Source organism: Staurois parvus, unplaced genomic scaffold (assembly GCF_062004578.1).
Source record: "Staurois parvus isolate SC_StPar_1 unplaced genomic scaffold, SC_StPar_1.0 ptg000251l, whole genome shotgun sequence".
In the NCBI taxonomy this organism is placed as follows: Eukaryota; Metazoa; Chordata; class Amphibia; order Anura; family Ranidae; genus Staurois; species Staurois parvus.
Genome location: NW_028318047.1, coordinates 4,355,751 through 4,569,901, shown reverse-complemented (window position 1 = coordinate 4,569,901; position 214,151 = coordinate 4,355,751). Strand labels below are relative to the sequence as shown.

The window sequence follows — 214,151 nt, the reverse complement described above, 5'->3', positions numbered from 1 at the left end:
GGCCTGGGCAGGAATGGGGTATAAGTGCCCTGTAGGCTAGCGGTTAAAGTATAACTAAAGGCAAAACTTTTTTTTAATTTTGGTGGAGAGGGATTAGAACACCTGTCTGTTTTTATTGCTGTCTGTGTCCCTTTTAGGTAGATTCACCCTCTCTATTTGTCCTGCTTACCATTATCATCAAAAGTGAAAAGAAAATCCCAAATTTTGGCCTGTCCCCAGAAAGTAAGAGGGGAAATCTTCCAATGGGGACACTAGTTCTGGAGATAAGGGGGTCCCCAAGGAATCCCCTTAATTTTGCAGGGATTTCACAGGAATTGAAGGTAAATCTCCCCAATGGGACACAGATGGTGAAAAATAATCTGACAGGAGTTATAACCCTCCCTTTACTCTATCAAAAAAAAAAATATATTACCTTCAGTTCAACTTTCATTGCCTCCAATTTCATTACCTATGAACTGGAAGTAATTTTTTATTAATCTGATGCAGTTTTTATAAAGTGACACTATGAAGAACTTTCTGAATACATTTCTGTAAAGCTACCAAAACGGGTGGCAGGGATTTTTAATCTGGATGTGTTTTGAAAACTTGCATTGCATGTCTTTGAGCTAGCCAATCAAGCAAATAAAAGTCTTTATTTCTCTGCAAGAAGAGCCACTGAGCACTCACAGGAAGCATCTGCAGCATTCCAGCATCCTATGGTGAGGCCCCATGATGTCCAGTCCAGTGATGGGCCAGCTTTAGGTCAATGGCATATTTATGATGTTGGCATTATTTGGCAACAACAAAATCACCGGAATGCGGAAGAACACTTAGTGCTTTGCATGTGTTGCTCCCTTACTGAAGAAAATGGTGTGGCAAGAGAGTGCATTACGGTCCCTTGTAATTATTCTGGGTTTGTTCACATCATGGTATTAAGGAAACGTGATGCATGCATGATTTTTTGGTAAGGAAACTAAAGTTATTGCACTGCCACACAAAGCATGTCCATTGCATGTTTGATTCTCAATTGCACTCCCACACATTGGCAAATAACGCACACCAAAATACATAGTGCCGCAGCATCATGTGGCTAGGTACCATGCAATTTGAAAAAAAAAATGGTTAGGGACTTTTTTCCTACATTTCTGTGGATATGGCAGCTCTTTGAAATGAATGGACAGCCTACATGCAAAAAGCAGGTCGCAACAATGTGAACCTAGCTTCAGATCCTTCACATCACAATCCCGTTCTTACATCAGTGTCCTTAGTCCCCTCATCACAACCCCCCTTCACAAAACAGCCCCATTTCACATCAAGATCCCCCTTTACATCACAGTACCCCACTTCATATCACAGTCCCCCCTTCACAGTAGTGTCCTCAGCACCACTCCACATCACCCCCCTCCCCACATTATTGTCCTCAGCACCCCTTCACCACCCCCACATTACTGTCCTCAGACCCCCTTCACATCAGCCCCCTCCCCATATTACTGTCCTCAGACCCAGTGGTGTATTTAGGTTCTGTGCTGCCCTAGGCAACACAAAAATCATCTGCCCTCACGGACACCAACCAACACCCCCCCCCCTTCCCTCTCCCACGGAGAGAGCCTGACATCATTGACCAACAACACCCCTGCCCCCCACTCGGAAGAGCCTTCCACTACTCCCCCCCCCCCCGGCGAAAGAGAGAATGACAATCATCTTCAATGCTCCAGACATCCCTGGGAAGGAGAGTTAAGCTTTACATACACCATAAAGCAGCCCACAGCCTCTTTTGGATCCCACCTGGTTCCCATGGCGTGCGTGTCCCTTCTTTCATCCCTTCTTCTGAGGTGAGGTGCTGCCCCCCTGAAAAAATGCCACCCTAGGCAAGTGCCTTGTTTGCCTTGTGGTAAATACGCCCCTGCTCAGACCCCTTCACATCAGCCCTCTCCCCACATTACTTTCCTCTGCCCCCTTCACATCGCCCCTCTCACAGTACTGTTCTCTTCCCCCCTTATATCACCCTCCTGCATTACTGTCCTTGGCCCCCATTCACATCACCCCCTCACATTACTGTCATCTGCCGTACTTCACATCCCCCCACATAACTGTCCTCTTCCCCTTCACATAACCCCCCCACATTACTGTCCTCTTCCCTCCTTCACATCACCCCTCCCCCACATAACTGTCCTCTGCCCTGCTTCACATCACCCCCCCATATTACCGTCCTTAGCCCCCCTTGTCCTCTGCCTCCCTTCACATCACCCCCCCCCCATATTACTGTCCTCAGCCCCCCTAGTCCTCTGCCTCCCTTCACATCACCCCCCTTTACATTACTGTCCTCTTCCCTCCTTCACATCACCCATCCCCTCACTTTACTGTCCTCTGCCCCCCTTCACATCACCCCTCTCCCACATTACTGTCCTCTACCCCCCTTCACATCACCCCTCTCCCACATTACTGTCCTCTACCCCCCTTCACATCACCCCTTCCCCACATTACTGTCCTCAGCCCCCCTTCACATCACCCCCCCCCCCCCCACCCACACACATTACTGTCCTTAGCCCTCTTTCACAACCCCCAAACATTATTGTCCTCTTCATATCACCCCCCATTACCGTGTAAGCAGGTACTTCCAAGAGGGTTCTAAAGTGTTAAAGGTTTTTCTTCTGCTGTGTTCTGCTCTGGTGTTTATGTGTTCACACCAAATGTTACAATGTAACGGATTGTAGCATCTATCCTTGGCTGACCTGCTAGGCTGGTGGATCAGAGGAGGAAGGGTAATGCTGCTGGCCAGGGTTTCCTGCTCTTTTTCAGAAGGTTGCTACCCCCTGCAGGTCCTACCATATAAATAGATGCTCATCTCAAAACATTATGGTTCGCAGAAAATGATTTTCCGTGTTAAGGTGACACTAAACAATGTATTCTCCAGAAATAATGCACAAGCAATGATTAAAGTGCCTAGAATGCATGGAAGTAAAAAACCTTCTATGTGCAGCTCCCCCCTTATACTTACCTGAGCCCCCTCTAGATCCAGCAATGTGCTCTCTCCTCATTGGTTCACACAGCAATGGGAGCCATTGGCTCCTGCTGCTGTCAATCAAGCCAGTGAGCCAATAAGGAGACAGCGCGACAGAGCCGAGTCATGGTCTGCGAATGGACAATGTAATTCACATACACATTAACATGTGTGCGGCTCGGGAGCAAGCCTGCTAGAGTGCCCCCATAGCAAGAAGCTTGCTATTGGGGGCACTTGGTAGAGGGAGGAACCAGGATCGCCGACAGGGGAGCCAAAAAGAAGAGGATTCTTACCCTGATGTATTCTATGCATGCAGGTAAAAAACCTTCAATGTGCACTCCCTCCTCTGCCCCCCTTATTACTTACCTGAGCCTTATCTTGTCTCTCCCTCCTCATTGGCTGAGACACAACAAAGGGAACCATTGGCAATCACAGCCAGTGTGAAGGCCGAGCCTTGCTCTGTGAGTCTTATAGGTGGCTCAAGAGCAAACACACACAGGGGCCCCCAGAGCAAGCAGCTTGCTCTGGGGGCACTCTGCAGAGGGGAAGAGCCAAGAGCGCTGGCAGGGGACCCGAAAACAGGAGGAACAGGGCTGCTCTGTGCAAAACCACTGCACACAGCAGGTACATATACCATGTTAAAAAAAAAAAATCCAAACTTTTAGTATCACTTTAAATCTAGGTTCACATATGTGTGGGCAGGAGTGCAAGCATAATATTAATGTGTACAAATCGAAATTTGGATGAAATTTTCATGATTGGGAGATTCAGATGTATCTGAATTTCTGAATCACAATAGTAATGAAATTTTAACTAATCCAAAATAAATTATAAAGAAACAAATTCGGATTTGAAAATGAACTTAAATTTGAAATGGCAACATATTGCAGTAAAAACAGTAAGATATAAAAGTGATATAAGATACCGATTCCTACCTCCTAGATTGTAAGCTCGAAAGAGCAGGGCCCTCAATCCCCTCATGTTTTGCATTGTATTGGTATTGTTCTGTCACATGTTCTGTCTCCCTTTGTAATGTTCAGCGCTGAGCGAACTATTGGCGCTTTATAAATACTGTATAATAATAATAATACTTAGACTGCCGAATAGAATAGAATATAAAGAATAGAACAGCACAGCATAGAATGGAATAGAATATAAAGGAATAAAATAGAATGCAAAAGAATAGAATAGGGCAGAAGTCTGAATTAACCAAAATCACCTTCAGGAGAGGAGTGTTTGGGCAGAAAAAACGCATGAAGCACCTAAACATTGAAACATGCTTAAATGCTAAGCGTGTGCAGCGCTACCGTCATGAGGGCCGCTGTGTAATGGGTATCCCTAAGCCTCTCTCCGCACAGCCAGGCAACAAGTATTTTTCACACAGACTTACATCCAGAGATAATGACCAGTCCATAGGCTTGGTTTTGTTGCTTTATTAAGGGAAATCAACTTGGATAGAGAAATAGGGATTATGAGATGGCCCAGTTTGGCTTTAATCATTGGAAGGGGGACAACTTCCTTCCTATGTACAAAGGCAGATCCTGGACTGTTCTTTTCCTGAAAGCCATCAGTCGTTGGGGACCAGTAGCAGCCAGGGGCAGACTGACCATTTGGAAACTCGGGCACTGCCCGAGGGTGTGGGGTCAGTAGGGGGCCCCATGAGATGCCCCTGGTACCTTTTTCATAGGCTTTTTTGAGTTTGGGCAAGGATACAGGGGCCCCATGATCCCCTATTGCCCGGGGGCCCCATGAGTTGTCAGTCCGCCCCTGGTAGCAGCTGCCCTCAAAAATCACTTTACTTCTTGTAGCTACATGCAAAAATGTCTTCTCTCCCCCAGTAGAGCTGCTCCCAGCTCCACAGTCAGCAGACACTACCAGCCCTCCTGGCTTCTTAGAAGATCTCCCGGTACAAAGATTAAGGACTGAGCCCAGCACTGTCCTTAGAAAGCTTGCTACATATGGCAGTCTTTCCTCTTGTAGATCCCACAGGTGCTGCTGTACTCACTCTGTCCTCTTTGGTCTCTCTACTCCAGGTCTCGATCCCATTCACGTCTCACTGCTACTGTATCCTTCTGAGCCAGCCTGAGTCCAGCCCCCCTAGACCTAGGGGACCCCTTCTAGGCACTGAAGTCTCCCCAGCACTCCATCTCCTACCTGACTCCACTACCAGCCTGACTCCCATATTTAGGAGCCAGTCCACCACTCTACCAGGGCCTCCAAACCTTGGATTGGCCGGATCCCCCATGAACATGCAAATCAGGTCTTCACCCCTTCCTGCTGACTTCTGAAAGGTTCTATGGTCCTCCAGAGTCAGGAGGAGGCGATAGAGCCACAACCTGTTCAGTCATTCAGCTGACTTGCAATAACCCGACCTCAATCACAGACCCACACAGTTCCCATGAGTCTCACAATATGATTTTACCTTCCACACAGCACACTAGTCTAGTAGCACATCAGAGGATGCGACGTGTTTATTGAAATGGCCAGAATAAATGACTATTGAATGAACACCTAAACACTTGATGCGCTTAAGGCCTCTGTCACACAGACACCCATGTATGTGTTTTTCATCTGTCCATTTACAGATGAAAAATGGACACCCCATGTATTTCATTGGATGATCATCTGTTTACATCCATTAACATCCATTTTTTGAATGGAAGAAAACCCTATTTTTCTCCGTTAAAAAAAAAAACGGAATGGATGGAGAACGGATATAAATGGACAAAAACAGATGTAAACAAATAAAAACCAAATGTAAACTGATGAAAACGGGATGTAAACTGATGTGAACTGATCCATTATTACAGAAAAAACGTGACTGAACTGATGAAGAACACGGAACGCCCGTGTGAATGGGGCCCAAATGTGTTTGGAAAATGTGCCTTTAATAGATTTTTAATGCTGTTTTTCCCAGTCATGGGACAGGTGTTCATTATAGCCTGCTGTGTAGAAGGCCTCAGTCCCCGGAGAAGACACACTGCTCCTAGGCAGCCCCGTGTGCTGGGGCCTAACAAGGTGTACTGACTTCTTCCACAGACTATCCCTTGAAGACTCGGACTATGATCCTGGAGCCGTGGCCGGAGCGGGGGCACTGTATACAAAGTTCCGCCCACACCTGTCCTGACTCCACCTAGCTCTTCCCGCAGCTTCCATACAGCCAATCAGAACGCCGCAGCGAAACGGTGATGTCACCACGGCATTCCGCGTTCACGACTCCGAGCATTGCCGGGGACGCGCATCTCCCGGATCCCTCGGGAAAGGGAGAGGGGCGGTGCCGGCGGTGGACGATCCCACATCTCGGCAGGAAGGGAGGGGCCGTCGGCGGTGCTAGGCAGGCGTGTCATCGCGTTAAACTGCGGAGCATGGGAGCTGTATGAGCGGTCCCCCCCCCTTCCCTACAATAACAAACCCCCCCTCCCTCCTCCTCCCGGGATCTCCGCCGTGTCTCCTCAGTGCCGTTCTCCTCCCGGTGAGGCCGCCGCCGGCTCCTGTAGCGGAGGACGTGCAGCATGTCGCGCTCCGTGCTGCAGCCCAGTCAGCAGAAGCTGGCCGAGAAACTCACCATCCTCAATGACCGGGGGGTCGGCATGCTCACCCGACTCTACAACATCAAGAAGGTAAACCGGGGGAGGCCGGGGGGTGTGCGGGGCCTGAGCCGGGAGCCATGACACCGGGGGCGGTCGGGGCTCTGCACACACCGGGGAGGGGGGCTGACAGAGGGGACACCCGCAGAGGGGAGAGGAGCCCGGGCAGGCCGGGGTGATGGAGGGGACACACAGGGCGGTGCAGGATGAGGAGACCAGCTGCAGGGAGGAGGAGGAGAGGGGGAGGAGGAGGAAATCCTCCATCATTCTACAAATCACTGCACACCGATCCTGGATCCCCGATCTCTGCTCTCCCATCCCCGGATCCCCGATCTCTGCTCTCCCATCACCGATCAGACATGGAGTAGAGGGAGATGAGGGTTCCGGGGATGAATCCCTCCCCCGCCCGGTGATTGCTGGCATACCTGGCCCACCACCAAGTGTCCCTGTCACCCCCGGCTCTCCTATAGAAGAGGGTGCAGGAAGGATGACAGGGGAGTGCAGGAGGATGACAGGGGAGTGCAGGAGGATGACAGGGGAGTGCAGGAGGATGACAAGGGAGTGCAGGGAGGAGGAAACTGAAGTTTATCAAACCAGGAAGACTGGCCATCCACCATGTGATTTTCTGTTCTTCAACCATGGGTTGCAGGAAAGAAAGTCGATGAATTTTCCCACTCAGTGTTGGTGGGGGAATCCCTCCCGAGTGCGAGAGCGATCATCAGAACACAATGATTACTGCCAGCTATAGCTGACAGGCTGGTTGTACTGAAATCAATTGGCAGATCGACTTCTGTACAATCAGCTTGCCCATAGATGGAACAAAATACGGCTGGTTCCCGGTGAACCGGCCAAATTTCAATCCGTCAATGGCTGGCTTAAGGTCCCATTCATGTTAGGCGCACCAGGAATGCGCGTTCCCACCCATATTTTCCCGCGGTGCACATAGGGCAGACCATTAACGTGAATGGACCATCCTTTGGCCAACAAAGCGTCTGCATCTCTTCAGGCGCTGAGCTTTTCATGGTTGTTTTTTAGCTGCACAACAAAATGCATGTCTGCTATCTGCGGTGCCATTAAGAATTAATGGCTTTGCAAGTATGATGAGCATTCTGGGAACGGGCTGGTTAGTGAATGGGCCGATCCCCACACAGAACCATACATTGTAAAAAAATACCCCAAAAACCCCACATACCTGTGCCTGGGAGTGACAGATGTTGGGTACAGCGGCCTGTACAGGTCAATGACAGGATTGTGAGTACACAGATCTGGAGGTATACATGTGTCCAGCTATGGATGTATGCAGTCTGTGTCCGGGGTGTACATCCATCCCTGTCCGCATGCAGCGCATGTACATCACACACACAGTCTAAGGCTAGGTTCACATGTGCGGGTGATGCCGCTGCAGATCCGAACAAAAATCTGTGCAGCCGCACCACCCACACAGAGGAATGTGGACCCGCGGGTTGGTGCCATTCTAGGGGCACGTCTCCCGCACTGGAAATCGCAACCTTACTGGGAACCGAGGATCCTGTGCGGGCAGCATTTTCCAAAGAAGTGCATGGACTTCTTCCCTGCGTGTCCCGGGGCACGGGAGTCCATTCAAATGAATGCTCTTGTGCCCGCGCAGAACACGGATATGTGAACCAGGGGTAAGGGCTCATTAATACATAGGCACAGTGAGAAGTACAATGTAACAAAAACACAAATCTACAGCTGTTTTCTCACTGATGTTTTTCCTGCGTTTTTGCATTGGAGCAGTGTGAAAGCATCCTACTTCTGTGCCCAGGAGTGAGGGGTGTTGGGTGCCGCGGCCTCTACAAATCCATGACAGGCTGTGTGTGTACACTGGTAAACACAGATCTTATGTACACCCCTGGATGTAGAGGGTCTGTCCCTATGCACATGTATACACTCAGATCTGTGTTTATCAGTGTACAGGAACTGCCTGTCATTGATTTGTAGAGGCCGCTGTACCCAAAACCTGTCACTCCTGGACACATGTATAAATTAAAAAAAAACAAAACCAATGTACTTCCCACTGTGCCTGTGTATTAATGAGTCCTTAGGCTGTGTGCCTGACAACATTCCGCTTAAGATCTGGTTCACACTGATGTGGTGCTGGAAACACTGAGAATCCTGTGCGTTTCCCACGCCGTATTGCAGTCACATGGTGTTCATGCGATCTGGTGCCAATGTTCAATAAATGATACCCCAAAACAGATCGCAAAACGCAGTGCAGAAATCAAATGGGTGAGAACACCCATACAATGCTATTCAGGTGCGGGTAAAAAAAGGGCCCTGCACCGTTTGGTGTGGCTAGGATTTGTGTGAACCCACCATCATCCACTGCACTGGATGCAGACTGTCTGCATTTACCAGCTTCCAGTCACAGCCTGTCTTTGATTCGTGCAGGTGACCGTACTGAACACTTGTGACCCCTAGATGAACAAGTATGTATGTTATTTAGGATGGATTCACACAGGTGATAAGGGCACCCAGCAGATTTCTGTTACAAGAATCAGATTTTTGAAGCTGGAATTACTGATTTATTACAGGTATTTAAATAGTGCTGGCAATTTATACAGAGCTTTACACACTGTACATTTACATCAGTCCCTGCCCTCAAGGAGCTTACAATCCAAGGTCGCAAAGTCGCATCTATACACATACTCAGGCCAGTTCTAGACAGGAGCCAATCAACCTACCAGTATGTTTTGGAATGTAGGAGGAAACCTGCACAAGCAGAACATGCAAACTCCATACAAATAATGACCTGGAATGTTGTTTATGTGAACAGTTGTGGCCAGGAAGTTTGTACAAAGCATTGACAGGCTGACAGCGACTGTAATGACACATGGGGCCATCAGCTGCAGGTAGGGACTGATGATACAAAGAAAGTTTACATCCAGGGCAGATCATATGTCCCTCACTTTCTGCTGATCACCCCTGTGACAACAAACTCATTGTGTACAGCCCTTTGATTGAGCCCTAAGACCATTCACATGTTATCATCCGGCAGCATCACCCGACACTTACATAGTCATTTCCCTTCTGCCCTATTGTTTTAGTTCACACCAGTGTGCTGTGTTGATGTGTACTAATAGCAAAACAGGTTGTATATTTACCCCACATGTCTGATGCACCACATCACAATACATTGCACTGCATAAACATGAATTAAATCTCAATTTCCGAAGCTTTAAAAAAAGTAAATGGTGCAATGTGTTGTAATAATATCATACTATCCCTTTACAGGGCAGAATACACACCCACTGCTGTTGCTGGGCCCTTATACACACACAAAATACATACATCAGAAATGATTTTGTATTTCTGTCCATCCAGTCCTGAGATTGTCACTGCTCTGTGTGTTGTTCTCAGGCTTGCTGCAGTCTGGTATATATTGTGCTTTCGTTCTGTGGTTCATGTTGTGTTAAGATGTCATTGTAGTTGGCACCTCTCTGGCTACATTTATTCTCATGACTGGTGATGATCCTTTCGTTCTGGTAACCCATAATACTGCTAATCTCCTAGTTGTACCCAATCTTTACATTGTGATTTGCTGTTTATTTGGGCATTTTGAGGTCTCTGATATGACTAACTACACTAAACTATTTCTTTGCCTTTTATGTGAAGAAAATGATAGCTATTACCTGGTAATCCTCTGAACCTCCCACACTTAATGGTAGGAAACGACTTATTAACCAAAAAACCTCCACTTTATAAAGTCACACATGAGACATGTGGTTACTGGACAGGTTGGAGAAGGTTGGACACCCCTGGCTGGGTACACACAATGGTCCCTATAGTGTGAGAGTCTATATGTAGTCATCTATAGAAATCCAACAGGACCCAGTATAAGGGTTCATATCTCAAATATGTCCATGTGGATTATATATCTTTCATCAATTTATAGAGTACTTTGTTATTCTATGTTTAACCTCCCTGGCGGTATTCCCGAGTGTAGCTCGGGGTAAAATTTCAGTACCAAAAGCGGTAACCCCGAGATACACTCAGGCTTACCATGCGGCGTTGCTCAGGGATTCCCTGCAGCACTTACCTTGTCCTTCGCTCCCGCTATGTGTCCCCTGCAGCGTCCCCGGCCATCTCCTCTGGCCGATGCCGGCTTCCGTGTTCCTGTCCCTGTGATGTTGGGACGTACGGGTGTCGGAACTGGGGGAAAATTTGAAAGTTTAAAAAAAAAAAAAAGTCTTTTTTTTTAAAAACAATTATTACATAGCAAAACATTACTGTATCAAACCATTTCACATACATTTTGTCCCTACTGCTTTGTTCTGTGTCCTGCCTGCATTTTGACTGTTCTTTCTGCTTGGAAACTGGAAAAGTCCATGGCGTCCAAAAAGCGTCCCTTTAGGTTAAAAGCGGTTTTAGACCAGCTAGAGAACAGTGATAGTAAATCAGAACCACTTGCAGAATTGAGTGATAATGATTTGTGGGGAAATTCGTCATCAGACACTGAAAACGATTTTGCAACTTTGCTCAGTGATGTGCGAATTTGGCACTATATTTCAAATTTCAGTGTTTTTGGTTTGATTATAATATTGAATTAAATGTATTATATTTTATTTATTAAATTATAATTTATGATTTCGTGTTTCAAGTTTTATCATACCTGGGATGTTTACTAGACTCTTGTTCGGACAGATATCAATGAGATATTCCTAAAAATGACAGGCCTACAATAAAAAAACTACATATTTCCAAGCAAAATAATGGTACCGCTTTCAGCACCAAAAATCTGAAATAATCATTCCGCCAGGGAGGTTAAAGTGCATTCACATAGACGACCATACACCAAGATTTTTTTATTTGCTTATTTTTCAACAATAAGATAAAGAAAAAAGACATTAAAGCAAGACATCAACCAAAATTGGATGTTCAGCTTTAAGGACTTCTCCCCCACTCCTGTTAATGAATTGGCACTTTTGGGGAAGGAGCGGGTACCTGATTTTGACAGGTGCCCTCTTCCGCTTCCACTGCGAAATAGGCCATTGCTTGGTTGTTGCGCTGAGCCTGTGGCTTCAGTGTTTCCTCAGTCATTGAATAGAAGTATGCAGATTTGTCTTGTCTTCCCTGGCTGCATGCTTGTTTCAAGCCAGGGACTGGATGAAAGCATTGTAGTTATGTGAATTGGTTGGTAGACAACTAGCATTTTTTTGCAACAGGTCTGCCATGACAGATCTTTTATTTTACACATCATCAGATGCTGTAGACCATTTCCTGCTCGATCAGATGAAGGAACATTTTATTTATTTATTAATTTTTTTAATCTGCCTGATTGTTGCAACGCTTACTAATCTGTAATAACTGGAGTGAGGCATCAAAGATGGCAATATAACATCAGTATCTCCTTGATGAGTACAGATATTTTACTTAGACATGGAAACTGTGGGGTTAAAGTACCCGTAGAGACAACTGTTCTCTTTGGCAGCCAATTAGCTTCTTCCTTTTATCATCCTGAATTGTATTACAGATATTACCAAAAGCTATTAGAAGTATTGGGAGTATTAGGTGTTTTTACGGAGTAGAACGATTTTAAAACCGGAAATAGTCACATGAATCGAATTATTCTTTATTTCCAGACTGTGGGTGGAACCTTTAAGATCATGTCTTTATGTTCCAATCACCCAAATGCACATCTAGGATCGCTGGTGTATAGTGCATATATATTCCATTATAGAGTCATTTGTTTCAGGCTTTTTTTTTCCCCAGGCCCCACTCCATAGAAGCCATGGTTTCCATACACTGCATTGACGAAGGCTAAAAGGCTTGAAACAGCAGTTTGAAATAAATGGTTATACTATCATACAGAGTTGTAAAAATGCTTATATAGGAACTTCACCCGTTCTCCCTTCATATCATGTATTGTGGATACTGGACAGAATGCCCATAAGGAGCTGGGTCTACCTGGCCCCTGTCAGGAATCTTGCCCCCCAGGGGTTCAGAGATTGGTTCTGGTCCCAAGAGATTCCCTTAATTTTGCAGTGATTTCCTCTCACCTATGTTGGTGTTTGGACAGGAAGTGAAGGGAAATCTCCCCAATAGGACACAGATGACAAATTAAAAAAAAAAAAAATTGACAGTTAACCTTCCCGTTCTCTAAAAAAAAAAAATGTTAGTATAAAGAGAGAGGAGGTCTTTGACCAGTAATTTCCATGAACTCCCATCAATTCAAATTTTTTTTTTTTTTTTTTTTTTTTTTTACTAGGGTTGCACCGATACCAAGCATGTGCATGAGTATTGGTTCTCGTGCAAATGCACAGCTACTAAAATCCAATACCTTCAGGCTCAATTCTTTCTGATAGCTGAAATGTAAACAAGAATATCGGCAATTATTGGTGTGTTGTTTTGTGTGTAGTGTTTTACTAGAGGATGTACTGGTTTTTATCTCCCTGCTTTGTACATCCCAACTGACAGGCAAGAGATCTGCGTTGTTTACATTCAGAGACCTCTCTTCTCTCAGTTGCTCCACTCTGAATGCACATTTGCCTAGGAACATAAGGGAAAGATTTGCATGGCTCCATTCACCTTCTGCTTTTTTGGCAGAAGAGATTTTGCGTGCTCTTTTCTCTGGCAGCCTTACTTTTTTTTAGGTTTCATTCCCCTTTTAAGAAGGTTCTGCTGTGCATTACACTGGTAATATGGAGGACTTCTTGGTTTCTGTAAGCTGACCTTAACCTGCTTGGTTATGCTTTCTGATTCAAGGTGTTTATTAAAGCAGTTCTTCACCCTGTAAACAAAGACTTAAAAGTCAGCCGCTACAAATACTGTAGCTGCTGACATTTAAAAAACACACACTTACCTGTCCAGGAATCCAGCGCTGTCCTCACCCAATCTGGCTCTTCGCCATTCTTTGAGGTGTCAGCATCTTAACTGTGGGCAGCTGGCAGTGGATCTTTACAGCCAGCTGACCACTGCGTATGTGTGAGCGGCGCCGCACATTGTGAAAGGACCCGCAGTCTCCTGGGACCTGTGATGTGTCCCAATAGGCTGTTGGGAGAGGACGAAGTGGCAAACTCCCGCTCCAATTGCCTAGACGGTCAGAGTGGGTACCTGTCAAAATTGGCTACAAAAAGGAAGAAAAGAATAGCTCCCCCTTTTATAGGTGAAGATCTGCTTTAAGTTTGCAAGAAAATACAATTGTTGCTGTGACAGTTCAATGTGCACAATAGTTAAATTGCATCTATGTTTTCCAGTAAAACTACTAGAAGGTCTACTGTATGGTCAGGGAAAATGAGGAACCAAAAGAGATAACAGGAGGGAAGAGAACAAAAAAGATTTGGTGGGGGTAAAGGAGGACGATGGGTCTGTTCTATTTAAACTGAATAGGTAAGACAGGTCTGAATGTAACTGTACTGAAGGTGGTTTGGAGGGTAGACTACAAGCTGGGCTCCAAGATATTGGGCAGATTTACAGGTTGCCATGTCCTGTCCTGGCATTGGATTAAATAGGAAGTTGTTAGGATGACATCCACAAAGTAGATTGACATTTAGCTCCTGCCAGCTCAACTCCATGTATCTTTGGGTTATTGTGCATTCAAGTGGAACTGTTCTTGCCTTCTCCTCAGCACTGCAGTGTTTCAGAGCTCCCTACTGGCCACTGATATCTTTGGCAGGTCAGCTTCCGAGAATTGATTTTCGACTACTTTCATTGGTCTTCCTGGAAGTCACCTGGGCTTAGATGTCACTCCTGTGCATGTTCAGAAGTTCCTTCATCTTGGCATTGCCGGAAGTGTACACTGAGCTGCGTGTGCGCATTTCCGTGTTCAGGCAGGTAAGGAACTTTAATGCAAAAGAGAGGTAGTGGGGTTGATTTACTAAAACCTGGAGAGTGCAAAATCTGGTGCAGCTGTACATGTAATTAATCAGCTTCTAACTTCAACTTGGTGAGTTACCCCTGGTTCACATATATGTGGCCGTGGGGGCCGCATTTTGTGCAGGCATGAGAGCCCATTCATTTGAATGGACTCCCTTGCCCCATGACACTCAGGGAAGAAGTTCCTGGGCTTCTTCTGAAAACGCTGCCCGCACAGGAACCTCTGATCCCAGTACAGTTGCATTTTCCAGTGCGGGTGGCGTGCCATTAGAACTAATGGTACCCTCCCACAGGTCCACATTCCTCTGTGTGGGTGGTGCAGCTGCATGGATTTTTGCGCGGATCCACAGCGGCACCACCCGCACATATGTGAACCTAGCCTTAAGCTTTGACAAAACTGGAAGCTGATTGGCTACCATGCACAGCTGTGCCAAATTTTGCACTCTCAAGTGTTAATAAATCAACCCCAGTATGTCTCTTCTGCATTAGAAATCTTTCCTGTTTGAGATATGGAGATAGATATGTGTTTTGGTTTGTCTTCTAAGGTATTGAATACCTGGGTGAGGTGGGTACATATTATGGTACTCTGGAGTCCAGCTTTAACTTTTTATGCGGGGTTCTGATTAATGTGCACATAGACAGTTAAGCACATTTTGAAAACCTATGTAAGCTGAATATGGACATTTTTGTGCATTTTATATTTTGTTTTTGCTTTTATTTATTATTTACACTCTAAAATGAATTTTCTTTTGCCATATTGCAAGGAATAAGGGCAAAGCACAGAATTGCTCAGCTTTTATGCAGGCTTTATACATTTTGTAACTAAAGTAAAAAGATCAACAAGCAATAATTTGTGACCGCCATATCCATGTTGGCCTGTGATTTCCAATGCTATGTCTCAGACGGCTAGCTATACCTCTGTAGCATACTGTGATTATATTTCTGTCAAGTGTACAGTGTCTTGGTACGTGATCTGTGTGTCTTCTGGGCCAATTCCCTCAATAGCACATTGTGAACAAAGAGGAAGTTAGCCTAGGAATGACAAGTGGCCTATGTGAAGTGACTGGTGTTCAGACAGTGTATAGTCATTCACAGGCTCACTTCCTTCTTGGCTGTACAGGTGGGCCCTGCGACAGCATTGACTATGCCGCTGTTCTATGTTCAGGTTTCCTGTACATTGACCTTCCTGGGTTGTAGAAAAGGCAGTTATATATTTACTACTGTTTGAAAGAATGTAGATTTAAGAAAAATAATACTAGAGACTAATTTGTATTTCTGAGGGCCGTGTTATTCTAGCGACTATGCCAGTGCAAATGGCCAGCCACAGGTTGACTAAAGGGATAGCTAACCTGACATGTCCTTAGCTGTACATGGTATGCTTTAGTCAGAATGGAAGGAAATGTATAGTTGTATAGTGGTTGTGTACACAATTTGACAGGTCACTTCTCTAGCCCTACTGGGTGTGCTCTCCTCCAATGATCAGACTTGTGCTGACATCCCCCCCCCCTTTCCAGCCATTCACTGGGAAGTACAGTGTACTGCTGTTTCTCCAGCTCCCTCCTTTTTTGCAGCACAGATGAGAACAGATGGTACGTGATCACTTTATGACCTGGAATAAGCATGCAGAAGGAATGGCACAGTTTTTTTGGACCTTACTGGCTACATGTTTGCCCAGGTCCATGAATCACAGGTGAGCCCGAAGTCTGCACCTGTGAAAGGCAAGACAGCAATGGATGATATTGTGCCAATAGAATCCCCAAGAAGGATATGAATTCTGTATTTTTCAATTAGCCAGCAGCTACACATGCCTGAAATTGGTTTTAGTGCTAGTAAACATTTATCAAGTACACCTTTCATGAAGAAATATTTAGGTTGCCATTGCTGACTTCTGAAAACTCTAGTTGCTTGGATGTATCTGGCTTCTGTACTTTTCAGTCACTGGCCACCAACAAATGAAAGGGTCTCTTCCATCCAAAAGCACATCATTAAAGGAAGAATAAATATACTTACCTTTTTGGCGGCCTCTGTGTTGAAATGCCACTGTGCTTTTCCCCATCTGTTGCAGGTATTCAACACTTGTGTGTTGGAAAATCTTACCCCCTGCTGCATAAAATGGTTTCTCCCGCCAACTTGTGTGTTACTACACGATGCACAAGTCACTGGGGAAGTACCACACTGTGCTGTTGGGGAAATGGGTATTCAAATACTTGCAGCAGCAAGATTTCAATACACAGGACTTTGGAAAGGTAATTATATTTACAATCTTGTATGCTTTTGGATGCAAGTGATTCTGTGATAACCGGGTAATTTTTAACTTGTTCTATTATACCGAATTTCAAACACACTTTTTTTAAATCCAGCAACAAATACAAATACTGTAGCTGCCGAAGTATAAAAATAAGGTACTTGCGAGTATCTGGGGCCTAGCTTTTGTGTTCTGTAGCTTGTTCTTCTTATTGCTGGGGGTCCCTAGCACCACCATTTTGGATATGGGAGCAGACTGTGACTTTCTTAGGAATCACACCTGCCCCCCCCCCCCCCCCCCCATTGCAAGGGTAAATGTTGTTTTTTTTGTTTTTTGCCTAGGGTGCCATTAAATATCACTTCTACCTATTTTGTCCCACCCTTCCCTGGGACCTGACACTTTCCTCTTCCCTCTGATGCTCCAGGTTGTGAGCCGGTCCTCGGTGTCCTCACTCACAATGCAGAACTGATGATCCTGCATTGTACATAATGATGTTTGAGTGCAATGACAAACTATTAATACATTGAGTTTTTAAAATGTATAGCAGTATCCCCCCCCCCCCCCTCCCTAAGACCTTTTGTATGCAAATCTGTTTATGCTGCTGACATATTGGTCATAACTGAAGTACATCTGGTGGTCAGAAGGCAGGAGACTTGTGACTGTTCTATTATTCTGCGTATTTCAATGTGTGATGATTAGTCATCACATAGTGCTGGGCTTATCAGATGACCGTTTTCTGCTATTATGTGAATAATGATTAGACCCGGGGGATGTACACAGGGCACCACAGAAGCCACAATCAAAGCTTTTGAGGGATTGAGGTCTGAAGCCGTGCTGTCGTCGTGGTTAAGTATATAGGGAGTGAAAGGGAAGTGCAACTGCTTTACAAAGTTCCAGTTGCAAAACCGAATACTACCTGTAAAGGCCCATGTCATATTAAAGAGACCCTGTCACCTTGCTCATTCTTTTTCAAAGGGACCCCTCAATCCACTGACTTTTCACCTTGCCAGTGCTTTCCTGCTGCCCCTTTTCTCCATGTCAGCCAGCACTAAAATCCCTAGTCGGAGTGGTGCCTCTGTCACATGTCACTACTTGGGCTTAGTGATTGGCTGCTAAACCTGCGCATTGGGGTCAGTTCACCAAAAAAGTAAATACTGCATGAATGTTTGAATTAAAAGAACTCATGCAGTATTTATTTAAAAGTAGTCAATTCACTTAAGAAACATGCGTTATTTATCGAAAGCGTTAAATAGTTATGTTTTGCGATATTAGCACTTTAATTTTGCTTTTCGTTTTGGTGAGGTTTTTTTGCACAATTTTTTTTTTCTATTTGCAGGCTATCACTGCACTAGAACTCGCAGCAATTGTGTGAAACTGTGAAATATTTCTAGTGTGCTTTCATTCACAAAATGATCTCCCTCTGATGAAATGTTACTATTGTATTTTCAGACCTGAGCTCAGAGAAGAACATTTTCACTTTGATACATTGTATACTTTTCACTTTCTAGCCAGTGCAGAGTTCCTCTAATTGTTATTTTATACATTTCTAAAATACTGCAAGCAAACACCAGGTGATAAATAACAAATGTGTTTTTTTTTCTTTTTTTTTTAACCACTTGCCCTCCTGAGGATTTAACCCCCCCCCCCCGACCTTTTTGTGTTACGGCGCTGCTTTACTTTAACTGACAATTGTGCGGTCATGCAACGCTGCACCCAAATTAAATTTGTCCTTTTTTTTTTTTTTTTTTTCCCCACAAATTGAGCTTTCTTTTGGTGGTATTTGATCGCCTGTGCGGTTTTTTTATTTTTTGCACTATACAAGAAAAAAAGACTGACAATTTTGAGAAAAAAACAATCATTTTGACTTTTTGCTATTAAACATGTTCAGTAAAAAAAATTAAAAAAGTCAAATTTCGTCATAAATTTAGGCCGAAATGTATTCTGCTACACGTCTTTGCTAAAAAAAAAAAAAAAATCTCAATACGTGTTAATTAATTTACAATATGTGTAAATTAATTGGTTTATGTGAATGTTTTTAGCTTTTACAAATGGCGGTATAGATGCTGTTTTTTTTTTTTTTTTTATTTTTTCTAGTAATGGTGGTGATCAGCGACTTATTGCGGGACTGTGGCAGGCATTCTGACACTGTGGGAAATGGAAAAAAAACCAAAAAAAAAAACACTGATACTGTACTAAGGGCATTGGGCAGGAAGAGGGTAACATGAGGGGTGATCAAAGGATTAACTGTGTGCTGTTTCACTGTAAGCCTGTAAGCTATGTCCGTGTGCTTCACTGTAATCCACTGCTTTGGATGGCTGTGCTATGCACAGCCATCCAAAGCAGTGTGCACGAGCTAACGGGGAGGAGAACTGTATTGTTTACAGACAGTTCTCCTCCCTGTCGGAGATACTCGACAATCACTGGGTGCCGGCGAGTAATCACCGGCCGGGACCTGGTGATTGACGGCCGCGAATGGCGGCACGGGTTGGACACACGCATGCCTTGTGTATATACGTGATTTTGCTCACCAGTGCCACCCTGTAGCGTATATCTGCTATAGGGTGGTCGGGAAGCGGTTAATGATTTTACTTTTTAATGATTTTTCGTGTTTTTTTTTTTGTGGTATTTATTTCACTATTTTAACAAATGTGCGGTATTTACCTCACATTCGATATTTCACTTTGATGAATTGACTCTTATATTATCTCATGCAATTTTTCTGAAAAATGAGTCGCGTGACCTTCATATTGCATGTGGTAACCTTTAGTGAATTGACCCCATTGTCGCATGCGAGGAGGTAACATTCCCCATACCTGGATGCACTTAGTATTGTCACCTGGTGTGTTCTGGGAGGCAGTGGTGGTCTTTGCAAAGACTAAGGCTAAATGTCACTTAGTTCTCAATGGGCAAGGTAATGGTGTCTATCAATTCTGTCAGTGGCAGAAATTCGCTAGTGACAGAATTGTTTAAGCAGCCTATAGATTATGCTGTTTTTCATGCCTCGATTCCCTCATCAACCCAGTAGTGATGGGGGAATTCCTCCTGAAGTGCTGCTACTGTGTTCTGCCGGTGGGGAGCACAGGGTGCCTTCCCCACTGGCAGAACAAAATGATCACTGCTGGTTACTATAATAACTGGCATTGATCAAGTGAAAAAATTCCAGCAGGTTGGTTCTGCTGAAGTTGACCAGCTTGCCCATAGATGGATCGAATCTTGCCTGGCTCAGCAGGGACCATCCAAGATTTGATCCATCTATGGCCGGCTGTAGGCTGCATTCACACTTGAGCAATTGTAGCTTGGAGCTTGAAGCTCCAAAAAAACCCCAAAAAGTTAAAATCACATGTTCTCTATGGTGCCTGTTTGCGTGATTAGTTGTGAACGGGCACCATAGCGAATAATGGACTTTAAGATTGAGCGTTTTTGGAGCTTCAAGCTACAAATCGCTCAAGGAGTGCATGCAGCCTACCTGTCACGGACAGGTACATGAATCTGTCTGCACTGGACATGCCTTCCTTGGTGCACTCTCACTTAGCTGTCCCTTCCTGGCCACGGCGCCCATCCTATGGACAGATGCATGGCTGAGGACATTTGTATTCAGGGTGAACGGAGCCTGATGAGGAACTAAAAGATTAGATTCCCATCAGGCTGCTTTATCTTTGACAGCAAATGGCAGTGAGTGGATTAATTTCAACTCCACCCTCTGCCATTCACTGTCAATCCAATGTAAATACGTTATGCAGTAAAAGAGCTAGCCCATTCCTGCCTGCCTCAATTGGAGAGGGGTTGTCAGGATTGCAACATTTTATAAATGAGCATAATATGGGTTTCCACTGATTTTTAAGAAGCAGAACTTTAAAAGAGCAGTTTTTCATTCCCCCCCAAATTATACTTACCTAGGTGGATGCAGCATTGGTCCCCGCCTGCTCTAAGGGTGAGAACTCGGCGCTGAGTTCTCATCACCGCTGTGAGCAGAGAGCGGAGACTCGCCACTGTCTGCTCTTCCAAACCCCCCCCCCCCCCCCCCACTCGCTGGAGTTCTGGGCTGTGGAGGGGGAGACAGAGGCTGGAGTAGATCTTTCCCTAGCCTAGACCGGCTGAGTGATGTCAGTGAGTTGTGTGTTTTTTTTTTTTCCCATTTTAGCTCAAAAAGTTCTAGAAAAAAAAACTGGATGAAAAACGCTGATAATAGCATTTTTTTTTTACCAGCTTGTGGTAGCGTTTAGGAGCGTTAGCGTTTTATTAGTGTTTTTACAGTACGTATAGGGGGAAAAAAAGGTAGAAAAAAATCTGTCCAGAGAATTTTCGTAACTTTTAGGGCTTGTTCACACTTGGCTGTTTTACCAACCCTTGCCAAACGCCCCTATAGCGTTTGGCAAGCGTTGGTCCAGCGTTTGCGGAGCGTTTTTTAACGCTCTGCAAATGCTGCATGCGCGGTTTAGCGGCGGTTGCTAGGCGTTTGCCGAGCGTTAAAAACGCCCCACAAATGCCTATAATGCAGTTTGAATGGTGTTACCGCTCCGCAAACCGCACCGCAAACGCCAGCCGGACGTTTACGGAGCGGCACCATAGACTAGAATAGGAGGCTTCAACGCCTCCTGACTCGACCAGAGGCGTTCGTTTTGATGCGACGCAAACGCTCCCGTTAGAATAGCACCATGTGCTGTAATGTGCAGAATTGGCAGAGGCATTTGGGAAGTGGTAAAAACGCTTCCCAAACGCCTGTCTGCCGCCTGCACACAACGCTAGTGTGAATGTAGCCTTAGGTGCATTCAGCGTTTTTTTTTTTTTTTTTTTTTTTCCTGCTGGAACTATGCTCCCAAAAACTCTACAATTTTTTTTTTCTGCTCCTAAACGCTGAAGCTTGAAAACGCTACTAGCCTGAAGTCGTGTGCATGGACATATAGGATAACACTATTTCGCTTCTAGGAGCTGAAACAAAAATACTGATAACCGCTTCTAGGAGCTTAAGAAAATGCTTGTGTGCATGGAGCCTAAAGAAGCACACATGCTCTATGTTGAAGTGGGAATTTTGGCAACTGATGTAAGTTTTTAGATGGATAGATATCTATTTTTTTTTTTAATACACCTGTAATGTCGGCATTAAACTAATATGCTTGAATGACATAAACACATGGCCTTTATATTTGTCCTCCCTGTTATTTTTCTCATAAGTTGCTCAAGCTGTATGCTGCTCCTATTCTTTCTATATCAATTAAAAATGTGCTGTGAACCCTGTGAGTAATCCTCTGCTGTGTGTAGGTGGGAAGCACAGCCAGGCTGACGTCTATCAAGGCTAGTTCTTAGTATTGCATAGATGCTGGCAAGTTGACTGCATATTCCTGCTTGTTATACCAAATCATTTTCCAATTTTCAGTGGATGAACTACCTGTAAAATGTAATCTTAGTCTTTTTAAAAGTTTATTTTTATGTGAATAGGATCAGCTCAGTGTGTGTGTATATATTTTATATAGCACCATCAATTTACGCAGCACTTTACATATATATTGTACATTCACATCAGTCCCTAACCCTCAAGGGATGCACAATTTAAGGTCCCTAACTTACATTCATACATACACATATTAGGGCCAATTTAGACAGGAGCTAATTAACCTACCAGCATGTCTTTGGAGTGTGGGAGGAAACTGGAGTACCCAGAGGAAACCCACGCAGGCACAGGGAGAACATGCAAACTCCAGGCAGGTGGTGCCTTGACTGGGATTCGAACCAACGACCCTAGTACTGCCAGGCGGAAGTGCTAACCATTTAGCCACTGTGCTGCCCCATGTGATGTCTGTCTATTCTATCATGGAGTGCATTCCCTTCACTTTTTTTAAATTCTGTTGTGTTGCAGCCTGATATTACGGTTGTTTTTTCTCATTAATCTACAGTAGTTTTAGAAATGTCTGTGAATTTATTAAGAATACAAAACTGAAATATCACATATGCATAAGTATTCAGACCCTTTGCAACAACACTTGAAATGTAGCTCAGGTGCCTCCCATTTCTCTTGATCCTTGCTGAGATGTTTCTACACCTTGATTAAAGTCCATTAAATGTATTTGACATGATTTGGAAAGGCACACACCTCTATAAAAGGCCTCACCGCTAACAATGCATACTGTATCAGAGCAAAAGCCATGAGGCCAAAGACACTGCGTGCAGAGCTCACAGACAGGATTATTGCAAGGCACAGATCTGGGGAAAGATACAAAAACGTTTCTGCTGCCCTGAAGGTTCCCAAGAGCACAGTGGCCTCCAACATTCTCAAATGGAAGAAGTTTGGAACAACCAGTACTCTTCCAAGAGCTGGTCGCCCAGCCACACTGAGCAATCAGGGGAGAAGGGCCTTAGTAAGAGAAGTGAACAAGAACTCGATGGTCACTGAGCTCCAGAGATCCTCTGTGGAGATGAGGCAAATTTCCCAAAACATCAATGCAGCCCTCCACCATTCTGGGCTTTATGGCAGAGCGGCTAGACTGAAGCATCTCGTTAGTGCAAAACACATGAAAGCCCGTTTGGAGTTTGCAAAAGAGTACCTGAAGTGTTCTGACTGTGAGGAACAAGATTCTCTGTTCTGATGAAACCTAAATTGCACTGTTTGGCCTCAATTCTAAACATTGTCTGGAGGAAACCAGGTATCGCTGATCACCTGCCCAATACCATCCCAACAGTGAAGCATGGTGGTGGCAGCATCATGCTATGGGGGTGATTTTCAGTAGCAGGGACTGGGAAACTGGTCAGGGTTGAAGGAAAGTTGAATGGAGCAAAGTACAGAGATATCCTCCGTTAAAACCCTTTCCACAGCACTCAGGACTTTTGACTGGGACGAATGCTCACCTTACAACATGACAACGATCCTAAGCACACAGCCAAGACAACACAGGAGTGGCTTAGGGACAACTGTGTGAATGTCCTGGAGTGGCCCAGCCAGAGCCTTGACTTGAACCCTATCAAACATCTCTAGAGAGACCTGAAAATGGCTGTCCACCGATGGTCCCCATCCAACCTTACTGAACTTAAGCTGAAAGAAATTCTGTTTCACTTTGTTCTTTTAAGGGTACTGAGTGTAGATTATTGAGGACAAATGAATTTAAACAACTGTAGTATCAGGCTGCAACATAACAAAAAAAATTAAAGTGAAGGGGGTCCTGAATACTTTAGGATTGCACGATGTGTGTGTGTATAGTGTATAGATACATGATTTTTTTTTCCTCCGTTTTGTTACATAAAAAATGTATTACTTTTTCATGATCACTTTCACATTTACTGGCTGTTAGTGCATTTAGTAAAACTCTTTAATTTCATTCAGCCCCAGACACCATTGTAATCCTTGAACTTCTGCAGAATCTTGCAGTCCTGGCTCTACTACACATAGTGGTTCATAAGGTAGATTGTAGACGTTCCTCTACACCACCTGCCTTCAACGCCTATTGAAGGAAAGCAAGATCGTGGTGCACCGAAATGAAAATTCTGGGGCCGAAAACGAAATCCAAAATGCACTTGGCCGAAAACCGAAATGCGCAGTTTTTAAAAATGAATATATATTTTTGGAAAAAAATACACTTTGATTTAAAAAAAAAAAAAAAAAAAAAACCCAAAACTTAAATTTTTTTTGAATTTATTGAATTTTTTTTTTTTGCACTGTCCCTTTTTTAAAACAAATTTTATCACTTTTATTCTTATCACAAGAAATGCACGCATCCCTTGTGATAGAAATAATTAGTGACAGGTCCTCTTTATGGAGAGATATGGGGTCAATAAGACCCCACATCTCTCCTCTGCAATATAAAGCATTGGATCAAAAAAAAGCATTGATCTAGTGCTTAAAAGAAAACAAAAAAGGCTGGAATGGGAATTGACATCGCTCTGGTCCTCCAAGGGCAGAGAGGTGATTGGCAGCCATCTTTCCTTTACTCATCTCTATGCCCAGCGCCGGGATCGACAGTTTCTCAGGTAAGGCTGAGAATTACCGAGCAGCTGCGGACGGCGGCAAGGGGCAGGGTTTTTCGACACCTGTATTGGTGCTTTTTTTTTTCATTTCGGCCAACGGCCGAAAGGGGTGTTTTCGGCCATCGAAATTTTGGTGCATCCCTACTTATTGTGAATGGAAGAGGCGTACAAAGAGTGAACACCTCTATTCCATGTAGTGGAGATGGGACTGTAAGATTCTATGTGGGATGTTTGGCAGTGACAGTGGTGTTGAGGCTGAATGAAAGCAAGAGTTGTACTAAAAACAGCATCCAGTAATAGAAAACACAACAGTACATGTAGTTTTATTTTTATATGGGAAGCCTTGCTAGCTTTGGGTAGCACAGTGGCAAAATGGTTAGCACTTCCGCCTGGCAGTACTAGGGTCGTTGGTTTGAATCCCAGCCATGGTACCACCTGCCTGGAGTTTGCATGTTCTCCCTGTGCCTGCGTGGGTTTCCTCTGGGTACTCCGGTTTCCTCCCACACTCCAAAGACATGCTGGTAGGTTAATTGGCTCCTGTCTAAATTGGCCCTAATATGTGTATGTATGAATGTGAGTTAGGGACCTTAGATTGTACACCCCTTGAGGGTTAGGGACTGATGTGAATGTATAATATATATGTAAAGTGCTGCGTAAATTGATGGCGCTATATAAGTACCTGAAAGAAATAAATAGCTTTGCTAGCCCACTAAGAAGGTATCAATTGTGCTTGCTCCCCTCTCTCATGTCAGCCTGTTCACTCTTTAAGAAAAAGAGAGCATGAGGGCTTGTTCACACTTGACTGTTTTACCAACTCTTGCCAAACTCCCCTATAGTGTTTGGCAAGCATTGGTCAGGTGTTTGCTGAGCGTTTTTAACGATCCGCAAACACCGCATGCGCGGTTCAGCGGCGGTTGCTAGGCGTTTGCCGAGCGTTAAAAATGCCCTACAAACGCTTATAATGAAGTTTGGATGGTGTTACCGCCCCGCAGCCGCACCGCAAACACCGGGCGTTTACGGAGCGGCACCATAGACTAGAATAGGAGGCTTCAACGCCTTCTGACTCGACCAGAGGTGTCCGTTTTGTTGCGACGCTAACGCTCCTGTTAGAACAGCACCATGTGTTACAATGTGAGGAGTTGTCCGAGGCGTTTGGGAAGCGGTAAAAACGCTTCCCAAACACCTTTTTTGCCGCCTGCACACAACGCTAGTGGAGGTAGCCCAGTGATGTGTGTGATTATACATTTAGGATAATTTAATACTATTTTTAAAATACTTGAACACCAAACTGTAAAACCTATTGCTTGCAAGACACAAGATGAGAAAAGAAATAGAAAATCTTTCAAGATGAGGTAGCGTTGTCATTTCCATACACATGGTTATTCCGGACATATATATAAAATTAGAGGGGTACAGATCCACTGTGTGCTGTGGTTCCTTACCCTCTATGCCCCTGCCTGCCTTCTTTCCAGTGATCTATTTTTAGCGATTTGTGATTCTTGGAACACTGGAATATTTCTATGTATTTGCAGAAAGAATAGGGCATATGTCTGCCAGTGTATTGTCTAGTATAGAAACTACCGTGATTAAGGTAGAAGCAGGAATCTGTGAAACACGGTGAGCCAAATACCTAATTTGCAAATGCAGTATGGTCATTTTACGTAAAATGTTTGACTAAAGCGAGGCATACATGGATTGTAATTTGTCTGGTTCAGCAGAGACAGGCCAAGTTTAGATCCATGCATGGGCTAGCTCTCAGGGCTTGACAAATTAGCTTTGAATATGAGCCAGCTAAACAAAAGTTAGAAGCCTTTTTTTTTTTTTTTTTTTTTAGCGTGGATGGTCAGCGTCTGGGGCTAGGCAACTCAACTTTTGGGCGACAAGCTTCATGGGATGCGGTTTGTCACATGATAATCACCAAACACCATGTTTTAAAACCTGCGTTTTGTGATCACGGTAGTTCTGCCGCGATCCCAAAACGCCCAGGTGTGAATGGAGGCGCCCTGGTTCACACGTGACTCTGGATGCATTTTCAAACACACAGATTTGGATGACAGGCTAGATATTATGTGTCCCTATTGAGGTGGTTCACATAGATGCGATCCTCACACATTGTGTTTTGTGCGATATTACGAAAGTGGTCCTGAGCGAATTTGTAGCTGTGCGTTCCAGACTCTCAAGTGACAGAGTAGAATGGCAAGCGGAGATAAGAGTTCACATAGGATTGCTATTGATAGGCGTTTTTGCATTGAAGTTGATGGGAGGCAGCTTGTGAACATAGGTGCCAGGATGCAATTTTTTTGTCACTATGGCGACCAGGCACCTGGGTTTTGTCGAGCTTTGGGCTAGCTGGTTGTATATAAGTAGATTGATTTATGTACAACCAGTCTGTTTGGGTTTTTCGCAAGGAAGGCTCCCCGCCGGCAGAACACAATAGCGCTGTGGGAAGGATTCCCCAATCAGCACCGAGGCGTGTACATTTTTTTTTTTTTTCTTCAACCCGCTGGTTGAACAAAAAAAAAAGGAAACAATATGGCCTGCCATAGGCCACAGGTGTGCCTACCTGGATTAAAATTCATCCGGTCCCTGCTGAACTTGACAAATTTCAATCCATGTGTAGCCAGCTTCGGGATCTAATGCAATGCAAAGATATATATTTTACTAGTTGGTGCAATAAGGAGGGCAAATTTTGTAAATAAGATGGTTACATTGGTGTTCATGTATTTTAAATGGTATTAAGATAAAAAAAATTCAGATGTATCTTTACGGTACCCCAAAAGTTTGTTTTTTATACTTTTTTTTTTTTTTTTTTGTTCTGTAACTATTTTGGACACAGTACCCTTCTACAGTAGCCCACATCCTTTTATTCTTGACCTGTTTACTGATTGTGGCATAGTTATGTCTCTCCTGCTTACAACGATTAGCTTTTATTCATATATGAAAAACCTTTATCCCAAAAGGGAAAAACACTGTTTTCTGTAACTGCTTGTAAATTATTAGCTGGAGTTTAGCTTCAATTTGTTAGTGTATCTAAATTTGCTAGTACATCTAACAGTACCCCCAAACCCCCCCCCGACTAACAATGCAGCTTGTCAAATGTGCCCCCTGTGCTCCTTCATCCAGAGTGTAGGCACCCTAATACAGGAGTTGTGTTACTGGCCTGATCACTGGGTGAAGACCGAGGGGAATGCATTAAAGTAAAAAATCTTCGGCCTTCAGAATCACTTTAATGCATTACCCTCCCTAAACACTTGACTCCTCCACTGATCCGGCACTGTCTGCAGTACCACTCTCCCCTTTTCCTTGTTTCACAGGAGCCGCTGAAACCAGTGGGAGCCACAGGCTCCTGTTGCTGTTATTTGAATCCTGTGAGGAGGGAGCCGGAGATGTGGCTAAGACAAGCTGTGTGTCTATGGACACACACTCTGGCTCGGGAGCGTCCCCAGGCAGGTGCCTCCTCAGCACAAAGCTTGCTGAGGTGGCAGTTGTAGGAAGAAGGAATGGAGAATGCCAGGGGGCGCAGAATCCAGAAGAGAAGGTAAGGGTCTGTTCTCTGCAATACTTTTTGCACCGAGCAGATAAATGTCACTTACCTTAAATGGAGTTGATGATAAGGCTTCCCTTGCGGCTCTGGTCCAATCACCCCTGAATGTGGTGACAGAGGTACAAGACTCAAAGAAGCACAACTGCCGGTAGCTTGATAGGTGACTGCCACAGTCAGGGATATAGTCAAGGTGAGCAGGGCCATACAGGGTGAGACAGCAGCATGGTCTGGAAGCAGGCTGAGGTCGGTACCAGGGAAGCAGGCAGAACAAGGTTCAGTAGCAAGCCAAGGTCAGTACCAGGAAATCAGGCAGAGCAAGGTCCAGAAGAAGCCTGAGGTCAGCACTAAGGAAGCAGGCAGAGCATAGTCAGAGGCAAGCTGAGGTCAGGACCAGGAGATCAGGCAGAGCAAGGTCCAGAAGAAGGCTGAGGTCAGCACCAGGGAAGCAGGCAGAGCATAGTCAGAGGCAAGCTGAGGTCAGAATCCTGAATCCACATAGCATGGTTAGGAACAAGCTGGGTCAGTCCGCAAAAGCAGTAGCATGGATCACAGGGAGCTGAAGAACATCCAGCAATTCGCCCACAGCCCTACTTTTAAATAGGCATCTTGGCGCTGAGGCAGGACAACGTGAGAGCCAATGCGTGCTGGAGCACACAAATGCGCCTACAACTCAGTGCACGCTGGTTATTAGCCCAAGCTCGTTTGTGTGCTGGTACTTGTGCGAGAGCGTTAGCTGCACGAGAATGAGCATATTATTTATTTTTTATATATATAGTTTAATGGTAAAAAAAAATAACCTTTACAGTCACTTTAAGTCTTCCAGTTGGCCTACTATGTCATGGTCAGTCATGTTATGAAAGTTGTGTAGTGCTGGTTCTTGGGAGATTTGTTCGGGCCTGGGTTAGAAAACCTTGTCGGATAGCTATTGTTGCCCACCTGCCTAAAGTTTTTTTTTTTTTTTTTTTTTTTTTTTTTTTTTGTGGGCAGTTCAACCACTTGATAACCGTGCTATAGCCGAATGATGGATACGGCGTGGTTACCCAGTTATGGGAGGGTTTCTAGAGGAGTTATTTAGCTGTAAAAATGTTGTAACGCAGCAAACTAGTGTTTTGTACTTTTTTTTTGTAAATAAAAAAACCGAAAACGCGGCTAAGCGCTAATGCAAAAAGCTCTACAAAATGCTGAAAAACTCAAGTTTTTAATGTGACTTTACACAGCTAACGTTACCAGTGTTATTAATATATAAAGAGGTAGTGCAGCGCTACACGAATGACATATAGTACAATATACAAACTGGAATAACCACCCAGAGATAAATAACAGTGACTATAAGAGGTACTGGTAACAATAAACGTGCCCCCCTCACTCCTACTCTATATAATAATATGTGAGGTGGGTAAATAAGTCAAATGTGAATACAGTTCACAAACAGCAAGTGGTGATGCCTGCAACGCAGTAAAACTTCATGCAAGGTGCATGAATCAAACTCTGGTGATGGTGAGTGTCAATCCTCCTCTGGCTGAATTGCCCCCTCACCTTAATACAGCGACCTAAAGGGCCTTTGTGCCTGCAAGATCACAAGTGGGATCTTAACCACACATGCTGGCAGACAAGCTCCTCCAAGACTTGCATCAGATGGGAATAATACACTGGGTGCCTTGCTTCCTGACCACCACTGGATACGCCACTCGTCAGGATCATAAGGAATATAGAAAATTCTGAGCCTGATCTCAATCTAGTGATGTGCGTTGCAGGCATCACCACTTGCTGTTTGTGAACTGTATTCACATTTGACTTATTTACCCACCTTACATACTATTATATAGAGTGGGAGTGAGGGGGGCACGTTTGTTACCAGTGCCTCTTATAGTCACTGTTATTTATCTCTGGGTGATTATTCAAGTGTGTATATTGTACTATGTCATTCGTGTAGCGCTGCACTACCTCTTTATATATTGTATTATCCAACTGGCGGTATCAGTTTAAGTGTTGGCTGCTCATTACGAGATTTTGTAGTTATACCATTAAGCGCAGGAGGATTTGACATATTTTACCAGTGTTATTAAACCGCTCCGTGTGCATGGAGCCTAATATGTAGTTTTGGTTGATTGTAGCCATATTAGTGCACTTGTGACAGAAATAATTGAGTACTGTCAGTGGTACTTTTTTTTTTTTTTTTTTTTTCTTATTTGTATCGGCATACAATTTTTCAGGACAAGCTTTCCGGGTGTACCCCCCTTCTTCAAGATCCGAGCAGTATGTGCAGTGAAAGAAAATGTTTGCTCTGCCTAACCTCCTTTTTTCTTTTTCCTATTCCCTACTTAGGGCCGGTTCACACCATAGAAACGCAGTCCGGATGCATTTATGCTCATTTTTTTACGCATTCCGGTGCGTTTTTTGCTTTTTTTTATTTTATTTTTATGCCTACCGGTTCATTTTTTTCCCCACTCTTTTTCTTCAACTTACATAAAGACATGTACATTCTGGATCGTTTTTAAGCAAATTTTTTTAAGTATTTTACTGCTTCTGGCAGGAAATCTTTTAGCCTCATAGATTTTATTAGTGGTCTGAACTTGATTTCATTGATTTGACATGCCATGTTTGTTGTTTTAGCTGCTCTTCAGTGTTGGTAGATGGATAACTCAGGCGAAGGGAGTGTCTATATTTATGTGGGAGAAGTTGCTCTACTACATTGACGGGTGTATCATGAAACCTCATGATATACAGACTGAGAAATAAAATGCAGTGCAGGAAATGTTGTCATCTGTACAGCTGCATGTCATTTTGCCAGTGATTTATAATTATCACTTCAGTTTACCAGTCAGGAAAAGGCCATTTTCCATTTCACTTAGTAAACCAGTATTTACATAATTCTGAAAGTTTTTACTGTGTTTGGTAAACTTGTCCTTCCTTTGTAAATGCATCACAAGTGTTGATGCCTAATAGATTTATTATGCAGTGGTAACAGTGACATTTTGTTTCTGTAGTTTTGCTAAAACAATGGTGAGTGGCAAATCTAAAGCCTTATACACACGGGCAGATTATTGGCTGGTTCAGCAGAAACCAGCCAACGTTTATCCAATGTGTACACCAGCCTGTCTAAAAGAAGCCGGCTGTTGGGGCATACTGGAAAACCAGCATCTGATCAGTGCTGTCAGCCAATGGCTGCAAGCGCTGACCAGTGTGTTCTGGTGGGGGTGGGGGGTGGAGGCGCAATTCCCCTGTCAAAAAAGTAGCTCAATGGGTAGATCGCTGTACTAACATCTGATAGTACAGCACTCTCCTCCCAAGCTTTTAGTTCTTTGGGTTTTTTTTTTTTGTTTCTTCGTTCAGCTCACTGGCTTGAACGAAAGAAAAACTGATAGTGTGTACCAGGCATAATGTTAGCTTTCTACACTGGAAGTTGTGAATGACTATGGGTGTGTATTATGCAAAAACCTTTCATTTTTCTTTTCCTATACCCCATTTAATCTCTGGTTACGTCAATGACAGACCCGCCATCTCACATTTTGCTAACTGTTCTGCGGCTGTTTTCAGCAGGCCTACTGATGATGACAACATTTGTAACCTGGAATCATGTTATTTGCTTTTAATCTTTTATGTCCCCAAAGTCCTCTTTGGCTTCATTTGGGTGTGCTGTACCCTCTACCTTCTCAGGCTGAGGTTTTTACCATGGTCCTGCTTGATTTTATGACCACAGAGGCAATGAGCGTGCCCTTGTGTCCTCTCCTGTAGATTGGATATCTGATTTGCCTGTGGTTTCAATGGTTTCCAACTTCCAAGCCATCAGTCGCAGAGACGAGACGATCCAGTAGTTGACTGATTAGCTTACCCCTGAAGAGTCAGTCTATTGCTATTACTCCCAATTTAGAGTGGTTGTGAACCTCAGATGTGAAATATGAACAAAAGAATATTCCTCTATAGCAGTGTTTCTCAACCTTTTTCCAGTCAGGGCACCCTTGAAAAGTATTTTCGGTCTCAAGGCGCACTAGTCTAAGGCTTGGTTCACATTACTGCGTCTCAGGGAACGTGTGCAAAATCACTTGTGTTGCCGACACACAGATAAACATGCCGCTCTTTAGCAGATGCGCAGGGGTGCCATTGATTCATATTGGCACCCCCATGCACTGGCAAACCTGGTGGCATATTTTATTTTTTTTTTATTTGTGGTGCAGTGTGATATATATAAAGTGTTGGTGACTTCTTCCACTGTGTTTTTTTGGGTAGGGCAGCCCATTGAAATTATTAGGCTGCACAATATGCTGGTTGCACCGATACATGATGTGGCAGCGGCAAGAAGTATACCCCAAGGGGAAGAGGACAACACTGCATCTTCCCTGCAGCCATATGCACTGCACATGGTTGTGGCACGGTGATTTTGCATTTAAGGGGTTACAACAGGAAGTGAGGAGGCACCGGCTGTCAGATTCCTCTTAACAGTGGTCCATCAAGGATCGCTTTTCAGAGAAGTGGTAGTCCTTGCTGCCATTTTGAATGAGCCCTAAAAAAAAAACAATTCTGATTGTACAGGATTAGGGGTCAAAATTAAAAGTAATGTACATACATGCATATAGACATACTGTACACTCACATAAATATATACTGTATACTGCTAAGCAGAGAAATAGAAGAGTGACACTAGACAATTGTCTTAGGAAGAGGGGCAAAAGTATAAATCTGTCCCTGTCGGTAAGCAAATACACGGCTTCTCTGCAACTTCCACCATTGCCATGCAAGCCTTGGCACCGCCATGCTACCAGGAACACCTGGACACCAGTGCCTCACCTGTCAGACCTGGAGACACCTATACTTCATTATCACAGAAATGGCAACCTCCATGTAACCGAGCACAGAGCTGGCTGTCTTGGGCACTGTCCTTGCCTGTCACCTCTGGGTCGTGCAGTCTTGTCAGCCTCACCTGGTGCAGACCACTGATGCCATCTGTGTTGGTACTGGTGCTGTCATTGATCGCCTTTCCGACTTTGCTCTCTACATACCCCTGCCTCCAGCAGATCTCCTCCTCCAGCACAAACCACCAACTCTGCCTCCCCACTTAAATTGTACCACATATGCCTAGACTTCCCAATGCCTGATGCCTCCTCTGCTGCCGCCAGAGGGGTTCAGTCTCTTCCTGGTTGGTGCAGGACCCTTCCCACTGGTGGAGCTGCCCCTTCTGCCTGCTCTGATCTAGCGCTCGTTATGCCAATCTACACTTTGGCAGAGCAGTGGGAGCTCAGTCGAGTCTGAATTCCATTTTCAAGCAGGATGCCACGTAACCCCTGACAACCTAAGACTGCACCCCAGGGTGCCGTGGCACCCCGGTTGAGAGAGGCTGTTCTATAGTGTGTACTTGTCTCAATTAAATTGGTACTAAAGGCTCACGTTTTTTTTTTTTTTACCTTGATGCAATCATGAGCAGCTGGTACCCTCATAGTAAGCTGCTTGCTGTGGGGGCACCCGACAGCAGGGAGGGGCCAGGAGTGCCAGTTGGGGACCAGAGAAAAGGAGGATCCGGGCTGCTCTGTGCAAAACCACTGCACACATCAGGTAAGTATAGACATGTTTAAAAAAAAAAAAAAAAAGTTATCGTTTAGAATCACTTTAACCACTTGCCCTCTTCAGGATTTACCCCCCCCCCCCTTCCTGACCAGGCCATTTTTTGGCAGTACGGCGCTGCATTACTTTAACTGACAATTGCGTGGTCATGCAATGCTGCACCGAAATGAAATTTATGTCCCTTTTTTTTTTCCCACAAATTGAACTTTCTTTCAGTGGTATTTGATCACCTGTGCATTTTTAATTTTTTGCACTATAACAAAAAATTTTAAAAAAAACGATATTTTTGAGAAAAAAAACAATATTTTTGACTTTTTGCTATTAAACATGTCCAGTAAAAAAATTTAAAAAACCACATTTTGTCATAAATTTAGGCCAAAATGTATTCTGCTACATGTCTTTGCTAAAAAAATAAAATCCCAATACATGTAAATTAATTGGTTTACATGAAAGTTTTAGCGTTTACAAATGGTGGTATAGATACTGGATTTTTTTTTTTTTTAACTAGTAATTGCAGCAATCAGCGACTTATTGAGGGACTGTGGCGGGCATTCTGACACTGGGGGGAACTGACTTTGTGTCACTGACATCCCCAGTGACACCAATACAGTGATCAGTGCTAAAAAAAAAAAAAAAAAAAGCACTGACACTGTACTAATGGCACTAGGCATTAGTGGCACTAGGAAGTGGCACTAGGAAGGGGTTTAACGTGAGGGGCGATCAAGGGGGTAATTGTGTGCTGGGAGTGTTTTTATTTTGCGCACCAATGCTGCCCTGTAGCAGTATTTCTGCTATAGGGTGGACGGCAAGCAGTTAAGAGCACAAAGTGTTATTTCTCTCTGCTGCCGCATTCCTCTGCTATCAGCATGAATCACTTCTGATAAACTTTCCAGACACCAAGAGAATAATGGTGACAGTTGAAGGACCTCAAGCAAATTGACAGCCTCAGCTCTGTTCCTGTGAGCTGTGTGTATGTGTGGAGGAGGGTCTCTTCACTCCAATCAGCTCTCAGAGCTCTCCTCACTGAGCTCTGTAGTGTGTAATTTCCGCTCTCTGCCCCCTTTTTTCTGAACTCTTAATACAAGCTATAAATCTTCAGCACTTTGGATATAGAGAAGAGAGGACTACAGACAGGTAAAACTTATGCTGGAGCATTTGTGTCATCTCTTTGTAACACCTGAGGGCAGTCAATTCATTGGGTATATGTATGTGTTTGCAACCATTTTAAAGAAGGCTGTGTTGGCTCTTATTGATGCAGTGCACACCATTCTGAATCTAGACGATCAGCCTGTTGCTTGTGCCAGTGCTGTTCCCTGCCTTGGGTCATCTAGAACAGCCTTTTTCAACCAGGGTGCCTTCGCAAAATGCCAAAATTTTGCCCACATATGTTATACAAGCCAGCAGGTGGATCAAGCTTGCCTTTTAGCTTCACAAAACCAAAGGCTTTCATTGTTCACCATTAAAACTGTCTAGCTGCCAGCATCCTAGCAACTGACAATGTCAACAGCGGATAAGGAGGACATCTGGTTCCTGCACAGCATCCTGGTTTTCCCCTCTCTGTCCACACTGGGGTCACCATTAGCTGAGTGAGGGAGAGAAACTGAGGGAGAAGAGAAACATTAGAATAATAGTCAGTACCAGTGGGCAAAGATGTATTTTACTTTAGAAGACTAAATAACCTCTAATATTGGGCGTCTTGCGTGTGTGGATGTTGCTGCCTTATGAAAAAATTTTATTTTAGTTTTCTTACATTTAAGAATGGGGTGCCTCAAAATTGTGCAGAATTTTAAAGAGGTTGTAGAGGCTCAAGGATTAATGCATGAAGGTAATAAAACCTTCTGTGTGCAGCAGTGCCCCCAGCCCCCTCATTACTTACCTGAGCCCCATCATGAACCATTGATGTGCACAACAGCCTCGGCTGTCCCGGGTCTCTGCCTCTTCATTGGCTGAGACAGCAAGCGGGGCCATTGGCTCCTTCTGCTGTCAATCATAGCCAGTGAGCCAATTAGGGGAGAGGGGTGCTTGCTATAAGTGTACCCGGCAGGAGCTCTGGCAGGGGACCCAAGAAGAGCAGCAGGTAAGTATAACATATTTGTTATTTTACTGAAACCCCCCCAATGTTTCGGTATCGCTTTAAAGGGTGCCTTGACTGAAAAAAGGGTTGAGAAACACTGATCTAGAACTCTTAATGTTGCAAAGGCTTTCCTTTTGCACCTACTTTTCCAATTGTTTCTCGGAGGAGATCAAAAATGTCCTGACAGACTTTTTCCCTCTAAACACTTATTAGCCTAGTTTGTTTTTGTAGATTTTATGTAGGTGTGGTCTATTCCCACTGTGTATTCAATAGTGTCCTGCATTAAAGCAGTATTGAACCCCAAAGCAAACCGTTATATTGCAGCTTATGATTTCTTAGATGTGGTGGCTACATTTGTTTTCTTTTTTAGGCTTGCTTTCTTCTATTTTCATCTGGTGATCCAGCCAATAAGTCTGTTCTTTTTCAGAAGAATAAGCTCTGCTGCAGATGTATCGGTTTACAGGAATAAGACAAACCATTTAACACTGGCAGGGGTGGTTAGAATAATCCACTTTTATTCAAGTAAAACCATTATCCCAAAGTGAAAAAAAAAAACTGTAACTGACCAAACGTCCTGCATGCTTTCAGAAAATGCACCTAAACCGTCCAATGTAATAGAAGTCCAAGCTCTGGTGACATACATCAATTATCGGGCAGGAACTAGAAATCTCACCATAGCAGAAGTGGGGGATCAGATCGTGTCCTGGGCAGAACTTTGTTTCAGCCTTGTCGAAATTATACATTCCAGGTACAGATAATTGGCTGGCAGACTTGCCTTAGCCAGCAGGACCTTGGCTCTGGGAAGTGGTCCTTTTACCCAGAGATGTTCCAGGAACTTTCACAGTTGGGGGTGCCAGTTTTAGACCTCATGGCTTGTAGGTTTAAGAACACACTGGACAGGCTTGTCTTTAAATACAAAAGCCTTCTAGTTCAAGCAATGGATGCTCTGGTAGCTCTGTGAGATCATTACGCCATGAATGATGCCTTTCCTCCCCTGAAACTTTTTCCTGATGTCTTTCGCAGGCTCGAGGTGGAAAGCATTCCATCTGCCATTTCTGTTCTGTTTCTGAGACCACTGACCTCTTACTCCATTACCCTCTGAATGCACTTAATCTGAATCTAGTTCTTTGTGCTTCAGAGGACACAGTTTTAACTCATTGGGAACATTCCTCCCTGTGATCTCAACAGATGATGTTTATTGTAGCCACCACCTGGGCGAGGTGAGTGTCTAAGCTGGGTAGCCTCATCTTGCAAGGAACCCTTTTAGTTTTGCATAGGGACAAGATGGTGTTGAGTCCAAGGACTTCTTGCATAAGAATTTCTATCTTGCTCAATTAGGACATTATTTCACCATCCCTCTATACAGCTCCAGTTTACCAAATGGAAATTTTTCTCCATTTTCTGGATGTCGTTTGGACTGAGTTTCTCACAGCCACTGCGTCTTTCACAAAAGCTGATCTCCCTTTTTGCACCCCCGGATGGTGGATCAGACGGACCATTCTAGCTTATGGTCTCAAGGATTGGGTTCCATACTTTCCTTTCAGAGTGCACTAAATATGTGAGTGCTTTTTGAGCTTTTCTGACTTGAGCATTGGTTTCCCAGATTTACAAGGCTGCTATTGGTCTTCTGTTCACTTATTGTCTAAGTTCTACCAGGTGGATGTTGTCTCATCTAATGCCAGCTTTGGGAGTAAGGTCCTTTTTAGGTGACTCTTTGGGCTGCAGGTAGCATCCAGTTTTCGATGGAGCGGCTGCTCAGTTAGTAATATGCTACATGTTAGACCATAAATATGGGTTTAAAATGTTACTAAAGGTAAACTTTTCCTTTTTAATAGCTCCTGCTGCTGTCAATCAGGGAGGTAGGGCCGGGCCACAGTGTGTCAGTAAATGCACACAGCCTCCAAACGAATAGAACCCCAACTAAAACATCCATGTATTCTAGCCTCCCTACAAGCTTGTCAAGACCTCCTATCCACTAAATTCAAAGATGTTAAACATTTGTATTATAAAAACTGTATAATAATAATAATATACCTACCCCAACCAATATACTACACCTGCTCATTCCCTTATCAGACCTATCCCAATGGACTAAACAAGGAATAACCAACTTAACTGACTTCTATACCAATCAATCTTTATGCCCCTTCCAAACTCTCCAATCCAAATACAATATGCCTACTACTGAAAATTTCACATACCTAAGAATCGCTCATTGTCTACAAACAACTAGCCTACCCCACAATACTATACCAGTTATAGCCTACCTCTTCTTCACCAAACCTCAATACGCAGGTAAGGGTATATCCACCTTCTATACATGCCTCATAAACTTACAATTCACTCTACAAACAACCAATTGGGAAAAAATCCTATCAGACCAAATAACTTTAAAATGTTGGGAAAATACCTTCAACATCACCTATAAAGCTACCCGATGTAGCTCCCACTGGGAGTCCTATCTAAAAATACTCCACCAATGGTACCTGACCCCGGTCAAACTCTCCATCTACTACCCGAAACTATCTCCTACTTGCTGGAGACAATGTGGTGAGCCAGGCTCATCACTACATATTCTGTGGTCATGCAAGTCACTTCGATCCTTTTGGAATACTACTTTTCAATTAATATCCGAAATAAAATTTTCAATAGCCCCGAACCCCTTATTAGCACTCCTACACATCGAAATCGAGAAACTCCCTCCCCACTCCCGAACAATTATCACCCACATACTCTTTGCCGCCAAAATTAATATCACTAGATTATGGAACACAAACAATACCCCCTCAATCACTTCACTAATTACAGACCTTAACACCCAATGTCAAATTGCAAAAAATATCTGCAATTAATACTTCTTCCTATCACAAATTCAATATCCAATGGACCCGATGGCTAAATCACCCAAAATGCTCAGTACAACCCTCATGACTTTTCATGAAATCACACCCCATACCAAGACTGGTATCTCCTCAAATACCCAGTTACATCCCTCCTCCCTTCAATCCTATCCTCCCCTACCTCTCCACCAAAAACCCCTTAACACCCCAAACGCATCACCAAGGTTCATCAATTGCACACGAATACCTCTGATGATATTGCTAAACAAGACCAACACCTCATCCGTCCAACGGGCAGAACTACAACAAAAATAATCAACTATCATTTGTCTATTGTAATATTGTATGCACGATGAACCATATCTCTTGTCCCTGTTTCCTTTTTTGTCCTGTTTATCTCTGAAAAACTTAATAAAAATATTGAAACATAAATGCACACAACCTGGCTTGAGATCGAGCCCGCATGTCTGCCCCCATAGTAAGCATTTTGCTATGGGGGCAGAAACAGAGGAGAAGTCAAGAGCGCCAGTGGGGAACTGAAGAGGAGGTTTGAGGCTGCTCTATGCGAAACCACTGCACACAGCAGGTAAGTATAACATGTTTAATATTTAAAAGAAAAAAAAAAAAGAAAAGCTGAGCTTTTAGAAAACTCTTTAATAGAAATGTGCATTGAGCAGCAGTATGGTTTGTGTAATAAGGTTTGACTCGAATGGTTGCAGTAATGTTCATGACAAAGAGCTGATCATGGTAAACTGTGAAATCTCTAAATTATAAATTTACTGTGTAACGACCTAACCAGTGAAAACTGATGCTTTTATGAACCCTTTTTTTTTTTTAATTTTTCTTTTTAAATTGTACTACATATTACGCTTTAACTTTTTTTTTTATTTTTATTTTTTTATTATATAGCACACAAGTAACTGAATATTGAGCTGACATTATGTCTATACCTTGATATGACCCCATTTAAAAAAAATTAAATAAAAAAAAACGCCTTAAAGCGGAGCTCCACCAAAAAAGGGAAGTTCCGCTTTAAGGCTTTGTCCCCCACTCCCCGTTAAGGTTTGTCACCTTTGGGGAGTGAGGTGGGAGCGGGTACCCGAATTTGACAGGTACCTGCTCCCATTTCTGGTGTGATCACCTAAGGTGATCAGAAGCGGAAGTTGTCCTACACCCTCCCTCCCCATAGTCTTCTGGGACATGTGACAGGTTCTAAAAGACTACGGGACCATTCACAAAGCACAGTTCTACTCACGCATGCGCAGTGGGCACCCGGCTGTGAAGCCGTAAGCTGTCACAGCTGGGTGCCCACACTGAAGATGCTGGGGAGAGAAGGTGGCCAGTGAAACCAGCCGTGGTGAGGACACCGCTGGACCGAGGGACAGTTAAGTGTCTATTTTAAAAGTCAGCAGCTACAGTTTTTGTTTTTATTTCAACTGGAGCTCTGCTTTAACCACTTTCTGTCTGCTCTATAGCCAATGTACTGCTACAGGACAGAGGTTCTGTGCAAAATCGTGCATATAAATGTGATTTTACATTACTGCCACTGGGGGGTGTGCGCCTGCAGCCAGAGCGCTGCTTCTGCTGTGATTGGACACAGCAGAAGCCGATCAACAGGTGCTGGCCAATGGATGAGTGCCAGCACCTGTTGATCGCCAAAGAGACTGACCGAGCACAGCTCTGCCTATGTAAACAATTCAGGGAATTAAATCTAGAAGATTACCTAGTAAAAACAGCACACTGTACTCGCAAAAACACTGGCTAGGCACACAATTAACCCTTTGATCACCCCAGATGTTTGTGTATATTGTTAGCACTGATCACTGTATGAGTATCGCTGGTTCCCATAAAGTGTCAGACTGTCCGTCGCAACATCACAGTTCCGCTATAAGTCGCTGATTGCCGCCATTTCTAGTATTAAAAAAACGAAACATTCCAGTATACATACCGCCATTTGTAGATGCAACAACTGTTACGAAAACCAATCAATAAGCAAACGCTTATTGGGATTTTTTTTACCAAAAATATATAGCAGAATACATTTTGGCCTAAATTTATGCAGAAATTTGATTTTCTTTTTTTTAAATTTCATTTATTGGATATTGAATGTTTTATAGTAGAAAGTAATTTTTTTTTTTTTGTTTTTTTTAAATGTCATTTTTTTTTTATAGTGCAAAAATAAAAAAAAACTGAGAGGTGATCAAATACCACTAAATTAGATCTCTATTTGTGGGGAAAAAATTACACATTTCATTTATGTACAGCGTTACATGACCACGCAATTATCAGTTTAAGTAACGCACCGTATCGCAAAAAAATGGCCTGGTCATCCAGGGGGAATCTTCCGGAGCTCAAGTGGTTAAGCAATATGAAATTTAAGCTATGCAAAAACATAAACTGTTCTGCTGCAGTTTTTGGTCCTGGTAGGAACAATTTGTCATCTATTTGGCTGCAGACTGAGTTTCCTTTTCCTCCTAAATTCCTATGAAGAATCTACTAATGGAGACAGTCTGAAGAACAAGACACTAAAAAGTTTCCACTCTAAATAAACCTTTTTTTAATTTTTTTTTTTTTTTTTTTTTTTTTTTATTTGACTGAAATGGGATGAGGCATTACTTGTTTAATCCCCACCCCCATTATTACTCTCCAGTTTGTGATACTAGCCTGTTCTTAGGCTCCATGCACACTTGCTTAAAAAAGCTCTGCTCCTAGAGAGGTTTAGCGTTTTGGCTGTAGAAGCAACTAATGTTATCCTATGTATCCATTCACAGTAGGTGGTCTACAGGCAGAAAAATGCTCAAAATTAGCATGTTTTTGTTTTGTTTTTTCTGCCAAGAGCACTGTTATTTTTTTAAGCCAGTGCGCATGGAGCCTCAGAACGGGCTGATGCAGATTGTGATTAGATCCATTTCAGACATAACATGTTTTGGGGAAAATCAGTCTTTTGCTTAAAAAAAAATGCACTGTATTTTGTATATCTATTATTTTGTCAAGTAGCAGATTTTCACATTCAAACTTAAAATATGGTTTGTGAAACATTGCACCCCAGTATTCTCTGGTCATTCATATACAAGGCTCTGGAGCAAAGCTGGGGACAGCCATGTTCTGGGTGTCATAAAGGTCGGTACAAGGGAGGATAGTTCAGGGTCCATGGATCTCACCTCTGGATTGGCAGATTACCGTTGAGTACTTTTTATCCTACCCACAATAAGGGCTCATGTACACTGCAGCTGATAAACTCACGTTTTTTTTCAACATCCCCTGAACTAACCCTAATGTTTTCTTATGTGTCCATGTACACATCTTCGTTTACAGGCATTTGAGTTTACAGTAATTTTTTTAAACGCAGAAAACTTGCGTTCAGCAGTCAATTTTATTAGCGTTTTAGCGGTAAATCGCGTTTGAAAAATCTTTTAACTCTTCCAGTTCCCAATACTGTCCAGAGCCTTTTTTCATCATGAAAAATGCATGCAAAGCGTTTTCAAGGTACTCAGATGGACAAAACACTGAACACAGGATGTTGCTACCAAGTTTGTCACACATCATAATGACCAATTCACACCTCAGACCTCTCCCACCCTTGGAAACAAAAATGTTAATGACCATTCACACCTCAAATTCCTCACGAAAACCCCCTGCCAGGTGGCCTTAATGACTCACTCCACTAGACACCTTTCCCACCCTTGGAAACAAAAGAAATGTTAATGAGCAACTCGCACCTAAGCTAATCTCAACACATACTGCTGTCTCTGCTTCTACTCTCTGTATTTCTCTAAAACAGTCTGAAATAGTTAATCATTTACCACTTTTCAGTGCTTTCTAGGCACTTGGGAGGTTCTCCTGTGCGCATCTTTAAAAAAATGCTTATAAATGCGGTGTGCAAATGCGGCTAAACAAACCTTTTTTAACCTACGTTTTCCAGCAGTCAGTTTCCATCGTTCAGAAGTGTCCCATGTACATGGGGCCTTAATGTGTCACTGGAATTGTTCTTTACGTTTATTGGTTTGTCTCTCTGTGCTGTCACTGAATATATTTTGGTAGAACATTATATTAGAGCTCTGTTATGTTGTGGGTGGAAGGGTTTTTGGAAAATGTATAAGTGAACATCCCCTTTAAGTCTATGGTTTCATAACTTATTTACTTTTAAGGGTGCTTGCTGACATCTAAAGTTATTTGAAAACGTTAATTTTTTAAATCTAATTTTCTTCACATAAAAATGTTGTATCAGTGCTAATGTATATGTACCAGGATGTACTGTTAATGCATGTATATGTTAAAGGCTGAAGTTAATGTATTGCTTGTTTTTGATTATGGAAACATATGTGCCAGAAGGTTGTTCTGTTAATATTGATGTATTGAGCATACCGATCTTAATGGCACTCTAATGAAATGTCTTCCCCTTTGGAAAAGTAGTTCAAATACCTAGGGCCTCGGAATCTTTGAAATGGAGCCATTAAAATTCACACTTCATATTAACCAGACAGGCATAAGTTGGTACTACCATATCATATTTTATTTTTTTTTTTTTAGTTTGGTTAAACATAACTTTTTTGCCATGTTTTTAAAACTAAGAACTGCTGCTTCATGTAATCTAAACCCTAGACCAGGGGCGGGGCACTGCCCGAGGGCCCGGGGTCGGTAGGGGGCCCCATGAAATGCCCCTGGTACCTTCTTCTTTTTTTTTTTTTTTTTTTTTTTTATAGCCTTTTTTGAGTGTGGGCAAGGACACAGAGGCCCCATGATCCCCTATTGCCTGGGGGCCCCGTGAGTTGTCAGTCCGCCCCTGCCCTAGACAGTCTAGATTGTGTAATCCACCAGGAGCTTGTAGTTTCATATGATTTTAAAATAATAGGCTGTTTCCATTCAGGTAAACCTTATGTGGTCTCTCTGGTAGGCTTGCGGTGAGATCAGCATGGTTCAACTAGTAACAAGAACCTGCTGTTGTGTTGAAACAAATATGGCTGCTCGCATGTTGTTTTTTATATATACAGACTATAAAGTATAAAAGAAATTATAAAAACTATAGTTTCCTCTGCACGCATGTTAACGAGTTAAGATTGCACCCTTGTAGTGATGCTCAGATATATTGGCTGCCAAAAATTATCAGCCGTAAATAGGGTTATCAGTGTTTTGCCAATAGAAAATAAAAAGGTGCCGTTTTAATAGCCATGTGTTTGTTTTTTTTTGTTTTTTTTTTCTTGTTTTTATTTATTGTGCAGCATATTTTGTTTATATATACCATATTTGCCGGCGTATAAGACGACTGGGCGTATAAGACGATCCCCTACTTTTCCTGCTAAAATGTAGTGTTTAAGCTATACACGCCGTATAAGACTACCCCTCTTCCAATGCACACCAGTGGGAGGAATAGTGTCCCATCATTGGTATCAGTGGGAGGAATAGTGTCCCATCATTGGTATCAGTGGGAGGAATAGTGCCCCATCATTAGTATCAGTGGGGGGAATAGTGCCCCATCATTGGTATCAGTGGCAGGAATAGTGCCCCATCATTGGTATCAGTGGCGGGAATAGTGCCCCATCATTGGTATCAGTGGCAGGAATAGTGCCCCATCATTGGTATCAGTGGCGGGAATAGTGCCCCATCATTGGTATCAGTGGCGGGAATAGTGCCCCATCATTGGTATCAGTGGCGGGAATAGTGCCCCATCATTGGTATCAGTGGCGGGAATAGTGCCCCATCATTGGTATCAGTGGCGGGAATAGTGCCCCATCATTGGTATCAGTGGCGGGAATAGTGCCCCATCATTGGTATCAGTGGCGGGAATAGTGCCCCATCATTGGTATCAGTGGCGGGAATAGTGCCCCATCATTGGTATCAGTGGCGGGAATAGTGCCCCATCATTGGTATCAGTGGCGGGAATAGTGCCCCATCATTGGTATCAGTGGCGGGAATAGTGCCCCATCATTGGTATCAGTGGCGGGAATAGTGCCCCATCATTGGTATCAGTGGCGGGAATAGTGCCCCATCATTGGTATCAGTGGCGGGAATAGTGCCCCATCATTGGTATCAGTGGCGGGAATAGTGCCCCATCATTGGTATCAGTGGCGGGAATAGTGCCCCATCATTGGTATCAGTGGCGGGAATAGTGCCCCATCATTGGTATCAGTGGCGGGAATAGTGCCCCATCATTGGTATCAGTGGCGGGAATAGTGCCCCATCATTGGTATCAGTGGCGGGAATAGTGCCCCATCATTGGTATCAGTGGCGGGAATAGTGCCCCATCATTGGTATCAGTGGCGGGAATAGTGCCCCATCATTGGTATCAGTGGCGGGAATAGTGCCCCATCATTGGTATCAGTGGCGGGAATAGTGCCCCATCATTGGTATCAGTGGCGGGAATAGTGCCCCATCATTGGTATCAGTGGCGGGAATAGTGCCCCATCATTGGTATCATTGGCGGGAATAGTGCCCCATCATTGGTATCAGTGGGAGGAGTAGTGCCTCATCATTGGCATTAGTGGCAGGAATAGTGCCCCATCATTGGTGTCAGTGGGAGGAATAGTGCCCCATCATTGGTGTCAGTGGGGGGTGGAATAGTGCCCCATCATTGGTGTCAGTGGGGGGTGGAATAGTGCCCCATCATTGGTGTCAGTGGGGGTGGAATAGTGCCCCATCATTGGTGTCAGTGGGGGGGGGGGGATAGTGCCCCATCGTTGGTGTCAGTGGGGGGGAGGATAGTGCCCCATCGTTGGTGTCAGTGGGAGGAATAGTGCCCCATCATTGGTGTCAGTGGGAGGAATAGTGCTCCATCATTGGTATCAGTGACACCAATGATGGGGCACTATTCCTCCCACTGACACTTGCTGACCCTGTTCTAGTATGGTGCTGCTGCAGCCAGCATATGTGGTTGCAGCAGCACCTCTACACTGAACACTTACCTGCTGGTCCTGCACTCGATTTTCGCGGGGCCGCTCGGCTCCACCCCCTCGCCGGTGATTGGCCGCCTGTGTGCCTTTCCTGAGCTACAGTTCTGGCGGCCAATCACCGGTGAGGAGGCGGAGCTGAGCAGCCGCGCGAACATCCAATGGCCGAACTGAAGGAGCAGCCGCGCCTCCTGGACTGGATCGTCGTGGGACTGGAGCCAGGTAAGAAACAGCCCCTGCCCACCCCTCTTAGTGTCCCTTCCGTTGGGGGGGGGGGGGCGGCGGTGGCGGCCGCCCCCCTAAAAAGTGTCAGTATGCCGTATACCGGCGTATAAGACGACCCCCGACTTTTGAGAAGATTTTCAAGGGGTAAAAAGTCGTCTTATACGCCGGCAAATACAGTGTGTGTGTATGTATGTGTGTGTGTGTGTGTGTATGTATATATATGTATGTGTATATATATATATGTATATATATATATATATATATATATATATATATATATATATATATAATTTATTTTCAGTCCAATTTCATATAAAAATATATATATAAAAATAAATTCGGTTTTCGGCCAAATGCATCCTGAATTTACAGTACAGAATTTTCATTTCAGTGCACCACTAAAATCCAGTAATATTCTGTCTCACCCCACTCTATATGTGGTCACGTGCTCTCTATATTTTAGCACTGTGCAGAAATTGTAGAGGCTGATCTGCTAACAGCCTAAAGATTTAATCCTGCTCGGGGTACTGGGCTTCTGGAAAATAGCAGCCTCCAGCAAAAAGAAACCGGAACAATGCTGGAGGCAATTTACAACACACACTTCTATTCCACAGTAATAACCTATGCAACCAAAATATGTTTCTTGCTAGAGAACATTATTTTTTATCAAGTTATGGGTAGAGTTCCACTTTTAAAACGTATGGCCAGACCTTTTTTTTTTTTTTTTTTTCTATAGCCATACTTCTCTTCTGGGTCTAAAAGCTGCTATTGGCTGACATCACAGGCTGACTGCAGGCTCTGGAAGGATTCCTATCATTTTGTCGGGATCCACCCAGCTGCCTGATTGGCAGCTGGCTGTGGCTCTCAGCCCTTGGCTGAAAGCTTAAAGCCAGGTGCGCTGGCTTCCTCACCAGCACAGCGTTCCAGTAAGCGCTGGAGGGACAGAGCAGAGAGCAGTGCTGTCACATCTTCGGTCAGCTCTCAAACTTAGACCCTGCAGAGTACAGCTGCTGCATAGAGGGGAGTATGAATGTTTGTTTTTTGTTTTTTTAAACCTCAAACTTTTTTAACCACTTGCCCTTCAGATGATTTACCCCCCCCCCCCCCTTCCTGACCAGGCCATTTTTTGCGTTCTGGCTCTGCATTACTTTAACTGACAAATGTGCGGTCATGCAATGCTGAACCAAAATGAAATTTGTCCTTTTTATCCCCATAAATAAAGCTTTCTTTCAGTGGTATTTTGTTCGCCTGTGCATTTTTAAACTTTTTTGCGCTTTAAAAAAAAACCCAACAATTTTGAGAAAAAAGACAATATTTTTTACTTTTTGTTATAAAACGTATCCAGTAAAAACATTGAAAAAATTATATTTCGACATAAATTTAGGCCAAAATGTATTTTGCTACATGTCTTTGCTAAAAACAATCCCAATACATGTAAATTAATTGGTTTACGTGAAAGTTATAGAGTTTACAATTGGCAGTGTAGATACTGGAATTTTTTTTTTTATTTTTACTAGTAATGGCAGAGATCAGCGACTTATTGCGGGACTGCGGCGGGCATTCTGGCATGGGGGGAACTGACTTGGTGTCACATCCCCAGTGACACCAATACAGTGATCTGTGTTAATAAAAAGCACTTACACTGTACTATTGGCACTGGGCAGGAAGGGATTAACATGAGGCAATCAAATGGTTAACTGTGTGCTGTATTACAGTGTGCTGGGTGTATTCCTCACTTTAAGTACACTGCTTAAGTGCATGCATGGCTCTGCTATGCAGTGTGTTGGAGCTGACAGGGGAGAGGTCTGTATTGTTTACTTACAGATAATGCTTCTCGATTACCGGAGAGTAATAACCGTCCAGGACCCAGTGATTGACAGCCGAGGCCGCGAATAGCAGCGTGGGTAGGCCGCATGCGCTGTTCGTGTGTGCCCCCTACCCGGACATGCAAAATCACGTGTTTATAGAAGTCATTTTGCACACTCGTGCCGCCCTGTAGCAGTATTCTTGCTATAGGGCGGACAGGAAGTGGTTAAAGTATATGTATCACCAAACTCTTAGTTTTGGAGAGTGTAGAAAAAAGTTAGAACTCAAGTTTTTTATCGCTGTTGCAGCAGAAAACACAGGAAACAAATGATCCAAGAGTTGAAAAATTATTAGTTTAGAAAGTGGCCAAGGAAAGAACAAATCAACACATTTATAGAGCCCAAGCATAATTAATTGAATAAAGGGCTCAAAATTTTTAACTGTTTTACTGTACGAAAAGTCTGATATTACCCAAGTAAACTTTTTCTATTTTCTCAACATTCAGTAAGTGCTTTAGCCACCTTGCACAAGGGGGTATCTAGCTGCTGTGTGTCCCTCCCACCGTTTTTAGTGTGTCCCTCTCTCTTTAGGGCCCGGTGCATTTTGGGATGAATGGCCGGAACACAAAAGATGTGTGTTCTGGGTCTTTGTCCATGAATACCTAGATCCCTAATACAATAGGGGTTTGTTTTGATGAACAAATTCAGTGTTCTTTCATCTACATTCCACCTGCATTTTAAATTGGTTTTAAAGCATAACTTAAAGTGAATTACTGCTGATTCTGTCCCCTTAGCCTGCAACTGAGTTGCAGTTTTTTTGGGGAAGGGGAGGAGTGAGTACCCCGGTTTTTTTTTTTTTTTTGCATACCTGCTCCCACTTCCAAAGTCCTTGTTTTTGTGGCGTTAACTGTCTGCCACCTCCTGGAATGTATCACACTTCCCAGTAGGTTGTAGCAGTGGTGTTCCTGTGCCACACGATCATGTGCATGTGTAGTGGGGAGCATGTTGTGATTCATCAGGAAGTCATAGCCATCTCCCAAATCCAGGATGGTGGTGCAGGGGCCCACAGCAGTGAAAAGCATCGGCTGTGAGAAAATAGCGCTGGAATCTATGCCCAACCTGGAATTCATGTGGAAACAGCAAATTGAACTCCTCCCCTTGATTTTTTGGAGCTGTTTTTCACGGAAGATCTGTATGCATTGATTGTGGATCAAAGCAATTTATATGCACAACAGTTTATCGCCCCCGACCCAAATTCGAACCTTGCCAGACCATTCGCATGGAAACCCATTATGGTTTCCAAATTTTAATTTTTTTCGCCCTCAACATGGGCATTACTAATTTAAAAAAAATGAATTGCGGCTGTATTAGTCTACAGACACGGTTCATCATATGCCCATGTTCTCTGCCAGGCATAGATATGAGTGTATGTGTTTTATGCATCATTTCAATGATAACACATTGTCGTCCTCGGGGTGACCCTAAATTTTACTGGCTCCACATAATTCCACCCCTCATAAATCACCTTAACCAAAATGTTGCAGGTGTCTATACTCCCCAGCAGAACATCTGCGCTGATGAGTCCTCATTAATTTTTCTGGCCGCCTTCCATTCAAACAATTTATCCCCAGCAAGCGTGCCAGATATGGGGTCAAGATGTATAAGACCTGTGAGAGGGAAACAGCCTATACTTCTAAGATTCTGACTTATGAGGGAAAAGATAGTCACGTGGAGCCCCCCGGATCCCCAGACTACATGGGGAGCAGTGGCAAGATAGTTTGGGACTTGGTGTCATTCTTTTTCCATATGGGGTACCACTTATACATGGACAATTTTTATTCAAGCGTGCCACTATTTAAACATTTGCACAATCTTGGAATTGGCACATGTGACACAGTGCGAACTAATCGCTGGGGCTTCCCCCAACGGCTTGTAAATACCCATCATGGAAAGGGGGGAAAAACCTGCTGGAGAAATGAGGAGGTCATTCAGCTGGAGCACCGACTTGTTTATTCTGAAATTGGGAAAGCATCTGTTCACACTGATCTTGGTGAGATTAGGTAATATAAGGGCAGAGGAGATATCTAGAGTCTGATGGACCCCAGATTTCTCAAAGAATATTTGACAATGCCCAATGACAGTGTAAAAAGGAAAGGGACAGTGTAAAAATAATTAAAGAGAAAAAAAAGCACCCTCACCCCACGGTGCACGCCTGCACCTGTGTGCACGAGCGTTGACCCTGTGCCAGTATGTAAACAAGCGGTTGCACCATGCATGTGAGGTATCGCCACGATCAACAGATAAAGGGCAGCAAGTCTAGCACTAGACCTCCTCTGTAAATCTAAAATGGTAGCTTGTAAAGGATTTTAAAGCGTTTCCTGTGGATATTAAAAATGTATGTAGTTTGTTGCCATTGCACGGGGCATGCACAGTTTTAAAGCATGTCATGTTTGCTATCTATTTACTCGGCATACCATCATCTTTTATATAATATCAAATAATTGGCCAATATATTGTGTTTTTGTGCACTAAAAGTAAAAAAAGTGTATTTTAAAAAAAAACAAAATTGTGTTTGAAAAATCGCTGCGTGAGTACTATCTGACATAAAAAATTGCAACACCCACCATTTTATTCACTAGGGTGTCTGCTTTAAAAAAATGTATATATAATGTTTGGGGGTTCAAAGTAATTTCCTAGCAAAAAATACTGATTATTTTTTTTTTTTCATGTGAACAAAAAGTGTCAAAAAAGGCTTGGTCTTCAGGTGGTTAGAAGAGTGAGTGATGTGTGGCATAAACTTCTAATGCTGGGCATAAAACGCCCACACACCCCAAAACGACCCCTTTTTGGAAAGTAGACACCCCAAACTATTTCCTGAGAGGCATGTTGAGTCAATAGATATATATATAAAATTGTCACTTAAATTATTTATTGCTCACACATGCCCTGGGTATGTGTGGGATTACTCCACAAACTACATTCTGCTACTTCTCCCGAGTATGGGGGTACCACATGCGAGAGACTTTTTGGCAGTCTAGCCAAGTACAGGACCCCAAAATCCAATAAGCACCTTCAGGCTTTTAAATGGAATTTGATAAGAAGCACTTTGCATATTTTGCAGATCTCGTTTGTTGCCACACGTTTTTGAAAAATGAAGAAAGAAAAGAAAAAAATGTTTTTATTTCAAAACCTTAAGGAAAAAAATTAGATCTGCAAAATACTCACCATGCCTCTTTTTAAATTCCTTGGGGTGTCTACTTTCCAAAAAGGGTCATTTGGAGGGGTTTGGTGCTATTCCTGGCCTCTGAAACTGTGATAGGTAGTGAGAAAGTTACGTACCTTCAGGCTTTCAAAGTGCTCATTGTATTTCAGGCTCTTGTATGTGGCTAGGCTCCCAAAAAATCTCACACATGTGGTATCCCCATACTCATGTATTTTGTGGTGTAACTCCACATATACCCATGGCTTGTGTGAGAAATATATAATTTAAATGACAACTTTGTATAAACAAAAAAAAAAAAGAAGTTTGTCAATTTCCAAAAACTTGTGGAAAAAAAAAAATCTTCCATGGATGGAATATGCCTCTCATCAAAAAGCTTAGGTGTCTACTTTCTGAAAAGGGGTTATTTGGGGGTGTTTGTACTATCCTGGTATTTTAGCAGCTAAAGAAATGTGATAGGCAGTCAGAAAGTAAAAGCTGTGTAAATTCCATTATCTATACCATAGTTTGTAGATGCTATAACGTTCACACAAAGCAAGCCATATACACTTATTGGGATTTTTTTTTTCATCAGAAAAGTAGCAGAATACATTTTGTCCTAAATTGTTTACGAAATCTGAGGTTTTTTTTGGGGGGATTTTTTTATGACAGAAATTTCGAAATTTTTTTTTTTTTTTTTTTAATTCTCGGTCTTTTTTTGTTTATAGCATAAAAAATAAAAAGCACACAGGTGATTAAATACCACTGAAAGAAAGCTCTATTTCTGTGAACAAAAGGACATAAATTTAGTTTGGGCACAGCATTACATGACCGTGCAATTACCAATTGAAATACTGCAGCGCTGAATAGCAAAAAGAGGCCTGGTCTGGAAGGGGGGTTAATCCTCAGGATGGCAAGTGGTTAAGAATAATAATAATAGAATAAAAAAGAAACGGAACTTGAACTTCCTCTTATTGACATGCATTTCACCATCCTTTTTGGCTTGCTTTTGACCTCCTAAGCTACTTTACATTCCCATGGACTTGTATTGGGAGAGGAGCCTTTCTGAGGTGAACAAAACCCATCAACACAGGTCCTTCAGGGGCAGGAACTACCGATTCAGATTGGTGCAGGCAGGTTTTAGACTCCCTCTTTAAACTATTTGTCTACACCTGCCTCAATAATAATATAGACTGGCCAGGAATACAGCAAGTTTATTGAAACCTCAACTGTAATTTATCAAAATAATTTTTTGTATTGAATAATGTATATTTAGGGTAAATGTGTAGTATTTATGTTTATATTTGTTTATTTTACTATGGCCAGAATGGATATGGAATATTTTGTCCAAAGACAGCTTTGGCAGCCTGTTTACTAAGTTTATAGCTCAAGCTGTAATTTGCACACAGAACTGATCCAATTATGCACTTTTGTTGGATAACCCACAGTAGTCTGGGAATTCTGTCTTTATTTTTTTTTATTTTTTTCTCTTGCGTATAGTAAAAACAAAAGCAAATGAGCAGGAAACCTTTGGTTTCCCTTTCGAAGTGGTTCTAAAGGCTCTAATCTATGCATGAAGGTAAAAAACCTTCTGAGTACAGTAGTTACCCCCCCCCCCCCATCGTTACCGAAGCCCTCTCTAATTCAGCATCATTCTCAACAGCCTCTGCTATCTGGGAACTCATTGGCTGAGAAAGCAGCGACTTCCGCTGCTGTCAATTAGAGCCAGTGAGTCAAATTTGGAGAGAGTAGATGCGGTTCTGTATGTCTTATGGAAGCAGCAGTGCCCCCCAGGGGGAGTGGCTTTCCCTGGGGGCACTGCTTGAGGGGGAGGAGCCAGGAGCTGGAAAGAAGAGCATTGGGGCTGCTCTGTGCAAAACCACTCCATAGAACAAATAATTATGACATGCTTGTTTATTTTTTAACAGAACTTTAGTATCATTTTATGCATTTTGATTAATTGTGGGATGAATGGTCATCATTTCTGATTGCTTTTTGAACATTTGCAGATATCTTTTGGATTGTAACAACATTGTACTGTACCTACAGTGATGTGACTGTTAAGTTTAGAGTCCAATTTCCAAGGCTGCAAATACAGCTGTATTGGCTGACAAGTATCACTTTAAAAGGAATATATTGTGTTTTTTATATTCTAGAAAAAAAAATTGTATATATAAAAATCTCTCACTCAATACCAATGCGTACTTTAAGTATTTGTTTAGCGTGTAATTATATGTGAACATGGAGGCTGCCATATTTGCTCTCGTACTTAGGTTCTGTTTTCTACTGTGCAGTGCAACATAGAATCTTGGCCCTGATGGTTTACTACACAAGTCTGTAAGGCAGCCCATACCTTCAAAATTTTATTTTTTTTTCATTCAACCATTAGGTTGACTAAAAAAAAAATACGATCTCCCCCCATCCATCCATTTGAATTTTCGATTCCTGTATGAACGGCTTGAGTTGACCTACTGAAAATAGTGCACTCCCTATTTAACCAATATCCTTTCTCTTTGTGTACATCTGGGGAAAAAAACCCCAAAACAATATATTGTTTTAATGCATACACACATTCCCTCATGTTTTTATCTCTTTAAAATCACTATAAATACAGTAAAGGAACTAGAAATAAACTTCCTGTTTGAGTTGTCAACATGGTGCCACTTCTGCACTGAAATCACATTTCCATGTCGCTCACTTCCTGTGTTATGCAGATGATGAGGGGAAGGTGTTCTGTAGTTCTGCAAGGGAGGGTTAGGACAGGACAGATAATGCTAACAATTTAATACAAATTTTAAAAAAGAAATGGGAATACACTTGCATTAAAGCTATAGCATGCTAATTTGGAGAAGTGAGGACAGACCTCCTATAACCACGTACTGAGGACATCCCACCTTTTGGACGATACACGTGCAGGAGGGCGGAGCCACGCATGTGATGTCATCCCATGGCCATCTTGCCTTGCTGTCGTAACGCCGATTACTTGGATTGTAATCCCGCACAGTGGAGTGCCTTTTATTGTAAGTGTATTCCAGGGTGGATTTGATTTAAATCAAACTGATTTAAATCACGATTTAAATCACTAGTCAGTAAGGCTTGATTTAAATCCTAGTTTTCTACATAGACTAATTCTTGCTGGTATAAATTTAATATGCAAGTAGATGAAGATTTTTAGAATAACAACTTTTCCTATTAGTTTTTTTATCCCCAGTTTAATAGGTTAATCATTCATATTTGGACAACTTTTCTGTTGTACTTAGGAAGGAGAAAAATAATCATTACCTTAATAATAATTTAAATAGATTTATTCATCTGAAACAATAACATTCCAGCATATGTTATTTGCTGAAACAAACATCCATGTTTAACTAATTTGGCTAAACAAAATATATATATTTTAAGAAACTTAGACTGCCAGCCCCTTCCTCCTCACACTTAGTTTCACTTTCTTCTTGTGCAGATCTATTCCACTCCAAACAATCAGAAAAATATTGTTTCTATTCTATTCACTGAACTTCTTGAAACTTAGCACTGAAGGGGTTGATTCTGTATTCATAGGTTTGTAGAAGTTAGGATTAAGGTCTTTTTCTTAACGCTGTTCATGTTATACCATTTTTGCTGTGAAGAAGAGGCATGTGATCTCCGCTGAGTCAAATTCAGTTTTGAGAACTGCAAACGTAAACCAAGCATCTGTGATAATATCTTGTAGGCAGAGAAACTGCCCAATAATCTTACAAAAACCTCTGGAAGAGCATGACATTGTGAATGGATTCATGGAATTTATTTACCAAAAAAATTAAACATATACAGCCTTATTCTACATAATTAAAAAAACTAATCTTTATTTCATGATGGAATAACCTTTGGATGGTAATATATTTTCCTCAAAGCATTTTATTTAAAAAAAAAAAAAATCCGATTTAAATAAAAAAAATCAGTTTTTTTTTTTTTTTTTGCTATTGTATAATGGATGGATATTATTGGGAGTGTACAGGGATGTTCAAGCTTGGAGATTCCATATGCCCTTAAAGGGAAAGTGCATGTGACTGTTGGCTCAGGGGTCAATCTGTAACGGTGAGCAGCCAATTTTTTTTGTCAAGGTGGTTTGTCACACATCAAGGAATACTAGGATCATACAGAATCACGGAGTTGTGAATGGGAGCAGTTTTTATCACGTGGAGTTGATAAATATTCACTATTTGAACATTGCACATATGTTTATAATATTATTATAGATATTATGTATAGATTAGCACATTAGGTTGCACTTTATTATTTATTTAGATAATACTGTTTGGGAGGGCAACATTGTCAGCCCGCTACATGAGCTCCCTGCATTTCTGGCAGCATTCTTAAAGCGGAGTTCCACTCACCCTTTCAAAAAATAAAAGTCCACATCTACAAAAACTGTAGCTGCTGACTTTTAAAAAAACAGTCACTTACCTGTCCCTCGGTCCCCTGCAGCCCGTTTCACCGGCTGTCCTGTATTCCAGGAGGCCGGTATCTTCAGTGTGGGCACCTGTCTGTGACTGCTTGCGGCTTCACAGCCGGTACCCACTGCGCATGCGCGGGTAGTGCTGCGCTTCCTGAATGGTCCTGTAGTCTTCTGGGACCTGTCACGTGTCCCAGAAGACTACGGGGAGAGAAGGAGGGAGAACACCTTCTGTTTTCGATCGCCTAGACGGTCCGACCGCAATTAGGAGCTGGTACCTGTCAAATTCGGGTACCTGCTCCCCCTCGCCCCCCAAAGGTGCCAATTCTTAATGGGGAGCGGGGGAGCAGTCCTTAGAGCGGAACTTTCCCTTTTGGGTGGAGCTCCGCTTTAAAGCAGAACTGCACTGCATCTGGGCACCACAAACCACTATTTCATTTATTTTTAGTATTTAAAGCAAACTCTCACATCCATGCACTTTATATTGCTGAGAAATCACGTTGAAAAACACCTCCTATAATTTCTGACCGTAGCCATCTTGAGTAAGGGCAGATGATTCATGTAGCATTTACTTCCTGGAATCCATCTGCCCTTAGCTCAGGCATCCAGACAGGAGGGTGTGCTTGGCTGAGTAAACTCTTCTCCTGAAGACTTCTGGGATGTATGACATCATTTGCCTAGACATGGAAAGCAGAATGTAGGAATTTCAGTATTTAAAGATTATGAAACAACAAGGATTAAATGTTAAGTTAAACAGTGCCTCAACAACTGCAGCAAAATGTTTTTTATAAATGTATAAAAAATTAAATTTGGACTGTGTTTAAAAAAAAAAAAATCTTGTTTTATATAGCTTGATATTCATGTACGTGAGGGCAGCTATGTTCTCTGTATATGCAGTCTCTGCTTGTCTCACTGCATATCTCCTGGTCTCAGTTGGTGTGATTGAAAAAGGTGCTAAACAATGCTTCTGGTAGTCAAAGGTTATTGGATTTTTCTAGAAAGGGGTACTCCTTCCCTTTTTTTTTTCCCCTCCCTCATTCACTCAGAATAATGTAATGTATAATGAGAATATGCCCTGTTGATATGAAGTGTGATTTTTTTTTTTTTTTTTTTTAACGACCGCTCCAGTTGAATACATGATTACCTTCTATATGTTTTCTTTCATGCACCGACTTTTTACATACTGAAGATTAGAGTGCCTTTAAGAACATGTCTTGTTGTGCAGAATGTTGTGTTTTTTTTAGTAAGCTGCATAATGTCTCTATGTAATTCTCTTTCTCTCTATTCAAATGCTTTCCCAGCAAGGACAAGTTTGGAAGGTTTGCATTGCTTTTCACCTTCCCTTTGCCCACTTTCAATATGGATTCATAAACCATGACTTCTCTCTGTAATCTACAGCACAACCATAAAATTCACTGATCAGATCTGAATAGCCATAACTGGCCTCCCTAATGACTGTGTATGTGCCCCCCACCCCAAGCATGCAGGCTCCTTTGTGCATGTATGACTGCTTTATTTGTATGTTTTTCTCTTTTGCTTTTTACTTTACAATTTTGTGTTTTTGTTCTTTTTGCTTTTCTAGCCATGTTAAAATTGTTATTAGACTTGTGACATATTGTTTGCAGAGTATGGCACAGGTAAAAGCCATATATGTGGCTTTATTATATACTGTGCTGACAATGCTTAATAATGCAGGCATAGAGAGCTGCTTTAAATGTCTCGCTCCATTGCACGTCCTGTCCACACATTTTATTTTCACTCTCCCCATTTGATAATAAAGTTTAAAGTCTTTCTGCTGCTTATTGGTGTTAAAAATGAGTGCATATGATATGTTTATGTTTTGTGCTTCTTGGTTAGTGGGATATATCAGCTTAGAATTATTAAAGGGGTTGTTCACTTTTTTTTTAATGAACTATTTATTGCTAACTCGACCCCCTCCTTTAGCTAAGCCCTATCCCCACCTTTATTCCCAGGCTTGGGTGTAATCCAGTTTAAGAGAACAGTAGTCACTATTTTATATTCCTTTTGCTCAAGGCTAGCTTGGTTCACTGTTGCATCAATATTGCATCCCCCCTCACTGGCTCAGAGAAAATGATAGATCATTGATGAGGCTTAAGAAAAAAAGATCAGATCTGTCATTTTTGTATTGTAGGGCAATTGCTCAGAACAGATCAGGTTCCTTTTTAGCAGTAAGGCTCTGTTCACACTTGTGCGACTTGTAGTGCGACTTTGGACGATTGAAGTTGCATGACAAGTTGCAGCCCATTGTTTGCACACAAAGTGCATCCAGCCGCAATCATCACAAGAAATAAATGGCTGTGGGAACCGTCACAAGTAGCTGCGGCCACCAACAGCCTTTTATTGCACTATACCGGCTTGTCAGCCGCAGCTGTCCGTGACCAGATGTTAATCTCAGGAGCAGGATATGTTAGATTCTTGCCACTAGGATTCACAGTGTGGCAAAACATCCATGCGATGGAGCATTACCACTCAACATCGGCTAAAATATTGGATACAGCAAGGATGAACTAGAATTTATTTCAGTCTTTCATTGCTGTGTTACCCCACTAGGGAGATTCTCACTTTTTGTGTCAGTGACACAAGAAAATGGAATGGGGAAAAAAAGGTGTCATCAGGACAAGAAGACATGCGGTTAAAAACTTGATAGAAGTTCTAACACTCCTCATTGGAACAATCAATATTTTTCAATTGTATTTTTTCATTATATGAAGGACGACTTATTGATTAGGTGTGATAATGATCAAATGATTGATTTTTTTTTTTTTAAGGCAAAATCAAACACAATATGAAACCTACAAACCCCGAAGTCTTTGTATAGCCACTTTTTTTTTTTTTTTTTTTTTTTTTATGGATGGGGTAGGGAAGAATAACAACCTCTGTTAATTTCTATCTATTTAACCACTTGAAGGTTATTGGATTCTCCCTCTTTCTCCTGTGGACTGTTTTATCCAGGACAGAAACTGATGGTAAACCCAAAATGTTATAGTTGTCTCAGAACAAGAGGTGAGGAACATCTCCCTCAGTGACAACTAAGAAGAGAGTTTCCCTCATTTTGGAGAGATTTCTTATCACTTCCTTTTCTATTCCAAGTATGGAAAAATCCCTAAAACAGGACAGGATACAGACTGTAAATAATAAATTGAGCATCTTGCTCTTTCCAAAAAATGCTTGAAAAACCCCCCCAAAAACTGAAAAACTACATCAAGTAAGCAAATTGTTCCCTCGCATAAAAGAAATGTGCTAGTGAAGAATATTTAAATTATACCATCCTGTCTTCTCTAAAAGGCAGCTCAAAACTGTTTTGTGTGCAACTAGCTTACTTAAAGGAATAGTTCATCTTTTCTGAATAAATGAATTAATGCCATACACCCTTCCCACTCCCCATCAGTTCAGCCGTACTTACTTTCATGGGTAATGAGCTGTCAGTGTCCATGCCGCCAGTGCAATGGACTGGGGATTTGATATCCCTGCTCTTCTCTCTGTAGGGCTTCTGGGATGATCCTCTGTTCTGGCGACGACCAATTAAAAATACTCTGATCCATCCTCGAAGCTCTTAAAAAAAAAAAAAAAAAAAAAAAAAAAAAAAGGGAGAAGAGGGGGCAAATACCCAGACTGCTACAGCGGCTGCATGGCATGGACAGCTCAGCACCAATGGAAATTAATACACCGGGTGTGGGGGTGTACCATGTTTGTTTCACCATTTAATTTTTCCTGAAAAGTTGAACTTTAACAACCCATTAAAACATTTAGGCCCCTTTCAGACTGGGAGTGTCAGTCATTGTGATCCGCCTGCTCAGCAGGGGTTCTCTCCACTGATCCTCACTGAGCAGGCGGATGACAGGTCAGACACTGCCCCATGATTTCAATAGGACGATCGGATGGAAACAGACCACCTGTCCGTTAAAACATGATTTTCATCCAATCTGATTCGCTGGACGGATGGGGAACAAATCCTCATCTGTCTGTTTTTGGCATACAGGATTGGATCGGAAGCTGGCGGGTGTTGGCAGACTATTGTCCACTGACACATGCTGGTCCATAGAGTCCTATGGATGGACCGATCGGGGATGCCTGAAAAATGGACCCATGGACCCCATCGGTCATGTGAAGATTAGATGTGCAGTTGAGGGACAGCAAAAATGCGCAGCGATTCGTTTTTTGCTGCCCACCAACTGCCCAGGCCCCCAACCGCCCCCCCCAATTACCCTTTTTAAGCTTTGTAGGGCAGAAGCAGATGGGGGTGTGCACCTGGAGTTAGGTCTACTGGGCATGTAGCAACATACTCAGGCAAATGGAAGCACCGGAAGCACAATGTGCAATGCACACTGTCGTGGTGTATTTTGCCTGCCAAAATAGAGTTAAAACAGGCGGGAGGAGGTGTCTCATCACTTTCTCTCCACCTGTCAGTAGCCTCTGAAGTGTGAGCTAAACTTAGATCATACTTCAGAGGAAAGGGAGATTTAGACTCAAGCCTAAATCTACCCTTAAAAGCATTTTTCTTTAACTCCTGTCTTGAAAACCTAATCCTTGTCCGTGCATTATGGTCTACTTAACTTTTTTTGCCCTTTTACTTTGTAGTAGACTGGATAGTAAAGAGAGCAGGCAATGCCTGTTTTTATATATTTTTTTTTTCTTTTTTTAGTACACTGTAGTGCAGGTTTGGCCAGTATTAAAATAAACTTAAAATATGAGACTACCATGAGCTTATTGGAGTGTTTTCTACTTTTTCCAACTTCTAAATTATATATAATTGTTGAAGAGCTGAGTATATCTTGCATTGATGGGCTGGTGAGAAGACCAGCAGAATGAAAGCTGGAAGAGGAAACAAAGCTTCATACCAGATGACAAGATGTACTTCATTGTTAGAGCTTCTTCTCTCCCTGCCAGCTATTTAGAACACTGGTTCTAGTCACTTTTTTTACGATTCTACAACCGGCACAAGTGGTTGGTAGAAAATTTGGCTAAAAATATTTAGTATAGTTGTGAGGTTCCCAACATAAGTTTGGTGGGATAAGAGGTGGACAAGAAGCATTTGAAACAGTTTATTATCAACTAGGGAGTTGTCATTATGAAAATGCGTGGACCAAAACTTTTTGTTCTTGTTCTTCTGTTTTTTTTTATGTTAACTGTACATAAAAACGGAGTGTTTTTATTACAGTCCTAAGAACGCATAACTTTTTTTTTTTTCACCAGAGCATCAAAACCAAAGCTAAATATTTTGTTCTTTCTTTCTGAATGCTCATTTTACCATTTTTTTTACTTTTTTGCTGCGGACAGCTCTACTTCAACTTTATGTTGTATAAATATTTTATTTTATTTAGGTTTTACCACAGCACTTTCCACACTGCTTTAAACATCTCCATACTTTTTTTTTATTCTATGTAGGAGAACATCTATCTTCTTTCCGCTCCATTCTTGGTTCCAGCTACGAAAACCCTCACACTGCCTTTTTTTTTTTTTTTTTATTATTTTCTCATTTCACTTTGGAACAACATTCTTTTTCTTTTTCAAAAAATTAAAACTGCAGACTAAACTCACATTTTTCACATTCATTTTTGTTAGGCATGTGGGGACCCTAAAGCCAAGCCTTCTTACCTGATCGATAAAAACTTGGAATCTGCTGTCAAGTTCATTGTCCGGAAATTTCCAGCAGTTGAAACCCGCAATAACAATGTAAGTAAACTTGTATTATTTGGAAGGGAAAGTGAATGCTTATACTATGCATACGGTGAGAGGACCAGACCTATATCAACTGATAATGAAGACTGTAAGACACAACTGACAGTTTCTTTCAGTTTTGAAACTATATGCATTCATAATAGGCTAGTTTACTACGCCCAGCATACACAGGCATATAAAGGTTTTAGCTTTTTGACCCCACTTATTAATGCTTTGGTTCTCCTGGGTTTTAGCAGTAGGCCAGTGGTCCCATAGAATATGCTAGAAGGTGCCACAATATATTCTTCAGTGGAAAAGCTTCAAGCCACACACACAGAGTGCTGTTGGAGCCCTTAGCTTGATTTAATAGATGCTGACAAGTTGGCGTTTGCCTAGACTTAAATCTACATGCCAGTGCTGTGGTGTTGAAATTGATCAGGCATTGACCACCCTGAAGAAGGGATGTGCCCTTTGTTCCCATACTGTGATGTTTGTTTTCAATGTGGTGCTCTGGGAGTAAAGTCTTGCTTTGGCACCCTTTGGTGGCTGCTGTGCAATGCTAGTGTTAGTCTGCATCACCGACTTAGGCATCAGTTTAATCCTTTATAAGTGGGTGCTACAAAAAAATGAGGACATTACTAACTGCAAAACATTTTTTTCTTTCAGGGGCAGCAGGTATGCTAGTTTTAAGATGAATTCAGCAACTCTGTAAAAAGTTCAGGCACACAGTCCCAGTCGCATCCTGACACATGGGTTTATCTCTATTATTTATATTCGGCATGTGTATGGAGAGAGTAGTACAGAAAGCAGCTATGCCTGCCCACTCCCTCTGCTGCCCATTCACAGAAGCCTTTGTATTTGTGAAGGCGTTCACGTATAACAAAGGCTTCTGTTATTAGGCAGGAGGAGACATAGTAGCTGCACACTCTACATTTGAAGGGTCGGAGACAAGCGTTGGATTTTCGGAAGCTATGCTGCTGGAGCACAATGAACAGAAATAAATAATAGAGATAAGCCCAAGAGGTGGCAAGCACCTCGCTAGACTTATCTCATAGAGTGCCTTTATTTACAAAGTTGCTGAAATCCTGGAATTCAGTTATAAGTTCATGCATAAAAGTCTGTCCACCCAAAATTATTTGATTTGCAGGTGGCATCTGGCCTTGCATAGGGATTCCAGTGGGGAGATACTTGTCATTGTTCCTGCCCACAATGAAGTTTTCAATGTTCTGTCCTCATTTGGATTATCTCTGCTTGCTTGTTGCATTCTCCTTTATATAAATAAAATGCCAGTTTTCTTATAACTATAGCAAGTATGTTGCCTTGGGAACTAGAGATCCGGAGTTCTGAATAGTTACCAGACAGTTAAATGTATGAATCTTTCATAGGTAACCCTGCTGAATTACTATAATCTATACTTTGTCTGGAGTTTGTAATTTGTACCCTCTTGTTTTTTTTTGTTTTGTTTTTTTTTTAATTTAAAGCTGAGCTCTGGGAAAACAAAGTTCTCCCTTGCAGTGATGCTGCTCCTGCTCTGCAAGAGTTAACTGCTTGTTTATGTGTATGGGGACTGGGTACAGTGCTTTAATTTACCCATGAATCCACCCCTGAGCTTCCTCTGCACTGTTACTTAGCTCTGCAGCCTCTTCTCCCCTGAACTCTGGTGATCTAAGGCCCTTTGATGTCATCAAGACCAGCGTAGGGTTCATAACCTGCATTGGACATTAGGAAGTTGTGAGACATTCCATTGCCAGAGTGAGTGTAAGGGAAGTGCCATCTGCCTAGAAAGCAGAAGATCAGGTAAAGCCGCTTTTACCATGCCCTAGACAGAAATACGCAGTTAACCCCTGCTGTTTGGACACGGTCCTACTGAAAAGGAGGACCTCTCCGTTTCCTGCAGTTGGGCTTTACAGTAAATCTAAAATAGCACCTAATATATTTTCAGCATTCATATAAAATCTTTTTAACCCCTTCCTGCTGCTGTCTTCCAGCCCTTTAAGAGGATCTAAATAGCGGGAGGTGGAGGCGGGCATTCCGATTATGTACCAGCTGTGACTGGCCGTCACATCGGTCACATGATTGGAAAGCTCTCAGTTATGCATCGGGAGCTTTCCTGTAACCTTTCGTTATTGTGCTGGGAGCACTCCCTCAGCAGAGCAAAGTGTTTACCCATATGGAAGAAAAATATATTTGATATATTGATATATATTTGAAATGCTACAATTTTGGTATAGAATATATATATATATATATATATATATATATATATATATAATCTATATATCATGTTGAAATGCGTTTTGTTTTTACAAAATATATGAAAAATATTTTTTAAAATGCATTTCAAATATACTGTGTATCTTTAAAATTTTTTTATATATACTTTTTTTATATATCATGAGAACTAATATGCCAGTAAACCCCCCACTGTAAGAAAACTCTGAACCTCAATTCCCAAACATGAATACAATACACAATCCATTATTCAAAATAAGATAAATAAATGAAACGTTATCCCCAAATACCGTGTACAATCACTCAAAATTATAAGTCAATTGATAAAGTCACTTCAACAAATCGTGTCCAAAATCCAGCTTGTCACTTTCTTTGGTTCTGAGCCCCTCCACCGGCTCATAAAAGACAGAGAGTACCTCAAAAAAAGAGGAAACACTACATAGTGTATTACCATAAATCACCACGATATATCATAACTTCCACAAAAGTGTGCAAAACTTCAAAAAGTAGTGCCAAAATCGTGAACACTGTGCAAAGTGAAAGTTGGTGCATCACTCTGTGAGTACAACAAAAATAAGTGACCACACAGGTGTAAACTTCTATAGTGGAGAAGCATATATACTCTTACCAGAATATATATAAAGGAAAATGCCTTAAACATATAGTAGGAATCAGCATACATTCACTCCTTTCCTCCACTCCGGAAGCATGCCTCTTAGGATGTCATCCACCATATCCTCCTGATCACTCCCATGGTTTAGACAAACATTCCCAAGCCTCCAGGATACTCATATATTGAATGTATAGATAAATATATATAGTGTAATACCGTTTTGATAATACAATAACTTTATTTGATCTGCTTACGTTAAGATAAGAAATCACTTATTCCCATGCCACAGAACCCTTCTGGGTTGCCGAGCAGCTTTCCAATGCGGTTTTGCCAATACTAAAAATGGCCAACACGCCACTTCCGGTCCCTTTCCTGCATCCAACATCACTTCACTCGACGCGTTTCGTCACATCCGGGACTTAGTCATAAGGGGTGACCCTTAGGATGACATCCTAAGAGGCATGCTTCCGGAGTGGAGGAAAGGAGTGAATGTATGCTGATTCCTACTATATGTTTAAGGCGTTTTCCTTTATATATTCTGGTAAGAGTATATATGCTTCTCCACTATAGAAGTTTACACCTGTGTGGTCACTTATTTTTGTTGTACTCACAGAGCGACGCACCAACATTTCACTTTGCACAGTGTTCATGATTTTGGCACTAATTTTTCAAGTTTTGCACACTTTTGTGGAAGTTATAATATATAGTGGTGATTTATGGTAATACACTATGTATTGTTTCCTCTTTTTTTTGAGGTACTTTCGGTCTTTTTTGAGCCGGTGGAGGGGCTCAGCACCAAAGAAAGTGACAAGCTGGATCTTGGACACTTGATTTGTTGAAGTGATTTTATCAATTGACTTATAATTTTGAGTGATTGTACACGGTATTTGGGGATAACGTTTCATTTATTCATTTATTTTATTTTGAATATTAAATTGTGTATTGTGTTCATTTTTGGGAATTGAGGTTCAGCGTTATGTTACAGTGGGGGGTTTACTGGCATATTAGTTCTCATAACAATTTGCACTATCAAGGGTGAGTGATTTTTCTAGTATGTGAAGGGATATTTTGTAGTGGTAGGTGACGCCGTAATTTTATATATATATATATATATATATATATATATATATATATATATATATATATATATACACTTTTTTATATGTTAAAAATCTGAAGAATATATTTTAAAAATATATATTTTTTTAAATATATTTTTCAGATTTTTTTTTTTAACATATAAAATCATTTTAACATATATTTTTACATATATTTGTAAATGCATTCCAAAAATGTAGATTTGTATTTTAAGACATACAGTATTTTTAAAAATATTTTTCATATAGTTTGAAATAAAAATGCATTTCAACGTGTGTGTGTGTCTTTATTGAAATATATTGAATATGGCCAAAATTGTAGCATTTCAAATATATGTCAATATATTTTGGAAGAATATTTTTAAAATACATTTCAAATATATTTTTCTTCCATGTGGGTACCTAGGGCCACATACTTGCAGCCGCTCAGCATTAAAGCCCACTCATGGAGAGGCCATATAATTGAGCCAGGTCAGTGGGAAGTGATTAAATTGATGGCTGTCATTAAAATAATACCGAGTAATCCTGCCATGAATTTCCTTTTTTAGGCCGGTTCTGTTATGGGTAGACAATGCTCTTTTTATGTGTCTCAATTGCTTTCTTGCATTGTCTCCCTGTCACGTCATCCCAGTGAAGGTTTATAAGTGTACCTGTCTGTGCTCACTGAGCAGGCACGTTCTGCTTTTGTCACCATCAGCCCACCCTGAGCAATGACAAGAAGCTGCTGCTGAAGTTAATGCAGACAGTGCTCGAAAGAGGCTGTCAGAGATCAGCAGTGCTAAGATGCAAAAAATAAAAAGTGAAAACAATTACTAAAGATAACCACGCATGCAAACTTAATGTTCAGTTAGGTTTTTGATTTCCTTTAGTGTACAGAGCCATGCAATATGTTACTTCTTTATAAATAAAGGAGGGCAATACTTTTACGGCTAAATGTTCAGATTCTTTCTTAAGCCCAATTGTGACCCATTTTCCTACGTTTGTCATCTGTGACAAGCATGCGAGGTGAAAGAAAAGGCTGACTGCTGGTTTGAACCATCCAGAGGCAATTGATGCGAAGTACAGTCTTTTGGGAAAATGCCATCAAGTTAAGGAATCATTCCTTAGATAACCTGACATGATCACACAAGCCTTGTGTAGAGGAGGAGGGGTGATAACCAGCAGTGATCAATGTCCTGTTGCATGTTCAGGGAAGTTGACAATGGAAAGAGCACTCAATAAGAGGAATCCTAATGAGGATGTTTTCTCTTCTGAAGGCTGATTTCTCTTTCGCAATGTTTTCTAGAGTTCTATATTGCATGATGGGTAGGCTGCGTAGTGCAGTAGCACTCCTTTATTTCCATCAATACTTAAAAGGTGATTCACTGCCTGGGGATTAAGGGAAGTGAACTCGGCTTGTTTAACGTGTTCGGCTCTACCAGTATGTGTCTGCAGTTCAGTGTGGTGTAAATAAGTGAGCAGCTATTGACATTTATTTCAGTGCTGCAACAGTTTTATGAAACGGCAGTTCACATTATGGAATCAGGCTGGGTGTGTTCTATGAAGTTCAGTCTCCCAGCTGATAAGCTAAGCAAATATTTGGGATTTACGTTGCATATGATTTAACAGGGCCAAGAGCTTTCTTCACTGCATTCCTGCAGATGTGAAGACACTTGCACAGCTGACCTTTGTGTTCTCTTATCAGAGGTAGTTTTAGTGGGTTCTGCATAGTTTGCATCTTTTATTGAACACTGCCAAAACTGTACGCATTCATGAATAGTCATTTTAGGAGTGAGCAGGTGCTGTGAAAAAGTTCCAATTTTATGTTCCATCAGATTTATACATTTCATATGACACTGAAGAACTGCATATATATATCAAAGACCATATGATGCGATACCAGGAAAATCCAATGATCTAAAGAACTGTACTATTGTAGGATAATACGTCTTTGACGCACAAAATCTCTAAAGTGCCCTTGTGCTAGACTAAGTTTAGACTCCCTTTTACAGCTCCTAACAAAGTACATTTATTCACTCTATTGACTGACCACTAGATTATATGCAAGCCAAGTACATGTCTAAGTGGCAGGGGTCTCAGAAGCCATCTGATCCACATCTAGTAAAAATGTGGTCTCAGGTGTTTGTGGAATAAATGGTAAGTCCACTCCATTTCAAAGTGTATGTGTGAGGATAAAATTTGAGAGCCGTTTTGGCCCCTTTCACACGAACGGACCGAACGGGTTCGGCTGTTAGTTTTTAAGGCGGAGCCAATTGGACCCTCCATTCTCCTCTATGCAGCTAAATCTAGCTAGTGGGTGTACACGGACAAAAACAGACAGATAGGGATCTGTTCCCCTTCCATTTAGCGGATCCATTTACTTGTGTTTACATGGACAAGCGCTCTGTTTTTCATTAGACCACCCATAGAGGAAAGCGGGCTGTGTGTCTCCACTCTGCATAAGCGGGCTGTGTCTGTATCTGCTCTTCATAAGAGGACAAGCCATTCGTCTGCTCAGAGTGGATCAGTGGACAGATCCCCCACTAAGCAAGCGGAGTACGCCCTGTGTGGCCTGGCTTGGCCCTAGAGTTTGATGCCATCATCTTGATCCTGGCTTCACCACCTGTTCTGTCACTGACCTGAAACAAGCATGCAGATTTTGACTACAGACTTCACTAGTTGCATGCTTAAGTTATTAATAAAGGTAAAATGTTTTATTAAAATCATGTATACTCCTAGATTGTAAGCTTGAAAGAGCAGGGCCCTCAATCCCCTCATGTTTTGCATTGTATTGGTATTGTTCTGTCACATGTTCTGTCCCCCTTTGTAATGTACAGCGCTGAGCGAACTATTGGCGCAGTAGTTTGGCCCTGAACCTCCTCTTCTTAAATCTCCTGCCAGAAATCTTGGCTCTTCTTCGTGTGCCCCCATAGCAAGTGGTTTGCTGTGGGGGCGCACAGTGCAAGCTGTCATCTGAGCTGTGTGTGTGTGTCTATAGAGCTGCACTCCACAGACATACAGCGGGGCATAGTTAGTCCTGAATGGCACCTGTGATCTGCTGATCATGGGTGCAATGCTTTACAGACTCCAAATATAAAAAAAAATAAATGCATATTTTTTTACCTGCAAAAAGATGTGCATTTATTATTTTTTTAAAAACAGCTCATCTTTTTAAGATGAAACATTTTGGCTTTAGAACCACATTAATCTAGGTCAGTGGATAACTTGAAAATGAAGCAAGCACAGCCTGAATATTTAACAGCCCAGTCAGAAATGACAAATACCAGTCGTCGTCCACCCCCCCCCCGTTCACAATAAAATGACGTATGAGTGTATAGAGCAGCCTTACTTTTCAACACAGATGAGCCCTTGAAATAATTTTCCAGTCCCAGGGAACCCCTGCTAAAAAAAAATACTATATCTAAAACTCATGAAGAAGAATGTCCTTAACACTTGTGGCCATTGGGGAGAATTCTCCCTTTACAGATAGCTAAAAAGACCAATGATGTCCGTGGGAAAGGTGAAATTACTCAAGGAACCCCTAAAAAAACCTGTGGAGGAACCCTAGTTGAAAAACCCTGTTTATAGAGAAAAGCATTGGTTTTGAAGCTTCCCATAGCTACCAATCTGTAATTAACATTCATCTTAGGGGGCAGACTGGTGAATTCTAAAATCTGCATGACTTTTGTTGTTCACCAGTGGTTGTCTTACCCTTCTGATTAAAGCAGTAGTAAACTGCCAAAAATAATTTGCAAAGAAGTCCCCCTGAAAAATAATAGCTTAATGTGCTAGTATGCAATTCATACGAGCACATTATGAAAGACTTGCCTTAGAACAAAGCCTTCCAGTGGCACGCTATCACTGCTGACTGGGCTGCCATGCTCACCCTGTCTTCCTTCTGGGTTCACAGGCTCTGGCAGCTTGATTGGCCGATCCAAACTGATCACATGGTCGCGGCACGGAGCTCTGAAGGATCGGCACGGGCATGCTGTTCTTTCCAGAGCGCATGTGCTTCTGACGTCAGTGACTGCAGGGACACTTAACATCTCCTAAACGGTTCATGTTTAGGAGATATTCCTTGTGCCTACAGGTAAGCTTTATTATCCTCTTATCTGTAGGTACAAGTGTCCAGTGGGAGATTAATCCCACTTTAAGTTTGATGGTGTTTGCTTTTATGGTACCAGAGTAGTCGTTTCTATAAAGATTGTTCAAGACATGAACAAATGGACACCAAGGACATGTGCTGTGTTACATGTGGTTCACCCAACCCAACAGGGGATGTGGAAATGCAATATAGATCAATCGCACAATCTGCCTTCATTGCACTGTGCACCCATCTGTCATGCGTTCCTCTGCAAAGTGCTAATTATAGGAATCTCCATAGAGAGCATGGTGTACATCCTATATGCTTGCTGTTTAAAATTGCTTTGTGGTCTTATTAGTGTTCTTTTATGTGCAATTATTTCATCTGTAGTAAGAAATTGGAAATAGATTTTCATTAAAGTTTTATAAGTTGACTTTCATCGTTATGTTACAAAAAAAAAAAAAATGGTTATGCCCTTTTTCCTTTCTTTTCCTTTCGTAGAAAGTTCCAGGGGAAGAAGAAAGACATGCTTTATATATTTGTAGGTTATTATATATGTGGTTATTTCCCATTTAAACAGATACAAAGCAAAGATGTGAACTTTTCTAGCTCATGAAAGATGTGTCCATACAAAATAGATACAACCCCAATTCCAAAAAAGTTGAGATGCTGTGTAAATGCTGCTTAAAAACAGATTGCAATGATCTACAAATTTCATAAACCCGTGCCTTTATTCAAAATAGAAACATGTCAGATTGTTTAAACCGAAATTTTTGTTGCGATTTAAAAAAATAAATTTATGAACAAAAGAGAAGTCTGATTTTGCCAGTAACTCATCTCGTAAAGTAAGCGGTACTAACCAGAAAGAATTGGAAAAGAACATTCTGCAGCTAATTTAGGTTTATTAATATCAGGTCAGTAATATAATTGAGCACCTTAGAGAGTCTGAGTGTCTCGGAAGTAAAGATGGGCAGAGGTACACCAATCTGTGAAAAGTTGCATTTAAAATTTGTTTGCAATTTAAATTGAGGATTATTATGAAATTGTTAAAGACTTTACAGTATATAATATCAAAAGATTCTGGGAATCTGGAAAATCTTTGTGTGCAAGGGACAAGGCAGAAACACAATATTGGCTGATCTTCAGGCCCTCAGAGGGAACTGCAGGCATGATTCTGTGGTAGACATCACTGCATGGGCTCAGGATTTCTTCTAAAAATCATTATCTGTGAACACTATTTACCGTGCTGTCCAAAAATGCAAAGAAGAAGCCATATCTGAACATGATCCAGACATGCCACCGTTATCTTCTCAGGGGGAAAGCTCATTTTAAAATGATCTGTTGCTAAATGGAAAACTGTTTTGTGGTCAGACGAATCAAAATTTCACATTTTCTGGCAGCCATGGGGGCCACATCCTTCGGACTAAAGAGGAGATGGACCTTCTGACTTATCAGAATGGTATTGGGGTACAATAGTACAAATTGAATGGGCAGCTTGCACATCTGGGAAAAGTACCATCAATGCTGAAAGGTATATCCAGGTTTTAGAGCAGAATATGCTCCCATCCAGATGACGACAGATATCATGGAAGGCCTTGCATATTTCAGCAGGATAATGCTAAACCACATACAGCATCTACGACAACAGCATAGCTTCATCATAGGAGAGTCAGGGTGCTTAACTGGCCTGTCTGCGGTCTAGACCTTTCACCAATTAAAAATATTTGGTGCATCTGGAAACAAAAAAGTAAAACAAAGATGACACAGGACTGTTAAGCAGAATTAGACAACATTTCCCTCCCAAAACTCCAGTAACTGGTCTCCTCAGTTCCCAGATGCATACTAAGTGTTAAAAAGAACTACTACAATGTTTTTGAGGCATGGTGCTGCCATCAATTTAAAAAATATTTAATTTTTTTCCTAAAATGTTGGTGGTTTGTATTGTGCAGGAGCTCTCATGTCCGTCCAAGTTGCTCTAGCTCAGATTTCTCCAGCTAAAGCTGAAAACTGCTGACACTCCCCCCTTTATGGTAAAATGGATTGGGGAGATCTTTACTCTGGACTGGGCTGGGATGATAGGCCAGCAATTGGCCTTTTTCTTGTGCTTACATAGTAGTTTTCGGTAGACATAATAATGGAAATGTGTTTAGTAAAGCATGTTTTGCAGTCTGTATGCTGGGATTTAATCCAATATGATTTTACAGAATCCGTTGCTTCTGATAAAACATTACATAAAATTCCGTTCAGCTTTCATAAAATTATCTCCTTGCTTTGCTTAAGTGTGCATCATTGTGTTCATACTACTCTATGACTATATCTTAACGTTCTAATATCTTTCTAATATCTATCTCTGCCTTGCTCATTACTCTTCTGTGTCTAACAAGTGTTTTTGCTTAATTTTCTTTTTAGTTTTGTTGCCATTTTTTGTATTGTGACTTTATCTAGACCGTTTTTACTGTATATTATGTTATGTATCTACATTTATTTTGCATGCGTGACGTGGCTTTGCCTGGATATTCTGTTTGGTAAGTTCAGAATTTTAAGTGTCCTTTGCTTCTACAACTAAGACTGTTGTCTTGCTTTCTCTCTCTTTTAACATCTACAATGTCCCTTTGTGGACTGCTTTATCTCTCTCATTTTCTGCTTTTAACACATTGCTGTATAGTTTATAAGTGTGGCATATTTATACATTGTTTGCTAGTAGGGAGGTAAGTACACTCATCAAGAGTTCAGGGCATGCGTAAACTTCAGGAAGGCATCAAAATCACTGAGATATCAGGAGTGTTTTTCTTATTTTAGGATGGTTTACAATGTTGAATTGTCTAAGATAGTGTGTCTAAACTCTTCACAGCAACAGCTTGCACAGCTCCAAAAAGAGAAGTCTGAGATCCTGAAAAATTTGGCACTTTACTACTTCACATTTGTGGATGTTATGGAATTTAAGGTGAGCATTCTATTTTTGTTTTTATCTTTCCTGAATTATTGTGATTGTGTCCTAAATTGTCCTTGCACAATGATGTTGTTAATGCTAGGTATACAGTAAAAATACATTTTCTCATCTGTGCGAATGGTGCCACTGCAGGACCCGCACAAATACCTGCAGCTGCACCACCCACACAGGAATGCGGGACCCACAGGCAGGTGCCAATAATTCTAATGGCATGCCGACCGCAGTGGAAAATCACAATCATACTGGGAACCTCGGTTCCCATGAGGGCTGTGACTTCCAAAGTAGTGCAGGGACTTCTTCCCTGCGTGTCCCGGGGCACTGGAGTCCATTCAAATGAATGAGATCTCACGTCCATGCAAGTTGCAGCCCACACAACCCCACAGATTTGAACCAGGGCTTAGACAAATGTCCCCTTACCAACCTTGTAGCATCAGTTTGGACAAGGGCTTTTTTTTTTTGTTCCACTGTGTTCCTGTACAGAAAGCCAGGTAAAGACTTTGATACGTTTGTTGTGGAGGAACTCTAGTTATGTGCACTGATGGCTCAGCCCTTCTTGAACACCTCATAAATGTGTGGAGGGCAGGGGTCCGCAAATCTTTGTCCATATAAGCCTATAACAATGATCATATGGAAGAGCCAAGAAACAAGTGGCATCTACAGTGTGCCTGTCAACAGTAGGCACATAGGAATGCAGAATCAAAGGTTTCCTTCAGCTACAGAGAGGAGTCTGAAATGACGACGTCCCACGGTTTACTGTAGTAAAACCTTCTAAGTACCGCTAATACACCTGTATTTCAAAGTGCAGATGGAGACTATTCTGAAGCTTTTTGCAGCCATAACTCTCCTTGATACCGTGTTTCCCCAAAAATAAGACACTGTCAAAAAAACACGCTAGGTCTTATTTTTTTAAATGTCCAGGTGTGGACAGTGGGTGCAGAGGTGAGCTGCAGGCAGTTGTGGATGAGGGTTACTATGGAGAGGTCCGGTTGATGACAGTTGTGAGCTGCAGTCAGGTGTTGCAGAGGTGACTTGACAGGTGAGTTTCAGACAGGGTGCAGATATGAGCCACAGACGGGTGAAGGAGTGAGTTGCAGACGGGGAATGCAGAGGTGAGCTGTGGCCAGGGGGTGCAGAGCTGAGCTGTGGCTGGGGGGTGCAAAGGTGGGCTGCCTCACAGCCGCAGCTCACCTATGCACCCTGTCTGCAACTCACCTGACTCAATTTACCGCTGCAACACCTGACTGCAGCTCACCTTGGCACATCCCCCTGTCCCCCTCCACTGCCTTCATAAGGTTAGCTAGCTTTGCAAAACACAGCTGTCAGCAGCCGGCCCCTCTCTATAGTAACTCCCGTTTCGGGTCCTATCTTCCCACACAGTGCACCAAGCGCACTTACTCACCGCTCAGCCTCTTCCTCACTGGCCGGTGATCACCCCTGGGGCATCGGCTTCCATGCATTAGGCCCCTAAACCCGCAGATATCTGTTCCTTCCCTGTCCCACAGTGAGTACAGAGGTAGGGAGGTTCTGTGAGAGCGGATGGTGATGTCACTTCAGCCGCACCTCTGTGTTTATAAGAGACAGTAGATATGGGTGTGCGCAGGGCCAGTGCCGGAGGAGGCGGAATGGCGTTCCGCCATGTTCCAGCTGAAAAAGAACCCTAATCACAACTAGGTCTTATTTTCGGGGTAGGTCTTATACTTTAGCAATTCCCAAAAATAACACTAGGTCTTATTTTTGGGGAAACAGGGTAGTTATTTGACCTAAGTTCTGTCCCACTCACTATAATATTGCTAGCTTTGTTTTGTCTTGAAGCCCCTAAAGAGGTGTTTATAGTTTGTCTAAGCTATTGCTAATAAGACACTCCTAAAACTGTCACATAACAAAGATGTCAGGAGTGCGTGGGAAAAAAATTAAGTCATTAACAGGTCTGTGCTCTGAAGATTGTCTGTATGCTTTTTCATTTACTAAATACTTTGATCATAGGTCCTTTTGAATGATTGGTCTGAGCAATATATTAAAGTGGTTTTAAAAGCAAAAGGGTTTTTACCTTAAAGTGATACTAAACACACACTGTTTAATTTACAGTATCCCTTTATATTTGTGTATGTGGTTGATTGCACTGTACTTATTTAATTAAAAAAAAAATAAGTACCTTTTTCCTAATCAGTATACAGCTGTCACATGTCCCAGCTCTTTCCCAGCCTGTCTGTAGGGAAACAAAAGCAGGAGAAGCTTCTAGTCTTCTGCTGCTGGTCACATGTTCAAAATATAAAAAAAAGCCTTTGGTAAAACCAAAGTAAAACTAAATATCAATAAACTGTTTTAAACTGGCATACAAATATATTTGAAATCAAATATGTCACATGCCTCCAACCTGTGTCTTGGAATAAGAGGGAGGTTATTTCTTCATTAATCTACATGTCATATCCCACCCCCATAGTGTTTAGCTGGTTAGTGGGTATGGAGGAGGAAGGAGGGAGTGGACTGTCATTTACTACTGTGTATACTCCTACATGCATGACTATAGGCACATGGACTGCTCAGATGTGATTGGGAGGAAATTCTCAGCATAGAAAGTCACTGAAAACTAAGCATGTGCAGAGTTCTCTACAGCTGCAAAATTACTAGCTGAATTGGACATGAACAGAACGTGGAGATAGAGAACAGCAGGATCAACTAGATTTTTTGCAGAATACAGAAAATAAATGTAATAGTGACTGAGTATGAACAGCATGTAATACAGCATTTATTGATAGATTTGTTTTTTTTGTTGTTTTTTTTGATGTGAGTTTAGTGACACTTAAATGCTCCTAAACCCAGACCCTGCATTCACTATATCTGGTCTCCCATAGTACACAGAACATGGAAATGTAATTATTTTAGTAAATATAAACTGCTAAATACCTTTTATTATCAGAAGTTAGAGCAGCCTTGTGGCTTCTATCAGTGTTCAGCCAAGCACTAGCTAAGGCTTGTAGGAGGAGTTTTCTTTCTACTCTAGGAGGATGTAGAACCCCTGACCTCTGTCTGACCGGTGCTGATTTGCCCTGTGCTGATCACATGCACTCTCCCAAGAAAAAAAAACCTTTAGCAATACACACCAAACTGAACATGTTTAAAATGCCTACGGTTCAGTCTGTGTTATCAGGAGATAAGAGATGGTCGCTTGAACAAGGGGAGGAACAGAGCAATCAGGATCAAACTGCCTTTTTACACAATGCAGATGATTAACCCCTTAGATCCCACAGTAAGTATAACAAGCATGCTTTACTGCATATACAGACTGATTTTACTTTTGTTGTTTTAGTAACACTTGAAATGCGTTCTCTGCAGCTCCTCCCGCAGCTTCTCTTAACCCCTTTGTGACGGTGCCTCCCAGCCCTGATGCTGATGGGGGTTTAGGGTCATGTGACCGCCGTGATTAGCTGTCGCTGCAGTCACATGATTGGAAAGGTTCCGATCGCAAGGAGATATTGGGACCTTTCCGTGAGGACGCATACATGTGCTGGGAGTGCAAATATGCTGCCGCTCAGTGTCGAGGCCCAGCCGCGGAGAGGCTACATATTTGCGTACGCTTGACATGAAGAGGTTAAATACCCACCTAAGCTCGATCTCACTCCAGCACTGTCTGTGTCTGCAACTGCTCCTCTTGGCTTTTACAGGCTTGCCTGAGAGCAGCAGGATCCATTGGCTCCTGCTGCTGTCAGTCAAAATCTGTGAGCAAAGAGTGGGGGGGGCGGGGCTGAGCCAGGCTGTATGTCTCAATAGATGCAAACAGCTCGGCTTGGGATTGAGCCCACGAGTGACTCCCATTAGGAAGCAGCTATCTTTGATGGGCACTCGGTGGTGGGAGGACCCAGGAGCATTGGCAGGGGACCTGAAAAGAGGAGAATCGGGGCTGCTCTGTTTAAAACCATTGCACAGTGCAGGTAAATATGATATGTTTGTTATTTAAAAAAACAAAACCCTGAAGCGTTCATATCACTTTAAATTTGCAGGCATCTGTTGTGGCTGGGTTAAGGAAATTGAATAGACAGAGAAATGTCATAACCCCCTAAAGCCAACCAAAGCCCAGTCCCCAGAGCTAAAGATGTTCAAAGGGTCAGTTCACTTTTACCAAAAACAGCCTATGCAGATAAGGGATGTATGTAGATAAAAACAAGATGTGCAGTTTTAACCAAAGTTGAATAATGCCCTTGCTATAGGGGTAGGCTATGTACCTACCTTCTGAAGCCTGACTGGAAAACTCCTAGAATTCTGCTAAGAGATGCCTAGCTGTTACTGTTCACCTCCTCCTATACAGTGATGTGTTTATATGGGGGGGATCGTGGGATCAGTACCTCCCTGTGCGCATGATATTTTAGTTTTCCTCTGGAAGCCTACACAGAATCCATCATGGTAAAGGGACTCCACATGATTGGTAATAGTTTTTATATAGCTTGTCCAAATCTCTGAAAGGCTTCTATTAATGTGTCAGCACTATTCTGAAACAAAATACCATTTGCCAATCATTCAACTCATGCAATTTGAACATACAGTTCTGCTGAGAAGCTTTTTGTTTGTCTCTGACTGGGAGGCCTTTGTGTTCTGCAGGGTGGCTTTCCATTGTACCACTGAATGGTTTGGATTTCTAGCTATTGATAGATTCTATATATGTGTTCTATTTGCAGGATCATGTATGTGAGCTGCTTAACACTATTGATGTTTGTCAAGTTTTCTTTGATATTGTAAGTATATAAAGCTGAAATGTTTATTTCCTTGTTTTAGAAAAAAATAACTGCTCAGTTTTAGTATATTTTGTCAGTGGAAAAATATCATCAAACTGCATGTTTTCCTTGGTGAGTCCACCATGGTATGTAGCTGTGTAATGATGAAAAATTTTAGCTAGGGAAAATATTAGAGCGACATTGCTCAAGCTGTGAGATTGATCATTAAGGCGGCAGGGCTCCCAGGGTTGTTTAGAATGGAAGCGATCTATAAAACACACAAGCTGCGTGTCATTTTTCACATGCATGTGAGCTTAAGCCTGCATTCAGGCCTGAGCAAGAGCATATTCCTGTGACTTTGAAGCAATTGTTTGGCCATTTTTCAGGTATGTTACACGTGTTTTACAAACTTTTTGTATGTGTGTCCTGCTTCCCGGAGTGTTACCTGGGCAAGGGAAGGATATCAGTTCTTCTTGTGTAAGATGTGCGTGAAAATGTATGTATCACACGTTTATAAACACTCCCATTGAAGTCTATGGGACCAAAAATGCCTGAACATAATCAAATAAAAAAGTTAATGTACTTTTTTGAGCATCTCCGCTTACAAGTGTGAATAGGGACAATTAGAATGGTTTCTGTGTAGTCAGGCATAGGGAAATGAGCAGAATGGGGATTCAGGAAAAATGTTTAGCAAAATCCGCTGTGGGTAGAACAGTTCTATAGTGTGTACCTACCATGCAGCTTTGGAAGATCACTAACTGCAAGTGAAATGCTGTCTGCTTTAAGTGTGAGCTGTCACTTCTCCCTCTTGTGGAAATGACAATTTGTACTTTCCTCACGTTGGTTAAGGGCCAGTTCACGCTGTATGCCATGACATATGGTTTACCATATGGTAAAACGTCTGTCACCGCAGGGACACACCGGAAACAATTGTTTCCTGTGTGTCCCATACACACTGCAATGCAGCCTAGCGACATGCCGCTGTATTTTACACAGCACACTGGTCCGAATCGCACTGTAATGTCAAGCAGTGTAGCGCATCATGCCACCCGACATTGCAGTGAACGAATTGTACCTTTTGTACACTTCAAAAAAAGCAAGTACAAAACAAAAATAAGAGAATGGTGCGGTGCACTGAATCGTGCACAACACTGCCCGCTAGCTAGCCGCCAACCCAGAGTGACCAGAGTGCTGAATTGTTCTGGCTGCTCTGTTATTTCTTGGCTGACAAGTGTGAATGTGCCCTAAAAGAAACTTGGCCTCTAAGAAATGTAGGAGCTCACCATTTAGGAAATGTGATTCATCTCTGGGTTCTATGAACCCATTTGCTGACCTGGAACAAACATGCAGATTGGCAAAGTCAGATCTCCTGTTCTACATACTCCTTTAATGGGTCCGTACTTTAGAGAGTGTTGAATGAAATTGCACAATCCCAATGCACACGTTCATGGCTTTGTGTAAGTGGGTGCTGCAGTGACTATCAGCTGGAACCGAGAAGAATCGGAGGAAAAGAATGTCACCAGCATACTGTGGATCTCCAGTATGTGCCCAAAGCTTTAATAAGCATTCACATAGTTTCAGGGGGTCATGTGATATCCTATGCCTGATGAAGTGTCCTGTGAGACTCCTAAACATTGCTCTTGCTGTAACTCAGTGATTGCTCATTAAAGCTTTGGACCCATACTATAGATCCTTGGTGTGCTGGTGATATTCCTCTCCTCAGAGTGTACTGATTCACTGAAATGGCATGACAACTAGACAACTAGCTCTTTCAGAAGGAGGGGAGCAACAATGGCATGACCTTTCATTTTTGCTGTGTAGAGTCAGCAATGACTGCCATGTAGGGCACTTAATTTCTGTGTCTGGAGCTGGTACAGTGCCATGAAAAAGTATTCATACCTCTTGAAATTTTCCACATTTTGTCATATTACAACCGAAAATGTAAATGTATTTTATGTGATTGACCAACACAATGTGGCGCATAATTGTGAAGTGGAAGGAAAATGATAAATGGTTTTCAAAATGTATTACAAATATCTGAAAAGTGTGGCATGCGTTTGTATTCAGCCCCCTTTACTCTGATACCCCTAACTAAAACCTAGTGGAACCACCTGTGTGTAATTTTAATCTCAGTATAAATACAGCTGTTCTGTGAAGTCCTCAGAGCTTTGTTAGAGAACATTAGTGAACAAACAGCATCACGAAGGCCCATGAGCACACCAGACTGATCAGGGGGAAAGTTGTGGTGAAGTTTAAAGCAGGGTTAGGTTATAAAAAAAAATAAAAATAAAAATTATCGCAAGCATTGAACATCTCACGGAGCACTGTTCAATCCATCATCTGAAAATGGAAAGAGTATGGCACAACTGCAAACCTACCAAGACATGGCAGTCCACCTAAACTGACAGGCTGGGCAAGGTTAGCATTAATCAGAGAAGCAGCCAAGAGGCCCATGGTAACTCTGGAGGAGCTGCAGAAATCCACAGCTCAGGTAGGAGAATCTGTCCACAGGACAACTATAAGTCGTGCACTCCACAGATCTGGCATTTATGGAAGAGTGGCAAGAAGAAAGCCCTTGTGGAAAGAAAGCCTTAAGAAGTCCTGTTTTGCGTGAAGCCATGTTGGGGACACCAAAAACATGTATAAGAAGGTGCTCTGGTCAGATGAGACCAAAATGTAACTTTTTTGCCTAAAAGCAAAATGCAGTGTGGCGGAAAATGAACACTGCACATCACCTTGAACACACCATTCCCCACTGTGAAACGTGGTGGCAACATCATGGTCATAGTTGATGGGAAGATGGATGGAGGGCAATACAGGGCAATCTTAGAAGAAATATGTGTGAGTGTAGCCTGCGCAGAGGACTAATCAATTAGACTGTCTGCTGCTAGCAAAACCACAAATGTGTAATGGTGAACAGATGTGTAAGTACAAACATAAAGAATTACTGCGCTGCCTCTACTGAAAAATAATAAACTCCCTTACTACATATAGGGTGCCCACAAATGTGCACACACTACAATGCCCTATGGGCTGACAATATTATCCCTCCTACCCAGTGACTAAATGGGGAACCAATATTTATACTCCGTGTGCTCAAACACCAATTGTGCTATAAAATGAATATTAACAAATATACAATACCATCAAACCATATGTACAGTGAACTTAAATGCAAAAGACAATAAGTACGTATATTAAAGTCTCAATCAATGTGCAAGCATATAAAAGTTCCAATGTGGAAAAAAATCCCCATCCACATCCAGTGTGAATACTAGGTGATACCATAGTTAATCTTCTTATCCTTCGCAATCCTCTATGTGAAGTGCTCCAATTAGTGACCCCCCTCCAGAGCCCCACTCACGACAAATAATTGACCAACCTGGATGGTAGGTCAGATAGCGCATTGGGTGTTGCAGCACTCTCCTGCAGTAAGTTGGCTGTCTGTGTGATGTTTGTTGTCTTATAAATTACAATATCCCTACAATCTTGATACCTCTTTACGCTGGTAACGGACTCCATATGTGACAACACCTCCAGATCAGTCGCTTGTGAAAAACTCCTCCAGAACATCCACAGTACTCCACCACAGTAAAAACATCAAAGGGGAACTTTCATAGCGTAACACCTTATTTATTAGGTAAAAAAAACCCTTAAAATTGCACTTGCATAAAAAACGTGTATGGCAATTTAAATCCCAGCACAAAGTAATTCCTTCTCAAAAGACAAGTGTAGCGTTATCAGGCCCCGTCATACGCATTTCGTCATACATCATCAGGAGTGTGGCTAGAGCACCCCACTTGATGTCCATATATACCACAAGAAGTCTATGTATGTATAGTTTGATGGTATTGTATATTTGCTAATATTCATTTTATAGCACAATTGGTGTTTGAGCACATCGAGTATAAATATAGGTTCCCTATTTAGTCACTGAGTAGGAGGGATAATATTGTCAGCCCATAGGGCATTGTAGTGTGTGCACATTTGTGGGGACCCTATATGTAGTAGGGGAGTTTATTTATAATTTTTTCAGTAGAGGCAGCTCAGCAATTTTTTATGTTTTTAATCTTAGAAGAAAATCTGTTAGAATCTGCAAAAGACTTGAGACTGGGGCAGAGTTCACCTTCCAGCAGAACAACGACCCTAAAATTATAGCCAGAGCTACAATGGAATGGTTTAGATCAAAGCATGTTCATGTGTTTGGGTCTGGACTTTGACTGGGCCATTCAAATACAATTGAGAATCTGAGGCAAGACTTGACAATTGCTGTTCAGACGCTCTCCATCCAATCTGATAGAGCTTGAGCTATTTTGCAAAGAAGAATGGGCAAAGTGTCACTCTCTAGATGTGAAGAGCTAATAGAGACATCCCCAAAAAAGACTTGCAGCTGTAATTGCAGCGAAAGGTGGTTCTACAAAGTACTGACTCAGGGGGCTGAGTACAAATACATGCCACACTTTTCACATTTATTTGTAAAAAATGTTGAAAACCATTTATCATTTTCCATTCACCTCACAATTGTATGCCACTTTGTGTTGGTCTATCACATAAAATCCCAATAAAATACATTTACATTTTTGGTTGTAATAGGTTAAAATGTGGAAAATTTCAAGAGGTATGAATACTTTTTCAAGGCACTGTAGCTGTATTGAAACCATAAGACTAGACACTTTTTTGTATATGAAGTGAGCGATCCCCTACTTCTTATGTAGAAAGAGAACTGTTAAACTGTACCACCTTCTCCCTTCACTACTTTTCATCATTTCTAATTTTTCAGCATGTAGTATAATCTGTTTTTGTGCTAAAGGTTAAAAATTGTGTTATTTCTGCAGACTGTCAATTTTGATTTAACCAAGAACTACTTAGACCTGATAGTAACCTATACTACACTCATGATCATGCTTTCTCGCATTGAAGAGCGGAAAGCAATTATAGGACTATACAACTACTCTCATGAAATGACTCATGGTGCCAGGTATGTACTTTGTTCAATAAATGTAAAATGTAATTTTGCTTCTGTGAATTCTCAATTTGTTACCTGTAGAAAATGTGATTATTGGGGGGATTGTTACTTTTGGTAACCTATGTTTTTAAAGTCTATCTATAGCCAACATTTTTTTCTTTTTTAAATTTTGAATTGAATTTAGAATAGTTATCTTGCCATGTTTGTCACATTGGCATGATTGTCTGTCACATCGAGTCTTGTAGACACTGTGGGACGTGAGAGTCTCTAAACCATAAGAGAAGTCCTGTTAGACATTCCGGGCGTTGCCATTTGGAGGATTTGCCCTCTATTCTGCTGACAACTCCAATTTTGTATTTCCCATCATATTCAGACTTGGTGACAATGATCACCAGAGCAGATTGGTTGAATCTCTTAAGTAGGGACACAGACCATTAAAAGAAAAGTGTATCTAAAGTTTTCAACCTTAGATACACTTTAAAGGATGAGATCACCTTTCGGAACATGTTAACTGTTCCATGTGCCCCCTGCTGCAGCTCTCCCCCAAACACCCCCTGGGCCTGGGATCTTCTCCCCGCACCTGCTGTCACAATTTGAAAAAAACATGGCTATGTGCGGCTCCTCCCACGTGTCCACGACATTGATTCAGAGTTCATGTGATTGAATGCCTAAAAGTACCATCGGCGTTTAGAATTAATGGATTCCCCCATCCACAGTCAAGGGGCATGGAGGAATCTTCACTATGCTATTCTGACAGCGGCGACTCTTCAACTGTCCGAGTACAGTGTTCAGCGCTGCAGCCGCTGCATATTTTCAAACATTCTCATTCAAAAGAAGTGTGATCATTAGACAGACTTCTCTTAAGCAGAAAAGGCAGTAGATGGATCAAAATGTGGCCAGTTTGACCAGCCCTTCTTCTTTTTTTTTTCTTTCTTCTTTTTAATATATATATATATATATATATATATATATATATATATATATATATATATATATATATATATATATATATATATATATATATATATATATATATATAATCTCTTTTATTAATTTTTTTTTTTTTATTAAATTTCCAATAAAATCATCATTATACCAATACAATTCACATATACACATTTCCACATGAATTAACCTATTCCCTTCCCACCATCCTTCCACCCCCAGTATTCACTTACCCCTATCCATATACCATATTCTTTACTTCTAGTTTCTTCTATATTTTTCTGTCTATATCTATGTCCCTTCTATCATACATCCACTCTCTCTTTCCTTCACTCAACCCCCCACAGCTACTCGATCTTACACTCTCTAAGCTTTTCACCTTTATACTCCTACCACTTCCACATAGCTTTTAGATATTTTAAAGGCAAACCATCTACTCCACGTTTTTTAAAATTTTTCCATTTTATCCTCCTCCATATGGTATTACTCCTCCATCCTGTTTATATATTCAACTCTATTTATCCAATCTTTTATGTTTGGGGCTCTGGGGCTTGCCAGAACTTGGGGATACGACCCTTAGCCGCACTAATTAGATGATATAATACACTATTTTTATATAGTTTCACTGAAATCTCAGAATTATGAAATAAACACACCCACGGGTCCTTCTGTATGGTGATCCCTAGTATCTCCTGAATATATTGGATTATTTTCTGCCAATACTTCTGTATTTTAGGACATTTCTTGTATGTGGCATTGTTTCCTTATTCCCACACCCCCTCCAACATAAAGGTGAGACATCTAATCGTTGTTTATGTGCCACACTTGGTGTAATATACCATCTCGCCAAACATTTATAGTTAATTTCGACTGTGCTCATATTTGACACCATGTGTTAAATTAAATATTTTATTTTTTTGTTGCTCATTCAAATCTGTTCCCAGCTCCTTTTCCCATTTCTCTAAGAACAAAGGAGGATCTGGTCCATCCATATCAATAATGGTCTTATAAATCCTGGAGGTAGCATGTTTTTGAACTATGTTTAAACTTAGCAGTTTTTCAAATGGATACAAATCCTCCAGTGTCCTCAGTGGTTGTAGGAGCGCTACAACAAAATGTCCTAATTGATAATACCGCCACTCCTCTAATGTGAAAAATAAATCTTTTCCTCTTTATATCTTGGAAAGTGTACAATTTCCCCTTATCCACTGTGTCCTTCAAACGTGCATTTCTGTCTTTAATCCATTTCCTGGGAATATTATCCTTCCCTGGAGGGAAATACTCCGATCCCACCAGAGGAATTATTATTGAATTATATTTCCAATTCTTTTGCTTGTGTATTGTATCCCAAACTCTTAAAACTTTCCTTGTCAAAGAACTAGTATTTACATCCTTTATTCGAAAGTTATTTGGTATCCAAATAATCTTTAATTGTGTCTTACTCAAAATCCCTTCCATGTTTACCTTGTGAAATCTATATCTAATCTACAATTTGTGATATCTCCGAAAAATATTTCCTGAGATTATGCAGGTTTAATCCCCCATTCCCTTTATCCCTACACAAAACCTCATATTTAATTCTTTGTTTCTTATTTTGCCCATATAAACCTAAGTATCTTCTTTTTTTTTTTTTTTTTTTTTTTATTATCATCCTGAAGAAAGACCCTGGTATATGTACTGGGAGCATATGAAACTTATACAAGATTTTTGGTACTATCACCATCTTTACCAAGTTTATACCACCTAAGAGGCCCCTCCCTTTTAAATGTCTCCCCAACTCATCTTTTATTTAATTTATTAGTGGGATATACTTTGCCTGTTATAGGCCTTTTATTTAAGGTGTTAACTTTATTCCTAGATAACCTAATTCCCTTTCCCTCCATGTAAATGAAATTTTTTTTTTTGTAGGGTCTGCTTCTCTATTTTTAAGACCTTGATATTCAGTATCGCAGGGCATTTCCTTGGGTGCATTAAATGCCCGGACTTGTAGAGCTTCAGAGAGTACTTTCTGCATACTCATTCTTCTACAGGAGCCTCAATGTTCACTTTAGGACCAGTTCACACCACAGTACTGTGCTTTTTTTCTGCATCAAAAACATATATAAAGTATGTTACATGGGTTTCAATGGTATAGTTCACACCAGTGCAGTCTGTTTCAGTGCATTTCCGTTCCAGAAAAAAAAAGTACAGCATGCTACTTTTTTTTCCTGTACAGAACTTGGCTCCTCCCATGATCCTCTTCTGGTCACATGCACATCTGGGCTAGATGGAGTATAGAAGGCTGTATCTGGACACTGATAGGCTCATATGGATGGTTCAAGATAATCCTTTCAATTGACAACTGACATCCGAATAAAGTTTTAAGAAAAAATTTCCCAGGTGTCAACGAAGGTCTACATAGTGTCCAAAATTGTCCCTTGCTTTCCCGCTCTATCAGCAGTGGATGTACCCAATAACACCTTCTCTTGCAGGCATTCAGTCTCAGTAGTGCAATGGCCATAACCATGAATAAGCTTTGCAGTGCAGACATTTTCTCTACACAGCAGCACACAGCATGCAAAGGACACTTCCTAGAGATAAACAGGAAGTGATGTGACAGGAAAGTGACCCACAAGTATTATCTTGATGGAAATAAAGACTTTGCATTTAAAATGACCCAAAAAAGGAGGAAAAAAAAATCTGAAATGCATTAAAACAAAGCATATGCAGAAATGCATTCAAAACAGATCTGGAGGACGTTTTTGTGGTGTGATCTGGCCCTTAAAGACTTATTCTTTTTGTCCCCTCCATTGACCTAATAAATACCACCTTGCCCTTCTTAGATGTATACGTATTGTGATCTGACGCCCACAGCCTTCTTTGTTGACATCTAGCACTGCAATTCCTGTCTGCTGCCTGTGCAGCATGATTCCTCAAGATGAATAAAGGGGTTGTCTCTCTAGCTGGAAGACTAAGACAAGGCCCTTAAAAGTATATGGCCAGGGGGAGGGGATATATCCTGCTGGATGTTACCAAACATAGGAGGCCATGGTGTTGGATCTCCGCAAGTATCCATCCATGGAGTGAAAGAGTGGGATCTATTAGGTCAGCGTAAAACAGCAAAAATAATAAGCTTACTTTTGTCTTAAAATGCTCTTACCTCTTTATTATGATGTAAGTGGCCACACTGTTGATTGATTTTGGCAAAAGCGCTGGATTAAGCTGGAAATACACATCAAAATTTTGCAGGTTCAGGCGGAACTTGTCAGACTTTTGTATGGGTGTAGCCCTGTCTGTTCAATAGAATCCGGTTGTTAGACCAGCTTCTGTCAAACGGTCCTGCTGGAACACCAGCATTCGGCCAAAAAACTCTGCATGTATACTCTGCTTTAGGCAGACCTAGGCAATATCCTACTTTATGTGAAAAAAGGTGTAGAATTTTTTTGTGATGTTAATAAGCGTGCTGGGCTCTTCACAATATTTTTTAAACAAAGGTGCAGTTGCCCTTTAAGGTTATTTACTACAATAAGCTAAAGGAGGAATTCTGATGCTATTTATTGATGCCCAGAAATCCAGCACCCAGGAGTTCTTTTAAAGGTTTCTCTGTTTTATAAAGACAGTTATGTATGATCCAAAATTGGCCAGCAAATTTGTTGTTTTGTTTAAAGTTGCCCCATCTTGATCTAAGAGTTAGTTAATGATGTTAGGCTGACGTACGCTCAAGTCATAAATTGTGACCATTGGTGCAACTTTCTCATTACCAGTGATCGGGAATATCCTCGGCTTGGACAGATGATTGTAGATTATGAAAATCCTTTAAAAAAGATGATGGAAGAATTTGTACCCCATAGTAAGGTAATGCCACTGCTTTTCTTTAATAACTCGTATATTACTTTCTGTCTATATATGAAAGCAGTAGTAAAACAAAAAAAGATTTTTCCTGCAAGGTAATGTCGTAATGTGCTAGTATGCATTGTGTATTAACACATTATATAAGACTTGCCTAAGAACAAAGCCCTAGCACGGTGCGCTGTCACTGCTGCAGAGGCCTCCATCTTTACCCAATCTTCATTCCAGGTTCCTGAGCTGCGGCTACTTGAATGGCCGAAAGCGCGATGACTTCACTCCCGGGTATGCGTTCCTTCAGAGCGCATTCGCCGATGATGTTGCCGGTTGCCACTCACTAGAATATTTCCTAAATGGTGCACATTTTACCTACAGGTAAACTTTATTATAAGCTTACTTGTAGATAAAAGTATAAAATGAGTTTACTACCACTTGAAGTAGGAATAGATACTGTGCACTTTGTCCAGAAGCCTAAAGCAGGGAGAGAGACACAGTAAAGGGCTTTACAGATGGTGCTTTTTTTTTTTTCTCAAAATTATGGGGCACTGCAATGAAAGCTATAGTAAGCAAACTGCAATTTTGTTTATAGCATTGCTCATTTGTGGAAAGGAGGGTATGCTGCACCTAAATATAGAGTCCGTTCTCCAACTTGCATACATCAGTTTTCAGACTTTCTCTTTTTCAAGTCTTTAAAGCAATGACCTCTTATGATTTAGGGCTGAACAAGAAATTAGCTCTTAAAGGGAAACTATAATGCATTTTGGGTTACTTGTATTTACATTTTATAGGTTTTGATGTTTTTATTAATCTGTTTTTTAATATATTCTATATGCAGTCATTGTTTACAAATAAAACTTTAATAAAGGTTTCCCAGAGCATTATGATTTACCTAAAGCAGCCTTTTTCAACACAAAGGAATGCTTGAAATAACTTTCTGGTCTTGGGGAACCCCGGATAATACTTACATTATCTATAACTCATGAAACATCAGTGTGATGGTCAGTGGGAAGAATGCTCTTTACAGTTGTCATTGAGAAGCATTAGCTCCTTACGGATTGCTATTAAGATCAGTGGTGTCAGTGGCATCTTATCTGAATGGCAGAAATTGCTCAAGGAACCCTGGTTGAGTAACCCTGATCTAAAGAGATAGCACAGCAGTAGTCATCTCCTTTCAAGCAGGTCACCTCTCATTAAGGAGGAAGCCTGTTGATAAAGGATCAGTTACTGCTGGCTTTAAACAAAATATTAAAGGAGATGTGTGGGGTATATATTAGAAAAACAAAAATCATCTCCATGCTGCAGCTGTCCCCTGCCTTAGAACCCAAGATAAACTCTCTTCCCGCTCTCTGCTCTGCCTTTTCTCTCACTGCTCTCTGCTCTGCCCCTCCAGTGCTCACTGGAGCTGGCTTTGGCTCTCAGCCATGTGCTGAGAGCTGGAGCTAGCTGTCAATCAGGAAGCTGGGTGGATCCTGACAATATGGTTGGGATTCTTCCAGAGCCTAGAGCTGCTCTGTGACATCAACAGGCTTTAGCCTGTCAGCAGATTTTCCATCCACGGGAGAGCAGAAGTAGGTGCACTGCTGTAATCCAGAAGAGAAGTATGGTTTAAAAAGCTTTGATCATACTGCTTTTAATTTGCAATGTGTATGCTAAATGAACTAAATTTTTAAATTTTTTTTTTCAGCCATTACCAATAAGGCCCTTTTCACATGGGCGGATCTAATTCAACCCTCCATTGCCCTTTATGTAGCTGCGGATGTAAATGGACATGTGTCAGTTTACACACACCTGCAACCTATCCAATCCTTTCTGCTGATAAAATAGAATGGGGATCCGTTCCCCATCCATCTAGTGCAGGGGTCTCCAAATGTCCTAAGCAAAGGGCCAGTTTGCTTTCCTTTTAGATGTTAGGAGGGTTGGACTGTGACTAGTGGAAGCAGAAAATGCCCTGGCGTTAATAGGCATAAACAATGCCTCATTTGTTTGAATGGAATGAATTCCCATTGTTTGTATCAGTTGGAAGAATTGTGCCCCATCAGTGGTGTCAGTGGGAGAAATGGTACTCCGCCAAAGGCTTCAGTTGGTGGCATAGTGCTCCAAGGGCCAGAAAAAGGCAAGCCAAGGGCCACATTTTGGAGACCACTGGTCTAGCAATCGATTGTAAATGAATGTTTACATCCGACCGCCCAAAAAGGACAGCAGGCTGTGTCCATGTCCACTCTGCATAAGCGGAGCAGACATGGGCCTGTCATCCACCTGCTCAGTGGGGATCAGTGGACAGATTTCCCCTGAGCAGGTGGATCTGCTGGCAGAGTCCGACAATGTTAAAGGAGCCTAAATTTAGAGAACCATATTTCCTTTAAGGTTATAGTAATTCTGCAATAGTATTTCTAAGTTTTTTTTGTTTTTTTGTTTTTTTTGTTTCTTTTTTGAGCTTTTAAAATCTGTTAAGTTGAATTTGTAGTTTAAAAAAAAAAAGGCACTGTGGGCTTTTCTGTGCTCCAGTAACTGCTGAGGAGCTGCAAGCAATTTAGGTCTTGCCAAAGCCAACTATGCCTTGTAGTTCTGTGCCAGCTGCCTGTAAGTTGCCTCAGCCTAGTTTGTTGTGGGAGAAAAGATTCCAATTTTGAGGGTTGTGAGGATTTTCTGTTGTCTATCTTTTGTCAGTGGGAATGTAACCAATTGCTTTCTTCATTCTTTCATTAGATAACTGTTATCCCTATCTCCTCGGATGTGCTTCCTTCTCTTATATGGCCTAAATTGTTGGAGGATATTATTCTGAGCTGTGTTTTGTCATCAGCACTGCAGCTTAGTACATTATTTAACAGCTCTGTAGAGGCTACATCATGTTCTAATTTTATGCCGGACAGTATTTATTTGCTGTACTCTCATTGCTGTATGAATATTTAAGTCTCTTGTTAATATGATTCTGGGATTAATAACTTCAATTTGTTTTACTCCTGTTTTAGTCTTTGTCAGATGCCCTAATTTCACTTCAGATGGTTTATCCTAGAAGAAACCTTTCAGCAGAACAATGGAGGAATGCCCAGCTTCTTAGCCTCATCAGTGCACCGAGTACAATGTTAAACCCTGCTCAGTCAGATACGGTAGGCCTTTTAAGGATATATCTGTTATCCACTGAAATAGCATGTTTCTGTACCTCTGTTTTAGCAGTAGCATGTGAAAATCAATGAAACTATTCCAAAACATAAAGTGTATATAAGGGATAAAGTGACATTGTACAGTACAGAACACAAGCTGGATATTGAGAGACCTTCATGCTACCTTCAGGTGATTGGACATTGGCAAAAACTTTGCTGGGTATGCCCCCCCCCCCCCCTACACGTAAAAAGGTTTTTTAATTCTCCAAGCATCCGTGGTGAGTTATATCTAATGGGGAAAAAAAAATTCTCAAAAAAATTGGGCTGTTCTGATGCAGACCCTGCTGTCTCAATCTTAAATAAACACTTCACCTATATTAGATGTTCTTCATTTAAGGATTCTGCAGACATAAAATTTGAGGCACTCTTTATTCTTGCAGGACCAGCCCCGCAATCTGCTATTGCTGCAATTTCTGTTTGTCCAACTGAAGCTTAATGGACTAGAGAACTGAACATCAACAGGATCCTGTTTTCCAGGATCGAGTTCTGGCGGAACATTCCTTCCACCCGACTGTTCTGTGTTGATGCCCTAGAACATGTCATGGCATAAATCTCCAGAATTGCTCCAATTTCTGTCCATATGTGTAGAATCTTGTGGCAAAAGCCTGGACAGCTGAAGCTGCCTGTAAAAGATGATTCACTTGTAGACCTTTTAAAGGTGACCATCTCTTTAATGATGCACTTGCCAAGTTCATGAACAATGTCCTAGGAGTAAAACTCCTTCTTCCACAATGTAAGCCTCCAAATTACCCCTGTTCAGGGGCTTCTACCTCCCCTAAACAAATAGCCGTATTGCTCTTCATCTTCAATGCCAAAATTCAGCTCATCCATTTGGTGCAAGAACTGAAACACAAAATCCACTATTTACCTCAAAGCTGACTTCACAATGAAGGGGCTCCCTCACTTTAAAAAAATCGGTGGACATCTGCTCCAGTTTGCATTGTTCTGGGTCACAAACTTCACACAAAAGGGTACAACATTTTAAACTATGCCCCCTCAATGCTTTCTTCTCTCAAACCAGCCAAAATCTGCCCAAAGACCATGAAAGTACCAGACCGTCCTGCATCATCTTGTCCCATGAAGTGGTTGATCTAGTCTCACTGAATATGTTTTAGAATCCTTTGAACCTGTCCTTTTCAGGGGTGGACTGACAACTCATTGGGCCCCCGGGCAATAGGGGATCATGGGGCCCCTGTGTCCTATCCCAAACTCAAAAAATCCTATGAAAAAGGTACCAGGGGCATCTCATGGGGCCCCCTAACGACCCTGTGCCCTCGGGCGGTGCCCGAGTTTCCAAATGGTCAGTCCGCCCCTGGTCCTTTCAGAGTACCAAAACGGGGGTTTCATACTATATTGGACTTAAACAAGTACTTTTTGTGTGCCTAAATTTCACATGGAATCCACAAGGTCAATAATTTCCCTTCTGAGAAATAAGAATGTCTGTCTGGCATCAGTAGACATTCCAAGATGCTTACCTACATTTTCCCATTAACTCACCTCATCAGCACTTTTTGCAGTAGGAGACAAACACTTTGTCGCACTGCCAGTCAGCCTTTTTCTTTGCCCCCAGAGCGTTCACAAAGTTGCTTGCACAACTAGTCGCCGTCTTAAAAATTCAGGGCATCTAGGTCACTGGGTACCTAGATGACCACTTTAAGGATACATCTCTCTCAAAAATATCTGAAAACAACTATCCAGATTCTTCAGGCCTTTAGGTGGGTAATCAGCCTGCAAAAATCTTCTCTCCAGCCTTCTCATCCAAACTACTTATGCCTCATTATGGGCATGGCCGAGGAAAAAGTGTTTCTTCTGGCAAACTTTCCTTCCCTAAGATGACATGCTTGGACCTTAAGAAATTCTCCACAAGGGTCCTGTCCTGGGCCTTAGACAGCCTCATTGGATGCTGTTCCTTTCGCTCAGTTTCACTCAAGTCTGCCTCAAAACATTGTTGGCCTGGAACAAGCACATTCCTTTTCTTGATCTTCTCATGTTTCCCCGCAATCAAGCAAAAAACTCCCTAGCTTTGTAGATTTTCAATCCAACCTTTCGAAATGGGAAAGTTGTTTTTTCCACACCCATGGAGACAACAGATGCCAACCTCACAGGCTGGTGAGGAGTGTTCCAGTATCTCATGGTTCAGTGAACTTAGTCCCCAAGGGAATCAGAGGTCCCCATCAACAGGTTGGAGCACAAATCAATAAAATAGCAATAAAATTAAATGGAAAAAATAAATGTTAATTTAAAAAAAAAAAAAATTAATATAAAATGTAGGTCCTGCATGCTTGTGTAAACATCTGTTTTAATCACACATGTGAGCTATCACTGCAAAAGTGAGAGCAGTAAACCTAGGGCCATTGTTCATGATTAATGGTACACTAATAACCAGTAAAGGTTTTTTAGATAAAACATACATAAAACATTTTAGGTATCACAGTTGATCACCATTTTAGAAATGGTAACAAATTGTGTATTGTATTGTATTTGTATGCACTCCATTTCATTTTAGTGAATTTTTTTACTTGAAAATTTCTGCTTGATAAACGACTGCTGAACAATTGTGTGACACGCAAAATTGCAGTAGCCACCATCTTATTCTCCTGGGGTTCTGTATTCTGAAAATATGCAAGTGTATGTCTATCTTTATATGTTAAATCCTATGTGTGTGTGTATATATATTGTCCAAAATGGGTATTTCTGCATGACTGGTAACGCATGTAGGTTAAAAAAAAGTGAGATGTTAAGTGCTTTTAATGGCAAGCAGTATGTGATAAATATTGATTTTATGTTTTTGCAGATGCCATGTGAATACCTTTCACTAGACGCAATGGAAAAATGGATCATTTGTAAGTTTTTTTTTTTTTTTTTTTTTTTTTTTGTAGTAATAGCATGCACTGTGTGTGTTAATTGTTGAGCAGTTTCAAAGTCATTGATGCATACATGTTCTTGACAGGTGATCTATAAAGTATTGTGCTCTGTGTAATAAGTTAACTGGTGAATGCTTGAGCTATAAGACCTAGTAACTGTGTCTATTCAGCGAGCCCTAAATTGGTTATTAAGCTACCATATTAACTAAAAACTGAGTCAAAAACGTGCATGAGGTATTGCCACAGCTTCTCAGAAATGTGTCCTGCCCAAAAGCCCGCTATTTTTTTAATGTTACTGAATGATCAGGCCACTAAGGGTATTCATGGCCTGAAAACACTGTGTTGAGTGAGATTGCTGTCACCTTAGTTCACCATGGCAGGTTGTGCTGGTATTTGTAGGAGAGCATCTGTTCACAGCAAGTTTTTTGACCTCTGACACAATGCATATGCTTAATTGCTGAGGCCTTGTGTATTGCCTTCAACCTATTTTTACCTTACCGACATGAGGTTTCAATATGGCTGATTCTAGTCCGCTGTACTGGGTGACCCCAGCTCATATTCTTTTAATGGCTTCTAGGCAGTTTGCAGCGCACCTACTGACAGTGCCATAGTCTAGATCAACCTTTTTCAACCAGGGTGCCTTCAGGTTTCTTCAGGGGTCTTTAGTTTTATATAAGCCAGAGGGTTGATCAAGCTTGCCTTTTGGTTACACAAACCACAGGTTTTTATTTTGCACCAATACAGCTTTCTAGCTGCCAGCATCCCAAACGACCAATGATGTCATTGGTTGAAAATGACATCTGGCACCTGCACAGCATCCTTTTTTGCGCTTCTCTTTCAGCACTGGGGTCACATTAGCTTAGTGAGGGAGAAAAGAAAAATTGGAATACTAGTTGGTACCAGTGTGCTTTTTAAGAATAAATCGCCACCAATGTTGGGTGTCCTGCATGTGTGGGTGTTGCTGCATTATGTAGAATGCACTTTTAGTTTAGTTTTTTTACATTTTAGAGTGGGGTACCTCAAGATTTTTGCAGAATGTTAAAGGGTGCCGTGACTGAAAATTGGTTGAAAAGAATTGGTCTAGAGTCATGTTGCCCTCTGTTCCTTGAGCCTATTCTATCCTCTTGAGCTTCAGTGGTATAGTTGCAGCCTCTTCCTTTTTCACTGAGGTCTTCACCACAGTCATGCAAGACTTCATGGTCCAAATAACCCAATTATTTGCTGACTGTGATCAGTGGCAAAAATCTTCAGCAGCGTCTATATCTGGATTGCTTGTCTTATCCGCTTCTGAGCCTTCAGCCACAGAAAACTCTGTATGATTCTGTGGTGTCCCAGTCCTTGACCGATGACCTTACTCCTGAGCAGTCTCAATCTACTGCTATGGGTGGGGGGGGACTTAGAAGGCAGGAAGAGCCAAGAGCGCCAATAGGCGACCCTAGAAGCGGATCGGGTCTGCTCTGTCCAAAGTTGTTGCATAGAGCAGCGAAGTATAACATTTTTGTTTGTTAAAAAAAATCCTTTACAGTCACTTGAATAGCCTTGTATATGTTTGATTAGGATTTTGTGCAGAAGTGGTCCAATCCCACATGCATTGCATGTCTATAAAATATATCTAAAGGCAAAACTTTATATTTTTGATTTAGTAGATGAGGGTTAATACCACTTCCTTTTCTTCTTCTTTTTTTTTTTATATATACACATCTCTGTCTTATCTGTCCTTTTAGACTCACAGACTCAACATGAAGTGGATATATTTCTAGTGTGAAGAGTATCCTCTTTTTAGACAGTTGTTAGAAGAAGTGTCCCTAATTTCCCATCTATTCCTGTTCTGGTGTGAACTAAAAATTTTGAATTTGACAAGAAAAACTATTGAAAATTGGTGTGGAGTATAAGGCACTAAACACAAAAAGGACTTTTGATTTAAGTTGGACTTTATTTCATATATCGCTGTTGTATTGTACATAAAAAGTACATTTTAATGTGAACCCCATTGTTGGTGTCAGTGGAAGGAAAAGTGCCCCAATGTTGGTGTCAGTGGCAGGAATAGTCCCTCAAGAGCCAGATAAAGTCAAGCAAAGGGGTGCAGTTTGGAGACCACTGGTATACAGTATACACTGCTATGTAAGATTTTACATACATGATAGTAGGTGTGTGGAGCACGGGATAATATAAGTGGCAGCAGGGATATATATATATATATATATATATATATATATATATATATATATATATATATATTTTATATATATATATTTTATATATATATATATATATATATATATTGCAAGTATATGGTTTAATTTGTTCGAAATGTGTGATTGTTAGAATATTAAAGTAAAACAAAAACCTCATGCACAAACAGGACAGGTTTGTCTTCAGGTACAGTGTTTCTCTAGCAGAAGCAGTGGTTGCTCTGCTGGCTCATTGGGATTAGTACACCCTGATCTATGCGTTTTCTCTCCTGAAACTTTCCTTCTCTGCTCTACAGGAGTGAGGGCAAATTCTGTTGATTCTTATTGCTTTGGATTAGCCCTGGTAAATGTGGTATTGCAACCTGGTAAGGATTGCCTGCGGGCATTGCCAGATCACCAGGATTTTCTGTCCCAAGGACCATATTTACAATCCTGCATCATGCTCCCTGGCTTTAATAGCATTGCCAGAATGCCAGGATCTTCTATTCCAAGGACCAGTTTTTACCATCCTGCTTCATGCTTCCTGACTTTAATACCATTGTTGTTGAAGCCAAGGTTCTGAGGGACAGGGACATCCTTGAGTCATTTTGTGCAAGGTCTGTCATTTGACATTGAAGGCATACTTCACTTGGTGTTAGTCTTGGGGCTTCCAGCCCAGGAGTTTCTAAATGTGATCAATTTCTCCTTGCAACAGGGTCTGGATCAGTGTTTGGTTGTGACTACTATCAAGGGCCAGGTTTCTGCCCTTTTTCTATTCTGCTTCAGATGCCATTGGACTCGCTGCTTGATTACGACATGTGTGCATTTGTTTGCCAGTATCCAATTCTTTTTTTGTTGGCAGTAAAATCCGAAATGTAAAAACGTCTTTTGACCTTCAATGGACTTCAAGAAAAGGATTTATTTTTACATTATTGCTTGTATTCAAACGCTTCATCTGTACTTGGGCACTTGTATGGAAATGCAGGCATCTTTTCTTTCTGTGAGTGTGGCCGCTGTGAAAAACTACAGTTCCCATCATGCTTTGTGAATTTTAGCAACAATAAGCCTAATGAAGGGGATAGTGGGCAGGTTGTAGATCAATCCTTCTGTCTGTCAAATGAGGCCAAGCTACTGGGAAGGTCAGACCAAGAGCTAATGCTGGGCATACAAGGATAGTCCCCCTAATTTTATATACGTGCATACACACAATACATTGGGGTAGCCACCACACTCTGTATGAGGTAAATGTCCAGGTACTCGCCCATAAAGAAATCCAAAAATAGAGGCACACTCAAGTCTTGTGGCGGAGGTACATCAAAACTGCAACGTTTTTATTATCAAAATTTTGATGAAGCTCAGTCCATCTTTCTGAAGAGAAAAAAAGATAGACTGAGAAGGATGAACTGAGCTTCATGGAAACATCGGTAATAAAGACTCTGCTGTTTTATCTCTGCTGCAAAACCTGTGCGTGCCTGTATACCTGTTTTGGAGATATATTACTTACAGTGGATATAAAGTCTATACTCCCCTGTTAAAATGTCAGGCTTCTGTGATGTAAACAAATGAGACAGAGATAAATAATTTCAGAACTTTTTCCACCTTTTAATGTAACCTATAAACTGTACAACTCAGTTGAACAACAAACTTAAGTCTTTTAGGTGGAGGAAAGTATAAATAAAAAAAAAATAAAATATGGTTGCATAAGTGTGCACACCCTTAAACTAATACTTTGTTGAAGCACCTTTTTGATTTAATTATAGCACTCAGTCTTTTTGGGTATGAGTCTATCAGCGTGGCACATCTTGATTGGCAATATTTGCCCACTCTTCCTTGCAAAATCACTCCAAATCTGTAAGATTGTGGGGGCATCTCCTGTGCACAGCCCTCTTCAGATCACCCCACAGATTTTCGTTCGGATTCAGGTCTGAGCTCTGGCTGAACCATTCTGAAACTTTAATCTTCTGGTGAAGCCATTCCTTTGTTGATTTGGATGTATGGTTTGGGTCATTGTTATGCTGAAAAATGAAGTTCCTCTTCATGCTCAGCTTTCTAGCAGAAGCATGAAGGTTTTGTGCCAATATTGACTGGTATTTAGAACTGTTCATAATTCCCTCTACCTTGACTAAGGCCCCAGTTCCAGCTGAAGAAAAACAGCCCCAAAGCATGATGCTGTCACCACCATGCTTCACTGTGGGTATGGTGTTCTTTTGGTGATGTGCAGTGTTGTTTTTGCGCCAAACATATCTTTTGTTATTATGGCCAAAAAATTCAGCCTTGGTTTCATCAGACCATAACACATTTTCTCACATGCTTTTGGGAGACTTCAGATGTGTTTTTGCAAAATTTAGCCGGGCTTGGATGTTTTTCTTCGTAAGAAAAGGCTTCCGTCTTGCTACTCTACCTCATAGCCCAGACACACGAAGAATACGGGAGATTGTTGTCACGTGTACCACACAACCAGTACGTGCCAGATGCCTTTGCAGCTCCTTTAATGTTGCCGTAGGCCTCTTGGCAACCTCCTAGACCAGTTTTTTTTTTCTTGTCTTCCTCAATTTTGGAGGGACGTCCAGTCCTTGGTAATGTTACTGTTGCTCCATATTTTCTCCACTTGATGATGACTATGTTCCATGGTATCTAATGCCTTGGAAATTCTTTTGTACCCTTCTCCTGACTGATACCTTTTAACAGTGAGATCCCTCTGATGCTTTGGAAGCTCTCTGCAGACCATGGCTTTTGCTGTAAGATGCATCTAAGAAAATGTCAGGAAAGACCTACTAGAACAGCTGAACTTTATTTGGGGTCAATCAGAGGCACTTTAAATGATGGCAGGTGTGTACTGACTCCTATTTAACAGAATTTTGAATGTGATTGCCCATTTCTGAGCACAGCTACATCCCCAGGTATAAGAGGGTGTGCACACTTATGCAACTACATTATTTTAGTTTTTTATGTTTACTCTCTCCCCCCCCCCCCCCCCCCCGAAAAATATTTCATTTTTTTTCAACAGAGTTGCATAGTTTATAGGTAACATTTAAAGGTGGAAAAAGTTCTGAAATTATTATTTTTTTTTTTTTACATCACAGAAACCTGACATTTTAATGGGTGTGTAGACTTTTTGTAGCCACTCTACAGACATTTATATATTATGATTAGTATTGGTATTCAAAGTGCTCAACCCTCGTGGCTTTAAAATCTTATATATACTACTCTTCCCTTCTCCCTTTATGAATTTGAAGAGTCAACCTTCAAGGGGTCCTCCTAAATCAGCTAATTGGAATGCAATGTTTCAGAAATACAACTGTGACTGAATAGCAAGACAAATATAAAGGAAACAAATCTGTTAAATCCAGGGATATTTGTTCTATTGAAATAGCCTTTGGTGTTGTCTTATGAGTAGATGCCTGTTAGTACAGTATTCACAGCATGCAGTGGTAAATCCGTGGTGTTGTAGTAACAGGCTGGCCGGTGGTCTCTGTATCTTTATATTTAAATATTTTTTTCACCTCTTTCTAGTTGGGTTTATTCTTTGTCACGGAATACTAAACACAGATGCCACTGCGCTGAATCTTTGGAAACTTGCCCTTCAGAGCAGTTCCTGCCTTTGCCTTTACAGAGATGAAGTTTTCCATATCCACAAGGCAGCAGAAGACCTCTTTGTCAACATCAGAGGGTATGTCACTGACAAAATAGATTTAGTGTTGACTTGATGTTTGAAAATGCAAGCTCTAATGATTTCCTAGCCTATTAATATGCAGAAAAAAATAAACTTTAAACCAATACTTTTCATTTTTCATGCAATCCCTGTAAAAGCCTAGGGAAGTTCATGCAAACTATGTGATTAGCTGTAGCCTAGCCAATCACAGATCACTAGTATTCACAGCTGTCATGAATTTGACCAATTCATGATCTTTGTTGTGCCAGCAAGCAAAGTGTAAAAAAGAAAAAAAAACCCAAACCCTCTTCCTGAGTAGTACAGTTAATACATTGAACTACTCTGACAAAAGTATTAAAAAAAATTGTAAAAAAAATAAATAAATAAAAAATAAACAATATTTAAAATATTGAACAAAAACATTTTTTAATTTTTTCAACATACTGTCACCAGTCTGTCTTTTATCACCGCCACACCAATCATATCATATGATGCTGTACGGTGACTGTAAAATTATTTTTTTTTCCTTTTCCAAACAAGTATGACAAAAAAATGTAAAACTTCAAAAAACTCGCCATGCCTGTTACTAAATGCTGCATACTGTCAGCTTTCCAGAAAAAGGTAATTTTGGCATGTATGTACTGTATTGTTATTTTAAAGGGATAAGGTTTAACAAAGAGCACATAATGAGAAATCAATCAGGATTAATGTATTTTCAATAATCTTGGGGTTCTTGGTAGATTTGTTTCAGATCTGCGCAGTAATCCATCTGTAAACATTTTATTTGCACTAGACTCCCCCCGCGTGTCCCTCTGATTTTCTTCAGGCCTTTACTGAGTGGACCTTCTGGGTTTCTTTCTCAGCTCTATCTGAACAGGTTATGTGCAGAACAGTGATGATGTCGCTGGTACTTTACAAGGAAATGGCTGGGTTTCCAAAGACATTCACACAATGTGGATATATATCCCTTGTGTTTGTTCAGAAATATGTGCAAAAATAGTGTGTGCCTCAAGTTTAGCTTTAGGAGATTTCACACATGTAAAACCTTGTGTTACATTGATTGTGTGCTCATTAAATGGTGCAGCTCCCACATTCCAACCTCTGACAGTTGTGGCTAATCAACACGTGTCGTCGGGCTGGTCCTCCCCACCATCCAGCCAAATATCCAATAGGGGAGAAGCTCTGAGCTCCACACGTAAGACTGGCAACATGTAGGGCACTGAATTGCTGCTCTATTATATATAGCACAATAGAGATGTGAACTTTGCAGATTAAAAAAAATTGCTAGTCATTCTGCTGTGCAAGAGTATATACTTAGTATTCTTTTGCTGTGCCTTCAGTGCATCTTATAGCTCCACTGATATACGTAATATCCGCTATATCCCCCTAATTATTCCTCCATAAATTACACTTTGTGAAGTCACAAAAAACAAGAATACTACATTTTTCAGGGATGTGACTTTATACTTGTAGATCAGACCCTGTGCCTTTTTTACCTGGTTTAAATAAGTGAATAAATTAGCAGCAACCTGATTTGGGTTTGGCAAAGCGTCCATAAAACATTTTTTGTGGCCCTAATTTCACATCGGCTAATATAGTGCAGCTAAGTTTGGGATCCAGTTATTATACAGTAATTATGCATAAAGATGTAATGACGAGAAAGAGGACAGTGATCACCCGTCACTGTGTTGCATTTTACAGTGGTGCCAGTTTGCAGGCTGAGACTCGCTGACATGAGTTTTTGGTGCCATGATGGAATTTGTAGTAAACCAAAAATTTGTTATTTCCGTCAATATACAGTGAATAACTTCTATTTGTGAGTGGTCCATAAAGCTCAGTGCTTGTGTGTAAGACAGGTTTGATTCTCAATGGGCTCCCATGGAACACTATAGTATTTGTTAAAGCAGACAATTTGAGGTTTGTAGGTATACAACCCAGTATATTGCTGACATTTGAGAGTTTGTCGCTTTGTGCTTCTTTGTAGCACATGATTGATTTTGTATTTATTTAACAGTTACAACAAAAGAATAAATGACATCAGAGAGTGCAAAGAGAACGCCATATCACATGCGTAAGTAAATTATGTATATTTTTGTTTTTTTCTTTCGTGTGTCTCTCCTCATGTAATGAGACTAATTTTACAGACAATTATAATCTTATAATGTTAAAGCACATTTTTTTTATATTTTCCATGAGATTAACAGTGATTGTAGTATGTAGGAGATACTGACCTTTTTTTTTTTTTTTTTATTATTATTATTCAAGTGGTGCAACACATAGGGAGAGGCGCAAATTCTTAAGATCTGCCCTAAAGGAACTTGCAACAGTTCTTTCCGATCAGCCTGGTTTGCTCGGGCCCAAGGTATGTAATGTGCAACTGTATAATGTACCGGTGATTGTGCTGAGGTGTTTTATGTGTGTATATATATATATATATATATATATATATGGAAACATTATTTGATTCCCTGCAGATTTTGTATGTTTGCCTACTTACAGAGAAATGCACGGTCTATAATTATATATCATTATATATCATTTAAAATACACCTATGATCTATGATAAAAATTATAATTTTTATCATAGATCTTAGGTGTATTTTAAATGATAGAGACAGCATATCAACCAAAAATCAAGAAATAACACGATACAAATGTTATAAATTAAGTTGTAGTTCAGTGATTAAAATAAGTATTTGATCCCCAAGCAAAACATGACTTAGTACTTGGTGGAGAAACCCTTGTTGGCAAGCACAGACATAAGACCTTTCTTGTAGTTGGTTACCAGGTTTGCACACATCTCAGGAGAGATTTTGGTCCAATCCTCTGTACAGATCTTCTCTAAATCTTTGAGTTGCCAAACGACAGCCAAGAAACCTTAAAGTTTCAGCTCTCTCCATAAATTTTCTATTCGATTAATGTCTGGAGACTGGCTAGGCCACTCCATGACCTTTAATGTGCTTCTTCTTCAGCCACTCCTTTGTTGCCTTGGTGGTATGTTTTGGGTCATTGTCATGTTGGAAGAGCCATCCATGACCCATCTTCAGTGTTCTGGCTGAGGGAAGAAGCTTCTTATCCAAGAAATCACAACACATGGCCCCGTCCATTGGCCCCTCGATGTGGCAAAGTCGGCCTGTTCCTTTAGCAGAGAAACAGCCCCAAAACATAATGTTTCCACCTCCATGCTTGACTGTAGAGATGGTGTTCTTAGGGTCACAGTCAGCATTTTCCTTCGTCGAGGGAAATTGATGGTTATTTTGTATTTCCTCCATTTGCGGATAATCTCTCCAACAGTTGTCTCCTTCTCACCAAGCTTCTTGCTGATGGTCTTGTAGCCCATTCCAGCCTTGTGCAGGTCTACAGTCTTGTCCCTGACGTCCTTTAACAGCTCTTTGGTCTTGCCCATGGTGGTGAGGTTTGAATGGAAGAAAGATTTTGTGGAGAAGTGTCTTTTATACACTTTAGGAGTTGTTGTTAGGAGCACCTTCTTAAATTGACAGGACTAATCTGTGTACCACATGAGCACATAGCCAGTTTGTGAGAGCCAGAATTATTGTTGGTAGGGGATCAAATACTTACTTCACTCACTGAACTGCAACTCAATTTATAGCATCCTAGAAATTATAGACCCTTTCATTTCTTTGTAAGTGGGCAAACTTACAAAATCTGCAGGGGATCATATAATAATTTTTGCCATTCTATATGTTGTGGGTTTAGAAAATAATTTCCCCCCCCCCTCCTTTTACAATCGTATTTTGTTGCTTTGCAGCCTGAAATGAGGACGCACCATTTTTGTTTTATCTAGCTATATTTACTCAGTGCAGCTTATATGAAAGATAGAACACCAAAATGTCAAGGGGAAAAAAAAGGATCACCCCCCTCCTAAAAATGATTTGTAAACTCAATCGGGTATAGCTAATCACCATCTTAATTGCACACAAAGCCATTTGACTTTCAACAGTGATCAGCTGTGGTCATTTTGATTAGCTCAGCATGAAAAGAGCTTTCCTGGAGCATTTCAGTCCCTGATAGTGCAACTGAAGCAAACAATCAACTAGGCAACAAGGCACTGTCAAAAGATCTCCGGGATAAAGTTGTGGACAGGCACAAGTCATGAGATGGATACAAAAAAAGTCAAAGGCTTTGTCAATGCCTAAAAGAACAGTGAAGTCTATTATTATGAAGTGGAAGGTATTTGGTACAACACAGACCCTCCCTGGATCAGGACGTAGCTCCAAACTGGATGCAAAAGCCAGAAGGAAGCTGGTCAGAGGCTACCAAGAGGCCTACAGCAAATCTGAAGCAGTTTCAGGAATGTATGACAAAGCGTGGTCATTGTGTGCATGCGACAATGTCACAAATTCTCCACAAATGTGGCTTGTATGGGAGGATTTCAAGAAAAGAAGCAACACTTCGAAGGCCGTTTGCAGTCACAACTGAACTTTGCCAAAACGAACCTTTACGATTTTGAGGCCACATGGAAAAAGGTGCTCTGGTTCGATGAGACTAAAATTGAATTATCTGGCCTCAACACTAAATGATATACCTGGTGGAAATCCAATACAACTCACCATCCAAATAACACCATTCCTACCGTAAAGCATGGAGGTGGTAATATCTTATTATGGGGGTGTTTTTCTGCAGTAGGGACTGGAGCACTTGTCAGGATAGAGCAGAAAAATGAATGGGGCAAAATACTGTGAAATTCTTGAGATAAATCTGTTGCCCTGTGTCGTAAAGTTGTCAATGGGAAGAAGGTTTATCTTCCAACATGACAATGACCCAAAGCACACAGCAAAAATGACCACACTGTGGTTGAAGGAGAAAAAGGTGAACGTCCTTGCATGGCCTAATCAGAGCCCAGACTTAAACCCCCTTGAAAATCTGTGGAATGACATGAAGACTGCAGTCCACGAACGGTCACCATCAAATTTAACAGAACTTGAGCAGCTCTGAAAAGAAGAGTGGGCAAATATTGCAAAGCCTAGATGTGCAAAGTTAGTAGAGTTTTATCCCAACAGACTAAAGCAAAAGACAAAAGATGGTTCAACAAAATACTAACACAATGGGGTGATCATTTTTCCAACTCCGTGATTCTGTTTTTGATATTTTGTTTAACTTTTTCTTTTCTTTCTTTTTTTTTTTTTTGGAAATACAGGTGGATAAAATAAACTATGATTGTCTTCATTTTCAGACTGCAAAGCAACAACATGTGATTAGTTTAAAGGAGGGTGATTATTTTCTATACCCACTGTATGTATAAAATATACAAATATGTTCAGTGGTTTAGAAACCCAAGTAGACTCCTAGTTTATGATGTCACTAATTCTTGTCAAAAGGAAATGCATTTTAAGATAGTTTATTGGCAAACCGACTATAGTAAATGGTAGTCTAATTGTGGTCCTGTTTAAAATGTAAAATATATTTTGTGGGCCACTTGCATAAAGCACATATTCAGCTGGTGTCAGGAGGGGAGCAGCACAGCCTGCAAAGAATTTGATTTACAATCATGAGGATATTCTCTCCTATATGCAAATCAACCACATGTATCTTTCTTCTAGGCACTTTTTGTATTCATGGCATTGTCATTTGCCCGAGATGAAATTATCTGGTTACTTCGGCATGCGGATAACATTCCAAAGAAGGTTGCAGATGATTTTATGGATAAGTGAGTCACATGCTTTATTTTGCCAAAATTCCTTTATTTCATGTGTATATATGAATAAGTTGTTATTTTTCAAACACGTTTTCTTTCCACATTGAATGAGACTTGTGATGCCACCTTACTAGAACTGGTTCCTAACAACATAAGACTGTAGCTATAGCAAAAGCTGATCATGCAAATGCTGTGGGGCCTGAAAATGCCGGAGTTGTGTTTTAAATACTTTCACAGTAATTTATCAAAGTAACAACAGCTGCACTTGGCAGAAAAATCTGGATAAATTTAAAGTGTTTGCAAAGGTTAAACTTTTTTTCTTTTTTTTTCTTTTGGTATATAGTAGGGAAGATGTTTCCTTCACCCCTATATTCGAACTGATATCTTTTGTCACTGAGAGAGAAATTGAGGGGAAATCCAAAATTTTAGAGTTTCCATCAGAACAAGAGCTAAAGGAAAGACATCTAATGGGGAAACCTGTTTAAGGTGGATGTTACCGTCACTTTGTGGAATTTCCTTTTAACTTTCTATTGTGTCTCTGGGACAGGAAGTGAAGGGAAATTTCCCAATGGTAGATAAACAGCACAAAAATAACCTGGCAGGGGTTTTACCATTCTCTACTGTATACAAAACCTAAAGAGTTTCTTTCACATTTAGGAACGTGGGAATTCAGATAGTGAGGTTTATAGTGCCACCTACAGCTAGAGTGAACACTGGAAGGCAGAAAGTATTGTAAGCTAGCCCCTCCTCTACCCAGCATGCCTCAGTTTTTGCTAGTGTGTTCACAGGGTGTGCACCTATTCAGCTTTGTTGTGAAAAATCTAACCTAATTTACTAGCTATTTCATTTTTCTTTCATTTTTTTTTTTTGTTTTTTTTTGTTTGTTTTTTTTTTCCCCACAGACCGCTTCTTTGCTACTTCATTTCTTGAGCTGGTCTCCACATGGCTACTGTTTAGCTTGGCCTTCCTCAGCTTAGCGTTGGGTTGCAGTTCCAAGACCCCACTGAACTTAGACATGCAGGGCTAGCCTGGAATGTAACCTTCAGCAACTGGGCTCTGTATTTTGGTGCTTACCAGACCTTAGTATGTGGGTAAAAGTTGGCATTGAACACTTCCATTGCACAGCCTCACATGTGACCCTGTCTTTGAAGACTCACCCTATAAGGCTGTTGGGGCTGAAGCACAGGGAGCTATGTCACTATTTGCACCACTTGGCACCTTTGAAATTTCCCACTAATGTAGGGGTGCTCAACCCATAGAGCCTTCTGATGTGGGACTGGACCTCAAACTGAATGCAGGAGTTTTGATGAGCTGTCAGTGCGCCACACTTTCAAGATATAATAGAAATCTATGTCAAAGTGCAGCTAACTCTCAGAAAAGCCACAGGTGTTCTGTGCTGCACCTGCGGTGCAGGTAAATGCAGCGCATTAGTGTGAAAGCGGCCTTCTTTTCCTCTCCCTTCCACCGGCATTCAGTGGCTGCAAGAAGAAAAATCTTGAAATTCTGAACCGTTTCATTGTGGCCCAGGATCTGTTGCCAAATCACTTAAGTGCCCCTCACTCTTCAAAAGGTAGAGCACCCCTGCACTATTTAATGCAGAGGGACTGAGTGCTGATGTTATCAACTGAATGGAATGTCATGCGTCCTTGCACTCTTTCCTGCCATTCGGCATAGAAGAAAAATCCTGCTGCTATTCCTGCTGGAACTATGGTCTCTAGTCTGTTCCCACTGCCCACCTACAGTTACCTGGTCACTTCTGTCCATGCCGATCCTCATCAGCATTTGCTTAGGGGGGCATTTCTGTTGCTTGGGGTGGCCCAGTCCATATTTCTCTAGTGGTCTACTTGGTATCCTCTGAGGCAACTGGTCCCTACTACCTGGAACCTGGTGTCCCTATAGTTATAGGGTCGTATCTTTGCAGTCTTTCTCATTTTCTTTGTGTGAGGCTAAGTCTTCTCCTTTGTTAGAAGGCAGCAGACCCTGGCTTCCTGTTGCAGATGCCTTCTTCTGGGAGTAGTGTATGTTTGGAGAACTTTGTGGGACTATTCTCCTAGGAATGGATCCTCCTTCCTTCGCTGCACCACAGCCTCCTATGGAATGTCCTCCAGATGCCTTCTCTTGCTCTGGCATTAATCTGGCCAATACTGTTAGCAGTTCTGCTAAGATTTCTCTCCCTTGATTTGATGCATTGCTGGAACTGGGGGAATCAGAAGTTTCTCAGATTCTCAGACCCATGGCTGTAGTATGGTGTAGGCAGGCGTTGCAAAGTTTTCAGCAAGGCCCAGCAACACTCCAGGGTGACTAATTTCAGTACTTTATCATAAAGTTAGGCGTATGACTCATTCCATCCAAGGTTCTGCTTATAGCTTGTTTCTATTGGGGATTATTTCCAGTGTTTTTTTGTTGACTACTCCAGGTGATGCATTTCTTCTGTTGTTCCACCTGTTTCAGTGGATTTTCTTGTTGCTTCATTGCTACTGTTGGGGTTCCCTTACATGTAGTTTCTTCTGGTGGAAACCTTCTCTATCCTTGAAACTTCAGGCTGGTTTTCTGAGCTCTCTTTGCCCAGGATGACTGGTTCCCCTGTCTGGCAGGGGTTCCACTTTTTTCAAATCTGGGCATTGGTCCTCCACTTCTGGGCTGTACACAATACCCAGGCTTCCTTGGGAGGCTTTTTCATACTTGTTGCTGTGTTGCCCACCCCTCAGTTAAACTACTTTCGGACATTCTGACTGTATCTGAATTCCTGTGCCCCTTGTTCGTCAAGAAAGGAAATAGGATTATTGCTCTTACCATACAGTCCATACTGGTTCCATTTTTTTTTTTTTTTTAATTTGCATATTTTTTTCCCCACAAAGCTGAGACATGCTGATTAGAGGAGGGGTTGTACTCGGGCTGGCTAATAGTGTTTTTTTTTTTTTTGCCAGTGTCCAATCCTTCTGTAGGCTTCATTATTATGTCTAACTGTGTCTGAATTACTGTGTCCTTCAATAGACTCCAATGAAAAGATTTTAAGGCTGAAGGGGGGGAAAAAAATCTCTATATATACGCTTTAATCTACCTACAGTTAGGTCCATATATATTTGGACACATTTGTATTTACCAAACCATATTCAAGCTATAGTTATATAATGGATTTGGGCTGAAAGTGCACACTCTCAGGTTTAATTTTTAGGGTATGTACATCCAAATTGGAGGAAGGGTTTAGGAATTACAGCTCTTAAGAGTAGCCATGCCCCCTTTTTCAAGTGACCAAAAGTAATTGGACACTTGAATATAATCATAAATAAAATGTTCATTTGTAATATTTTGTTGAGAATCATTAACTGGCAATGACTGCCTGAAGTCTGGAACCCATGCACATTACCAAAGACTGGGTTTCCTCCTTGCTGATGCTTTGCCAGGCTCTAACTGCAGCTGTCTTCATTTGTTTTTTTGTTTGTGGGTCTTTCTGCCTTTAGTTTTGCCTTCAGCAAGTGAAATGCATGCTCAATTGGGTTGAGATCAGGTGATTGACTTGGCCATTGCAGAATATTTTCTTTTTTTCCTTCAAAAGCTCCTGGGTTGCTTTTGCGGTGTGTTTTTGGATCATTCTCCATCTGTACTGTGAAGCGCCGTCCAATCACCTTTGCTGCATTTGGCTGAATCTGGGCTGACAGTATATCTCTAAATACTGCAGAATTCATCTGACTGCTTCTGTCACATTTTCAATAAACACCAATGACTCAGTGCCACTGGAAGCCATGTATGCCCATGCCATCACACTGCCTCCACCATGTTTTACAGATGACATTGTGTGCTTTGGATCATGAGCTGTTCCAAGCCTTCTCCACTTTTTTTTTTTTTTTAAACTTACAAGTCTTGGCCCCTCCTCATCCTTTGACTGGAGAGAGAACAAGAAAGCAGCAAGCAGATGAGATATCACTGTCATTCTGTCAACATGTACCTTGTTTGCACTAAAGCACAAAAAAAAGTTTAAAGATGTATTAATGAATATTTCATTGGTTGAATACCAGATTTGCCTATAAAAATATATTTTTCTTAGTATTACATTTTTCTTCAAAGTGACAAAATGCAGTTTTTAAAAAAATCTTACCTTTTCCTTTAAAGTGACCCCAACGCTGGTCTGAGTCCTAGCAAATTGATGAATCCTACTGTTATGCATGCTTTAAATGTTAGTTTGATGAGGTTGTATGCTAGTTTATCCAAAACATTCATGCAGTTCCCTCAGGTATAATTTTGATGTTTTAATTTTCCCCACAGGCACATTGCTGAACTTATTTTTTACATGGAAGAACTTCGGGCGCATGTCAGGAAATATGGACCTGTGATGCAGAGATACTATGTGCAGTACTTGTCTGGCTTCGATGCTGTGGTTCTTAATGAGTTGGTACAGGTAAGGGCGCTATGGATGTGGGCTACACACAGTATGTTTGCCATTTTTGTTTTGGCATCTTTGATTATGACTTAGTCTGTGTGGTTAATTTTAAAGCAAAAATGCTGAAGGACTAAAGTCATAGGTTTGCTACTTTAAAGTATACATTAATTAAAATGTAAAACTCTGTGGGGGAAAAATTAGAATTGACACTTGAAACTGGTCACATAAATTATTTTCCTACCGTGTGTGCTTTAGAATTGGCAACAACTAGGTAGGGCAGTAGCAATGGCCTACTTGACTAGGTATAAATAATGTACATTTTGGGGGGTAAACTGAATATCTGTTGGAAAAATCTGATTGTAACTGTACAGTCATATTGTGATACTTGCAACAAACTTAATGCTCTAATGTAGCAGTCCATTTTTCACCTTCAGTCACTCCAGGGTGTCCTGGAGCACTACAAAGTGCCTATGTAAGTATCTTCTGTTAGTGGTAGCCTAACCAAGTCCCCTTGCGTGCATCTCACAGAACAGTACTTTAGGCCTGAGCAACCTGTCATCAGGTCTGGGCATTAAAATGTGGAATGCTGGAAGGCAGGCTTATGGTCAAGTTTCATGAAAATCAGGATTTGTGAAGGAACACATTAGGGGTAGGGGTGCACTCTGAAGGGACCGGTTGATGGTAAAGTATAATGTACGGTGGGGAAAATAAATATTTGATCCCGTGCAGATTTTGTACGTTTGCCCTTGTAAAGAAATTAAAGGTCTTTAATTTTTATCAAAGGTGTATTTTAAATGATAGAGAGAGAATATCAACCGAAAATCCAGAAAAACACTTGATACAAATGTTATAAATTGAGGTGCAGTTCAGTGAGTAAAATAAATATTTAATCCCCTACCAACCAACAATAATTCTGGCTGCCACAGACTGCCTATGTGCTCATGTGATACAGAGTTTAGTTCTGTAAATTTTAGGAAGGTGCTCCTAACTACAACTAGTTATATGTATAAAAGACACCTGTCCACAGAATTGTTTTGCCATTCAAACCTCACCAAGAGCAAGACCAAAGAGCTGTCAAAGGATGTTAGGAATAAAACTAGACCTGCACAAGGCTGGATTGGGCTACAAGACCGTCAGCAAGCAGCTTGGTGAGAAGGAGACAACTGTTGGAGCGATTATTCGCAAATGGAAGAAATACAAAATAATTATCAATCACCTTTGGTCTGGAGTTCCATGCAAGATTTCACCTCATGGGGTAAGGGTTATCATGAGAAAAGTGAGGGATCAGCCAAGAACTACACAGGAGGAACTTGTGAATGATCTACCACAGTCACCAAACAATCCATTGGTAACACAATATGCCACTATGGATTGAAATCGCCCACAAGGTTCCCCTCCTCAAGAAGGCACATGTACAGGCCCATCTGAAGTTTGTCAATGAACATCTAAATGATTCATAGAAGGATTGGGAGAAAGTGCTGTGGTCAGATGAGACCAAAATTGAGCTCTTTGGCATTAACTCGACTCGCTGTGTTTGGAGGAAGAAAAATGCTGACTATGACCCCAAGAACACCATCCCTACAGTCGAGCACTGAGGTGGAAACATTATCCTTTGGGGCTGTTTCTCTGCTAAAGGTACAGGCTGACTTTGCTGCATTGAGGGGGCCAATGGACAGAGCTATGGATTGTAAAATCCTGGGTGAGAACCTTCTTCCCTCAGCCAGAACACTGAAGATGGGTCTTCCAGCATGACAATGACCCAAAACATACCACAAAAGGCACCAAAGGAGTGGCTCAAGAAGAAGCATATTAAGGTCATGGAGTGGCCTAGCCAGTATCCAGACCCTAATCTTATGGAAAAATTATAGAGGGAGCTGAAACTTCAAGTTGCCAAGCAACAGCCAAGAAACCTTAAAGATTTAGAGAAGATCTGTAAAGAAGAGTGGACCAAAATCCCTCCTGAGATGTGTGCAAACCTGGTAACCAACTACAATAAATGTCTTACCTCTGTGCTTGCCAACAAGGTTTCTCCACCAAGTATTAAGTTATGTTTTGCTTGGGGATCAAATATTTATTTTACTCACTGAACTGCAATTCAATTTATAACATTTTTATCGTGATTTTTCTGGATTTTTGGTTGACATTCTGGCACTGTCATTTAAAATACACTGCTTTATAAAAATGTATAGACTTATTTATTTGTAAGTGGGCAAACCTACAAAATCTGCAGGGATTCAAATAATTATTTTCCAAATAATTATTTTCCACACTGTATGCCTAGACAGTGCTTTTCTTAGTCATACAGTACAGGACACAGGCTGGATATTCATAGACCCTGGGTTATAGGCTGTTACCTTAAGGTGACTAGACTCTGGCAAAACTTCTTGACTCCTGTTACCCTACCCAAATTTGTTAGACCTCAGTTTTTGTAGTGTCCGGTAGGTGATGGACTTATTCTCCCTAATGGAGAAGTCTCTATGCTTAAAGAGTTCTTATTCACTTGGAAACTTTTCAAACAAATCTTCACGGTCTTATAACACAATAGAAGCAGTGCGTCTGGTTTGGTGCAGCTTCAGTAATACTGTGAGATCTGTCCCCAACCCTACGTTGTTGGGATGGCCTATAATGTTGCTTTGGGATCTTGCTTTGCACTCACTTTGACACAACATGCGTAGATCCTGAAGACCTCCCTGGTGTTATGCCCACTTTGATGGGCAGGGCCTGTACCCATACTAGACCCGGCAATGTGAAAAAAATAAGACTGGTTTGTCCTGTTGTAAGACTGTTTCTGTACCCTTCTATTAAATGAGTCTTCATATCACCACCACTTGCAGTACACTTACTGTATTAATGTCTTCTGAATAGTATTTATTTTTACAATTTAAATGATCAGGAAAGCGAGAATTATGTTTGACTTATTTCAGTGTATTAGGTGTTTTAAACTTTCAAACTTGGCGGTAAAATTTCCAATGGAGAAAACCAGGTGCAAGGGAACTGTAGCAAAAGCTCAGGCAAACATTCGCTTCGCCGTTGAAGTGCAAGGCACTCAAACAACTCTGAGTGATGTTGCGTCCCTTTTTTAACACTGGTCTCAGTGTTCAATTCTAGCTAGTTCTATCTCAGGCGCACAACAATTGGCCTATCTGACCAAGGCATATTTCTCTAAACTCAGAATTTCTCAGATCACTGTCATTCACACCCACAGCAGAAGGATCCATATTTCCTCTCTTCTTGGGTTTCTACTCCATCAAAATGCAGAGCACCACACTGTTTTCTTCAGGCTTCATTTTCAAAGCCAAAATTTGGCTATCGGCACAAGAGTTGGAACACAGAGCCTACAAAGTCTGACTAAAAGGCATCTCCACAACAATGTGGTGCCCTCACTCCTAACATTGTGCATTAATCTGAGTCACAGACCTATGCGTTCTATTGGTGATTTTCCAAGCAGTATAAAATAGTGTCTACTCCCCCCCTCATCTTTTTCATCTCTCAAACCAACCAAAATATGACCAAGAACAGCCAGAGTTACTGACTGCCCGGGAACAATCTGTTGTCACGAGAAGTGATGGTGGATCTGGAGGACAAGTTCAAAGAATTCTATTCAAACCTGTTCATGGCACCAAAAGCTAATGGGGGTGATCGTCCTGTCCTGGACTTAGAATTCCTAAACGTGTACCTTTTACATTCACAAGTTTCACATGGAATCCACAGGGGGGGTTATTGCCCCTCTGAGATGATGGGAATACTCAGCATTAGTAGACATTCAAGATGCCTACCTCCATATTCATACATACCTACCTCCATCTTAGCAGTAGCAGAAAACACACTTTGTATTTGTCTGTTTGCTATTTGGCCTATCTTCTACGCCCAGAGTAATCACAAAGGTACTTCGACCTCCCCCTCTCACTCGCTCTTCTAATCACTCAGGACATCCGAGTTCACAGGGTACCTAGATGGCCTCCTGCTAAAGGATTTATCAGCTTTCCTTCCTTTCCTCTCTTACTTGTGTTCCTAAGCATCACAAGGAAATTGCCCTTCATTGTCTGGACTGTCTGGAGCTGTCAGGGTCTATCTGAGAGCTACAGGCTCCATACAAAAGTTAATTCTTTATCTTGTGAAGAGTCTTGAAAAGGACACCCTACTTACAAGTTGTCGTCCTATCCACCTGGAAATAGTAGACTTGAAAGTGCTTATACTCTGAAGTGCACGATACCTTCAATACCCTGCCGTGCTTACTCTGCTAGATCATTAGTGGTTTCCTAGCATTCTGACATAAGCGTCTGTTGCTTAGCTTTATAGGTTCTACATGGTGGATGGCCAGGCCTTTGCAAATGCAGCTTTCAGCTGCAAGGGTCTTTTGACCTTTTTTGTTTTATTGACCCCATTGACATAGTTCTTTTTGCCTTTCTGTTGCCCACCCTTCTGATTCATTGTTTGAGGACATGGTCTATGAATATCCAGCCTTTGTCCTGTACTGGACAATTAAGATAAAATGGATTCTGACTTGCCTGTAAATTCCTTATCTTTGAGTAAAGGACACGGCCAACCCTTCTGTTCCTGTGTTACTTTGCATTGCTTGCTAAAAACTAAGGAAATAATTCCTGACTTCTATTCACACTTCTGTGTTTGGGTATTGCGCATTTAGGAAATCCTGCTTGCTGCATTTTTGATGTCTACAGCAAATAGGTCATCTATAGCGATGAAAGGGCAACACTCAAAATGTATCTAAACTAAGGTATGAATGTAGTCTTGGAGGCTCTTCATATAATTATTGCATGATGCACACCATGTGTGTTCATTGAGCATCTTGGACCATTCTTTGCACCTTGTTTCTCTATTGATAGTTACTGAATAGGTTTACGCCTTCCTCAGAATCCTTCCCTGTGAGCTGAACTCTGAATCACTGGCTAGGCAAGAGGAAAGCCTCAGCAAAGCCTCTTTTGTGGAAGAAAATATTGATGGGGTATAATATCCTATTGTAATTATAATTTACTGGATAACCATCTTTGATGAAGTTTAAACAAATGAAAGTGGCCAAACAGCGAAATTGTTTCTGAAGACTTTTTTTGCACACTAGATGGCACTGTAGCTTTATGGATTTTTCTCCTCCATTTAAAAGAAAAACAAAAAACACTTTTCGTTCAGGAAAAACATTCAAGAATATTTTTACTACATAGCCTATTGATCTTATATTTGAAGAACACATTGCTTTAATTCTAATTAGAAAGTAAAAATAGCAATTTGTAGCACAACAGTTCCCCAAATATAAGTTTTAGGTAATATTTGCATTATTGAGACGGGTTGGCTAGGTAAATGATTGGACGTATGATTAAGATAATTGGGGATAAATGTCTGAAATTGATCATTTTTTTTTTTTATCTCTTCAGAATCTCTCCGTATGCCCAGAGGATGAATCAATTATCATGTCCTCTTTTGTAAATACAATGACATCTCTGAGCGTAAAACAAGGTAAAATATTAATACATTTCTCTCATACTGTTGCACCTAAGGTATTCCATTTATATATACATTCAACGGCCACTTTATTAGGTACACCTTGCTAATGCCAAGAAAATATCCCCCACACCATTACACCACCACCAGCATTAACCGTTGACACAAGGTAGGATGGATCCATGTTTCATGTTGTTTCTGCCAAATTCTGACCCTACCATCTGAATGTCTCAGCTGAACCAGTCTGCCCATTCTCCTCTGACCTCATAAGGCTTTTTTATCCACACAACTGCTGCTCACTGGGTATTTTCTCTCTTTCGGACCATTCTCTTTAAACCCTAGAGATGGTTGTGCGTGAAAATCCCAGTAGATCAACAGTTTTTGAAAGACCAGGCCTGATACTCGGCTTGAACTTCAGAAAGTCGTCTTCACCACATGTCTAAAAGTCTTGAGTTTCTACATGTGATTGGCTGATTAGCAGTTTGTGTTACCAAGCAATTGAACAGGTGTACCTAATAAAGTGGCCGGTGAGTGTACTTAAACATTGGCTAGAATACAGATTATACTCTTTACCAGTCCCCCATCCTCAGGCTTTGTCATCTCAATGCCCAGATGAGCAGTAGGTATTTGAAAAGACCTCGTACTATTCTCCCACAATGCAGCGTATTCTGTGAATGGAGGAGTAGTAAATGAATGACAGGATCCCCACCTCCCCAGGTTTTAAGAATGCAATTCATTTTAGGAGAATAAAAGTATAGGCCTATGGCAGAGAGGACAAAAGGGGAAGGTGACCAGCACAACTCTTCACACTGGCAGCAGCTGCTTTTAACCCATACAGCACTGGGAGACAGTCAATTCAGGCAACATGCTGCAGATATGAAGGTTTTAAGAAGGGAGCCTGCAGGACATGGGATAAATTCTCATTAGATGTTACTGTGTGTTTGGTACTTTACCCTGTAAAAAAAAAAATAAAACTTCAGCTTTAATGAATATCCAATAAAACTATTAAGTAGTATGTTAAACATTTTGCTTTAAAAATGATGCTGACGTATTTTGTCTTGATTATGGCACCGCTAGATCGTTGACCCACCAATGAGAAGGATTTATTTGAGACACAAAATACTAGATTAGTATTTCCTCATTTATCAGAAACTGCATATATGTCTCCAAATTACCTTTAAATCCAAGTTGCCAGAATGAGCTGTCATCTAGCAGTGTGTAGTATGGTCTTCCTCGGGCTGCCAGCACAAGTCACTATGTCAAAGGGCTTGATATGTGTTAAGGCAGAGCCACTAATTAGCTAGCTAAATGCTGTCCTTTGGCAGAGGGCATGTACTCTGCAGGCACAAATGCTATCAGCCGAGGAGACCCCAAAGCTGCTCCTGGTCAGAATTTAGATTTTTATTTTTGGCAGCTTAACAAAGATGACAGTGGCAGTGTAAAGCAACTTAGCGTTCTAAAAACCTTAGATATACAAGTACTTTAGTCAGAATTGAAAATTAAGCCCTAAAATGCATACAGGATTCATATACTGCACCAGTACTCAACATTTCCTTTTGTTGGTAGCACCTGATTTAGATGCTGTATTTATCCCCTTAACTGCCTAACATATACAGCAAGCGTAAAGCGGAGCTCCAGCCAAATGGGAAATTTCCACTTTAAGGCTTTGGCCCCACTCCCCATTAAGGATTGACACCTTTGGGGAGCAGGGAGGAGCGGGTACCCGAATTTGACAGTTACCCGCTCCCACTTCCTCTGCGATCGCAAGCGGAAGTTGTCCTCCCCCCCCCTCCCTCCCCGTAGTCTTCTGGGACCCCTGACAGGTCCTAGAAGACTATGGGACCATTCACAAAGCGCAGCTCTGCTCACACATACGCAGTGGGCATCCGGCTGTGAAACTGCAAGTTGTCACAGCTGGGTACCCACACTGAAGATGCCGGCGCCGGTGAAACCAGCCGTGGTGAGGACACCGCTGGACCGAGGGACAGGTAAGTGTCTGTATTTTAAAAGTTAGTGGCTACAGTTTTTTTAGCTGCTGACTTTTTTTTTTCTTCCATTCACCTGGAACTCCACTTTAAGGCTACGTTCACACTAGCCTTGTGTGCAGGCGGCAGAGAGGCGTTTGGGAAGCGTTTTTACCGCTTCCCAAACGCCTCTGCCAATTCTGCACATTACAGCACATGATGCTGTTCTAACAGGAGCGTTTGCGTCACGTTGCGTCGCGGCAAAACGGAAGCCTCTGGTCGAGTCAGGAGGCTTTGAAGCCTCCTATTCTCGTCTATGGTGCCGCTCCGCAAACGCCCAGCCGGCGGTTGCGACGCGGTTGCAGGGCGTTTGCGGAGCGGTAACTCCACTCAAACTATATTATAGGCGTTTGTGGGGCGTTATTAACGCTCGGCAAACGCCTAGCAACCGCCACTAAACCGCGCATGCGGCGTTTGCGGAGCGTTAAACGCTCCGCAAACGCCGGACCAACGCTTGCCAAACGCTATAGGGGCATTTGGCAAGCGTTGGTAAAACAGCCAAGTGTGAACAAGCCCTTAATCTTAACTCCTGCAATGTAGCGATTATTTAAAATCTGCTGGCTTACTGTGGGATAAATCTAGTGAGGTGTATGCCATATAGTGCACTTATCTTTTATTTACAATTTACATTGTTAAAAAAAAAAAAAGAGTGGCTCTTCTTTCAAGGCTCTGATGCCGGACCTTCAGGTATTGGCTCCTGCAGCTGCAGAGTTGTGTGCCACTACTCTGCTCTCCTGTCCTCTTGCCCAGTCACAGAGCACTTTGTGTTATGTGAACCCATTTACAAAATACAAAGCCTTCTGTGAATGGACAGTGGAGAGGATGGGTGGGCAGAGTGGCTGCTGTGTGAGAAAGCAGCATTACTCCTGTCAGAGTGCCTGAAGTGTAGTGATAGCTGTGCTCCCAGCACTCAGTAAAACTGTAAATTGTACATGAGAGAAAGATCCGCAAGATGGCATACACCTACATAAGCTATTGTAAGCCAGCCATTTAAAAAGTAGCTAAGTTCTTGGGGTTCAGCTTTAGTTATATTAAAAAAAAAGTACCAAGAAATCTCTTGCATCCACCAATCAGATTCAAGTCTGCTAGGTGGTGGTAGCAATGTTAGTGTTTTACTTGAAAGCATTAGTAGTTCACTATTGCTTTCACTTGTTGACTGGATTTCATTTTAGTAATTTTGTACATCAGTCTTTGTCTGAAACATTGGAACAATGTAAATGAAAGCCCAATTGAAGTTGCAGAATTTTAGCAATTTGGTTAGATCAATATAATCTGAACAAAGTTTAATTTTCTTATTACCTGCACTTTCCTATTAGAACAGTTGTGCAGTGTGACTAAATGTGAATGTGCAGGCGAGTAGGCCCCAGAGACTGCATTGCCTAGTGCATAGCATGCTCTCTTTCTCGGCAGTAAAGTCAGTCTTCAATGTGACACTTTAGATAACAACATTAGCGTGTGAGGGCAAGGAGCACATTTTCAGTACAATAGTCCATATTTTCAAGCATTTCCAAGGAAATTTTGTTAGTTATAATCTATGATGGCACAGGACTCTACATGAAAGGTTTGAACTTCAATTTGAATTAAAAGCCCGTTCACACTACATCCATTTTAGTTGCTTTTTTTCTGCATCCATAACTCACAGAAAGTAGGTTATATGGTTGTCAGTGTCATAGCTCACATCAGTGCTTGCAGTTCCAGTGCATTCCGGTTGCAGAAAAAAAGTAGAACATGCTGCATTTTTTCTGCACAGAACTGTACTGGAACATGGTAAAATGCACCGTAATGTACCAAAAATGCACTGGAGCGCACATATCCCTATTTCAATTGAATAAAAAGGGGAAAAATTAACTGGAATGTATAAAAACACACCGGAACACGTCAAATGCATCCAAAACACGTTTCTATAGCATGAACCGGCCCTAAGCTCCCAGTCACATCGGGTGCAATTTGCATGCCAGGCAACTTGCAAATCGTATGCCAAGTTGCACCCTATTGTTCGCCATTAGAGTGGTCATATCGTTGCGGTTTCAACTTGGTGGGAGCCGCACAGATTTCTTAAGTAGTACATACACTACTTTTGTTGCGATTTGCATAGACGTGTGTCAGATGTCCTGCAAATCACAAGGAAATCGGCAGGTCACCTGATTTTCACTTCACTGTAAGTCAAACGATTTCAAAATCGGCTTTGATGTGACCTGGGTGTTGAGCATTAAAGTACTTGCTGTGAAAGTTTCATGCTACATATAATTTCTGTGTCCACTGTGTAACTGATGACTTACTTAAGCCTCTCGTTTCTTACCTGGGATATGGTGAACAGTTCATTTTGTTGTCAAATTCACAGTTTGCTTGGACTTTTCTCCATCAGGAACAGGGTTGAATAGAGCCTTATATATTACCCATCTAAAATCTATATCTGAATTTGCATTAAGCGCTTTCTGTGTTCTCTTGTTTCTAGTTGAAGACGGGGAAGTTTTTGACTTCAGAGGAATGAGGTTGGATTGGTTCAGACTGCAGGTAATAAGCATTTCTAATTCTTGAGAGATTTCAATACAGTTAGCTAATTCTGTCATAAGTGAAACTAATGAAGGCGAAACTATGAAAGCTTGTTCACAATCCAAATACTACTGCTCTGGCACTCAATTTATATATGCATCCTAATAAATTTGAAGGTCACTTGATATATACTGTATATTCTTGCAGCTTCTCTGCACAAGCAATACCTTTTTTTTAAGCGTCTAAACCTCATTGTACTTTGAGAACAATTTTACTGGGGAGACGCCTTTCAACAATGCATACTGTGTATATACAATTTTCTTAGCATATAATACGCATTTAAAATTACTGACAAAAATGTTCTTTAAGACAGTGTTAGGAGTGAAAACATTGTGAAAGCAAGCAAGTGTTTAATGGTAAATAGTTGAATGTCACAGAAATAAAAAAAAAAAAAAAAACTATTCTAATGCTTAATTGTAAATAGTTTGACAATGCAGAAATTCTCACTGGCAAAGCTACCAAATGCAAACATTGGGTATGCACGTTACATTTTTCATAAACCTTGCTTTTGAACATTTTTAATGGGTGCCTTGTATGGTAGATTTTTGTTGATTATCACCTTACTCACTGACCTGGAACAAGTAATAAACAGAGGCAGTTTTCAATGGCTGCGTCCTTATTTTTGCTCAGTTACTTAAAGTATTGAATCTGGAAGATCAGCACTACAGCCAGGAAGCCAGAATTCTCATTGGTAGGTCAGTAACCATGACGGCTTTCCTTTAGGGGTAAGTGCCCTGCTCAGCAGATTTAGTAATGTACATTCTGTAGATTGAGTAAAACAAAGTTCTCTGACCATCCTGCCTAAGGCCAGCATGTTGTCTGTTGTCCTCCGCTCACAGCATGAATTGAAATCAAGCTTGTGATTCAGGCCTGGATGTAGAATGTGAACATCTTCATTATTAGCTCTATGAATATGTCCTGTGGCCAAGTACATGTACAACGTTTCACAAAATGCTAGAGCTGTTAAAGAAACAAACTATGCTGCTCTTGGGATATTAGAACTTTGCTTACTCAAATGCTTAGTTTAACCATTTGCCAATGGCCGTTTGGCGGCTTCAAATGTGTTGCTGCATTCCGGGTGCACGCCATTTGGCGTGCTCCCACACATGCGCAGTTTGCGCTAATGCAGAGCGGCGCAGCAGCGCAATCTGTCACCGGCCGTGTACCTTGGACATGGCCGATGACAGATCCGAGTACCGGCTCCCGTTGCTGGTACCATGTGACCTGCTGTGACCAATCACAGCAGGTCACATGACAGTTGTATACAATGGATGGCTTCATTCATGCCATCCATTGTATACTAGTGCCTAGCTGTGAATGGTCACAGCTAATCACATGCACATGTCATGTGATTAGCTGTGACCAAATCAAAGCTAGGCACAAAAAAAAAAAAAAAAAGCTGAATGAATCGATTTCATTCAGGTAAATGCTTGCTTATAGCCAAGTAATTCTTTGCTATAAGCAAATTGTATAAAAAAAATAAAAATAAAAAAATAAAAAAAAAATACTGATCACTTCCCCAAAGTAGTACAATGTTGTACTACTTTGGTTATAGTAAAATATGAAAAAAAATCTTAAAAAAAATAAAAAAAGTAATAAAAAATTAAAAATAATTAAAAAAAAAAAAAAAAATTAAAATATATATATATTTTTTTTTCATACTGTCACCAGTCAGTGTCCCTGTTCACCGCCATGCCAGTTATATGATGACTCTGTACTGCACTGGTGACAGTATATAAAAAAAAATAGTGAAAATAATTTTTTTCATTTTTTGCATTTTCCAAAAAATTATGACAAAAAAAATACAGCTTCAAAAAACTCGCCATGCCTCTTATAAAGTACGTCGGACTGTCTACTCTGCAAAAAGGGGTCATTTGGGGATATCTGTACTATTCTGACATTCTTGGACCTCAAGAAATTAGATTGGCCGTCAGTACTTCAGGATTGATCAATATTCAGATCTATACCATAGTTTGTGAACTCTATAACTTTCCTACAAACTAAATAATACATCCTAATTTGGGTTATTTTCACCAAAGACGTGTAGCAGAATACATCTTGGCCTAAATTTATGAAGAACAATTATTTATTTGTAAACTTTTATAAGAGAAACAAAGAAAAATGTGTTTTTTTTTTTCAAAATTTTTGGTCTTTTTTTGTTAATTTAGCAAAAAATAAAAACTCCAGCGGTGATTAAATACCACCAAAAGAAAGCTCTAGTTGTGTGAAGAAAATGATAAAATTTTAGTTTGGGTACAGTGTTGTATGACCGCGCAATTGTCATTCAAAGTGTGAGAGCGCTGAAACCTGAAAAATGGCCTGGGCAGGAAGGTGTAAAATCACACGGTATTGAAATGGTTAAATTCCAACTTAAATAAAAAAAAAAAATAGCCCAGCGGTTTTAAAAAATGAAAATGCAGCTCTCACTGCAATGCTCATGTTGACCTTAGTGCTCTCCCCTACAGAAAACTGGCTGAAGGTTATCTTCCAGGATGAGCAACGCCCTGTGTCTTTAAACCCACTTCTTGTGAGCTCAGGGTGTCATGGACACAATGCCTGGGGGGGGGGGGGTGCTTCACCACCATGACCTGTGCCCACAGGGAAATGCTGCAGAGAATGGAATTTGCACCTTTGCCTGATTATGTTCTCTGCAGCATAGAGGACCACTCACCATCAGAGGTAAAAGAGGATCCATGATGTCACATGAACAGCCATAAAACAGGTCTGTTAAAAGGGAATTTTAAAAAATAGGTGGGAAGAGAGGTTCAAAACCTGGACAAGATCAAGATTCGCTTAATGACTAAGGCTGGTCAGGCTGACGCCCCAGGAGCTACCTCATTGCTGTGTGATGGCGTACATTAAATTTCCTGTCAAGTGTTAAGGCTAAGGGACTCGAGCACTGACCCCATCAGCCAGTGTTGCTTGCATTTTGCATTCCTTCTCTTCCACATAGTAGAAGTCCCAACATCCCACTGTTGCTCCTGCTTGTGAAGCACCGTGTGGATTATCCGGTCACTGGTCTTGTTCCACTGCCCACCTACAGTGATTTGGTGACTTCTACCTACCTGGGAACCACATCAGCTCCATCTGCTTCAGTTTGTGTATAGGTGAGGTCTTGCCTCATATTATGTCTGTGAGGACAACCTTGATCATTGGAGAAAAGATAGCTGATAGAAAACAGACTATGATGTGCTCTCATGTCTAGTGTGGACAGCTTTTAATAGGAAAGCTGAGAACTGGCAGGCATTTCACACAAAGGAAGCAATACAAAAAGAACAGGGTATTTTTTCATACAAGTACAGCAAGCACATATCAGGAATATGAAATGTTTACTTTTTAAGTATTCGTAAATTCCTGTATCCTTCAATGGGCGATTAAGAAAATATTTTTTTTTCCTTACCTTTAAAATCTGTGACTGTAAGTCTTTGGGCACACCGAGATCTTTCAAGATTTGCGATTGCTGCCATTTGGCATTGTCTATGATATCATCTACCCTTTTTAGGCCTCATGCACAGCTCCTCTGAACAACTTTTCTACTGGCAGGAAAAAAACTGCTTAAAAATTGTAATAGCTGCATATTATGTCCACATGTTGTTGCATTCTATTGGCCAGAATATTAATTCATTCTGGCCAATAGATTCCATTAACATACATAAACACACCTTGCGTTTATACGCGTCAAGCATTTTTTTTTTCTGCCAAAAAGCTCTTCTTTTGAACGTGCTAGTGATGTTTTTTGTTTTTTTTTCTCTCTGCCTGTAAGCACTCCTCTTCTGATACGCCTGTAAATGCCTACGTGTGTGGACCCATTGACTGACATTAGTACATTTACAGGCATAAAATCATCAAGCGCCTGTAAAAGTGACATTTTCAAGTTGCTGGCAACTTGCATACTATAGGGCAGAAGAGCAGTACTTTTTAAGTACCGTATTTTCCGGTGTATAAGACGACTTTTTACCCCTTGAAAATCTACTCAAAAGTCGGGGGTCGTCTTATACGCCGGTATACGGCATACTGACACTTTTTAGGGGGGGGGGAGGCGGCGCAGTGCCGCCGCTGCCCACCCCCCCTTCCAATGGAAGGGACACTAAGTACAGGGGTGGGCAGGGGCTGCTGTTTCTTACCTGGCTCCGGTCCCACAACAATCCAGTCCAGGAAGCGCGGCTGCTCCTTCAGTTTGGCCACTGGATGTTCGCGCGGCTGCTCGGCTCCGCCTCCTCACCGGTGATTGGCCGCCTGAACTGTAGCTCAGGAAAGGCACACAGGCGGCCAATCACCAACGAGGGGGTGGAGCCGAGCGGCCCCGCGAAAATCGAGTGAAGAAGCGGCTGGTAAGTGTGCCGTGTAGAGGTGCTGCTGCAACCACATATGCTGGCTGCAGCAGCACCATACTAGAACAGAGGTCAGCAAGTGTAATTGGTGTCAGTGGGAGGAATAGTGCCCCATCATTGGTGTCACAATGATGGGGCACTATTCCTCCCACTGACACCAACGATGGGGCACTATTCCTCCCCCCACTGACACCAATGATGGGGCACTATTCCTCCCACTGACACCAATGTTGGGACACTATTCCTCCCACTGACACCAATGTTGGGACACTATTCCTCCCACTGACACCAATGTTGGGACACTATTCCCCCCACTGACACCAATGATGGGGCACTATTCCTCCCACTGACACCAATGATGGGGCACTATTCCTCCCACTGATACCAATGATGGGGCACTATTCCTCCCACTGATACCAATGATGGGGCACTATTCCTCCCACTGACACCAATGATGGGGCACTATTCCTCCCACTGACACCAATGATGGGGCACTATTCCTCCCACTGACACCAATGATGAGGCACTATTCCTTCCACTAATACCAATGATGAGGCACTATTCCTCCCACTAATACCAATGATGAGGCACTATTCCTCCCACTAATACCAATGATGGGGCACTATTCCTCCCACTGACACCAACGATGGGGCACTATTCCTCCCCCCACTGACACCAATGTTGGGACACTATTCCTCCCACTGACACCAATGTTGGGACACTATTCCTCCCACTGACACCAATGTTGGGACACTATTCCTCCCACTGACACCAATGTTGGGACACTATTCCCCCCACTGACACCAATGATGGGGCACTATTCCTCCACTGACACCAATGATGGGGCACTATTCCTCCCACTGACACCAATGATGGGGCACTATTCCTCCCACTGATACCAATGATGGGGCACTATTCCTCCCACTGATACCAATGATGGGGCACTATTCCTCCCACTGACACCAATGATGGGGCACTATTCCTCCCACTGACACCAATGATGGGGCACTATTCCTCCCACTGACACCAATGATGAGGCACTATTCCTTCCACTAATACCAATGATGAGGCACTATTCCTCCCACTAATACCAATGATGGGGCACTATTCCTCCCACTGACACCAATGATGGGGCAGTATTCCTCCCACTGACACCAATGATGGGACACTATTCCTCCCACTGACACCAATGATGGGACACTATTCCTCCCACTAACACCAATGATGGGCACTATTCCTCCCACTGACACCAATGATGGGCACTATTCCTCCCACTGATACCAATGATGGGGCACTATTCCTCCCACTGATACCAATGATGGGGCACTATTCCTCCCACTAATACCAATGATGGGGCACTATTCCTCCCACTGATACCAATGATGGGGCACTATTCCTCCCACTGACACCAATGATGGGGCACTATTCCTCCCACTGACACCAATGATGGGGCACTATTCCTCCCACTGACACCAATGATGGGGCACTATTCCTCCCACTGATACCAATGATGGGGCACTATTCCTCCCACTAATACCAATGATGAGGCACTATTCCTCCCACTGATACCAATGATGGGGCACTATTCCTTCCACTGACACCAATGATGGGGCACTATTCCTCCCACTGACACCATTGATGGGGCACTATTCCTGCCACTAATACCAATGATGGGGCACTATTCCTCCCACTGGTGTGCATTGAAAGAGGGGTAGTCTTATACGGCGAGTATAGCCCAAACACTACATTTTAACAGGAAAAGTAGGGGATCGTCTTATACGCCAAGTCGTCTTATATGCTGGAAAATATGGTAGTATTTTTTACTTGTTCAAATGATTGCAAATGTTTAATATGTTGATTATGCTAAATGGGAATGTTTTGTTTGCCTCCTTGTCTTCACACTCAACCAAAGATCTTCTTTTTTGCATAATGCTAAGTCAGGGCACACTAAAAGAAATGTATGAAATACCATTTTCAAAATTGGTTATTTTTTTTGTTTTGTCTTGTCAGGAAGGTGGGATTGGCTGTAAAGTTCACAGTCCTATAAAGGGAGAGCATAAGAACTGTGTAGGATTCTTTCGGTTTCATGCAGGTTAACAGACTAGATGAAAAGTTTCTGTGATTTATGTTAGCCATGGGACTGAGCTATATGTTATCAGTAACTATACAGGAGAATACTAAAAGTACTCAGTGGGTTTGGATGTCATCTTTCTGTCAAACCTAGCTGCCAATCATTGTAATGACTTATTTGACTTATTTGGCTCCTGAACAGTAGAATAAATGCTTTTTGGCTCTCCTGCCAAATCCATTCATGAATCTGTCTAGACTACCTGAGCTTCTAGACAAAAGTGTGAGCTGATTCACACAGCTAAAAGAATGTACAGCCTCTGCAAACATTTTAGTTCTAGGTCTAAAAGAATTTAGCTTGAATATCAATGTGCATTAAAGCAGAGTTCCAGTCAAGTTTTGTGTCTTATTAAAAGTCAGCAGCTACAAAAAGTGTAGCTGCTGACTTTTAAAAAACACACACTTACCTGTCCCAGCGTTCAGTGATGTTCTCACCTGTACCGTCCCTTCTCTCCGTCTTCTCTCGGCACCGGCATCACAAATGTGGGCACCAGGCTGTGACAACTTGTGGCTTCACAGCCGGGTGCCCACTGCACATGTGTGAGTCGCGCTGTGCATTCTGATTGGTCCGGCAGTCTTCTGGGATCTGTGAAGGTTCCCAGGAGACTGTGGGGAGGAAGGAGGGGCCAGAACTTCCGGCTCACTTCGCCGCGGTGAACAGAGCCAGAAGTGGTAGCAGGTACCTGTCAAAAACAGTTATTCACTCGCACTGGCAGTGGAGGGGGGGGGAGGAGGCAAACAAGCGGAGCTTTCACTTTTGAGTGGAACTTAATTTTAATATTTTTAAAAACATTTTTACTAGGTTTGTTATACATGTTCATTGTGTGTATGCATGTATACACAGGGACTTCCATTTTGCTTAGTATACATGCAAGCTTTGCTCCCTGCTTGGCTATCCTACACAGTATGTTCTGGTCTTACTCCTTGCAATGCCAATCTGAGAGCCAGCTGGCTCATGTATTCCTTTTTAAAGGATTAGTTCACCAATAAAAAAAAAAAGTACTCTATGCCGTCATTGAACGCTATTCCATAATTTGAAACTAATCCAATTTTTAAAAGTATCCATTAAGCAAATCCCATACTTGTATGCCTTTGTGAACCGCTTAAAGCCTGCCCCAAACATTTCTGATAGTTTTCACAGCTTCATCCTATCCTCTTCTATAGAACCTGCCTTTTGTTAGGCCCCCTATCCGTACAGGAATGAGCGCCATCCTCCTTCTGTGCTCTGTACATGCGTGTTCTGCTCTCCAATGAGCAGATGAGCTCAGTGGCTCTGATGGGAGAGAGTAGCTGCTGAGGTCATCTGCGACAACAAGAGATAGTGCTGTGCATGAGTGGGGCTCAGAACGACCGTACTTGCTTCTGTACCACCAGGGAGCACTTGTACTGGTAGCTGTTCTTTCATAGCAGAGAGGACTGGACAGGGCTGTAAGAAATCGAGCAGTGTTTGTGGTAGGCTTCACTATATTCACAAAAGGCCTGCACATATGTGAGGAGCATAGATTTCCATTTTTAAATTTATGGAATTGTGTTCATGGACTGCATAGAGTATTGTTTTAAATGTGAACTAACCGTTAAAGTAGTTATCTAAAGTTTTTTGTTTGTTTTTTTACCTTTAATGCATACTATGCATTAAGGTAAAGAGACCTTTCAGTAGCCATCCCTCCATTTCCCCTCCCTAAATACTAACATGAGTCCTACATGGATCCTGTGCTGTGTATGCCTGCAGGTCTTCTTTCCTCTCTCACCGGCTTGGCTGAGAGCAGCTGGGGTGGTTGGTTCCCGTTTCTGTCAGTCAAATCCTGTGAGAAGGGAGTGGGGTGCGTGGTCAGGCCTCTGTGTGTCTGAGGATGCTTACAGCCCTGCTCAGTGGTGAGCCTGCATGTGTGCCACCATAGGAAACGAATTTACGGCACACTGATAAAAGGAGTAGCTGAGAATGCTGGCGGGGGACCCCAGAAGAGGTGGTTTGGGGTTGCTCTATGCAATACCCTTGCACAGAGAAGGTAAGTATAACTTAGGAAAATAAATAAAAATTAGACTTTACAACTGCTTGAACATAGGAAAGAATAATACTGCACAGTGTGTAGAAAATAAAAAAGGTTTATTTAATATTTATAAATATAACAAATTAAGATTGTTTGGCTTGTTAGGAGCTTGTACAGCTCTGAATCTGTTCTCTTTAGCCTGAATGCAAAACAATATAATAGTAATGGGGTCTACAACTAAAATGTTGCATTAAAGTGGTATTAAAGGAAATTTTTTTGTGTGTTTTGTTAAATAACATGTTATACAACTGCACCGTGCAGTGGTTTTGCACAGAGCAGCCCTGATCCTCCTCTTCTCCGGTCCCCTGCAGGCGCTCTTGGCCCCTCCCTCCTGCCAAGTGCCTCCCAGAGCAAACAGTTCACAATGGGGACACCAAAGCACACCTGTTCCCAAGCTGCTACTCTGCTGTATATTCACACACACAGAGACATGGACCGATCCCGCCGCCTCTTTCTCCTTATTGGCCAGTGGCTCCCGCTGCTGTCTCAGTCTATTAGGGGGGAGAGTTAGACAGCTAAAAGTGTGTACAGTTCCTAAGAATACATTTCTGTTACGTTGACTTTCTGCCACACCCAACAATCTATTGAACAGACAAAAATGTAGCAGAGCCATCCTTACACAGTTCCTTATTTTAAGTAGTCCTCCCACTTCTTCTCTTGGACTACAGAACAATTACTCAATAAGTTGTGAAGATGAGTAGTGAGGGAGGAATTTGTTTAGCAAAAGATAGCTGGGCAAGGCTGACTCAATTTCTTGCAATTTCAATTGAAAACAGGATGTGGGTTGTCAGCCCACAGCAGGCAATTTAGAGGTGAGTTTATTTCCAACAGGTATTCTTTTCTACTTCCAGGACATTTTAGGATAAAATCTGGGAAAATGTGAATGTCTTCAGAAATGTAGAACACCAATTCCTAAAAAGTTGGGTTGCTGTGTAAAATCTACATAAAAACACACTGCAATGATTTGCAACTATCATAAACACATTTTATTTACATTTTATTTACAGTAGAAAATAGAAAACATATCAAATGTTAAAATTGGTGGCAGCAGTATGTTTAAAAAGAAAACTGGGTCATGTTTACCATGGTGTAGCATCCCCAATTCTTTAAACAACACTCAGTAAGACTAGGTTCACACCTATGCAGGTTGTGTTTGTGCCGTTTCTGCACTGTGTTTTTGATGCATTTATTCTTCCATTTTTATTTTTTTTTTTTAATTTAGCTTGTTACTAGGCAGTCTTAAAATATGACAAAAACACAATACATGCTTTTATGCAGCATTTCCATTGAAGCCTATGAAACCAAAAACTCAACTTTTTGCGTTCAAAAAAGTCCCTGACCCTTTCCAAAAAATGCATCGGGTGAAACCGCAAAGATGTGAACATGTCCCATTGGAATTGGAAAAGGGGTCATTTGGGGGATATCTGTACTGTTCTGACATTTTTGGGCCTCAAAGAAATTAGATTGGCCGTCAGTACTTCAGGATTGATCACTTTTCAGATATATCCCATAGTTTGTGAACGCTCTAACTTTCCTACAGACTAAATAATAAGCACTGATTTGGGTTTTTTTCACCAAAGACATGTAGCAGAATACATTTTGGCCTAAATTTATGAAGAACAATTATTTATTTGCAAACTTTTATAACAGAAACAAACATGTTTTTTTTTTTCTCAAAATGTTCGCTCTTTTTTTGTTAATTTAGCAAAATATAAAAACCCCAGTGGTGATTAAATACCACCAAAAGAAAGCTCTAGTTGTGTGAACAAAATGATAACATTTTTGTTTGGGTACAATGTTGTATGACCGCGCAATTGTCATTCAAAATGTGAGAGCGCTGAAACCTGAAAATTGGCCTGTGCAGGAAGGGAGTAAAAGTGCCCGGTATTGAAGTGGTTAAATGAACTTTGGCCCAGAGAAGATGGCAGTGTTTCTGGATCAAGTTCAGATATGGCTTCTTCTTTTCATATTCGATCTTTAACCTGCATTTTTGAATGCCACGGCAAACTGTGTTCAGTGATTTTTTTGGTAGTATTTCTGACCCAATGCAGTGATGCCTTACCTGTTTTTAATTCAGTGCTGTCTGAGGGCCCAAAGATCATATGTACAATGCTGTGTTTCAGCCTTGTCCCTTGCCCATAGTGATTTTTTCAGATTCTTGGAATCTTTTGATATGTATTGTAGATGATATATTTGAAGTCTTTGCAAATTTACATTGAGGAACATTTATTCTGCAATTGTTTGACAATTTTTAGACGCAACTTTTCACAGATAGGTGAACCTCTGCTCATCTTTACTTCTGTGAGTATAAAAAGGGCTTCTTATAGAGTCAGTTATGTTACTGACCTGTTACCAATTAACTAATTGCAAAATGTTTTTCCGGTTCTTGTAACACTTTTATTGTCCACTTAATTTTGCCCTGTTTCAACTTTTTTTAAAAAAAATGGTGCATTTTTTTTAGTTTAAACATTTTTTATGTCATCGGTTCTTTTATGTGAATAAAATTTGGGTTTATTAAATTTGCAAATCGTATTCTGTTTTTATTTAGGCTTTACACAACGTTCCAACTATTTTGGAATTGTAGTTGTATTGCTTGTGTTTGTTTGGTTTATTTCCCCCATTTATTTTGCCCCTATATACACTTCGAAACTAAACCTAATTGTATCTGAGCACCGCAAACTGAAAATGCTAATTAATTTTTAATTTTCAAAGCAAACTCTCCCATCCATCTATATCTCCATGCTTTATTGTTCTGAGAAGTCACTTTGAAAAACACTCCTAGCATTTCGATGATTCATATAGCATTTGCTTCCTGAAATCCATCTGTCCTCAGCTCAGGCATGCAGGCAGTAAGGTGTGCTTAGCTGAGAAAATCCCTCCTCCCCACCTCGAGATGAAAGAAAAAAACATTTGCACGAAGACTCCTGGAATGTATGACATTTTGACCTAGGCCAGAAACCAGGAAGCAACTGAAGGGGAAAAAAAAAAAGTTTAAAACAAGTAAATATACCTTCCTATATATTTACTAATGCTAGCAGCATAAAAATAGTGAGTTTCGTTCCACTTTGCAATGTTAAATTATCCTGTGGTGTACAGATTACCTTTTACATGCAAGATTGTATTTGGTGGAGTACATCTTGTTTTGGATTTACTTTGAAATAGGTAAAATCTAAAGCAGAACTTCATCCAAAAGGGGATGTTCTGCTTTAAGTTCTCCCCCCTACCATATTTGGCATATATGTGTGTATATGTGTATATGTATATACAGTGGGGATCGAAAGTTTGGGCACCGCAGCTAAAAATATGTATTAATGTGCATAAAGAAGCCAAGGAAAGATGGAAAAAATCTCCAAAAGGCATCAAATTACAGATTAACTTTTGTTGACATATTATAAGAATGTCTAGATTTTATTTCCATCATTTACACTTTCAAAATAACAGAAAACAAAAAAATGGCATCTGCAAAAGTTTGGGCACCCTGCAGAATTTATAGCATGCACTGCACCCTTTGCAAAGCTGAGACCTGCCAGTGTCATGGATTGTTCTCAGTCATCGTCTGGGAAGACCAGGTTATGTCAATCTCAAAGGTTTTAAATGCCCAGACTCATCTGACCTTGCCCCAACAATCAGCACCATGGGTTCTTCTAAGCAGTTGTCTAGAAAACTGAAACTGAAAATAGTTGACGCTCACAAAGCTGGAGAAGGCTAAAAGAAGATAGCAATGCGTTTTCAGATGTCAATATCCTCTGTTCAGAATGTAATTAAGAAATGGCAGTCATCAGGAACAGTGGAAGTTAAAGCAAGATCTGGAAGACCAAGAAAAATATCAGACAGAACAGCTCGCAGGATTGTGAGAAAAACAATTCAAAACCCACGTTTGACTGCACGATCCCTCCAGAAAGATCTGGCAGACACTGGAGTTGTGGTACACTATTCCACTATAAAGAGATACTTGTACAAATATGGTCTTCATGGAAGAGTCATCAGAAGAAAACCTCTTCTACGTCCTCACCACAAAAATCATCGTTTGAACTTTGCAAATGAACATATAGACAAGCCTGGTGCATTTTGGAAACAAGTTCTGTGGACCGATGAGGTTAAAATTGAACTTTTTGGCCGGAATGAGCAAAGGTACGTTTGGAGAAGAAGGGGCACAGAATTTAATGAAAAGAACCTCTGTCCAACTGTTAAGCATGGGTTTGGATCAATCATGCTTTGGGGTTGTGTTGCAGCCAGTGGCACAGGGAACATCTCATGAGTAAAAGGAAAAATGGATTCAATAAAATTTCAGCAAATTTTGGATGGTAACTTGATGCCATCTGTGAAAAAGCTGAAGTTAAAGAGAGGATGGCTTCTACAAAAGTATAATGATCCTATACACGCCTCGAAATCCACGGGGGATTACATCAAGAGGCGTAAACCTGAAGGTTTTGCCATGGCCTTCACAATCTCCTGACCTCAACATAATTGAAAATCTATGGATAGACCTTAAAAGAGCAGTGTGTGACAGACAGCCCAGAAATCTCAAAGAACTGGAAGACTTTTGTAAGGAAGAATGGGCAAAGATACCTCAAACAAGAATTGAAAGACTCTTGGCTGGCTACAAAAAGCGTTTACAAGCTGTGATACTTGCCAAAGGGGGCAGTACAAGATATTAACTCTGCAGGGTGCCCAAACTTTTGCAGACGCCATTTTTTTGTTTTCGGTTATTTTGAAAGTGTAAATGATGGAAATAAAATCTAACTTTTGTTGACATATTATAAGAATGTCTAATCTGTAATTTGATGCCTTTTGGAGATTTTTCCATCTTTCCTTGACTTCTTTATGCACATTAATACAAATTTTTAGCTGGGGTGCCCAAACTTTCGATCCCCACTGTGTGTGTGTGTATGTGTGTGTGTGTGTGTATATGTATATATATATATATATTTGGTTGATTTTTAGCAGGTACCCACTCCCACTTCTGCTTTGATTGTCTATCAACTTCTATTTTGCCCCCACACTCTCCCCTTAGTCTTCTGGGATGACACATACAGTCCCAGAAGACTGTAGGACCATTAACAAATCACAGCGTGGTGGGCAGCCAGCTTTAAAGCTGAAGGCAGCATAGCCAGCTGCCCACAGTTAGGTTGCTGGTGCTGGGAAAGCAAAGACAAGTGAAAAACTAGCCCAGGGTGAAGATCCGCTTTCAATTTTTTGCCTTAATTAAAGCTGTATAAATATTTTATTCTCTAAGTTTTTACATTTCAGCAAGTTAGAAATACTCTTTTGGCTGAGCTGTGTTGACCCCAAAGAGATTTCTAGCAGCATGGAACTTAGTACTCTGCAGATAAAGTCCAGACACTTACAAAGAAAACCTAATTAAACATGAATTTCAAGCTGTGCCATGCTGCACTGCCGAACGGGTGACAATACTATTTCCTATATTAGTTTTGTAGCTTCCTGTGTCAACTGCATGCTCATTGGCTTATAAAAGACCACATTTTTTTTTCTTCTTTTAAATCTCTTTATTGAACTGTTTAACATATTTAGGACATACAACAAACAAAAAACATAAAGGTTTACATGTGTCCTACCCTCGCAGGGGCGGAGAAGATCAATCATACATCCAGAGAAATTAAAATCAAAAGACTGCATCCAAAGATTCTCCGAAACGCTCACATGGATATCCCCACCAACCAAGAAATTAAATGTGTGGATATAAAGTTTTCCATCCTAGTGTACATTATAGCATGTATTATGTCCCCAAGACCAGGAGGAATACAAAAAACATAAATTACAATATTACTCGGGGCATTGTCATGTCAGAGGCAGTGGAGGCTTTGGCCAGCCATTTGGACATACTCTATCATATTTCTATGAAAGACCGCATTTACATGAATTTGTTCTGCAATATGTAGACAGGTGGCACAGAACGGTACAAAGCTACTGTAGGAAATGGTGCTATCACCTGTCTGCCTGTGTTGTGTGGCAGAGGTGATGGTTTAGCAGTACTGTAAATCATTTTGGCCGGTAAACTAGGTATATTTGTTCTAGCTGTGTATTTAGCTGTTTATTTGGCATTCAGTTTTAACAAATTTATATTGCTGAGACTGGCTGAACATTGTGTCTGTCAGGTATAAAGAGCAACATTCTACTTAGGGCTATTTAAATGCCACAACATTTGGATTTATGGTACTTCCCAACCTTTTACTTGTCAACATTTTTCTAACACTAATTGCCGAGCAATAGGCACTCTTCAGAATGGTTTCTGCACAAACGTAATGCTTCCTGCTTCTTGGAAAAGCAGATTTGTTACGATGCCACATAGCCCTGAAAAGAGTCTTTAAGCAGAACCATTTAGTATGTGGAGCAGGTTCAGTTTGACATTGTGGGCAATATTTACTGTCTAATTTCTGGGTAATGTATAAGTCAGATTAATGTTGCACTCAAAAGGGCACTGTTCATTTGTATTCTAAGCCGAACAGCAGGGAACTGTTCTCCATAACCTCCGTCAATTGCCCTTCTCAGCCAGCTCTGAATTATTTGTGGCAGTGCACAGCTCAGAGGAAACCACTTCCCCATAAATCGTTTATAAGGTGCCATCTGAAATTGTACTTTATAGTGTTTTATTTCTCCATTTTTTCCCCCTCAATCTGAGTAGTAAATTAGAATACGAGTGCTACTTTGGAGCTAGAATTGGATGTCAAGATTTAACATTTTCTGAATGCTTTCTGAGACCCTGGCTGTTATCTACCAATCAGTAGGAATTTCCCAATGATAATTGTGTTTCATTTCCCCAGGCTTGGATCACTTTTCAGATGCATTTGATGGTGAAGAGGTGATATGTCACCTCCTCAATGCCTGTGTTAACCCTTTAAATGCAGCATGACAGCTGCGTGCACCATTTACCTGGGGCTATACTTCCTGCTGCGGCCACAGCATGTGTACAGGAACTTGGCTGCTGCCTCTGCAGCTAAAGGGGGAGCAGTTGGGAGTGTTAACGTTTTTCCAACTGTGGTGTTTTACTGTCCTCCAACCACACGTGGGAACGTTCCCTTCGTTCACATCTGTGTGGCTGAATGCTGCATGTAGAGCAGCCCATTCATTTCAGTGAATCCATTTTTTTCAGAATCGGGCCGCACTGAAAGTACACTGTGTTTGCCAATGTATGGGGCTACCATTAATGGTACTCCTGAGTGTCTGCTAACGAGTGTTTGCGTGTCAGAAATGCATGTTATTTTGCATATATTCCCGTCATGCAGTAATGTGAACCAAGCCTTAGACTGGGGTGCCTCAAGACTGAAAGGATAAGTTCACCTTTTTTTTAAAAAAAAAAAAAAAGTGCGTTTACTATTTTCTTACAGGAAGACTTAATGGTACGAGAGTGCTGAACATTCATTGAGAACTACAAGCCGAGAGCTGCAAAGGATGTCGGTACTTGTAGTTTGTTCATTCACAGAACTTTGAATGGCACAGCCATGTGGGTGGAGCCCCAAATGACCACCGTTTTCAAATGATGTGACGGCGGGTACGAGGAGAAAATCCTTTCCTGCGGTCACACAGAGGGCTTGGTTCTGGAGCGGCTGCAGGAGGGAGAACATGTTCCATGTTCCCAAATGTGAACTTACCCTTGATAATCCTTCAAAATATTTCAGTGTGTATGTGTGTTAAATTAGTGCATCAAAACAGAATGTGTTCACTAGCAGCCCCCGCCAACAGTTCCTGATTATTGTGATTACTGTCATTTTATATTTCCATAAAAAATTGTTCATATTTCAGGTCTGAGGTTTACAACCACTTTAAAGAACTAAGCACATCCTTCTATACTGTGTCCCTGGCTCTATCCAAAGTACTGAGTGTGATTTCTCTCTGCTGTCTCATTCCTCTTTTATCTGTACCAGTCACTTCTGACAGCTTTTCCTGACTCCAGCCACTGCTGTGCATGTTCTGTGGACTGTGAGAAGGGGGGGTGTCCTTTCCATCACATTAGGGCTCAGAGCCGTCTTCACTGAGCTCTTCAGTGTGAGATTTCAGATGCATGCCCCCTGCTTTTCAGAGCTAAGAGATGCTGTGGAAAATGTGCGTTACAGAAGGCTATATAGGACTGATTGCTACAGATAAACTGGTACAACTCATGTAGGAGAATTTGTTTCATCTCCATGTCAAGAGCACTCAGGAAAAATAAAGACTAGTGTTATACTGTAACAAAAACAACTCTATTTATAAAACTAGTAGTAGATCGAGTGGTTTTTGTTATGGTATAACACTATTTAGTTTTTTCCTGGGTGCTCTTGACACTTACTTTGGATGGAGGAAAAGTATTCTTGAAAGTGGATCTGATGAGTGAAGGTAGAAGAAATTGTTTTGTTTTTTTTTCTTCCAGAAGGCTCAATGGGGGGTAAGAGTATATACAAGAGTATGTGCAAGTGATATGAGTTAAATGTGAGCACCGTTTATTGGATTTTGAGTAAATTTTTGGGAGTATCTACATACGGCATCATATAGTGTTGTTTTTTTTTTTTTTTTTGAGGGTTACTATCCTGCTGTCTGGAGTCTAAAGAGAGTGGTGGACTTTGTTATTGGAGCGTGTATTGAACTGATTGAGATATACATATATTGGCATCTATTTGTAAATATATTTAAATCTGCTAATACCTCTTACACTACCCTGCCCCTTGATTGATAAGGTTGCTGTCCAAATGTGTACCCTGTGCTCCTTCATCCAGAGTGAGGACACTCTAATCCAGGAGGTGTGTTACTGGCTAGATCACCATAAGAAACCGGAGCGAACAAAGCCTGAAAGAAAATTAATGCAGCTACTGCATCTAATGATTGCTGCAATATATTACATTTTTGGTTTGGGATTTAATACCACGTTAGGTTTACAATTCACTATAGTCCATTTAATTGAGGCATGGTTACACTGTTAAATTTGTGGGCATGTAGAATCCCAAGGTAATGAAGGGGTTATGTAGTTTTTGCTACTGAGGTTAAAGTGACAGTATACAATATCCTTATTCTTAAATAATTCATACACATTCACTACTTAATGGCTCTGTAATCTTTTTCATGTAATGTTACTGTGTTTTACTGTCTCCTTGTAATTATTTCTTAAACCTCTCCTTTTCCCCACTCATGCGGTCATGTGCACTGCTCTATGTGCACTACATATCCCATAGTCCATCTTGACAAAAAGAGAGGTAAGACCATGGAGAACAAATGTAGTTTAACTCTTTAACAAAGTTGGATCACAACAGCAAAAGGTATATGGAGAAGGATGAGGGCAATAGAAGGTACTTTTTTAAGTTAAGAATACTTACTTGAGTAGATTTTTTTAAAAAACAGAATTTAATGTCACTTTAAGCACAAACACTTTTTTTTTTTTTTTTCTCACCTGGACAGATCTTGTACTGAAGGATAAAATCTATTCAGCGGCTAGAACTTATAACTGTTTTTGCACCGATTTATTCTTACTTCGAATTTTTTTTGCTTGTTTTGTGCTTCATTCTTTAGTGAAGGTTATTTTAATAAAGATTTAATCTTCTTTGTTAGATTTGTACTTGACATCTTGGTGGTTCAGGCCTTTCTTTTGTTTCTGGGACATTAGATCAAATTTTGGCTTTTTATTTTTCAGGACTACAATAACTGGTCCCCACCATAGTACCTTTTTCATGTCATGCTCTCCTTATGAGTCATCCAGTTTTATATTGAATATGATATAGAATTTAGATGTGAAAGTGAGGTACATGATATGGCCACAAATATGGGAATACCACTCCAAACTCAGTTCATGTGTACAAAGTCAGGTCCATTAGGAGATGGTTTGACAAACTGGTATGGTGGGACTTGAATGATCTGCTGAGAGAACCCTAACCTCTATTTGAACACCTTTGGGATGATTTAGATCAGGGGTGTCGAACTCCATTTCATTTTGGGGGCTGCATCAGCATTATGGTTGCCCTAAAAGGGCCAGTTGCATCTGTAAGACTGTATAAATGCATATAATTTTTATCATATTAAATAATTGACTCTGCATTGATTATTACTGGTTTTAGTGATAACTTCAGACAGGCAGGTGTAGATCGGCATGGAGCCCACTCGTGCACTTGTAGCTGATAGTGCAAGTCTAAAAAGGAGGGTCGCACACCGCTGATATCATCTACCAGAAACTTGGTTCTGCCATGGTGTTCTGTCTGACCAGTCTCCAATAAAGTTTCTTGTGGATGCAGATCACATAACAATTGTACACAATGGATGGATCCCATTCAGTGCCATTCATTGTGTACTATTGTGTTGCTTGCTGTGATTGGCCACAGTGATTACATGATACAGACAGGGCCAATCACAGCCCATCTGTACCATGTGGTTAACTTTGTATTATTGAGATTAGCTGTGATTGGCCAAACTGAATGAATCAGTTTCATTCAGTAAAAATTGTTTATAACAAAGATATTCACAGTTATAAGCAATCATAATGTGTATAAAAAAAAACCCTGATCGCCTCGCCAGAGTAGTACAGTTTTGCTATAACACTGCATTACTATGGTCACAGTATGTGTGTGAAACCCCAATTTAAAAAAAAAACTTTATTGATTTTCTAAAAAATTGTGACAAAAATGTACAACTTCAAAAAAACTCAACATGCCTCTTACTAAATACCTCGGACTGTCTGCTTTCCAATTTGGGGTAATTTGTGGGGTGTTTGTACGGTCCTGTCATTTTTGGGACTCAAGAAATGAGGCCATTGGTACATCAGGACTGATCAAATATATAAATATATATATATACACACACACATGCCATAGTTTGTGGACTGTAATAACTTTCCTACAGACTGATTAATGTACACTGACTTGGAATATTTTTACCCAGTGTGGTTAAATACCACTGAAAGAAAGCTCTATTTTCTGAACAAAATGATACAAAAATTTCTTTTAGGTACATTGTTGCATGACTGCACAATTGTCTTTCAAAGTGTGACAGCACTGAAAGCTGAATTGTCTTGGGCAGGAAGGGGGTGAATAATGGATCTGATGTGTGGTTGAAACGAAACTTCATATCAAATTCATGTGGAAAATAGTCTGTTTTCAAGAACGCATGTTTCTTATATTCCTGACACCAGGTGGGGAAAGCTACAGCAGGCTAAAGCAATACATAACAAACAAAGCTTATATCAGTGGGGAAATATTCATCTTTTTAAGAGTGATCATGGTTTAATGGGCAATATACAGTATGTACCAATAACTTTGTGGTTTCTGATAAAATTTTATATACTTTCTTTTAACCTCTTGTGTATTGGGTTTTTTTTTATATATTGAAACTGTTATAGTAATGTAGGCAAACTGGATTCCTAACTCCAAGTATCAGCTTTTAGCACGACCTATTCAGGCAAAATACTTCCCTTGCCAAAAATGCACTTGACACATACTAATGTAAGGTTTGATCTTTTTTTTTTTTTTTTCCAACCTGGTGTTCTTGAAAACATTTTTACAGATAATGGAAATGAATTACAGCATTAAATAGTATAATGAGAATTTGGAAAGGAACGCTTTTTTTTTTTCGTCTCCAATGTCGCACATTGTTCTACAACTGAGACATTAAATCACTTGCCAGATTTGGAGGCAGAGATGTGTTGGCTAGGGCCTGGATGTAAGAATTGCACTAACATCTGTGCAACAGTAGCTGAATAGCACTTTGTCTCTTCTGACCTGAGAACGCTTTGATGATTGCAGAATGGCTTCCGCTTGTATTATTTTTGGCTTGGAATCCAGGAGGCTGTGCATCAAAATGCATAATGGTTTCAACAAAAACAAGCTGGCCTTTTCTTGGTCCTCTTTCAAGGAGGGAAAAAATAAACCACTTTAAAGTCAAGCTATCTGGGCGTTTTTGTCTTTGTTTTGAGATAATGGTGAAACCATGCTTCAAAAGATGTGCTGACAAACCTTAACATCCCACTCAGATTGAGTCATGGAAATCCACACAGATCATTTTAACAGATTCATAGCTGCCCAAGATGAAATACAGAGGAACCTAAAGCCGAGGAATTTTCATCAGAAGTGTCTGCCAAACTTCTCTTTAAGCGGCTTTAAAAAAATCTGAGCTTTATCCTTTGAACAATGGCACTTTAATCCCCCAGAATTCAAATCTCAAGGTTTCTTAGTAAGTTTTGTACAGTATGGTCGTGGCTGCTGGAGAGCAGTGGTGTGGAAAAGCATCTGGTAGACAGAATTGATGTATTGGGTGGAAAGATATCTTAGTGCATTCAAAGTGCACTTTTGTTTCTAGATAAACCTCAGTGTAATAACTTGGTGAGCTCTTCACCTCTCTTGTAAACAGCAGGGCCCCTGTACCACATTTTCATGTATTACTTGGTGAACTGGATACACAGTTGTTCCTGTAGGGAGTCCTCATTTTTATATCATAAGTGCTAAAGGATTACCTCTTGATAAGCTGGAGTCGCTGCTCCTGAGGCCTCATGCAAAACTTTAACACAGATAACTTCTGCCAGAACCTGGAAGGTGTCTTAAGAGGGATAATAAGCTATTTACTTCTTCATGTTTAAAACCAAAGTAATTGCTAATGCGATTGAGAGTTTGAGATACCTTAACGGAATACCACATTTTTGCAGATACACTATATTGCAAAAAGTATTGGGGCACCTGGCTTTACACGCACATGAACTTTAATGGCATCCCAGTCTTAGTCTTTAGGGTTCAATATTGAGTTGGCCCACCCTTTGCAGCTGTAAGAGCTTCAACTCTTCTGGGAAGGCTGTTCACAAGGTGTAGGAGTGTGTCTATGGGGAATGTTTGACCATTTCTCCAGAAGTGCATTTGTGAGGTCAGGCACTGATGTTGGACGAGAAGGCCTGGCTCACAGTCTCCGCTCTAATTCATCCCAAAGGTGTTCTATCGGGTTGAGGTCAGGATTCTGTGCAGGCCAGTCAAGTTCCTCCACCCCAAACTCTCTCATCCGTGTCTGTGTGCACCAGTGCACAATGCAAGGTCCATAGTCATGTTGGAACATGAAGGGGCCATCCCCAAACTGTTCCCACAAAGTTAAGAGCATGAAATTGTCCAAAATGTTGTGGTATGCTGATGTCTTAAGAGTTCCCTTCACTGGAACAAAGAGGCCAAACCCAACCCCTAAAAAAACAACTCCACACCATAATCCCCCCCTCCGCCAAACTTTACACTTGGCACAATGCAGTCAGGCAAGTACCGTTCTCATGGCAACTGGCAAACCTGGATATGTTCATCAGATTGCCAGACAGCGAAACCTGATTTGTCACTCCCGAGAACACGTCTCCACTGCTCTAGAGTCCAGTGGCGGCGTGCTTTATACCACTGTATCTGATGCTTTATATTGCACTTGGTGATGTGTGGCTTGGATGCAGCCGCTCGGCCTTGGAAACCCATTCCATGAAGCTCTATATGCACTGTTATTGTGCTAAACTGAAGGCCACATGAAGTTTGGAGATCTTTAGCTATTGACTCTGCAGACAATTGGCGACTTCTGCACACTGTCCACTTCAGCATATGCTGACCTCGCTCTGTCATTTTACATGGCCTACCACTTTGTGGCTGAGTTGCTGTTGTTCCCAGTTGCTTCCACTCTGTTATAATACCACTAACAGTTGACCGTGGAATATTTAGCAGCAAGGAAATTTCACGGATGGACTTATTGCACAGGTGGCACCCTATCGCGGTACCACCCTGGAATACACTGAGCTCCTGAGAGTGACCCATTCTTTCACAAATGTTTGTAGAAGCAGTCTGCATGCCTAGGTGCTTGATTTTTTACATCTATGGCCATGGAGGTGATTGGAACACCTGAATCGAATGATTTGAAGGGGTGTCTCAATACTTTTGGCAATATAACGTATGTGTATTTATAAAGTTGATCTGTTGATCTTTTATGAAGTTGGTCTTTGCCAGCTTTAAACAATTTACTATATTTATGCAATGTCCATTTCATATGTTTTTCAGTTAAGTGCTGTAGTAAAGTCTTTGCAATAAATTAAATAAAATTGGCTCCCCCTGTAGGTTTAGGCCAGGATGTACTGGTATACACTGTATGCTAGTACATTCTGTTAGGCTTACCTACAAATGTAGCCCTCCAGTGATGCAATGTCAAGGCTCTCCCCAGTCCCTGGCGGCTTCCATCTTTGCCTGGTCTTCCTTCCAGGTTTGGTATCTTCAGCTGCTTAAATGGCCAAGCCGAGGTGATGTCACTTTTGTGCATACGCACGGGAGTCACATTGCTGCGTATGTGCGGCTCAGATCCATTTACCTGGTGATAGTGGATTATCTAATTTTTCAGTTTACCACCACTTTCGATTCTTCTATATATTTTAACTTTTGGAGCTTCCAATTGTCCTGTGATTTAGAAAAAAAAAAAAAAAAAAAAAAAGGTATGAAAGTAGGAATGAGATTTTTTTTTTCTTTTTTTTTTTTTTTCTACTTTTTTTTTTTTTTTTTTTTTTTACATGACCTGCTGGGCAGGATTGGCCTGCGAGTTTGACTGGAGGATGAAATTGGAGGATGCCCAAGCTCATCTCTGATTGAGAGTAGCTTGCAATGACTGGTCTCTTGCGCATATATCATTGGTACTGCTACAGTATCTGTTAATATTCATGAAATGTATGGTTTTTTTATACCACAGCATGACTGTGCAATACAGTGAGATCAGTTAATTAGCTTAAAGCTAACTCCATCTTTCTGAGCATGTTTCATCTTACTCCCATATTAAGGGCATAACTTTATCAGTGTGCACAGGCTCCTACCCTCAAATCATCATCACGGTTACTATGCATAGAAACCGTGTTCATGGTAGGAGGGTATAAATGTACATTTTTGTAAATTTGGGTGACTTTTCTTAGCAAGGTTGCCCAGCACTGTCCTATTGGACCTTGTATGAACTGTTTTTCAGCTATGTGTTTGCTTCCAGTCTACTGCTGTTAAATAGCACTTTGATTTTGATTGGTTGTTGTGAGCTGCCTCTTTATTTAGATGTATTATTAAATGGGACCCATGTTTGTCAATACCCCATGTTTACACTAACAAATTTTAAATTTCAATTTATGAAATGTCCATTGTATTTTTAATGAATAACTTTTACTTTCCTAGGCCTACACCAGTGTTTCCAAAGCTTCGTTAAGTCTTGCAGACCACCGAGAACTTGGAAAGATGATGAACACTATAATATTTCACACAAAAATGGTGGATTCCTTAGTGGAAATGTTGGTGGAAACTTCTGATCTGTCTATATTTTGGTAAGATTCTATTGTCAAGTGTTTTTTCTATTTTACTGTTTTTGAGTGGAAACGTTCTAGCATAGGTGTTTTTTATTATTGCAATTATTAATTCTTTTATATTGAAAAGAAATACATTTACTGCTCTGTTGATAAGCACCTTCCTTTGTTGCCTCTGCTTAAAATAAACCATTGGCTGGCTGGTCTTTGGACATTCGTATAAATATATATTCTTAATCTGTAAATGATTGTTAAAAAAAATCACTGACTTCTGTACCTGCAGGCATTGTGGAGCAATTCTTCCTCTTGCTCTAAGCAAAATCAGCTCACACTGCTACCCTGTTCCATCACTGACTCCCCTTCAGCCTTTTAATGTTATCACAGAATAGGTACACTGGTAGGGGGGGCTAAGCTGTCAAGAGATTTACTTGATTTATTTCAGTGCATCTGCTGTGGGCTTTGAGTCAGAATTGCTGGACAGTGTCTGCAGTTAAGGAAGTCAGCGAAAATGTGTTTTAAAGGATAAGCTCACCTTTTTAAAAAAAAAAAATCCCTCAGAGAATACCTCATACAGGCAGGCAGTTACCGGAGACCAAGAAGATCAATGAACTGCGAGAACACTCACTATTGCTCTCGTAGATCATTAAAAACTACAAGTCGTCAGCCACAATGGCAGTCTATCCATTCACAGGAAATATGGGCGTAATCCTGCATGGCAGTGGTGTTGTCAAATAGTGACGGGGGGTGGAGAGAATATCTCCCACCCGCTGTCACAGGAAGGGGGTTTGGTAGGAGAAGCTACATTTGCTGAAGCATGTTACCTGTTCCACTCTAAGAAGGATGGAACATGTAACATGTTCCAAAGGTGACAAAAGCTTATTTACAGGTTGTTAGGATTATGTACATACAGGTATGTGAAATGGCCACAGTTGCACTAAAATAAATTCTTAATTCAGAACAAGTAAAAAGCCATTCATGGTGTAGTCAGGACACCTAATCTGTATTAGGTCAGCGACTCATTCGAAGTATGGTATTTTGAAGTTTTCTTTCATACAATGGTAAGTGCTGTTATAAAATGAGGTATAAATATGTTTTAGATTACCTATTTTATTTTTAGGCCTCATACACACTGGACATTTTTACAGCTACTTCTAGGGGCATCTGGCGTGTTTTTGTTTTTTCTTCCTCTAAACTCCCCTGCATGTTAGCCTATGTGTCCATGCACACATGAGCTTTTAGCAGCGTTTAGTAGCAGGAGAGTTGAGAGCCAGGGAAAGAAAATCCTAATGCCAGTGCGTCCAGGAGCAGCAGAGTTTTGTCAGAAAAACTTAATTTATTCTGGCTATTGAAATGAACAAACGCCCAAACACCAAACGCTTCTAAACTCTTTTAAACTAGTTTGAAATAAACACAGCGTAGGTGAGTTTTTAATGCTGATTTTCTCCTGTCAGTGAAAACAGTGTTTTACAGTAAACCAGTGTGCATGAGTCCTTACAGCTACAATTTTGAACCCTGACCTTTTCTACACAAGTGCCTTGTGCAAAGACTTGTCAATGGCTGTGGCACTGTAATCCTTTATTTCTGGATTAGAATGAGCGTGTTTTTTTTTTTTTTTTTTTTTCCTTATATATAGTATAGTATCAAACAGCATCTGTTTGCACCATGCCAACATGTTACACCATTGTTCAAACTCAGCATGCTTCAGTACTACAGTATTTTGTTGAGACATAAAAAAAAAAAAAAAAAATGGCCTCTGTGAGTACTGAACTACACTATTCATCTTTATATTTTATTATAGATAATTATTTGCTGGGGATTTCCAATAAGCCTCTGCAGCACTGTGCATGTTTTCTGTCAGGTGAACTCCAGCTACTGCATAAAATAACCTAGAAAAAAAACCTTGAAATATATCCACACACACACACACACACACACACACACCTTAAAAAAAAAAAAATGAAATTAAAAGAACACTTTGAAAACACATCAGATCTCAATGGGGAAAAATATTATGCTGTATGTCTATATTGATATGGACTGGGTATTGTGTTAGAAACGTAAGGATGCCCTGTTGTTTGATGAAAGTTATCAACCTACAGAGGACTGAATTCAAAGACACCCCGAAAATCATAGTGTAAAAATAATGCAGCTGGCTTGTCCATTTTGCTGAAATTTCATCACAGCAGCTGAAAATGGTACTCAGTAGTTTGTATGGCCCCCACGTGTTTGTAAGTATGCCTGACAATGTCGGGGCATGCTCCTAACAAGATGACGGATGGTGTCCTGGGGTATTTCCTCCCAGATCTGGACCAGGGCAGCACTGAGCTCCTGGACAGTCTGAGGTGCAACCTGGCGGCATGGATAGACCCAAACATGATATCCCAGAGGTGTTCTATTGGATTTAGGTCAGGCGAGCGTGGAGGCTGTTCAGTGTTATCAATTCCTTCATCCTCCAGGAACTGCCTGCGTACTCTCGCCACATGAAGCCAGGCATTGTCATGCACCAGGAGGAACCCAGGACCCACTGCACCAGAGTGGGGTCTGACAGTGGGTCCAAGGATTTCATCCCCATACCTAATGGCAGTCAGGGTGCCATTGTCTAGCCTGTAGAGGTCTGTGTATCCCTCCATGGATATGCCTCACCAGACCATCACTGACCCATCACCAAAATGGTCACGTTGAACGATGTTACAGGCAGCATAACATTCTCCACGGCTTCCCCAGATCCTTTCACGTCTGTCACGTGCTCAGGATGAACCTGCTCTCATCTGTGGAAAACACAGAGCACCAGTGACGGACCTGCCAATTCTGGTTTTCAATGGCAAATGCCAATTGAGCTCTGTGGTGCCAGGCAGGGATAGAGGACGTCGGACACTCAGGCCACCCTCATGAAGTCTGTTGATTGTGTGGTCAGAGACATTCACACCAGTGGCCTGCTGGAGGTAATTTTTTAGGGCTCTGGCAGTGCTCATCCTGTTCCTCCTTACACAAATGAGCAGATTCCGGTCCTGGTGATGGGTTAAGGACCTTCTACGGCCCTATCCATCTTTCCTAAAGTAACTTCCTGTCTCCTGGAATCTCCTCCATGCTCTTGAGACTGTGCTGGGAGACATGGCAAACTTTGTGGCGATGGCACATATTGATGTGCCATCCTGGAGGAATTGGACTGCCTGTGCAACCTCTGTAGGGTCCAGGTATCGTGTTAAATAATTAAAAGAATTACGATCCTACCAGGCTAATATCTTTATATGAATGAGGGTCCAGGTATTGCCTCATGCTACCAGTAGTGACAGTGACCCTAGCCAAATGCAAAACTAGTGAAAAACAGTCAAAAGATGAGTAGGGAAATAAATGTCAGTGGCCTCCAGTTGTAAAATCATTCCTGCTTGGGGGTTTGTCTCATTGTTGCCCATCTAGTGTACCTGTTGTTAATTTCATTAACACGAAAGCAGCTGAAACTGATTAACAACCCCCTCTGCTACTTAACTGACCAGATCAATATCCCAGGAGTTTAATTGACTTGATGCTATACTCTGTTTAAAAAGTGTTCTTTTAATTTTTTGGAGCAGTGTGTGTGTTAGACTTTGCTATAAGCAGTGCTTAAAACCATTTGCAGAATTCTATTGATGCTCCAATACAGTCTTGAATAAAGGGATTTTGATTAACATTCCATTTCTCAGATTGCAATATGTAAGGTACAATGTTCATTTTTTTTTTTTTTAGTTTTGTAGCAATGCATCTTAAAGTCCAACTTTAGCCAAATGGATATTTCCTTATTAGACCCTAGGGGCATCCTATTAGTGCAGTTTACTACAGTGCCGGTGTCTCTTTAGTGCTAGTCATTTTCTTACTAAATATAGGAGTCTCCTAATACTTTAGGAGATAAAGTATTTCAGATTACATAATCTGACATTCCAAGGAAGCATACTTTTTATTAGGAATCTGTTTTAGAGGGGTACAGATGGGATACAAAAGTGACTCATACCTGGGCTAAATAGTAACTCCACTTTTGCTGAGGGGAAAAAAACAATCCCCAATCCCCTCTGGGTGGTCAGTGTACATTGCAGAGATGAAAAAAAAAACTTTGTTGCAGAGTCTACTCTTTTCTCCTCTGAACTAAAAACTGTTTTTCATCTTGTCTTTTCACCTTGTCTTTTTGGATACTAAACCTGAATGGGATGGACTGGTTCATTGTAATCAGCTGGTGCACTCTGTGTTCTGATTAGAGAGGCTGTGGGGTCTGCATTTCTTTATAAGTATTTAACCCTTGTAGAATATTTCATCCAAATTAAAATTTCTATTGCAGGTTGTGCCTATAGTTTTGACTCCTAAGAAAATCAGTGAGCCAATCGTACATGCAGTAAATGACATTTCTGGGGGCATTCTGTATGCCAACAATGTATAGAATGCCTCCATGTTGCCATAGCCATGTTGTTTTGGATTTTGTAGAAAATTAAAGAAACTACTTGGAGCTTGAAGAAGGAAACATACATCAAAAGCTTGTACTGGAAAAATATGTATGTTAGTGCAAATAAAAAAAGTATCATTGGCTGTACTCCATTGTTTGTCACAAGTGCACTAATACAGCTACAATCATCTCAAGCATAGAAAATTACAATGACTGCAGATTGAAAAGAAAAGGTCAATTTTAATGCTCCATTCACACTAGTTTTTTTCAAATCGTGGGATCTGGAACCTTTTTTGGGCTGCGCATGTGTGCGTGATCGCGCGAATAAAGAAACTGCCACCATCGCAGCAAAAACACCCTGCGTTTTCAGGTGTCATTGAAATGACACCTGAAAACTGCATTCACACGTTTTCACACTTTTACAGTGCGTTCGTAGACAGAATCGCAGCGATTCCAAAAAATCTAGTGTGAATAAATATAGCCTATATTACATTATAGCTTGTATAGCAATTGTTTAGGCTATTTTTTTATATGCTTTTTTTTTTTTTTTTTTTTTTTTTACAAAAGTGGACTTACCCTTTTAACAGTTTAAACAATTTATTTTTTTAATTCTTTCTCTTCATGCTATGTCATCAAGAAAAGAGGATAAATCTGCCTTTTTTCTCTAGCCAAAAACTAGGAGCACGCTATATTTTGTGATACTTTACTTCTCTGCATATTGTATTGTCTTATCATAGGTACTTGAAATTTACATATTGCTTTTGGATGTATGTTTTAAGCACATGCTTACCACCAAACTTTTTTATATTCAGAGTATATGTTTTCTTCCACCTGTGCGCAATAGTGTCAGTTTATGAAAAAAATGCACTGTGCTTGTGAAATGTGCGAATGTATTTTTATCTAAAAGGATGAACTGTGCTTGTTTTTTAGCTTCTACAGTCGGGCATTTGAGAAGATGTTTCAGCAGTGTTTGGAACTGCCATCCCAGTCAAGATACTCCATTTCATTTCCTCTCATTTGTACTCATTTTATGAGCTGCACTCATGAGCTTTGTCCTGAAGAGGTAATTTCTTTTCAGATTTTGCTTCTCGCCTTGCTTCTGAGTCTTTGCAGAAGCTCAGGTCTATGATTCTTGTTATTTCTCTCCAGCTGTCACTTCTTAACCACTCGCTGCCCATGACAATTTTGAAATTATCCAAATATATGTAAGAATCTGCCCTCTTCCAATCCCTGTAAAAATGATTGGATGGCTGTAGAGCCTCTCAGATCACTTTTATTATTAATATAATAAACTTTATTTTATATAGCACCTGTACCAGTAGCTTCTCAAAGCGCTTTACAAGGAAAAAGCACAGGATGAAATAAAGGAAATAAAGCTTGTCTAAAGAAAAAAGTTTAGATTTGATGTGAATGATTTTAGAGAAGATGACTCTCTGATGTTCTTTTGAAGAAAGGGAATTTCAAGTTTTGGAGCATAGCAGGAGAAGACTGTCTCCCATCAACTGTAGGTGAGTAGGGGACACAAGACAAGAATTTGAGGAGTAGAATATACGAGGAGGAAGTAAGTTGATAAAAGTTCAGAGACATAACTGGGTGCCAAACCATGAAGAGCCTTATAGGTGAGCAAGAGGATCTTTAAGTCTACGTGAAACCTGACGGTTAGTTAGTCAGCTCCAAAACTTGAAATTCCCTTTCTTCAAAAGAACATCAGAGAGTCATCTTCTCTAAAATCATTCACATCAAATCTAAACTTTTTTCTTTAGACAGGCTTTTTTTCCTTTATTTCATCCTGTGCTTTTTCCTTGTAATGCGCTTTGAGAAGCTACTGGTACAGGTGCTATATAAAATAAAGTTTATTATATTAATAATAAAAGTGATCTGAGAGGCTCTACAGCCATCCAATCATTTTTACAGGGATTGGAAGAGGGCAGATTCTTACATATATTTGGACTCTAGGATAGGGGAAATCACTTGTACCCAACCTAGTCAGCATTCTGGCTGCAGAATTTTGTACATGTTGAAGTTGATTAATAGTGGATTTTGGTACACCAGAGAGTAGAGCATTGCAGTAGTCAAGTTGGGAGAATATAAATGTATGGATCAGCTTTTCCAGCTACAGTGTATGATGGCATGGAATGCAGCCAAGCTATGTTTCTCAAGTGGAAAAAAAAGATGATTTGACAGCATTTTCTACATGTAGATCAATGGTTAAACTATCATCAAATATCACCCCTAGTTTTTTACAGTTTAGACTGAAGCTCAAGTACAGTGCCATCAATAGGCTATCAGGACTGGCCTTACGAAATTGATGTGGGGGTGCCAATATTCCTACTTGAGGAGCCTGGTGGCTATTGCCACAGTACAGCCATAATTCTTCACTAAAAATAACTTTGTTCTATATCTTTTGAAGCACTTTGAGGTGGTATCAAAACGTTTTGAGACTAGCTCTGTTTACAGGAAAGTACTTTATCTAAGTTTGCACACTATCACCTTAGAAATAGTCCCCTTTGCTCAGCGTTTCTGCCACTTCTGGAATGTGTCCTGGAAGTCTTCTTTTGAAGCCTGTCGAGCACCTTCTGTTATTCGCGCTGGATCTCTGCAGTGTTGTCAAAACAGCAACCTTTGAGCTGCATCTTCATCTTCGGGAAGAGGGAGTCTGCAGAAGCCAAACCAGGCGAGTAGGGTGGGTACGGAAGTGAGAAAATTGCAGCCAGGGGATGAACTTGGCTGCAACAGGGCGCATATTCAAATCACACATGAGAATTGTCTGGACTGTTCTGTATGACACACAGACAATGGCAGCAATGTTGTGGATGGTTCTGTGGCTATCATCATGCACAAGTTGCTGAATGGTTTTGACATTTTCAGGGGTTGTGCTCCTTGAAGGTCTTCCTGATCTCTTTTCTTCAGTGATGTTGTTCCACTCGTGGAGTGCACATGCCACTAAAAACACCTTGAACAACTCATTGCAACATTGCCATAAACTTGCCGAATCATGGCAGATGTCTCTGTGGCAGATTTGCCAAGTTTCACGCAGAATTTCACGTTTTCTCTTTGTTCTAACTTGCTGTCCGTGGTAAGAATAGCTGCAGTTACACAGCTTCTGTACACAGGGTGATGTCTTTTGGCACACTCACTTAGGAAGTCGGTGCTCCCTGTGACTGTGCGTGCTGCCATCTGTTGGCGTTTTACAAAACTAATCTTGAAACTTCTTGGTACCACCTCATATGTCAGGCAAAGCGGAAGAGATCTCTGTACTAACATCGCTTAGTACAGCGATCCTGTGGGGTTTTTTTCTTTTTCCATTCAGCCCAATGGGTTGAGCGCAAATATACCTCAATGTGTGTACAATGAGTAACTTTTATTTCATTGATGTACTTGTGCATCATAAATGCTGCATATGTACATACTATAGTTTTATTATTTTAGGAAAATTCCTCTTTAAGCATTTAGTGAAAATCCTTTTGTGCTAATCTCATATACTTTTATATATTATTATTATTTATTTTCTTTTTTTTTTTTTTTTTTAGCAGACAAAATGTTTTATGTAGGTTTACATTATTTTAAACACTAAAATTTCAACTCAGCATATTTTACAGTTGGGTGCTGCACAGCTGCCAATATTTTTCTTGGAGGACAACTTAAAAAAAAATTAATCTGTCCCATTCAAGGCATAAAATATTTATCTAAGCTCAATAGATTTTTAAAATAATTGCATTAACAGATTTTTATATTATAGGATACTTATAGTGCTGTGTTTTTCCAATGTCTTAAAATAAGTGACAAAGTAAATGTTTTTTTTTTTTTTTGTTAAATCTGTTCTGTCTGCAGACTAGCAATGTCATGTTTTGCAAAGAAAATGTTTTCAAAATGACCTAAGTATTGTCTATTGCAGGGGTCTCTAAACTTTCTAAACAAAGGGCCAGTTTGCTGTCCTTCAGACTTTAGGGGGGTGGACTGCGGCCATTAGAAGTAGAAAAGGTCCAACATAAGTGGGGAAAAAACGCCCCATCTTTGGTGTCAGTGGGAGGAATTGTGCCCCAGTGTTGGTGTCATTCGGCCCAATTGTTGGTGTCATTGGGAGGAGTTGTGCCCCTTCATTGGCATCAGTGGGAGAAGGAGGGGGGAATTATGCCCTAGAGTTGGTATTAGTGGATGAAATAGTCCCTGAAGGGCCAGATAAAAACAAGCAAAAGGCCACAGTTTTGAGACCAGTGGTCTGTTATCTTGAAGTAAGAATAGGAAGTCAACCTTCTAATTCTAAATTGCACTAACTGTTTTAAAGCAACTGGATGCTGCATTTGATTTCCTAACCTACAGTAGGAATTGACAGCTATATAGATATATAGTGTGTGTGTATATATGTGTGTGTGTGTGTGTGTGTGTGTGTATATATATGTATATATATATAATATTACCAAAAATATTGGGACACCCCTCCAAATCATTGGATTCAGGTTTTCCAATCACCTCCATGGCCACAGGTATAAAAAATCAAGCACCTAGGCATGCAGACTGCTTCTACAAACAATTGTGAAAGAATGGGTCGCTCTCAGGAGCTCAGTGAATTCAAGCATGGAACCGTTATAGGTTTCCACCTGTGCAATAAGTCCATCCGTGAAATTTCCTTGCTACTAAATATTCCACAGTCAACTGTTAGTGGTATTATAATTAAATGGAAGCAACTGGGAACAACAGCAACATGTAAAATGACAGAGTGGGGTCAGTTCATGCTGAAGCACACAGTGCTCTGAAGTCGCCAGCTGTCTGCAGATTCAATAGCTAAAGACCTCCAAACTTCATGTGGCCTTCAGTTTAGCACAACAACAGTGCATAGAGAGCTTCATGGAATGGGTTTCCATGGCTGAGCAGTTGCATCCAAGCCTTACATCACCGAGTGCAATATAAAGCTTCAGATGCACTGGTGTAAAGCACGCTGCCACTGGACTCTAGAGCAGTTGAGATGTGTTCTCTGGAGTGACAAACCAGGCTTCTCTGTCTGGCAAACCGATGGACGTGTATGGGTATGGCAGTTGCTAGAACGTTACTTGCCAGACTGCATTGTGCCAAGTGTAAAGTTTGGTGGAGGGAGATTATGGAGTGGGGTTGTTTTTCAGGGGTTGAGCTTGGCCCCTTCGTTCCAGTGAAGGGACCTCCTAAGGCGTCGGCATACAAAATACATTTTGGACAATTTTATGCTCCCAACTTTGTGGGAACAATTTGGGGATGGCCCCTTCCTTTTTCAACAGGACTGCACACCAGTGCACAAAGAAAGGTCCATATAGACCTGGATGAGCGAGTTTGGGGTGGAGGAACTTGACTGGCCTGCAAAAAGTCCTGGTCTCAACCCGATAGAACACCTTTGGGATGAATAAGAGTTGAGACTGCGAGCCAGGCTTTCTCGTCTGACATCAGTGCCTGACCTCACAAATGTGCTTCTAGAAGAATGGTCAAACATTCCCATAGACACACTCCTAAACCTTGTGGACAACCTTCCCAGAAGAGTTGAAGCTGTTTATAGCTGTAAAGGGTGGACCAACTCAATATTGAACCCTATGGACTAAGACTGGGATGCCATTAAAGTTCTTGTGCATATAAAGGAAGGCATCCCAATACTTTTGGCAATATAGTCTGTGTGTGTCTATCTATCTATCTATCTATCTATCTATCTATCCCCTTGCAAAATTGCAATGTTAGAAAGTTTTAGTACATCTCCTTCATTAATTTGGAAATTGATTACTGATTGTCCATTTGCTACATCTCTTTAGAGACATCACATTGGAGATCGCAGCCTATCTTTATGTAACATGTTCTTGGATGAAATGGCAAAGCAAGCCCGCAATCTCATCACAGACATCTGCACAGAACAGTGTACTCTAAGTGATCAGGTAAGTATTCCTATCATGTCTGCTTTAATACTTTTTCTGGAGCTTCAAAATATTTTGTAGGATTTTTTTTCAGCTATATTCATGGCCTTGAATTGATACTAAGCGGAATTCCTATTCTCTAAAAAGAATCTATACACATCCACTGCTTGATGGACCTGTAATCTATTTTTCATGACATTTCTACTATGTTTTCTGCTTTCTTTGCAGTGTCCTCTGTGAGCTCTTGAACCTCCCTTCTTTTTTTTTTTTCTTTTTTTTTTTTTTTAACCCTCACTTCCATTTCTTTAGAACAAGCAGTGCACATTAGCTGAGGTCATGTGCACTGCTCTGTGCACGCTACGCATCCCATAGTCTATAGTCCTTTACCTTCATACAGTCAAACCATGGAAAATGAATGTAGCCACTCTCTAACAGGATGTTGATGATTGCAACAAAACAAAAAAAGTTTGGAGCCAACTGAGAGCAATAGAAGGCACTTTTTTGAGTTAGGAATACATACTTGAATAGATTTTTTTTTTTTTAAACCAGTTAGTGTCCATTTAAAATAAATACATATGTTCTATATGACAGTCATTTCTGTATTTTTCTTTTTTTTTTTAAAGAATTGCTCTACTTTTTTCAATGTGAACTAAGCAAACAATTTGGCCTCTGGAAATTTCTATGCCAATGAAATTCACAGATGATAAACACTAAAAAAACTATTAGCTTAATTACTGACCCAAATAGAGACTGTAGTGAGCTGCAAGCAAAGCAGTTAAAAGTACAGCATGGTAGCAAACCCCAGAGGTTGCCTTTTTTACCTTTCCATGCTTCAAATCTATCACAGGAACGTAGTAAAAATTCTCAATTTTGGACAACACCAACAATTCCATACTTATACAGTTGCCGAAGCCCAAGCATTACCACATGGGGTGGTGGTGGTATCCTCGTACAGCTGTTGTCATTCATTAAATTGATCATTTCATTGGGTTTTAGGGACATTCAACAACCGTTAAGGGTCTATTCACACCAGGTGCAGTGAGACTGCGTTGCATCGTAGTCCCATGACAAGACTAGGCCAAATGCCTTGTCTCCTGTGTACCTAGTTGATACCACTGTGCACATTCACAAACAAGGGAATGGTGCAATGTGCCAATGCAAGATCGGCACTTCAGTGATCCTGCTGGACCGCACCATACAGTTTTTGTGAATTAACCCTAAAAGTGCAGGCACCTTATGATAACTAGTAGCAGCTTTGATGTTCCTCTGGGTATTGGTTAGCCTGTACTTTCTGGACAGTGGTTGGCAAGAACCATGTGCAGGAATACTTGTGAGGGCAGATGGTTAAAGGTTTTAGTCTTTAGTGCTGTCATTTCTTTCTCTTTATACCACCTTGTAGAAAACTTTTTTTTTTTTTCTGTGTTTTTTTTTTCCTCCTACTTTCCTTACCGCTGGTTTCCTTAGAGAGCTTACCTGGATGGATCCATTCATTGTAAATAGATCATAATGGATTCAAGTGTAGAGCATTCTTGTTTGTGCCTGCTGCATGCAGCTCACCATCACGTGGCACACATTTATTTTTAGTTTTGTATTATTACGGTTTCCAATGTATTACATTTGTTGTTTAACATTTTGGCAGTGCTGCTGAGTAGGGTAGAAAATTCATCTGTGTTGTAAGGTCTGTCCAGTTGCATTTTTTTTTTTCTAGGATACCTTCTTTATTATTAACACTTATTATTCTTTTATAGCTCCTGCCAAAACATTGTGCCAAAACAATCAGTCAAGCAGTAAATAAAAAGTCAAAAAAGCAGACTGGCAAGAAAGGAGAACCTGAACGAGAGAAGCCTGGCGTTGAAAGCATGAGAAAGAACAGGCTTGTGGTAACAAAGTAAGAGCACTGTTGTGTTTTTTCCTTGGTATTCAAAAAGGCCAATCTCTACTCGTTTTTGCTACATGAACTGTTCCATCCCCAGGAAATATAAAAAGACATTAAATTCCCTTCTATTAGGGTTGACGGTTTCACATTGCTTCTTTTTTTATTAGTTTTTAACATTTTAGGATGAGCATACACCAGTGGGTTGAACGAAAAAAAATTGACAGATCCCTGCATCAACACAATGATGTGTCATATGAGGATCTCTCCAGTTGCTCTATTATGTTCTGACAGGAGTTGATGTTATTAGGGTTGACGTTTTCATTGTTTCTTTTCTTTTTTATTAGTTTTTAACATTTGAAGATGGGCATACACCAGCGGGTTGAACGAAAAAAAAAAAATAAGATCCCTGCTTCAACACACCGATGTGTCATGTGAGGATCTCTCCAGTTGCGCTATTATGTTCTGACAGGGGTCCCACTACCCCCCTCCCAACCAGAACACATTGATCAGCGATCGCAACTATTTCTGGTTTTTCAATATGACCATGTGACAGATCGGCTTCTGTTAGACTGCTGTACACGTACAAACTTTCAGTATGTGTGTACCAGACTTAAAGTGGATCTAAAGCCTGGACATTTTTTTTACCTTAATGCATTCCCTGCATTAAAATAAAAAATGTCCCTATGTTGGTATCGTCCCTTCACCAAATCTGTCAGCAGAGTTGATGTTTACAGGACCTCTGTACGTTATTATAACCATTTTTTTCTTTTTCCCTTAGTTTGGATAAGCTACACACAGCACTTTCAGAGCTTTGTTTCTCCATTAATTATGCACCAAATATGGTGGTGTGGGAACATACGTTCACTCCAAGAGAGTATCTGACCTCGCACTTGGAAATTCGCTTTACCAAGTAAGTCAGTGCTTGCTATGCCATGCAACATTTTAATAAACTTCCCAAAAAGTGAAATCACAGAAATTTGGACTTGCTCAGTTAATATTAAAGAAAGTTTGAGGTAAAATAGTGTGGAATTCTTGAGCTATTAGTCATTTTGAAGTGTTAAAAGATGTGCTTTCATTGGAATGTGTTTTTGGAAAAAAAAGATAGTCCTAATCTTCTGCATCGTGGAACAGGCTTATGTCGTGCAGTGTAATGATTCTGGATTTATAAAAAATAGACAGATGTGTACATTGCCACTAATGAGAGCTGATGTTATATTAGAGATGGACTGCTTGTAAAAAAAAAAATTGCATGTTGAACATTTAGTTGATGAAGCAGGACACATCCCCCTTATATCTGTTGATTTTAAATTAGCAGCCTTAGCAATGTTTGCAGCATCTTATGGACATTAGTGGTGTGACATTTGGCTAAGTCAATGTGGAAAATATCATCATAGACTAGTTCCTTGTGCATATTTCTCCCCTTGCTTTTAAATGCACACACCTAAGTGAACCTGTTACCAGGCTATTGCCATTCAGGGTTTTTTTTTTTTTTTTTTTTAACATCCCTGAAGTTAGTCATGAGAAAAGAATGGGCAGAATGCTGATATTACCGATCTCTTTTATTTATATATATATATATATATATATATATATATATATATATATTAGGGTGATAGTTCTCTGGCTATCATGCAAATACTTTTGCTTCATTGCTTTCTGAATCTCTGGCCTAGCACAAATGTACAAATAAGGAACTCTGACACTTTTCAGACACTTCTTACAGCATTCTTGTTCTAGGTCAGTTACTGAAGTTTTAGTCAGCCAGGCAGCTAGCATTTTTAAGCAGGCAAGCTGTGGCAGCCCATACGTTTTATATCACAGAGTCACTTTAACAGTAAATGAACTTCAAAACAAGCCCTCACTGGCACCGATAGCTAAAGATTCTGTGGAGCAATTCATCCTCAAATTTCACCAAAGAAGCAATCAAGTCAGCATCTCAGCTCACCCTGCTCTTCCGTCCCAGCAGTCCCTGGGCATACTTCTATGCGCTCTAATCTTTAATGTAAATATAGAGCAGGTGTGGAGCATGGTGAGCTGAGCTGCAGAGAACAACTTGAACAACATCAATGCTTTTGCTTTGAACTTGAGGATGAAACAGTCCATGGCACCTCCAACTACAGAGGTCAGTGAAGGATGACGGTGCATGTGAATTACCCTGTCAGTTCATGGGTCCAGCAGTCAATTGCCAGGCAACATGACTTGATGTGATGTCTCCATTCTCTATAGTCACTGACACTGGCGATTTTCGTACCAGTTGTGAAAAAAGGAAGGAGCGCTGAAGGAGCACAAGATAGGCAAGGGTGGGAGCTAGAGGGAGGCAGTGTGCCTTGTCTTTGCAGGGACACACATTTTTCTTACCTGCTTGGTCAAGGTGATATTGCCTTTTTAAAGATATGTAAATGTATTGATGTCCATAGCCTATCCACAAGATCACGGTCAGCATTTATACCTTATGCACATCCTGCACAATTAAGTAAACTGCAAGGGGTACCTGTTTTGCTAATAATTGGTTGTTTCCTGCACTGGGACCTTCAGTCTAGAAGATTGTTGTTTACATCTTCTCTTTGCCATAGCAGATGCCCTCAGCCAACACTAGAGGTGGCTGGTAGCAGCTGTAGATCCCAATTTTTGTTTTTATTTACTATTGCAAATTGACTAAAGGGTTAACGTGGTCCACATGGTTAAATCAAGTGAAACTTAGGGGGAGCAGTTTTTAATAATGCAACCTTCTGAACAATAAGAGATGTCTTTTCCCTCCTGTTGTGTTTGGATTTTAGCATTCCTGCTGTAAGAATTAGCTAATATTTTCATTTATTGTGTGCCACACAGGTCTATTGTTGGCATGACCATGTACAATCAGGCCACACAAGAGATTGCAAAACCCTCAGAGCTATTAACTAGCGTAAGAGCCTACATGACTGTGCTCCAGTCAATAGAAAATTATGTGCAGATTGACATCACAAGGGTTTTCAACAATGTTCTGCTTCAACAAACACAACATCTAGACAGCCATGGAGAGCCAACAATCACCAGTTTGTACACTAATTGGTAAGTACTCACATTGACAGATTTTGAAGTCTGGAGATGCTTTTCTTGATGTGTAACTTTAATTGTGTATTCCTGTGCTGAGGTCTTTTCAACAGATGTCAACATTTCAACCTTTCCCAAAACCCTCAAAATTGGAATATTACGTGCAAAAGGCAGACGGGGGATGATTATTATTATTTTTTTTTTTTTGCAGTTTTTCTTCTTTACTTCCTCTGTTATTGTGGTGTTGTTTAATTGACAGTTCAAATTCTTGTTTCAACTGTTTTTTATTGAATGTATGTCAGTGTTAAATGGATTATTTGATATAGTAATGGCATAGATGTCTGATATTACATACATACATATGTTACCAAATGTGAATACAAGAAATGTGGGAAATATAAAACTGTAAAATGTAATATACGGTGCCTTGAAAAAGTATTCATACCCATTGAAATTTTCCACATTTAGTCATGTTACAGCCAAAAACGTAAATGTATTTTATTGGGATTTTATGTGATAGATCAACACAAAGTGGAAGAGAATTTTAAAGTGAAAGGAAAATGATAAATGGTTTTACATTTTTTTTTTTTCTTTTACAAATAAATATCCGAAAATTATGGCATGCATTTGTATTCAGTCCCCCTGAACCAGTACTATGTAGAACCACCTTTCGCTGCAATTACAGCTGCAAGTCTTTTTGGGAATGGCTCTATCAGCTTTGCACATCTATATTTATATTTTCTTCTAGGTATTTGGAAACACTACTGAGGCAAGTTAGCAATGGCCACATAGCTTATTTTCCAGCAATGAAAGCCTTTGTAAATCTGCCCACAGAGAATGAGCTAACCTTCAATGCGGAGGAGTATTCGGACATATCTGGTAAGTGAGATAAGATTGAAACAGCTGAGAGGAAGCTGGATTGTGTTTGTTTCATACCGGTTTTTGAGATGAGAGCGTGCTAACTTGGTGTGCAAGCAGCTCTAATTATTTACATATACCATTGCTGGCACTGCATGTGCACTAGGTGTAGTCATGGAAAAAACTAGCTAAAATAATTGAATTTTTAAAGGTTTTCTACTTGATCATCCTAATAGTTTATAGTGTTGGCTCCATTTTTGTCATGTTAATTTGTAATTCAGGGGGTTGGTTTGTAAATTTGACATGCTTCTGTCTCAAGATATTGACACAGGTCTCCCTTCACCAGCTTGCTGAAATATGCAGCGTAGGAGCATCTTCTGACTATATTCCCATGGTTTGTTCCAGCTCCAGTTGCACCTCCAGCAGATGTAGATATAAGGCCTTATTGTCATATGAATATTGTTAAAGGTTTGATGCAGTAAAGAGCTGAGGGATGTCTATACAGAGCTTGAAATGAAATTCTAGATTTAAAGTGAGCCTATTATATGGGAATATACTGTATATAGCACTGTCAATCTACACAGCTCTTTACATATTTAATGTCCATTCACATCACTTCCTGCCCTCAATGAGCTTACAATCTAAGGTCCCTAACTCATATTCATACACTTACTATGTCCAAATTAGACAGTAGCCAATTAACCTACCAGCATGTCTTTTGATTTATTTGTGTTATTTGCACAAATTGTATAGAACATCCCCATAAATTAAGGCCCATTGTTGTATGAAGTTTGAATTGTTTTTAATGTCTGCCAAACACCTCTAGCTGCAATTGGAAAATGGAACGTACTGTTAAGATTGAAGTATATTAAAAAGGAGTCCCTAAAATATATAAGCTTTTCACACATTAATGTAATTTCTAAAGACATGTTAAATCTGCATCTTTCATTAGAATAATAGCTGAAGGTCCTGCCATGCATGTCATTGTTATTGGTAAATGGTGAAAGTGCTCTATCTCTTACCCTACAATGGTACTCCTGCATTATCACCCTGTCACACAGGCTTCTGATGGAGACTGCAAGTACCCTCTCACGATACATTTCACAGGCACATTTCATTGTTGTTACCATCAGGAGAGCCACCTAGACTGGCAGTGTCGGAAAGAAAAAGAATGGCTGCTATAAGCAGGTATTACAGGCAGGTTTAATGCTCTTCAGCTACATCTTGAATGCATCACAGAGCAAAGCACCAGCACTGGCTTGTAGTGATTGAGATTGTCCACCTCTCATACATTCCTGTTGATAAAGGAGGCAGCCATTATGGGGATGAGGCAATAAATGTGTATGGTGGGTGGTGAGAGCAGCAAGCAAGCTCTCACGCAACCTGGAAGTTCAGCGTTATCCATTCTGCCATAGTAGACATAAATGAGAGATGATCCAGGTAAGTGCAGTCACCTCCTGGGAATAGTATTGCCTACTATATGTTCATTAAAATTTAGTTGGTTAAAACAGACCTAGAGAAGGACTCGGGAATACTAGTTAACAGTAAGCTAAGCAGCACTGCTATGTTCAAGCATCAGTTTCAAAAGCGAATAGTCTTTGTATGCATTTAAGAGGGCAATAAATACACAAAATGCAAGTATGTTTCACTTTCAATATTACACGTTTAAGATGTGGGCCTGTTTTGGACACCCCACACTAAAAAAGAAAAAAACAATGTTTTGGGATATTTCAATGAGCCATCATAGCAGTAACTCTATCCTTAGAGCCCCCTATCAACTTAGTCTAAGCTTTCTGTTAGACTAACTTCTGGTAGAAGTCTGCCATGCTTTCTCTTTAGCTGACTCATAGTGCTCTGAGAATCATATGCCATGTATTAAAGATTAAGTTTAATCTGCTTATGTTTTGCTTTCCTGGTTACTCCTTCCCTCCCTCCCTCATCAACATGCCAATAAAAATTCTAATAAAACAAAACTTTTCACTCAATAATTTTAGATCCTTTTCTAGGTCACCATGCTTCTCATTGTAATGTAGGCAGATAATAGCAAGGAAAGAAAGCCCTCGGCCCTGATGCATGCCCACCCCTAGGAATAGCAGCCATCTAGGAACCTACTTATCTTCATCCCTGCTCCTGAGATCTTTACTGTGTGCCCCTGCTTGGCACTGCCTAGCCTTTTGTACCAAACAATCCTGATCGCCTCCTGCAGCTGCTGTACATGCATGCCACTCTGCCCATTCATTCCTTATGGCTTGGTCCATGCTACTGTAGAGGGCTGGGGTTTGGCATTATTCAGCCAAGTAATTGGAATGCGAAGTTGGAGCTGGAGGCACCTGGGAATTTTTGCTGCAATAGCAAAAATATGTTTTTAAGTAAATTGTGACTTTAATGGCTTTTTTTTTTAAACAAAAAAATAAATGCAGCATATATCTCATAGTTTTCAGTTAATGTAATAGTCTTTTCTGTATTGTGCTTTACTTGCAGAGATGAGAGCATTGTCGGAGCTGCTGGGACCATATGGCATGAAGTTCCTTAGTGAAAGTCTCATGTGGCATATTTCCTCCCAAGTGGCTGAACTTAAGGTACCAATTCAAAAGAAATCTTTTTCTTGCTGAACCATGTGATGTGTTTTTTTTTTTTTGTTTTTTTTTTATCCACTGCATGTTCTGTTCTGAGGCTTCGTTAAGCCCTAAACTGAATTGTAATATGTAACTTTGTGGAGGGTTTAAAATAGAACTAAAGGCAAAACATTTTTTTTTTCATTTAGTATATAGCAAGGGTGGGTTGTAACACCTGTAAGGTTCATTTTTGCCATTTGTTCTCATTGGGGGGGGAGTATATTCCTTTCACTTCCTTGCCCATAGCCAAAGCAGGGAGTGAGAGAAAATGCCTCTAAAGTAAGGGAATCCCTGGTTTTCTCAAGGGTCACCAAAGCTAGTGTCCACTCTTACTGTTCTGGGGACAACCCAAAATTTTTTTTTCTTTTTCCCATTTTAGGTGATAACGGTAAACGGGACTAATTGAGAGGGCGAAACTCTCTAATAGGGGCACAGACAGTTATACTTTTTAGTTATACAAAAGTGATTCCAAAACCTTAAGGTTTTTCACCTTAATGTATTCTCTACATTAGGGTGAAAAACCTTTTGAGCTGCAGAATCTTACAGAACCCCCCATCCCCGTCTTATTATTCTTACCTGAGCCTGATCCAGCGATGTGCAAGAGAGCAGTGGCTCTCACCGCTGTCTCCCTCCTCCCTAGACAGATTGATAGCAGTGGGAGCCATTGGTTCTCACTGCTGTCAAATGCTGTGCCAAGCGAGCAGAGGGTGGGGCCGAGCAGCACATTCTGTGTCCATGAACGCAGACAGGGCGGCTCAAGATTGAGCCCGCATGGGTGCCCGCATGGAAAGCAGCTTTCCATGGGGGCACTCGCCGAAGAGGAGGAGCCTGGAGTGCTGGCGGGGCACTTGAGAAGAGGATTGGGGCTGCTCTGTGCAAAACCGTTGCACAGAGTAGGTAAGTATGATATGTTTGTTATTTTAATAAAAATAAAAGGAAGCTTTATTGTCTGTTGCTTTTAGTGTTATTTTCTGTGGCTGGGAAAATACACTGTTCTAAGGTAAAGCAATTAGGAAGCTTTTGTATGTTTTAAAAATTCGTAGTTGCTTAACGAAATTTTGCGGGCAACAGAAATCCAACACAGAGAAACTCTTGAATAATTATTACTCCATGAGCAGTCGCCTGATGACTTCCATAGGGGGATGCAAACTGAAGAAAAGCAAAAAAGAAACACCTTGTAAGAGTATCTGCAAAAACCACAATTGATAATTTTTCAGTGTATAATGCTCGGCTCTTCAAATGGCCAAGAAAATGCAATACTGTGCATCATGGCAGTCATGCTTAGTGTTATTAATCCTAGGACCCTGCATTCACTATATCTGATCTCCCACAGTACACAGATCATGGAAATGCAATTATTTCAGTAAATACAAACTGCTAAATATCTTTTCTCATCAGCAGTTAAAACAGTCTTGTGACTTCTATCAGTGTCCAGCTGAGCACATGTTAAAGCTTGTAGGAGGAGTTTTTATTCTGCTCTAGGAGGATGCAGAACCCCTGACCTCTGTCTGGATAGTGCTGATTGGCCCTGTGCTGATCACATGCACTCTTCCACGGAAACAAAAACCTCTAGCAATACACACCAAACTGAGCATGTGCAGAGTGACTCCACACGATATGTCGTACACAGTGCAGAGGATTAACCCCTTAGGTTCCACAGTGCTTTTAGCAAGCATGCTTTACTGCATATACAGACTGATTTTACTGTTGTGGGTTTAGTAACACTTTTAAACAAAAAACATTCCCATCATAAAGACTGCAAGAGTTCAGATTTTTTTTTTTTTTTAAGCCTGAATCTTTTTTCTTTCCTTTGAGTTTTCAGGTAAAATTATGTCCTGCAGGCTGCCAGAGATGTAAAATGTTCTTTTGTATATTTTACAAAAGGCTGGGTAGCAGCAAATTCTTCAGCAGAAGACACGGGCCAAGATACTGTCATTTTAGGCTTAATTAAACAATTCCTCTGTCAATATTATAGTTAATCTTTGTTTCTGCTTCTAAAAGCCTCCATCTTTGGAGAGTGTCTTTCATTTGGACTATGCATATTCCTACTGTATATAATTCTCCTGATTCTGCTTGCTTGCCTGTTGCCTTGTGTGTCCCACTCTTTAAATTCATTAGTACAGATCTTGGACAGTGATTGTAGTACACGCAGGCTAGAGAAAGGAGATTGATTTCTCTTTAACCACGTTCTGTACATCCTCTGGAACAAGTAGTGATACCAGGATCATGGATGCAGTTGCAGTACCTGTCACTGCCCATACCCATGCTATCATGGGGGGGGGGGGGGGTGTTCAAAGCTGATCCAAAAAATGGAAATGTAGGTCTTGCACGCATATGGTAAACAGTGATTGCACCACATGTGTTCAATTGCCACAAACATCAGAGTGCAAGCAATACTTCTAATGGCAGAACTCCTGTTTATCTGGTACCTGTGAAGGCTTTTAAAAACTCACTTATGGATTTTTTTCAGTACCGTAGTTTGATGCTTATCCACAGGTGCTCATAATTTCAAAGCATGACTTGTAGGGTATCTATTTACTCATCTCATCCTTTATTTTTAGCAAAAACTTGGGTATTTTTATTACATTTGTGTGTGCACTAAAATTCATTAAAATGTTTTTTTTCCCCGAAAATTTGGAGTTTGATAAATGACTGCACAAATATTGTGTAACAAAAACATTGCAACAACCACTTTTTTATTCTCCAAGGCCTTTGGTTTCAGGAAATACATATTGTTTGGGGTTCTAAGCAAGTTTTTCTATCAAAAAATGTATGAGAGAAATGTTAGGACAACAAGTGGTTTAAGGTCTGCATGTTAAAGCAAGTCTTTCACTACATTTTATTGCAATATTTCAGTATATTCATATATGATTTCTTATTTTTTCCATAGTTCCCTTTTATTCCCTGCTCCATATGACAGATAGGCTGCATAGTGCTGTGTACTGGTCCACATTGGTCTTCTACCAATGTAATCAATGTAGATCTGTAATCAGTGTTGATTCGTTTATGTATTTTACATTCACGTTAGTCCCGATCGACAAGTTAGCTTGGAGCCCAGTGTCCCTTACACAGCCAGGGTGACAAACACACTAGCGCCTGTTTAGTAAAAAAAAACAAAACACTTTTTTTTTGAACTGTGGGAGGAAACTGAAACAACTGAGGGGTAAGGTACCCAAAGAATGGAAAATGTAAATTTCACTTTTGTAATGTACAGTACATGCTCCTAAAGTCCACTTTAGCCATCTTTGCTGGCTGGTTGGCTTTAAAGTAGGATAAATGATTCACACATATCTGATGCAAATACTGACCTGAATGAAGCTATCGGTGTCTTATACTGGATTTGAGAAAATCTTTAGTCTCAGTGCATTACTGTTTTGTTATTTTCTCTCTTCCTTATATTGTTGTTCATTCATACATTCACATATCTTTTCAGAAACTAGTGGTGGAGAATGTTGACGTCTTAACGCAGATGAGGACAAGTTTCGACAAACCAGAACAAATGCAAGCTCTTTTTAAACGACTATCTTGTAAGTAACTAGGATTCCAAAGCTGGAAATTTATAGTGTTTCTGTTCAGCATCTCCCTGGTCTATACATTGGTGTATGAAGGATTATTCAGTCCTTTGTGTATCTGTTGCCTAAATTATATTTAAATAAGTTAGATGTGAAGTAATGGTGGGATGTAGAATGGATGTAATGGTTCTTAGGTAGGCTGATTTCATAGAATTATGATATATTTAACCTATCTTGTTATAGCCCCCTAAAAATGATGGATTTTTGCAAAGTGGGGGTTATTTCCATTTTATATATTTTTTTATATTTACAGAGTCTCTTCATTTTTATATACTGTATTTTCCGGCGTATAAGACGACTGGGCGTATAAGACGACCCCCTACTTTTCCTGTTAAAATGTAGTGTTTGGGCTATACTCGCCGTATAAGACTACCCCTCTTCCAGTGCACACCAGTGGGAAGAATCGTGCCCCATCATTGGTGTCAGTGGGAGGAATAGTGCCCCATCATTGGTGTCAGTGGGAGGAATAGTGCCCCATCATTGGTGTCAGTGGGAGGAATAGTGCCCCATCATTGGTGTCAGTGGGAGGAATAGTGCCCCATCATTGGTGTCAGTGGGAGGAATAGTGCCCCATCATTGGTATCAGTGGGAGGAATAGTGCCCCATCATTGGTATCAGTGGGAGGAATAGTGCCCCATCATTGGTATCAGTGGGAGGAATAGTGCCCCATCATTGGTATCAGTGGGAGGAATAGTGCCCCATCATTGGTGTCAGTGGGAGGAATAGTGCCCCATCATTGGTGTCAGTGGGAGGAATAGTGCCCCATCATTGGTGTCCGTGGGAGGAATAGTGCCCCATCATTGGTGTCCGTGGGAGGAATAGTGCCCCATCATTGGTGTCGGTGGGAGGAATAGTGCCCCATCATTGGTATCAGTGGCAGGAATAGCGCCCCATCATTGGTGTCAGTGGGGGGAATAGCACCCCATCATTGGTGTCAGTGGGGGGAATAGCACCCCATCATTGGTGTCAGTGGAATAGTGCCCCATCTTTGGTGTCAGTGGGAGGAATAGTGTCCCATCATTGGTGTCAGTGGGAGGAATAGTATCCCATCATTGGTGTCAGTGGGGGGGGTCGGAGGAATAGTGCCCCATCGTTGGTGTCAGTGGGGGGGAGGAAAAGTGCCCCATCGTTGGTGTCAGTGGGGGGGAGGAATAGTATGCCATGATTGGTGTCAGTGGGGGGTGGAATAGTGCCCCATCATTGGTGTCAGTGGGGGGTGGAATAGTGCCCCATCATTGGTGTCAGTGGGGGGGGGGGGAATAGTGCCCAATCGTTGGTGTCAGTGGGGGGGAGGAAAAGTGCCCCATCGTTGGTGTCAGTGGGAGGAATAATGCCCCATCATTGGTATCAGTGACACCAATGATGGGGCACTATTCCTCCCACTGACACTTGCTGACCCCTGTTCCAGTATGGTGCTGCTGCAGCCAGCATATGTGGTTGCAGCAGCACCTAAGCACGGCACACTTGCCTGCATCTCCTTCACTCGATTTTTGCGGGGCCGCTCAGCTCCGCCTCCTCGCCGGTGATTGGCCGCCTGTGTGCCTTTCCTGAGCTACAGTTCTGGCGGCCAATCACCGGTGCGGAGGCGGAGCCGAGCAGCCGTGCGAACATCCAGTGGACGAACCGAATGAAGGCGCAGCCGCGCTTCCTGGACCGGATCGTCGTGGGACCGGAGCCAGGTAAGAGACAGCAGCCCCTGCCCACCCCTGTACTTAGTTTCCCTTCTGTTGGAAGGGGGGGGGCCGCGCCGCCCCCCTAAAAAGTGTCAGCATGCTGTTACCGGCGTATAAGCCGACCCCCGACTTTTGAGAAGATTTTCAAGGGGTAAAAAGTTGTCTTATACGCCGGAAAATACGGTAAATTTCAGCTTTGGTCCATTAATGTCGAATAACAAAAAGGCATATTCATAAAGCGGTAAAAGCAACCCTCACTAAGCATTCACAGTAGGTGTATCTTCCTGGTGCATGTGTTTAAATTGCTGTGTGTGTTTGAGTGTCACATTTACTGATTTATAAATATGCATCCTTATTGTGCTTGTGTTTTATATATTAAAACCTCCAGATTAACCACATTTTTTCTTTCATTGCCTGTAGCTGTGGACAGTGTCTTGAAGAGGATGACCATCATTGGAGTGATTTTGTCATTCCGCTCACTTGCACAGGAAGCTTTACGAGATGTAAGTAACTTAGAAACCTTTATTTTCTGTTTGTGAATGCTGCTTCTTTCTGTCAGTCTTGAAAATGCTGGCAATAATTACGATATATTGCAGTACAGCTATAGTACTTCACTGCAGTATAACTTTAATTGCAACTAGTGTCAGTTTTTCCATTTAAATTGATGTAAAATATCATTTTAAAAGAATTTTATCCCATTTTTTATATTTTTTTATATGTGCCTGCTTTACCATGTACTTGTGTTTAAAAAAAGTATCCTGTTGTCTTTGCATTGCTACCTTTCTATGAGATGCCTGGTGTTCCTGCCATCCCCCTTGCTTTCCTATTTCAAACTGACCACACTAGACATGAGAGCACATCCTTCCCAGTATTGGTTAAATGCTCATTTGGCTAGAGGTAAAGGGATAGATATATACTTGCCTTATGTCTTATTCTCACAGGCTTCCTTCTGTCCTTTCAACCGCCTTGTCACTTCCCTGCCATCCCGGTAACCGCTCTGATGTTGCCATGTGCAATGCATCGCATGGGTAAATTTAACAACAGTCTGGAAGCCTTTGTATTTTGTGAATGAGTTCACATAATACAAAAGCTTCTGTGATTGGGCAGGAGAAGGGGAGAGGCAGGCATAACAGCTGCATCAACGTTACTGTTCGACTCTACTAAAATGCCGAGACCAGAAGTTCCAGCCTCGGGCTCCTGGAACTGCAATGTTAGCTATCTTCCAGGGAGTTATAAAAACCTGTCAAATGTAAATAACAGAGATAATTCCAGAAGGTGTCATGAAGCTTGTTGAACTTAACTCATAGTTTGCCTTCACTTTCTACAAAGGACTTAAGTGGAGTTCAGCTTTAAGTCTCTGAGCCATTGAAGTATATCAGAATATCTTTCTTGCTACCGTGTGAAGCTGTGCCAGATATAAATTAGCTTTGTATTCCACCTGATTTTAGTTCACTATAATCCGGTAATGGCCTTTTCTTTATTCTTTTTACATTAGGACGTTAGCCAGGAATATCTCAGCCTGAATCTAATATGTAGATGTCACGTTCCCATCCAGGAAATTACTTTGAAAGCCACGCTGATGATATCTCCAGTGAAAGCATAGTTAGAAGTGAACTGCAAAATGCTGCTTCATAAGGAGAAATGTACACTTTTTCTCTTTCATTCATTGATGGACACAGCATCTTCCATTTTCGATCATAGAGTTTATAGCTCCACCTACAGGAGTAGGACACTAGGCAGAAAAAGAAACTGCACCGCCTATGGGCAGTCCTGGCTGATATAAACCCCTCTCTGCATAGGCAATCAATTTTTTTATGCCTAGTATTCAGGAGTAGTGACCTTGCTCCCTGCTGGGACCTGTAGTTCCGTATGATTATTTTCTTTTTTATGCCTTGCAGTGGTGCGTATGACTGGGTTCTGGACGTCTGTGTCAGAGAGCTACTTTGGCCGACAGCCCCCACTTTGGTGGAGAGGTCAGTTCTGTCTTTAGAGCATATTTGCAGCCACTTTGGATTAGCAAGTAGCGTTTCCCCTCTCCCATCCAGGTGGGGTGCGGATACTCCCTGGGATGGTCGGCTCTGTGGGGTCCCTGCCATCCTGTCAGGCTCCTTGTATTGACAAATGTGTCCCTGGGCTCCCCTCCACCCCCCATTCTTTTTCTGGGCTACCTTTTCTGGGTGCTAGCAGTTACCTTGGGGTTGTGAGCCATACTGTCCTCCAGTTCTGGCAAGTGGGGATGCCTGGTTTGCTGTGGAGGTGCCATGTGATGCTGCCTGGCGGTCCTGTGGCTGGTCAGCAGGCTTATTGTATCTTTTTCCTGGCAGCCATTTTCCTAAAGATCTTGCCATGAGCAGCAGCAATGTTCTTTTAGCCCGGCAGCAGCCTGTTCTAATGTATTGGGCCTTGCTGTGCCAGAGCTCCAGGAGCCATTGTCTTGGGGTCTGACTTTCCTACTCTAACTCTTCTAGCAGTCTTGTCTTACAACCCAGTGGCCATGTTTTTGGTGTCTGCATTGACCAATCGGGGCCTAGGCTTTGGTGGGTGGGGTTTCAGAGGCCTCCTTGCTACCTCCAACCCTTGTGGATCACATGGGTGACTGTTCCCAGGCGTCCTACTGTGCTTGATGTGTGTTCCACTTGGCTTCTCGACCTGCTTCCTTTGTAAGGGGGCTGCTGGCAGCTCTGCACATGCCTTGGTGGTGGTGAGTCCTGGGGCATATCCTTTCTCCGCATAGGCAATGTAATCCTTGGTTTGGAGTTGCTTGTGACTCCCTATCAGTGCCTTCCCTGTGGGCTCCCTCCCAGTGATGGCGTCTCAGGACCACTTTTCCTCACCTAACCCCCTCCTCCAAGCAAGAAGCGACCTCTGCTTCATCGGCCTCGTCAGATCCTGAGTCTGGCTGTACCACTGCAGACATGGGCCTGTCCGCAGGTCCTATTGATGAGATCCCTGGCTATTTTGACAGTGAGGATGAGTCCTCTGCTGCTGCCATTGCACACAGAAAGGTACAGGTGGACGCCCTTATTACCTGCAGAAAAGCTTTAAAATGGAAAAATGGAGGATGCTTCAGGGGCTGTTGTGGAGGCGTCTGTCCCCTTTGGCAAAAGCCGCATGTGGCGAAGGTGTTCCCTTATCCTCCACATTTTGACAAATCTGTTTACAAGGATTGGGAACGTCCTAAGAGGCACTTTGCCATTCGTTATCCCTTCGTTGAATCTTTTCTGAAGAAGTGGACCATGTCACCTGTCATGGACACCAAAGAAGACTCCCACGGATTTGCCCTTCTAGGGTGATCGTTTTTTCGGGGCCCACCTTGGACAAAAACATCAAAAATCTAACTGGGAGATGGAGTACTTTTCTACCACAGGCCCGACTGGGAAAGAACCACATCAAAAGCGCGGTCCTTCCTTTTCTGCACACAAGAAGCTTTTTCATCCCCACGGGTTCTACCCGGGTTTTACTTTTGGTGGTATTTACTCACCACTGTATTTTATTTATATATATATATATATATATATATATATATATATATATATATATATATATATATATATATATAATATACACACTTTATATGGGAACTGAGATCAAACATTTTTCTAAAAAAAAAAACAAAAAACTTTGTTTTAAAACTTCTACAATTAAACTTTCTTCATAAATTTTTGCCAAACCAGACCCACCCAACATATTTGCCAAGTAACATGGGGAGTCTTTTGATAACATTTTATGCCAGAAGTTTTTGTCAAATGAAAATTTATTTTTTATTGAAATATGTCCGTTAAGATACACACAACATGAGCATAGCTAGACTTGCTTCCCATTTTTCTACTCCTGAGTATAAGGATACCCAATACAGTTTGTGAGACTTTTTCACAGACTAGACACATAAAGGAGCCCAAAATCCAAGGAGCATAAATTCTAAATTCCTGTTTACTTATCACATTTTTGGAGCACTAGGACAGTAGAAACACCCACAAAATAACTTTAAAAAGCAGACACCCCAAAGGATTTTCTAAGAGGTATAGTGAGTCTCTCTTATGAAGATTAAATTTTTTTGCCACATTTTTGGAAAATTGGGAAAGCAAATATATATATTTTTTTTTTACACGAAGTTATTTTAATAAGCTACTTTATAGATATGACTTTCCAGAACACATTCCAGAACACAATCTGTACACCTTTTGAATACAGAGATTTCACGTGTGAAACTCGGTGAACTAATTATGTACTGGGCATTGAATCTTGTATGTCACAAAAATAAAAAACACACACACTGCATTGCTCACCTCTGTATGAGTGGTCAGAGGATTTAGCTTAAGATAGAAAAAAGAAAATTTTGCGCTAGCTCCTTATATAATATGGAGCAGCTAGCACAATACCCTGATACCAGATATTCCAACAATTACTCAAAAAGTGCAGCACGTACCTGTATATATTATGGCAAACAAAACCTCATCACAGAATTGTGAAATGATTACCCAACCATGTTACAACTTGTATGTAAAACAACAATTTTGAGTGTGAGTGCAAAATCAGATATTACCTGCTATAAAAGGAGGGGGAAGGTGTTGAAAGAGCGGTCAAATACAGCTTTGTGGACAGTCTTGTTGACTCCTGCTTTTTCCAAAGAGCACCAAGACACCACTGCAAAGAGTACTCCAGTCCACCATTTAGATCTTCCAGGTACAAAGATTTAGCCATCCAGAATGATCTCTCAGGAAGTTTCTCCTTCAGCTTCTTGTCTGTATATGACTACAGTTCCATGTGAATTTAGCATATTGTAGCTTTCCCTTTAGCAGTCACTGTTCCTATAAACCAAGCAGGCCTAACCTACTGGTTGAACAAAACAAGAACTGTGGTTCCAGGAGCACAGCTATCTGAAAAGAATAGCTGGGAATGGTGTTGTGCAGGAACATAATCAGTGGGATGTGCAGATGGGTTGGTACAGGCAGAGGTGTGGTCAGCAAACAGGCAAAGGTCCAGGTGGCAGGTAGAAATATGGTCAATTTAAATAGGCCAGGATAAGTTCAGGCAGCATGAGGAGTGATCAGTAGTCACGCAAAGGGTTAATACGGGCAGCAGTCAAAATCTTGGTAAACAAGCAAAGGTTCAGTATGTAGAAGATCAGATACAGGCAAATGGCAGCTTGTCAAGCACATGAGAAACCCCTTCACTATACCTGCACTAATATCGTAGTGAGACATAGTAGCGACGGAAGCATTTTTTTTATGCAGATTCCAAGTTGTAGGGGACAGTGGAGCAAACATAGCACTTTTGTGGGGAGTTCTAATTTGGGTAGAGGGGAGAAGATGATTGCATCAGATCGAAGGCTTCCAGGTGCAGGGTCTTCCTGAGTAAATTGGGCCTTCTTTATATTTTAGGAAGGGCTTCTTCTGAACTTATAGATGACATATGAGTTGTACGTATATGACCAATTGATATACTTAAATGAACTCCAATAACACCAGTAAATGTACCAATAAGCAGATCTTTGAGTTGCCAGGTAGAGCTTCATCATCTGGTTCGTTGAAATCTATACCTGCCATATGAAGATTATATTATTGAACACAATCAGGTTTTGGGACTAGACCTTCCCTTAGTTTGTACTGAGCAATCTTTGTGGCTACAAGTCTATGGAAAGCTGTTGTGACTTAGTCACAGTGTACCACAAGCCACAGTTTGCTGGAAAAAGATATCTGAAAAGGGCATGTTGAGAGAGAAATTGCCCACACAGAGATGATGTTCTTCATGGAATAAGGGTGACATAAGGTTTCAAGCTATACTTCTGCTCTTACCCATATAAGATGAGCATTGAGGGGGCTCCAGGTGGCTAGCTTTCTCTTCTTAAACAAGGAAGGCATATGTGTACCCTGTGACCCTCTCATAAATTTTATATAACTTCATCCGATACCTGGCACATTTACTAGGGAGATACTGTTTGTCTGTCTGAAATGTATGAGGGATTTATCAATGCAGACTTTGAATCCCCGCTGCTCTCATCAGGCCTAATCAGAATTTGAAAGACCTCCCCATTAGTGTAAATGTTTTTGGCAGTGACTTTACTGGTACCTGATCCCTGGTGTAGCCAGCGATTAGAACAGTGGTACTGACTTACATTGGCACTGGTGTGGCTAGCGATCAGGAACGCTTTTGAAGTTGCACGTTGTCTATCACCTGAAGAACATTTGTGGATCTTCTTTCTGTGCCAAGTCCATTAAAATTCCTTAATATCTTTGATATCTTGTGTCGTTTTATAAAATTGAGGTGCAGTCACAAGTACCATTTAAATATTGAAACAGTGTTTTCTGACCACCTCCCGGGTATATTTGTTTCCTGGCTATCTCTGGCTTAACTACTTTCAGTTGCTAACCTGGAACAATTACAATTCTAGAATTAAGTCACATCTTGATCCACAGTTAAAGCAGCCTCTATATAGTCTTTATGTGGGTTCCTTTAAAATAAAAAAAAAAAATAGATACTTTATTCTCAAACCTAGGGTTTTTCAACACACCACAAATGTCAGAACCATTTTAGCTACACTGTGATTTTAAACGCTAACATTCCAACATGCCAGTGTAATGGTTGCTTTTCGATATGGTCAGGTGTATAATTGAAGACTTTGCAAGTGCTTATTTTCTTACATGCAGCCAAAGTAGAACAGAGCGTTTGATGTTCCAGCTGTTCAGATTGACTCATCCTCCTAAATATTTCAGAGTGCTAAGTGTGAAAGGAGATAAAATTAATAATCCTTCATTTTAGCATGCCATTGTTCTGTCTTTTGAACCCTCTCCATTTACTCACTGTTCTAGCTGTAGTTTATACAAGAATACAGCAGATATATATGCTTCCCTTTTGAAAACCTATGCCTATGAAATGTTTTACTTCGTGTTCTCTAACTGAGAATGCTTTAACCTTTTACCCTCCATAGCCCCAATGTTGTTTGAATCCACTTGGTTTAGGCTCGGCATCTAGTGTCACACTGCTATACAGCTCAGGTCTCAGAGACACATTGCTTTTAGTGACTTTCTGAAGCGTGAGCTGCTTCACACTGTGAACTTTCCAACAGTCTTTCTTTTTCCACTGAAAAGAGAAACTGCTTTTCAAGTGGTTCTAAACCGCCGATATGAAATATGCACAAAGCATAACCTTCTATGGTGTGTACTTGTATCACTCAAAAACACTAAATGTCATTTCTGTCTGCTACTTTATTCCTCTGTTGTCAGCATGAATCACTTCTGTCAAATTTTCCTTACACCAAGAGAAAAATGGTGATGGGCAGGGACCTCCAGCAGATTGAAAGCCTCAACTCTGTACCTGTGTGCTGTGTAAAAGGGGGGTTGTGTCCCTTTCCTCCAATCAGCTCCTCACTGACCTCTGCAGAATGTAATTTCAACTCTGTCCCCTTTTTCTGAAAGCTCAGAATAGCTTTATAAATTCTGGACTTAGAACGTATGAAATGAATGTAGAGAAGAGAATACTTCAGCTAAACAGGTACAACGTGTGTAGGAGGGTTTGTTTCATCTGTGTATCATAGGCCAGTTATGTCATTGTGTATATGTTAGGGTTTACAATCACTTTGTGTTGCTAAAACTTAAGTCACCTTAACCAATTCAATACTGGGCAATTTTACACCTTCCTGCCCAGGCCATTTTTCAGGTTTCAGAGCTCTCACACTTTGAATGACAATTGCGCGGTCATACAACATTATACCCAAACTAAAATGTTATAATTTTCTTCACACAACTAGAGCTTTCTTTTGGTGGTATTTAATCACCACTGGGGTTTTTATTTTTTGCTAAATTAAGGAAAAAAAGACCAAAAATTTTGAAAAAAACAGATTTTTCTTTGTTTCTGTTATAAAAGTTTGCAAATAATTGTTCTTCATAAATTTAGGGTTTTTTTTTTTTTTTTTTTTTTTTTGTGCTTAGCTGTGATTTGGACACAGCTAATCAGATGACATGTGCATGTGATTAGCTGTGACCATTCACAGCTAGCCACTAGTATACAATGGATGGCATGAATGAAGCCATCCATTGTATACAACTGTCATGTGACCTGCTGTGATTGGTCACAGCAGGTCACATGGTACCGGCAACGGGGGCCGATACTCAGATCTGTCATCGGCCGTGTCCGAGGTACACGGCCGGTGACAGTTTGCGCGGCTCTGCAGGAGCGCAATCTGCGCATGTGCGGGAGGACGCCATATGGCGTCCACCCGGAACGCTGATGACATTTGCCGGCCGCCATTCGGCCATAGGGCGGGCGGCAAATGGTTAAAGACCTGTTCATACTATTGCGGTGCCGAAAAGCAAATACAAGACACACAAATTTTTTTTAAAAAGAGGTGCTCCTGGGTAGACGGCAAACTACATTTTAATTGTCAGTTTTGTTGTTTTTATGCATGCATTTTTTTTTTGTTACAGACATGTCATGCTTACCTGCTCTGTACAGTGGTTTTTAACAGAACGGCCAGGATCCTCCTCTTCTCTGGTCCTCCGCTGGCTCTCCTAGCCCCTCCCTCCTTCCAAGTGCCCCCACCGCAAGGAGCTTGCTATGGGGGTACCCGAGCCAGCTGTCTCTCAAGCCGCTGCTCTGTGTCCCTTCACACACAGACGCTTCTTGGCCCCATCTTCGCTGTCTACTCATTGACTCACTAGCTGTGATTGATAGTGGGAGCCAGTGGCTCCTGCTGCTGTCTTAGCCAATGAAAAGGGAGAGACCAAGGACAGCCGAGGCTCTCGTGTACATCGCTGGATTGAGATGGGGCTCAAGTAAGTATTGGGGGGCTAGGGGAGGGGGGGCTGTTGCACTCAGGTTTTTTTTTTAACCTTCATGCATTCAAACTTTTTCAACCACTTTAATTGCTGCATGTATAGGCACAATCAGAATTGTTTCCACCCATAGCGGGTGGTTTATTTTATTTTGAAGTCTATATCTTGTGCTACTTTGGTATTTTTTGATCATACCCAATTTTTATGAGATGACATTTAGGATCATAAGTGATTACTTCTATCTTAAAGGTGCCATTAACACTTTCACAAATGGATGGTTTTAATGTTTTAGAGAGTTCATTGAAAAATGACAGTATGTTTTCTGTTGTATTACTGCTTTTGATCTATTTGTTGTTCATGGTCTAATTCATGCCTGACATTTTAGCAGCAAACCTCTTGAACAACTTGTTTCAAAAGTGCATAGGGAATATCTTTTATCAGCTTTTTAGCGGATCAGAGAGACTGGTGTAATAACCGTTTTCAATCCTTCTTTTAGGTCTTATCTTACCACATTCCTTTCCTTGTAAGTTCTGTTGAAGACTTCAAGGATCACATTCCAAGGGAAACTGACATGAAGGTAAGAGTCTGTGCCATGAAGAGGTAACACCTATACAGAGGCGTCCATATCCTACTTTAAGCAAACTGTAAAAATTAGATCAACAACAGCAGCCCAATTTTTTCAAGGCGGGTGTACGTTATCTGGTCTCCTCATTAAAATGTTCGTTATCTGTCCAAATACAGAAATCAGAATGTTTTTTTCTGTATTTCTTATTTTTGTTCAGTGACTTGGGATGTATTCAAACCAAAGCTGCATCATGACAACCAGGCAGCTAGCACTTTTCACATGGTCATCAATGGCAGACTATATAGTTCCCCCATTACCAATTTCCTTAAAGCTAAAATTCATGCTAAACAAACATTTTCTAAATCTAAGAGACATTGCCTTTTGGTGTACTTATCAAGCAGCCCAGTAGCTAAGTGGTTAGCACTTCTGCCCAGCAGCACTAGGGTCGTTGGTTCGAATCCACAGCACTACCTGCCTGAAGTTTTCATGTTCTCCCTGTACCTGCACGGGTTTCTTTCAGGTACTTCAGTTTCCTCCCACACTCTAAAGACATGATGTTAGGATAATTTGCTCCTGTCTAAATTGGCCCTAGTATGTGTATGCATGAATGTGAGTTAGGGACCTTAGATTGTAAGCTGCTTGAGGGTTAGGGACTGATGTAAATGTTTTATTTATATATATATATATATATATATATATATTATATCTATAGTACTGCGTAAATGGATGGCGCTGCAGAACTACCTGTAATAAAGAAATTTAAGTTACTTTGTGCATTTCTACAATATCACTCTGAAAACATCTGCAAAATGAAGATATTTCCTATAATAAAGGCCAGTCACTGCTGCGCTCTCTCTGTGTAAAGGGTGACTAGTCATTTATACACCTCCCTGTTTTCTGCAAAAGCCTGTAGTGGGAAGACCATCTAGGTCTGTGCTGTCTTCACAGGCTATGTATAGGCAAGGGCATTTGGTGTACACCAAGCAGATTTTAGATTCTTTGTGACTATTGAGTAGTATATTTCAAGTTTTTGTGCCTGGAGTTTACCTATACCAAGGATGTAAATTCATATTGTGGAATGGTAAATTTGCCACATGGTAAGACATATCAATACAGTACAGTGAGTAACCAGCATTTATCCTTTACATGAGGACAACCTCATGCACACACATGGTCCCAAGCATTGATCAGCTAAAAAAAAGAAAAAAGTCCTACATATGGCTGCTCTAAAGTTTCTTGCAAGGTTACAGGAAAATGCATGTCACATGAAGGAACAAAAAAACCCAAATATTGTATTGTAAAAAGCTGTATATTGTAACTACACCAAGGCATAGTACACTTTCTTATAGGATTTTGTTACTTTGAAGCGGAGTGGAAGGGTAAGAACAAAGTTCTTGTGTTCCCCCACTGCCATTATTTAAGTTTTCAACATAAAGCCACTAGTTTCCCAATGAACTGAACAGAGTAAAGATCTATTTAAGTCTGTCAATTACTGGAGAGTCTCTTTTCTTCTAAGTCTTACATCTATCACACAATACAGGACAGAGCCTTGATATTCATAGACCATGGGTTATAAGCTAGTACTTTCAAGTGATTGGATGCTGGCAAAGGGCACATTACAAATCTCGGTCAGATCTGTTAAAGAGTACCTGTTACTGTCCAGGCTATCACAATGAATGTCATTCATCCCTTGTGGTAGCAATAAAGTTGATCACAAAAATAATAATAATAATAATAATTAAAAAAATAACTTTAAAGCTCCCCCCTCCCCTGTGCTAATGCAAATGCATACGTAGGTCACACACACATATGTAAACAGTGCTTGTTTTACTCCAAACTGGTAACCTGTAAAGGCTATTAAAATGTTTCCTATGGAGATTTTTAGGTACTGTATTTTGTCGCTGTTCCACAGGCATACACCATTTTAGAGCGTGACATGTTATTTACTTCCTTGGCATACCATCCTATATGATATATCAAAAGAAATGGGTATTGTATTGTGTTTGCCTGCACTAAAATTCAATGAAATGTTTTAGAAAAATTTTGTTTTAAAAAAGGCTGTAATTTTCTAACAAAAAATGCTCATTTTTACATGCATGTGGGAAGTGCCAGAATTGGCCCAGAGGTCAAGTGGTTAAAGTACAACTGAAACTGAGTCATTTTATAGTGCTAACGTTGGTCCAAAACTACGAAACTGGTCTCTAACATTTATTTGTTTGGGGGTTTTTTTTTTTTTTTCTTTTCTGTGAGTACCTTTTTTTGTGACATATACCTGCTCCTATTTTCTTAAACCTTGCCTAAGCGAGCAATGACATCGCCTTGGGTTGCATTCATCCTCTCCCTGCAACAATGTCACATGTCCAAGGAGACTACAGGACCCGTCTTCCTGCATCACGAGATGGGAGGTTGGCTGTGAATCATCAGAAATTCGCAGCTGCCTCCCAAATCTGGTGGCGCAGCCCTAATAAGAATCTGCCACGGGAAAGACAGAGCTGGACTCCATGGTCCAGCAAGTACTGTATGTTTTCTATTTTAAAAGACAATAGGTACAGTATTTGAAGGTGCTGACTGCATTTTTGAAAACCAGATTGAAGCTCCTCTTTAACATATGTAGGACAATATATCCTTGCACAGTGCAAACAATGAGACAGTTTATTTACTTGCATGCACAGTTGTTTGTGAAAGCTTGCTAATATTTTTTTTTTTTTATACATGCTGTAAAGAAAAGCCATTGCCACACAATTGGATATAGGCTGCCTGGAATAATAACTATATAAAACTTCTTCTGGTTTTTTTTTTGTTGTTTTTTTTTTGAAGGTTGCAATGAATGTGTATGAGTTGTCATCTGCAGCTGGCTTGCCCTGTGAAATTGATCCAGCCTTAGTCGTGGCATTATCATCTCAAAAATCTGGTATGTTTCATATATTTTTGGTGCTTTATTTAGTTTTCTTACCATAAAGGTTTTGTTTTTTTCATTGTAAATAATAATCTGAGACTGTGTGTGAGTTACACGCTTACTTTACATGCTTTACAAGCCTCCTAGCAGTTCAGCTTTGAAAAATTTGCTATAAATAAAACAAAAACAAACAAAAAAAATAGCTTTTCAGTGGAAAAAAAATGTAAATTTTCTTAGTCGTACATCACAGGGCATAGATATACATGACTACTTGGGTTATACTACCATCCTCTGATGTATGGATGCTGGCCAAAGAAGGCAGAATCACTTTGAGCTTAATTAAGCCTCAGTTTTTAGTTTTCATCCTTAAGTGATGAATGTGCCTCTGTGTCTCAAAATATTTCCTGCAGTGAGTCTGGTTCCCCCAATTCCTGGCTTGTTCCTAACACCCTTAATTGGGGTTTGATGGACTTCATCCAATTTTATCTCTATGGCCTAATAGCCAAGAGGCTACTGTACCTGAACCCTGCATACAATAGCGGGGAAGACCGTTTTCTTTGTGCTGCAAAAGGGGTGGTCATCAAGAGTCATTAGTCTGCTGAGCACCATTCTGCCTCCAAGCACTGCTCAGCAGCCATCTCTGTTTCCCACATAGACACCTCTTTCGGCTAAATGGTCTCTTTTCTGGGATTTAAAGGTCTGTTGAACCCTCAGCAAGCCATGGCCTTGGAGGGTGGGTGAAAAGTCAAATGGGTGAGCTTCCAAATCCCTCTGTGCTCTTCTCTTTGATTCTGAGGAATGCAAAAATAAAACCACAAAGCATGATCCAATTTGCTCCTGCAGGGGAAAAAATTCCTTCCTGATCCCCCATGAGGCAATTAGATATTCCTTGGATCAACTTTATAAAGCAATCTACTGAGCTGGCCAGCACCAACTCTTGAGGGAGTCTATTCCACATTTTACAGCTCTTACTGTGAAGAAACCTTTCCATATTTGGAAATGAAATCCCTTTTTCCTCCAAACGTAAAGAGTGCAACCTTGTCCTCTGTGATGACCTCAAGGTGAATAACTCTACACTGAGCTCACTATATGAACCACTGATGTGTTTATACATGTTGGTCATATCCCCCCTTAATTGAATAAATTCCATTCCTTTAATCTTTCCTCATAGCTGATCTCCTCCATGCCTCCTATCAGTTTGGTTGCCCTTTTCTGCACTTTCTCCAGTTCGCCAATATTCTTTTTGTGAATTGGTGCCCAAAACTGAACTGCGTATTCCAGATGAGGTGTTACTAATGATTTGTACAGGGGTAAAATGATATCGGTCTCTGGAGTCTATACCTCTTTTAATACAAGAGAGGATTTTGCTAGCTTTAGAAACCGTAGCTTGGCATTGCATGCCATTATTAAGCATGTGATCTACCAGAACTCCCAGATCGTTCTCCGCTATTGATTCCCCCAGTTGCTCTCCCTCCTAGTATGTATGATGCATGCATATTCTTAGGTAAAGGTCCCAACACTGAACCTTGGGGTACATAACTCTAGACCATTCAGAGTATGAATCATTAACCACTACTCTCTGAATATGATCTTTTTCCAGTTTTCTATCTATTTACATACAGATGTTTCCAAGGCTGTAGACTTTACATTACACATTAGCCGTGTGTGGGGAACTGTGTCAAACGCTTTTGCAAAATCCAAGTATACCACATCCACCACCACCCCCTGTCCAAGGTTTTGCTCACCTCTTCATAAAATCAGATTTGTTTGACAACTTCTCTCTGTCATGAATCCATGCTATCTGTTGCTTAAAATATTTTTTTTCCAGCAAGAACTCATCTACTGTATGTGGTCTTTTATTAAACTCTCCAGTATCTTCCCAACTATAGAAGCTAAACGAACAGGTCTCTAATTACTTGGTAAAGATTTTGATCCCTTTTTAAATATTGGCACCACATTGGCCTTACTCCAATCCAAGGTACTATGCCAGTCATTTGAAATGACAGAGTTCATTTCTTTTAAGGACCCCTTTTATTCTGTGTAAATATTACTGGATCATATCAATTGTGAGCCAATGTGGATCATCTGGGGCTGTGTCAATACCATGCCCATTATGGACAAGAGTTCCCCCCTGCTCCTTTGCATACACAGAGCTGAAGAAGGTGTTTACAAAATAATACAGATTGGTTGGCTGGGGACAAATAGAAGGCACATTTATTAAAGGGCCTACATGCTCGGACCTCACCTTTTTAATATTAATATATTTGAAGAATAGAATTTTGGGGGGTTTGTCCTGCTATCTTTTGCAATCTGTTGTTTGTTTTCAATTTTTGTTGCCTCGATTTCCTTTTTACATATTCTGTTATATTCTTTGTAACGTTTAAGTGATGATGGCATTCCTTCTTTTTTTTATTTTATAAAAGCTCTTTTCTTATTATTTATAGTTGTTTTAACTTGGCCATAAGCCACATAGGTTTTATTTTTAGCATTTTAAACTTGTTGCCCATGGGTCTATATTTTGCAGTGTGTTCACATATAGTCTTTTTGAAGAACTCCCATTTCTGTGTTGTGTTAATCGATGGCAATATTCCCTCCATGTCTAAGTCTTGGAGAGCAGCTCTCAGCCTTGGAAAATTAGCTCTCTTAAAGTTGAATGTTTTTTATTTTTCCTGTATGTGATTGTTGTTTACAGCTAACAATAAATTAAATCATGTTATGGTCACTGCTACCCAGATGTTTTTTTATATGGACATTAGTAATAAGCTTTGCATGGTTTGTGGTCCAGCAGAGCATCCTTTTTAGTTGGGGCCTCTATGAACTCTACCATAAATTGTCCTGTAGTAGGTTTATACATTTTTGCCCTGTTCCTGCAGTGCCATTACTACAGTCAATTTCCGGGTAATTAAAATCCCCCCATTATTATCACTGTCCCAGCTCTTGCAGCCCTGTCGATCTGTGCAAGATGCTAAGTCATTAACACTGGGTGGCCTATAACAAACTCCAATGATTACCTTTGTAGTGCGCACCCCCATGTGCAGTTCCACCCATAATGCTTCAGCCTCATCACACTCTCCATCAACTAGGTCCTCTTTCACACTTGCTTTCAGATCACTTATCACATAGAGACAGACACTACCACCTTTCCTTTTTACCCTGTCTCTCTGAAAGAGAACATAGCCAGGAATATTAATTTTCCCAGCCATATGAAGAATGAAGCCAAGTTTCAGCAATACCAATTAAAGCCTAGTTCTCTTCATGCACCAAAAATTCCAACCTACCTATTTTGCTTGCAGACTTCTAGCATTGATGAACAAACACTTTATTTCATCGACACCTTTTGCACACTTATTTTGCATATTTTTTATTTGCGTACAAATAGTAGCAATTCCACTGGTTGTTTGTAACAAGGGTACTTTCTTATCACCTGCCATAGACCTCCCCCCATCTTTCCCCATTCCACCCACCAATGAGAACTGATCCCTGTCTGATTTGTCTGCCCCATTATTATCTTTATTCCCCCCCCCCCCCCTCTCGATCCTAGTTTAAATACTCCTCCAGCCTTCCCATAAACCTCTCCCCAGCACAGTAGACCTCTTTCTAATTAGGTATAAATCATCTCGAACATATAGTTTGCACCTCAATGAAAAGTCAGCCCAGTGCTCTAGAAACCCTAGAAAGAATCTAGAAAGAATATCACCTTAGAGATCCTTCCCTTTAACTTGCAGCCTAGTTCTTTGAATTGATTCTTAAGGAGCCTCCACCTTCCTTATATTCTGTAATTGGTTCCAATATAGATCGAGGCAGCTGGCTCATGCCCAGCCCCTTCCAGCAATTTATCAACCTGGTCCACCACATACCAAACCATTCGGTTGAGGCGATCCTAGCGACAAATTATTCTATCAGTCCTTCTGATTATAGAATCCCCTATTACCAACAACCATCTAGGCCTTCTTACACTACCCCCACCACCCCTCCAAGATGGTCTGCTCACCCGAGCAGTGACATCCAGGGCTGCCACCCCTGAGCTTTCCGCCTCCACATCTTCATCCAACTTGGCAAATCTGTTTGGGTGCTCAAACCCAGGGCAGTCCTTCCTTTTCTGTGAGCCCCTACCAATCCCTCTCACTACAGTAACCCATCTTCCTACCTGATAATCCTAACTAGCCCCTTCACATAAATCCCATTATCTACCTGCTCAGAGAGCAAAAGACCCCTTGAAAGGTTGTCGGTTCTGCCCAGTATTGCAACTTGATTTTCCAGATCTTTAATGCGAGCTTTCAGAAGGGTAACCTGCTCACATCTGTCAAAGCGGTTTCCATCCTGGAGCTGTTGCTTTATTGTTGCATACATGCGGCACATTGTGCACTGCCTAAAACCTTCAACCCTGCTAGCACTCATTATCCCAGTTACAATATTATTATTACTAACAGGGAGTATCTGTTGTCACAGGTTAGAAGACTCCTGTTTTTAACTCCATTTTATCAAATGTCCAGCAAGCAAAATACAGGCAAGCTCAAGAATGAGCTCTACAGAAAGTTAAATAGCACCTGTAGCACTTGTGGCCAATTAACCCCTCCCCTTAGTTATCAGACTGAAGGAAGGAAAGGGAAAAAAAATGCTATTTAAAAAGTGACAGAAAAGGTGATTTTAAAAAAGTAAAGGCTGCTAACAAGACCCCAAAGTGGGGGTAAAAACACTACAAGCACCAGCAGTCGAAAGCAAAACTGTTTTTCACTCTCCAGTCAAATTTCCCACTCTTTTGTTATTTGTATTCAAATCGGCGACTACCATTAACACTCAATCCGCAGTCCCCCCCCCTCCAAAACTGACAATGCTGTGTCCTTTGCTCATTCCTTCAAAGTGATGTCTCTCTAATAAAGGAGGTGTGTTAATGATCCAATCAACAGGTGAAAACAGGGAAAGAAAACTGACACAGCCACCATATCTGATTGGTAAGCTGCAATATAATACATTTTTGGTTTTGGGTTTAATATATTTTTTTACCAGTTTGCTTTTTGTACATACTATGTACGCCCAAAGTGTGAACCTTTAATCACAAGCTTGTGTTGTTTTTGTTTAGCTACATAGCTGCCAATCAGGGAGGGAGAGCGCTGTTTGACTGAGTCAAAGCATGCAAACAATGAAAACCAGAGGTGATGTCACTTCTGGTTTCAGATGCACCATTTCCGGGCCAGTACAGCCAGGGCACACATCTAACCAATCTGATCTGTGCTTGGTTAGATGGTGTGAAAGGCAGGGGAGACATTGGGGTTTATTAGACCCAAAATGTCTTCATAAAGAGTCATTTGCCTAATGCTATCACATAGAGGTTTATTAACCCCTTTGAGATAGCAGTCAAGTATAAATAAATAAAAGAAAAAAGTTTAAAATTATAATAAAATATAATTATTTTTTTTTATATGCTGTAACCCTTGTTACCCAGCACACCTGCAAGCCGAGTGTGTTTGTAAACCGACATATTGCTGCGAACATCAGAGTGAGAACAAAAATTCTAGCACAAGAGCTTCTAGTTAACTCTAAACTGATGAGCTGTAAAGGTTTTTAAAGCGTCACCTATAGTGATCTTTGGACACCATAGTTTTTGGCGATATCTCGGGTGCATGCAATTTTAAGACATAGAATGTTTGCTATTTTATTTTCTCAATACAACCTCGTCTTTTATATTTTAACCAAATATGGGTATTCTATATTGTGTTTGCACGAACATTAATTTTAATTTTTTTCCCTGAAAATTTGCGTTTTCATAAACAGTTGCACAAATATCATGTGACATAAAAAATTGCAACTATCACCTTTTCATTATACAGGGACTCTGCTTTCAGAAAATATATAATATTCTGTGGGTTTAAGTAATTTTATTGCAAGAAATTAAGATTTTTACATGTATGCGAAAAATAAAAACAAATTGCTCTGGAGCCAAACTGGTTAAGTTACTACTGCCAGAATCTTTTTTTTTTTTTTCCCCTCGAAGCTCACTGTACAGGGGCGGACAGGCAAGTAACTAACTTTAATGCAGAAGAGACAAAGTCTGTCTCTTCTGCATTAAAAATCCTGTCTGTTTGCCCATTTTATATTTTTCCCATAAAGTTCAGCTTTAGCCTAAGAAGCCACATCAACCAGCATAGCCGTAGTTATACCAGACCACACACACTTTTGCTAAGCCACACCCCTTCAGTGACTGCAGTCGATTGGGAAGTATTTTTTATGCAGATCCGCTTCCTACTTTAAAATACTTTGTTAGGCACCTAAAATAGTAACCGATACTAAAGCAACTGGTGTAATGATTTCTGTTTGTGATGACAATATTCAACATTTTTACTTGCTCTTTACACAATCTTATGAACTGTATTTTAAATATTTACTCCTCAAATGTGTGGTTTTGCTTGTGAAATACATTGGGGGTAGTTTTGCGGTTTGCTCATTTTATTAGTTTTAGTCCACAATTTGTTTATCTCACTTGGATTTTCTTGTGGCGGAAACCACAGTTTTATTAGAAAGCCACAGATGAGTTTATTAGAAGTGCAGTGGTAAAACTAAGTGATGTTGACTTGTACTGAAAGCATCAGCGGTCCAGACTATCTATCTGGTTGATAAATACATACCGTGTATACATTTTAACTTTTTATAAAGATTTAGGAAACCTGTAATAAAGCTTTTTGAAGCCAGCTGTTGAACCAGTAACTTTAGAACTCTGAATAGTATTGGTTAGTACATTTGCGCAGGTCATAAAACAAAGCAGTTGAGATGCAATATAAATTATTTATCTGGAAAAATGGTGAACATATTTCTAATGTCCATATGACTGTTTAATTAGACATCCACTTTAATCACTTGCCTTCTGAAGGATTTACCCCCCCCCCCCCCTCCTGGCCATTTTTTGCAACACGCGCTGTTACTTTAACTGACAATTGTGCGGTCATGCAACGCTGTACGCAAATTAAATTTATGTATTTTTTTTTCCCCACAAATAGAGCTTTCTTTCATTGGTATTTGACATGTGCGGTTTTTATATTTTGTGCTATAAACAAATGACAATTTTGAAAAAAAATATATATTTTTGACTTTTTGCTATAAAACATATCCAGTAAAAAAAATTTAAAAAATCAAGTTTCATCATAAATTTAGGCCAAAATGTATTCTGCTAAATAAAAAAAAATCCCAATACATTAAATTAATTGGTTTACGCGAAAGTTAGTGTCTACAAATGGCGGTATATATACTGTAGTTTTTATTTTTTTTATACTAGTAATGGTGGCGATCAGCGACTTATAGCGGGACTGTGGTGGGCATTTTGACACTGGGTGGAAACTGACTGCTACTGACATCCCAATGACACTAATACAGTAATCAGTGCTAATAAAAAGCACTGACCCTGTACTAATGACACTGGGCAGGAAGGTGTTAATATTTGGGGCGATAAAAGGGTTAACTCTGTGCTGTTTTACATAATGTGCTGTGTGTGTTTTACTAGGGAAACATGCTGCTGTGTATTTCACTGCTGTGCAGAGAAATGCACAGCAGCATGTCCTTGCTAGCAGGAGAGAGACCTGTGTTTGCACACAGGTGTCTCCCCTGTCAGTGTTACTCGGCGATTGCCGGGACACGGTGATTGACATCTGTAGCCACCAATGGTGGCATGGGTTGGGCGGCGCACATGCTCCTACCCGGAAATGCAAATCATGTATATATTTGTGATTTTGCATAGCCCTGTAATAGTAGTTCTACTATAGGGCGGTGGGGAAGCAGTTGACTATCTTTGAAAGTAGCCTTTTTGAGTTGAATTGCAGGACACGATTTGGCCATCAGCATGCAATTTCCCAGAATTTGTCAAATACATCACGTCCATTGATATGTCCTTTTGTTTTTCTTTTTTAGGTTCTGTTAGGTAATTAAGAGCTAGCTGAACAAAAAAAAAACCCTGGTGCCACAGCTCATTTGGGATCATAGTTAATTTTCTTATGCAGAACCACATAAAACTACGCAGGGATTGCAGCAGCCTGTATGTACTCTCAGAGGGGACTGGCACAGATCCTTTAAAGCTGCCATCTAGTATAAAATTGGTAATTTAAATTCATATTCCTGACTTAAGTTGTGTATAGCTAAAGCAATTTTGTTTTTCATTGCAGAAACAATCAGTCCAGAGGAAGAGTACAAAATTGCCTGCCTTCTTATGGTCTTTGTGGCCGTGTCTTTGCCAACCTTGGCTAGCAACGTGATGTCTCAGTACAGCCCGGCCATAGAAGGTATTGTAATGTTGTTTGATAAGCCAGAAAGATGCTTTGTTGTACATAGCAACTGTGTATTTACTAACCCATTTTATTTTTTTTTTGGTTTAGGTCACTGCAATAATATTCACTGCCTGGCAAAGGCCATCAACCAGATTGCTGCAGCTTTATTCACCATTCACAAAGGAAGCATTGAGGATCGTCTTAAGGAGTTCTTGGCTGTACGTATAACTTGTCATGCAGTCATTTGGTATTTTTCTCCATTCAGTCAGAGCTTAATATATTATGCTCGTCTAAGTGAGGGCTGCCATCGGGCTTTCTGCCACTCCAAATGAATAAATGTGCAAATCTGGAAACAAATAGTTTCTATTAAATATTGGTTTGCTGGGTTCATATTTTTTTTTAAGATGTATGTGCAGTGTAGATTTTGTAGATGTAAAATATATCCCAGTTCTGCTATGTTGTAGAGAGATGTAATATGCCACTGTGTAGGGACGTACTTTAGATATGCAATTTAACTTTGAGCACTTGTTCAGAAAACATTCTGATTAACCCCTTCATGTCCAGGGGTTATTGAATCCTGTGTATCCAGACCAGTTTGCCATTTTGATGTGTGTCAGTTTACTGAACTTTTATTTGGTAGAATGTTTTAAAAAGCACTTGTAGGTTGTTTAATACATACTAATTCTTAACTAATATCTTGCAAATATTTCCATGAAAATCCAATCTCCTGTTTATCCTAATTAATCTAAAGTGTAGGTTTTGGTATATAAGATGCAGGTATATAGTTGAGGAAATCTTGAGCTGTAGCTCATGCCACCCTCAAGCCTATTAAATGCCCTCCAGCTATTACACTAGAAACCCCTAGATATTCAGTAAGTGGTATATTGTAAATTTTATTTCCTCCTCTGTTTTACACATTTTACTGGAGGATGTCAAAGGTGTAACTTTTTGGTAAATATTCCATATGTACAACAGTGACAGTGAGGGATGTGTATATGGGAGTAAACTCTGCGCTTAGGTGTAACCATAAATAAGCTTTGTGATACCAAATCTCCAACAAATATCACAAATATGCGTAGCACTAATTGTGCAAAATAAATATAACTTAGCCTAAAAATCATCAAATAAATAGTGCATACTTACATGCATACATTTTTTTGATATTCTGGCTAGGTTTATATTTATTTTGTACAATCAGCGCTGCACTTATTTTTTCATATTTCCAAGTGTATGCAGTGGCCAAGCAACACTAAAACAACAAAATTACCCCAAGAAAGGCACTACTAGGGAAAAACCGATTAATACATGACTTACTGTAAAACTGGCATTTTTCACTTTTTTTGCATTTTTTGGGAAGATAACTTTAAACCTCCTCAAAGTGAATTGGTTAATCTGATTATTTGTGCACCTTGTGTGCTCAGCCTGCTCATTCTGCACCTTGTAATTTGCTCATTTTTTGGAATGTTATTGCCTTTGTATTCAACGTGACCTCAAAAAAGACAAGTTTTGGTTTGCTTTATAACTTGGTTTTGATGGATAGCTTCCAACCTAATTAGCAGGGAAAGTACATTATCCAAGACCAATGCTGTAAGTCTGTCTGATGCTAACAACATTTCAAAAGTGTAATAAAATGGCTAACACAAGTTTAAAAAAAAAAAGAAAGTATGTGAACTAATACTAGAAGTCTGGCTAACAAGATGGAAGATCTAGAACGTCTGTTACTTAGAGAATTTTGACTTTGTGGAGTATCAGGAACCTGGTTAGACAGCTCACTGGGCAAGTTAGGAGGGAAATGGGTATGCCTGTGTGTCAAGAACTATTTGACTGTGAAAGTGAACAGTGACATTAATGAGACTTGTCATGCTGCAGAGTCCTTATGGTTGGGGCTTCAAGTGAATAAGAGAGGAAATTACTGGTCTTATTGACCCCAGATCCCTCCTTAAAGAGTACCTGTCACATGCCTATTGCTGTCACAAGGGATGTTTACATTCCTTGTGACAGAAATAAAAGTAATATATATTTTTTGGTTTTTTTTTACATTGTCTTTCAAAAAATGAAAAAGAAAAGTGCCCCTGTCCCACTGTGCTTGCAAGCAAAGGCGAACACAAGCATTGGTCCCACACATACAGAAAAAAAAAAAAGCGATGATCTTAGAGGTATCACCGCGAACGTCAGATCATGGGCAGTAATTCTAGCACCAGACCTGTAAATCTAAAGTGGTCTGTTCCCAAACAGTAACACTGACAGTGGACTTTTTGTGACTGACTTTACATACAGGTTCAAAACACACTAGAAAAACCTAATGCAAGTAGATCTCCAGGACCAGATGGCTTACACCCATGAGTCCTCAAGTAGCTTAGCCAAGTTATAGCTAGTCCATTGGTCTAATTTTTAAGAAGACCTTAACATGGTACCAACCAATTGGCAAAAAGGATATGTGTTACTGAAATCCCAAAAAAAGGTTTGAGATGTTTACCATGTACTACAGACAAGTTAGCTTTTCATCAACATTATGCAAGGTATGGGAATGAAAAGTAAAGGACCGTATTCAAGAATTTGCGCGCTAAAATCATATCATAAGTAACCACCAGTGTCGATATATGAAGGACGATTCTTGTCAGACCAACCTACCAACATTCTATGAGAAAAGTGAGTAGTAATTTAGATAGAAGGCAGGCCAGTGGACACAGTTTATTTGTATTTTGCTAAAGAATTTGATAAAGTTCCCTGCAAATTCTTAAGGTACAAGTTAAGTTCCATTGATATATAAGAACTTCTTTGTAATGTACAAGTTAAGGTCCATTGATATTGAAGAACTTCTTTGTACATGGATAGAAAACTGGTTACAGGGACACATCAAGAGGATTGATGTTCGGATGGCTTTTCTTCCTTTTTTTTTTTTTTTTTTTTCTTCTTTTCTAACAAACTTTTATATTTGAAAACACAGAATTGGTCCATCATGGGACCAAAGAAAAAAATGTAAAAATTACGTGGAAAAATGTATCTTCTTAACTCTCTGTGAAGGGGATAAAAAAGAAAAAAGAATGGGGGGGGGGAGTGCGGGAGAGACGAGAGAGAGAGGACGGAGTGGGGACTCACTGAGGGTACTGAAGGCAGATCTGGGGGGTGGAGGGGCAGAGTAGCACAAGGCTCCTTCTACTCCCCCCAAAGACCAGTCATAGGGTTCAACGTCTAACCTACAGAAGGTAATGTTGAAGAGGACTCAGTCACGCTCGGATGAAGCAGGCACCACATCCATATATTGCGCCGAGCAAATATACATCATCCAAGGCCATCAAGTCTCCCGAAATACATCTTCCTTATTGTTAAGGGAGGCAGTTATGCTTTCCATTGAATTCATTTCATTCAACTTCACAAACTAGTGACCCATAGTCGGGGCAGAGGTTTGCTTCCACAGATCTGGAATGCATGCTCGTGCCGCATTCAGAAGATGAACTGTCAGGGAGCGTCTATAGCGACATAATGGTACTGAGTTGAGATGGAGGTAGGTCAATGGGTCTGTTCCCAAATCAACGGAAGTCAGCTGTGAGACTTAAGTTCCTCATTCCCTTCCAGAACTGATTCAGCAAAGGACATTACCAGATGATATGCAGTGAAACTGGAGACTGAGGGGTAAAATTTACGATTAGCTATCAAGGATTTGGGAGCTAATTGAATGATCCGGTTCACTTCTTCCGAAAAGGACATCTGCAGGTCAGCCTCCCATTTCCACACGTAGGAAGGGACAAAAGTCTCCTATCAGTGTTTATACAAAATGTTGAACACGCCAGAGAAGGTGAGGAATGTATACTTTTAGACCATTCAGAAAGGAAGCCAGAGTGCCCCAGGGTTTGATCCTGGGACCAATTACTTTCAAATTGTTTATAAATTATATCAAAGTGGAAATAAGAAACTAAGTGTTTACTGGTAGCAAATTATGTATGGCAAAACTTTGCAAGACATATAATCAAGTATCTTGTTAAAATTGAGGGGTAGACAGCTACATGGCAGATGAGGTTCAGTGTTGAAAAATGAAACGTTATCTACTTAGCAGTTAAAAATGTGCATGCAATCTACTCATTGTGTTTCTTTGCGGAAATCAGGGATTAAAAAAAGATCTGGGGGTACACCATAGACTTGCAATAGCATGCAATTCTAGGTTGCAGCTAGCAAAGCAAACAGAATACTATCATGCATTAAAAGGGGTATTTACTCAGGAGACAAAACCATAATTTACCACTTTACAAAACTCTGGTTTGGCCTTATCTTGAGTTCAGTTTTAGTAACAATCTTCAGAAAAGATGCCCTTGAGCTAGAGAGAGTTCAAAGAACGGAAACACAATTAGTAAGACTGATGGAGGATCTAAGTTGTGAGCAAAAACTGCAGAATTTTAACTTTTCTTTTAGAAAGTTAATGCTTAAGAAGGGTTATGAAACATACAAATGTATTAATAGTGCCTACAGTATGGAGGGGAAAAAAAACGATTCAAATTAAGGACTCTGAAGAAGATGCACAGTGATAACATGAGGCTGAACAAAAATCTGTTTTGTTTCAAAATACATAAGGGGTCTTTTTACAGTCAAAGCCATAAAGATTTGGAACTCCCACAGTTAGTGGTTTCAGCAGGGAGTATTTATCTTAAAAATAAAAAACACAGTGACCACAATACTTAACTGAATGGACCTGTGTCTTTATTCATCCTTACTATTTATTTATGTTAGTTAATATAGTAGTATTGAAGTGTTTTTTTTATTGTTGTCCAGAAAACTTGGGATCTATTCACACCTGTGCTTTAAATCTGCAGCATAAATACAGATCTGATCTTAAACTAACAACTTTAGGAAGTAACTGATGGTATACGTTCTTGGCATAAGCTGTACCTTTTTACTTGTTTCCTGCTTAACACTGCCTTGTGTGTTCCCGAAGTGTCTCCACTTATTAATAGTGTATATTGGGCACACACCTTGCTACTATTTCACAATACAGTACTCCTTGCCTGAGCAACTTAACAGTGGGTCTAGGCATATGATCATTTGGGGCGTGTTAATAGCTACGCAGATATAGTCAGTGTGTATTGGAATAGCCAATTTGGAAAGGTTTTAGGCAACACTGGAGGGAAAAACTATATCCACAGTACACAGTAATAACTAATTGTTAGCTGTCACCTACAGCTGTTAGCTATGTAGTCCATCACATGAGTTCACATTAAAAACTGCAGGTTGCAGTTTACAGCAAGTGTATCAGGGATGAATGGTAATGTTGTAAGATGCAGCATAAATGCAATGAATGTGCATTTGTAGTACCCTCCCTTTGAAATACACATATAGAAAACAAATGTAAAATGCCTTGCAAAAGCATCACAATGTAAACAAAGCACTCTAGAAAATGAATATTCAAAATCCACACAAAAGTAGACATATACACTATATTGCCAAAAGTATTGGGACACCCCTCCAATTCATTGGATTCAGGTGTTCCTATTACCTCCATGGTCACAGGTGTATAAAATCAAGCACCTAGGCATGCAAACTGCTTCTACAAACATTTGTGAAAGAATGGGTCGCTCTCAGGAGCTCAGTGAATTCAGGCGTAGTACCATGATAGGTTGCTTCCTGTGCAGTAAGTCCATCTGTGAAATTTCCTTGCTACTAAATATTCCACGGTCAACTGTTGGTGGTATAACAAAGTGGAAGAAACTAGGAACAGCAGCAACTCGGCCACAAAGTGGTAGGCCACGTAAAATGACAGAACGGGGGTCAGTGCATGCTGAAGTGCGCAGAAGTTGCCAACTGCCTGCAGAATCAATAGCTAAAGACCTACAAACTTCATGTGTCCTTAAGATTACCATTGCAATGTGTAGAGAGCTTAATGGAATGGGTTTCCATGGCCGAGCAGCTGCATCCAAGCCTTACATCACCAAGGGCAATGCAAAGCGTCGGCTGCAGTGGTGTAAAGCACGCCACCACTGGACTATAGAGCAGTGGAGATGTGTTCTCTGGAGTGATGAATCACGCTTCTCCGTCTGGCAATCCATTGGACATGTTTGGGTTTGGCAGTTGCCAGGAGAACGGTACTTGCCTGACTGCCAAGTGTAAAGTTTGGTGGAGGGGCATTATGGTGTGGGGTTGTTTTTTTTTCTCAGGGTTTGGGCTTGACCCCTTAGTTCCAATGAAGGGAACTCCTAAGTTATCAGCAGCATACCAGGACATTTTGGACAATTTCATGCTCCCAACTTTGTGGGAACAGTTTGGGGGTGGCCCCTTCCTGTTCCACATGACTGCACACCAGTGCACAAACCAAGGTCCATAAAGACATGAGTGAGTTTGGGGTGGAGGAACTTGACTGGCCTGCACAGAATCCTGACCTCAATCTGATAGAACACCTTTGGGATGAATTAGAGCCAGGCCTTCTCTTCCAACAGTTACTTTTGGCAATATAGTGTATATATAGGCTTTTCAGCTGTCTTGCCGATGTGTAAAGAAAATGTTGTCTAGTGACTTTTAGGGGATTCAAGATAAAAGGAGCCCATATTCATTCATTTGTATGTGTATCAACTTTTACCTGTTTAGTGAAACTGTGTACTTATGTTTCTGTGCACTGTGCTTTTTTTCCTTACAGCTGGCATCTTCTAGCCTCCTGAAAATTGGCCAAGAGACTGATAAAACAACAACAAGAAACAGAGAATCTGTTTATTTGCTGCTAGATATGGTAAGTTCAGCAAAGTAATTTCTTAAAATCTCATACAACTTAAGAGGGAGCCCAGTATCAGTTCAGCACTTGATTGCACCTTCAAACAGAAAATTTTCAGATACTTTGAACACCTGGAGCTTAGTGCTGGAGGTTTTTGGTAAGAGTACTACCTATAGTTCAGCTTTAATCATTGTGGGTGCCCCAGTGACCAATACTGAGGCATGGGGAGTAGAATGGAGAATGGCTGTGTTTGAATTTCTCTACAAAAATTGGCATTTGCGTAAAACATTGCTCTGGGTTTTGGGCTACCAGAAGACTTGGGTAGCTACAGCAGGTAAAATAAGTATTGAACACGTCACCATTTTTCTCAGTAAATGTATTTCTAAAGGTGCTATTGACATGAAATTTAAATCACATATCAGTAACAACCAATGCAATCGATACATACAAAGAAACCAAAATAAATAAGTTCAGAAATTAAGTTGTGTAATAAAATGAAATGACACAGAAAAAGTATTGAACACATGAAGAAAGGAAGGTGCAAAAAGGCATGGAAATCCAAGACACCAGCTGAAATCTATCAGTAATTAGAAAGCAGTTCTGCCCCTTGTCAGTACAAATTAATACCTTACCAATGTCTCATTACCAAGGTGTCACAGAAGAAACATTTCATGATGGGTAAAAGTAAAGGGCCCTCTCAACACCTTCACAAACATACTGCTGGTATTGGTTACAGAAGGATTTCTAAACTTCCGAATGTTCCAGTGAGCACTGTTAGGGCCATAATTCGGAAGTGGAAAGAACATCATTTCACCATAAACTGGCCACGACCAGGTGCTCCTCGCACGATTTCTGGCAGAGGAGTGAAAAGAATTATCAGAAGAGTTGTACAAGAGCCAAGGACCACTTGTGGAGAGCTTCAGAAAGACTTGGAATTGGCAGGTACAATTTTTTCAAAGAAAAGAAGAAGTAATACACTCAACCGCCCTGGCCTGTATGCACGCTCACCACACGACTCCATTGCTAAAGAAAAAAGCATGTAAAAGCTCATTTAAAGTTTTATATATATAAATATATGTCTGGTCAAATGAGACCAAAATTCAACTATTTGGATGCCATAATACACACCATGTTTGGAGGTCAAATAGCACTGTACATCACCCCAAAAACTCCATACCAACAGTGAAGTTTGGAGGTGGGAACATCATGGTGTGGGCTTGTTTTTTTAGCATACAGTACTGGACAACTTAATATCATTGATAGAAGGATGAATAGAAAAATATACCAAAACTTTCTTGATAAAAATCTGCTGCCATCTACCAGGATGATGAAGATGAAACGAGGGTGGACATTTCAGCAAGACAATGATCCCAAACACACAGCCAAGGAAATTCTCAATTGGTTTCAAAGAGAGAAAATAAAGCTGCTAGAATGGCCCAGCCAATCACCTGAGTTGAGTCCAATGGAGAATCTATGGAAAAAACTAAAGATTAGAATTCATAGAAGAGACCCACGGAGCCTTCAAGATTTGAAGACTCTTTTTGTGTGGAAGAATGAGCCAAAGTCACACCTGAGAAATGTATGCGACTAGTTTCTCCATACAGGAGGCATCTTGAAGCTGTCTTTACCAACAAAGAGTTTTGTACGAAGTATTAAAGTGTTACTAAACCCAGGACTCATTCACTGTCTGGTCTCCCCACAGTACAGAGAACATGGAAATACAATTATTTTAGTATATAAACTGCTAAATAGCTTTTCTCATCAGCAGTTGGAGCAGTCTTGTGACTATCTGTGTTCAGCAGAGCACTGGTTAAATCTTGTAAGAGTTTTCTTTCTGCTCTAGGAGGCTGCAGAACCTTTGACCTCTGTCTGCACAGTGCTGATTGACCTTGTGCTGATCACCTGCACTCTCCCAAGAGGAAAAAAAACCCTCTAGCAATACACACCAAACTGAGCATGTGCAGAGTGTCTCCACACAATATCTCTTATCAGGATATACGAGGGGGGCACTGGAAGAAGGGGAAGATCAGAGAAGTCAGGATCAAAGAGCATTTTATACACCATGCAGAGGATTAACCTCTCTACAATGAGTATATCAGGCATGCTTTACTGCATATACAGACTGTTTTTACTGTTGTGGGTTTAGTAACACTTGAAATAAATTTCAGTTAGTGTGTTCAGTACTTTTTCCCTGTCATTTCATTTTATTATACATAACTTAATAGCCAGAATAAATTCATATTCTGGCCAGTGGAATCAATGAGAGCCCAAGTGCTTGATGCGCCTAGGTGCCTGTGCAAAATATGGCTTTAGGCGTAGTTTTAAAAGAGATACTGAAGTCTTTTTTGTCTTTTTTTTTTTTTTTTTTTTTTTTTTTTTAAGTAACAAGCGTGTCATACTTACCTTCTCTGTGTAATGCTTTTGCACAGAGCAGCCCGGATCCTCCTCTTCACGGGTCCCCTGCTAGCATTCCTGGCCCCTCCCTCCTATCGGGTGCCCCACAGCAAGCGGCTTGCTATGGGTGCACCTGAACAGGCGTGCTCCCGAGCCACAGCTCTGCGTGTCCATTCACGCATAGAGCCATGTCTCGGCTCCACCCCTCCCTCTCCTGATTGGCTCACTGGCTGTGAACCATTCAGGAGTGAGAGTCCCCCGAGAACCGAGGCTCTCATGGATATTGCTGGATCAAGAGGGGGGCTCAGGGAAGTGTTGGGGAGGCTGCTACACACAGGTTTTTTACCTTCATACATACAGTGAAGGTTAAAAAAAACCCTTGAGCCTTTAGAACCACTTTTAAGCTGCTATTTTCCTGCCAGAAGCAAAGGCGTCCAGGGGAGGAGAAAACTGTCCTGCATGCATGAGGCCTCAAAGGTCAGTTTGTTTGAAAGCTGCTACAAATAACTGAAGGAGGGGTTTGCTTTGAAAAAGAACTCTGTATAGGATGCATGCTAAGAGTTAATAAAATAAATACAACTGGAATGCTTAGAAAATTCATTCACCCAACTTTTTCAAGCATAACTGTCTAAATTAGTGATTGTTCAAATGTCCAGCTTTTTTGTATAATGAATTGATTGATGTAATAAACACATTTGTTTATGCTCACACAGATTGTGCAAGAGTCACCATTCCTGACCATGGACTTGCTGGAATCTTGCTTCCCATACGTCTTACTGAGAAACGCTTACCACGCAGTTTACAAACAGAGTGTAACATCCTCTGCATAAACATTTACTTTGTGAAAACACGGCACAAGCTTGTTCAGCCTGAAAACTGTGGAGTACTTTTCTTGAATGATTGGAAAATTAAAATTGGTTTTGTGACTTAAATTCTTCCCCCATTCCATTGTACAAGTATTTTTGACAAGTGTTTTCTTTTTTTGCAGTTGTACTACCAGATAAGCTTGGTTGGTTGCACTACATTACAGGAAAAAAAAAATTTACAAAAAATGAAAAAAGTTTCTGAACAGTTTCATCCAGAGAATATAAAAAAAAATTGAAGGGACAAACTGAAACAAAACACTATTTTTTTGCTTTTTTTTGGTTTTGTTTGTTTTTGATAACTCATCATGCAGAAATATTATTGCTTGTTTATTATTTCAAAGAAATGTATTTAGTGATTATTTTAGATGGTGGTATAGGTGACATGTGTGTAAATTATTTCATATAGGAGAGTTATAATCTGTACCTTTTATGTTCTTATCGATAACGGTTTGGTTAGGTGATTCTGTGATTTTCTGTGAAGTAATTGCACCATTTACATCTTTTCTTTTTTTCCCCATTACATTCTGCAGTAAGTTCTAGAACAAAAAAAACTGAAAAAACTATAATCTCTCCACATTCTGTGACTACTCTTTATTTACAGTACAGACTTCCTTTCCGGTATTTTAAGCAGCAGATGTTTGTAAAAAGCATAGTATTTTTTTTTATTCAACTAACTTCCATAATACTCTGTTGGCATTAACATTACCATTGTAATCTGCTATATGGTATATGACATTCTCATGCATTTATCAAATGTTCATACATTGTTCTTTTTCCCTTAACCACTTTTATATGTTTTAACTTTTTGAAATTCAAGTGTACCTTCCATAACTTACAATAAACACTAGACTGTATCAAAACAAGGTGTGCAGTTCTTGAATTGAAACCCTATGATAGGGCCCATTCACACTATTGCACCCTGGTAATGCTTGCATTGCCGCAGCGTACTTTGGTGTGATGTGTCGATCAGTCTGAAAGACCGCAACACACTTTGCCGAAAGACTTGTAGGGCAGCGTGCCGCCAGAAATGCTATGTGCACATTTTTTAGTGCATAGGTAGACCGTTCAAATGAATTAACTGCCCTTATGCAATGCACATTAACATACATGTGCTGCCACAGTTCGGAAGTGTAAATGCACTCTTACGTTGAACTCTAGGTGAACAAATAATTATATACATTTAACAGTGGCTATTTTCCCTCATCACGTTTAAACACATTGTAGTTGTGATCTGCAGCGGGTTGGGATTGTTAAGATATTGACACCCCAAAGTACCATGTGATCTATGTGTTCTGCATTTTCTAAAATCATGCAAGCACTATGTTTGCTTTGTTCCAGTGCAATTCAGTGCATTCAAAATGAATGGGCTCGAATCACACCACATTGAACTGCATGTGAATCGCACAGGAACGTGTTCCTGGTGTAAACTGGACCTTACAAGCAACCTGTCAACAATTAATGTAGCGCAATGTGTGTCCTATCATTACTGTGAAAGTCTTGGATAAACAGTACGTCTACACAACTGTCATTACACAGTGAAAGCAAACTGCAAAAGCATGTAAACAGGCACAGACAGCATTGGCAGGATGAATGGAAATAAGCCAGCAGGTGAGTAAGGTGAAACACTTGGCAATATTCAGCTGCTTTCTGAGGCTTCTACTGACAGAGCAATGCCAAAATGTTAATTTCTTGTTATTTTTGCTCTGGTATATGCATGCTACCCTGCTTTAGATCCTTTCCTGCCATCCAGACTGCCATTTGGTGAGCAACAAGACTTGTTACTGCTAAGAGGAGCCTGGTACCCTTATAGAGGGTTTTCCAGCATCCCCTTCAAACGGGCAGACTGACAACTCATGGGGCCCCCGGGCAGTAGGGGATCATAGGGCCCCTGTGTCCTTGCCCAAACTCAAAAAAGCCTATGAAAAAGGTACCAGGGGTATCTCATGGGGCCCCCTACTGACCCCGGGCCCTAGGGAAGTGCCCGAATTTCCAAATGGTCAGTCCGTCCCTGCCTTCAAAGTTAATGTCTGTGCTGTGACTAATGTGTTGTAGACTCATGTTGACGTTCTAAAACAAATCACTGTGCAGAAAGGTCAAATAGTGCTTAAGAATGAAGCAGCAGCACATATAAAAGTGTAGGACACAAAACATAAAAAGTAAGATCCTAAAAAACCATGGTGAATATAAACATTTTGAAAAGAAAACCTTTTGAAACAGCGTCCAATATCCAAGGAAGTCCAGTGCAAATCTCACTTTTAAAGGAATACACCAGTGAAAATCAATCAATTGGTTAAAAATAGGGTTGCGCTGCTGCTAAGCATTTTCTTGATTATACCTGCAGGCTTGGTTCTTTCAGCCATCAGTTACTGGTTGTTAAAGCAGAGTTCCACCTGGAAAAAAAAAAAGTCAGCAGCTACAAAAACTGTAGCTGCTGACTTTTAAAATAGACACTTACCTGTCCCTCAGTCCAGCGGTGTCCTCGCAACTGCTGGTTTCACCGGCCGTCTTCTCTCCCTGGCGCCGGCATCTTCAGTGTGGGCACCCGACTGTGACAGTTTACGGCTTCACAGCCGGATGCCCTCTGCTCATGCGTGAGAAGCACTGCGCATTGTGAATGGCCCCTTAGCCTTCTGGGACCTGTCACGTGTCCCAGAAGACTATGGGGAGGGAGGTTAGAAGGACAACTCCCTCTTTCGATCACAGCGGAAGTGGGAGAGGGTACCTGTCAAATTCGGGTACCCACTCCCCAAAGGTGCCGATCCTTAATGGGGAGCGGGGAACAAAGGTTCAAAGTAGAACTTCTCCTTTTGGGTGGAGCTACACTTTAAGGAGCTGTAGGCGGGGTTCCCCTGCTGACAGCTGAAGTGTAAACAAGTCTAGGCAATTGGAACTATATAAAGAAAAAAAAGCAGCCTGACAGTTTATCAACAACATTGCTTAGCAGCTAAAACAGAAAGATAAAAAGAAACATTGTTTCATTTTGTATCTTTCTGTTTATTAATTTAAAGATCAAAGGGATGAACTTCATCTGAAGATAAGTGGTTAAAAGCAACCTGACAAAAAAAAATTATTTTTTTTTAACAAATAAAATGTTCCTCTGTTTAACCCCTTATTAACTCCTAATTTACTTTAATCAACTCATTCTTCTTTTGCATTTAATCATTTTTTTTTCTTGCTTACCTTTTTTTTCCATTTCTATTTTATAAAACTATTAATAGTTAGAATGTTTTTGTTTGCTTTGTTCATTAATATTTTAAACAGGATAAGTTCACCTTTTGAGCAAAAATAATAAATGCACATTTTCTGCAGGTAAAAAAATGTGCATTTTTTTATCTTTGGTTGCAGGAGCCTGTAAAGCATTGCACCAGCGATCAGCATCTCCTGCATACCTGTCAGTATATCTGCTTGCCTATACGTGATGTACGAGCAAGCAGATATATGGACAGTAAGAAACAATGCCATGGTAGTTCATTGAGAACTACAAGCCGACAGCTGCTAAAGCTGTCGGGACTTGTAGTTCATTCATTCACAGAACAATGTGAATGAATGACGTGGCTGTGTGGTGGAACTCGGCATGGCCGTGCTGTTTTTAAACAGTGACAACTAGTACGGGGAACTTCTCCTTGTACGTGTGTCACAGAGTGGGAGAAGATTGAGCAGCAGCTGCAGCATTGGGATGCTACATGTTCCACCATAAAAAAGGGTGTAATATGTTCTGAAAGTTGAACTTATCCTTTAAACCTTTAACATACATTTACATGTTTCACATAAAAAAAGTGCAAAATTAAAAAAAAAATTATTTCATTTGTGAATAACTTTTTAATGCTTTGTACCAGAATTATAAATGTTAGTGTCATTTTAAATAGGAAAGATTAAAGAATAAATCTTACTGTTTGTGCAGTAACACTATTTATTTTTAAACACTGCTTGAAAGAAGTGTAGGGTTCTTGGGGGCGGGTTATTAGTTTTGTTACATGTATTGTCTAAGGATTGAAAAATGATCATTGTTGAAAGACAATATTCATGGAAAGAAAGCCTTGTTTGTCCTTTTAAAAAAAAAAATTAAATATATATATATATGTATATGTATAATATAATTTTTAAAATTAATTATTTTTTCATTTGTATTATGTTGTCTTGGGTAATGACAAAGTTACCGCCAAATAAACAGGTCCATAGCAGAAATGTAAAAATTCCTTTGGTCCATGAGGGGTGAACAGGTGTTAGTGCTGTGGTTAAGGAGCAGGGCCGCCGCTTCCTTAAAAACCAATAACTCATTCATCTGTCAGTGGAGTGTCCTTGCTGACAGCCGAAGTGTAAACAAAACAGTTGTCTGCAGGTATCAGTGAGTATAAAGTATCGGTACTTGTACTTGCTGTAAAAAAGACAAAAAAAAAACCAAAGTATTCGTGCAAGAAGCTCTCCATATGTGATGCACATAACAAGCTGTCGCACAAAGAGAGAGCACCAGGCTCTCAGTGTAAAATCCTTATAGAAAAATGTATTACAACCTGTTAAAACCACTTACAAACACATGAGAAAAAAAAAATCAGCATATATAAACTACCAGAATCTTTTTGGCAGCTGCAAGTGCATGGTGACGTTGCTATTTCCGGCCCACTCTACATATGTTTAATCAAATATGACCTTATGAGTGCTCATGTTCATGTGGTAAATTGTTTTTATTCACAGAAATTTGTTTCAAATCATTTCACTTTTTTTTTTAATATTGGCACAGGATGTGTTTTTATGATTTTGACTTATGTTGACATTGCAACACTTTTTAAATTGTCACACATGCCTCAGTCTGGGAAACCCTCTAACTCTGAGGGTAAGAGGCTCTTTGTATTTTCTAAGGCCAAGCCTGGTTCCTTTACTGCAATTCTTGGACTATCAAGTTCTGCCTGTCACTCTCCATCGTTCTTTCTCTTCCCCCTCCCTCTGCTTATGCTCGATCCATGCCTGATGAAAGAGCCCACTGCTCCCTGCGCATGCTCAGAAACGCGTTGCATCCCAATGACGTCAGACGCTGACGCCACTTGCTCTGGACACACCAGGGACCCAGCCTAGCTCTGCCATCTACGCTTCTCCTCCTTGCAGCGCCTCCTGCTGATCAGCCGGGATGCTGTCCAAGAGCAGTCCTTACATCTGGTGATCGACATCCTACACTCCATCCCTATGAGCCTGTTTTTACTTTGCCAAATGTGAGTTGTTCAACTTACTTTTTAACAAATAAACTAAAAAAAGTCTACACTTAGAGGCGCTGTGTTTTGCTTTTATCAAGTCCTCTGAACCTTTGAATAAGTCCTCCTCACAGTGTTGTGATCCCCCAGTTATCAGTGTGAATGTTGTGTTTTAGTCTTTGCAGTCATTTGAGCCATTTCAGATACTGGGGTCCAAAATGCGTAAACTGTGCTTCAATGTTATCAGACCTGTCAATGTCTCCGAAAATTTAGATCACTGCTCTGGCACAGCACCTTTCTCAAAGGGTTAAAGCCATTCTGGAACAGGAATGGTTACTACAGAACCTGTTTAGTTCTCTAAATAAAAAGGGGATTTAACCCTGTACTGATCTAAAGGTTTTTAAAAAAAATTTCTGTGAGTACACAAATTCTGTATGGAATCTACAAGGCTGGTTATTGCTTCCTTTCATTTGTGAGACTTTTTGGACATCAAGGATGCATGCTTGCATATCCCCATCTATCTGGTGTATCAATGCTACATACATTTTGAGGTAGGTATGCAACATTTACAGTTTGTTGCTCTTCTTTTTTTGCCTGTCCACTGCCTCCCAGTTCTTCAGCAAGGTGCTAGCCCCTGCACTCGCTCTGCTTTATTCTTGGGGCAGTCCCATAGTGGGATACGTAGACAACCTTCTACAGAGGGAACAGTCAACAAAAATCTTTCACTTTAAATCCAGCAAACAGTTTAAACCCTGCATACATTTTTATGGATCCTGAACCTCTGGAACTCAGCACTGGAACCAGCCCAATGTTTGAAATAGCTAGGCCGCCTCCTGATACTGCTCTATCCAGGGTTTTCCAATCATCTTCCAGGACAGCAACCTGAGAGATGATTGGTTCCTCCCTTTACAGAACACAAGCCAAAACCCCTCACACATACCAAATCCCCCAGTTTAGATGGTATTTCCTACTGTCCAACAGCATTACTTTTGTTTGTTTTATGCTGACTAAATGGCCATTTGGCCAGCAGTCCCCCTCAGGATGCAGATCCACCTGGTTTGTCTTGCCTTGGCTTTCCTCTTGGATCAGTGGGCTGCCCTTTTTTCCAAGATCTTGGCCCCAATCTGGTTATGGGGGTCGACTCCTGAAGTCCTTTCCCTTTGGGGGTTTTGAGAGGGGCTTATGTGTTCCTGTGCGGCTGGGACCACGTGGAGTTCTGAAGCTTGTGACCTAGTGGTGCAGCCATATTTTAGAAGAGTTTGAGAGGTTGTCACTACCTTCCAGAATGGGGGCAACAGTAAGACAAGCAGTGCTGTCGACTACATTCAAGTCAGGGACTTTGATGGCAAGTCTTTTTCCTACAGAGGTTTGGGGACTTGAGCTTCGGTATCACTGCAGTGTGTTTCTGATCACTTTCCCTCCCTGGTAGTTACATTTTGCTTTTGTTACTGCCTGTTCTGTTATTTCAGAGAGACCTTTTGTCTGATAAAAAGGTTGCCTTCTGAATTCCCAATTAGCCATATGCTCGCTAAGGCTTGGGTTAATTTAATGCTGAGAGGGTTGCAAACCAAAGTTATTTTCCTCATTATGGTGTCTACCTTCAGAGATAACTTTATCTGTTTATAGCCTGCCATCTGAATTCCCAATTAGCCACCTGCTTCCTCAGGCTTGATTAATGCTGGGTCAGTTGCAAGCAAAATTATTTTTCTTGCATGCAAATTTGGTGTGTTTATCCAAAGATGACTATGTAAAGCTTTTGCTTTATTTTATAATTTGGTTAACTGTATCAGGTTTATTTTCAGAGATACCTCATTTGTCTGTTACAGCCTGCCTTCTGAATTCCCAATTAGCCACCTGCTACCCCAAGCTTGTGTTAAAAATGGGGCAGTTGCAGTCTAGGTTATTTTTCCTTGCTTGCAAATTTTTTTTCTGTTTTGTTTGTTTTTTTTTTTGTTTTTTTTTACAAAGCTGATCTTAAATCTGACCAATGTTTGTTTCAGAAAATAAAGTGCGGCGCACTTTATTTTCTGTGTATTTTTGAAGGTTTTGCTGTGATTACCTTGGGTGCATTGGCTGCTGATGTGGGAGCGCTCACTTTCTTGTTTCTCTCCTAATGTTTGTTTCAGGCTTTTGTGGTTCAATCCAGGATCCACCCTCTTAGTTCTCACAATTAAGGGAGATGTCTGCACTACAATTGAGTCTGTCCCCCCTTCCCATCCCATGTGCAGACTCCCCATCTCAAGAGAATGTTGTGTTTAGCATTGCCTTTATTTCACAATGGGAAAAAAAAAGGATTTTACACAAACTTTTTTTCACAGTTGCCTTTGAAGATGAGGGCTTGTGCCCATTGTGATTTTTAGATATAATTTGCATGCAAAATTTTTCAGATGGAATCTGTGCCATTGCCTCTTTGTCTGGGAGACCTTCTGGCCTGTGGTCATCAGAGATGCTTACACTCATGTCATTATCTTCTGGAGCATCTATGCTATCTGCCTTGCTATAGACCTGTATCATCCCATTTGTTGCCCTTCCCTTTGGTCTGTTCACGACATCTCAAATATTTTCTGATGTGCTAGCCTTGCTATGCTAACAGGCCATCCCCTTAGTAGTATACCCAGTTGATCTTCTGCTGAGGAAGCAATTTGCACAAGTTTTTTTTTTTTAGGCCATGCATAACAAACTGTTCAGACTTTTTTAAAGGTTTGTTTGCATCCAGAACCTGCAGGAATTGCTGTTTTGAACTCCCCAGTCTTTCCATGCCTGCATCACAGGATTGAGATGGAGTGTCTGTGTCTACGCTGAACCAGCTCAGGTAGTCGCCTGGTTCTCAGCAGATTCTCCTTGGGTCCTTCCTTACCCTCAATATCTTCAGTCTCATGGATAGGTTACTATTCTGCTGCTTGGCCATTGGCGTTCTCTGCCTTACTGAGTAGCCTAGACCATTAGAATGGGGTTTGGTTCTGTTATTCTTAATTTTTAGGCTAGGTAATCTGCTTCTCACAGTGTAACATCACAGGGTGCAAGGCCATGAAATCCCAACCCAAGAAATACTCCATGGGAGAAATTCTGTCTTCCTTTAGTCTGGACTAGGTCAGTACATGGCACTGAGTAACTTTAAAGGCCAAGGTCAGCCTTAATGCCTCTCTTATCTAGTCCTTTTGGCTCTAATTCCCACTTCTCTATTGCTGGCTGTAACAGCATAACTGTTAAAGCCCAGGTCCTAAGCATAGGAATCTATCCGTTTTCATTTTTCCTACTCTGTTCTAAGCTAGTGAATCTACCTCTCCCAAGTTCTACCTTGTTGCTTAGTTCTCATGAGATGAGGCAAATACATTCTTCCACAATATATTCTCTGTGGAATGCATCATAGGTTTCCTCTAATCAGGTTGGGACATCACCCGTCATCACACCTAGGAAACATATTTCTCATGGTGCTAGACAAGAAAATCACATCGAAGGTAGTTCTGCATGGAACAAACTGGATTTTGTTTTGCCATTCCAGACTTGATCAACGTTTAAACTTTAGTTCCTCTTGGGGGTCAGTTCTCAGTTCTGCCAATTTTATTCATAGGCTGTTTACTTATCATTCTTGAGTAAGGCTTTGTACGGAGGATTGCTAACATATAATAGTTTGGTCAGTCGTGCAATTGTGAGATATTTATATAATTGTTTTTTGTTTTTTTTTAATTGCCTTTGATCCTCTTTTTTTTCTGTCTACACTTACCTACTGGGTTGCCTTCTTATTTGCCAACACCTTGGCAAGGTGAGTTCTTATGTTGATGGCCCTATTCATTTTATTTCTCACCTGTTCTACCATGAGGCAGGTTGTGCTGGGGCCTCTACTTTTTTTTTTTTTGGCTTAAATAAAATATTACCCCAACATTTCATATTTATGATGTGTATATTCTACCATGTACTGTTACAAAGTATCCTTTTCTCTCTGTATTGTTTCCATTGTGTGAAATACCTGGTGATTCTGTCAGTCTCCCCGTTTTCTTAATGCAAACTAACCATGCTAAGCATGAGAGCACACCCATCCTAGCATGGTGAGCTTTCTGACTGTGCTGAGAGAACAGCGTGCTTCACAAGGTTGTCTTCTTAGTTGCCATCTTTTCTGTGAAGCGAGTTTGAGTTGATGGCCTAAACCTGTAAATAACCCTTTCTTGTGCTACACATAGACAAGGTTGTCCTGAGGCCTTTTATTTATTTATTTTCCCTCCCTAAGGCCAGATTCACACTTCTGTGGTGCAGTATATTGCATGTGATTCGCACAGGAACCGCACCACATTCCTGTGCAAATCACATGCGAATTGTGTGCGGTTGGAGCCATACATTTTGTATGGCTCCAATCGCACCGCATCTGCACCAAAAAGAATGACCCTTTTTCTGGTACGCACTAGAATCGGATCGCATGGGTATTCACACCCATGCGATCCGATTCTGCATATGGCACCGCGTTTTGCGGACCAATTTTGGGGGTGTAGTTAACTTGACATACACATCTGCAGCAGTTTGCATGAACGCTGCAAATTCTGCACTGCATCAGTGTGAACCCATGCTCAAGGTGGCTTCATCGCACTTTAACCAGGATGTGGTGATAAGCGGGCATTTTACTGGATGTAAACAAACTATTTTTTTTTTTTTCTCTTTACAGCAATAGACCATTTTTTTTTTCAAGTGAACGGAAAGTAAGTTGAACAAACACTAAATCAACAAATTAAGGCTGAGCATCTCCCTGCTTTTCTGTATTCAAGTCTCCATAGACTTTTGAAACTCTGCATAAACCTAAGCACGCCCACCTCCCATTTTAGGCTTGAAGATGGATTATTCGAACATAGATTACTGCACTGTGGGAAGCAGGCAGTGCTGAAACATTCTATAATACTGGCATTGGAACATATAGAAAGAGGATTGATTTTGATCAAGCAAGGTTTACCAGGGGACCCACAACCAGCATAGAACTAGGCAAGTAATAGCATTCACAACCAGCATAGAACTTGGCAAGTAATAGCATCTACAGTATATTTGTCCAAAGACAGTGAGTTGGAAAGCACTAAAGCTGTTGGATTAACATAACCAAGGAGCTAGATATCTTAATCATACAGTACAGGACACAGGCAAAGTATGTATAGACCATGGGTTATAGGCTTGTACCTTCAGGAGAATGGATACTGGCAAAGCTTTTAAGGACACACCCCACATGCACCTTACCTAAACGCCTACCCAATCCATGAGTCCTCGAGTTTTTTTTTTCTGCTAGTTTCACAAGTGATTGACGATATCTCTTTTGCAGCAGAGAAATCACTCTTAGCTTAACTAGTTTATTTTATCTTTTGGATTCTTGAACTCTTCAATCATCTTGTTCACTGCCTTCTAATATCACAATTAGAAGCATTTCATCTGGATCTGTGCAAACTTGATAAAACCTACCCGGACCCCACGTTGTGGGGACAGCTTGTAAAGTTGCTTCAGGCACTCACCCTGGTACCTAGTGCAAAGCATTGTAGTGTATATAGTATATAGCAATACAGGTCCAAGGGCATGGTTCAACGCTGTGGAATCCAGACCATGAAAACTCCTTTGGGGTTATGTCCACTGTAATGGATGAAGCCTGAACTTTATTTACATTCCAGCATTGAGGGGCTGGTAAGATGGGGTCACTCTGTGTCCCTGACTGTTATGTAAAAGCTTGCACTATGGTTGGAATGTATTCAATTTACAGTGTAAATGTTTCAATCTCTGAGCTAAAAATTCAAATCTGAGCTTAGTCTCAGGTGGATGAAGAGGGGTTACACCTCAGGTCGCACATTTTACTGCCACTTCCACCTAGAGCTTTTATAAGGTACTCCGGCTCTTTCTCCCAGAAGGATTCCTTACATTCTATACCTGGGTTGCTGTGTATATTCCAGAGGATTCTCTGTGAGTACCCCTCAGGGAATACCTTTACCTGTAGCTATGGCAGAAATCAGGCAAAAGGGGCTACAGCCAAACTTCAGGCAAATGTTGGCTTCGTTTGAAGGCCAGAGCAACACTCAACCTCAGAGTAATGATCTTGCACTGGTGCAGGAACTGATTTTAATATCTTCTCTGCATCCAATTCTCATTGTACCTCAGGGGGCACAAGTGGTCCATCTGAAAAAAAACTATTTTCTGTATCTATGTCACAATGCCTCACACAAGTAATGACTTCAATACAGCCAACTTTGTCCAGGTCTGCAAAACACCACTCCCTTTCTCCAATTCCTCCCCTTCTACCTGAGTCGGATCCAAAAATGCCTGCCCTAGATGAGGCAGAAGGGAATGAGCAGGATATAGCAGGGTTGAGAAGGCTGAGAAAGATTTCTCTCCACATCCCTCTTATACTTGAAGTGGAAGCTTCACACAACTTGCTAATATGGATGCGCTCACTGCTCTCTTGTGCAAAAGCTTCAGCATTATGTAGTTCTTGATTTTACTCCGTCTCGTTATGCCTGTTGGGAAAAAAGAGACCTGCAAAAACATTCCCATTCATTAACAAATAGAATGGGCAATTTATGATGATTTGATCACTCTACAAAACATTTTCACCCTTCCAAAAAGCTTTGCTGAATCCTATCCAGTGGAAAAGGAGTTAGTTAAAAAGTGGTCTGTTCCTGTAGTTGATCTTGTAGTCTCAGTCCTAAACATCTCACTGTACCTGCTGAAGATGTTCCTTAACTCAAAGATTCTACAGAGATGACAATTATGACACCTTTGTAGGCTCTCTGTACCCTACTCGGGATCACTCCATCCTGCAACCAGTTCTAGTTATAATTTCAGTATGTCAAACTGCAGCTAACTGGACTAGGGCAGTGAACAACCAAGACGAACCCATATTCCAGGACCTTGCTTTAATGGAGCAGTCACCTTCTACTCTGCTGTTTTTGTGTAGATGCCCTAAAACATGTCATGAGACAGATTTCCATGGCTTTAATCTCAATTCACATATGCCATGTCATGTGGCTTAAAGTCTGGTCAGCTGATGCTGCCTGCAAAAAGCACCTCACACTTATGTAATTTCAAGGCAGATGTCTTTTTGGGGAGGAATTTGACCAATTCATCAAAGATGTCATGGGATGCAAGATTCCAAAATCTTCCTTCACAGGAGCCTCTCCGCTTGTTTCTGGGTCCCAGGTTAAGTAACCGGCCTGATGCATTGTGAATACAGGAGGTCGGCTGCTCAACATGGGCACCATCGAAAGGGTGCTTTTGTATTTTCTGAATAAATTAAGTGTTCTCTGTGGCGGACAGCATGACGTCACCGCCCTGCTGTTCACATCGTGAGCTCTCAAAATGCTGAACTTGGAGCTACTGCATCAGGTGAGAGAGAGCATGTGAGGGGGTTTGAATTCAAGAAAGAGCTTACTCCTTTCATGGTGGAGGTGATCAGTAATGATTAGTCCTCTCTTAGCAATGTCCTGGGAGTATTGCAGTCAAGAGATAAGTATATGGCCTACACCTATAGCAAAGGAATAATCTAACTTTAGTCAGAGCTGCTCAGTTTGTTTTTCCTTACAGACACCCCTTAGTGAACTAACCTTTTAGAGAGTATTGTAAGAATAAACAATTACTGTTCTTTTATATGCCTAGTCAATGACTTTGATATTATGTATAGTTTCCTTCGGGGCATACTCAAAATTCCCTTATGCTTTTCTATTAGTTTGAGATTTACTGGTCGGCCCCCAGGACATTATGATATAAGTATCCTCACAATTCCACCCTTTTAATTTAGTTTTTCCTGGGTATATGCATCAATGCCAAAAGTCCTTCATTTGTAGATTAAAGGGCTAAACCCAGACTTGCCTTTAACGTTTATCTGAGCCAATTGTTTTCCTTGCTCTCTCTCTGTTTATCCCAGAGAGGGGAAAATATCCTATCAATACTGGTACAGGCTTGTACGGAAAAACCATTCCAGGCAGTTTAACAATTCCATTCTCCATCCAAATCTCTCAAAAATCTGTTTTAGATATACCCGATTGTATTATATTCTGGCTGCTCATTAGACTTTGTAAATTATGCCTGTGTGTTGGGAATAAAGGCTGCTTGTCCAGTCTTTATTCCCAACACACAGGCATAATAAAGAAGATTCATGTCTATTCAATCTTTGCATTTCTTTAGAAGAAAAATTGGCTGTCATCACTAGTCTGTGTTTGATTTCTTCCATGGTGTTAGCTCTGCTGTCCTAAACACAGTATTATTCTGTCAAGGCTAGCTGCATACTGCTCCCAATCCAAGACTACTGCTATATCATCACGTACAATAAAAGGCACTAACTGGTTAAATAAGGCTTGATATGGGCCCCTGGTTACACTTGAGAATAGTATAGGTAGGCATTTTCGTGCATATTTTTAAAGGCTAAGTTCATGTTTAAGAACATTTAGACTGTAGCATGTTCCTAAGCACCTGTTTCCCTGATTAAATTAACTACAAGTCCCATCTGCCAGTGTGGCAAACAGAAGTCATTCTGAATGGACTACGTGTGGTAATTAGCTCATTCGTAGTCCATTCATACTTCCTCTAGCTTTCTAACTGAAAGCCCATACACAGGCAGACAGCTGAAGGAAGTGTCTCCAGGAGCCTGATATTCTACCTGTGATCCACTGATCACAGGTGCAATACTTTGCAGGGTCCTGCAGAAAAAAAATACATGCACATTTTTTCCTGCAAAAATATGCGCATCTATTATATTTTCGCAAAGGTGAACCTAACCTTCAAGCGTGAAGTGCCATATAATAGCTGCTTGGGGGGAAAGGATTACATGTGTTTTCATACGCTCCTATTGAAGTCAGTGGTGCTAAAGCATCCCACTCTGCTTTAAAAGTAGCTTGTGTACCTTTTTGATCTTCAGGCATTGAGCTATGCTCATATGTGAACAGGCACAATTTAAAAGCATGGGGTTTTGATTGTAGACTCTTTTGGAACTTTGAACAAAATTGGGAAGGTATTGCTTATAAATAAACTAGGGCACAGAAAATTGCATTTCTACACTGAGTTATGCAAATTAAATCCATGAATCCGAAAATAGAGAAAATACCCAAATTTTGTTCACCTAGTGATAAAGGTTTTAGTATCAAAGAGTGGTATTTGAAGGTAAGTACTGAAACTACCATCCTCAAATTCTTTAAAAAATATTTGTTTCCTGAAACCCATGCTGATCCAATGGCTTCAGTACTTTCTAAGTCTCTCAATTGAATCATATGTCGATTAAAAGGTTTGACCTTTGTCTGGCATTTTATCTGCGGGTTTGTTGCGAGTCTGTGTTGAAAGCAGAGGCAGAAATGGATCTGCTTTACCTAGAAAGTAATGAGTTGATTCCTCCACTATTCAGTAAACACTCCTGGACAGGAATAAACCATTTGGACTTGGCTCTCTACCCTGATGCATGCCCTTCTGATCCACCTACCTTTTTTTTTTTTTTTTGTACTTTTTCCTCTTCCCACCCTTTTCCTCCCGTTTCCCTATTTTCACCAAAGTAAGTTTCCAAACTTCAAGACTCGGATTGATAGGCATAGGCTAGAAATATTTGAGATGCAATATTTGTATTCAACTTGCGATTTCTTTCTTTAGCTGGAGCAGGAAGTTTAGTTGCTTCAGTTAATCTGAAGACTGGTTAGATGGATACTTCCTTGAATGCAGCAATTAAATCCCTGCTTCTGGAAAGCACCTGTTCTTGACATTATACTGTGTCCATGTGTGAATTTCATGTAAACATTTAACTGCTTTTTTTTAGTGATGGATGAAAACCAGCTCTGTGCTCATCCATTATAATAGCTTCTTGTGTTTTGGAATGAGCAATGGAACAGTCTTTGTGGGGTGAGATGGAAGTAATACAAGGTTACAAATTGCTTTGATATTCCCCTTTGTCTAATACATCAAAGTATGAGACTGGATTGGAGAAATGACCAGATGATTAAAAATTGGGGCTGTATGGATATTTAAAAGGAAGAGAATACACTATCCAAGCTGAAATCAGAGGTTGTTAGTAGGTTTAATCTGTATTTTCAATATAGGTAAATATAGACATGTCAGCATTGTGCAGTAAAAAATACAACCAATCAGAATTCAGATTACTAGAATCTGACAACATAAAAGATATATTTTATTTGGTTGCAATGGCTTACTACAGTCATGTTAACATTGTCTCTGCACCTATGGAATAACCTCATCCAAATCATTTTTTCAGCTTATGGAGAGTTTTTCTTTTTTTATATTGTTATAGAAGTCTTAAAAGTATGAGGACCATGGACAGCAAATATTTACTTCATATGGCAGAAAAGCTTATGTGTAGGCTTAGCGTTGGAAGTTGCCATTACTTAGTGTTACTAATCCCACAACAGTAAAATCAGTCTGTATATGTAGTAAAGCATGCTTGTTATACTCACTGTGGAACCTAAGGGGTTAATCCTCTGCATTGTGTAAAAAAACCTCTGATCCTGACTTATCTGATCCTCCCCTTCTTCCAGTGCCCCCCTCTTATCTCCTGATAAGACATATTGTACTCTGCACATGCTCAGTTTGGTGTGTATTGCTGGACAGTTTTTTATTTGTTTGTTCTTTCCTCTTGGGAGAGTGCATGTGATCAGCATAGTTCCAATCAACACTGTCCAGACAGAAGTCAAGGGTTCTGCATTCTCCTAGAGAAAAATTAAAACAAGCTGTAACATGTGCTCTTCTGGATACTGATAGAAAACACAAGACTATTTGAATGGCTGATGATAAAAGGTAGTTAGCAGTTTATATTTGCTGCAATAATTGCATGTCCTTGTTCTGTGTACTGTGGGAGGCCGGATATAGTGAACGCAGGGGCCTGGGTGCAGTAACACTTTAAGAACTGCCTACACTTTGTACACGGCTTACACTCTGCAACAGGTCTGCCTTGCCTGTTAAGATCAACTTTCAATAGTTTGGACACCACTAATAGAACGTATGACATTCATATATCAAAACATTCTTAAAAAATGTGCTGATTATATAGACAAGGATGAAAAAGAGCATTCTGCTTCACATTTCCTGCCTTCTGATACGGTTCTGAACCTTCGTTAGCTAACACATCCATGATGAAAGCCTGGGAAATATAGCAATGTCTCTTCTGCAATCAATTATACTTACCTGTCTGTTCACAATCCTCTGCAGAATGTACTGAGCTGCAGCTCAATGTATATTCTGGCACACCAACAGTGTGCTGGGATGGCTGCACTCCCTTGTGTACATGGGAGTGATGGCATCCCACGCCAGCCAATCAAAACACACAACAGACTGGAAGATCCTAGGGAGAAGATGCTGGTGAGGGACCTCACGGTTGTCAGACCACTGGAACTAAGCAGAGTTTGTGCTTTTGGTTCCACTTTAAATGATTTGTTCCAACTCTAACTGCCACTTTTACTCTAACACTTGCAATGCGTTTAGTTAGACACAGGGTGCTATACAGGTCCAGGATTGTGGAACAACTGCCTGGTGTGACCTTGTTCCTGAAGAGACCTTAGGGGTACACCCACCAGGGGAGCAAAGATCTGGGTGGGACTTGTCATTTCTATCCACCCCCAAGCTGACTGGGAGATTGCTAAGGCACCTATGCAGCCTCCTTCCTGCCCAGCTCCATTGCATATGCCAGTGCAATTTTTTTTCCTCACTAGAGGCATGCCTGGAATGAATTTCTTGTGGGAGACTGTTTAATCAATGAGTTTAGTTCTGCTTTACTTTAACACCTTCCCTTGTGGTCTATAGCAGATTGACGGCCTGGCGGGATGTTCCTCCTTCTGAGTGGACGTCATATCACGTTCTCTCAGAAGGTGCTGCTCAGCGGTGCTATCTGTCACCTGCTGTGTCCACGATGACAGATCACTACACCGATGACCAATCACAGCAGATCACATGACAATTGTATACAATGGATGGCTTCCTTTCATGCCATTCATTGTATACAATTGTGTTAGATGTGATTGGTCACAGCGGTCACATGGTACATACTGGGCCAGTCACAGCCCATCTGTGTCATGTGATGAGCTTTGCCCAAACACAGATAATCACAAATGACTGAATGAATCAGTTTCATTCAGTAACAATGATTGCTAATATCAATGAAATACATTGGCATAAGCAATCATAATGTGTGGGGGAAAAAAAAAATCCTGAGCACTTGCCCAGAGTAGTACAATGTGACTATGGTAACGATGTATTGCACTGGTCACAGTGTGTTGGAAAAAAGATTGTAAAGAAAAAAAAATAGAAAACATTTTTAAAAATAAATAAAAATGTTTTATTTTTTTATTTATTTACATGCTGTCACCAGTCAGTGTCTCTGATCACTGCCACACCAGTTATATGATAACACTGGACTGGAGACATAAAAAAAAAAAAAAAAAAATATATATTTTTTTTTTCCAAAAAATTGCAACTCACAATGCCTCTTTCCAAATACCTTGGACTGTCTATTTTCCAAAAAAATTGGGTCCTTTGGTGGGTATTTGTACTATCCTGGCGGTTTCAGGCCTCAATAAATGAGATTGTCAGTACATCAGGATTGCTCGAATGTCAGATGTGTACCATGATTTGTGGACTACTATAATATACTAAATAATATACAGTGGATATATATGTTAAAAAAAATCTACACACCCCTGTTAAAATGTTAGGTTTCTGTGATGTAAAAAAATGAGACAAAGATAAATAATTTCAGAACTTTTTCAATCTTTAATGTGACCTATAATCTGTACAACTCAGTTGAAAAAC

General features: G+C 40.8%; 1 protein-coding gene across 8 annotated transcripts; it reads left to right on the top strand.

The window, feature by feature from the left end:
* The first annotated feature begins 6,230 nt into the window (after positions 1-6,230).
* NCKAP1 (NCK associated protein 1) lies at positions 6,231-197,084 on the top strand. 8 transcript variants are annotated; one of them, XM_089680844.1, is made up of 33 exons: positions 6,231-6,600; positions 56,462-56,479; positions 60,744-60,854; positions 71,702-71,788; positions 76,465-76,521; positions 81,336-81,478; positions 86,155-86,245; positions 89,206-89,343; positions 92,192-92,240; positions 97,946-98,102; positions 100,099-100,155; positions 100,350-100,446; positions 103,646-103,752; positions 108,004-108,136; positions 113,506-113,587; positions 118,052-118,110; positions 135,817-135,837; positions 141,766-141,911; positions 147,229-147,361; positions 152,067-152,186; positions 153,914-154,053; positions 154,820-154,951; positions 156,871-157,089; positions 157,820-157,950; positions 160,411-160,508; positions 163,978-164,071; positions 166,210-166,292; positions 175,057-175,137; positions 177,943-178,036; positions 186,169-186,285; positions 186,379-186,488; positions 192,890-192,979; positions 196,069-197,084. In XM_089680844.1, the coding sequence occupies exons 1-33, from the start codon at positions 6,493-6,495 to the stop codon at positions 196,183-196,185; spliced, it is 3,420 nt and encodes a 1,139-aa protein (XP_089536970.1). In that variant the 5' UTR covers positions 6,231-6,492; the 3' UTR covers positions 196,186-197,084. The 8 variants fall into 8 exon arrangements, with proteins under 8 accessions (XP_089536970.1, XP_089536969.1, XP_089536973.1 ...); XM_089680843.1 differs by having other exon boundaries at positions 71,696-71,788; XM_089680847.1 differs by lacking the exon at positions 56,462-56,479.
* The last annotated feature ends 17,067 nt before the right edge of the window (positions 197,085-214,151 follow it).

What these genes read in the sequence shown, in the direction of transcription:
- NCKAP1 (XM_089680843.1), top strand. Translation starts at nt 6,493, where the DNA reads ATGTCGCGCTCCGTGCTGCAGCCCAGTCAGCAGAAGCTGGCCGAGAAA. An exon ending in ATGAGCTTTGTCCTGAAGAG is followed by an intron (nt 147,362 to 152,066) that starts GTAATTTCTTTT and finishes ACATCTCTTTAG; the next exon opens with AGACATCACATTGGAGATCG. An exon ending in CCCAAGTGGCTGAACTTAAG is followed by an intron (nt 160,509 to 163,977) that starts GTACCAATTCAA and finishes ATATCTTTTCAG; the next exon opens with AAACTAGTGGTGGAGAATGT.